The sequence below is a fragment of the Bos grunniens genome, chromosome 18 (assembly GCF_055505025.1).
Source record: "Bos grunniens cultivar Pamir isolate PY7600 chromosome 18, Bosgru_T2T1.0, whole genome shotgun sequence".
Classification (NCBI taxonomy): Eukaryota; Metazoa; Chordata; class Mammalia; order Artiodactyla; family Bovidae; genus Bos; species Bos grunniens.
The window spans coordinates 6,718,990-7,007,347 of record NC_141182.1 but is presented as its reverse complement, the minus strand read 5'-3'; the positions used below and the strand labels follow the sequence as shown (position 1 = coordinate 7,007,347).

Here is a 288,358-nt window from a genome sequence, read left to right as displayed (position 1 = left end):
CTTTGGCATAGCAGGTATGAGACGCGAAGGCAGGAAAGAGCCTGGTACATTCATGAGACCGAAAGGCGTTCTGCGCTTCTGGAGTGAAGAGAACGAGGGGAGGACGGGGGCCACGTCACACAGGATCTGGGAGGCTTTGGAAGATGTCTGGACTGTTTCCCATGTATTAGAACAAATGAAGGGCTTAAAATAAGGAAGTAATATGAACCCAGTTATATTTTAAAAGGATTACACCAGCTGCATGAAGTAGGGAGACTAGATTGGGGAGGGGCAGGAAAGGACACAGGATGACCACTGCAGACCTCTGTCACCCAGCTGAATAACAATGGTGACTCGGACTAGGTTGTCCCAAGCCATATATCCTGATAGAAGTTCAACTGCGTTTGATGGAAAGAATGGCACAGTGTGAGCTCTGGGCAGCAAGGAAATCTTTATAGAAGGCGTTGAGAGGGAGCTTAAAAGATGGCAGGAGACCCAAGAAAAGTCAAGTGGCTTCTCTCTCTCCACATTCTATTATAATTTAGGAAGTGGTCTTTAAAAAAAACCATGGGGAATGGGCAATAATTCTTGGTAAAAATTCCTGAATTGGTATTTCCTTTTCTTGGCAAAATAGCCACCATCGTATCAGAGTTACACTTGTACCCAGTTCAGCATTTTTTTTTTTCCTCCAACAACCTTGAGTTTTACTTTAGGAGTCTGCCATGTTGACTGTTTCATATTAATCCATCTCCAATAACAATTACAGATGGAATGTTTACTTTGCTTGATAACATTTATAGTTATGGTTGGCTAATATTTGTTATTCTTTTTTTTCAAAGCCCTATTATTAGGAAATGCTTGCAGCGTTGAACTTTTGAGCATTTCATTTGATTCTGAAGCACGTTACTCTTCGTACTGTGGACCACAGTGCTTACATGTGGCCGGTGTGCTTACAGATACACAGGCAGGACAAGAGAGTCTTTTCTGACAAAAGTCATAGGCGGACCAGTCTCCATTCAACACCAGCAAATGCATTTTGTAACTGTGGTCACTGAACCTCTTGGGGGTTAGCTCTTTGTCTTGTGACATGGGGACATTCATGACCAAAGGGTTGAGTATGCCAGTGAGACTTGCTTTGCTGTTCTCTCTTCTTCCCCACTGTCTGGGATCAGCTACCACCTCTGATGGTTTGATCCCGTATTCTAAACAGATGGCCAGGTAGGATACATGAGGGTCTTGTGCAAAGGACCTGTCATCTGGGACATAGTCTGAGCCCCATGAGTGATCAGTTTCAAGGGAGACGAGAGATACCATACAGGATCTTTACTGATGTTCCACATCAATAAAACTAGGGGGGTGGTAAGTCTCTATTCATGGTGGAGCACCGAAGAATAACCCGTACATGGAGGAGGAGAAGTGACAGAGTGGGGACGATAGCTGAGGCTGTTCGCTGACCTGGCCGGGCTCTGGGGAGGGGGCACTCCCTGTTGAGCAGACCCCTGCATTGAAATGGGTGGAGGCCGCTCAGAACCCCTCTTGGCAGCCATGGTGAGAAAGGAAAAGAAGGTTGAGGAAGGCCACGCTGGAAGGCACTCATTCCCTGTGAGAAAATGGTGACTGGAAATAGCTCTTGTCCTGGCCAAAGGACGCACCAGAAGACACTGGCGAGTGTCATAGCTATGGCCAGGAAACATCTGGCTCAGTCAGGAAGCGGATGGGATTTGGACATTGGCGCATCTGTGGTGATAGTGGGGTGGGATCCAAGAATAGAAGAAATTTCAACTTTGGGGAGAAGAGATATAATTGAAAAAGTAAGAAGAGAAAAATATCTAATGACCCATGTTCTTCTCCATGCCCCCCCGCCCCCCTCAATTCTTAACAAAGTCTTATTTTTTAATCTTAGTTGGACAGGGTTTACATCGGGTATGTTAAGAACGCCGATTTAAAAGACTCAGGAGAACACATTTCCAGAGAGAAAGATTCAAGAAAGAAGCCAACCAAAGTCTTTTTGGAAGAGATACCTCAAACTCAGTTTTTCTGCAAAACTATTATCAGGGCCCACTTGGGAAATGGTAGATTAGATGCCTAATTAACACATGGCCCTGTGGTTATACTCGATGGCTACTCTCCAGTAGGAAAGAAAACATCTTCCAAATATTTTAAAGATTGCTGAGTCAGATAAGACTTTAAAAAAAGGATTAAACAACTCAAAGTCAGAGAAGCAAAATGGAAATTAACGATGAGGCGATTTGGACGCTTTCAAGTGCAGAGGAAGCAGCAAGATATCAAGGAGGCATCAGGGGCAATTTAATAAGTCAGGAGCCAGAAGCCCCCATCTGGGGAGGTTTGCATCTCCCACTAATTTGATTCACCCCTGACTGCACATCTCCCTATCTTACTCCTCCCCCACCCACCCCCAAAACCCCCCACCGTTATTAGTGTTAGGCCTCAGGGCTAAGGAATGGAGTAGGGAAGAAATAAATGAAGAAAGGGTCTGAGACATCAATAAAAGGAAGGCTTCACAGGTAGTAACAGCAGCATCTTGGAAGCTTACATCTTTTGTAAGCTTCGGTTGTGAATTTTGCTCAAGCTTGGGGGCAGAATGGTCCAAGACATCAACTATTACATGGAAACAACTCCAGGCTGCTAGTGGAGGCATGGGAGAGAACTTCATGGGAATGAAATTGACCCAAACGGGACTCTGCCGTTGGAGGTGAAAAGGAGAGAAAGTTGAAACAGGACCCTTTTCAGATCTGAACTCGGGATCCAGTGAGGACAGGTTCTAGCACTTTCCTAGAAGCTAGCACATCTCTGGATCAGCATCTCCCAGAGTTAGAACTGGGTGTTTTGTTTTGGAGGCGATGGCCAGTGTCATAGGTGAAAGTAAAATCCAGCAGGACTGAGAACTCCTTTTTAAGTCATGAACCCCTTGGTGAGAGGGCCTCTCTGCTTTTAATCTGAACCCTGCTAACTCATGTTAGTGCTCAGTAACTACTGGTTGACCTGAGTACCCCTCGTAGAGCCTTGCACACAGCTCAGTAGACACTACTGTGGCCACCTATGGGAGGGACGCAAAGGGACATGCCCTGTCCTCACCTTCTGCGGGCCTTACATCAACTGGAGATGACACGCCCGCCTGGGAAGACTCTCCTGAGACAGCAGACTTAGCTTGGGTCAGATAGCAGCAGTTCTCTTAGCCCTTTTCTTTCTCAGTCTCCCTCAGTTCAGGGTCTGCTGAAAAAAGTCAAAGTGTCTCCTGGTGCAGAATCAGCTTGATTTGTGTGGGAAAAGCCAAATGCAAGGGCCTCGGGCGAGGTCCACATTGTCGCATCAGATCCATCTGTCCCTCTTCACCAAGGCTGCATCCTGTGGGTACCACGGCCCGGGGCCTGGGAGGATGCTCAGGGGGCCGGGTGCCAAAGAGGCCAATAATTCTGTCAAGGGGTGGAGGAGATACAATGGGGCCCACGGGCCCGGAGCCAGCAGCAGGCCTCGCTCAGCACAGGGGCAGCCCGCCGTCTACGCCGGCCCCGCTGGTTCTCCTGCTTCTCCTCACCAAGCCCTGGGGTCTCTCCCGTCTCTGGTTTTCGTCAGTCTGTTCTTTGTTTTGTGAAGTGGACACAGGAAGACGGTGCGCTCGGGAAGGGTTTGCAGTGACGGGTCTGTCTGGGCATTAACGTCTGAGCCAGCCCAGCCGGTTGGCACCCATCCAATCAGGGCTCTTTGGGAGGCAGGGTGGCGAGTGGTGAAGCCCTCAGGCTTTGAAATTGGGCTGACCCGGTCACCACTTCCGTCCCTCCCTTGCTGGGCGGAGGGTCTAGGCGTGCCGGGCCCTGACCAGCTTCCGGGAGCCGGTGCCGAGACACATCTCCCTGCTCCAAAGTTGAGTCCCATGTCCCTGGGCTCTCCTTCCTCCTAAGGAGGCATTGAGGTTTCACACCGGCTTTGACTCCTGCCTCCTGCCCTTGCTTGCTGAATGACCTTGGGGGGAAAAAAAGCCCTTCATCTCTACAGTCTCAATTTCCTCAAAGGGAACTAATATTACCTGTTGGAGGATTAAACTAGATACAGTTAGTAAAGCATCTAGCAGGGTTTCTTTCCCAAGCTGAGCTTTTAATACATGCTAGCTATCATCCTTTTTCTCTTAGCCGGGGCCATCTTACCGCCAGTATACACACGGCTTGATCACTTTGTTCAGGGCTTTGATGAGAAACTACTTTTTTTTGAGTGAGGTCTTCCAGGATCAGTTATAAAACACTGAATTTCACCCTTGCCCCTGCCTTACCCCCATTCTTTCTTCTGGCTTATTTTCCTCTACTTTTCACAATCTTTGACTTTTCTTTCGATTTATCTGTCTATGTATCTATTTATGTATTTTGGCCATCTGATGCAAAGAGCTGACTTGCTGGAAAAGACCCTGATGCTGGGAAAGATTAAATGCAGGAGGAGAAGGGAGTGACAGAGGATGAGATGGTAGGATGGCATCACTGACTCAGTGGACATGGGCTTGAGCAAGCTCTGGGAGACAGTGAAGGACAGGGAAGCCTGGCCTTGGGGTCGCAAAGAGTCCGACATGACTGAGTGACTGAACAACGATCTATCTATGTATATATCCACCCACCTATCCATCCATCCATCAGTCCGTCCATCCATCTTACTTTCTAGCCATTCATCTATCCATTATCCATCTAGCTGGCTAGCTAGTTATATCTATCTTGTCTGTATCCTCCTTCTAAAATATAAGAGCAAACATGTCAGGCATTTTCATCTATTTTTTTAAACTGCTGTAGCCACAGAATCTAGCTAGGTGCCTAGCACTTAGCAGAGACGCAATAAATATTGATGGCTTAATGAATATTACTGTTGTTATTATTCTTTAGGCTGGCACTCTGTGGTAGCAACAGAAGGCTTAGTTCACAGTCACTGATCTGAAAGCTAGCGGTGATAACAATGGGGTACCATCGGACCCCCCTTCTGGAAGCACACAGGCACTCATTCCTCCAGCTGCTGGGAGTATTGTCACTTTGAGAGTTGCCCTGGGCCTTGTTAAAAGTCATGACTTTTTCCTAAAGGCAGCTCATATCAAATGACTTGTAGATGCGCTTGTATAAAGGGCCGACCCACTTGCCCTGATTCAGGACAAGTCTCAAGGGCAGTCCCAGATCGCCAAGAGGCTGGCTGAAGCCTCCCTGACGACTGCATGCCAGCCCAGCTTCTCCCTCTGCACAGCCCTGCCTCCTTCCCTCCCATGCATGTGTTGATCCTGAGAGTTTTCCCCCGATTGTCTGCTTTTGTAAATCTTTATCTCAGAATCTGCTCCCCACTGACCTGGGATGGTAACCTGTTATTAATGATTTATGGAAACTTAGATTCTTTGCATGTGCAAATGCCCCAAATTCACATTACACAGAGGATCATATGCTCATCATATGCTTTCTCAAAGGCAATGCTTCTTTCCGGCGTAATACATGTGATGCCCCACGACTTGTTTTGCCTAAGACGAGATTATTTTGTTCACCCAGTGAATAGACGCTGCACATTTGCTGTGTGCCCAGCACCACGCTAGGCTTGTTAACTGCGGAAGTTAGATCTGTTTCTAGGTGTTCCACTACGGTCCACCTTTTTCTGTGACTGGAGGGTTATATTCCACTCTCTTCATAATCCTGGAAGTGGCACTCATTAGCTGTGATCCCAGGATGGGGCATAATCGTCTATTCCATTTGGCTCCCCGGACCACCTTCTTTAGATCAGCTCAGGAGTGTGACTCTGTCTAAATGTAGACACATATGCCATCAAATCTAAAAATAAGTTGGGTTATTCTAGGTTCTTCTCTTTATTTGTCTAATGTATCCTTGAGATTTGTCCAAGTTCATTCATTCAGGTCTCCCGCATTCTTCTGTGAGACTCAATAGTAAAGCTGCCTAGTTTTGATTATTATTTATAACCTACACATAGTAATAATAAATAATTTATTTTATGAATAATAAATAAATAATTTAATTATTTAACAAATATGTATCAAGTGCTTCTAAAGCCAGTATACCTTTTGAACTCCAAAGAAGACCAATGGCATCTATAGTACCCATTTAAATGTGCTACAGTACAGCCCTAAATAAAATAGTTTTCTTCCCTACTTCCTTGATTCCTAGAAGAAAGTCTTCTCTAAAGACGTCAAGAACCACTCGGTATTCAGAAATTCTCATTCATCTCAGTAGGCTCCTCAGCTGTCTGTCCAGAGAGCAGGGTCTTCTTTCTTTGTGTTACCGTTAACTCTTGGTGATAGTGGGCTTCCCCAGTGGTTCAGAGGTAAAGAATCTGCCTGCAATGCAAAAGACACAGGAGATGCAGGTTCAATCCCTGGGTGGGGAGGATCCCCTGGAGGAGGGCATGGCAACCCACTCCAGTATCGTTGCTTGGAGAATCCCACAGACGAGGAGCCTGGCAGGCTATAGTCCGTAGGATCGTAGAGTCAGACACGACTGAAGCGACAGTGCACACACACACGCTTGATCATATTATAACCATTGGAAAGGGCTTAGCAATCTAGGGCCTCATCCCCCAGTTCCATTCCTAGCATTGTCCTCTGGGCACATCCCTGCTTGGAACAGCATCGTGTTGACTGATGCTCCCATCTTCCCAAGTGGTAATAGATAAACTTATTTGGGAGAGACAATACGATAGGAAGAATGGAGACTCAGAGTCAAGCTTTTGAAATCTGTGTTTGAAATCTCCTCTTGTGTTGACTAGACATGTTGCCTTGGGCAAAATATTCAATACAAACATTATATGAGCTTTGTTTGGCTTCTCCTGATTTGCAGCAGGCCCTGAGGATTAGGGTGAGGCAAGTGGGGCATTTGTTGCAGGTCCAAAACTTAAGGGGGCATTAAAAAATCCCTGTGATCAATGTCAATAATATGTAAATGCAATATTTAAAGAAATTTAAAGGTAATACAAAAGAAATCCATGCTTAAAAAAATAAAAAAAAAATTAAATAAAGACAGGATCTGACAGGATCAGGATTAGGATAAGGCAAGAGAGCCTGAGTTATGCCAATATAAGGTGCCTCCTTAAATTTTGACAATGAAGCTAAAACTTCTCTCAGTTACTCCAACACAGGGCCCTAACTGGACTAATACCATTCCTTGATAGATCTATTATGAAAGGACATCTTGATAATCAAGGTAAAGAATCTTATACAGCAACTCATACCCACTGAAGACATTCTTCTCCCCCATTCTCCCCATCTTTGACCGCCCCCCCCACCGCCGATCTGCCTCCCCCAGATGATGCAAGGCGGGGTGAGCCCTCCACTCACTGAGGACTTAACAGTGCTGTGTTCAACTCATCAGCCCACCTAAGCCCCAGAACATTCGTCCAGCCAACAGTCAGATGCCTCTAAGTGCTTTTCTTGCATATGGATCTCTCTCCTTCTCTCTTAATACAATGTTGGCAGTCCATTTATTTACTCTCTGCAACAAAACCGCTGCAGTCCTAGGCTGGGACTGTCTCTGGCTCCACGAGACTTTACCCAGACATTGTCTAGATCTATGACTTGAAACCCTTCGCATCAGCCTCCCTCCCTTGCACCAACCGAGGCATCCTGCACACTCATCACCTCCAATCCCATGCCAGGTTCTTGCTTTATGCGCACAATTTCAGATCCATTGGCCATTTGGGCAAGAAGCCCGATACGAGCTCTTAAGTATCTTCTTGGCACCACTTCCCTAGCTGGTGCTGTTTCCAACCTCCTCCTCCCCCACAGCATTCTCCAGACCCACTGACATAGAATGTGCGGGTTTTCTAAGCTTTCAACAGTCTGTTAGTCTTTTTGTGTTCCTTCATCATCACACAGCTCTCCCAGACCTACCGATTCCTTCCTGCAGCCTCTGACCTTCCGATGTGTGCTGACCTCAATGTGGGGCGCAAGGCAGCCACACCATCTTCTTAACGAGCTTATCTAACCATGTCAACCCCACCTTATAATGCTCCAGATTCTTCCTTTGTTGGACAAGAAAGAGTCAGAGTATACCAAAATCCCAGTGCCTTAACCCAGCGGAGGTTCACTTATTGCTGATGCAAAGCCCACTGTGGGTCTAAGCAACTGCTGAGGATAACTTTCCTCCAGTGTTTGTGGCCATGCCTTCCAACCGAAAGCTCCTTGGATTTTTGAGGAGGAGAGGGAGAGAGGGGATTCAAGCCCACCTGTTGTTAATTTTACCTTGGGAAAGACAGCTCTCATGTCTGCCCGTAGACCACTGCCCAGAGCTGGTCACAGGGCTGCCCTGTGAGGCGGACGCAGAAACGAGTGTGAGTGGGTAGGATAAGTGACTGCCATTTTCTCTGCCACACTCTCCATCATCAGAATCAAAACAAAATTCCCCTGGCTTTCATCTGGTTATCTCCTTACTGACTTATCTCTCCCCAGTTTCTACCTTCTGTTGTGAAATGCTGGTAATTCCCTAGGTACATCAGGAACTAGCACATATCAATGCCTTTGCCAGGGTCTTCCTTCTCACGGATGCCGAGTCCCTCTTGTCCACTTGACAACCTCCTGTGATTCTTTAAAGTCTCAGTCTCTCAGAGGGCTCTCTTTTAGGGGAACGTTCAGGACATGAAGGCGATCTTGTTATTTTCCTGCAGGGACTCCACTGCTGTTCCTCGTGTCCCACAGGTGGTGTTGGGGCCCAAAGTCTCCCCCATCATTAGTTTTAAGCCATACTTCACAGTGACCTTAATAAAAATTTAAAGACCATATAACATACATTATCCTGTAGGTGTGTTAATTAGTCTTATATATGACATCATCTCTGCTCCTGGGATTTTTTATGGCTGTCATATATCTCAAAGGAAAGACTTAGCCATTCTCGACATAACTACATGAAATTCTGTTTCGTTTGCCAGGCATGACAAAGGAAATATATCTTCTGAAACATCACCATGTATTTTGAATAGTGCAATAATTAGAGAACAATATTTGGAGAATATTATCTCTCTCTAATAAATATATAAACTTTCGATTATTAATTTTCATAATTAAAGCTGATGTGCCATCATTTCAATGATGCTTTAGTGTGTTGTTTTAAAACATTTTTAATATTTTGAACAATCTCTAAAATGTATGTATAAGCACAACTTTAAACATACATATAATGTTGTCAATTTTTGCCTTTAACTCACCATGCCAGTCCTCTGAAAAAGTCTGCCAGTCTTCCTGATATTCGTTTGGTATATAGATTTAAGAAATGTAGCTGAGTCTTTCCAGTTTCTCTTAGCATCTAGCAGTTTATGACAGCAGCCCTTACTCTTCAAACCCGTATTGAATTGTCTTGAAAGGAAGGCAATAGAATGGATTGGAAATTTAGAATATTTTTTGAAAAATCACTCGAGCATTATTTCAGATAGTCTGAGTAGCGTCTTTAGAAATGCGTGCATTTAACAACCATAGATTTAGTGTGTACTGTGTCCAAAAAATAGGGTCATGTAAAATTAAAAATATATCATATTTTTCATCTGGTTCATATCAGTTTGATTGGTTTTTCTGTTTCTATTGTAAATTCCTCAAGGCAAAGAAAGAACTGTCTCTATCCTGTTGGTGTGAACCTTCTTGTAGCACCTTGAGTGTATTAAACGTCATGCTTTCCCAAAGGCAGGCAGATAATTTAACCAACAGAATAAATGTACTTCTCCTACTTTCCATTGAGAATTTTAACATATGGTCTTCATTCTCCCAAGAGGAGATACAAACAGAATGCATAATTATATTCAAAAGGGTTTGGAGGAATGTATGGAAGTCAGAGAATGTCATATATTACCCTTAGGGGTCACAGAAGTGATAGGGAGGATGGGTCGGTGGTGTCTTTGTTTGAATTCCTGCTAAGCTGCAGGTTCCTTGATGGCAAAGAACCTGACAATGGCATGGGTTTATTGATCTTGAAAATATTTATGGAGTGCCCACTATGTGTCCAACACTGACCTAAGTAAATAAATTCTTAATTACCATTTCTACTTCCTATAATTTATTCAAAGGAGTAAGAGTTATTTTTCTAGTGATGCTGACTACCTTGGCACGCTTTAATCTTCTACCTGTGCAGTCAGTGGCGCAAGACAGCAAGGAGCTGGCGGCCTGGGGTGGGGCTCCTGATCCTGATCCTGCCCAGGAAGCAGGAATCAGGCCGACAGCCCCAACAGGAAATGACCCTCGCAAGTAGCACCCTGTTTCAACCCATCAGATCCCCCATCCATAAATATTATCTGGAGTACATCTCTAGCAAACAGACATTGTTGACTGACCCAAAGAAAAAGCGCAAGCAGGTGTCAGGGTGACCTCATGTCTCCATGACAACCCCATCCAGTATGTAAGACTTGTTCATAATATAATGCCTTTGTGGTAAGATAAAGAAGCATACAAAGGTGTTTGTTTTTTTAGAGTACAGGCAGCCACTGGGCACAGAATGCTAGAAAGGGGGCTTGTTAAAATTGGTTTTGAAGTTCTAAAGAAATACACTTATCTAGGCCATTCGACTATTGCTGGGGGTGAGATTTTAGTGTGCTTCCTGTTGATTGGGAGTGGGGGGTGGGAGGGGTAGGAAGGAATGCCAGGCAGTGGAAACAAAGTGTTAGAACTTGTTAATGAATTAAACCCTATCAGTTAATGGAAGAAAAGGTTTAGATTTGAGGACTAGTAAAGAAGCCCCAAAAGGTAAAAGCCCACGTAATTAGTTTGAACAGTTTTTGTTGTTTGTGTTTTAGGTATCGGATCAATAAAGCAACATTAATAATTAAAGATCAGGATAAATATACCAATTTCAGATTAGAGCTTTGAGCTTCAAATTGCTTGTGCCAAAGGCTTTTTTTTTTTTTTTTAATAGACTCTAATCTTTGCAGATGTACTGAAGGGCTATAATGTGACTTCTTAAGCTGTGGATTTGGTGAGAAATATGAGATTCTTCTAGATGAGGGCTGTGGAAAGGTCCCAGAGCAGGCCTCCGGGGCCAGGGTGGGGGTCCAGGGGGGTCTGTGGCAGGAAGGGACAAGTATGTCTCATTTAAAAGAGCTGTATCTCTCCTTTGCTCTCCTTCAGATTCAGCTTACACACACACACACACACACACACACACACACAAGTCGCTCAGTCGTGTCTGACCCTGCGACCCCATGGATTGTAGCCCACCAGGCTCCTCGGTCCATGGGATTTTCCAGGCATGAATACTGGAGTGGGTTGCCGTTTCCTTCTCCAGGGGATCTTCCTGACCCAGGGATCGAACCCAGGTCTCCCGCATTGTAGGCATATGCTTTACTGTCTGAGCCACCAGGGAAGCCCATCAAAAACACAGAAGAGTAGTAGTAAGTTTCAAAAGGATGTCAGTTGAGATCTTTTATAGATGAAATCTACTTCCTAGAAGTCAACTCGCCAATTATATGCACAGCTGGAGACAAGAGGCGGCAAAAGTGGCTTGTAAAACAATGGGGAGAAATAGAACTTTCTGTTCATGGGCGGCCAGCTGGAATTCTGTCTTGAGAAGTCAAAGATTAGAAAAGGAAGAAGGGAAGACCTGGTTAAGAATTGCCTAGGAAAGTGCTTCTAGGGCTTAGATTCCTCAGGGTATTGGATGGACACGGGCGATGCAATGGAAAGGCAAATCCGACCAAGGACAGGTTATGACCCGCCAGGAGGGAATTAGGAAGTGGTGCTTGACATTAGGATAGGGTGAGGACTTTCCCCAAGGCTGGGGATGGAGCATCGGAGACCTAACGTGCTCTTCCTAAGTCGTCTTCATCCAAGGAGATGCGTAGCAAGCAGCAGTGCCCCGGGAGGGAGAGACGGCAGTCACTCCATGAGGTTGGTGCGCTCAGGGACAGGCTCTGTCACAAAGAGCCAGCCCGTCCGAATCCACATTTCCTGTGAAGCCTTCTGGATGGATTTCCTGAGGCGCTCTTCCCATCGGGAAGGAAGTTGACTGTGTCCACACTGGCGTGGCCTCAGGCCAGGAACATCTCACACTTAACAATAAAAGACACACCCACATCCACCACTACTTCATGTCCTTCCCATTCTTTCTGGCTCTCATTTTACTGTTTAGTTCTCCCATTGTCCAGCTGTGCCTTTTTTTTTTTTTTAATAAACTAATTTTTAAATTTAAATTTTATTTTTTAAAGATATTCATTTTTATTGATGTGTAGTTGATTTACAATGTTAGTTTTGGGTGTATAACACAGTGATTAGATACTTTTATAGATTACACTCCATTGAAAGTCATTACAAAACGGTGACTATGTTTCCCTGTGCTGTACAATATGTCCTTGTTGTTTATGTATTTTACACATTATAGTTTGTATCTCTTAGTCTCATACCCCAAGATTACCCTTCCCCCCTTCCCTCTCACCACCGGCAACAATTAGTTCATTTAAACAAATTTTTTAGATTCCACATATAAGTGATAACATGGAGTATTTGTGTTTGTCTGACTTATTTCACTAAGCATGATACCCTCTGGATTCATCCATGATGTTGTAATGGTAGGATTTCATTCTTTTTATGGCAGGGTAATATTCCGTTACACATATACATATATGTATACATATATATGTATAGATAGATAGATGCCACGTCTTCTTTATCCATTCATCTGTTGATGGACACGTAGGTTGGCTGTTGTAAATAACTGGGGTGCATGTTATCTTTTTACATTAGTGTTTTTGTTCTCTTCAGATATGTACACCCAGCAGAGGAATTTCTGGATCATATGGTAGTTCCATTTTTACTTTTTAAGAACCTCCATACGATTTTCCATAGTGCCTGCATAGTGCCTGCACCAGTTTACATTCGAACCAGCAGTGTGGGAGGGTTCCTGTTATTCCACATGCACACCAACACTCGTTATTTGTAAACTTTTTGGTGATAGCCATTATGACAGGTGTGAGGTGATACCTATCTTCTTTGGGAAAAAAAAATGCCTCTTCACATCTTCTGCCCATATCTTAATTGGGTTATTTATTTGATACTGAGTTATATGAGCTGTTTATACATTTGGGGCATTAACCCCTTATTAGTCACATCATTTGTAAATATGTTCTCTGATTCAGTCGGTTTTCTTTGAGTTTTGTTGATGGTTTTCTTTGCTGTGTGAAAGTTTCTAAGATTAATTAGGTCCCATTTGTTTACTTTCGCTTTTGTTTCTTTTGATTTGAGAGGCAGATCCGCAAAGCTGTCACTGTGGTTTGCGTCAGGCAGCGTTCTCCATGCTCTCTGATGCCCTGTTTCCTATGCCCACTGCTCTGTTCACGTCTTAGTCACTCAGAGACTTCTCTGCAAGCTCAGTGCCTTTATTTCCCTCTTTCTCCTCATTCATCCCCTCTAAGTTAACAGTCCATAATTTTGCTATGATGTCTGTACTCTTGGTTTTATCTCATTATGAACTCTATTAAGTTTGACCACTGCTAGGAACATTGTTGTGGTTTTCTTATATGGATTCATGGAATCTTCAAGTTGAAAATAATTTGGAGATCGTGTGCACATGTGTTTCCTAAAGACCATTTAATCACAAGTCTCTTACCTATCCCCAGCATCTTGTAAAAATTTTCTATTTTTCCATAGGGAGTGATACATACTAATATCCCCTCTTGGAGACAGAGTGCTTAAGATTTTTGTGACATGTTTTACTTAGTTTAATTTAATGTTTCCCAAACTTCCTTGACCAACAAATTATCTTTTATATTTTTCTCTATAAAAATAAAATATCAAGTGAATATGATATGAAATCATATGAATATCCTATGAACATGGGGCTATCATATGAAAATGGGGGGTGTTGACTTAACCTAACACCTTTATTCTCTCTACAGCATTCCTGGTGGGTCATTGTTCATTGCCGTTTTGATGCCTCAAGTGATACAGAGCTCACTGCCTCTCAAGACAGGATAATTCCATTGCCAACATTAACCACTAGCGTCTTCTCACCAGTGTTGCCACCTTCGATTTTAATTGTGTTGCTTACTGTAGATACAGTTTCAGGATAGTGCTTATGTCTTTCTTCAACCTTTAGTTCCTTCAACTGTTCTCTTTCATATCATGTACTATCTTCCCTTTTCTGAATGCGATCCCCTCTTTTTCCCAAAACCCATTTAGGAACGTTTTTCTACACATTCTCCGGCATGTTGAAACACTCCTGAAAATGTAAAAGGCAGGCAGAGTTCTTGATCAACGCCTATTTCTGGAATTTTCCTAAGTTCAAACACAAGGATTTGTTCATTTCAGTCACATTTTCGGATCTTGGGAAATTAATTTCAACTGTATTCATTGATCAGCAAAGGGAGCTTTTCTTCCTGTATATGTCACACCCTCTAATTTTTCTTGCAGAGAAATCCAAGCCCATGTTTCAGACTGCTAGTATCTCTATTAAATTACACTATCATCTACCCTACACACCTGGTTCAATAATTGGTTTAATAATACATCATGTTTATTTACCCTCCAACCTTTATACAATTTGCTGTTAGGAGAATCATCTATTACTACTCTTTTCTTACTGCATAGGAGGAACCCACCTTCCCCTTATAAAAATCTCTCATGTAAGAGTTCATTCTAGGAGCTTCTACATTTATAAACAGATTCCCACTCCACAGGTATTTAATTCATCCATACAGTTCCCCCTCTTTGCTCAGTCTTATTTTTTGGAACTGAACTGACCCTGAGATTTTCAGTTCTGAAAGTATCATGTGTTACACCCTGCTTGTGATAATTATACTAACATACTGATTAAATGTTATCATGGGCAAGAAACACTTGGCTGAGTGTTTTACATATGCTGTTTTATTTTCTCATGATAACAACTCTAAAAGGAAAATGTCATTTCCCTCATTTGAAAGATAAGAAAAATGAGGATTATCAGGCTATGTAAACTTGTACATAGAGCGAAAATGAAGAAAGTGAAAGTGAAAGTCACTCAGTCATGTCTGACTCTTTGCAACCCCATGGACTGTCTAGTCCATGGAATTCTCCAGGCCAGAATACTGGAGGGGGTAGCTTTTCCCTTCTCCAAGGGATCTTCCCAACCCAGGTTTCCCGCATTGCAGGCAGATTCTTTACCAGCTGAGCCACAAGGGAAGCCCATGGTCCCCCTTATACATAAACCTCGAGTTGGACTGCTGCTGCTGCTGCTAAGTCGCTTCAGTCGTGTCTGACTCTGTGTGACCCCATAGATGGCAGCCCACCAGGCTCCCTTGTCCCTGGGATTCTCCAGGCAAGAACACTGGAGTGGGTTGCCATTTCCTTCTCCAATGCATGAAAGTGAAAAGTGAAAGGGAAGTCGCTCAGTCTTGAAACAGCCCAATTCTAATTGTAGAATTGTAGTGAAAAATCTAGCTTGCTTAACTGTACTTTCTTTTGGAGACTTTATTCCTGTCTGCAGTGAACTCTTCCCTCCCTCCCTCCCATCTTCTCCCTCTCCTTCTTCCTTTCATCCTCCTTCCCTCTCTTGATCCCTTCCTCCAGCCACCCCCTCTTTCATTCATCCCTCCTCTCCTTACCCTCTTCTTTTCGTTCTCACCTTTTCTTTTGTAATACTACTAATTTTATTCAAGCTTTCCCTCCCCTTTTCATTTCTCCTCTTTAAACTATACATGTGCCTTTTCCAACAAGGCTGAAAGGGACTCAGAAATAGCTGTGCTAATCTACTCTCACCCCAGGTTCTTAACTCGCTCACTGTCTTCCTAGAAGGAGTTTGACAGACCACAAATGTTTATTATTTTCCAGGCAGAGGAGGTACAGAAAACTAAAACACGGCTGCTATGTACTGAGCTGTACTAGTTGCCTAATTCTGTGCCAACCCCTTTCCAAGCCTTTCCTCATGTTATGTTTTATTTTCAGTAATAGTCCACCCAGATAAAGTGTTTTCTTCCCACTTAACAAAGAAAGCAAGCTGTGGTCGTAGGCTCCATATCCACATTTAGTAAATGGTGGAGCTGGGACTCTGACCCAGGCTCCATGTTCCAAACTCCCATTCTGCAAACCACTGCACCACTGTGGACCCTGCAAAACTGCGATATCAAGAGGTGTTATGCGTAATTTGGGAACATTCTGGGTTAAATAAAATTCAGTGAGAGCACACTGGTGGTAAGTGGCAGTTTGCAATTCAAGCCAGGAACCTTGTCTCCACCCTGGTTTTCATTCTATAATACTATACTACCTCTTCTGCGGTTTCCGGGGGAAAACTTGAAAATATATTTGAGCTTAAAAATATACCATATGTAAGACTATGTAGAACCCAAAGGCATTAATAAGAATGCATACTTATGCTAAACGACATTGCAAATGTAAATGTCATGTGTCCGTATTTTTTCTAAGGATAATTCATAACCAAACAGTGGGTACATGCTTCAGTGGTGACGACAGCAGAACAATTCTTTACAACCAATTGCCGCCTTTTTAGTAATTAACATGCTCCATATAGACTGAAAGGTCATTTCTTATCCTCTTTCTCTAGCAGTCTTTAATATTTACCAAATAGTGTTGCATTGTTGGAAATGTCACAGGCTCTACAGCGCAGGGGTGATTCCACACAGTGATTCATGATGACTTAGTTCATTAAGAAAATTACAACTCATTTATTTGGTCACTATATCTCTTCTGCTCTCAAAGAATTCTCTGTGATTAAAAAAGTGAATTATGTTGACTTGTTTCTGTATTGTAGGTGGCTTTAATTAAAATAAAAAGATAATGTGTCTTAGTCTTAAGTATTTCCTTTTCAATGACCATTAGAAGTTTCAGTAGAGGAATTGTGATGGCAAATGCAAAGCAATTCAGGGAAGAATTCACTTTCCTTTTTTCCAACCACTAGAATCTCATTACATGACATCTCCCTTTAACCTGTTTGTTGATTTGGGAGAATGGCATTGAAACATGTATAATATCACATAAGAAACAGATCGCCAGTCCAGGTTCGATGCATGATACAGGATGCTCGGGGCTGCTGCACTGGGATGACCCAGAGGGATGGTATAGCGGGGGAGGTGGGAGGGGGGTTCAGGATTGGAAACACATGTACACCCGTGGCAGATTCATGTTGATGTATGGCAAAACCAATACAATATTGTAAAGTAATTAGCCTCCAGTTAAAATAAATTTAAAAAATAAAATAAATAAATAAAAAGAAAAGAAAAGAAAAAAATACCTGTTTGTCTAACCTGGGAGCTGGGAGCCATCTGAGAAACCCACCTCTCTTTCTTCCCCACCATTAACTCATAGTTTAAATCTGTCCCTTCTTTCCGCTTTCATGACTACTGTTGTAGCCCATGCCACTGCCACTAACTTAAGTCTCCCAATTCATCCCCCTTCTTCCAACCCTCTCCTTCTTCCTGGTCTGCATGGTAATCAGAGAAGTGTTTTACACTATCTATGGTGAAAAACTAGACATTTTTTCCCCAGTTCATCATGGACCAGTATTCTTGTAAAATATTAAAAAAAAAAAAATTAAAATGTGCTTAGATGTTGCTTTCATTTTTCACTTTCCTGCATTGGAGAAGGAAATGGCAACCCACTCCAGTGTTGTTGCCTGGAGAATCCCAGGAACGGGGGAGCCTGGTGGGCTGCCGTCTCTGGGGTCGCACAGAGTCGGACACAACTGAAGTGACTTAGCAGTAGATGTTGCATTGGTCAAAAACACTAAAAGTTTCTTAATGCTTATGTTCGATTTCTGCACGTATTTTATTGTGATCTGATAACAAATTTTTGCAGTCTGACATTGATCTGAGGTTCACATTTTGAATGTCACTGAACTAAAGAGATTTAAAAAACATATAAATCAGATCACACCCATGCCTCCCTATTTCTGATTTCTTTTAAAAATTCAAACTAAGAGTTAACATCACCTACATGGCTCAGGCAGCTAGGCCCTTGTGCTTCCTCCCAATATGTCCTCCAGGCTTGCCATCCTCAGCCACACTGACTTTCTTTCAAGTCCTCAAAACGCCAAGTCTCCACACTGAGGACGCATACTTCTTTCTGCCTGAAATGCTTCCCCTTCTCTGCTCAATCTGGCTGTCTCTTACGTTCTTCAGGTCTCATCTTAAATATTTCTTATGCAGAAGGATTCTACCTCCTCCTACTACCATTACCATTGCTTTAAATTATCTGTTACTCCTTCCATTGAAAGGTGGGATCTATATCTACCGCCTTGAATCTGGGCAGGCTCTGTGACCTCTTATCCTGTAGAATATGGTAGAAGAGATACTATGCCAGTTTCCAAGCTCAGCATCTAAAATGAACCACTCACACTAGATGTCTCTTGGATTGGATAGTAGAAAACAGTCACCTTGTAAAAAGTCTCACTGTCCAGAAACCTCCGTGCTATGAGGAAGCCCATGCTAGCCATGCAGAGAAGCTTTGTTTAGAGACAGATGCCCATTCACACATCAGGGAGAAGAGTGAAGAAGCCTTCGGTCGACTCTAATCTCAGCTGACCCCTCCCTGTATCCTTAGAAGGGATCCCAGGTGAGAACGTATCAGCTGAACGTGTCCACCCCAGATCCAGAATAGATAATAATGTACTATTATTATTATTAGACACTAAGTTTTGCTTGTTATGTAACAATAGACAGATGGAGGAGTTTCCCTGCTGTGTTATTTGTTGGTATCTTGTTAGTTTTTCATTCACGGAATATACATGCTGCTGCTAAGTCGCATGCTGCTGCTCTGTGCGACCCCAGAGACGGCAGCCCACCAGGCTCCCCCATCCCTGGGATTCTCCAGGCAAGAACACTGGAGTGGGATGCCATTTCCTTCTCCAATGCATGTAAGTGAAAAGTGAAAGTGAAGTCGCTCAGTTGTGTCCGACTCTTAACAACCCCATGGACTGCAGCCCACCAGGCTACTCCGTCCATGGGATTTTCCAGGCAAGAGTACTGGAGTGGGGTGCCATTGCCTTCTCCGGGAATATACATGGTGAACACTAATATGAGTTTGTCTTGGTTTAGATTTCCCTCGGACACAGAACCTGAAGCAATGATTTCATTGCAGGTGGTTCCTAGGTCAAATAAAAAGAGAATATTTCCTGGGGGAAGTATCTATTTCTTTTCTTCTGCCCAATAAAATTGTCAGTACAAAATTGTCATGGTACTCAAAGAGCAGAGCAGTTTGTAGTTGCATTTGCTTTGTTTTTGTCCTTATCCCCTAGGAGATGATCGCAGGAGGCCAGATGAGCAGAATAATGATGGATCCTCTGGGGTCCACTGAGTTTCCATCCTGCTGGGGACCCTCTAAAGTCTGTTGGGACTTGGCTCACAACTGTCCCACTGCCAGTAGGAGGGCTGCAAGAAAGCTGGGAGATGGATCAGCCAACTCTCACCATCCTTGGTTAAGAGTTGCTTTTAGAATGTTAATTCTCTGACACATTAGCCTGTAAGTAAGGGATTCAGCAAATGCCTGAAGCTGGAGGATGGCCTCAGGATGAGAGATGCAGGATGTGTATTCAGAAAGGTCCGCAGAGGTCCCTGCAGTGGAAGGGGGGGATGGGCAGGAGGCAGGTCTATTTCATCCCCTGCTGTGTAGGTAGGGCTTGGTGCCTACAGGGGATGCAACATTTATTTATTGAATAAGTAAAGGAGTGGTAAAGGTGTTTCATTTTAGAAAGATTGTAGCAATAATCTGTACTCTAGATTTTGCTGTTGACCTTGGCAAGCCCACTCCTCTCTCTGGGCCTTCTTCCTCTGCATTTGTGATAAAGGGTTTGGGAGTCATCATTTCATGAGCGCTTCCAGCTACAGTATCCTATGGCTGATGACTAGAATATATGTAGCCTCATTAGGCCAAGAGCTCATATTCCAAGTTGAAGAAATTAGTTGGTTTTTTTTCTTAGAAGTGGAGTGAATATTTAAACAAGAAAGTGTAATTAATGGAATAATGAGAATTGCATTGTGATCTTCTGTCCCTCTAAAATGGAAGGTTAATTATTGCATAAATTGGCCTACATATACACAATAGAATTATTTAACAGCCATTAGAAACCAAGTTTATGAAGGCTGATTTATAATATAGAAATGTAAGCATATATGTATAAAGCATATGTGTGTGTACGTGTGTGTGTGTGTGTGTGTGTGAATATATATCTGGACAAAAAAAGGAAGATCTGAGTTATCATTTTAGGTTGGTGGGATAATGTGTGATTTTTACTTTCAGATTTAAACTTATGTATACCTTCCAAATTGTGAGAGATAGGTATGCATTATTTTTATGATCAGAATTTATATAACAAATGTGCATGTAAGTGTGTTTAAATGGTACAAAAAAAGGGGGAAGGAAATGTAGTCAGGGAAGTATTAGAGGCCCCTCTGACATCCCTCACTCACTCAGGGGAAGACTGAAGCTCTGGCCTCCTATAAACCTTGAAGTTACTTACACACGATGAATGAAGAGTCTGCATGTAATATAATTTCTAGTTGCACATCCAGGCATTTTCATAAGACCTATATCTCTGTTAAACTCTTATGTCCTCAGTATCTATCTATATAATGGGTCTGCTGCTGCTGCCAAGTCGCTTCAGTCATGTCCGACTCTGTGCAACTCCATGGACTGCAGCCTACCAGGCTTCTCCGTCCATGGGATTCTCCAGGCAAGAACACTGGAGTGGGTTGCCATTTCCTTCTCCAATATAATGGGTCTATATATATATCTATATATCTATATCAAATTCACATGATCATTGTAAAGATTAAAGAATTTTAATAATAAAAATATGGGTACATTTAAGGACAATTAAGGTTTCATGCAAGGTAATGAGAAGAAGAAAATAGAAAACTATTATTAATGGCAGAATACTTTACAGAGCTTTCCTGGTGGCTCAGACAGTAAAGAATCTGCCTGCAATCCAGGAATCCCAGGTTCCATCCCTGGGTGGGAAAGATCCCCTGGGGAAGGGAATGGCTACTTTAAAGAGGGGATTAAGTTAAAAATGAGACTGTTAGGGTAGCCTGAGCTGACTAATACAGATAACATTAACTGATTGATTAATTCGTATCATCAACACGTATATAGGCCAATATTATACAGATCTACAGGGACAAGGCACAGTAGAGTGTGTCTTTGTCAGCTGTGGATGCTGTTACAAAACACAATCCATGGAGTGGCTTCAACAGCAGACTTTCCTTCCTCATAGTTCTGAGGCTGTCGGTCCAAGATCAAGGCTTTGGCACCTTCAGTCACGGTTGAGGGCTCTCCTCCTGGCTCCCAGACAGCCTCCTTCTCACTGTGTGCTCACATAGCTTTTCTCGCTTCCTGTTTTTATAAGACTAATCCCATTGCTAAAGACACACCCTCACGACCTCATCCAAACCTAATTACTTCCTGAGTCCCCACCCCCAAATACCACCAGTTTGGGGTTTGGGGCTTCAGCGTATGCATTTTGGGCAAACACATTTCATCTATAACAAGGCACTAGGAATGGATCATGAAAAAGCCAGAGGAGGTTAGATTTTGATTCTCCCTGAAAAGCAGTATGGGCTCAGAGCAAAATGGGAGTGGCTGAACGTGAATGCATTTACTTAGTACCCGCTTCACCCCAGACCCTGTCTGGGTTGTTCCCTACTGCCCTGGAGAGACCAAACAGAGGCAGGAAATCCACTTCTAACATCAGAACAATGAGTTTATGTTAGAAAATATTTTCAGAGATGATCATGTAAATCTCATATGCTTTTCTTACCGTGCACTGCTGACATGTTCCATCTAGAAGTGCGGTCTGTATTTCTTATCCTTGAGTCTCAGAGAGTGTACATATGAAGCTTCATGATTTCTGCTGCTGCTAAGTAGGGAAGTAAAAGAGAAGATGGCATTCACCTGGGATTCTCTCTTGGGACATGGTTCTTGAGCCAACACACATACAGGCCAGCTCTCCTGAACTCATTGTGCTGGGCAGTCTGCAGAGAGAGACCAAACAGAGGCCCATGGAGATGATCAGGGAGCCCCTGCTGCCCCAGCCCCGCTCTGGTCGAGTCTCCCCAGCCCAGCACCAGCTATGAGAGTGAAGCACCCTCTGAGATGGTCCCAGTCCAGATCAGCACCCACCACAGCTGCACGGGAGACCCCAGCTAGACTGCCTTGCCTCTCCTGAATCCCTGACTCCTAGAATCCATGGGAGGAGGAAATCCATGAATATTGTAGTTTTAAGCCAGTAAGTTTTGGCGTGATGCATTCACAGCGATAGGTAAATAATCAGCATTAGACAATGGGGAATGTGTAACCTGACATATCACTGAGCCGCCTCTAATTCCAAGTCTCTGCTTGCGTCATCGTCATTCATTTATTACAACCAACAGAATACAACCGAAGGTCTCTCCGCAGGCAGGCAGGGTTCAGGGAGGAAGCCAGGGTCTCCGATAATACCGCTGCCCTCTCACCTCTGATGCTGTTTAAATGATGACTTATGCATGTGTACTGTGCCTTTCACTTCGTTTCGCCCCGTGTAAACACATTTCTCTAACCTGACTGTTAACAATGACCAAGTAGAAATTAATCAGTGGAACGAGAGCCAGCTCTTCCGTTGATGACTGTGACTGTGGACTTGGGACGAGGCTCCAGTGAAGCACACAGCTGCAAGACACCTTTACATTTTTCCTTGTTATCTTTTCCCACCACTAATTCATAAGTACAGACACACAATCTATTAAGACAGTGCAGGAACCTCTCTAAAGGAGGTGAACACAGACAGTTGTTTGCTACTTAAAATTTACTGGAACTTGAAAAAGTGTTCCTCCTTTGGACGTTGGCTTCTTTTTGGATTGACTTGTCAAATCCCCTGAGTAGTTTGGCACAATGTGGGAATTAATATATTGTCTCACTAATTCTCCATTTTCATCCATAACAACAGTTTCAGTAATTGAGAATATAGAATATTGTACTGATTTTGCCTAAACAGAAAAATCTAAGACAAATATCATAATATGACGAAGTGTCTAGAACATACATATTTGTTTGTGCATTTGTCGAGGTAGGTGATGTGTGTGTGTGTCTCCTACCATATGGCAAGCATTGTTCTAGCCACTGGAGATGCTATGGTGAAAAAAAAAAACAAGGCAAGGCACATGTGGTTCTCATCCTCATGAAATTTAGTCTAGTTGAAAATATAAACATTAACTGGATAAAAAATATCATAGTTGTTTTCTTGAGGCTGCAGAACAGCCAGAAGTTTCTTGTATGACTGGTTGAAGAATACATTAGGACAACCATGCTTAGAAAACCCATTCAGCATTATCTACTAAAACCAGACACTCTTGGGTATATACCCGGCTAAAATGTGTACACATATGCACCAAGAAGAGTACCTGCGGATGTTCCCAGCAGCACTATTTGCCACAGCTCCAAAACTCAAGGGGCATAAAGGTGTCCATCAGCTGTTGTTGTTGCTCTTCAGCTAAGTCATGTCCGACTTTTTGCGACCCCAAGGACTGCAGCACGCCAGACTCCTCTGTCCTCCACTACTTCCCCGAGTTTGCTCAAAATCATGTCCATTGAGTTGGTGATGCTATCTAACCATCTCGTCCTCTGCTGCCCCCTTCTCCTTTTGCCTTAATTCTTTCCCAGCATCGTAGTCTTTTCTAATGAGTCCACTCTTTGCATCAGGTGGCCAAAGTATTGGAACTTCAGCATCCGTCCTTCCGATGAACATTCACTGCTTGTTATCCTTTAGGATTGACTGGCTTGATCTCTTTGCTGTCCAAGGGACTCTCAAGAGTCTTCTCCAGCACCACAATTTGAAAGCATCAGTTCTTTGGTGCTCAGCCTTCTTTTGGAGTAGGAAACGGCAACAATTCAATATTGAATAAAATTCAATATTCTTGCCTGGAGAATCCCATGAAAAGAGGAGCCTGGTGGGCTGTAGTCCATGGGGTCACAGAGAGTCGGACACTACCAATGCAGCAGCAGCAGCAGCAGCCTTTTTTATGATCCAGCTCTCACATCCATACGTGGCCACTGGAAAAACCATAGCTTTGACTAGATGGACCTTTGTCAGAAAAATAATGTCTCTGCTTTTTAATACACTGTCTAGGTTGGTCATATCTTTCCTTCCAAGGAGCAAGTGTCTTAATTTCATGGATGCAGTGACTATCTGCAGTGATTTTGGAGCCCAAGAAAATTAAGTCTGTCACTATTTCCATTGTTTCCCCATCTATTTGCCATGAAGTGATGGGAGTGGATGCCATGACTGTTGAGTTTTAAGACAGCTTTTTCACTCTCCTCTTTCACCCTCATCAAGGGGCTCTTTAGTTCCTCTCCACCTTATGACATTAGAGTGGTATCATCTGCATAGCTGAGGTAGAATGCAACAGTAGAAAGCATTAAAATTATGGTCAGATCAGATCAGTCCCTCAGTCGTGTCCGACTCTTTGCGACCCCATGAATCGCAGCACACCAGGCCTCCCTGTCCATCACCAACTCCCGGAGTTCACTCAGACTCACCTCCATCGAGTCAGTGATGCCATCCAGCCATCCCATCCTCTGTCGTCCCCTTCTCCTCCTGCCCCCAATCCCTCCCAGCATCAGAGTCTTTTCCAATGAGTCAACTCTTCGCATGAGGTGGCCAAAGTACTGGAGTTTCAGCTTCAGCATCATTCCTTCCAAAGAAATCCCAGGGCTGATCTCCTTCAGAATGGACTGGTTGGATCTCCTTGCAGTCCAAGGGACTCTCAAGAGTCTTCTCCAACACCACAGTTCAAAAGCATCAATTCTTCGGTGCTCAGCCTTCTTCACAGTCCAACTCTCACATCCATACATGACCACAGGAAAAACCATACATGCATATAATTGAATGCCATACAGCAATGGAAAAAATGACCTGCAGGCTATGCAGAACCACATGATGAATCTAACCAATATAACGTTGAGTAAAAAGTCCTTCTGTATCATTCTTATTTATATGAAGTAGAAAACTGAAAAGCTAATCTTTCCTGCTAGAAATAAGAACAGTGGTTCTCCTTGGTGAGGAAGTGACTGGAAATGGGCTCAGTGAGAGGCGGAGGGGGACAGGGACTTCCTGATGCTATCCACGTTCTGATTTTTTATCTAGGGGTTGTAGCATGCATCGACTCATTTTTCTGTATGTATGTGAAATAGTGTTGAAGAAAAATAGAACGATCAGTGATTCCTTATTGTCGGCAAGGATAAGCCTAAGGCCTTGTGAAGGAAGAATCAAAAGCTTCATGATCAAATTCTAGTTTACCTTTACAGCCCCTCTTCCTTCCCCTCCCTGCCAGCAGTTACCCAGCTGAACCAGCCCCCATTTCCCAAGTGCAGCGTGCCATCGTCTATTTTCTCTGTTCTACAAGTGGGTTTTTCTTGCCTAGAATTCTCCATTTCTCTTCCCCAGCTGTAGTGTCCCTTCTCATCGAATGCCCAGGCTCAGCTGCAGTATTAAGTTGAGCAGGAAGTCAATCCAAATTGCTCTCTCCACTCCCGTATTCCACCTCAGGTGTGGTTCAGTTCCTGTGTTATATTTCTTACTGGGTTGTATTTAGAATAATCTATTTACATGTGTGATCACTTGCCTCTCAACCCCTACAAACCCTAGACCAGAGTGACTTCAGAGCAGCAACCTCGTTTGGCCCTTCACTAACTCCCAGAAGCCTGTTGGAGTAACTGGTGCCCCACGTGTGCTCATAGACACGTGGATAACAGATGCATGAGTGGGTCCTGGGATGGAACTGATGTGAGATATGTGTCCAACTCTGCTTCCAAATAAAGGCAGGGACCTGGTGACCTGTCATTGGTAGAAAGAGCAACTCCATCACTGGTTATAGAGTCAGCCCTACCAGGAGGTGGGTTTCTGGAGCATTGCAGAGGAATGGTGTCACCAGGTGGAATAATGATTGGGGTAGGTTGGAGTTTTGAATAAAGAAAACTTTGAGCACAAAAAAAGAAAGGCTTTTAAGTAAATGAATGTTAAAGGCACTTTTCCATGCAATATAAAAATACAGTTATCTCCCTCATAGCTGTTAAATTCATTTCATTTCATTCATTCACTCATCCATAGCTCTTTGTTGAGCAGTGACTATATTCCAGGTTCTGTACTAGGTGCTAGAGCTCACAGGTCATCTCAGTGCCTGTAAAGGGAGGGAAAACCTGCAAACCTACTAAAAACCACCTTGATTATTGAGAAGCAGGAAATGTACCATTTCACCTGCTTTTGGTGTCTTTGGTATCATGGTTTTGTTTATGTGAAATATTTCTAAATAGTCTCCAAATCTTTGCCAAATGTCTTCCTTTATGTATTCCATCAAATTTGTAAGCTGCTAATTAAAATAACCAAGAAAAAAGAAAAGAGATTTTAATTAAAAGTTACCCTCCACCCAAGAAGACAAAACATTTTGATTCTCTCCAGAAAAGGCTTTTAGCTTGCTACTGGGAAAGGTTGAGAACGTTGAGACTTGGTTCACATTCTCTCTGCTAGGCTGATAAATAAGGAATCAGGAGGGAAGTGCTGTGGTGATAAAATGCGGTCTGTTTTATAACTTTAGTGTCTGTTACTGTCAAAAGTTCCTCTACCACTTTGGGGACCTATTTTCTTTGAGCGTTTAAATATCCTAGAAACCAGAATTCACCAAACAAACTCCCGTTGACTTGCTTTCCCACTTTCCTAAGTGTTAATCACAACCATTCTGGTTGACAATGGTCCCGGGGAGAACTGGCAGCTTCCTCCCGTGTGCGCTTGCCTTGCATACATCACTGTACACGCACCTCTCTCTCCACGCGACTGTGCGTGACATTCACCTCCTTGCCTTGAGTCATCGGGTTGTGCATCCACCTGTCCTCCTTGACTATGAACTTGCAGAGTGCAGAGAGGATGCCCGTTCATCTTTGCATCCCTGACTCCTCACTCACTGAATAGCACATTTTGAAGATTTTACGTTTACGAAATTAACAAGTGAATGAGTGTCTTGTCTTTGGCTATTTTCCAAATTATTTTTCTAAATATATATATATATATATATATATGCCATAACTAGTCTGTGTCATGCTTTCCCTTGATTTTGCCCCTACTGAATTCTTTGATTCTAAATGGACTTGGAGGTGTTTTGAAGCATTGGGTGGATAAAACATCCACACAGATTCTGGATGTTGATGCTGTAATTGTGTGAGGAAAGACGCACTAACAAAAGCGGACACGGCCTCCCCCCGCCAGCCCGCCCACCCCCAGACAGAGAGCAAGAGGAAACGTGTGATGTCACCCCCTGGGAGCCCCACCACCCGCTCAAGGAGGAAGTCTGTCTTTGAAAACTGGTGTGACTCTTGGATGATCAGCTGTCAGTTTTTTCTCACATTTATTCTGAATGAGCACAATCCATCCATCAGTGCTTAAAGAGTTTTCCAACAGTACATTGACCTTGAATGCGGCACATTGATTTTCAGTAACGCGCCGCAAATAGGGTCGTTACCGAGTCACCCAACAGTGGATGTGATTGGGAACAGATTTCTGAAATTCCAATAGGGTGCCACCTGCCCTGGATGATGGATCAGCCTACTGTAAACCATCAATCCTTGCCAGGGTCTTGAAAAGGGTGACACCTGTATGAAATTTATCATTATGTACACCACTGGGCCAAGCTTGAGACCGTAAGTGAGCTTTGCCACGACGATGGGGCCTCTCGGGGAAACAGCCTGTTTTGTTTGCAGCGGCGTTATTTACTGAAATGCCTTCCTAAGAAGGAACTACGGGGATGGTGACAAAGATGTAAGCACTATGGGGAATTACATCTGCAGCAAAGATTGAGCGACAGATAAAAAGCCTGTGTCTTAAGCTGTTAGAGGTTAACGCCCGATCAATTAAGGTGATTGTTTCTTAGATTGCATTGGACAAATGTACACACACAAAGAGGACATCGGCACAGCCAGAGAGAAGAACAAAGAGAAATTAACTGGCGCTAAACTCCAAATTAAACTGGAAAATGATTTCACGTTCTTTTGAAATGCTAAATTATCTTAATGAAGAGTTTTCTTCCAAAATGAAACTCCTATATCCTTTTTTTTTTGGTTTTAACTTCAGTGTAAGAAACTTTAACATAAAAATAAAAGGTTTTATCAAGAACTGGATAATTGTAGGCGCCATGCTAATTTTACAGAAATACAGATTTTGGAATCTATGGTATTTTTTTGAGAAGTGATAGTGTGTTTTATTACTCTAAGTAAGGCTGGTTGTTATTTATTATCTGCTACGTGTACCTACCGCCACAGGTTCACCACAGGCATTACACTTGCTTCTCAATAGCCTCCCCATGTAGATCTGATCTTCTCCCCAGTTTACAGATGAGGAAACAGAGGCCTTGAGGAAACTGTTCAGGGTTATGCAGTTAATAGCAGAACTAAGACTGGAGGTCTGGTTTTCTTTCTGACTTCAGCCTCCACATCATCTCCACAGCGGCCTGCTGTCTCTCATACAGCATGAGGAATCAAGTCATGGGCATTCAAATATATCACCCTGATGTACTACTGCCCATCTTAAGAGCAGCAAGTGAGAGCAGATTGCACCCTGACCCTTCATTCAAAAGGGTTAACAGACGTTGCCGGGTGTAGGTTGCAAAGGTGCTCCTTTGGGAGTTGCTAAGCTCCCCTAATTATCCCCTCCCTAATTATAAGCTGCTTGGGAGAGGGCAAGTGTTCGGAGGGTCTGAATATTATAATTGATGCTTGTTAAGCCACCCGTCATGTCTCCTTGGTTCAGATGCACTGGGTGGACATGACTCCCCCCTAGACCCAGGGGCTGAGAGCCAACCAGGCAAGCTGGCAGTGATGATAGGTGAGGGCTGCCACAGGCCGAAACTCAGCCCAGGCCTCACAGAAAGGTTTGGAAAATGCTCACCTTGCTTCTTTGGATAATTAGGTCCTGCGCTGGAGAGGGATTGAGCGTCTGCAGCTGGAGTGAGCTTGGGGAGACTCTACTTGTCCCTGGGTATCTTCTCTGCCTGGCTTATTTTCTGAAGTAGGCACAGAAGTCTGGTTCCAGAATGTAGCATCCTTCCTTCATTCGTTCATTGACCTCAGTCCTCTCCTCCCTTCCACAATCGAGTTTGGGTCTTCAGAGTGCCCCGCATGCCTCTGGGATATGAGGTTTTGTACAAGTGATGTCTTCTTTGTCTTTTTATCTTGAGCATTTAGTACTGGGCTTTGTGTATATAGACGATCCTTGATGCATGTTCATTGGAAGACAGAGAAAGTAGCAGAGAAAACCACCGTGGTCTAGAACATTTGCCTGCTCCCATGCTTCTACCTCGGCTTCCCTGGTGGCACGGTAGTAAAAGAATCTGCCTGCCAATGCAGGAGACGCAGGAGATGTGGGTTCGACCCCTGGGTCAGGAAGATCCCCTGGAGAAGGAAATGGCAACCCACTCCAGCATTCTTGCCTGGGAAATTCCATGGACAGAGGAGTCTGGCGAGATATAGTTCATGGGGTCACAAAAAGTCGCCACGACTGAGTAACTGAGCATTCATGCTCCTACCTCAGAGACATGTGCGAGACCACGTGTCATCATCAAGGGCAGGCTTATCGCTTCTCTGTGATGGTGACAGAAAGACACGGAGGACATTCCTGGATTTCCAGGCTCGTGTGGAGCACAGGGCAGCTGCCAAGATGGCTCGTCTCTGTGCCTTGCATACAGTAGAAATTAAACAAGTATCCATTGAAAAGCACAATTGTTTGTCAAATAAATGGATGAATAAACATCTATTGAATGAATAACTATCTGAGAGTGAATGGATACTGTAAATAACTAAATATTTGCTGAATGAACAGACAACAGCTCTTCGGTGAATGATGTGACTTGGCTGAGAGAAGTTTCCCACAGCGCTAAGAATTCAAGCTGAAATCACAGCAGATGACTTTGAATCTCAACTCGTCAATGCACTGTGTTCAAAGTGGCCAGAGAGCTGAACTCCCCAGCTACACAGTTGATTGAACCGCCTGAACAGAAATCTGTCCTCAAAATTCCTAAAACTTCCTGACAATTCTAGTTTCTGTGTCGAAAGATAAACCTCCTACTCATTTTTGTGATTCATTTTCTCATTTTTGAACGATGAGAAAAACGGTATCCTGGGTGGCGGGCATATTGTGTGTGTGTTCAAGGAATGAATAGGACCTCATAAACTTCTATTCCGGGAGCTATCAGTATTCACCACGGAAACCAAGCACGTGACAAATGTGATTAGAAACGACTGTCGAATAATGACAAATAAGTTCTAATAAAAACAGACACAATCCTAACAATGACTTGAAATGCAGATATTTATCAAACAGGGTGAGATTAAAAATGACCATATTGCATTAAAGAAATCGAACTGATGGAATTTTAAATATGCAGCTTGGCCCTTTGCCTCTGCTCACGCCTTCCTCCTCACCAGGCTCCTTGCAGTGAAATGGGGTGGGAGTGAATTCAAACAAAGAGTGTGCTCTAATGCGCAGTGAAGTATTCACATTTTTGACCAGTGTTATCTAAAGCGTTCAACACTGCAGAAAAATGAGACCACAGTATCGAGGAGAGCGGGGCAGATGACAGCCTCTCACCCCCTGATTGTGAGACACAATGGAGAGACCCACAGACAGCTGGGCATGCTCTGCGTGGGTGAGAGGTGCCACCCGGGCCCTTGGAAACACGTCCAAGGGGCATGCATTACTAAGGAAAATGTCCGGATGGATCGATTGATGCAAACAGACCTAACCAGGCATTGATGGTTAGCAACCCTTTCTCTTTCTCCCCCTACCAATTTATTGATTATCTATCTTCATTTTAGGGATGTTAGAGAAATTCTATGACCCTAGCCACAAGGATATTCAATAAAAAAAAAATTCACCAATTATTTAGCTTCCTGTACAAGCAGTGATCATATTTTAAAATATTGTCACTAATAATAATAAGAAGAAGCAGGATATGTATTCTTTTATTTTAATTGCCACTATGAGGTCTAACTTAATAATATGAAAAAAAAATCTTAAAAAGCCCTAAGATAATTAAATGGAATTGCTATCACGTACCATGTAGTGAATTATGTCTACATACCAGGTCCTTAGCTGAATACTTTCTGGATCCTGAAGCTAAAATAAGTTAGGGACTTCCTTTAAAAAAAAAGTTAAAAATACAAATTAAGTATGAATGTAAGTATTTAGAATGAAAAGATTATAAATCACAGATTTTAAGACATTTTAAAATACTACCATGAACTTCCAGATGTTCAAGCTGGTTTTAGAAAAGGCAGAGGAATCAGAGATCAAATTGCCAACATCCACTGGGTCATCAAAAAAGCAAGAGAGTTCCAGAAAAACATCTATTTCTGCTTTATTGACTATGTCAAAGCCTTTGGCTGTGTGGATCACCACAAACTGTAGAAAATTCTGAAAGAGATGGGAATACCAGACCACCTGACCTACCTCTTGAGAAATCTGTATGCAGGTCAGGAAGCAATAGTTAGAACTGGACATGGAACAACAGACTGGTTCCAAATCGGGAAAGGAGTACGTCAAGACTGTATATTGTCACCCTGCTTATTTAACTTATATGCAGAGTACATCATGAGAAACGCTGGGCTGGAAGAAGCACAAGCTGGAATCAAGATTGCTGGGAGAAACATCAATAACCTCAGATATGCAGATGACACCACCCTTATGGCAGAAAGTGAAGAGGAACTAAAAAGCCTCTTGGTGAAAGTGAAAGAGGAGAGTGAAAAAGTTGGCTTAAAGCTCAACATTCAGAAAACTAAGATCATGGTATCTGGTCCCATCACTTCATGAGAAATAGATGGGGAAACAGTGGAAAGAGTGACAGAGTTTATTTGGGGGGACTCCAAAATCACTGCACAGATGGTGACTGCAGCCATGAAATTAAAAGACGCTTACTCCTTGGAAGGAAAGTTATGAGCAACCTAGATAGCATATTAAAAGGCAGAGCTGTTACTTTGCAACAAAGGTCCATCTAGTCAAGCTATGGTTTTTCCAGTGGTCACATATGGATGTGAGAGTCGGATTATAAAGAAAGCTGAGCGCCAAAGAATTGATGCTTTTGAACTGTGGTGTTGGAGAAGACTCTTGAGAGTCCCTTGGACTGCAAGGAGATCCAACCAGTCCATCCTAAAGGAGATCAGTCCTGAGTGTTCATTGGAAGGACTGATGTTGAAGGTGAAACTCCAATACTTTGGCCACCTGATGCGAAGAGCTGACTCATTGCAAAAGACCCTGATGCTGGGAATGATTGAAGGCGGGAGGAGAAGGGGATGACAGAGGATGATTTGGATGGCATCACCAACTCAGTGGACATAAGTTTGGTAAACTCCGGAAGTTGGTGATGGACAGGGAGGCCTGGTGTGCTGCAGTCCATGGGGTTGCAAAGAGTCGGGCACGACTGAACAACTGAACTGAACTGAAAATACTACAAACATTCATTACTCCTAGGATCTTGGAAGGGGCCTATGCAAGAGAAAGGCCTTGAGACTTAGGCATCATTAGCTTCAACAGGTACTTGTGACACTACTTGGAATCATGTTATTTAATCCATTTCACAGTCCTACATAAGAGATGTAACAGTTTTTGCCATGCTAGAGGTTAAGAGGCTATGACCCAAAAAGTTTAAGTCTCTGCACCAAGGACAGAGTCAGGATTTGAAATGGGATCTGAGACCAGTGGTGATGCTCCTCATCCGTGTGTAATACTGCCTCCGCCTAAGTCTGTGCCTCTGTGACCCCTCTAGTTGAAAGACAAAAAATGCATCCCGCGTGATTTTAGGAATTTCAGGATTTGGGTACACAGTGGTCAGTATCATGACAGATCTCATACCCAACTAAAAGAATGAGCATAAGGAAGAAAGCAAAGGTCAGAAGAACTAAAGGAAGGAGGGAGAGCGTAAGGGAGGGAGGAAGACAGTCAGGCCAACCCCCTTCTTTGATTATTAGCCTGCGTCAGGTAACAACGTCCTAGACTCATGATCGCCTCTTCTTTTCTTCTCAATACATCTTGAACCCATTATAACTAAGTGTTCCTGACCCCACATTTCAGCCCAGCTGTTGCTGTGGCAACCCACGGACTCCATATTGCCAAATCCATGGAACATCCCCATTCCCCATCTCACTTGACCTACACCTGTAATTTACTGTTGATTATTTCTTTCCTCATCACTTGACCTCAGAAGTCCTCTCTTAGACCCACCTCCTACTTCACTAGTCACTCAGCCTCAGTATCCTTTGCTGGGTTTTTCTAGCCTCGATCATCTCTAAGCATCAGAATTACCCAGGGCTCAGTTATCAGTTCAGTTCCGCCATCAGATCTCATTGATTCTCCATCTGCCCCTCCTCCCCAGGTAATGGTTCTGTGGCTGGGAGGGTCTCTAGCTTGAGCATTTAGCCTGAGTCTCCAATCTGCAGTCTCAAATTCAACTACATTTTCAGCATCCTGAGGTGTCTAATAAACATCACACACACGCTACCTTTCAAAAAAGGCCAAGGTCACCCATCCAAACCTACTCCTTCCTTATTCTCCTTCATTTCAAGAAATGATCATTTTATTTTCCGATTGTTCAGGTTAGGAAATTAAGAGTCTTCTTTAATTCCTTTCTTTTCCCACACCCATATTCAATCTATCAACAAATTACCTTAGTTCTTCCTCCCCATCCCAATAGAATATAAGCTTCTTGTCAGCAGGGTTTTTACTTTGTTCAGTCTTCCCTCTAGTGCTTTGAATGGTGCGTACCACAGAAGTTTTCAGTCGTAGTGGGTGCATGGAGGTTGAAAGAAGGTGTACTCCCCTAGACTGCAGCACCCCAACATCTGTGCTTGGCCTGGTCATATAGTTTCTTCTAGTACAACAGGATAGTGTTGGCTTTTACCCCCCTTAAAACAGTTGATTATTATTTGTTGTGCTTTTATTGCTAAATGATGTGTTTTCCCTGTGAGATAAGACTCATGAGAATAGTGTGTGTGCCTTTTTGCTCACAGTTTTGCTCCCAGATCTGCATGGAGAGCCTGACACATATCCAGTATAGTCCTTCATTCATTCAAAGTGAGTTTGTCGAGTATCTATTTTGTTTGTAGCTTTCTGAAAAGCACATAACTCAGAGATAAGAATTTATTTTCCTAAGAAGATACTTTATTCCATCAACAGAGAGACAGAAACAAAAGGTTGCATATACATCAATGAAAGTGTGTGAAACACTGCATTTATAGCCAAATAATTTAGGAGGGAGATACACTCACGTCCCATAGGACCAGTGAAATCAGAAAGTTTCACTTAGGAAATGGCATAGGATGTAGGCCTTGAGACATAAGGATCTGGATCACACGAGCTCCTCAAGAGAATGGTGAGAAGGGGAGAATAGGCAAAAGCCGTTCAGGGAAACACAGTGATACGCAAAGGCTAGGAATCACGCTGGCCGTGGCAGTTTGGTGTTGCAGGAGCCAGAGTGAGTGACAGGCATTGGCAGGAAGCTGGAGGTTAGTTTTCAAAGTGGCCCAGGTAGAAACTCATGAGAATTCCAGCGTCTTCTCGACAGTCCCTCACCAAAGCAAGTCATTCATTAGTCAGCACGTTTTGCCTGGGCTACCGCCCTCGCAAGCTTCAGCCCCAGCACAGGGGCCAGGGATCCTGATAGCATCAGTGCCAAGCACTTTGCTGTACGTTTTAAGACCTTTGCGTCTTTTCCAACGATGATGAGAATAAAATTCTAACTTTTCCCTTGGACAGCAAGGTATGGTCTGGCCTGGCTAGCTCTTTAATCTCATTTTATACCACTTTCCTGATGCTCAGATCCCTGATTTTCTCAGCTCCTGAGACTCATCCACCTCCTTCCAGCATGAAGGCTTTGCCCACGCTGGGAAAGCGCTGCGACTGGCTCCTCCGCAGACGGCAGAGCTCATCTCAATTCTTGAATCCTGAGAGCTCTTTCCAGATCTCTGACCGGCCCCACCCGCTTCTTGCCTTTCTTTGATCCTCATTTGTTTCCTTCTTAGCTTTTGCCAAAGTTTATGAGTACCTTGTTTTTCTGTTTTCGCCATTTCTGGACTATAAAGTAAACGTCGTGAGATGAAGGATAGTTTCAGGCTTAACGAAAACTCTCTCTTGTTCAACATGAGAGCCTTGCCGTGAGTTGTCTTTACTACTTACTTACTGAAGAGATGAGTGTTTAACTGAATGTATTAATGGGTAAATCCACCAGTAGTTTTGCCTCTCAGATGCAGAATAAAGGGTCACAGAATTAGGGATGGGCAGTGATGGCCTGTTTTTGTTTTTTTTTTTTTCATAGATGAACAGGATATGCCTGGTCAACTGCAGGGGGCAGGAGTCAAGGGGCAAAGACTCTGGCAACAAGGATTTTGAGCGAGTGAAAGACGGATTATTACCCATCATCTTTGATCCACGTGTCTGTGTGACCCCAGTCCGTGGTTCTCTTGCTGGTCGTCCAAGCGGCAGTGTAATCCTACCTGGAAATGTCACTGCATAGATTATCTCAGGTGCGGAACTGCTCACTCAGGAGATGTGGGGAGGATGGCTGAGGCCAAGGTCAGCAGACAAGCTGCCTGGCTAGCTGGCTGCTGTGTGTGAGCTTCCTGTTTACCCTGAAGCTCTGTGTCCAGCCATTGTCCTTCCCCACTGGGAGGACGTCCATCTCTCTGCAGAAGAACACGGAAAAGGGGGAAAGTCAAAAACACATTGTGCAAGCTTGGATGGCTGGAAGCGGCGTGGAGACTTAGAAGGAGCGCAGGCCTTGGGGAACCAGAGAGGAGTGGCATGAGCTTTAGCCCTGCTGTTCATAAAGGCGGGGCCTGGAGATTTTCCTTTACCTTTGAGTTTCCATTTACTCATCCATCAGAGGAGAACAATAGAAATACTACAGAACCTTTATATGCTTAAATGAAAAATACATGTGAAGTGTTTAGCAGAATGCTTGGTACCTAGTAAGCATGATAGCTTCTAGAAGTAGTAGCAGGAGGAGGTTCAGTTCAGTTGCTCAGTCACGTCCGACTCTTTGTGATCGCATGGACTACAGCACACCAGGCCTCCTTGTCCATCACCAACTCCCAGAGCTTGCTCAAACTCATGTCCATTGAGTCGGTGATGCCGTCCAACCACCTCATCTTCTGTTGTCCCCTTCTCCTCCCGCCTTCCATCTTCCCCAGCATCAGGTCTTTTCCAACAAGTCAGCTCTTCCCATCAGGCGGCCAAAGTATTGGCGCTTCAGCTTCAGCATCAGTCCTTCCAATGAGCACCCAGGACTGAACTCCTTTAGGCTGGACTGGTAGCAGGTTAGTGGTGGCAGTTGTATTGACAAGAGGAGAAGGAGAAGTTCTGACTGGATGGCGGTAGACACTGTAATATTAGGAGGAGGAGGAGGAACCATTATAGGGTGGTGTGGATGGTAGTTATTTTAGTAGGCACGTGCGTGCTTGTGTGCCCAGTTGCTCAGTAATGTCTGACTCTTTATGACCCCATGGACTGTAGTCCATCAGTCTCCTCTGTCCATGGGATTTCCCAGGCAAAAATACTGGAGCAGGTTGCTATTTCCTCTTCCAGGGGATCTTCCCAACCCAGGGATCGAACCCAAGTTTCCTGCACTGCAGGCAGCTTCTTCACCATCTGAGCCACCAGACCTGCCCCATTTACCCAGGTGCAAAAGGGAGAGATCATTCTCATATGATCAGTGAGGAAAGAAAGGTTTTAGGATATGCAAAAACTCGATCAAGGTCACACAGCCGGGACCAGCAGAGCTGGGATGGCAATCCAGGCGTGTCCATCTCACGGGGGACTGTCAAACCCTCCAGCCGTCACATCTCCCTCTTCTGAAGGCTGTGCTGGGTTTCTGAGCACAGAAGTCTCTGTATTCACTGTTCTCTTACTAACTCATGGGCGGTCCTTTGTTCTCTGCTAGACTGTAAACTCCTCAAGAGGAACCAGAGGATTTTCTTTGGGTCAAATATGCTGCCCATTAAAAAATAATAAATTAATAAAAAGTAAAATACTTTGTCGCTCAACTGTCTTGCACATAGCAGACTTACTACAAAGTCATTTGTACAAATAACCAGAGGGAAATGGAGCCAGTGTTTGGACACATTTTTTGCTAGAATGAAAACATACAGATGGAAAATAGAGGTGAGTTCAGATTCGGTTCCACCTCATCTCATCTGAGAAACGAGACTAGCAAATTACACTGCCTCCCAGAGCCTCAGTTTCCACCTCCCTAAAACAGCTAAATTTCTCTCTCTACATTCAGGTGGTAGGAAATAACTTCAGTCTAAGGCAAACCTGGGTGCCTGGCAGTTGACAAGTGTCAGCGATGTCTCTGGTGTCTCAGATGGTAAAGAATGTGCCTGCAATGCAGGAGACCTGGGTTCGATCCCTGAGTCAGGAAGATCCCCTGGAGAAGGAATTGGCAACCCACTCCAGTATTCTTGCTTGGAGAATTCAGTGGACAGAAGGGCCTGGCAGGCTAGTCACAAATGAGTCAGACACAGCTAAGCAACAAACACACACATACAGGCAGTGAAGTTGCTGGAGCTCGAGTTGAGCTGTGTACTGGCTGTGTGAGCTCTGGCAGGCTCTTGAACACTGCCTCAGTTTCCTCAGCTGTTGGGATGATGATACAGGACCTCAAAGACGGAGGCCTCCCTGAATGAATTTCATGCTTGTGGTAGGAGAGGGTGTCTGAGACACAATTAGTGCTTAACAACTTTTTGAAATTAGTGGCAATGATTGTCCATATTATGTAAGATGGTGCGAAAATAAATATGAGACAGGCCAGTATGATATACAGAAGAGAAGATATTTGAGGTGGAAAAGTAGACTGAGTGCTGAAGAACTGATGCTTTCAAATCATGGTGCTGGAGAAGACTCTTGAGAGTCCCTTGGACTGCAAGGAGATCAAACAAGTCAATCCTAAAGGAAATCAACCCTGAATATTCATTGGATATTAAAGCCAAAGCACCAATCCTTTGGCTGACTCTTTGGAAGAGACCCTGATGCTGGGAAAGATAGAAGGCAAAAAGGAGAAGGAGGCTTCAGAGGATGAGATGGTTACAGCACCCCTGATTGAACAGACATAAAACTTGAGCAAACTCCAGAAGACAGTGAAGGACAGAGGAGCCTGGCCTGCTGCAACCCATGGGGGAAGCAAAGAACCAAACAGGACTTAGGATCTGAACAACAACAACTCGAGGCAGAGGCTGTTTTTCTGGAAGGCCAGGGGGTGCCAAGATTCCAGGAGTGGGAATAAACTGAATAAGCCAAGCGGTGAACAGAGGGGAGTTTGTGCTTCTGTAGCGCACTGGGGACAAATATATCGACAATGCTGTCTGTCCACCTCAGAAAGCTGGAAGGAGAGGGGCGAGGAAGAAGCTGCGGGCCGCTCTTCCGATGCATCTGGGGTGACCAACCCCACATTCTGACCTTGGCAGGTTCTCACATTTATATTCCACGTACTCTCCACATATTTTACTTTGCACACTGTGTACTGATCTGTCACTTTTTTAGGGTAAGATTATGTCTCTGAGTAAGCTGATTAGTGTTAGACTGATTGTTTTAAAATAACTCGAGCGGCATCTGAATTTATTTACATACATGATATTGCCTTCTATAAACACAGCTGTATGCAGAAAGAAAATTCAACGGTATTTTAGGAAGTTAAGCCAACAGTTTAGCTGTAATAAAGGCAGCCTTCTCGTTCTGGTTTCTCTTTATTTGTTTCTTTCTGGATTAAGTTTTTCCATGAGGGTTGGGCCTGAGCACTTCTGCCCAGAGGGGTCTCGGCTACCGAGGCAGTTTTGGCTCTGGCGGCTGTGGGGAACATAACTCACCAGCAAGGAGTGAGCATGTTTGAAGACTTGACTCTGCAGAGGAAAATGAGTTGGTGGGTAGGCCTGGCACAGACGGTTCCAGTGTCAACGTGGAAAGCATCGTGAGACATCGTAAGTTTCCAACTTCTGTGTAGGGAAAGGCTTTTTGGATCTTGTTGATTGCATGTGAGTTTACTAAATACCATTCTGTGTGGGCAGGCTCTGTGTTAGCTCTGAAGATGTTGGAATAAACAAATAAGATACAGATCCTACCCTCAGGAACCTCAAGGTCCATTGACAGAGTCAGGCAATCAGTAAGAACATATGAAAGTGACTTTACAGTTGCAAATATACAGCTGCATATTGGCTGTATTTCAGCTGTAGATACAGCCGAGTGCGGGAACACTTAAGGGGAGAGATGCACTTAGCTTGGGTGTGGGAAGGTGAATTAGTGGAAAGGGAAGACTTCTTTGATGATGTGGTGTTTAATCTGAGAACTAAAGGGTAAAAATGAATCAGCTAATTGAAGAGGTAAGGAAAGAGCATCACTAGAAAGAGGAAGGAGTCTGGCATGTCCAAAGGAGCAGACGGGGCCTAGGTGACTGTCCAGGGGGAGAGTGAGCTGAGGCTACAGATGAGCATTGTCAGAAGTCAGACCTAACAGATTCGTGTGGGCCACGCTATGGATTTTCACTTTATCCTCCAAACAATGGGAATCCATCAATGGGTTTCAGCCACAGTGTGACAGGGATAGATTTGTGTTTCGAAAAGATCACTTGGGCTGCCAGGGGAGGATGGATTTGTCAGAGACCCAGCAATGCACGTGGTCTATCAGTCAACTGGCTCCTGCAGAGATACAGGTGAAAGGGAAGGGTCATTAAGACTAAGGAAGAAAGAAATAGTCAGATTGAGATAGAGGTTGGAAGTGTAATCAATGGGGTTCATGTTTGACTGGATGCGAGAAAAGAGAAATGTCAAGTCCAATTACTTCCTTTTTTCTTTTTTTGGCCTAGGCAACAGTATAGTTAATGGTGCCATTAAGGAGATAGAACAGACAGGAGAGGAGCAGCTTGGGGTGCAATAAAGCAATAAGAGCTTGCTTTGACCATATAAAATTTAAGATGACGGTAGACTTCTAGCAGGAAATAGTGAGAAGACAAAAGAGGGATTGGTCTGACACTCTGAGGAAGGACTTGGGGCTAGAAATTTCATTTGGAGATAAAGTATGCAAAACCATACTAGTAGCTGAGATTACGTGGGGAAAAGCAAGGACGGAAAAGAGAGGTTTATGAAGATTGAGCTGCTTCCAAACATTTCTGTCCATTTCAAGGCGCTGCAGGCAGTTAGACGTTTTGTCTGGGGGAGCAGATGTCTGAAATAAGATTTAGGTATTGTAGGGCGTGACCCAGAAAGTAAGCTGTGCACACAACACAGGGCAGCAATTCAGAAAAGAGGGTTGACACCATCTGTCCCCCGAAGTATCATGACACAGGAAAATGCAGCATTAAACCTGCAAAGCGTTCATGTCAGCGCTCCGACGTGGCCCACTTTTGAAATCCAGTACAGAAGGGATGTATGAAGCACTGAAGCTTGATCACTTTTTCTTGGAATTTTGAGTGTAACACTTTATTCTTTTGATTATTTAAACTCTTGTTATATTTTAACCCACGGCCACAAAGTCTTCTGGGTAGAGTGGAAACTTTCTTTAGTGTCCAAGGAAGGGGAAAGCAAAGCAAGAAGGAAAAAGCTGGTGGGAGGATCATTTTCCTCCATAAATGCCTCCACGTACAAGTTATCCTGGTGGAACTGCTAACACATTTCAAGAGGCGGTTTGGTGGAAGCCGGAATGCACCCGAATTCCAGCTCTGTCAACTCAGTAGCTGTGTTACCTAGAGTGAGTCCCTTAACCTCTCTGTGTCTCCCTTGTCTCATCTGTGGAACACAGAAAATAATAGTACTTACTTCAAAGGCTGATGTAAAGATTACGTGAGTTGATATAAAGGTTTGATTAGAAATATTTCTGACTCATATAAATATCTCCTAAGTGTTAGTATCACTTTATACAGATGGTAGGAGCCTACAACGGAGAGGAAAAACCTTGTTTTCTATAATCTGTCACTGATTAATTGTGTGGCTCAGGCACATACCTTAGACCATGTCATCCTAGGGGAGAAAAAGGATTTATTTCATCCAAAGCCCTAATGCTTTTAAAATTTGGGTGGAAAACTTTTTATGTGCAAAAAATGTTTATCACATCATTTGTGATGGAGAAATATGGTAAGCAACTTAAATTTCCAGTAACTAGGAAACAATTAAATAAAATTTGGCCTGTAAAGTTGATGAAATATTAAATGATTAAAGTTACCTTACATATATGGAGTTACTATATGCACACATGTATGTTATGTATTAAAAAATGTTTTTGCTAGAAAATTTACAATTGGGTATGGAAAAGAGACAGTAATTGCACATTTTCTGCAATGCATGTGTGCATGCTCACTTCAGTAGTGTCCAACTCTTTGCTGTAGCCCACCAGACTTCTCTGTCCATGGAATTTTCCAGACAAGAATACTGGAGTGAATTGCCATTTCCTGCTCTATGAGATCTTCTCAACCCAGGAATCAAACCTACATATCTTAGGTGTCCTGCATTGGGCGGTGGATTCTTTGGCACTGAGCCCCTTTGGAAGCCCTTTCTGTGATGATTAAATGTAATTAAATAGTGAATTTATTTTTCATCTTTATATGTTTTTATGTCAAATATAGCTACTATTTTATAACCAGCTATATTGAAATAAAATTTACACAAAATAAAATGTACCCACTTTGGGGAGTATAATTGATGAACTCTGACAAATGTACCCAGTCATGTAAAACCATTTCTACAATCAAGATACAGGACGTTTCCATCCTCCAAAACTCCCTTAGACCCATTTGCAGTCACTTCCCTCCTCCTATCCCTAAAAACCACAGGTTTACTTTTCATGAGTTTAATTTTTCTGTATCTATGAAAGTGAAAGTCGCTCAGTCATGTCCGACTCTTTGCAACGCCATGGACTGTAGCCTGCCAGGCTCCTCTGTCCATGTATCTATAATTTTATATAAACAGAATCCTACCATAGGGCTTCCCTGGTGGCTCAGCAGTAAAGAATCCACCTGCCAATACAAGAGACTCAGTTTCAATCCCTGAGTCAGGAAGATCCCCTGGAAAACGGAATGGCAACAAATTCTAGTATTCTTGCCTGAGAAATCCCATGGATAGAGGAGCCTGGAGGGCTACAATCCATGGAATGGCATAAAGGTCAGACATGATTTAGCAACTAAACCACAACAACACTCCTATTATATGTAGACTTTGAGCCTCACCACCTTCACTTAGCATGCTTTGGAGATCCAACCACACTACTGAATGTATCAGTAATTTGTTCCTTTTTTTTTTTTTTTTTAAACTGATGAGTAACAGTCCATTGCATGGATATATCATGATCTAATCTATCTGTTCACTGGTAGACAATCATTTAAGTTGTTTCTAATTAGGGGTTAAGTAAAGCTGGATCACTGTAGTACCATCTTTGTATAAACACAAATTTTCATTTAACTTTGGTAAACCCCAAATAGCAAACCACTCCAGTACTCTTGCCTGGAGAATCCCATGGACAGAGGATCCTGGTGGGCTACAGTCCATGGGGTCGCAAAGAGTCGGACACGACTGAGCGCTCCCCTTTCTTTCACTTTCTTTCTTTCTTTGGTGAACACCTAGGAGTGGGATTCTCAGATTGTAGGGTGTGTATTTCACTTTATTAAAAACTACCAAATGGTTTTCCAAAGTAGCTGTACCATTTCACATAGCCAACAGCAATGAATGAACGTTCCAGTTGCTCCACATTTTCACCACTAATTGATAGTATCTGAGTTTTAAATGTCAGCCATTCTAGAGGATGTATATTTGTACGTCTTCTGGTTTTGACTGTGTGGATCACAATAAACTGTGGAAAATTCTGAAAGAGATGGGAATACCAGACCATCTGACCTGCCTCTTGAGAAACCTATATGCAGGTCAGGAAGCAACAATTAGAACTGGACATGGAACAACAGACTGGTTCCAAATAGGAAAAGGAGTACGTCAAGGCTGTATATTGTCACCCTGCTTATTTAACTTATATGCAGAGTACATCATGAGAAACGCTGGACTGGAAGAAACACAAGCTGGAATCAAGATTGCCAGGAGAAATATCAATAACCTCAGATATGCAGATGACACCACCCTTATGGCAGAAAGTGAAGAGGAACTAAAAAGTCTCTTGATGAAAGTGAAAGAGGAGAATGAAAAAGTTGACTTAAAGCTCAACATTCAGAAAACGAAGATCATGGCATCTGGTCCCATCACTTCATGGGAAATAGATGGGGAAACAGTGGAAACAGTGTCAGACTTTATTTTTGGGGGCTCCAAAATCACTGCAGATGGTGACTGCAGCCATGAAATTAAAATACATTTACTCCTTGGAAGGAAAGTTATGACCAACCTAGATAGCATATTCAAAAGCAGAGACATTACTTTGCCAACAAAGGTCCATCTAGTCAAGGCTATGGTTTTTCCAGTAGTCATGGATGTGAGAGTTGGACTGTGAAGAAAGCTGAGCACCAAAGAATTGATGCTTTTGAACTGTGGTGTTGGAGAAGACTCTTGAGAGTCTCTTGGACTGCAAGGAGATCCAACCAGTCCACTCTAAATGAGATCAGTCCTGGGTGTTCTTTGGAAGGACTGATGTTAAAGCTGAAACTCCAATGCTTTGGCCACCTCATGAGAAGAGTTGACTCATTGGAAAAGACCCTGATGCTGGGAGGGATTGAGGGCAGGAGGAAAAGGGGATGACAGAGGATGAGATGGCTGGATGGCATCACCAATTCGATGGACATGAGTTTGAGCAAGCTCTGGGAGTTGGTGATGGACAGGGAAGCCTGGCATGCTGTGGTCCATGGGGTCACAAAGAGCCTGACACGACTGAGCGACTGAACTGAACTGAACTGAGAGCAAATTATGTGGAGCATATTTATTATTTGTGTCTCTCTTCTTTGGAGAAGTGTCTGTTAAAATATTTGCCAGTTTTTTAATAGAGCCGGTTATCTTCTTATTGTTATTCAGCAAGACTTATTTTGATACTCTGATTCCAACTGTTTAATCAGATATTCATTTTACAGATGTTTTCTCTCAGTCTTATAGTCTTCTAAACAGCAAAAATTTGATAAAGCTCAATCTATCGCCATCTTTCTTTCATGCTTCATGATTTTGGTATTCTTACCTATAAATTCAACTTCGTAAAAGAGATATAAGGGCATACAGGTTATCTATTTCTTGAAGAAATGTGGTTGTTTGTGTCTTTCAAGAGATGTGCTTACTTTGTCTGTTATCAAATGTGTTGAAATGAAGCTGTTCATAATATTCCTTTATTGTCACTTTAAGGTCTGCAGGGTCTTCTCTTTTTTGATACTTGACATTTTTAGTCTGCGTCCTCTCCCTTTCTTTCTCCCTCCCTCTTTCCTCCCCTGCCTCTGGCTTCTCTTGTGTGCTTGTGCATACATGTGTGTATGTGTGTGCATTCTCAGTCTGTCTAAAAGTTTACTAATTGTATAGATCTTTTCAAAGAACCTGCTTTTTGTTTCATTGATTTTCCTGCTTGTTGTTCTGTTTTCATTGATGACTGTTCTTTATTTTTTTTTCCCTGCTTCAGCTTCCTTTGTTTTAATTTGCCTTTCTTCTAATTTATTAAAGTAGAAACTAAGATCACTGACTTAAGACTTTTTTCTAGTATAAATAATAATGATATAATTTTCCCTCTAAGTGCTGCTTAAGCTGCATCTCACAGATTTTGATATCCTGCATTTTCATTTATTTCCCAATTTTATCTAATTTCTCTTACAATTTCTTCTTCAGTTAGTAAATTAAATAGCCTTTAGTTTAATTTTCAAGTGGCTGGGAATTTTCACATATTCTTCTTTTACTGACTGCTAATTTAATTCCATTATGCTCAAAGAATATGTTTTATATGATTTTAACAGTGTTAAATTAACTGAATCCTGTTTTATGGCCCAGAATATCATTTATCTTGGTGAATATTCAATGTGCATTTAAAAAGAATGTGTATTATGCTGTTAATGGGTATTCTCTAAATGTCAAGTAGGTCAAATTGGTTGACAGTGTTTTTTGAGTCCTCTACATTTTTACTGATTTTCTGTCAACGTGTTCTGTCATTTACTGAGGGAAGAGCCTAGAAGTCTCCAAATGTAATTGTAGGCTTATCAATAACTCATTTCAGGTCTATTGTATTTTGCTTCAAATCATTTGAAGCTCTCTATTAGGATTCCTGTGTCCCCTTGGTGATTTGACTCTTCAACTGTAAGAAATATATTCTTTATGTTTGTTAGTGTTTCTTTTTCTCAAGTCTACTTTTTCTGATGTTAATATAATCTCTCCAGCATTTTCTTGACTGGTGTTTGTTTGGTATATATTTTGCCATCTTTTTACTTTACACTATCTCTGTTTTTATATTTAGGGTTGGTTTCTTAGAGAAGCATTTAATTGAGTGTGATGGCTAACTTTATATGTCAACTTGACTAGACTATAGTACCAGTTGTTTGGTCAAACACCAGTCTAGATGTTGCCATGGAGGTAATTTTTAGATGAGACTAACATTTAAATCAGTAGACTTCGATTGAAGCTGATTAACCTACCTAACGTGGGTGAGACTCATCCAGTCAGTTGAAGGGCTTAGGAGACTAAGGTCCCCCAAGGAAGAATTCTGCTTCCAGATTGCCTTCAGACTCACGATTCCAAAATCATTTCTTCCTTGTGTCTCCAGCTATTGGCCTGCCCTGAGCATTTTGGACTTGCCAGCTCCACAATTATGTGAACGAATTCCTTAAAGTAAATCTCTCATGCTGCTAGTTCTGTTTCACTAAAGAACTCTGACTAATGCATTGCGCTTTGCTTTTTTTATACAATATGATGATTTCTGACTTTAACTGAAGAGTTTGGACCATTTACATTTAATGTAATTATTGATATGCTTGAGTTTTCTATCATCTTGCTATTAGTTTTATAGTAAATCTTTTGTCCGTTCTATATTTTTCCCTCTTTTCCTGTTTTCTTTTGAACCAAGTGCGTATTTAAAAATTTTATTTTATTTCCATTATGGCTTATTGTTCCATCTCTTTGTCTGTCTTTAAATAGAAATCTGTACTTATTCTTTAGTCCAGTGTGAGATCAATCTTTCTATCAATCTATCTATATAAATGTTTACAGCCTACCTTCAAATATTATACCACTTCAGGTATAGCAGAAGACCCTTAGAATAGTATACATCTACTTCTTTTTTCCTAACTTTTATGATATTTGTGTCATATATTTTACTTTTATATTGTTGTTTTCAGTCACTCAGTCATGTCCAACTCTTTGCGACCCCATGGACTGTAGCACGCCAGGCTTCCCTGTCCTTCACTGTCTCCTGGAGCTTGCTCAAACTCATTTCCATTGAGTCAGTGATGCCATCCAACCATCTCATCCTTTGTCGTCCCCTTCTCTTCCTGCCTTCAATCTTTCCTAGCATCAGGGTCTTTTCTAATGAGTCAGTTCTTTGCATCAGGTGGCCAAAGTATTGGGGCTTCAGCATCAGTCCTTCCAATGAATATACAGGACTGATTTCCTTTAGAATTGACTGGTTTGATCTCCTCGAAGTCCAAGGGACTCTCAAGAGTCTTCTCCAACACCACAGTTCAAAAGCATCAATTCTTTGGTGCTCAGTCTTCTTTATGGTCCAACCTCATATCCGTACATGACTACTGGAAAAACCATAGCTTTGAATATATGGATCTTTGTTGGCAAAGCAATGTCTCTGCTTTTAAATATACTGTCTAGATTGGTCATAGTTTTTCTTCCAAGGAGCAAGTGTCTTTTAATTTCATGGCTGCAGTCACCATCTGCAGTGATTTTGGGGCTCAAAAATAGTCTATCACTGTTTCTATTGTTTCCCCATCTATTTGCCATGAAGGAGGTCGCCATTATCTCCATTTACTTTCATAGATCTGCTAAATCCCACAATAAGTTGTTGTTATTTTGCTTTAAGTAGTAAATTACTTTTGAAAGAGTTTTTATGAGAGGGAAAACTTATGTTTACCATTTCCAGCACTCTTCATTAATTTATTTAAATCCAAATTACCTCCTACCATTTTATTTTGTATAATTTTCAACAAGGAGTCTTCTGTTATTTTAATATTTGTTCTTCTGGACATAATTTGTAATATTTCCCTGGATGCTTTAAAATTTTCTTTTTATTTCTGTGTTTCAGCAATTTGACTTTGATGAAACTTGGTGTGGTTTTCTTTGGGTTTATTCTGCTGTGGTTTTTTGAACTTCTTAGATATGTGGGCATACAGTTTTCATCAAGTTTGTAAAATTTTTAAACATTATTTTATGAAACATTTTTCTGTCTCCTCTACCTCCTTCTTGAAATCCAGTTACTTATATGTTAGAATGCTTTATATTTTACCAGGGGTTACTGATCCTGCTCATTTTGCAGTATTTTTTCTCATCTGCTTTCATTTTGCTTACTTTCTGTTGCTGTATCTGCAAGATAGTTAATTTTTGATTCTGCAATGTCTAATCTGTTAATCTCATTTGATGTATTTTTCACTTCAAATATTGTATATTTCTTGTCTACACATTCCACTTGGGTCTTCTGAAAATATATTTCATTTCTCTATCCATCATGCTCATATTTTCCTTTAACTGCTTGAACATATGGGATATGTTTATAATTGTCTTATTATGACTGTTGTTTCTGGTTCTGATTCTACTGATTGATTTTTCTCCTGGTATTTGGTCATATTTTCCTGCTTTTTTGTATGTCTGAAAATGTTTGACTTAATGTAGGACATTTTTAGTACATTGTTGATTGCAGATTTTGTTGTATTTGTGGCTCCCAGTTATTTAGAATCAGTTGGATCCTTTTGAGGCTTGCTTTTAAGCTTTGCTATGCTGATCAGAATTTTATTTAGCCCAATTTAAGAAAACAGCCTTCTGAAGATTCTACATAATGCCCCGTGTTTGGTAAAGTTTTTTCTCTATGGCTAATGGGAAGGCAATGGCACCCCACTCCAGTACTCTTGCCTGGAAAATCCCATGGACGGAGGAGCCTGGTGGGCTGGAGTCCATGGGGTCGAGAAGAGTTGGACACGACTGAGCAACTTCCCTTTCACTTTTCACTTTCATGCATTGGAGAAGGAAATGGCAACCCACTCCAGTGTTCTTGCCTGGAGAATCCCAGGGACCGGGGAGCCTGGTGGGCTGCCGTCTATGGGGTCGCACAGAGTCGGACACGACCAAAGTGACTTAGCAGTAGCAGCAGCAGCAGTGGGAAGACAACTATTTTCATTCTGTCCAAGCTCTAGGAATTTTTCTGTCTACTACTCTCACAGGTAATGACCTCTCACTCAGGAGCCAATTAATACTCAGCCAAAAAATCAAGGGCATCCCCATGCAGATCCTCCAAACTCTTTCTCTTGCACCCCTCTTGCCATCTTACTTTGCCCCACAAATCTTTGTTGCCTTGGCTTTTCTGAATTCTGGCTTCTGTCTCATAAAACAGAAATATGGACTTATTTTTTATTCCAGTGTCTTTCTGGCAACTAACAATTTAATTATAAATTATAGACATTTTACAGTATAGGGATATATGTTTTAATAGTGAAAATCAGGATATATGTGCTTATGTGCATTGTTGTTTTCATGCCAACTATACTAAAACATAGTATGAAATGATATCACAAGTCTTAATTGTGGTTGGCTTTAGATGCTAGGACTACGCAGCATATTTTTGATCTTCTTCTTTTTTTTTTAACTTTCGTGTTTCCCTAACATTGATGGCTCAGTGGTAAAGAACCTGCCTGCCAATGCAGGAGACACAGGTTCAGTCCCTGGGTTGTGAAGATGCCCTGGAATGAAACGGTAACCCACTCCAGTATTCTTGCCTGGGAAATCCTATGGACAGAGGAGCCTGGTGGGCTACAGTCCAATTGGACATGACTTAGAGACTAAACAACGAGAGCAACATTTTATAATGGAAATTTAGAAATTGATTTTATGTTAGAAAAATAAACTTTATTTAAAAATTATTTTAAATATAATTATATGTTGAGAAGGCAATTCTAGAATAGAAAGCTCTCATCTACAAAATATTTTATGTACATGAATTTATATGCCTATGCCGATTATCTTTTATGTGCCCGGTCTTGGACTTGGCAGTTTCCCCTTACACTTTACTTATTTCCAAAATATAATTGGGACTTATAGTAAGCACTGGTACAATAAAATAATAAAATCATCAAGATGGAGGTACAAGTTCAAAATAAAGGAAAGGAAAGGAAATGAATGGCAAGTACATGGGTTGAGTTGAGAATGGTGGGGGAGGCATGGAAAGGAAGCAACGAAATTTTAGCAGAAAACCTTGACTCAGTGTAGCTTTGGGAATGGAACACAAAACTTACCTGTGAGCTTACTGGCAACCGAAACAAAGAGGGGGATTTTAAACTAAAAGTCAGTTCTCCTACAGATGCCTTTTTCAATTTGTATTTTCTAGTTCTGACTTATAAAAGATTTTCATGTAAATGAGATCAAAGAAACACTTAACGGATAGAAGTGTTGTGCTCACCTCTTTGAGGACAAAAGAAAATGCGAGGCATAGATACTTTCCTTAATGGAACGGGGATCCGAGAGGGTAGGGAAGACATATGTATAAACCTGGGATAGTTCGAGACTACGACAAGACAGTGTGTGATTGATCTTAACTCAAAATCAAAAGCCTGTGAGATTCCAGTTCAAGGTTGACCTTTGATTCTTAATGGATGGGTGACGATGGCTAAGTGCAGGGGCAGGAAAAGGCATTGTAGGGGAAATGCACAACAGAAGAAAGCCAGGAGCGAGGTTGTGTGTGTGTGTGTGTGTGTGTGTTGTGTGTGTTGTGTGTGTGTTGTGTGTGTGTGTAGTGTGTGTGTGTAGTGTGTGTGTATAGTGTGTGTGTGTGTGTAGTGTGTGTGTGTGTAGTGTGTGTGTGTGTGTAGTGTGTGTGTGTAGTGTGTGTGTGTGTGTGTGCCTGTGTGTTCTCAGTTGTGTCCGACTCTTTTGAAACCCCCGTAGACTGTAGCCTGCTAGTAGCTCTTCTGTCCATGGGATTTCCCAGGCAAGAATACTGGAGTAGGCTGCCATTTCCTTCTCCAGGGGATCGTCCTGACCCAAGGATCAAACCTGCGTCTCCTGCATTGGCAGGGGGATTCTTTACCGCTGAGCCACCTAGGAAGTCCAGGAGGGAGGAGAGGGCATTACAAATGGCCTGGGAAGGTGCTGAGTGTGACTGTTGGGCTCAGGAAGGATACAGAAATAAACATACTGCCTCTCCGATGAGAGATTATTCCATTCAAGTGACCCCGGTAGTCACATGTGTCGTGGTGGAGGAAGCATTGACCATAGAACACAAGCTCTCGGTTCGGATCCTATCTAGGCTAAATCAAAGTAACTAAAGTAAAAAAATGCAATATCCAACACCTGGAAGTTCTAATAAGGCTAAATGAAGTTCCATATTTTAATAGATGTTATGCACCAAGTTCCATTGTATGTATGGAGGTAGTCTGTTCCATTTTAAAAGAATGAAATAATGCTATCTGCAGCAACGTGGATGGGTGGATGGACACAGAGATTACTGTCCTGAGCGAAGCAAGCCAGACAGAGAAAGATAATAGAATATGGTATCTTTTATATGTGGAATCTAAGAAAAAAAAGATACAAAGGAGCTTATTTACAAAACAGAACTATACCCACAGTCATAGAAAACAAACTTAGGTTACCAAAGAGGAAGGTGGGGAAGAGGTAAATTAGCAGTTTGAGATTAACATAAACACACTACTATATATAAAATAGACAACCAACGAGTTTTGTTGAAAGGGCTAGGAAGACAGCAGAATAGAGGAGATTCTTATCAACAGTCTGGCTTTAATTTGAACAGGAGTTTGAGAGTCTACAGGTAGAAGATTGAGGGCCTAAACTTTCATCTTGCCGGGGTGTGTGTGTGCGTGTGTGTTGTTTGTTTTGTGTCGAGTCCTCTGGATAAAGAAGCAGGCTGCTCTGGGACTGAGTAAGAGAAACCATGAACTCCTTTCAACAGCCATGACCAGTACTGACCCTCGTATTAGCCAGGGTCCAGTCAGGAAAACACAAACCACAGTTTCAGCTGCAATGCTCAATCAAACACCTTGGTTACGCAGGCACGGGAAGACTTAAAAGGCAAAAATGAAAACACCAAGGTCACACAGCAATAAGCCCTGTGGGAAGTGGCTGCCATACCCAGGGCTGGGGAGCGAAGGGTAGGTATCAGGATCCAGGAGCTCAGAAGACAAGGGACCTGGTGGACCAGCGACCCAGGCCTCCCAGGGGCAGCTGACTCCCGGCTCTGGTTCCCGGGAGGGACCCGAATGTCTGGGCAAGCGGTGTTGCCTGTTGGTGCTCAGGTCTCTAAGAACATGCAGTGAGCCCAGTTCTGGGAGTTTGCAAGATGCTGGAGGTCAGAGTTAACCAACAGGGGCGGGAGGGAGGAAAGACCACTGCCAAGGTGAAGGGAGGCTGAGAGGCCAGCAAGTCAAGAGGGTAGGTTCCTTCTGCCTTCACCCTGCGGGCTGCCTCCAGCGCCACCCTGTCCGCAGATCCTAACGCCACAGGCCAAAGGGGTGCAGAGCGCCAGCCCTGGCTGCACAGAGCGGGGCGGAGAACCGGCTGGTGTGAAAGAGACAGGGCTTCGTAACCAGGCTCCTTTCTGGGCTCTCACACAGGCCCGCCCAGGACGGAGGTGCTCTCCGGCTGCGTGAAAACAAGAGGCAACAGGCTTTTTCTCGAGGAACGACTATACAGGCTGTGTGCTGAGATGAACACACGCACGTTTCTTTCTTTATCTCTCTTCCCATCGACCCAAGAGATGAGTGTTACTTGTTCCATCCTGGTAGGCTGCAGTCCATGGGGTCGTGAAGAGTCGGACACGACTGAGCGACTTCACCCTCACTTTTCACTTTTATGCATTGGAGAAGGAAATGGCAACCCACTCCAGTGTTCTTGCCTGGAGAATCCCAGGGACCGGGGAGCCTGGTGGGCTGCCGTCTATGGGGTCGCACAGAGTCGGACACGACCAAAGTGACTTAGCAGCAGCAGCAGCAGTTCCAACTTATAAGTGGAGGATCTGAAGCCCAAAGAGTTTATGTTATGTTATGCAACTTTCGAAGGGTCACAAAGCTGGTTGGTGGAAGGGATAAAAAGCAAACTGAAAACTCAGTGACTCCAACACAATTCCCTTTTCACTCACAAGAACCTGACTTAAACACCTACCGCGCAATGACATCTTCCTGCTAACGAGTGTGTTCCATGAGGTCTGGGCCGCCTGAGACCTGTCTGAAGGTGCATTCATTCCAGTAACTGGCACCCGATATACAGACCTTCTCTAAATAATCGTTGAATAAACAAATGAACACGTTTAAGTCCCTTTAACCTTCTTTTGGTGTAACAGGAAAAGGCCCACATATAAAATCTGATACCCAAACATAGGCAAATGATAGGTAACCCATGTGTATGTCCAAAATCTATTTTAGCGCCCCTTCAAGGAAAGCAAATGCTTCTGAAGCCCAGAGGAGAACACGTGACACTAAATGCCCCTCTTTCCAGCTTCTGAGGGACGGCATGTGGTTTTAAAATGAGGCAAATGTGACTACATGTGCGATCCTTGAATTAACTCTCTCATTAAACGCAGGTCCCTTCCTGCCCCTCCCCCGGCCCCTCCCCACCCCGGGCGCAGCCTATCATTAGCGGCTATCTGGAATCGACAGGAGAGTAATTTGAACTCTGGTTCCCAAGGGCCTATTCTTTTACTTCCTGCTGTAGGAATACGGGGCGTATTGATTAGATATCAGACTGTAATGGGCTTCCAATCTCTCTGCCTTAAGATATATGATGGAGATGACAGGAAACAGATACCCTGTTGCTACTTGTAAATAGTCTGGTTGAACAAAATGGTTGGTAACCGTTTCGGTGCCGGTGGCTCTCGGCACCAGGAAGAAGCCCCTTTAGCACTCTTTCCGCGGTAACTTCTTGGAAGGGAAGTCCTTGTGGGACCAGAGCCACTGTTGTCCCAAGGTTGTCCTCAGCTCTGGAAATTCTGTGGGAAGGAAGACCTCCCTTCAGAGTGGACGCTTGAGAGTTGTCCTGATTGAGTGGGTAGCCATTCCCTTCTCCAGGAGATCTTCCCTGACCCAGGGATCGAACCCGGGTCTCTCCTGCATGGCAGGCAGCTTCTTTCCCAACTGAGCCACCAGGGAAGCCCGCTCAGATGCAAACCTCATAGCATCTCCAGCCAGCCTGCCCCATGTGACAGCTGTGAGGAAGGAGAGTTGGAGGCTGAGCTGAGGCCAGGGCAGAGCTCCTGCCGCTATGAGCAAGACGGGAAGGCAGTCACTTCGTGAGGCCTCAGTCTCCTCATCTGTAAAGTGGGAAACATTCCCACCCCCAGCCCTGCTGCAAAGATGGAGTACAGTGGTGCCTCCAGAAGCGCTAAGACAGCGCCTGGCGCCCGCTTCGTTCTTCTTTCCCACATCCTTGCCTGCCCCTGGAAATAGAAGCTTCCCCAATGCCGGAATCGTAACTGTCCCTCGGGTTGGGGGAAAGGAGGGCCACGCCCAGCTCATCTCCTCGTGTGGCACATCCAGACCCACAAAGAGCACACAGTGGGGCCATTTGTAGGCAAATGGACCAAATGTTCCAAACCAGGCTAAGCTTTGTCAACGCTGGAGTAAATCCTGGTTCGACAGTGCCAGCGGCAGCCTGGGCGCTGATAACTGCCTGTTTGAAGTTGACCTCGGTGTGCTCTGTGGGTTTTGCCCGCTTCCTGCACTAGGCTGGTGATGTTCGAGTTCTCAGGCCCCTGACTCACCGCCTGCTAGCTGCAGAGGTAGGTTCGGAGCTGAGCTCTGACATCTTCCTCCTCCCGCTGCACAGCACACAACGGGGAGAAGCATCATGCTGCACTCCCCGATCTGGGCTTGATTTTCCCCAGAAGAGGGTTATCGTCTACTGGATCATCCGTTTCCTCCCCTTTTCTTATCACAGCAAAGATGACTCAAACAAATTGAATGCTGGTTCCAGGACAATTCCAAAGGATGACTGTAAATTTTTAAGGGGGAATACAATGTGAGCTTATACATTTTTAATTATGCCAGGCCTGCTGCTCATACTCATTTATTACTAGTGGTATCAGCCACTTATCAGGCCGCTTCTCTAATCTTTGCCCTGCAAACAGACATGACCTCTGGTCAAGTAAGATTAATGAAGAATTAAAAATGGCTACCTGCTGGGGTCTGATGGAAAAAGAGGGAACAAAACGCCAAGAACCCCAGTGAAGCCTGGATTGTACACCAGCTTTTCTGGCTTCTGCTTCTGTGGGTGAAGAAGAACTCCAGTGGACCCAACCTCCTCTCTGCTAGCATTTCCCCGCTTCTCCTTCCTCCCCTGCCCCCATCAGAGTCAGGAGATCAATAAAACCAGCCTTGAGAGAGGAAGGAACCGATCTTGAGGCTGGTATCAGATGCCATATCTCTGCAGCCCGTGGAGGAAGGCCAATGAGCAGTGAGTGACCTGCCTGCATGTTCCAGAAACACCGAATTCATATTATTGGCTTAATCAGCATTGTCCCTCCTAGAGGTTGCTCTTAATCAGCCCGGGAGATGATTAGAGAAAAGAGCTGTGACTATTACCTTCAATACAGAGGCTTCTGGCCAAGAAAGAAGCAGAGACCTACAAAATGATGGGTGCTGTTGACCCAACACTCAGCTTAGCCCAGGCCCTGTGCTTGGTTCCTGAGGTGTGGTGTCTCCTTTCAGCCTTGTAACAACTCTGTGAAGACAGTCTGATTATTCCTGTTCTGCAGATGAGGACAACTGAGACTTGAGGTTGGGAAGCTGTCCTCATTTGCACCACTGGCTGTTAATACACAGATGTCTGCCTGACCTGTCCCCGGCACCCCAAATCCCAAAGTGAAGGCTGACTCTGAGTCCCCATCATGTCAATGCTACCTGCTCTCCAGCAGGAGGATAAAGGAGGAGGTACAAAGAGGTCATTTAATCCAGACGCTCATTTTTCAGATAAGGAGACATAGTTCAGAGATGAAAAGTGACTTGCCCAAGGTCACACGGCAGAGCCAAGACTCCTGATTCTGCACTGTCAGCCCCAGGCTCTTGGCAAAGATAAAACACACTTGTCTGCTATGCCCGCATCACTCGTTAGCAGGAAATATACAATTCCTCAATGGTGTGGAACTATAAGGGTCAGAAAAATGGGAAGACAGAAGTTTGACATAATACAAGTGATGTTCACAGGTCATTTTATTTATTCAACAAACTTTTATTCAGCGCCTATGGATTTAAAGGGCTTCCCTGGTGGCTCAGTGGTAAAGAATTCACCTGCAGTGCAGGAGACGTGGGTTCAATCCCTGGGTCAGGAAGATCCCCTGGAAGAGGGCATGGCTACCCACTCCAGTATTCTTGCCTGGGAAATCCCATGGACGGAGGAGCCTGGGGGGCTACAGTCCATAGGGTCACAGTCAGACCTGATTTAGTGACTAAACAACAACAACAAATACATATAAAGCACAATTGAGGTGTTGAAGTTTTGGCAATGAAAAATAGGTATATACTAAAAGTTTGCTCGTGTGTTTGCTTTGTGTGTTTCTTTTCTTTCTTTCAAGTGGTTATAGTAGGGATGAATTTGAGCTTATAAATAAAATGAGATAAACAGACTTTTTAATTAATAAAAACTGCAATTACCCATAGACATGCCTGACAAATTAAGGTATCAAAACATACATTTGCTTGAGAATTTATCTTGCTCACCCAATATGCTTTTTACAGTATTGAAGTAATCAAGTTTTTTTTACATTCACTAGTTATGAAAGTAAATAAAAAGCAAACTAAAGTAAAAGCACTTCTAAATTGGATGTTATTACCTAGGTGTAAAACGCTGAGTATTTTAGAAAGAAGGAATAATGACACGACCCTTTGCTGAGGACTTGCCCCAGACTGGAGATTCCACAGACATTACCTCATCCAATCCTCTGGAAACTCTTGCAGGGTACTATTATCTCCATTTTACAGGTGGAAAAGAGAAAGTCTCATGAAGACCAGACAGCAAAGAAATACTCAAATTCATTGCAGAGTTGGTATGTTAGGTAAGATACCCACCCCCGCTTACTTACAAGAGGTGATACCATTTCAGTGATAAAATAATAATCATATGTTGAGCATTTGCAGTGTCTCACGTATCCTGCTAAGCACATTTCAGACATTCTTCTATTTGATCCTCTCAAGCCCAGGAGGGAAGCACTACTATTATTGGCTCCATTTTATGGAAAAGAAAACTAAAGCACAGAGAGGGTAGGTAACCTGTCCAGGGTCACACAGCTAGTACATGATAGAGCCGGGAATGGAATCCAGGAAGTACAGCTCCAGCCCTGCACTCTTAACCATTTGTCTTTGCAGTCAGAAAAAATACAGGGCAGCATGGATAGGTGTAGTGACCCTGAAATTTGGTTTTACGGGATAGATCAAAAGATTCCAGAGGGGTGGAAGAGGGGAAAAAAGCTAAACAACAGAGAACAGTGAAATCAAGAATCCTATAAATATCATATCGCAATTATCACTTATTCCATCAATGCAAATATGGTTTAAACGGGAAGCAGTTGCTTCAGGTTGTATTTTCACTTAGGATTTGGATGAGATGTTATCCTCCCACACATATTGTATCATGTATTTCCTTCTTTAAGACAGAGCACACAGAGCGGTCCATGCCGAAAGCTCTAGTTTTCAGAGAGTTGTGGACTTTTGATTTTCCCTGATGAACTTGTTACCCAGTAAGGCCATTCCTAGGGCTGAAGGACCCTTGCTCATTACAATAAACTTGCCTAGCTTTTTGGTGTGCATGCAGTCAGCCGGCTGTGTCCGACTCTTTGCAACCCTTTGAACCATGCTGCTGCTGCTGCTGCTATGTCGCTTCAGTCGTGTCCGACTCTGTGCGACCCCATAGACGGCAGCCCACCAGGCTTCCTGTCCCTGGGATTCTCCAGGTAAGAACACTGGAGTGGGTTGCCATTTCCTTCTCCAATGCATGAAAGTGAAAAGTGAAAGTGAAGTCGCTCAGTCATGTCCGACTCTAGCGACCTCATGGACTGCAGCCTACCAGGCTCCTCTGTCCATGGGATTTTCCAGGCAAGAGTACTGGAGTGGGGTGCCATTGCCTTCTCCGCTTTGAACCATAGCCCACCAAAAAACTAGGTCTACCTATTCAGTGGGTGAAGAATCTGCCTGCAGTGCAGGAGACACAGGTGACGCGGATTCAATCCCCGGGTCGGGAAGATTCCCTGGAGGAGGAAATGGCAACCCGCTCCAGTATTCTTGTCTGGGAAATGCCATGGACAGAAGAGCCTATTGGGCTACATGGGTTCCAAAGAGTCGGACACGACTGAGCAACTGAACACGCAGGCGTGGGATTAGCAAAGTTCCTTCCGCTGACACTGGGCATGCTTTCTTCACGCTGGGAACTGCTGACTGGCTTCCCCCCTCAGTCTTCCTTCACGGTTTCCCAGTGGCTTCTAGAAGGCTCTGAATGCCCTGCTCCACTGTTTATACTTCAGGGCATGGGAATGTTTGGTTGTAGGGATATGGGGCCTTTTCCTTTGCTACTCTGTTCGTCTGACTCATAAATAATTCTCCAGGTCACCCTTTGCCAACATGAGCATCTTGTCCTCATAACAAGCAGTTCATACAAATATCATTCCTAGCCCACGGGTGAGGGTCATCCAATAAGTACAAGGTCAGAAAAGGGCTGACAGTTATTAAACTCCTATCTGCTGCCAGGTACCGTACGTACATTATCTCATTTAACTGTCATAGAAACCCTGAGAAATTGATGTTACTTCCTCCATTTTATAGGTGAGGAAACTGAGTCCTCTGATTTACCAAATTTGTAAAATGGGTTTAGCGTTAATTGTTACAGCTAGCATCCATTACTTTCCTGCTATACAAGAAATCACCTCTGCTGCCATCCAAATGATAGTTCAGTCGGCTCCACAATAACCCTGAGAGGAAAGCAAAATTGTTATCCCTGTTTCATAGCTGAAAATACTGAAGTTCAGAGATGTCAAGCAACTTTTCCAAAGTCACATAGCTAGGAAGCAGTTTGAAACCAGGAAGTATGATTTCTGAGCCTGTGCTCTTAAGACAAAATGAACAGCTACCAACTCTCCCAAGAAATCAGAGAATGAGGTTCTGAGACCGCCGTTTTAGATATGAACATAAGGGAATAGCTCTGGGCAGTTGCTAGTCATGAGGTGTTTAGAGTCAGACAGTAGCAACTGGAGGCCTGGTTCTGCTGCTTCCAGCAATATGGTCTCGAGCTTAATCACACCTGCCTTCCAGGCAAAGCTGCTGGGAACAGGAGAGAGAACTTAGGAGACAGAAGAGCGCAGCTGTAACTGAGGGCCAAGTATTGGTAGAATCACAGATAACCTATGAAGGATCCTGCTTTTACAGAGGAATCAGCTCCTCGGTGTAGGACCACGGCTTCATGGACAGGGTCTCCACTTTTAATTTCTCACCGAATCCCCTACTTTGAAAAACAAAGGGGAAAACAAAACAAAACTAAACAAAACAAAAAAACCTTACCAACAATCCAGGAAATTAGCTATACTTTCTTTGTTCATTGGATTTGCTTTTTAAAAATGAAGATAGCACAGAAATGTGTACAATGAAAGAGAAAGTCTCCACCTGTTCAGCAGGAGAGATTGTCAAGGCGTAGGTACCGTCGTTACTGTTCTGCCCTCGGCTGTCTCAGGAGCGTGTCATGGACATGCCCTCATGTCAGGACATGCGGGGCTCTTTTTTTTTTGTGGCTACAGCAATCCTAGTATGTGGCGGTTTCATCACTTATTTTTTTATTCCTCTATTGATAGACATATAGTATGTTTCCTGCTAGTTTTAGGTATTACAGCTGAAAAAAGCACTTATATTTACCTACGTATTTTTGTACAGTTGCTTTTCATCAGTTGCTTTCAATGAAATAAACCACATATCTTTCATCTGACTTATAGGGAAAATTGAGCAATTTTGTTAGCTGTATAATTTTCATAGATGGGGAAGGATTCTCTGCTTTTCTCCCTCTGCCCCGATTGACACCCCCCCGGCCCGCCCCCCAGAACTCTGTCTTTATGTAGCAGGACCGCCAGGGCAATAGCCAGATCATTAGCTTTGTCTTTAGAACCAGCTCTTTTGACTTGGTCTACTGTTTTACTCACAGTAAAAACTGATTTATGACCAAAATTTTTTTTTTTTTAACTTTTTGAATCATGGACTCTCCTTTGCCATGGGGATCATGGTGGAAAGTCTACAGCAACTGCTGTGTGATTTGGGTCACACAACCACATTTTCTAGTGAGTGAAACTTACAGGACAGAGATATCCCCTCCGTCACCTCCTGAAAAACCAAAGGGATGGTCGGAAAATAGTCTGTATCTCTTCACTAAAACCCAGCGTGGACGCTAGTTGCCTCTAATATCCCACAGATTTGTTTCTATTTCCCTTGCTCTTTTAAGAAGAATGACTGGAACGTTGATTTCAGTCCCCAAGCCTGGATCATTAGACTGCAAAGTTCTTCTTACGGTGAACTCAATGTGAGAGTGAATGTCTTAAATCAATTCTGCTACTTCTGGTCTCAAGCCCCAACTTGTCAGATTGCTTGTAACTCTTGGGGGTGGTTTGGCGTCTGTGTAAATCTGGCTCTGTGCTCTGGAAGCCACCTGGCATTAACATGAAGACTACATGGAAACTAATATAATATTTATGTCAAATGGACTCAGGTAAAAAACAGAACTGCTTATTTCCTAGAAAACGCTATCTATGTGTATGTATGTGCACACGCCTACATAAACATAGATACGTATTTGGATTCATAGTATTGTTAATTTTTTGGTTCCTTACCCTCCTTAGCAGCCAGCCTCACGCTAGCTGGGAACTGACGATTCTTTTTGGAGAACTAAGCAAATCTTTCAAAACAGTTTTCAAGTCTTGTAACAGCACGTTTGTGCTGCTACAGCTAAGGACCTGTCAGGCCTCCAGCATGCACCTTGATTTCAGCTCAGCAAAATGGAGCAAAATATCCATTTTTTGCATGAAATTGCCTGTGTTCTGCATGGGAGTCTATACTTCTTCAGCACCCTCTGCACTTAGCAGGCTGCAGTTGGTTTTTCCTTGAGTTAGGAAACTGGGTCCAGAGGAAGAGGCGTTTTCTTGCCTGAGATGGAAAAGCCATCCGTGGGGAAAAGTGAAAAGGAAAGTGAAATCACTCGGTCATGTCCAACTCTTTGCAACCCCATGGACTGTAGCCTACCGGGCTCCTCCGTCCATGGGATTTTCCCGGCAAAGGTACTGGAGTGGGTTGCCATTGCCTTCTCCAGAGGATCTTCCTGACACAGGAATCGAACCCAGGTCTACCTGCATTGCAGGCAGACACTTTATCCTCTGAGCTACTAGGGAAGCCATCCACGGGGAAACAGAATTCAAAGTGAGAACCATGAATTCTTACTTAGAATGTTTTTTTCTTGAAAAATTTCCTTGAGAGAGCCTACAGTTGGTGGGGGTACAGTCAAATGTTTATGCTCAGCCAATACTCTTGAAAGTCTAAATTGCTGAGAACCCTTACGGTATGAGCTTATTTCATGCAAACAAATAAGCCAGCAAAAAGCATGACTATCAAAGAGGCCCTTTCTGTGCAATGGAATAGTATCAAGAGCCTCCAAACCCTTAATTTCACTTACTGGGATCAATCCTGAGGAAATAAGTCTTTATCTACATTTCCAAGCACATGTAAGGAAATTGTCATTAAAACATTGTTGAAAAGGGTGGGAAAAATTGGAAGAAAAAAATATCTATTCATGGGAAAATAGCTAGATAAATATGGCCCATCCAATAAATGGAACATTTTGCAGCTATTAACCGGAGCTTACAAAAGGAGTTGACAAAAATGTCATGGCAAACTTTTCACCTAAGTTTTATTGAAGTGTTGCAGACACACAGATAATAGCATAAACCCTAAGCGTACAGTTCAGTGAACACACACATACAACCGGTTTCGTTGTTGTTCTGTCACTGTCTTGTCTGGCTCTTTGCAACCCCATGGACTGTAGCATGCCAGGCTTCTCTGTCCTTCGCTATCTCCTGGAGTTTGCTCAAATTCATGTCCATCAGGGATATGATACACCTGGTACCTGGATGCAAAAAACATTCCTGGCACCTCAAAGCCTGCCTTGTGCCCTTATTCCGGTCATTGCTTCCTCCAGGGTAATCCCTTCTAACACTTTAGATCAGTTTTGACTGGTTTTGAACTTGGTTCATGGAATCATACTCTGTGTATTCATTTGTCCCTGGCTTCTTCCACTTGAATGCTTCGTGAGACTCATGCCAGATGTTATGCAGAGTTGCAGTTTCCTCATCTCCTTTCCACTGTGTTAATATACTACAATTACCTATCCACTCCACTGTGGGTAAGCATCTGGGTGGTTTCTGGTTTTATCCACTCTGTGTAGTGTGGCCATAGTTCTTGTATGGGCTCCTATTGGTGATCATATGCACACAGGTCCGCTGGGTCTGAACCTAGAAATAGAATTGCTGAGTCATTGGCTCTATATGCTGGGTCATTGGATCATGGGCTTCCCTGGTGGCTCAAAGTGTAAAGCATCTGCCTGCAATGTGGGAGATGGGGGTTCAACCCCTGGGTTGGGAAGATCCCCTGGAAAAGGAAATGGCAACTCACTCCAGTACTCTTGCCTGGAAAATTCTATGGACGGAGGAGCCTGGTAAGCTACAGTCCATGGAAATCACAAAGAGTTGAACATGACTGAGCAACTTTACTTGGCTCTCTATATATTCAGTTTTAGCAGAGACCACCAAACAGTTTTGCATAGGACCACACTAATTTTATTTTCTCCAAGCAGCATATGAAAGCTCCAGTTGCTCCAAATAGTCACCAGTTTAGTGTTATGTGCCAATTTTTTTTTTTAATTTGGAAAAGATGCAGCCAAATTAAAAATACAGTATAATCACAGATTTTAAAAAATATTTAAATATATGAGCAGAAAAAGACCTGGAAGGAGATAATCCAATCTGTTAAGAGCCAGTAACTTTGTACAGATGACAGGATTTTGTTTCAAATATTTCTATCATTTTTCCCTAACATTTTCTTATTCTTTGTAATGAAGAAGTACTTACTACTTCTCAGAGATATAGCAGGTTCATTGTCAGACCACCACAGTCAAGTTGACTCACATGGAAGTCAGAGTTTCCCATCGCATTGCATATAAAACTTATGTTTAAATGTATAGAACAAGAAATATAGCCAATATTTTGAAATAACACTGTATGAAGTGCCGTCTATTAAAATATCAGATCACTATTTTATTTTTTTTTCAGATCACTATTTTACTACTGAAACATGTTAACATAATATTGTAAGTTGACTATACATTCACTTAAACACTTTTAAAAAGTTATGATTACACATACTGTAATCTATGAACTGTGTAGCAGCTTTATGACTAAAACAAACAATGGACATACTTAAAAGTCCTTTATTGCTGAAAAATGCTAGCCGTCATCCAAGCCTTCTGTGAGTGAATCGTAATCTTGCTGTACTAATAGCATCAAAAGATCACTGATCACAGATCGTCATAACAAATATAATGATAGTGAAAAAGCTTGAAATGTGAGAATTACCAAAATGTGACAGAGACACGTAGTGGGCAAATGCTGTTGCAAAAGTGGTGCCAACACAGACCCAGGAATGCATTTTGTGAGCAAGGAGAAACCTAAGACACTTAGGAATGCATTCTGTGAACGCAAGGAGAAACCTAAGACACTTGTTCAATCCACGCTTTTCTTGATGCCAAGCCATCCCATTTCTGTTGCCCTTTCAGAAGACGAGAAAATCAGAGAATATGCCCAGAAATCAGATGCTAAGAAAACCAGCCTCTCCTCTTCCCTGCCGATACTTTCATCATAACCACAATGAAAAGTTCACAACAGCCGTCACAAAAGCTTAAATTCAAGGAATAATCAATTATGACTCCATTTAGCAAGAGGAATCATAAAGGGAATAGATCCACATGCTTTTGAAACATGAGTCAGAGAGGAAGTGAAAAGGCCAATGTGTTTCTAAGAAACTTCAGAAAGAGGGGTACATAGGAAGCTCGCTCTTGCCAGAAAGAAAAAACCCATTGAAAGCTCGGCCTCCTGCAGGTGTCTCCTTCAAAACCACATCTGACATGGGTCTAATTTCCCTGCTCGATAGCATCATCATTAAACAGCCACACATCACAAGTAGCATGTTTATCATTTGAACATTCCTTCCAAGATTGAGTCTGCATTATGGATTGTGAAAGCATAGATCCTGTCGCTTGGGAGGGGGCACAGAGGTCTATCAATGTTCCAGAAAATGAATTTTTAATACCATTTGAAAGACAGATTACAGATACTCAGAGGTTTTAACCCTCTATGACCATTTTCATACCCCAAACAAGTAAGTTTCCTTAGGCAGCTATCAGCTCTCCTTAATGATGGAAACGGAGAGAAGCGCACAGAAGTCCTTCAGCAAAGGAGCAGGTGTTTAGCTCAGGGCACTGGTCCTATGGCCAGACGACAAGTTTCCTCCCCAAGCCTCTGCTCGACATCAGGAATCACAGAGTGTACAATATTTGTCAAAACGGACGTGGGATTAAATCTGGCTATTGCCTCTTCCTAGCCATTTAATTTTGACCAAGCTACTTACTATTTTTCTGAGCCTCGGCCATCTGGGCGATGGTAATACCATTTCTGAGTTATCGGGAATATTAAATTGAAATAATATAGATAAAGCACCAGATACATGGTCACAATTGTTTTAATTGAGGTAGTAATATTCATAATGGTGTCTGGCCTTCATCCCAGGATGAAGACTTTGCTAGTGGTAGCACAGGGAGTGAGAATTTTCAAGGACAGAGGATCCATTCCTTCACTAACCTGCTAGATGACCACTTTTCTGTCTCCAAAGGCCTCTGTGAAAATGCATATCAAGATGATGATGTTCAGGGCAGCATGAGGGTGCAAAGAACAGAGGAGGGCAGTGGGTCTACCAGCAGGTTGAACATTATAGTCAAAATAACCGCTTACAGTCATTAATGCAACTAATACCAACTGTATCCCAATTTACATGAAGCTACCTGGTAAAACACTTTTCATGCGTTACCTCATTCAGTCCTTATGGCAGACTTGGGAGATCGGTACTACTAGTATCATTTCTGTTTCAGTACAAGGTTTTCTAACGTCCACACTGTGGACATTTGGCGCCGGATAATTCTTTGTTGGAGAGCTGTCTTGTGTGTTGTAGGGTGTTCAGCAGTATCCCTGGCCTTGACCTACTAGACGACAGTGGCACGCCCCTACCCCAGCCAATGGAAACAACCAATCATGGCCTCAGGGTGGTCAGGCGTCCCCTAGGAGGGCACAGCTACCCTGGGCTGAGCATCGCTGGCTGAGTCAATGAATCCAATGAAGTCATGAAGTTCAGAGACCTGCCCAGATCACCTGGCAAGCAAGGGTCAGAGGCAGGATCGGAAATCAGGCGGCAAGTTTCCTAATCCTCCCCCTTACACACCAGAACTGCTCTGTCTCCTAGGCCCAGGATATAGGTAAAGAGAACTCTGTGTCAGGGGCGATTTGAGTGGTGGGAGGAGTCTTTGTGGCAAAGCCTCTGCTGTGCCGAGTGGCCATCTGACCCCCTGGCCACGTCCAAGGGGACCTTTCCCTGCTGAAGTTCTCCCTGCATCTAGAATCACCACCTGTGCACAGAAGCTGAAAACTGTTTCTGGGGAATGTCTCCCTTGGCCAGTTCATGGCATTTAAGAAAAAAAAAAAATGACATTGGCCCCAAACCATCATCTCCTCCTTATTAATATGATTTGGCAGTGGATGTCTTTTGGCTTAAAAAAAAAATGAAGTCTACTTTCAGAGACAGAGACTTGCCTTTACCGAGCAATACAGATGACTAGCTGAGGTTCAAAATGGAAATTAAGTGAGAACATTTTGATGATGCTCAAATATGTGTCTGATATCCCAAGGGGATGAATTTCACTTAAATAAGTGATCTCTGGAGTGATTTGTTAAAAACAATTCCTTTATTCCTGGAGTCCCATCTCTGTAGCTTAGCTGGGTCTATCACAGGCAAGCAGCAAAGCCCATCACTGCACTGGCGTGCCTTGCTGTAATAATCCAGCTTCCTCACAGGTGCCTTACAGCCGCCACGTGCGTTCACGTTCATCTCAACTCCTATCTGTAGGGGCTCCTTAGACACGTTACTCCTATCCTCATTTCTACGTATGTGGAGACTGAGGCTCAGGGAGGTTGAAGTCCAGCAGTGAACACCTGGCAGAGATTCAAGTCCTTTAATCCCCAAAGGGCGGATAGGTGATGGGTGCCTGGTTGGGAGCAGGCTTTGGGAAAGGTGCGATCCGGCTTTGGAGGCCAATTCCGTCTGTTCTGCTTTGGCCTGTGACCATGTGGCCATTGACCAGCATCGTAGCTGAGCCTCTAGAAGGGCCAGGAGCGATGCCCCAGCTAACAACAGTCAAGTGGTGGGTTAGGCAGGCCCAGCCTGGATGTACCCAGGGCTCTGTGTGGATGTGTGGGTCTGTCTGCAATGCCCCACAGCCCAAGGCAGTGCAAACACACACGTGTGTGTGTGGGTGCACACCAAGTGTTAGAACACAAGAACACGGGTACACAGACTTCTCACAGGCTAACACATAGTCAAAGCGGGGGCAGAGGGACGGGCCCCCGGCAGGTCCCCAGTGGGCTCTACTCGTGTCTCTAACTACTGCCCCAGTCTGCCTTCAGCCCCAGCTCCTCACCGCCTCTCCTCGGTCCGCAGGTCGGTGGGCTCTTCTTAGGATAATTTCTTCCTGCACGACCTCTAGCTCAGAGCTTCTCCCCTTTACTGCCTCCGATTCTTCTGGTCCATAGTGAATGAGACCCTGCTCCAGACACCACGGAACAGGAGAGCCGGGAGGTCAGAGGCTGAGAGCATGTCAGACCCCCCTGGGCCCTTGGCATGCAGAAAGGGAGGGAAGAGAAAAACCAGAGGCTGAGCCACATCACCAAGGCTGACACACGACGCCTGCCACTCGCAGACCACATGACCATGCCCGAGTCAGTTACACTGTGGTGGAACAGGGTTCCCCAAAGACGGCCACCTCCTAAACCCTAGAACCTGTGAATATGTGACCTTAAGTGGCAAGAGGGGACTCGGATTGCAGACTGAGTTGAGAAAGGTTGCTAACCAGCTGACCTTAAAGTAATGAGTTTATTCTGGATTATCTAGGTGGGCCTTGTGTTATCACAAAAGTCCTTAAAATTGCAGGCGAGGCAGAAAAGGAGTCAGTACCAAAACGATGCCATATGAGAAACACTGGACCTTCTGGGGCAGGATTTGAAGAGGGAAGGAGCCAACGTCAAGAAACTCAGGTGGCCTCTGGAAGCCAGAGCGATCAAGCACATGGATTCTTGCCTAGAGCCTCCAGAGAGGGGCATGCCCTGCCAACACCTTGATTTTAGGCCCCGTGAGGACCCACGCTGGACGTAACATAATACCCTTGTGTTGCTTCAAACCACTAAGTTCACAATAATTGACTACAGCAGCATTAGACGCAAATGCACAGTCTGAGGCTTGATTTCACCATCTTTAAATGGGGGCAGTAACGAAGGGTACAGACCCTGCAGTGATGAGTAAATGCGACAGTACTTGTGAGGCTCATGGAGGCCCACCCGGATAAAAGGGTAACTTTCAGTGCTCATCCGATGTGCAGTGGTCATTGAGCAAGTGAACAGATGAACAAAATGAATGAACACCTGTGCTGAAGGCAAGAAGCAAGAAAGGGGGTCCAGGGTGTGTGCAGGGAAGGATCAAAGCATTTGCAAATTTAAGGTTGAGTGTGTAAACAGTTAGGTCCTTGCCCTTTGCCGTTCTCTGCAAAGCTTCAAGAATATGGTACCCAGGCCCTTCCTGGATTTTGACCCCGACTTTCTCTATTAATCTGCTTCTGGTGTGGTTGGTCAGCATCTCTGTGCTACCACACCAGTCCCCTCCAGAAACTGATGGATGCAAACCTCCCCTGGATCTCTCGGCCAACGAACAGCAATAATAATAGTAATAATAATAAGGGCTTCCTAGGCGGGGCAGTGGTAAAGAATCCGCCTGCCATTGCAGGAGACACAGGTTCGATCCCTGGGCCAGTGAGATCCCCTGGAGGAGGAAACAGCTACCCACTCCAGTTTTCTTGCCTGTGAAAGCCCACAGACAGAGGAGCCTGGTGGGCTACAGTCCTCGGTGTCACAAAGAGTCAGACACGACTGAGCACACACAAAATAAGAAGAAGAATACAAGGATTAAAATCAACGATGACACTGTGAGGACAGCGGATGGTGGTGTTTCATAATACCAGGTTGGTCACAGCATGAAGTGCTAGAGCAGCCTCCGTGCTGTCCGTCAAAGTCCTGTGCTTTCCAGCCTCCGCTTTTGCCTGTGGCAAACAATCCACGCTGACGAAACCTTGTTTCTACCGAGATTGTTTTCCCTTCCTTTTTCCCTTGTTTCACAGTTCCCCTGTCCCAGGCCATTAGACGTCTAACCTATAACAGAACAGCCTGCTCTGTCTTCACTCCCCAGCATTTTCTAAATATTCGCATTCCTCAGATGCCAGCTCCTTCCTTATTTTCTCAATTCTGTATTTGTTTACCCTCAAAAGCTCCTTTGTAGCTGCCCACATGGATCTGGGAAAATGTGGAGGCCAGCTGTCTTCCTTGGGCGGCCCAGGGCCCATCAAGAGACCCGTGTTTCCATTTCTCCACCTCGGGGGCACTTTTCTGAGAACAGAACCGACAGCGAGGTCCCTGTGGACCCAGCAGCTGACCCAGCCCTTCAAACGCAAATGGTCCTCCAAGGATGAGTGTGGGTTCCCCGTAATCTCAGGTGGATTTTTAAACCCTCGGTTCCACGTTTTGTAAGTAGGAGCTCCACACTTCAGCCTGATCCACATCACATAGACCTCAGAGCCCAGGGTATTTAAAAACCAGGGCACCCTGACTGTGAACTATGCCCTCGAAGGTGGCAGCCCTTGCCCACAGATTTTAAGGTCATGAGAAAACCAGTGACCTCCCCAGGACCTCCACCTTGCCCTCCACCTGGGTTGGGGACTGACCCCTGCAGAAGGCCAGCAGGGAGAGCGCTGGAAAACAGTGAGTCGTGGGCCTGGTGCACCTGCCGAGTTCGCCCTGGAAAAGGATTAGGAGGAGTGATGTTTGGTCAACAAAAAGCAAGTCTTGTCTCCAGCATGGGTTACAGCAGGACTTGCGGTCCTGGAGTTGGAGTCTAGAGTCATTTCTTGTTTAGGGAGAGAGTCATTTCCTTGCTTCACACTCTTTATTGCCTCCCCGATGCTTTTAGAAGAAGCTCCAACTGCCCTTCAGAACCTTCTGGAATCCTGCTTCTATCTGCTCCTCGGGTGCACCCACTTCCTGGCACATGGTCACCTTTCAGCTGTCCCGCACTGTTAGTGAATCCCGGCAGCTCTCCCTGCTTTCCAGACTTCAGTGCCCCTGGGACAGCTCCTGTCCCCACCTGGGTCATGCTTAATCACCCTTCAAACATCAACACAGTGGTTCTTTCCCCAGCTCCATTTGAGGTCTGTCCTAACTGATTGATTGATAGGTAGGGCATAGAAGATCCCAGAATTTTGCACCTGCCAACTCATTTACTCTTTACCACCACCCCAAGAAGCAGCTAAGACTATAAACCCATTTTACAGTTTGGGAAACCGAGTCCAGAGAGCTTAAGTAACCATCCATGGTCGCAAAGCTGACAAGAGGCAGAGCTGGGACAAGCAGCCCAGCTCTGGTGTTAGCCTGGGCTCTGTACTCAGCGAGATCTGGATTTTCACAGCTGTGTAACCTTGAACTGCTTAATTAACTGACTATGAACTTCACTTATCTCATCTTAAAATGGGATTACAAAGAGAATCTATGAAAAGGTAATAATGGTCAGGATGGCTTAAAACGTAATGTGTCCTAGACACCTACCATGGAGTAAACACTCGGTCAAGACCTGGTAACTTTAATGCTTCCCTCGCAGCCCTGATGGCACCAGACTGAGTCATGGCCTGAACCCCCCTCACAGGGCAGGAACCTCAGGTGGTGCCTAATTCAGAGCTCAGCAGACCTTTGGAATTTAGTAACAGAGGAGTGAATGATTGTATCTAGTCTCACACACTTATCACACCAGGCCCATCGTGAGCACTCAATTAATATTAATCATAATTATCACCATCATAAATTAATAATAATTGTTATCCCTGTTTTCTGAGATCATGTAACGTAACTGCAGCTCCAGTGACAGGACTTCCACTTTATCATCTGTAGTGAGTGAAGGACAGTCACAGTCTCCTAGCTGATTCAGAAGAAATGCTGCAAACTTGGCAGCTGTACCCTCTGAAGGTGGAGAGCAGGAGTCCGAATCTTATCACCCGATAAACTGAGATCGCCGTGGTTGTTCAAAAACAGGCGACCAGGGGACAGTGGAAAAGTCAAACGAGGTCGAATCCAAAACAGCCCAATCATTTACCCGCGATGGGAATCACTGACCACAGGGCCGGGGTCAATATTAGGGCAAGTTACATATCAATGTGGGGTCATTAGTTTCTGTTCTTCCCAGTTCCGGGAGAGCAGATTGGCCCTGGGCCAGCCCAGGGGAGGGGGCAGCCGGCCGGGTGGACTCTAACCGTGAAAAACAAGATGCTAGGAGGTTTTATGTTCCTAGAGCTTAAAGGTCAAACCGAGCTGTGGTTACAGTGTCCATATGCTTTCCGGATGCGCCGTCCATGGGGATGAAGGATGGCCAGCTTGCGGGAAGGAGTCGGGAGGCTGAGTCCTCTGATGATGGCCGGGACAGAAGTGCTGCTCTTGGTTGTCTGGGAGGGCTCTAGGAAAATGGCAAATGGCGTGTCAAGGGGCCGAGCCGGGGCCGGGGGATTAAGGAGGAATATTGTCCTTGTAGCTAATTATCATAATTCACTCCTTCATGGAACCCATCCTGAGGACTGCTGGGAGACTTCACGTGTGCTTCACTTAGTGCTCACAAACGCCTCAGGGGCAGGGCGAGGGGGATTATTCCCACACACAAATAAGCTCTGTTGGTAATGAACCCGCCTGCAATGCAGGACACCCCGGTTTGATTCCTGGGTCGGAAAGAGCCCCTGGAGAAGGGATAGGCTACCCAGTCCAGTATTCTTGAGCTTCCCTTGTGGCTCAGCTGGTTAAGAATATGCCTGCAATGCAGGAGACCTGGGTTTGATGCCTGGGTGGGAAGATCCCCTGGAGAAGGGAAAGGCTACCCACTCCAGTATTCTGGCCTGGAGAATTCCACGGACTGTATAGTCTGTGGGGTCACAAAGAGTCAGACACGATTGAGCAACTTTCACTTCACACAAATAAGGAAGCTGGGAAGGTCGGGACTGCCCAAGCTGATCATCAAGCAAGTGGCAGGGAAGGGATTTCCAGCTCAATGCCATATGCCTTCAAACTCAGCCATTTGATGGATGTGGGGAGCTGCTCACCCCAAACCCATCCCCTCCTTTGTCTTCACTTAGAGGACCCTGATTCCATCATAGAGCAACCACGTGCTCCCCATACCCTGGGAGATGCTGGCTCTCCCAGAATCCCCTGCAGCTGGGATAGCCAAGGACAGGGCTGCAGGGGAAGCCGCCAGGAGGGGCTTGTCCTTCTAGGCATGAGCTCACTGTACCGGAAGGAGGGGGACAGGCTCATCTCCCCCTTCTCCTCTTGCCTCACGTGGCTTCTTGAGCCTGGAAAGAAGGAGGTCTTCTTTTTATAGTTTTCTTTTCTCCCCCCGTTTTATTGAGGTTCAATTGACAAGAAGTATATATAGATATAAGGTGTACACTTTAGGAATTTGACAGATGTATGCATTGCCAGATGATCCCCACGACCAAGCTAACTAACACAGACACATCTACACACAGCTGCCCGTGTGTGTGTGTGTGTGTAAAACATTTAAGATCTGTTCTTAAATTTCAAGTATTTTCAAATACACAATGCCGTGTTATTAACTAGAGTCGCCAGAGTATGTGCTGGAGCCCCATAACTTACCTTGTAACTGAAAATTTGTACAACAGATGCTAAACACACACACACACACACACACACAATGGAATATTATTCAGCCATGAAAAGAAGCGCACCTTGTCATTTGCAACAACATGAGTGAACCTGGAGGACATTGTGCTGTATGTGTGCTAAGTCGATTCAGTCATGTCCGACTCTGCGACTCTGTGGACCATAGCCCGCCAGGCTCCTCTGTCCATGGAGATTCTCCAGGCAAGAATACTGGAGTGGTTCGCCATTATGTGAAGTAAAACAAGCCAGACAGAGAAAGGCAAATACTGCGAGATCTCACTTGTATGTGGAATCTGAAAAGGAGGCGGAAGCAGCCTTATGCACAGAAGGCTTCTTGTGCTCGTGAGGGAAACACAGAGACCATCTCAGCGACCTCAGAACTGGGGTCATTTTCTAGCTGAAGCTACACGTACGGCCCCTGGGCCTTCTCGTCAGTGTAACAAGCAAAGCGGGCGGCCATGCACTTCCTGGCCAGGGCTCCCGAGTCCCCCAGCAGGAGCTGACGTGCCCCAGGGCCACGTCTCCGTCACTGCCTTCAGGGAAGAGACAGAATAAGACAGAGAATGAACGGAAACTGGGCAGAAGGTGCCCCATCTGAACAAGCAGCACCTGGCCCCGCTGACACACACACCCTCAAGCCTTGCTCTGCCCGCCCTCACTCTCCTGGGGCTGGGGACCCGGCCCTGCCCCCCAAGGACAGCTGAGCCCTCTAATTGCCTTTATCATGTACTAATTCGCATTTAATAAGCAGCAGCCGGGCACCCAAACTGGAACAATGAAGCGACCTTGTCCCCACTTCAAAGAAGAAGAAACTCAGATCAAGATGCTAACAGTGGCGATAATGAAGGACCGCACACGCCTCCCTGGAGCAAATGCCGCGGTGAACCCGGAGCCGCCCGGCCTGGAGTCTGGTTGCAGGCCAGCCCAAGGCTTTGTAATCAGCCCCCTCCGAGTCCCTTGACGTTGGCAGAATTAACCCAGGCACGGTTCCTTTCAACCGGAGCCAAGTGGCAAGTATCTAGATGGATGCTGTAAGGCGGCCCCAACACTCCTCTCTGCCAGGTGTGAGTTCTTGGGGTTGGGAGACTCTGCAAAGCGCAGGGTGGGGGCCCCCGTGGCCTTGCCCTGGGGCGCTAGGATGGGCTGTCACTGTCGCACAGAACTGCCCACGCCTGGGGACACTCCCATGGAGATGGCTTTCTCAGCTGCATGTTTTAGGTCTCCGCACCTTCGTCCTCGCCACTGACTCTGTCCTTCCTCTTCCGAGAAGCCTTCCCAGACTCTTTCTCTACTCCACCAGCTCCAAACAGCCCATGATACCTTATGGAAATGGCCTGTTATATGTGCTGTGCAGTCCACAAGGACAGGTGCACACTGGCTTGAACACATTGTACATACACAATATATTCTCCTAATGTAAATTCAGTATCGGGGGACATTAATTTGAAGAACTTACCCATGTCACATTTTACTTTACTTTCATTCCCCTCCCCATTGATTTTATACAGAGTGGGGGGTTAATTTTTCCTGTTTGCCAGTTTAAAAAGGGGCAAAACATAAGCATCTCTCCCTTTAAAGCCTGGTTCCCTTTCCCATGTGAGAAAGTCAATGATTAATAACTAGGTTGTTGGACTTTCAGACACCGTGTTGTCTCATCATTATTTTTCCCCAGGTCAGCACCTATTCGCCACACTGTCTGCTCTGGGCTCATAGAAAAATGCCAGAGAAAAATATAAAAACAAATTTCATACTCCAGTGCAGCTCTTCTGATCCTTAGAACTTGGGCTGGAACGCAGACTTCAAAAATCTGTGGCAGCCCTGACGTAGTTAGAGGTGGTTCTGCAAAATGACCCAGAGACCGCTTCCCTGAGTCAGATCTCAGATCTCAAGTCAGGGAAGGGCAGAAGTGTGTGCACTGAGATGTCTGGGGATGCTTGCTGCAGGCAGGCAGTCTCGTGGACAGGATAAAAGATGCTTCTTGGGGTTGGACGCTAGAGACTTCTGCTTCATTTACCCATCACTGGGGACAACGCTGGCAAGAGCCCTGCCTGTAGGGATCTTTTAGTTTGGTTCGGGAAACAGGTAATTTAAACCCACAAGCTTTACACAATTTGGAATATGCAGAAGAGAAACAGAAAGGGCTTGGGGATATTGAACCCAGCCAGGGCAGTCCAGACAGTGCTTCCTGGAGGACGGGACTCTCAGGTAAAGATCTGACAGCTGAGTTATCCAGGCAACAGAAGGGAGTATAAGGGATGTGGAATCATGTCCCACGACAAGAGCACATGCAGACGCGAGACCTGAGGAAGGGGTTTCTGACAGCCGGGACTTGCAGTGTGAGATGTAAAGTGGTGATTGTTTAAAGGCCTGAGTCTGAAGTCTCAGATTTGAGCTGTGGAAGGCCAGCCATGAGCTGTGGAAGAGGCAGTGGCCATGTATGGACACTTGTCCACATTTAATAAGTGACATTTCGGAGGGATTTGAAGGGGAAACACGGAGAGGGACAAGGCAGTGAGCTGCATGTACCCCAACTCTGCCCCATCCCTCTGCCCTGGACAGGGTAGAATTTTCCCATGACCGGACCAAAAAAGGGATCCCACAGTCTGTTCACACTGTCCATTTCAGAGAGAGAAAGCTGCTAAGACAAATGTCGGAAGGGTCAATAACATGCTAAAGGCTGATTATCAGCCGTTTAATCTGTAGTAAAGGTTTTACAAGCAAGTTTAGTTTCTTTAAGGAAAAATATGAAGCCACCGCTTTGTTACATGCACTAACTGTGCATTTACACACACACACACATACACACACACACAGCCCTCTGTGCCAAGTTAAATGTGTATACCAGATGGCAGTTTATTTCTAAATGCCACGTGAAGATAAGATTCGACACGCATGCGTGTGCGTATAGAAAGTTCTATGATCCTGGTTGATCTTAGATGTGCACACATTGAGAAACACACCAGAGAGTTACGAAGAAGAGCCTGACTTTAGTTAATACTCACCCTAATCCCACAAGGGCGGTGCCGTTACCTCATGTGTTGTGGGGATTAGGTCAGATCATACATGAGAAGCCCACTGCCTGATACATACTATACTTTCTGTAAATAATAGCCGGTAATATAATTATTACTTGTGGACATGCTACTCCCTTTTATCTCCCTACCTCTTGGTGGCCGTGTGAACTGGGGCAGTTCTTTCTGTTTCTCTGTTTCAGGCCCCTCATCTGTAAAATGGAAGGAATTGATGGCTAGATTAGTTCAGAGGATTCAAAGTGTTTCTCATTTTGGCTGAAGAGTCTTGTGTCCAAACAAAACTATATGTGAGACTGATTCAAAGTGGAGTTTTTCTGGCTGTTTTGCATAAACTCTTAGATCTTTTTTTTGTTTGTTTGTTTTTTGAAGTCTCAGACTGTTTTACTTCTCAGAGCCTTAGTTCCTTCTTAAAAATGGAGCTGTTGATGCAACTGACTTGATGGGGTGGTAGCCACAAGGAACTGAAATAGTGCGTGCCAAGTGTTTGAGGTCTTACAAAGTGCCCACGTCCACCTTGATTTTATCCTACCCTTCCCATCTCTCCTGTTTGGGGAGGCCTAGGTCCCACCCCCTGCTGTGATCTCAGATTCTTCTCTGAGGGAACAGGTCCTTGGAGCCAACCCAGAGCCACTAGAGGGATGCCCTCAGTTATTCTCTCTGCCTGGGGTGGAGCAAGGGTCCTGACTGATAGCCGGGCCCCTAGCAGGCAGAGGGAAAGCACATGCTCAGAAGTATTCAGAGCATGGATGGAGTGTCAGGCTCCGAGAAGCCTACAAATCAATGAGCTTCACAATATTCCCCCTCTGTTCCTACCTGAGATCGCTCCCACTGTGCAATCACAAGATGGGGGTGCTTTCAGGGGAGTCAGCCAGGGCGGGCTGAGGAGACAGAAGCTCTCAAGGTTCTTCTTACCAGCATTTTTAGAATCCAAGAGTGGAGGGGGGGGAGCTTTTTCCTGTCCCAGAAGCTCAATTTATTGAGCTGAGTCAAATTACTGTACATCCTGACAGAAGCCTCGCTGCCATTGATCAGTCCTGAAGCCCTCCTCCGAGTTGCACCGCCGTTTCAAGAAAGAGCATGTGTGATCTGGGAATGACCCCTGGGCCGCATCCTGCCCAGTGGAGAGAGAGGCATCCTGGGAGGTTGGCAATTGACAGGCCGGAGACCCACCTGGGCGCCGAGGGTGGCTCCCCCCGGCCACTCTCGCCAGGGCACACCAGGTTCAGTGAGCCAGGCTGGGGCTTCAGCATGCCAGAGGACAAGGAAGGAAGGGGTGAGGCAGAGCTTGGTCATGCTCTTCTGATTTTAAAATGGAGAATATTAACTTCCTAGCACCAGTTTGGATTTTGTAAATATTCTGCAGGCTTAGGCCATTGTTTGATGTATGTTGAATATTGCACTTAATGAGATTTAATGGTGGATGTGTAGTACATGTGTGTGTGTGTGTGTGTGTGTATTTGTGTATATCCAAATTTATGTACACAAAAAACTTGTACGTAAGTGTTGATAGCGGAGCAGTATTCACAATAGCCGAAAGATAGAAACAATCCAAATGTCCATCAGGGAAAGAATAAGTAAAATCAAATCAAATCAAAAGAAAAAGAGCCTACATCTTCTTGCGAGCACGCCTGCCCCCTCACTCAGTTATAGCTGACTCTTTGTGACCCCATGGACTGTAGTCCGCCAGGCTCCCCTGTCCATGGGGTTTTCTAGGCAAGAGTACTGGAGTGAGTTGCCATTTCCCACTCCAGGGGATCGTCCCGTCCCAGGGGTTGAACTGCATCTCCTGCGTGTCCTGCATTGGCAGACGGATTCTTTCCTGCTGCACCTCGTGGGAAGCCGCCTTAGTGGGAACAAGTGAACAGACTTCAGTGTAAGGGCAGTTAACTGCATACCAAACGGTGAAACGAACAAAAGACAGAAAAAGAGTATCAAAACAGTCTAGAACGTCTCTGTTCTAGAGAATCCAATCATTTGCAAGCAGATTATTTGTTTGGCCCGCTAGGTCGTTGGTTGACATAATTAGTTAATTCCTGGGAAGGGTTATGTGTGTGTTCTTTATTAATTGACATTTTACTTTAACAAGGAACATAAGGACCAGGAAAAATTGTCATTATCCGAGAGTAATGGGTTTTCTTTCGAGAAGCCCATGTGTTTAACGAGGATAGCATCTTTCATCCCGCAGCATTCCAAAGGTATTTAGAAACTTTATGGGGCTTGAAATGGAGCCACCTCTGGCACAAAACCCGGGAACACCTCTCACCATTTGAGGACAGGATGTGCGGAATGCCAACCGAAACTACCCAGAGCACATAATTACCAGTTGGAATTATCAATTACCGACTGGAACCGGTCCAGGCCCCAGGCTCAACTCTTGTGACAAACATCAGGGGTTATTTAAAGACCACACATGATTTGACATCTTTGCTCTGGCCTCTACACCCTCTCAGACCCCAGAGGAGAGAGTATATTAAATAGATTAAGTCTCCCCCAGTGGCTGACTCATGAGAGAGGGACCTCAGAATTAGGCACATTCACTGCATTCCATGACTTCCTGGTCTTGGTTGCAAGCAGGGAGCTTTGAAGAGCCAAGGGCTCCAAGTGCTGTTGTGGGTCAGTTGCTCAGTGGCGTCTGACTCTTTGTGACCCCATGACCTGCAGCACACTAGAGTTTCCCATCCTTTACTATCTCCTGGGGTTTGCTCAAATTCACGTCCACTGAGTCGGTGATGCCATCCAACCATCTTATCCTCTGTTGCCCCCTTCTCCTCCTGCCCTCAATCTTTCCCAGCATCAGTCTATTCCAATGAGTTGGATCTTCACATCAGGTGCCAAAATACTGGGGCTAAGTGCAGTGTCTTTTATCTGGGCCAGGACACCAGCACGTAACAACAGGCAGGTGCCCAGAATGATCTAGAAGTATCTTCCTGCAGACAGATGTAGGGAGGCTGCAGGGTGACTTTAACAACTTGAGAGTTACAAAGGGTAAGCACGGGTGTGGAACTCAAACTTGTGACCCGTGTGTGAACATGCTCCTGAGTGTAATCAGAAATCCCCATGGCTTGGAGATGGATGCATTTGTGAATTCATATTTGGCTGTGCAGATGTGGCTTTGGGTTCATTGGTTTTTTCAGTTTTATTTGTTTATTCAGTAGCAATAAGCTATTTCCAGACAGCAGCACAAGACTCAGTCCTTTGCAGTGTCCAGTCAATGAACAGATAGAGCAAGGAGTCAGGCAGCTATGGCTCCGTGTGATGAAAGTGCAAAGCAGGTAGCTGCAAGTGCGTTGACCCGTGTGAACGTCTCTGGTCGCCTGTGCTCACATAAGGATGCGTAACTCTGCGTTATGGTGTGCTTGGAAAATAGCAGAAGTTTGCCAAAGGGCTGGAAGCTGGTGACACTGGGACACTTTATGGTGAAGGAGGGTCATCAGTGGACCCTTGGAGAGGTGCCCTTCGTGACGGGAGGTTCGGGGTAACACTAAGGCTTGAACCGCAAAACATGCAGCCACAGTAACTGCACTCTGTCCCCCTCCCGCTGAACCAGCGTGACTGTGGGTCTCATATCAGCACAGAGGAAGGGGCGTGTTTGTTCCTGGAAGTCAGGCTGTGCTATGTAAAGGGCTGGGATGTTGTGTATGTATGTATGTGTGTGTATTTCCTTGTCTGGTTCTCAAATGCCATTTTGGATCTCAAAGATCATTATAAATCCACCAAAACTGTGGGAATATAAGGTTTTTGTGGCCCATCACCGCTAGCTTGCTGTGCCTCATTAGGGTTTTTTATTAAGTGGATCATGGGGGGAAAGAGGAAAGAAGGGAAGCGAAGCACACTTGTTTTTATGCCACCTGCTCTCAGGCTCTAAACCAAGCAGCTTTTTGTCTGTTGTCTCCTTTTGACCCGAAAGCCTTCCCAAGGAGGGGTCAGATGCCCAGTGACAGTGGAAGAAGCCAGGCTGGGCCCAGCCACTCACGTTCAGCTTCCTTTCTCCTCATCACCTGGATTTCTGGTCATCATGTCTGAAGTTCAGAGCCTTTCTCACCTGGAGCTCTTAAACTGGACACAGAACACAGAAAATGATTGAAGTGACTTTTTTCTCAACTCTCCCCAAATGATACGTAACCAGAACATCTCTGGGGGCTTCCCAGGTGGCGCTGGCACTACTGGTGCAATGAACCCACCTGCCAGTGCCAGAGACATTAGAGACACGGGTTTGATCCCTGGGTCAGGAAGATTCCCTGGAGGATGAAGCGGCAACCCACTCCAGCATTCTGGCCTGGACAATACCATGGACAGAGGAGCCTGGCAAGCTACAGTCCATAGGGCTGCTACAGTCCATGGGGTCACAAAGAGTCAGACACGACTTAGCGACTGAGCACGCATGCACGGAACATCTCCAGATGCAGAGAAGCCCGTTCAATACCCGGAACCATCCTAGAGGCAGAGAAGTCCGTTCATCACATGCAGTGCATGGCTTAGAACCTAATTCTCTTGCAAAACCCAAACTTCCAGAGGCTTCTAGAGTGAAGTTCTCACGCAATGCTTGAGACAAACCCGTCTCCTTCTGAAAAGCCTGCTGTGACTCAGGGACTTCCTGTGGCTATGTCCTTTGGGTGTCCCCCTGATGCTACATTTTCAGAGGTCCCTTCCTAAAATAGAGGCCCTTGTTCCCATCAGCCTCTGCATCCTAGTTCTTTCTTTCCCTGTGGTTGTTAAAAACCTTTGAAATCTTCAGCTGTTTACTTATCATTAGCCTCCTCTTCCTAGTGGGCAAACTCCATAAGAGGCAAGGTTAATCTTTCTTGTTCACGTCTGAACCATCATCAGCATTTAAATCGCAGTGCATGGTATGTTCTCAATAAATACTGGTGGGGTTGATGAATTATTGATCCATATCAAGATTTACCAAGTCCTAGGAAAATACTTGAATATACAGAATTAAGTGGCTTTCTATTCCACATGTGTGCGTGCACACACACACACACATCCCAGAAACATGTTTCTTGATTTTTTTCGCTCCTTTTTGTGGACTTCCTAAACTTAGCACACGCTTCCCAAAAGGCAGGGTCATAAATATTCAGCCTGGTTTATCCCTGACTGCTAAGACCACATTAGCCCAAAGCTGCCCATGTGGTCTTGCGGGAAGGGTGGCTGGCTGTCTCCTGGACGGACGGCAGGATGCCCACAGGTGGGCGGGAAGGGATGGAGGAACAGGCTCTGGAATAGGAGACAGACACCCCCGCCCCATTCATGGCACTGAAAGAATGATGGGAGAACCTCCCGATACCGATCGCATCCGCTCGGCTAATAAAATTGACAAGAGTTTGTCACAGTGGCTCTGTGGCTCCGGCAGGAGAAGTGAATGGGAGTATTCGGGAGGGGTGCGCAGGGGCAGCTCTGGAGGGAGCGGCTGTGGGACGGAGGGGTTTTCTAGGGCGCCAGGGCCTGCCCAGACAAGTGGTTCCCCGCACCAGGCCCAGGCACACACTAAGCAGCCCACCTGTGATGAAATTGGACCTTGCTGAGCCCTGAGGAGCCAGCGCTGCCCCACAGGCCTAGCACCACAGGGCAGTCTGATTCCACGTTCATTCGTCAGGTGGTGGTGGTCAGATTTCAGCCAGTGCCTACGTGAGCGTGCCGACAACATCCAGTGGCGACTGCCTAAACAACTAACAACCTACAGGGCGTGCGTCTCTATCCACACACTGCACGTCTGTATCGGTGTATCTCCTCCAGCAATAGCTAATTTTAAAAATGGAACTGTAATACAATGTTTTAGTTTCAGGTGTACAGCAGGGTGATTCAGTTACACATACATATATGTGTGTGTGCATACATGTGTATGTATGTATATTCTTTTGCAGATTCTTTTCCGTTAGAGGTTATTACACGGTATTGCATCTAATTTCCTGTGCTCTACAGTAGTGATATATATTTTACGCATAGTAGTGTGTGTACAGTAACCCTAAATCCCTAGTGTGCCCCTCCTTTTCCTTCCTCACTTGGTCACGTTCATGCATTCCATCGTATTTATATACTGTATCTGTGTCTGTGCGCTCAGTCGTGTCTGACTCTTTGCGACCCTCTGGACTGTAGCCTGTCAGCTCCTCTGTCCTTGGAAGGTTCCAGGCAAGAATATCAGAGTGGGCTGCCACTTCCTACTCCAGGGGATCTTCCTGACCCAGGGATCAAACCTGCGTCTCTTGCTTCTCCTGCATTTCAGGCAGATTCTTTACCGCTGCACCCACTGCCTGGGAAGCCCTCTCCTTTTAATAAGATCAATCAATTATTTTAATGGAGAGAAATTAAATAGAATCTGGTTTATTCTACTTTTAGCACTGCTGTATTTTTAGTCTCTAACAATGATATGAAAAGCAAATAAAATCGTGAATAGAAGGGAAGTTGGAAAGGGGCACCCATGTAGAAAATTATGAGCATTCAACTGAGAGCAGGATAAAGAATAAGAATATTTTAACCCCGAACAATTGCTCCAATATTGAACATATATTAATTTGAATGCCTGAAAACAATATTTATCTGGAAAAATAATAAAGTAATAAGGCATGTGCGCACGCTCAATCGCTCAGTTGTGGCCCCATGGGCTCCTCTGTCCATGAGACTATCCAGCAAGGATATGAGAGTGGCTTGCCATTTCCTATTCCAAGGGCATGGTGGATATTAAAATGTTATTTTGAATATAAATGTTAAAAATATAATTGGATCAAGTAAAAACATAACAAATGACTGCATTACAAATTTTTGACTATAAAAATACTATAAGAAAATTAAAAACATTTTAAGAAAAAAATACTACTGACTGGTGGTGGGTATTCAAGAAGCTTTTGATCCACATATAAGCAATATGTTAATATCAAATGATGAAGCTATTTGAAGTCACTTATGATTATAAAAATAAAAATGTATACAGTTAATCACAGTTAACTTAAAAATATTAAAAATTATATCATATATGAAACGAGTCGCCAGTCCAGGTTCGATGTACGATACTGGATGCTTGGGGCTGGTGCACTGGGATGACCCAGAGGGATGGTATGGGGAGGGAGGAGGGAGGAGGGTTCAGGATGGGGAACACATGTATACCTGTGGCAGATTCATTTTGATATATGGCAAAACCAATACAATATTGTAAAGTTAAATAAAATAAAATTTAAAAAAATTATAAAGAAGACACTTTGTAACATCCGTAAGCACATTACACAAAGATGACCAGGATGAAGCTTTCCTTCCAAACTGGGTTTCGTGGATGTACATTGAGAGAGGCCCTGGTGATGTAAATTCTGAACCACAGGATTTGCACAGTTAGTATTCCAGTCCCCTCCATTTGCTCTATGCAGTGGTGATTTTCAGCTCTTCTGTAACCTGACTGTATGGATGAGCTGAGATTTGATAGTGCACTACTATCAGAATGTTGCTTTCAGATTGTTCCTGTCTGTGTATACACTGAAGCAGTGAGTGGGGTTTGTATGCACAGTTGGCTCTCATTACTCTCCATAGTAATGTTCTGTAAGGTCAGAACAAACACTGAATTCGCTGACACTGAACCACTGCTCCTAGGGGAAGCACAGGGCTAGGTTCCTACCAACCTCCAGTCATAACATTTTCATCAGCTGATCAACACATGACCTCGTTTGATGTGTTTCTGGTTAAAGACAAAGGCACTTTACTTAATATCTATTGTTGATTCATTAACAATGAACTCATGCCCAACAGTACTATATCTCATGCCTGAATGAAGCTTATCTAATGCCTCTGTTTTCTCCATAAGACATGTCACAGCGTGCTTGCTCTTAGGTACACTGCACAGAGCTTCAGCAGGGTAACTGGGGGCCCATTTAAACAGAAAAATCACCAAGAAAAAGCACAAAAATGTGGAAGACATGGCACTATAAAGACTATAAAAAGGACACTGTCTACAGTATGAGAAGTGAAACAAGAATGTCATCTTGTTTGACCTCAGTTGGAATCACATGCATCAGGCAGCTTGGCTCTTTTGCTTCTCTGCTGTCTGCCCATGAATGACTGCAAAAACACTGCAAGTATTGATTTTGGAGTTACCCATAAATTTCAGCAAAAAGGCAAATTCACAAATACAAAATCTGAACAGCAAGGATCAATTCTACATCTTTGGGGCTATCGCTGCATACATCCTTGGGTTGAACACAAAATGAAGTCCAGCACTTGCTTTCTTTGAGAAAGCTGGAAAGGAAGCATTTAATAGCCATCCAACCAGATAAAGATGGAGAAGGTCTGGTCTGGGGCATTTTGTCTAGAAGAGTGGATGTTAGATTCGACCTTTCACCATGACTGTCTTCCAAGACCTTCTTAGCCTGCTCCTCCGGATTCCAGCCCCACGTGTGCTGCCGCTTATTCCAACGACTCAGTCTGTTTCTCACCATGCTGAGCCTCGCTTTTTCCACCTATAGATGGGATAATCTTAGAACATACCTCAAATGGTTGTTATAAGAAATGATTGTGATAAGGCAGGTGACAGGGTCCCTGGCAGGGTCCTGGTCAAATTCAATAAAACTATGGCAACAAGGGAAGAGAAAACTTCAAGGTTAATTTTCTTTTGAGGAAAACAGAGGTTGGAAATTCAGTTCTCCTGATGGCTTGATTCTTGTCTGTTAGGAAGGTCCCCACATTTTATCATTCAACACAGCCCAAGGGGATCTATAATTAAGACTTCTATTTCACAATCCAGGGAGCTTTCGACCACCTGAAAAAGGATAAGAATCCATAGTTACCACGTAAGGATCAAAAGTTACCAAAAGGTCCCCATTCTGTCTCAAAGTCAGTCTCGTTATCAGTTGGCTTCAACATAAATGTGAGGTCTTAGATTTTTTTTTTCTCAGATGGCAAAGTCATACATTCTCTTTGTCCTCAGCAATGTGTTATCTAAAAAAACCAACTGAAAACAGTATTGTGATCCAGTGAAAACACGGTTGGATTTTGAGTTGTACTGACCCGCATTTGACTTCCTAGTCCTGTCTCTTACACAGTGTGACTTTTAGGCAATTAAATTATCCCTCTGAGTTTTTCACTTTTCCTTCTGAAAAATAAGCGTGATGACACATCGTTTGTATTTGTGTTGTTGCTGTTTGTCAAGCTGTTTTTAAAAGACCTAGCCTGGGTGCCTCACACCCCCTAGGCACTAAATAACCACAGTCATCGTGCATTATCACAAGTCACTCTTACTCTGATTATTATGAACACCCCTGAGCTTTCTGTGTATCAATTCACATTTCCGTTTGGCTTCCTCTTTTTCGATCTCCCCCCTCCCCCGCCCTGATAGAAAAGGGGACTAACTGTATTGCAAGACAGAATCTTTACTTGGAATCTGAACCTTCAGCAAGAAGTGAAATGTATCAGTGTGTGAGTTAAGGCTTTGCATTGACCTCCACTTCCTTGAAATCTATTTCAAAAATCCTGAGGGAAGCAAGACTCTGATAGCATGACGGTGGAGGAATGACCCGGAGTGGTTATAAAATAAAGACTGTTCGAGGGCCAAGCTGGAATCTAACAGAAAGGAAGATAGAAATCCTCCCTGCTTTCTTCCCAAAGCCAAGGAAGCTGCTCAACATAATTATTTTTTAAAAATCCCCATTGCAGGGGAGGGAGGTGGGAGGGGGGTTCAGGATGGGGAACACATGTACACCCATGGCTGATTCATGTCAATGTATGGCAAAAACCACTACAATATTGTAAAGTAATTAGCCTTCAATTAAAAAAAAAATCCCCATTGCAAATTCTTATAACAATATATATTTCAAATACTCTGTTTAAAGCAAGGTTGAGAGGGTTTTTTTTACCTTAAAGAGATAAGAGGTTTATCTTTTGCTAGTTAATAATTTAACAATTCCAAATGTGAGTTTGATCATTTAATGTTTTAAAATAACATATTTATATATGTGTGTCCATGTGTATATGTGTGTGTGCACATGGACACTTCTGCTCAGAGAAACATGAAGATCCATCCGAGGGAAGTTACCAAGTTGCCATTGGTTCTGGGGCTACTTGGAGGTGATGGAATTCCAGCTGAGCTATTTCAAATCCTAAAGGATGATGCTGTTAAAGTGCTGCACTCAATATGCCAGCAAATTTGGAAAACTCAGCAGTGGCCACAGGACTGGAAAAGGTCAGTTTTCATTCCAGTCCCAAAGAAAAGTAATGCCAGAGGATGTTCCAAGTACTGCCCAATTACACTCATCTCACACGCTAGCAAAGTAATGCTCAAAATTCTACAAGCTAGTCTTCAACAGTATGTGAACCGAGAACTTCCAGATGTTCAAACTGGATTTAGAAAAGGCAGGGGAACCAGAAATCAAGTTGCCAATCATAGAAAAAGCAAGAGAATTCCAGAAAAACATCTACCTCTGTTTTATTGACTACGCCAAAGTCTTTGACTGTGGATCACAACAAACTGTAGAAAATTCTCCAAGAGATGGGATTACCAGACCACCTGACCTACCTCCTGAGAAATCTGTGTGCAGGTCAAGAAGCAACAGTTAGAACTGGACATGGAACAACAGACTGGTTCCAAATCAGGAAAGGAGTACGTCAAGGCTGTATACTGTCACCCTGTTTATTTAACTTATATGCAGAGTACATCATGTGAAACTCCAGGCTGGATGAAGCACAAACTGGAATCAAGAGAAATATCACTAACCTCAGATATGCAGATGACACTACCCTTATGGCAGAAAGCAAAGAGGAACTTTGAACATCTTGATGAAAGTGAAAGAAGAGAGTGAAAAAACTGGCTTAAATCTCAACATTCAGAAAATGAAGATCATGGCATTTGGTCCCATCACTTCATGGCAAATAGATAGGGAAACAATGGAAACAGTGAGAAACTTTATTTTCTTGGGCTCTAAAATCAATGCAGATGGTGACTGCAGCCATGAAATTAAAAGATACTTGCTGCTTGGAAGAAAAGCTATGATCAACCCAGACAGCATGTTAAAAAACAGAGTCATTACTTTGCCAACAAAGGTCTGTCTAGTCAAAGCTATGGTTTTTCCAGTAGTCATGTATGGATGTGAGAGTTGGACCATAAAGAAGGCTGAGCACCGAAGAATTGATGCCTTTGAACTGTGTTGTGGGAGAAGACTCTTGAGAGTCCTCTGGACTGCAAGGAGATCCAACCAGTCCATTCTAAAGGAAATTAGTCCTAAATATTCATTGAAAGGGCTGATGTTGAAGCTGAAATTCCAATACTTCGGCTACCTGATGCGAAAAGCTGACTCATTAGAAAAGACCCCGATGCTGGGAAAGATTGAAGGTGGGAGGAGAAGGGGACGACAGAGGATGAGATTGTTGGATGGCATCACCGATTCGAAGGCCATGAGTTTGAGCAAGCTCCAGGAGTTGGTGATGGACAGGGAAGCCTGGCGTGCTGTGGTCCATGGGGTCACAAAGAGTCAGATGTGACTGAGCGACTGAACTGAACTGGGGCTACTTGATGATAAAGTGATTGGTTTCTCTCTTTATGTGTGCAGGGTTTTTTCGTCGCTGTTGTTAAGAAGAACGGAAGAATTGAATCGACTACAATTGATTTAGTTCTTACCACTGCATCTGGATTTACAGTTTTCTCAAGATAAAAAGTTAGAAAAGGGGAGAAGGGGATGGGAAGGCGGAAGTGCAGGTGGGGAAGAGAGGAGAGTTCCAGCATCTCTGTCTTGTGATCCGGGATCCACAGTGACCACCGTCACACCTGCTTCTAATGCTCCGTCCTCGCCGTTGCTCACATGACCACCTCTCCATGTGGGCTTTTATCTATACAAGGGCCGAGACGATGTCTTATAAGTCTTTGTAGCCCCAGCACCTGGGATAGTGTCTGTCATCTAGGAGGCATTCAATACGTGTACACCACGGGAACCAAACCTCGTCTTATGTATTTCCTCTAATAGGTATGGCGCTACACTCTGTTGAGATGTGAGTGTTACTGGCTTTATTTCCCCAACTGTGGTCTCAGGGATCCTAGTCCATGGCTTGAGTGACACAGGCTCCTCAGTTGTCACCCTGCAGCACAGCCACCCAGGGGCCCGGACATGAGACTGAGGGAACTGGCAACACGTAACCTGGACAGCAGCGTGTTGCCAAGGCCCAGATGTGGTTTGTTTGAAGGCACACTCAGGGTGGAGGACCCCGGTCCAGGAGGGAGCTGGAATTCCACTCTGAGTAAACAAGATGAATGCAGGGCTCCTTTGAAGGGCTCTGCAGACAGTCAGACGGCAGGCATGAGCAAGCGGGTTTGGAATGGGGTCTTAGGGGATTACCCTGGCTCCGGGGGTCCTGGCAGGGGTCTGGGGGAGAGTCGGCGGTCAAGCCCTGGGCGGGGCGGGGGCCTGCATCTGGGCTTAGGGGAATCAGATGGTTTAGTGTGTGAGGGTCCTCACCTTGCACATCGGGGAATCCTGTCTGCACTGTTGAGGGAGGTTCTGTCTCAGGCCACCTGGGCCCTGGCGAGAGGCTCCAGGATGGAGCAGAGAAGGGCTGCCTTGCTGCTGGCCAGGGCACCCCAGGGTAGGGCTGGGTAGACAGGAAAGAAGGGGATTTATTTTTTAAAGGCAAAAAGAAGAACAGAAGAAGAAGGGAAAGAGTTTTGCAAGCTTAGAAAGTGGAGGGTCTGGAGCAGCTGTGGATCTGGGAGCAAGGGATGAAGGAAAAGGCATCTTCCGAGGATTGCTTATTAATTAGATTCTCTCTGGTCTTCAGAAGACAAAAGGAAAGATCCCGTTTTCTTCCTTTTTAGTTTTTCTTGACTGCTGGACTAGGCTTCTTTGAGATGAGGTTTCCTGAAATACTGTGCTGCATGGGACCCCAGCGTGTGTGTGTGTCTAAGTGTGTCTATGCGTGTGTGTGATTTTGTGCATATATCTTTGTATTTATCTGTGTGTCTGTGTCTAAGTGTGTCTGCACATGAGTGTGTCTGTTTTTGTATCTGTCTGTGTGTGTGTGTATTGATCTAGGCAGCAAATTCAGACTGGGCTCAGTCTGGACCCACACTGCTGAGATTCACAACACAACACTGGCCCTCCTACCCCTGAGTCTTCATAGAGTTGCTCACTCCTGTGACTCAGTCTACTCATCAGTAAAATGGGGATCATCAGAGTCCCTGCCTCGGGGGCTTGCTTTGAGGATTAACTAGGGGCACATAGTATTACCCGGCGCACAGCAAGCACCCACCTGGGTACGTGTCAGGCATCAGCACGTGCCCACAGTCAGCAACTCTGCGGCACAGACGGGGGTCTTCCCCAGCACCCTCTCCCTTTAGGGACCAAGTCCCCTCTTTCCTGGGAGCTGAGGGGCTTTCTAGGACCCAAGATGGTTCGGTTTAAAACTGAGACAGTCCCGGGCCTACAGAAGCAAGCTGGCCACCCTATGGATCATTGTCCATCCCGAGTCCCGATCCTATCAAGGTCTGTGCACAGCAGACTCTTGAGTGCCATTGGTTCTCCGAGCCAAGAAATGGCCAGACTCTGGGGAGGATCACTTAACTCTTCCTGGGGCTCTTGTTGTCCCAGTGTGTCTGGGCCAACCATTGCCTCATGCCTTCCCAGAAACAGGCATGGTTAGGGCAGGGGGAATGGTGGGCTGGGAAGGGAAGAGGGGCCTAGGACCTGCGGGGGTGGTGACTCAGCTCTGAGTCTGGGGGCTTTGTCATGACAGGCTCGGCTTTCCCAGGAACACCCCGCCCCATGCCGTGACTCAGGCTTAGGTTGGGTGAAGCACTCCCCCACTCAGAGCAGGGATCCCCTGACTCTTCCCAGGACGGCCAGCCAAGCCCCCTGCCCCGGCCAGTCACCCTGCTGCGCGCCTGGGCCCCTTTACGGGCACAAGAACCTTTGCCCTTTCCCATGACTCATGAGCAGAGGGACTGCCCTCCACTGCTTCTGGGGGGACCGTCCCAATTTCGGTTATTTCCCAGCCAAAACTCTTCTAAGCGAAAGTGTGACTGGAAAGCTTCCAGGCTCAGCTCCCCGGGGGTAAAGAAATGATATCTTTAGAATGACTTTTATCACTGCTACCATTTCCCGTTATTTACCCATCCTTCCCCAAGGATGGGTATGCCAAGCTCTTTATATTCTGTATATCAACCGTTGAAATAGTCCTGGGAGATACCTAGTATTAACCGCACCTACTATTTATATTATTAGTACACGATGGAGCTAAGAATTTGGGGAGTTCCACAGCACGGGCAAAGTTGCAAGGCGATTCCTGGCAAATCCCGGTCTCTCTGTCCCTTCACACCCCCTCCCAAGCCCGGCCCCGTCAGCCCCACCCCATTCGCAACATGCGAGATCCCGTGTCCCGGGTTTTACCCAGAAAGAAATGTGGAGAGCTGAACAAGAAATGAGATTCAGAGGCAATAGGGAAAGAAAAGAAGCCAAAGGTGCAAACAACGCTTTTAGAATTTTGTCCATGAACTTGTAGTCTTTTCCCCCTTGTCTCCCTCTTGGGCTTTTTTTCTTTTTCCATGGTGATTTAGAGGCCATCTTCAGTTTAAACACCCACTTACCTCTCGACGCCCTTAGGCTCACGAGTGCTGTGAAGGGTTCCCTGCAGGCTCCTTGGAGACGTCTGCCGAATGCCACTCACCCCTTCATCTCTTTGCAACTCTGTCCATTCAGTGTTGTGACTGTATTTAGAATAATCCACATGCCTCTTCTTGATTAAAAAGAAATCTGAATAGTACCGTATTGCACATTTTAAAAGTTTCTAAGAGAGCAGATCTCAACATTTCTCATCCTAAGAAAAAAAAAAAAAAAGATGTTTTGGTGACTATGTGTGGTGACAGACACTAACTAGATTCATCATAGTGATTCTTTCGCAGTGTATGTGTGCTAAGTCACTTCAGTCGTGTTTTACTCTGTGCGACCCTGTGGACTGTAGCCCACCAGGTTCCTCTGTCCGTGAGAGTCTCCTGGCAAGAATACCGGTGTGGGTTGCCACGCCCTCTTCCAGGGGATCTTCCTGACTGAGGAACTGAACCCACGTCTCTTACATCTCCTGCCTTGGCAGGCAGGTTCTTTACCACTAGTGCTGCCTGGGAAGCCCTATTTGCAATGTATACAAATGTCGATTATTATATTATGGACCTGAAACTGATAAAATAGTCTGTGCCAATTATTCCTCAATTAAAAAAAAAAAATCTGGTTGTGTTACTGTTTTGCAAAATATGCTCCATAAGGTCTGAGTCCCTTCTACTGCCTCCCTGGGCGCCCTTTCTCTTTCGGGTCTCTTTGCTCACTGTTTCTGGAACTTTCCAGCACTTTCTGGTGTTGTGCCTTTCCCTCTGGCAAGCCCATCCTCACCTGCCATCTCGCCCTCATTCCCCACGACTCGATCGCCTGGTCACCTCGCTCAGACGCCTTCCCTGAACCCCCCTGACCCTGGCTGTAGCTGCCCCCACCTGGCAGGAGTTCACACCCAGCTCCCGGCCGCACGTCTGCTGGGCCTGTCGAATAGGAAGGCAAATTAGAGTTCTCAGAGATCCTGGAAAAAAAAAAGAGATTCCTAGGGCCACCCCCCCGCCCCCACCCCCGCCTATTTGGATTTCATAAATCCAGACTGGCGGCCGAGGGTCTGTATTTTTAAACACAGACTGAGAGATTCTGATGAGAGGCTTCTTGGGCCATACTTTTAAGAAACTGCATGTTATTGGAATTATTTCTTTTCGTCTCCATCAGCCGCCGACCTGCACCTATCCAGTCCTCACAGGTCAAGAGCTCTCAGGAAAAAGAAAAACCCCATGGGACCACTTTCATCCCAATGGTCCTAGTGTTCAGCCCAAGTGCTGGGCTGTAATAGATGCTTCATAAATGTGGTGACTGATCTGTGTGGTCATTCTGTCTGTAATCGCTTTTAAGCACCTACTGTCTATACAACTTTGTTCCAGGGAAACTGGGAAAAGCAACAAAAAATCAAGAGATAAAAAACCCCCTACCCTTGTGGCTGAAGCAGTGGATGTGTGAATTAGGAAGACTGAATGCTGAGTTTCAGCAGTTACGTGTGGGGGCTGCTGTTTGTCTCTCTTTTGGCATTTTCTGGACACTGTGTTATCAGACCTCAGGCTAAATAAGAGATAAGGAATACAGTAAAATGATGGCTCCTGCTTCTTTTTCTAGCAAGGAGGTAGCTGCAGGTCAGAGAGGTTGGGACTGGCTGTGAATGACAAGACCACTCGCCCGCAGAGTCCAGACTCAGGCTGGCCTGTTCCATTTCTGGCACTAAGATCTTGGTTGTCTCCCCCGGATTCATCTCAGCCATGGTCTTGCTGCAATGATCATTCACCTGGCAGGCGACCTTACTCAGCAAAGGCAGCAGACTTGGGTCTGAGCCTCTCGGGAGCTGACTGATGGGTTACCTGGGAAACTCACCTGTGGACTACCTGGGCACTGCGGTTCCACTGAGCCAGCGAGGTGAGGGTGTCCTGGCACAACCCCGCTTCCTGAGAGGAGGCGTGTCGTCATCCTTCATGCTTTCATTAAGAGGATTGAGAGCAGAAGAAGCTGAAATGGCTTCGTGTTGGCACAAAAAATCAGAGATTAATAGTAAACCTTGAAAATAGAGAAGCATCTGATTTGGGCTTTTCCATCAACAAGCCCAATAACCTAGAGGAAACTATTAACATACAAATAGACAGGCTTCCCATTAAAACAGCGGCCCACGGTTCTGGAAAAGACCTCTTCATGCAGAAAGCAATTATGACGGGAAATCAAGTCCGATTCAGGCCCATTTGCAGCAAGCTTGGAAAATCAAAATGTAAGCACTCATAATCGTGTAGACAACCTTGCTGTTGGAGGAGGGGTGGCCAGTGCTTTATTATTATTGCTATTATTATTTCACTTTGAAAGAATTCAACGTTACAAGCTCCAAATCTTACTTTCAACCTTGGCTCAGAGAGTGCACAGGGCAGACACGTATATTTGTATGCAGAAAAAAAAAACCAGCCCATGTATAAATAAATGGGTTTTTGGTCAGATTACCAGAGGTTAATAGGGTTGCTTAGCTGAGACGCCACTCAAGCAGAGAATTTCTAAATAAGGACATATCTGCATGGCGTGTCTGGACCAAGAAAGTCCCATGCTTCAGCCCTAGACACCCCATCATTTTAACACTGCCAGCCCCTCAGAGGCACAGCTGAGTCTAGAGATGAGAGTCGAGACCTAAAGCAGTTGGGAAGCTCCAGGTGAGGACAGAGTCGTTCTCTTCCAAGTGGTTGTGGGAAACATAGCAGATAGGGATGCTAAAATGAACACCCTCATGGGACACCCTCATGGGAAAGCAGGCGAGATTGGCGGTGTCACCCAGAATGACCAGCCAGGAGCCCTGCTGTGCCTGCTTGTATCACAGGCCATTCTTCCATGACTGCACACTTCACTCCCGTCGATGGGGTGCACTTCTGCCCTCTGTGCTGGGCGTCCAGTCTACCACCTCGAATTACCTTTCCGAGGGAAAACCAGCTCTTAGCACGTGGCCCAAGCCCCACCACAGGCGCAGGGCCTGCATTTGTCTCTAGCAGGGTTCGATGCTCTTTCACCACCTCCCTGTGCCCCAGATAAGCTGACCGTGGGCAGACAGGCCTCCCCACGCTCCAGGCGACAGCATAGGCCCTTCTCTGCTGGGATGCTCTCTCTCCTGCCTCCCCATCGCCTGCCTCCCCTGCAACATACCTAGTTAACCGCCGGGCTGTGTACACTCATGTCGTCTGGTTCATTGCCTTCAGCGCTTGTGTCTACATTTATCCACTTACTCAAGGTAATTATTTGATACATGCCAGTGACCACCCAACCCAAACTAAGATTCATTTGATGATAGAGCTCACATCGCCAGAGCCTGAGAAAATGTCTGATCTAAGAATGAACTCAGCTTAGACCATCACGGAGTTGGACTACTAAGACCTTCTCCAACATTTGGATGGATTAGTATGTGGCAGAATAGGAATATAAGACCCACGTCGTTTCTATGTCACCCCGTTTCCTCCCTGTAGCTACGTGACAACATACAGGCTTTTTCTTTTCCCCCGCCACTGATAATTAACTTTGAAATAGATATTCAGGCACAAAAAATGAATTTTGACCAGTCCAGGAATAGATAACGTGCCTAGCTTCTTTTTTAACATTCATTCGATTTTGGCTGCCCCGGGTCTTCGTAACTGTGCTCGGACTTTTTCTAGTCGTGGAAAGAGGAGGCCCCTCTCTAATTGCGTGGGCTTCTTATCTCAGTGGCTTCTCTTGTCTCAGGATCCAAAATGTTCCACAACTCGGTCAACATGCCCTCCCAAGGGACTCTGGTTCACAAAGGCAGAGAGAAAATTTAATCAGTTAGTCGTAGACACTGAAAAGAAGAGGAAGTGAGGTCATGTTTTTATTGAGCTATTGAGATTTTCTACATATGAGCTTGAGTCTTTAGTATTTGCGAGGAAGCATATTTTAGGTAAGATTGTGAGGAATAATCCTGCTCTTCAAGTTAGAAGAAATTTTCTTGTCCCCAGCCCCTGAACATCTAAGCTATCCCTTGTGTAAGACACTTAATGAAGATTGCCTCAAATGATTTTTAACTGAGTGCTTGTATTAACCACCCTACCTTCTAATGAATGACAAGTTCCTAATGACAGAGGATGACTCTCTTGGTATTCTCCAAGAATCTGGAATTTAGAAAGAGTCCTATGCGTGTTTGGATGGATATCAATGGATAGATGGATGAGTGAATAGACAGAAGTCACCACATTTAGCAAGAGCAGAGAACAACTGATTTGGCACAGGGAAAAGAATAAGATCATAAAATTATTTCAGTCTATCCCACCTTTGGTAGTTTTGAAAATGTGTTCACGAATGCTTTGATACTCTTCCTTTCAAGCAGCAGAGCCTAGTTTTCCCTTGTGTGTGTCCTGGAGTAAGTGATTCACTTTTAATTAATAGGATGAAGTAGAAGTGATGATGGTCATACAAGGGCATTGCAGTTTTTGTCTTGATCCCTCTCTTGGGTAACCTTCTCTCGAGGAAGCCAGCTGCCATGTTGGGAGGGCTCTCAAGCAGCCCTGCATAGAGTGTGGTGAGAAACTCAGGCCTCCTGCCAACAGGAATGGGAGTGAGCTGCCTTGGAAGAAGAATCTCCAGCCCTTGCCAAGCTTCAGATGATAGCAGCCTCAGCCCACAGCTTACCTGCAGCCTCTTGAGAGAGCCTGAGCTAGAAGAAGACAGCTAAGTTGCTCTCAAATTGCTTATCCGCAGAAACTATGTGAGAGAAAACGTCTGCCATTTCAAACTCCTGCATTGGAGGTGATGTGTTATTCAGCAATAGGTAACTGAGACCCTACCCACTCCAGAGTCTTCTTCCACCAAGCTAGGCCTCTAATGACAAACTGTCCACTACTGGGATGAACCAGGTTACAGAAGGCACCTAGAGTCAGCCATCACCCTTTTCTTTATCTCCAACCATACTGTGCTTTTGTCAGAATTAGAGATTCAACTTGTACAGAACTCTTTTCCCTTCTTCAATTATCTTTTTAAATATAGAATAATAAGGCTAACTGCTCATATTTGAAGCAAACAAATCTAGTGCATTTCCTTTCTTTGCTACTTATTATGTAGTGAGCTGTTGGGGATGTATTTATCTCTTGGCGATCAGATGTTTCACAGTGGAACAGGGAGGGTAAAAGTACTTACTGCATAGAGTTGCACAATCCGGTGGCACCAGGGTTTCATCATGCTCCATTTAGATAATGTATGTAAAACATTTAGCATAGTAGCTACTACCTATTAAGGATGGAAGTAATAGTAACTATTACATGGACTGCAGCCTTGAAATTAAAAGATACTTGCTCCTTGTAAGAAAAGCAATGACCAAATTAGGCAGTGTATTAAAAAGCAGAGACATCACTTTGCCGACAAAGGTCTGTACTAGTCAAAACTATGATGTTTTCAGTAGTCATGTACAAACGTGAGAGTTGTACCATAAAGAAGGCTGAGAGCCAAAGAACTGATGATTTCAAACTGTGGTGCTGGAGAAGACTTTTGAGAGTCCCTTGGACAGTGAGGAGATCCAACCAGCCCATCCTAAAGGAAATCAACCCTAAATATTCTTTGGAAGGACTGATGCTGAAACTGAAGCTCCAATACTTTGGCCACCTGATGTGAAGAGATGACCACTTGGAAAAGACCCTGATGTGATGGGGAAGGACTGATGGCAGGAGAAGGGGACGACAGAGGATGAGATGGTTGGATGGCATCACTGACTCAATGGACGTGAGTTTGAGGGAACTCCAGGAGATGGTGGAGGACAGGGAAGCCTGGTGTGCTGCAGTCCAAAGGGCTGCAAAGAGTCAGACACAACTTAGTGACTCAGCAACAACTAATCTCTAATAATAATTATCCAAAATCCTCACATGAGCAAATAGGAAATTTCTTTAATTCCAAAGGATTGTCCTTTTTGAACTTCATGCTGGGAGACAACATGCTGTAACAGTTGAGTGTTTTGAAAATGCGGTTCATGGCCTTCCTGCATCAGAATGATCTGAAGTATTTGTTAGGAATTGATTTTTAAAACCAATTTCAGGTCCATTAAGTTAGTATCTCAGGGATGGGAGTAAAGTAAAGAGGAAAGAATGGGAATCTGTGTCTTTAACAAGATCCCCCAGCTTGATTCCAGTGTTCAGGAAAGCTCTAGAATTAAATCACTGAGGAAGGAAGAGTCATCTCAGAACTCGAGGACCTGAGGTGCAGGTCTGACCTCTGACATTTACCAGCCACAGTGTGTTAACCTTGGCAGTGCCCCTTTTCTCATCTATGAAAAGGAAATACTTATCTGCCTCCTCTGCCTTCTAGAGCAATTGTAAAGATTGGCTGAGATAATAAAAACATCAACCGACTTCTATCTAGTGTGTATACAGTTTACAAAGTGACTGTGTCTACCTTATCTCATTGAAACTCAGGATGGTCCCAGGAAGTTACTTTTCCTTCCCATTGATGGAGACAGAAGCTAAGTTGACACTACATGACTCATCTAGGCTGCAGAGTTACTGCACAAACCCAGGTATGGATCACAGATCCTGAAGTGAACTAAAATCAAGGCTCCAGGGCAATGTACCATTTTTCAAGCATCACTTTAGCTTAGACTGTTGCCTCGGTTATTTATGGTACCGGAACTAGAGAAGAGGAACTTAGTAAGAAAGCATCTACATTCTAATTGTCCAGATTGTAATTATACATGCAAAGAGCAATAATTAGTTGAGAACAAAAACTGTAAGGTCATTGAGATACACTTCCTCAGCCACAACATTAGAGGCTGTCAGTCTTGGTGTGTCAAATATTTCTAACTCACACACCACTGAATTCATTCATCTTAAATTACAAACCCGATTAACTTCATTCATTTGCTTTTTCTGGGTCATTATTTTGTTTCTTCTGCCTAGATTTAGGCAAGAGAAAAATATCTAGAAAAATCACCTGTGTTCCTTTCAGGCTCTGTGAATAAAAGAATTCCATTGGATGGTTTATGCAGTTCTTTTAATAAAATTAAGTGTCTGTTAAGTCTACTCTGTGAAATGGCTGGATAGGTTTCACTGAGTTTGGAGGGTATGTCTGGGATGGTCCAACTTAGAATATAGGATGCGTTGTGTAAAGGATCTGCCTCCAATGCAGGAGCTGGAGGGAGACCTGGGTTCAATCCCTAGATTCGGAAGATCCCCTGGAAAAGGGCATGGCAACCCACTCCAGTATTCTTGTCTGGAGAATCCCATAGACAGAGGAGCCTGGCGGGCTACAGTCCATGGGGTCGCAAAGAGTTAGTCACGACTGCAGTGACTTAGCATGCATGCATGTGTATAAATAAATAAATCTTTGGGTGTCAGAGATGGGTACCCTTCCTGAAGACATCACACATCCTCCAGAGTAGTGGAACAAGAAGCAGTCTCTGTGGCCAGGAAAGGCAAGCCTCATGTATTAGATTTGTTGAGCAGGGAAAAATAAAGTGCTTTCAAATTGGAGCCAAAGTCTGGGGTCACATGGTTGGACACCGAACTGTCAATGCTGACTTGGAATGTGGTCGCTTTACTGAAGCCAAACCCTTACCTGTTCCCTCTCACCTCTAGACAAGGCTGGCATGTGTTGTATAAGAAAATGTGGATATCTTGTAGTCCTAGATAACTACAACATACATTTTATGTGCATATAAGGCCTCAGAAAGTTCACACTGGACATGGGGCAGGTCAAAGGGGCTCTGACACCCTATCTTTGACTCCTGGCAAGGGGAATGGGTTTCCTTCACTCCCTACCTCACTCCCTTCCTTCAAGTTAACAGGATAGGCTCAGTGTAGCTTCATATAAAATATATTTATTTTCTGGGCTGGTTCACAACAAACACTATCAAAGTTAAAAAAAAAAAAAATAGTGGGCTTCCAACCAAGTCTGAGCTGTGTAGATGTTGGTAGGATAGAAAGTTTGAGATAAGCTGTTTCCTACCACAGGAAGCTTCTGCTACTCACTGTGGGCTCACGGTTAACAGAAGGAAAACTTTTAAAAAAAAATATTAAATACATAGATAGATAGGGTTTGAAATGCTACGAAACTGTGTTTTCCTAATGCAATCACCCTGGAACTCGCAGGTAACCTGGTCAGAGGGAAGAAGGATGCTCCAGAGGGATTCAGTTTTTAATCTCGATAAGAGTTTCAGCCACCAGCATGCAGGCTTCATCTACTTGAAAACATGAAAGATTAGAATCTGGAAGTTAAGATTTGCCATGCAGTAAACTATATAACAACTTTTTGGTTTATCTCCTCCCCGACTCCTACCCCCACACAAGCTCCAAGGGGGCAACCAAAGCCATTTTTTCAAATGGATCGATGTCTGGAATATTGGCTCCTCTTTCTGAAGAACTCACTTTTGAGCTCGTTTGCCCAACACTGTGGTTCAAATTCATTTCACCCTTCAGGGATTTGTGGGCATGTTGACAGATTCAATGACAGAAATGGAGTTCTATCGGAAAGGGTGTTAGTCGGGAAGCAAAGGCCCCGAGGGATAGTTTGGTAATGGGCTATGGAGACTTCTTTCCTAGGTCACTGGCTCAAGCCCAGAACCTGCTTGGCAGTGATTGAAAATCATTACCACTTGACAGCTGCCTGACAGGTGGCCTGTAACTTGTTGGTACCCTAATCCTGCAACCGCTTCTAGGCAGAACAGTCACATGATGGAAGGGAAACCAGGATTACTTGAAAACCCAGGAGCTCAAGTACCAGTTTTCTTCCTCAACATCTTGTCACTTACTGGGTTAAATATTTTTATCAGCTTAACAGATTATGGCCAACCAAAAGATCCCCATGCTCACCCCTTAACAGTGGTGAAACTTGATTAAAACCAGTGGGGGCGGGGTGGGGAATGGAACACAAGGAGCAATGATTGGTGAGAAAGTTTTTGCATCCGACGTGTACATGTATGGCTGAGTCCCTTTGCTGTTCACCCGAAACTATCACAACATTGTTAATCAGCTATGCCCCAATACAAAATAAAAACCAAAATATGGGCAGAAAACAAAAGTTACTGCATCCGTTGATCAGCTGCTAACGGCTGAGCTAGACCATGTAAACACATTTACTTAAAAAAGACCAAAACATCATAAAAGGCCAGAAGTAGCATCAGGAAAACAGGCAGGGAAGAACCCCAAATAGAGGTTGATTGCAGGAAGAAATCTGGCAGATTTCCACCCTAAGGGCCCTTAAGAGACACGCAAGGCAGAGAGCCATGTAAGGCCCACAATGGGCAGGTTGGCGCCATATTAATTTCAGCATGGCCGTTCTCAGCTGGAGCCCAGTCACCAGATCTCATCTCGGCAGGAGTCCATCCTTAATGCAGGCTGAGCCCAAGTAATGAGAACTTGATTCTTAGTCAGGGGATTTCTTTCTTCCAGTGCGCTTAAGCCAAAACCTTTAAAATTATTTTAATGTCATTTTTCTTTTTAATGGGTCATGTAAGTACTAGGAAAATTATAGCATTAAAAGGGTGGCTTCAGACTTTCTTTTTCTCTTTGTATAATTGCCTTTTAGAGGGTAGAACTTTTAACTCATCCTGAACATTTCCCTTTGATACCACCAGAAGCAAGCCTCATATTCAGAGGCAAGTTCCTCATATTTTCCTCTAGAAAGACCCTCAAGACACTCACTAGTTTGAGCTCAACACGTGTTCATCCCCCATAGGCGATAAGCCACAGGATTTGCAGAGAAGTGGCAAGATTTATCCACCACTGTTGACCAAAGGAAAGAGTGTAGTACAACCACATAAGAGATAAACGACTAAATCCCATGGCTGATTATTTTACAAGCACCACGACGAGCTGCTCGTCTAAATGAGCATCGCACCCTTCAAAGCACATCTGTATGAGATGGATGATGTGAAGTGTGGGTCACTGCCTGGTGTTTGGCTGCAACAATATCACACACAGCTCCCCACATACGAGAGCTTGTTGTTCTTCTTGTTGCCAGGTCTGCGTGTTGGCTGTGGCTCAACTGGCCTTGACCATTTTAGGACCCAGGCTGCAGAGGCAACACCTGGAGAATGTTCTTCCCATCATGGGAGGCAGCAGCTCAAGAAAGGTGAGTGGAAACACCCAGAACCTCTTATAGCCTCAGCGTGAGCTGGAACATGGTCATGTCTGATCTCGTTCTGTTATTGGGTGAAAAGTGATCAGGGGTTGATGGATTGGGGAGAGGGGACATATGTTGATCATGAATACAATCAACTATGGTCACATAACTTAAAATCATGACATTTAAAACAGTACAGGTGATATTGTTATTTTGACTTAGTGCATGTTTATGAGCATCTACTCATTACAGGAATGTGTTTTTTTGACTTAGTGCATGTTTATGAGCATCTACTCATTACAGGAACGTGTTACTGTATGAGATGAGCATGATACATTCATTAAATCATGTCGTCCTCATAACAAAACTCTGAGGCAGGTACTTATTCCTGTTTTACACATGAGTTGATGGTAGCCAGATGCGGCAAAGTACCGTGCCTTGGTCCTAGTACTAGAAAGTCTTAGAACCAGCCCTGGAGCTCAAGTGCTCCAGCCCTGAGCCTGTGCTCTTCGGCGTCCCTGGCTCTGTGCCCAAGACTGGGGCCAAGAGAGGAGGGCAGCGGTCCCCACATGCAGATCGACAGTTGGCTGGGATTGTCACATGGAAAGACAGGGCTCTCTTTCAGAAATGAGTTGAGGATATTTGGTGGATTCGGGTGGTTGATCACATTTGATAATCCCAGTTGCGGTCTGAAGTGAGCTGGGAATTTAAGCTAGGGAGACTGACTGTACGTGCCTTATAGGCTGGTTTAGGAGGAGATACTGAAGTGTACTTCAACTTCATCATCATCTGCCTCCAGTCGAGGCTGGGAAGACCTCTACAACAGTGGCTCAGTCATTATTAAGTCTAGAGAGAAACACAGTATACTATACCAACATGAGTATACATAATATAGTATGCTATACCAACATGAGTATACATAATATAGTATGCTATACCAACATGAGTATACATAATATAGTATGCTATACCAACATGAGTATACATAATATAGTATGCTATACCAACATGAGTATACATAATATAGTATGCTATACCAACATGAGTATACATAATATAGTATGCTATACCAACATGAGTATACATAATATAGTATGCTATACCAACATGAGTATACATAATATAGTATGCTATACCAACATGAGTATACATAATATAGTATACTATACCAACATGAGTATACATAATATAGTATGCTATACCAACATGAGTATACATAATATAGTATGCTATACCAACATGATGAGTATACATAATATAGTATGCTATACCAACATGAGTATACATAATATAGTATGCTATATCAACATGAGTATACATAATATAGTATGCTATACCAACATGAGTATACATAATATAGTATGTTATACCAACATGATGAGTACACATAATATAGTATGCTATACCAACATGATGAGTATACATAATATAGTATGCTATACCAACATGAGTATACATAATATAGTATGCTATACCAACATGATGAGTATACATAATATAGTATGCTATACCAACATGATGAGTATACATAATATAGTATGCTATACCAACATGATGAGTATACATAACATAGTATGCTATACCAACATGATGAGTATACATAATATAGTATGCTATACCAACATGAGTATACATAATATAGTATATTATACCAACATGATGAGTATACATAATAAAGTATGCTATACCAACATGAGTATACATAATATAGTATGCTATACCAACATAATGAGTACAAAGGGACGTTCATTAACATTCAATATTTCTGATAACTTTTAAGCACCTAGTAGATACTGTACTGGGCTTCCCCGATGGCTCACTCAGTAAAGAATCCGCCTGCAATGCTGGAGACCTGGGCTGGGAAGATCCCCTGGAGAAGGAAATGGCACCCCACTCCAGTACTCTTACCTGGAGAATCCCCATGGACAGAGGAGCCTGGTGGGCTACAGTCCATGGGTCGCAAAGAGTTGGACAAGACTGAGCGACTAAGCACAAGCACAAGATACTGTACTATGTACAGGAAATTGAAACAAAACCAGAAATGGTCCCTGCCCTCATGGAGTTTATGGTCTAGAGGACAGGGCAGACTTTTGTTAGACAGTCACATTCATGGATGTATAATTACAAAATGGGACACTTTTATTTTTTATATTGAAAGAAAGGGGCAAAGTTTCATGAGAGGGTAGGACAACGATGAGGAAGACTTCCACAAGAAGTGATGGGAACTTAAAGGAGAGAGTCTAGAGGCTAAAAATATGTGTTAGTGGAGTGTGAGGTGGGAAGCAGTCCAGACAGAAGAAGCAGCGTGTGCCCAGACCTCAGATGGGATGAAAGAAGGGCAACATCACAGCCCAGTGGGGCTTCTGTAAAGGGCTGGCATCTTGAGTTTTCTGTTGGCTGGCATGCAGCTCCCTCTGAAAGGGTCAGTGGCCCATTAGTCCCCCTCATCTACAGCCAAGTTCAAAGAGAAGAGATGTCACCTCTACTGGGATCTTCCTCAGAGCCTGGGCAGTCTCTATCTTGCAAAGGGGAGCATTGTTCAGCTACAAGAAATCAACTTCCCACTGGTCCAGAGAGCCCTGAGGTATAGCTGAGGATCAGAGCCTGCACAGGGCAGAAGCTGCAGTACTATAATCAGAGTTTGCCATCAACTAGGGCATCAATACATGCTTACCGAGTAGTCATGATGTCACAGAAGCCTAGAAGAGAGATAAGACAGACACAGCCCTGTCTGCTTAAAGAGCACACAGTCTGCAAGAGAACATGCCCACAAGCACCGAAGTGTGAGTGACAGAGTGGGATGATGGCCCAGAGTGGTGGCAGCACAGGGGACAGGCCCCTCGGGTTCTGGATGTCAGAGAGAGCTTCTTGCAGGAGTTGAGGGTTGAGAACACTGGACAGTTAATAGGGGTCCACCAGCCAAAGAAGGGCCACTGGTAGCTCCCTAAGAGGGAACAGTAAGTGCCAAGTCATGGGCAGGTGCAAAATACAACAACAATTCCACAGTGTTTTTTAGGGTACAGGGCTTCCCTGATAGCTCAGACGGTAAAGACTTTGCCTGCAATTCGGGAGACCTGGGTTCGATCCTGGGGTTGGGAAGATCCCCTGGAGGAGGGCATGGCAACCCACTCCAGTATAGCTTCCCTTGTGACTCAGCTGGTAAAGAATCCACCTGCAATGCCGGAGACCTGGGTTCAATCCCTGGATTAGGAAGATCCTCTGGAGAAGGGAAAGGCTATCCACTCCAGTATTCTGGCCTGGAGAACTATACAGTCCATGGGGTCACAAAGAGTCAGACAGGAATGAACAACTTTTATTTTAGGGTACTAGGAGCATTTAACCTTCAGAGTCAACATCCCTGGAAGAAGGTCTTTGATTCAGTCTCCTCCCTGCTCCGTTATAGCGTGTTTGCTTCATGGGTTTTCCCAGCGTTATTGAGATAAAATTGACATATAAGATTGCATAGGTATACTGTGTGCAAGGTGATGATTTGACACATGTATGCATTTCAAAATGTTTACCTCAATCAGGTTAGTTCACAGCTCCTCTCCTCACATTTTTCGTTGTCATTTCTGTTACGGTTAAACTGTAGAGTTAACTTTGGTCACCTTGCTGTAGTTAGATCCCCAGAACTTATTCACCTTATAGGTGAAAGTTTGTGGCCTTTAACTTACATATTCCCATTTCCCTCTACTCCCAGCCCCTGCCAGGCAGCCACATTTCTACTCTGTTTCTATGAGTTTGATATGTTTTGGATTTCACCTATAAGTGAGATCATACAGGATTTGTCCTTCTCTGTCTGACTTACTTTACTTAGCCTGATGCACCTGTGCTTTCTGCTGCCAAACTCCTCTTGCATGGCCTCCCTAGAGTGCCGTGAGAATCCCTGCCAAAACTCCCATCTGGAAGCTGGGTGTCTCTGGGTTTGGGGCTGCAGGCCTGGTAGGAGTTGGTGTTTATACAGTTACTGGACAGTTTGGGGCCTGCAATGCTCCTGAGCTCTGGAGCACATTTGCACGGCACACGGCACCAAGAGACGCGATGGGACAGGCGCTCAGCTTCCTTTTCCCAACTCTCAGCTCAAAGCTGCCAACTCCAGGAAGACTTCAGTCATCTGGGAGTCACCTCTTTCCCCTTTGACGTTCATGACAGGGTTTTCTTCATTTTGTCTCTGTTTTATATACGTACTCTCCTGCCAGACTGGGAAGTTGTGCAGGCCTCTGTCTAGCAGATCTGGGGAACAGGAGAAGATAGTGTTTACGGGCAGAGCTTTGAAGCCGACACACTTCTGCCACCTCTCCACAGATCGGTCGTCATATACACTGAACCCCGAGTTCCTCCTCTCAAAACATCGTTTGGTCTCCTTCTGCAGGAAATGCCCTTGGAATTTTGATAGGGCTTGAATGAACTCTGTAGATCACTTTGGGTGGTGAGGGCATTGTAACAATCTTGTCCTTTGGTCCATAAACAAGGAACGTCTTTCCTTTGTGTCTGTCTGCTTTAATTTCCTTCCTCGATACTCCGTCGTTTTCAGTATATGTCCTCACTTCCTTAGCTGAGTTTATTCCTAAGTATTTTATTCTTTCTGATGCTCTGGAAATTGAGATTGTTTACCATTTCCTTCTCAGGTAGTTTGTAATTATCATATAGAAACACAACTGATTTTTCAGTGGTGACTTTGTATTTAGCTTTACTGAATTGATTAGGCCTAGTAGTTTTTCTGTGGCGGCTTTACGGTTTTGAAAAAGAGGTCTAAAATTCACATGGAACCCTAGTAATTCCCCCAAATTATTCTATACATTTAATAAAGTGTGAATTTAAGAATCTCAAGAGGGGATCACCAAAGTTGAGAAAATTATTCTAAAATTTATTGGGAAAACTAAAGTACTGAGGAAGCATTTTAAATCAAGTGGAAAGGATGGATGACTCAGTAAAAGGCACTGGAATATTGACATCCAAATGGGGAGGGAGACTAATTTTGATCTCTGCTTCACATACCATTCAATAATGAATTTCAGTTGGCTTAAATATCTTAATTTGAAATGCAAAATTTAACAGGCCCTATACAAAATAGGAGACTAACTTTATGACCTCAGAGTGGGAAAATAATTTCTTTAAAAAAAAAATGCTAGAAGTGTATCTCTACAATTTTTTACCAAAAATTTTGGAAAAGACCGAGAGTATTCCTAGTCCTAAAAGCTAAGTTTTCTCAAATCTGAGGATAGCCTTTTCCTAGCTGTTTGTTTTTTAGGAGTCAAAGTTGGGCTATGATTGCTCAGAGTCCTCTTTTTTTTTTTTTCCCCCCATAATGAAATGTAGCTGTGGCATTTACTGTTAGAAATATCTTACTGGAATCAGGGATCAGTAGTTAGTGTAAGTTAACTAGGAAACAGTGGTTCGGAAGGTTTTTTGTGACTCTCTATTTTCACACGTTCTGGTTGTTTTTCAGAGATGCTTCAGTGACCTGGCTATGGAGAGATGCCGCCTTGGCAGGGGAGGCTTGAATTGGTCTTACTCTACTGTTTCAGGGCTTCTGTGCCTTGCACATAAAAACAGGAATAGAGTGGTAAGTAAACAACCAGTAAGAACCATGATAGAACAATGGTTTAAAATAAAATGCACAGTTAAAGCTATTGACCCACAGAAGGTTGCAACTGCATACAGAAAATTCATATATACAGGGAAAAGATTTTTTTTTTCATTTTTAAAAATTGAAGTGTAGTTCATTTACAATATCCTGTTAGTTTCCTGTGTACAGCACAGTGGTTCAGATATTCACACACCTGAATATTCTTTGGAAGGACTGATGCTGAAGTTGAAACTCCAATACTTTGGCCACCTGATGCAAAGAACTGACTCATTGGAAAAGACCCTGATGCTGGGCAAGATTGAAGGCAGGAGGAGAAGGGGGCAACAGAGAATGAGATGGTTGGATGGCATCACTGACTCAATGGACATGAGTTTGAGTAAACTCTGGGAGTTAGTGGTGGACAGGGAGGCCTGGTGTGCTGCAGTCCATGGGGTCACAAAGAGTCAGACATGACTGAGCAACTGAACTGAACTGAACTGATACATATATATATACATTCATACATATATATATATTTTTTTCTCCTTCAGATCTAGGAAAAGATTTCTTAAACAAGATGTACAAAGCTACATCCTTAAATGAAATTCTTAAAAATCTAAGACATTTCAACAAACGGATAATTTAAAAAATCCACACTACTAAGAGAAATATTATTTTACATTATATATAAATATACAAATAATTCTGGCATATTAATAAATAAAAGCTGTACAATCCATTGCAGGGTTGAAGGAATGGCCAAATGATAAATGAAATCAAAGAAGAGGAAATCCAAACATTTGACAAAACATGCCCATCATTTCCCTCTTTAACTTACAATCCCTTCTTGGTCATTCACCAAACAGTGGTGTCTGTCTCTAGACACTCTTCTGTTTCTTAGGTCCACTGGCCCACCAAACACAGTGGTTTCTGCCACTTCATCCCTATGCTGCTGCTGCTGCTAAGTCGCTTCAGTCGTGTCCGACTCTGTGCGACCTCATAGACGGTAGCCCACCAGGCTCCCCCGTCCCTGGGATTCTCCAGTCAAGAACGCTGGAGTGGGTTGCCGTTTCCTTCTCCAATGCATGAAAGTGAAAAGTGAAAGTGAAGTCGTTCAGTTGTGTCCGACTCTAGCGACCCCATGGACTGCAGCCTACCAGGCTCCTCCATCCATGGGATTTTCCAGGCAAGAGTACTGGAGTGGGGTGCCATTACCTTCTCCACTTCATCCCTATGGCTTGGTCCAAATCTGTGCTGTCCAATAGAGTAGTCATTGTCACTCATCACTATTTAAATTTAAGTAAAATTCAATTCCTTGGTCACATTAGCCACATTACCAGTGCTCAGTAGCCATACGTGGCCAATGGCCGCCATGTTGAATAGAGTAGGTATAGAATATTTCCATGATTATGAAAGCTCTGCCAGACATTGTTGCTTAAACTTATGTAAGGTTCAGTATCATAATAATAGGGTGAGTCTCCTTTCATTCTTCCTTATCTTTAAAATTGCTTTGGCTCTTACTTTTCCAAATAAATTTGAAGTCAAGTAATCAAGGAAATGTAAATTAAAACAACAATAATACACCACTCCATAGCAACTTCAATCAAAGCATTCAGTTCAGTTCAGTCGCTCAGTCGTGTCCAACTGTCTGCGACCCCAAGAATCGCAGCACGCCAGGCCTCCCTGTCCATCACCATCTCCCTGAGTTCACCCAGACTCACATCCATCGAGTCAGTGATGCCATCCAGCCATCTCATCCTCTGTCATCCCCTTTTCCTCCTGCCCCCAATCCCTCCCAGCATCAGAGTCTTTACCAATGCGTCAACTCTTCACATGAGGTGGCCAAAGTACTAGAGTTTCAGCTTTAGCATCCTTCCTTCCAAAGAACACCCAGGGCTGATCTCCTTTAGAATGGACTGGTTGGATCTCCTTGCAGTCCAAGAGACTCTCAAGAGTCTTCTCCAACAACACAGTTCAAAAGCATCAATCAAAACATTACCTCTATGAAAATGGAAACTCTGAACACAGTGGAAGTACATGAGATGAGCAAGTTGAAAAAGGAGTGTGTGTGTATGTTTGTGTGTGTATAGGTATAATGCAATGACACAATTTAGGCAAATTTTACAAGAAACCCCTCTGAATAGAATAAGCTATTCTATTTATTGTTTATGGATCATAATTATAGCTAATCTTGATTAAGCATCTACCTTTTTTCCAGGCTCTGTTCCAGGCACTTTAAATCTATTAACATTTGACGATTGCACCCAAGATTAATTTACAATCATCTCCCTTATTTGACTGAAGCACAGAAAAGTTAAGCAATTTGCCTCAGGTTACCCAGCTAGTTGGTACAGAGTTGGAGCTCATAGCCAGGGTGTCTGGCTTCCAAGTCTGCATTCAAAACCACGGTGCTATTCTGGAATCAGACCAAATGACACTCAGCAGACATGTGCGGGAATGCTTCCAGAGAGGGAGAGAATGGAAATGGGAGGTAGGGCTTCGCCTCCTGTTAGGGAGAGAGGGGGTGTGGAGAGAGAGATAGGAGCATGGCAGATCTGAAGGAAAGAGAAGACAAAGCGTTAACCTCAGTCAAATTAGGTTAGTGGGTACTCGGGTGTCATCATTTGCTTTTTGAGTATATGTTTTTTAATTAATAAAGTAAAAAAAAAATGGGTATATTATGAGATGAAGTAAGTCTCCGAGGACTTGCTTACAATCTGGTCTGCTAACTAGACTTCTCTGTTGTTAAGAGTCATCCCTTTCTGGTTTGCAGAGCAAGACATGAGAGCTGAAGGGCTCTTGAGGGGCCCCTGAGAAGGACGCAGATCCAGGGGACAGGAGTATCAGCTGGGGGAATTCTTGGAGCAGACGGAGGAGGGGGGAAGGGAAGCTGGACCAACATGGACTGACCACAGTGAAAGAGAATTTCCCAGAATCCTCTGGTGCTTGATGGAATCCCCGCTGCCATTTCCCCAGTAAAGCCTCAGAAAAAAAAAATTAACTACATGTTCCATGTCTGTAGCTGTCACATTACTATTTTCTTTTGGAACGTGATGGGGAAAAAAACGCAAGACTGGCCTCAGAGAGACCACGGTGTGCACGCGATGATGGGCTGCCCAGGCGGGTAAAGTGATACTCGGGTTACAGACACAAAGCATCTCTTCTTGGCACCCAGGAGAAGGCAATGGCACCCCACTCCAGTACTCTTGCCTGGAAAATCCCATGGACTGAGGAGCCTGGTAGGCTGTAGACCATGGGGTGGCTAAGAGTCGAACACGACTGAGCGACTTCACTTTCACTTTTCACTTTTGTGCACTGGAGAAGGAAATGGCAACCCACTTCGGTGTTCTTGCCTGGAGAATCCCAAGGATGGGGGAGCCTGGTGGGCTGCCATCTATGGGGTCGCACAGAGTCGGACACAACTGAAGCTACTTAGTAGCAGCAGAAGCAGCAGGCCCTGACCACGGCGGTCAGTGCCGTCAGCCGGCATCCTTTCCTGTGGAGGCCTCGTCTCACACGGCGCTTTCCGTCCCCCCGCAAGTCCAAGGCCCCAGCTCCACACCTGAGAGCAGAGCTCCAGGCCCAGGCGTCCCAGGCCCAGAGCCTGCTGGGCCGTCTTGCTGATGCCAGCTCACGTGTGGGGCTTTTTTGCACAACCGCTGTCCTGGGAGCAGATGGGGAGGATTGGCAAGGTGGGGCCCAGGCGGGCAGGTCTGGGGCAGCTGCCCTGTGTGACTGGCAGACACCCGCCGAGCCGGCAGAAGAGCTCAGGGCAAGGGGGGTGAAGGAGGTTGCTGGAGGGTGGCCTCCCGTCCACCCTTGCCCTGCGGCCGGTCTGCCCCAGCCCACCGAGTCCCCTCCACCCTCGATCCAAGACTTCTTTCCCACAAGCGCATCAGTCCTGACGGACCAGCAGGTTCTTAGGAAGCAGACGCCCAGCGAGGTCCAGGCTGGCTCTGACTCTGCTGCGGCCCCTCCTCGGGCACAGAAGGAGTTTCCCAGATCCTGGGACCGTGGCCGGCCTGCCGGCCTCCAGGCCAGCAGCAGCCCTCAGGCTGCCCCACACCATCCAGCTGTGGGGTGGCCAGCCGCTCCCACATAGGCCGACACACTGGTTTCCAAGCCAAAGAGCTCCAGAGGAGAATGATAAAATGCTGGGGTTTAGGGCATCTTGCAACTCAAGGAAGCCCCATGAGCCCCACCCATGAAGCGCACGGGTGAACACTTCCCCACCACGTGCTGGCGGGGCTCCCGGGCCAGCTGAGCGGTGAGAGGACCTGTCCCAGCTCCTCCCCAGGCCTCTGCACCCGCGCCCGAAAGCCCGCCTGGAGGTGTGGACTCACGGAAGAGCCGGGGTGGACCGGCGGTGAAGAGCCTCCGGGGGCAGATGGGCCTGTCAGCCGCCATCTTGGCTGCAGGTCCTCGGGCGTGGTTTCCTGAGCTCCCTTGTTTTTATCAGAGTGGAAACCTCTGAGAACTTCTAAAATTAGAACTAAAAACGTGGCTAGTTTCCCTCATTGAGTCTACTGGGGACAATGCTATTTTCCCATGTCTCAAAACACTCCTATTATCAATTCAGTCATGGATTGTGTTGACATAGGTTTGTTTTAAATATATTTACTATTAATGAAATTGTCATAGATATGTACATGTGTGTTTTTAGAACTTTCTCCTCAAAATCAAATGCATAAACAAATAAATGATACATAGCTCGTTTGTTTTGTTTACTAGTGCTATAGAATATATATCTGTATATATACAGATACAGTGCTACATTTGTGTGTGTGTACAGGACTTCCCTGGTGGCTCAGACGGTAAAGCGTCTGTCTACAATGCGGGAGACCCGGGTTCAATCCCTGGGTTGGGAAGATCCCCTGGAGAAGGAAATGGCAATCCACTCCAGGACTGTTGCCTGGAAAATCCCATGGACAGAGGAGCCTGGTAGGCTACAGTCCATGGGGTCACAAAGAGTCGGACACGACTGAGCAACTTCACTATCCTATATATATATGTATGTATAAATATGTATGCTGGTGGTGGTTTAGTCGCTCAGTAGTGTCCACTTCTATCCTAGACAGCGTATTAAAAAGCAGAGACATTACTTTGCCAACAAATGTCTATCTAGTCAAAGCTATGGTTTTTCCAGTAGTCATGTATGGATGTGAGAGTTGGACTATAAAGAAAGCTGAGCACTGAAGAATTGATGCTTTTGAACTGTGATATTGGAGAAGACTCTTGAGAGTCCCTTGGGCAGCAAGGAGATCCAACTAGTCCATCCTAAAGGAAATCAGTCCTGAATATTCATTGGAAGGACTGATGTTGAAGCTGAAACTCCAATCCTTTGGCCACCTGATGCGAAGAACTGACTCATTGGAAAAGATCCTGATGCTGGGAAAGATTAAAGGCAAGAGGAGAAAGGGATGATAGATGATGAGATGGTTGGATGGCATCACTGACTCAATGGACATGAGTTTGAGCAAGGTCCAGGAGTTGGTGAGGGACAGGGAAGTCTGGCATGCTGCAGTCCATGGGGTCGCAAAGAGTCAAACACAACTGAGCAACTGAACTGAACTGAACTTGCGACCCCACGGACTGTGGCTCTGAATAGACGGACCTGAGTCCCACAGTTTGCTCTAACATGTCTTAGCTCTGCGACCTTGCTGCTGCTAAGTCGCTTCAGTCATGTCCGACTCTGTGTGACTCCATAGACGGCAGCCCACCAGGCTCCCCTATCCCTGGGATTCTCCAGGCAAGAACACTGGAGTGGGTTGCCTTAGGCAAGTCAATAACCTTTCTGAACTCGCTCTGGCTTAATGGCGGGGGACGGAGGGGGAACCTTATGTAGAATGATTCTAAGGTCTTCATCTCTGGAAGCAGATTACCTGGATCTGAGTCCCAGGCCCACGAATGACTCATTTCTTTGTGCCTCAGTTTTCCCAGCTGCCAAATGGGAATCAGACCAGTCCCTGCCTCATACTGATGCTGTGAGGATGAAATGAGCTCTAACAAGAAGTTAGGGACTATCAAGAGCTTAAAGGGCTGTGTGAAACAGAGTTATTAAAATGACTCTAGAACACGAATCATAGTAGGATCCACCATAGAGGGCTGTGGTGAGGAAAAGATGGGGTACTGCCTGTGAAGCACAGAGATCCCACCCTGACACCCAAGTGCTGTGTTGGGTCGAGGGAGTCGAGGGAGCTGGCATTTTGCCTCTGGCCACCTGCCCACTCCCAGGGCCCAGGCCCCCCTCCCTGAGGCTCCTTGGCACGGGGACCTGGGGGTATGATCCTGGGCAGATGAAGAGTGGAGGCTATGCCGCAGCCTGAAGTCGCAAGGGCCACGTGCCCCACGCCCCAGGAGGCCCGGCTCCAGCTGCACCCAGGCCAGGACAGTTTTGCTGCGCCACCTCCAGCTGCCAGATGTTGTTCTAACCAGAGCTCTCTGATCTGCCGCCAGATCTTGGGCATCGGAGGCGAGGTGTGCTGGGATCCAGGCAAGGCTCCCCACCCAGCGTGAGGGCCTGCTGTCCCCACGGTGGTGCCAGCCCAGAGCTGGGGGGCATGTCCCGGGGGACAGGGCCGCCTGAGCCTCGCAGCCAGGAAGGCAAAAGACACTTTACAGCCACAGGGGAGCTCCCGGCCCGGGGGATACTCACCCCCAACCACGGGCCCACAGGTGCACTCGGCCCACTGAGAACACTCACGGCCTCACGCTACAGAGAAGGAAGGAGGGCAAAGGAGAGAGAGGCCAAGAGACGTGGGAAGAGAGGCAGGGACACGTGCTGGGCAAGCGTGGACTCGGGAGCTGGTGTCATGGCCTTTTCAAACCGGGGACCTCCCTCCGACTGGGCCCACGGGACAGACTGTGGGAAAAGACCCACTTAGGAGCGGCTCCTTCCAGAAAAACCCAGGGTGGCAGCACTTTCCATCACGTTAAGTCTTTCTCCAGGAAATACAGGGTTTTCATCATCTCTGCCAACCCTTGCAGCCTCCAATTCCCCAATCTGTCCCTATGAAGGGAGGGGGGCCAAGACTGTGTCCACCCCCCACCCCATTCCCGGGCCACGTCTGTCTCCTTGGCCTGTTCTAAGGATCCAAGGGGATGTTGCCAGATACATCCAGGGCCCAGGCCTCTTGGGGACTTCCCCTCTGCCGAGAACAGCTAACCACGGGGATACGTGCCCAGAGCACAGGGGAGGAAAGTCGTTGGGACAAACTTAAGTCAAAAAAGCACATGTTGTTTATCTGACATTCAAATTTAACTGGGCTTTTTGTATTTTTATTGGCTAAATCTGGCTACCCCAGACAGGCAGCTCCAACCTGAGTTCAGTGGCTGAAATGGGGAGTAAATGTGTTAAATCACCTCAGTCGTGTCTGACTCTTTGCAACCCCATGGACTGTAGCCCGCCAGGCTCCTCCGTCCATGGGATTTTCCAAGCAAGAATACTGGAGTGGGTTGCCATTTCCTACTCCTGGGGATCTTTCTGACCCACGGATTGAACATGAGTCTCTTGTGTCTCCTGCATTGGCAGGTGGGTTCTTTACCAGGAGAGAACTATTTCAGACTCCCAATCCATCACACATATTGTAGGAAGGTCACCAGCTTGGGAGAGCTGGAGTTGGACCACCCAGCCAAACAGTCGCATGATTTTTATTCTTTGATGAGAAATGGGCAGAGAGAGTAAATTGAGCTCTTGGTTAAGCTGATGCTAGGTCATGCATTCACTGAAGGCCAAGTGAATCCATCCCAGGGTCTGTGCTGGCCACTTGCCGGCATTGTTTCACTGAAGGTTGATGACCATCTAAGGAGCAGTACCTGTATTTCTGTTTCTACGTGGCAGACTCCCTCCGAATCAGCACAGAAGCTGAGGCTGCCGGAACCCCGGCTGCAGGCTGCAGGGCTGAACTTGGTGCTGGCTGACTCTGCTGGGGGATGTAAGCCCTGCCCGTCTCTCTCTGTACCTTTACAAGATCCCTGTTTCCAAAATGAGCAGCCAGTGTGCCTGCTCTCCCAGATGAGTCTGAATCCAAAGGCAAACATGGGAGGTGATAAGGGAGAAAACCTCAGTCTGAGAGGCTCAAGTGGGAAAGCGTGGGTTGGCGACATCCAGCCCTGAGTCAGAAGCCCAGCTCTGTCATTGCCTATGAGACGAGGCGCAAGCGACATGCGATTGTTTGTGCTTCAGTTTCATTTGCTAAATAATTGGGATAATAATACACACAGCAGCGGGTAGTTAGGGTTTAATGAGAGAAGGCAGGAGAAGCAGGTACCCATCAATTGAGCTATTATCTCCCTCAAAAGATGGTTGGAGAGGAATAAAAGGGATGTGAAGTGAAGGGTTGTAGTAGATGCTTCATAAATGGTAATTATGACCATTGTTACCAACCCCCTTCGGGAATGGGTTGTGCGTTTCCCAAAAGCCACTCAAAACTCCTTTCTTCTCGCAGAGCATTGGATAAATGACTCCTTTGATAAACTAGCTTTTCACCTGGGGAAACTGCTTTGCTGATCCTACCCAGGTTCAGATGACTGAAAATCGATGTGATTTGACAGCTGTGGAAAAAAGAGAACTGCACGTACAGACCGATGAGCTGCAGAGCGCGTTGGTGCTGATACACAGCAAGACCGCCGAAGCGGCTGCTGTCCGTGACCCTGCCGCCCGCCCCGTGTTCGGGCCGCAGGCCTGGCCCCCCATCGGCCGCTGATAGGAGTGGAGGTCTCGCCACCTCTCTGATGCCGCCGCCTCCTCTGTAGCCTGCGGGATCACCTGGCAGTCCAGGTGTTGGAGCCCTGGCCTTGCAAACTTGCGCCCCACGAGTGCAAGGTTAGGAGTGTTCTCGGCTGCCTCACAGCATGGTTAGCGGCTACTGGCAAGGCAGGGCTGCTGGGATCTGAGAACTGCAGCTGCTCCTGAGATCAGGGAAGGCAAACGATCATTTCATCCCCTGCCTCTTTCTAGAGAACTGAGAGCTCCGTTCCCGGCCCCTCCTGCCTCACTCACCACCCCGGCCCCTGCTTCCAGGTCCCTGTACTGTTCCTGCATGCCCGTCAGCCCATCTGTGCCACCCTTGATATGACACACCCTCGGTGGCCAGGGCAGCCACCTAGTGTGGCTCAGGAGGCCCTCAGCCTCCTGGAGCCTCAGCTGGAGCCGCAGTCTAGTGGGGAGAATAAACCAGCATCAGCGCTTCCTGCTAAGAGCCAAGGGGCACATGAAGTGAAAGGGCTTCCTTTGGGGGCTGCGTGAGCCTTCAGATGAGAGTTTCAGGGAATCCGCTGTGCTCTGGGACTCTGGGAATGCTCCCCACGTAAGAATGGGGATGTTATTTACTGGGCTTCTCCTTCTGGCTGTTTCTCTGTGCATCCTGACTTTCTTCCACTTGATACAGGGGAGGGTACGATTGTCACTGGGTCAGCGCCGCTGGAGACCATTCTTTCTGAGTTCTTAGCATAAGTAACCCAGGAACCAAACTGAGGAATCTGGCTATTTAGTGTCCTCCCTATGATCTTGTTTTAAATTAGCTGCTGAGTCATCATTAATCATTACGAAATAAATAAATCCTATGGCTGCTTTCCCCACCACACCAAGCTGCCCTAGGAAGAAACAGCATCTTCTTTAGACCATACCTGCCCTGAAGACATCCATCTTTACTTTTATAGTCTCTGTCCCACTACCCCTGCCCCCCTGGTCTTCATATGTCTTGAACTACTTTCCTGATCAGCGAGTCACATGGACTGTAGGTTATTATCTGTTTCAGCTACTCTGCAAGATACTTCCCTGTTTCTCTAGCTACAGCCCATGTGGAATCCTATCTACCACTCAGCCTTTATTTTAAGCCAGATCTAAAGACACCTTTCAAGTTTGGTGAACATCCATCTACCCAGTTTCATCTGCACAAAAAAAGAGGCTTGTTTAATTTCAGAGATAAATGTGACTGTGTCCAGCCTGGAGGAAAGGCTGCGTCAGACAACCATGACAAGTTCCTTAACTGTGTTCCAGGAAGGTGCCAGTTACTTGCAATATATTGACAATAGGTTTCAAGCAGTGAAAACGGACCGCATGTTAAATGTCTTACATGTTTAATCACCAGATACCTCCAACAAAGGTTAGGTACGATTATCATCTCACTTTATAGATGAGGTGAGTGAGGCTAGAAGAGACAAAGTCATTTGCTCAGAACCATGGGCTAATGAGAGCCAGGATTCAAAGCAAGTCCTTTAAAACACTTTCTAGCAGCCCTGCTAATTAACTCACAGTGCGTTTGTGAGGACTAAAGGCCCGTGAGCTGTGTACTGATGCTGCCCTCATTTCACAAGGGAGGGGCGAGCTCCAGGAGCCTTAGGTATGATGAGTTGACTGAAGAGCAATGAAAGGTGTTCTTGAGCCTCATCATCCAGGAGGGGCCTGGGAGCTGCCCCGCTCCAGCCTCGTGGCGGTTGCAGAATGCTCCACCTGTGATTGTGCGCAAGATTGTTTAATTAATTGCAAGGCTCACCTGTCACCGTATCAGCCTTCCTGAAGTGTGTCTTTCATCTTGGATCTCTAAAGCGGGTGTAAAAGCTGTAATTAGTCATAATGATGGCTGTTGTTGTTTTTTAATAGTTACTTGCTATAATGTCCCTTTGACAGGTGAAGGTGCTGGGTCTTTGGGTCAGAGGGAGAAGCTAAACGCGGAGACCCAAGACGCAAACAAGTCAAGGTCCTCCGTTCCTGGGAAGCCTTTTGGAAGGCTTAGCCATGCCTTGAAACAAAGAACTGCCCCGGGCATACAAGCCCGTCTCCAAGCCCATCTCTTCTTGCCTTGGGGGCAGTTCACATTTCTTTCTGGATGGAGGAGAGTGGTTGCTTTCCCTGGCATTTTAAAACAGGTGTATTCCATTATGAAGGCATTTCCCTGGTTGCTTTCCCTGCTTTCCAGGTTGCTTTCCCTGGCATTTTAAAACAGGTCATTCCATTATGAAGGCAAAGAGGGCTTAAGGTCCAGGATGCTCCTGCAGCACACCCCAACCCCCGTTTGCTCACTGGTAACACGAAGACAGGAGTCATGATAATTCTAAGTCACAGCGGTCTTGTATCCTTGTCTGAGGTGGTCAGTCAGGTGTGAGCACTTGAGGAGACAGAGAAGCTCAGGAAACCAACAGTCATTATACCCACCGGTGCTGGAGACAGGAGGCACGGCACACAGGGCTGTGCGGGAAAGACACCAGGGTGGTCAGGAGGCAGAAGACAGGAGTGGGGTGAACTCTGAGGCCCTGGCCTTTATTGGGGAGTCGAGGGCAGGGCAGGAAAGGGCAGAGGGGACAGTCTGGGACTGGCTAGCGCAACAATTCAGTGAGCTTGGGGCTGGTCACTAGTTGCCTGGTACCTGGCACTGGGCCGATAAGGGCAGAGGAATGTTGCCCCCAGGGGTGTATGGACCAGATGGAGGAGGGAGCTCTGGAGTTTTTAGTTTGCACGTCAAAATCTTCCCAGCCAGAAGGGTTTTCATCAAGATTTCAAAGCATCATAATATAGAAAATTATATAATAGAACAGTGTGTGTGTGTGTGTGCACGCGCGCATGCACGCATGCATGCTGGGAGAGGTAGATTGAGATTTGGGACAAGAGTGGCAAGAAACTTTCTCCCATCTCTTAAAAAAAAAAAAAAAAGCAAAAATCAAGAGAAGATGAACTTATTTACCTCCTCTTGGAGGAGTTCATAAGATCCCCTCAGTGAGAGTTTCTTCTCTCTCTCCTTTCCATGGCCTCCCCTGACTGTGTGTTTGAGTCCAGGACAATCTGAGATGGTCATTATAGGATGCAGAGGGGATGCTTTGTTTAGGCGTGGAGATGCCTTGCTGTTGACCTATGTTCCTGCCCTTTCCTCTCATACTGATGAGTCCAGAATGTGCTTCTAGGTCTATTTCTTTGAACGCCCTAATCCTGAAAATCTCTCTTATAATGATGCTTTTTGGATTTTCAAGCCCGAAGTCGTCATTAGTAAATGGACAGGCCAGGTTTCAAACCAAGGGCTTTCTTCTTCTCAAACTACCCCACTATGTCAGAATGAGAGAGAGAGGATCCTTGGCTGAACAGCCATTTTTCATGAACTTGTGAAGTGGAAACTCACCTTTGGAAAATGAATTCTGCCTAGGAAACAAGGGGGCCTCTTTGGAGCAGAGTAATGAGAATCATTTAATAATTATAAGGCTTATCATGGGATCAAATCTACAGACTCTTAGCCCCTCTCCAGTTCAAAAACTCTCATTTATATGCATCAGGAAACATATATGAGAATGTTGTTTAGTCATATTTCTACTGAAAATTACCCCCTTAACCTTCAACAGGAGAATAAATAAAGGGACCAGAATACTAGACAATAGGGAAAATAAATGAACTACATACAGGTACAGGCAACAGCCTGGATGAATCACAGAAACATAAGTTGAGAGGAAAACCAAGTAAGATAATACAGAACAGAGTGGCATTTCTCACAAAGCTTACCAGCACTGCACTGCCCCCCGACCAGCCGCACAGACAGTCGAGGAATATCTACAGAAGTATAACTTTAAAGAAAAGTCAGAGAATTATAAACAAAATTTAGGATATGGATACTTGATAAGGGAAAGAGAGGGGCCTTGGGAAGCAAGATTCATCAATATTGTTTTACGGTTCTTAAGACACTGCTTTACCGGCATTTTACACTCAACATCATGACTGATGTATAAATGACATACATAGATAATTCTGTGTGTCCTCAAAATGCATATTTCGGGAGACAGCTTCCTAATGCAAACAGCTCAGAGGCAAACCGTTTCATTCAGGGACAGTAGATAAACATGCACTTCAAGAAAAATACAAGGAGTATGGTGTGTGGGTTGGGGGAAGGGGGTCCCAGAACTCTGGAAAAGAGGAAGGTAGAGGAAAAGGCTGGAAGCAAAAGCTGGGAGAAGAAAGGCCTGTGGTTCCTGGTTTTATTTCTCCTTTCTCCGTAAGATCCTCTCAGTTTCTGATTATGCCCTGGTTCTCATGCCCTCTAAGATAGTTTTTAAGGCCCCATAGACAAGAGATACCCTCCCCAGAATGTAAGGCTCTCCCACTTCCACTCTGGCGAATACACAGGCTGGAGAGGGAAGAGAACTGAGATTCAAACTTCACCCCACACTGGGCTCGCGTTCACTCTAAAAGTGTGGCCCAGAGGAGGTCTCCAGGCCTCCCAGTGATGGGGGAGACGTGAATACAATATAGATGAGATCACATTGTCAGCAAGACACTGTGCTTTTATCAAGGTCTCTGAGACAGGCCGCACCCAGATGGAACCGCTTGCCCTGCCCATCAAGCTCCTGGCTTCCGTTTGCTACCCTACTCCGTTTCATACAGATGGTCCTTGCCGTATGTAGGAATGCCTTCTCAGCTTGGGAAGTTGAAGTCTGAAAGAGTTTAAAAGAGGGAGAAGTAGTTTTATTTCCACCCCACCCCCAAACATAACAACTAAAACTGTAACACAAAATATCCAACTGAGAAGTAAATGATCTGAGTATCACAAAGACCCTCATTCATATCTCCAAACACTTGTGCTTGGATTGTAGACTTAACCGACTGTAGTTGATTCATTAAGTTGTGTTCATTTCAGGTAAACAGCAATGTGATTCAGTTAAATGCGCACGTGCTCAGTTGCTCAGTACTGTCTGATCTTCGCGACCCCATAGACTATGGCCCACCAGGCTCTTCTGTCCATGGGATTTTCCAGTCAAGAATACTGAAGTGGCTTGCCATGTCCTTCTCTAGGGGATCTTCCCAACTCAGGGATCGAATCTGGGTCTCCTATGTTTCCTACATTAGGAAGCAGATTCTTTACCACTGCGCCACCTCTTCATTCTTTTTTAGATTCTTTTCTCATATAGGTTATCACAGAATATTGAGTAGAGTTCCCTGCATCATACAGTGTATCGCTGTTGGTTATCTATCTTATATATAGTAGCGTGTGTATGTTCAACCCAAGCTCCTAATTTATCCCTCCTCTCCGGGGACTTAATGTTATTTTGAATGTGTATAAGAATTAGACACCCAGGGAAGAACTTTAATGATAATAAGCCATTCCCTTCTCCAGGGGAATCTTCCCGATCCAGGGATCGAACTTGCGTCTCCTGCTTTGCAGGCAGATTCTTTACCATCTGAGCCACAAAGGAAGCCCCAGTGATAATAATACTCAAACAATAATAGTAATACTGGCAGCTGTTTCTTGGTTACCTCAAGGATATACCGCGCACACACACTGGTAGCCCCTGTCCAGCACCCTGTTTATTTCGGAGCACAAATTTGAGGTCAGCACCATCATCCACTGACAGGCACTAAAAAGGAGAGCAACTGTGCCCAAGAATATGGGACAATTAGAAAGAGTCTGTGCTGGAATTTGAACCTCAGTCAGCCTGGCTATGAAACCACTCATGTTATACCCAGATTCTGATACGTTATTTTCCAAAGATTTAACAGCCAGGAGACTGTAACAGCCAAACTGGGAATAACCCTATTTTGTGAAGGGCTTCAATTTATTTAACACACTCACCTACTCAGAGCAATTCATTACCAAGCGTTTGAGAGCCGCCTGCCTCCGGCTCCAGCCTTGAAGAGGGAGGCCAATGTCTGCATCTCGGTGAAGCCAGGGATGGCGGTGGGGGGAGGGGTGGAAGGAAAAAGCCAGTCCGCTCTGGTCCTGTTTGCCAAGTCGCAGGCTCCCTCCAAAACTCAGAAGTTGTCATTCTTGGTGAAGAGCATCCAAAACCCAGCGGTGCTCAACTGGAGTGGATTTCTCATCTGCTGCCTGGGCCCCCAGTTTCTCCGGGCAACCTGTTGGGCAAGCGGGCATCACACAGCCCTCCATCCAGGCCTGGGGTGACCACAGCACAGAGCACCAGGTCCACAGCGCAGCTCTGAAACTCAGAGCCTTTCATGGGGACCTCGCTAATGAGAAAACCAGGACCAGAAAGCGGGAACATAGTTGATTTAAAAAAAAAAAGAGTTTGACAGCGACTGCCTGGTCCAGAGTCCCTGCCATTGACCACCTAGCACGGGATATCTCAAGGCAGGGCTTCCCCACCAGGGGAGACGGCCTCTGCCCCAGGACACCCGGTACCACCTGGGGACCTTTTCGCTCATCACTGCTGGGGAAGGAGGCTGCTCCTGGCATCCGGGGTGGGGAGAGCCCCAGGGTGCTGCTAAACCTCCCACAATGTACACGACGACCCCTCCCCCAGCAAAGAATCTTTCCATCCCAATGTCAACAGTGCCAAGGTTAAGAAAACTCATGCTAAGTTTGGCATTAAGGAAGTAGAGGTGGGAGAGAGCCAAGCCCACTGTAGGACAGGGACCCTCTCCATAACCACCTGCCAGCGTTCTACCAGCCCAGGCTCCACCACCCTGCCCTGAGTAGCTCATGTGTCCCCTCCTCCAGGCCCAACAGTCCCAAACACCCGGAGCCAGCAGAGAACACCATGTTCCTGCTCGAGTCTCTCTCAGAGGAACTGGTAAGGCTTTGAGGAACTGGCAAGGGTCGGGGAGTCGAGGCGCGGGGGCAGCGATGGGAGCCGAGGGCAGGGGTTCTTTCCCTGCAGACTCCTCAGTGATCACAGACGGGCTGGCATCCCTAGGGGAAAATCTCGCTTCCTAAGAATCACTTCTCCGTGTGGAGAGGGAGCGGGGACTTGTCTGGGAAGGGTTAAGCACGTATCTTCTCTTGCTGGCCTGTCTCCCAGGCAAGGCGAAGGCCGCCCCATCCCACATGGATATGAAAGACAAACTGTGCAGATTGAAAACAGCTGTATGCCGAGTGAATGGGCCACATGGCCGCGGTGCCACGCCGAGGTTTAGCTCCATCGGTGCCCTTTTGTTTGACTTTGGAGGAGCAGCACAAATAAATACAGTAGGTTCTGTTTAAACAAAGGACTCTGATCAATAGAGGTTTGTATAGCTTACGACCTTCCACCATAAACAGAAATTTGAGGTAAAAAATCCACAAATCCCAGATCAATTACCAGATTATTTACCCTTTTGCACTGCTAATGTTCCAATCTGCCTTGCATACTAAATAGCCAGGAAAGAAAAGGATTTTTGTTGCCGGGGAGGAGGGCGGACCCTGTGGATTTATTCGTTGTGGCAATCAAAGCGTATGCCATACGTTTTCTATATAAACCCGGCTGCGGCGATTGTGCAAATTGGCTAAGACAAATTTTAAATTCCAGGACTTTTCAGTCAATGTTACCAGTAGCTTTTTCTTTTCCTTTTCTTTCTTTACCTTTTTTTTTTTTTTTTCTGAAGGGGCTTTAACCATCTGCCACAAAAACTGTTATTGCACTGTGGTTTGCTGTAAATGAAAGTACACATGTTAGGGGCTTCGGTCCTTATGCTGGTTCTTAGCAGTTCTGAAGCCTTGAGGAAAGCCCCTGCCCTGGGTTTCCTGGACTCAGTTTCCCCGGGGTATTAATGTGGGCTTGCCTGGAAGAATCACTCACCAGCTCTGTGCTGTGGGCAGACAGTTTAATCTCTTGAAGCCTCTGTTTTCTCATCTGTAAAATGGGGGAGAAAAATTGCTGTTTCCCTCCTGGAGTTATGACAAGAATGAAATAACATGCAGTGCATTAAAGTACAGCCCGGCACACAGGAAGTGGCATTCGATGGGCGGGAGCCATTGTAACTGCCATCATCGTGATTATTCTCTGTTCCTTCTCTGACGTCCCAAATTTCAACAGAGATGCAATATTTTGGCATGAATTCTCTGAGTCAAGGGCTTGGGGAAAGGCTGGAAATTAAGATCTAAGGACTCAGGGAGAGGAGTACGTGGTACCACCAGGAAGAGAGGAGAAACATCTTCCTAAAATGTCACTCTGGCCACCCCAGTGCCCAAAGGTGTTGGATGCCCGACCCTCCACCCATACAAATCTTCTGGCTTCGATGTTTGTTCATCAGAACCTATAGAAGTGTTCCCTGCAAAGAAATGGCCTGAGTCTCCCGCCCCTGTCCACACCACTGTAATCCTCTAAGGAGATGCTAACTTTGGCAAACAGGGTTCCCACCCTGTCTGCTAAAGTGGAAGTCCCTCCCAGGAGAGCTGGAGACCTGTGTCCGCCATGCCTACTCCCCAACCCTGGGAGGGACCCAGCGTTAGCTCAGTGCAGGCTGGCTGGGTCCTCAGGACTGCCCGGGAACCTCTCCCTTCCCCCTCCCCTGGATCACGGGTCCTCACCTTTCCCTGTTAAGCCCAGCCCCTCTTCTTACTCCTTGACTCTGGCCTCCCAAGCCACCAGTCACAGGGAAGATGTTAGGACTTACCCTGTTCTCCATGTTTTTATTTTTTCCACCCATAATGTAGGAATGACAGTGAAAGCAATCTGTACCCAGAGCTGTGTTGAAAGCTTGACATATACAGACTCACGAACTCACACAGCAACACCAGTGGGTCTGCATTTTACAGAGAGAGAGAGTTGGGGAGGTTATTCACAGGCTGCCACATGGCCCGTGAGACTCTAAACAAGGACTGCCTGATTCCTCTCTACCAGACCCGTGGTTCTCAAATCTAAGCAGCGTCAGAATTACTGCATCATGGCTCCCTTTTCTAAATTTCTGCATAGTCAATGGAAGACCTAAGTTCTAAGATCATTTTTATTCTTGCGTTTTGCAGAGAGAACCAACTTGCTTTGGAATCATCTGTATCCTACCCTTCAACCTCAAGCATTCTACAGAAGCTGAACCGAAAGGGAAATTCTCATTCACCAAGTTTTGTGAAATTTAGTTCGGATTAAGGAATGGGAGATGGCAGGGCGGGCCGAGAGTGAAGAAAATTCTTCCAAATTAACCAAGAGGTCTAATTAGAGCAGAGGTTGGCTGTCTTTTTTAAAAGGAAAAGCAGTTTCTTGAGTTGTAATTACTCTACGTATTATAAAATGCGGAAAGTCACGGGGTGGGGAAGGAGGTCTAGAAACTTGCATTCCTTAGTAATGAACTACATAAGCAGTAAAAGCCCGAGTTAGAGTATTTTTTCCAAACTTTTACTCAATAAATATTCTGTCTCCAAAGTATCACAAATTCCAAATTAGCAGCATGTGGATTCATGAAATCCATTCATTTCTCCATTCATGCATCCCACAAACATTTATTGAAGCCTCTGCTCTGCGCCAGGCGTCTGCTGGGTGCCAGAGGGACACGGCGGGCGTGTGCAGCTCTGAGATGTTGATTTGAGAGAAATAAGATACAGGCTATTTCCTTGAGGGTCAAGAGGAGATAAAGAGTCGTAGAGGAGACATGTTTGCCTTTGTGGGTGGGTGCAAAAGTTGGGGGAAAGGCCATCCAGACTGAGAGCCTAGCCTATACAGATAAAAGCCATTATTAGATTTTTTTTAATCTATTTTTTTATTGAAGTATTGCTGATCTACCGTGTTGTGTTACTTACTGCTATACAGCAGAGTGACTTGATTATACATATAAATACATTTTCCTTCGTATTCTTTTCCGTTATGGTTTATCACAGGATGTTGAATCTGGTTCCCTGTAGATTTGGATGGCGATCCTTCTAGATGCTCTCATAGGCCGTTGCATCTGTCCCTCTGTTGCCCTGCTGACGTCTAAGGGCTGAAAAGTTGTCCCCATTCTCCGCCAATTGGAGGCCCTCTTGCCAAGGTTACACCATCCCCCCTATGCCGCCTCCGCCTCTCCAGGGACCGCCCACTGACCTACTGATTGACACAGGGCTACTGGGGAGTAACGGTCCACCGCCAGCTGAATCAAGCCTCTGCTGAAATTCTGATTCCAGAGCTTCTGCTAGGGTTGAGCTAGAACCAGAGTCCTGCTGCCTCCTTGCTTAGCTCTTTCTCTTGCCCTATCTTGTTCCCTCATACCCTCCCTCCTTCAACAAGTCATGTCTTTCAACCCCATCTCAGGCTCTGCTTCTGGGGAACCTGATCTCAGAAGAAATCATAGTGACTAATTAGGATCTTGAAAGACACATACCTGCCTGTGTAAATGGCTCTGACATCTCCTAGTTGTAGGATTCTTGATAAGTGACTCAGCCTTCGCTCGAACTGCTACTAGAAGCCCAATGAATCCAAGAGGGAAATTCCCCAACTCACATCTTTGTCCCCTTGCCTTTTTAGGAGTACGATCAGATGTATGCACGTGTGCATATCTAAGCATGCGCACATAAACATCTGGCATAGATGCATGCCAAGCTAAGCAAAAGGAGCGACCCTGGGCTTGAGACCTGCCACACAGAAAATTTCTTCCTAAAGACCTAAGAGTCAGTCTCTGATAGGGCATCCTCAACCTAATCTGGTATTCTGTAACTCCCAAAAGTTTTCCTCCTGGCCTTCAGTCAAGGCCCACTCTCACAGATTTCTAAAACTCATTTATATAATTTTGAATGCTTTTAGGATTAAGCAACAGGAAAATGAATTGTTTTATATATCACATATTGTCCAGAAGTAGGGCAGATTCCAGGACCAGCTGATTCAGTGGTCAATGATGTCAACAAGGACTTGGATAATTTTTCCTTTCTTCTGCTCTGCTATCACCAGCGTGGGCAACAGGTAGCACCATACTTCCTTGTTTCCAGTTGCAGGCTACAGTCCTTTCTTCCATCTGATTGGCCTGTCTGAGGTCATATGTTTGCCCTGACCAATAACAACAACAACATGAAAATGCCATGCTCTGATTGGCTTGAGCTCATCGAGACCCAGCCCTAGAGCTGGGAATGGGGTGAAAGTTGGATAGCATGCTTGGAGTCCAGAGCTAGGGTGTTAATTCCATTTGTGCCCGTGCCACTTAGTAGCTGTGTGACTTTGGGCATGTTATTGATTTCTCTGTCCCTCAGTTTCCTGATCTGTCTGACAGATAATAATATGCCCACTCCACTGGGTGGTTATGAAGGTTGAATAAATCAATAAATGCCAGGCTCTTTGGCAGTCTCGGTGCATGATGAGTGCAAGTTTTTATCTTATTGTGTTGTATCTGAACAAAATCATGGTACAGTTAGGAAAGACATTAGGTGGGTAACCTTCCATGTCCATGATACTATCCCTTACCCAAATCCATGTTCTGACTCCTTGACTGTGTTCAGCTCAGCATCCTGAGTTGAAACATCCTGGCTAGGTGGGTAAGGTCTAAAAACCACTGTGTTTCTGAAATAGTTCTTGGCTTTCAAAGTACCTCCCAAGCATTTGGAAATTGTAGCTCTGAGTGCTCCTCTTAGTAATACCATCTCTTACCTAAGCCCCACCTGAAGCCCATCATTAAACAACTTCTGAGCTTGGGCAGAGTTGTCAGCTCCAGGAGACGCTACCTCACAAGGGAAGGTGGGACCCACCTGTCTGCCCGTCTCACAGGCTGCACCACCATGGAGAAGCTGCCCTGGGTAGGCCTGGTTTGCTTCCAGAAGCAGTGAGAAAGCAGACAGAGCTAATCATATCATGCCCTTTCCAGGCCTACAAGATGGAGGCCCTCACACCGTGAAGCCTCAAGGACAGGAATGAGAGTCAGGCCAGAGGACGTGAGGCAGGAGAAAAGTCTGCTGCTGCTGCTGCTAAGTCGCTTCAGTCGTGTCCGACTCTGTGCAACCCAATGGATGGCAGCCCACCAGGCTCCCCTGTCCCTCGGATTCTCCAGGCAAGAACACTGGAGTGGGTTGCCATTTCCTTCTCCAATGCATGAAAGTGAAAAGTGAAAGTGAAGTCGCTCAGTTGTATCCGACTCTTCGAGACCCCATGGACTGCAGCCTACCAGGCTCCTCCGTCCATGGGATTTTCCAGGCAAGAGTACTGGAGTTGGGTGCCATTGCCTTCTTCAGGGGAAAAGTCTAGGGTGAATATAGCAATAAAAGGAATGAGAGGAGGTGAGGCAGGAGAAATCTAGGGGTGAATATAGCACTAAAAGCATCAAGAGAAAGTAGAAATTCCTCCCATCAGGGCTATTTATCAGTGTTCAATTTAGTTAGCAGTCTACATTAACCCTAAAGTTGGAGTTTGTACTTAGGGACAACTGGATGGGTTTTAGAAGATCACTGAATCCCTTCATTTATGCACAGGTGTGTGTGTGGGCCTGGGTGGCTGGACTTTTCCAGTGGGAAAGGCTTCAGCTTGTAATGAAATCTCAGAAAGGTTGCAATCCACTGAACTGGAACAAACTCCCCACGTCATGAAATTAACCACTTGTTCATTTCCCGATGGCTTCTGACCTCCCAAGGAATTTGTTAGCAAGTTATCTCTCTCAGATCCAGTAATTGATGAAACTGAGGCCGGCATCCTGGGGGTGCTTAGAACCCTAGTGTATCCTGCCGGGGGCCTGGGCCCAACCCCGCCCTGCCTGAGCCACCAGCAAGGAGTCAGAGAAGCTCATTGCCGGGCTTTAACATGATTCAGTGGGCTTCCCTGGTGGCTCCGACAGTAAAGAATCTGCCTGAAATGCAGCAGACCCGGATTCAATCCCTGGGTTGGAAGATCCCCTGGAGAAGGGAATGTACCCACTCCAGAATTCCTGCCTGGAGAATCCCATGGACAGAGGAGCCTAGAGATCTACAGTCCACGGGGTCTCAAAGACACAACTGAGCAAGTAACACACACAAATAACACACAACATGATTCGATACTTTGCACAAGAATGAAATTAATTATCAGAATGTTGAACTCCATGGCCATACAGAGCTCCACTGCTTAGTCAGCAAGGCTCAAAATCCTACCCTTGAGTCTCTTGGGGCAGCTGTTCAAGTATGACCTGGGCTTCAAACAGTTCCTTACCAGTTCACGACCAGATACATGTAGAGTTGGAAGGTCTGTATTTAGGAGCAACAATTTGACAGTAATTTTATCTGCTTGACTTACTAGTTTAAAAAATGGGGCTTGCATTTTGTACATCTTGTTCCTTCATGTCTTTTTTCGATAATTCATTCTTGTGGTAGTTTATATAACTGTAATTCTGAAATAAATATAAAAACTTTTGAAAAATTGCTCTTCACGTAGAGTTTGAGAAGCACTGATCCAGACAGTCTTTGCCAGGTTCCTCTCCTTGCATCTCAGGTCCCCATTCCCAAGACATCTGTGGGGCTGAGGTGTGGGGTCCATGGATGGATGAAGCCGAAGCAGAAATCCAAATGTGACATTTCTTGAAGGGCTCCTGTGACCTGAAAATTCATGGCATTTTTCACTTCATTCCACAAAAGGTCCACATTAGTGGATCTATTTTATATTAAATTATTTTCTATTAATATACAAAAGTTGGTTGCTGTCATTCATTTTCCCATTGTCAAGGACAATTTTAGCTATGAGACGCACAGTAAGATTTTGTTTGTTCGTGCCTTGGAAGAAAGACTCACGTTTTGCTCATGGCTTCGCGTGTCCTGTGAAACACGCTCACGCTCCCCTGGGAAGTAGCAGCTTTTGTTATTTTGAGAAGCAGCTTTGCAGCAGATATTCAACAGCATTAAGGTCTCAATTTCAGATTTAAGAGCAATTGAGTTGTTCCCAATTGAGTGGGAGAGGATTTTGGGGGTTTGTTTTCAAAAAGCAAATTTATGTTCAATAATTTTATACAAATGTGGTTTTCAGTGTAGTCTGAGTCTAAGCACAAACTCTTATGTAGTGTTTACTCTGTGTTAGGGAATGTTCCATGTACTTCTTCCACATCGGCTCATATAATGCTCTGAGATAGGTGCTTTTAATAATATCATCTCCATCTCATAGATGCAGTAGTGATGCATAGGAGGCTAAGTCACATGCCTGGGTCACAGGCCCAAGGTCACATGCCTGGGAGATGACAGAGCTCAGATTCCTACCCAGCAACCTGGGGCCAGAGACTTGCTTTCAACATATGCACTGGACTGTACCTCCCAAAGCCCTCCAAATGGGACTACTTGGGGCTGTCTTGATGCGATAAAGCTACAACCACATGGAGAATATTACTCCTGCATTTGACTCAGGACCAAAGAATTAGAGGAAAGCCGAAGTCCTACACAGATCTGCATGAGACCACTGTGAGAGTCAACTGACAGCTATGAAACTGGCAAATAGACTCACTAAATAGACTAATGTTGTGCTGTACATTCTGCCACCTACGTGGTAGTCTGAGGTTGGGCCAGTGTGGAGAAGAATTTTGTTTGGGGCTGTCCAGTTCAATGCGCCCTGGCTAGAGCAATTTGCTGGAAAGCCAGGGACAGTTTTACAGCCCTGAGGACACCCCATCAATTCCACTAACTCTTTGGCCACGCCTGACTGTGTCATGGCTCTGAAGATGCAGCCTTTGTGAATTATCCACACGCCAGCCCACATCAGCATTCGATTTGGTGCTTCAAGCATCCCATTTGGTTTTGAAATTAGTTGAAGAGGGTGCTATTTAGGGGCCATGTGAAAAAAAAAAAAGAAAAACTATATAATCCGTCTTATGCTTATGGAAAAAAAAATCGCTGTGTTCTGATTAACTGCACGTGACGCTGAAATATATCCCTGTGAAAATGACCTCCATTTGCAGTCTGATTTTGATTTGCAGGCTGTGGAATTAAATTCCACCTCACTGGTTTTATGTTTCTCCCATCGTTTGTCCATTCACTCACCAAACATTTATTGAGCGCCAACTGTAGCCAGGCCTGGTGGTACGTTCTCAGGGAGGCCACAGAGGAGACTGTTACGGGATGGATACAGCCTGATCTCTATGTTTGAGGAGTTCTGTGTTTTCAGGAAGATGGATGACAGCAGTGCAGGAAACAGGCATGCCCAAGCCTATGACAGATCCCCAATTAATCCATTTGCTAATTGCTTGGTTACTTTGGTTATTGTAAGTACCAAGTTGTATACAGAGTTCATAATTGAGTTATTGTGTGTATGCGTGTGTGTTAGTCATTCAGTCATGTCTGGCTCTTGGCGACCCCACGGACTGTAGCTCTTCAGGCTCCTCTGTCCATGGGATTCTCCGGGCAAGAATACTGGAGTAGGTTGCCACGCCCTTCTCCAGGGGATCTTTCCAACCTAAGGATCAAAACCAGGTCTTCCTCTTTGACAGGCAGATTCTTGACTGTTAGAGACACCAAGGAAACCCCAACTGAGTTTTTATTTACTATTTATTTACAACTAAGTTTGAAACAATCAACTGGATGCCTACAAGGCTAAATTCAGGATGAATAGATGTGGGAGCATTTGTCTACTTGACTCATCCATGTCCAAATAAACCCAACAGAGGACCAAAAATGTTTCCCTAACACATCTGCATCTATTCTAGCAACAGCCATGCCTCCATCTTCCCCAGGCTTCACAAAACACCTCCACATCCATCCCTGAATGACTTCATGGTAACAAAGTCTGAAAATAGGTGTTATCATCTAGAGAGAGGTAGGCGGCTTCCCCAGGGCCACCCGGCTAGCAGATGGTAGAACAGGGTCTCTAACCCAGGTCTTCTCATTCCAAACACTGTCCTACTGCTCTGTTTATTTATTGAATATCCATCGTACATTTGGCTTCGGATTCACTGTGTGATTGGCCAGCATAATTTCAATATCCAGATGCTGAGTTATCTGAGTCACCTGGCCTGTCATTTTATGACTGCAGGTGGGGGGCCATTCTGGATCCAAGAAGGGCACCTCCTACCGCAGTAGCATTCACGATAGACCCAGGTGGGAAAGCAGAGGATGAGGTGGTTAGATAACATCACCGACCCAGCAGGCATAAATCTGAGCAGATTTCAGGAGATCGTGAAGGACAGAGGAGCCAGGCACGCTGCAGTCCGTGGGGTCAGAGTCAGACACGACTTAGTGACTGAACAGCAAGCCGGTAGAACACAGAGAATCTTTCAGAGACACGTCTTGGCAGTTCACTCCATTCACCTTCCTGGCCTCTAAACCCTCATATTTTCCTTCACTGTTTAAAAGGATTGCTCTCTGTAAAAATCTTCAGGACGGTCATTAAAAAACACAGACTTCTTTTGGCGGGGGGAGTTGACTCAAACGGGAAACACAACTCAGCTTTTTGAAAGTCAAAGTGGCCTTTGTGTTTAGAAATTAACTTTTTACAGCACCCTGGGGGGTAGTTATTACTCATTGGATACTCTTAGGAATTTAAATGCGATCGATTAATTGATGGTAAAAAATTATATTATGTAAATGCAAATTCAGAATTGAGTTTGGTGTTCGCAGTGGCCTGAAAACATTTTAAAAGGCCAGGTGAGGCCTGAGGAAATTGGAAATTTTAGTCCTTGCTATTAAAAAAGAAAAAATAGAAGAAGGAAAGAAAGAAAAAGTAAGTTTGCAACAAACTTGGAAATGAAGGCCAGAGTGTTGTCTCTTTCTGTTTGATAACGTTTTCACAATCTGTTACCACAATCTAACTGCACCAGAGAGAATCCAGTGTAAGGATTCAGATGAGCTTTTGTTCTACCCTTTTTGTTGGAAATTCTGCCCTACATGTCTTATCGAGCTTATAAAACTCATAAACACTGGAACCCCAAACAATTTAGGAAGATAGCAAGGCAAAAACTGAAAAAGAGAAAGGAAAAAAAAAATAAGAATGGTGATAAAATGAAATTGAAGAGAGTAACACAATAGAAACTGGAGCCATTAATTTTTATAGCTGATTCAGCTACTAATATTTTATGAGGGTTAGAAATATGAGTATAAAAAAAAGCATCCTCCTATCTCCCTTGTGCTCTTTCTGTTGTTGTTTTAATTCAAAGATAAGCCCATCGTATTTGTACCTCGAATATGGCCTTATTACAGTTTAACACCCGTATGGTAGAAAGCATTCTGTTCATTGGAAGTTTTCCAAATCATTGGTCTTTTGTTTTTGTTTAGCCTGGTTTTCCACTTTTCCAGACAGAAATTCAAGGACCGCTTCACATGCCATTTCTTTTCCTTGCCCCTTTCTTTCTATCCTTCTTTCTTTTTTCCTTTTAACTTATCAGAGCTCATTTCCAGTTAAATCGCAACAGGGTTTGTGTTTACTCGCTTTCCTGGACTGGACTGCCTGCAATGTCTCCATTTAAATGTAGATTTTGACTTTACACTGGGGAGGAGGTGCGAGCCTTTCTGCAGTTGAATTAACATCAAGGTGAAAATATGAGCTTGAAAAAGACGCCTCGTTTCCTTAAACAGGGCTGTGTGGGACCAGTTTGGATATTCTGAGCCATTTATTTACAAGTTGCCTTGTACTCCACGGGGGAAAACATTGCCCAAGTCAGATCAATATATTTATTGAGGCCACAACATCAAAGTTTTAGGTCAAGAAAATCAAATGTAGCACACAGCCTAGTATAGATACCAACATGATAGGTGGGGAGGGGCTACTCTACCCATGACCTTTCGGAATTAATGATAAATATGATTGAAAGGGAGTTGGTGATGGACAGGGAGGCCTGGCATGCTGCGATTCATGGGGTCGCGAAGAGTCGGACATGATTGAGCGACTGAACTGATGATTGAAAGGGCGTGTTTAAGAACCGTTCACATCTCTTTCCAGAATTCAGAACCCACGGGCACTGTGAAGACATGGAATAATGTACGCGCTGTAAATAAACCTTTCTCACACGTAAAACAGAGTGCACTTTTGGGTCCTACTCCTCCCCTACATATCCCACACACACTTTTTAAATTTTAGCTGAACTACGATGATATCTAAGAAGTTCATTTGAAAGTTTTTTTAAAAATCATGATTTTGCCCTCTCCTGCCCCATTTTAATGATAGGCCATTAAAGAAGAATCAAAATTAAATACCCATGCTCACATCTAGATAACTTATACAGGGTTTTTTGGTTTGTTTTTCTTAGCTGTTTATGAGACAATCTTGCTCCTAACCAACACTGACCTGAGAGCCTTCTGTGTCATCTAAATGAGCCCATGGGAAAAGTAAGCAACTGTGTCAAGAGCTCTTCAAAGATCTTGTCCCAGTGAGCCCATAAGGGTACCTGTACTTGTAAAATTACATATCTTGATTTAGTTTACCAAAAGCATGGTACTCTACCTCTCCTAATGCCTTAAATGGAACCCTGATCATACCGCAGGGAAATGGTTCCTAGCTTAATTACATATGATACTTAACCTGCCACCATGAATGAGCCCCGTTTTGCTCATCTATAAACTGAGAGTAACAGGAATATTTGTACCATGAGTTGTTTGGGGGATTTATACACCTAATGCTTACAAAGGTCTTAGAATAGTACTTGGCACACACACAGCTCTATAAATGTAGGGAAGTCTCACACACACACACACACACGTGTGCATGCCTGTGTTTGTATGTAGATGTACAGTTCTCTCCTGGAGACTTCTGGAGCCAGAAGAGGAGGGACAAAAGGGTAGTTGTAGACTAAAGTCAAGTATCATTTATTTTCTGGAGACCTTGATACAAGAAAAAGTAGGGGGGAGAAAGGCCTTCCACGAGCTAGAGGCCAGAGATAAGAAAACGGTTAGGGGGTAATGTGAAAACCAGCACACTCCAGCAGAAATGAGAGAAGGGGAGACAAAAGCAGGTATTTTAGTGAATATTCCCGGATGCCTGACTTGGCTCAGAGGCCCAGGATCTCCAGAGAAGCTCAGGGCTAAGAAGTTCAGCTTCCCTTCCCACTTTGACCGTCAGACCAAGGCAGCCATTGTTTGCACCTCATCTGGTCTAAATAGTCAGTTTACAAATGGGTGTTGTTCGGCATCATGAGTTATAGATGCTTTATATTTATTTAAGAACTCAGTTTCAAGGAATGTTTTCCAGACGTGCGGTTCACCGCAGCGGACAGCTGTTGATATTCTGATCCCATGAGCATTATAATATGTTTAAAAATTGCGACACTTTTAAAACCAGATGTTCTACATAAGCTGCGCTCGGGGGAGGGGGAGGGAAGAAAGAAAGAGGAAGAAGCAAGGCGGAGGATCTGTCACTTGGCGTGACACCGGGTCCCTCTCGCTCACTGAAAAGTCACATCACACTGAAGCCAACCCCAAAGCTTTCTTCTGGGTTTTCTTCTGCAGAAAAGCTTAAAGGCAAATTGTTTTAACAGGAAGGGAAGTTCTTTCCCCAGTGAAGACAAGCAAGAAAGCTGCAGCTGAAGCCTGAAGATCAAGCCCTGGCACGGCCGTGGTTCGAGATTCTTTGTCACGGCTGTTTTCTGGGACACACAGAGCCTGCTGCGCGCACGGGTTCCCGGACCTTTTGAGGTTCCGTGTGGACTGGGCAACTTGAAAGCAGCCTCTGCCTTCCTTCGAAGAGTTCCTTTGTGCAGAAGCAGGCCTCCTATGATGTGTAGGTGGGGCTATGTGGAAGCGTGGTGCCGACTTGTGATTAAAAGTGGAGCTTCTGGGGTCACTTTACTGGGGTTCACCTCCCAGCCCATCACTTGCTGAGCACACGGGTCGAGATCCTTTATCTAAGGCTCCCACTATCCCTCCATGAAAGAGAGACCACAGTGGAACCTATCTAACGAGGAAGTCTAACGAGGAAGACAAAGCATTTAGCACACTGCTTGGTCTGTAATAAACACTCAATACATGTTAGATACTTTACAAGGAAGCCTTTTTTTAAAACTCAAAGTATTTAAGATTAACTTGCTCTGAGAAAAAATTTGGCCACTCTCCAACCTCCCCTGAGATAATGAGATAATTTAGGGTGTCTTAAGTCAGTCTTGGAAATGACTAGTCCACACAGTTGGAAATGATCCGTTTGGGGAGAAGTGGAGGGGCAGTGTCCGTAATGGAAAGACAGCACAGCCAGGCAGCCCAGGTCTCGGGGTGCCCTACACCTCCTGAACTACGTGCCCTCATTGAGAGACTCTGAGTCCTGGGCTCCAGTTTTCCAACTGGATCCTCGACAACACCTTCTCTCTTCAGAGCGGGGGGGCATGAAGCTAAAAGGAGCCAATTTAGGGTAAGTGCCTTGCACACAGGAGGCACTCAATCCATGTTATGTCTTTTATTCCATCGTCCATATGGATGCTAAAGACATGCTTTTATGTATTTATCAGATTGCCTTCATCCAAGTGCAGAATTTATCTGTATCCCTCACACAGGCTTCCCTGATGGCTCAGTGGTAAAGAATCTGCCTGCCAATGCAGGAGACGCAGGTTCGATCCCTGGGTCTGAAAGATCCCCTGGAGAATGAAATGGCAGCCCACTCCAGTATTCTTGCTGGGATAATTCCATGGACAAGGGAGCCTGGTGGGCTACAGCCCATGGGGTCACAAAGAGTCAGACACAACAGCGACTAAACAACAACAGCTTCTCAGACGTCCTCTCTGATAAAACCCAACCCATCAACTAACCATCCATCCATCCGATCAACACCACAAATACAAGCAAAAGTAAGAAACAAAAATGTCAGAGCAAATGAAAGCAAGAGCTTTAATGCTATCCACTGACCTTTGTAGACAGCCCATGGCCTGACCCCTCCTTGCCTCTCTGGTCCGACTCTGCCATTTCACTCCATCCCCTCCTTTCACCAGCCACCCTGGAATGAATCACTTCTTCGCAAGCATCTCCATCTGCGTCACCTCCTGACCTTTGCCTTACCTGTCACGTTTTTGTCCCACACCCTCTTCTGGACCATTTCTAGAAAGCCTTCTCCACAGGGTACCCCTCTCCTTGTGCTCTTTTAACACTGAACACTTCCATCCCAGCCTGGAGCGCCTCGAGTTATCCTTTCCTATGCGGTTGTCTTTCTTATTTGACTGTAAGCTTCTTGCAGGACAGGGGTAGGGTCCTACCCACCATGTTGTCTCAGCCCAGTGCTGTTCCTGGAGAACTGAATACCTGCTTGGTGGATGAATGAATGAGTGAATGCGTGGACGAATGCCGGGATGGATGGGTGGGTGGATGTGATGGGTGGATGGGCGAATCATCTGGGACTGGAATGGTAGGTCTCTGACCTCAGCTCCTAGCACATCTTTGGTAGGGTGGTTCAGAGATTCAGTAGCTGAATGTGGCCCGTAATATCAACAGTGACAAAGAGTTGATTGTGAGCTCAGACCTTCCCTAGGCGCTAGCTGGACTTTATCTCCAGAGAGTTCTATGTGCCCCTCAATGTAGCCTGCTCGGCTTTGGCAGATCAGCTCTCCTGGCTTCTCCAGACCACCTTTCACCCTCACCGTCTCTTTCCCTGGGCTGCACACTTGCCAGCATCGTCTTAGCTTCTCTGCATCCTCGAGGTCCCTCTGCCTGCAGTGGCTTAGAGATATTTTGCTCCCACGTTCGCCTGCCTGACTCCCCCTCATCTTCTTGGGATGGGCATCAGTGTAGCTCCTTTAAGTGAATTTTCATAATGTGCTCCTCCCCAGCCCCCACCCCCACAGTCTCTAAACCAGGTAAGACCCCTCTGTGATTTGTGCTGCGGCTCCTTCTCCTGCTCCACATAGCACTTACCACAATCCTAATTATGCAGGAACTGATGTGATTACTGGTTTCACGTCTGTCTGCCTAACCACAGTGTAAGCTTGCAGAGCGCATTCACTGGTGTAACCTCAGAGCATCACTGGGGCCTGATGGAGTGACTATTCTTTAGAAATAACCATGACCTTGACATCAACATGGAGGGAGCAGGGGTCCATGAAGCCCATAAAATTGTTTGCAGAGCACAGGACTGGTTTTCAGTTGGCACGAACCAGGACCTTTATACCAGTTGTTTATAGCACATGTCCATTCTGATTAGTTAGATCTGATTGGTTAGCTATGGAGATGGTCGATATCTCAGGTGTTATATCTGGTTTTCACGAAGGTTCATAGTAGACCCCTGTCCTCCCAAAGGAAGTTAGGAGCAACTGCTCTGGAGTCTGAAAGTAGACCATGTCATGGAAAGTTCTCGCAAACCCTCAGGACCTCTGCCACGATCCCAGGCCACGCCTTGGTCTGGGTCTTGCATCTGTGCCTGCCTCGTGTGTTTTCCCTGACACAAGCTCCCTCACAGCTGTATGTCACACATGAGGGATATTCCGGGTTTCTTGAAGTCATCGGTGACTCATCCGTGTGGAATGAGTGGCTCACCAAGAGAGACACACTCACGGAACAGAACAACATGCATAACAGTTTCTCTTCTCTGAGGAAGACGTGCTCCAAAAATGTCTGGGGAGAAACAGACTTCAGTGACCTACAAGGCAGACAGGCGAGCATCTCCTCCAGGCATCCCCAGGGCGTCAGGAGGAGGAGAGGGAACACAGGCTGAGTGGCCGTCCTTTCCTAAAGTGGGGATGTGCCGCCCCAGCCCTGCCTGGATGCCCTCTCACACATGCCAGAGAAGAGGGTTAATGGTTATAAGACACCATGTGCCGTTAGCCGTGAGACGGGTAGCATGCCAAGTGCTAGCTGGGCACTCTAGACTTATCATTTGTTTAAATCCTCACAGCCACCCCCTGAGCCCAGTACTGTCGTCATCCCCATGAGAGTATGACCAGACTCTTGCTTTCCCCAAGGTTATATATGTCATGAGTGGCTGAAGTGGGATTCATCCTGGAGTCTCGGTCTAGGTTGACCCCTAAACTACTGTACACTGTGGCAAGGGCGCCAGGGCTCTCCTCTTGGACACAGAGGTCGTCTACACTGGCAGAGTTATGTAATCACTGGACAGTTATGTACCGTGTATCTACTGTATGTTTGGTGCTGATCAAGATGGTGGGCATAGAGTTGTGAGCAACTCCCACTCATCCCCTGACCTCGAGAATGTGGTCTGGAGGAAATGAACTTGAAGAGTTCGAGGATGGGAGAGGGAGTACAAGTGGGGGGAACCCAAAGGCCAGCCCAGGACACCAGACACTCAGTCAACAGGAAGACACACCTGGAGGCCGCTGTGGATTCGCCTTTTCAACCGAAGAGAAGGAAGCCCCTGAAATCAGTGAAGGTTCTGGAAGAGTCTTCCACTACACTGTGAGCTCCATAAGGGCAGAGCTGGCTTTGGATTTGTTTATTTCTGCAACATCTTTGGTGCAAAGCACAGGACCTGGCGTGTATTTTAAAAACTCATTCAATACTTGTGAATGAATGGACGGAGGCATGAGCGGAGGTCATAGACGTTCGACAGACATGCAGTATGAGCCTGGAAAGTTCTTATCTTGGTGAACAATGAATAAGTTGTGAAAAGAGAGAGGGAAGTGAGAGTTTCCCGTGGCGCTGGGACAATATGACACTGAATTGAAGGTCTTCTGAGATGTCGGTGCCACCAGTCATCCAACCAAGGACCAAGTGAGAGGGAGGAGGTGAGCGAGAGGCCATCTATAGAGGACAACCTATAGACCCATCGTGGTTTAGCAACTTCCTCAAAATCGAGACACACATAGGAGATTAGGTGGGAAGGCCTGGCTTGAAATGCTTGCCTTACTAACACTTAAGGAAAAAGCTTCCAGGGTCCACTGAGTGGTTGAGCCTACCTGCCATTTGGTGTTTATCTTCAGCTTGTAGCTTAGAATGTTGTTTTAACACTCACAACACCCAGCTAAAAACAAGAGTTGCTGACATTCTTATACAGGAAATGGAACTAGCAACACATGATAATATGTAACAATATATGACCGTATGCAATAGATGAGTAGTTTAAACAATAAGGTCTTTAGATGGAGGGAATTTCTTGAGAAACAATGACCCCAGAAGATTTAACAGAGACAGCAGGACTTGAAAAATACCAGGAGTATCAGTTTGTAGTAAGTAAATGAAGTAGTAACAGCTGCCACACACAGCAGTAATAGTGAAGCAAAGAGCAACTACTCTGATTTAAACCTCCTGTAAGTAGCAGACCTGAGATATTCGATATATGCAACATGTGTGTATGTGTGTGTGTCTAGAGAAACAGAAAGGGAAAGACAGCGATCTTATTTAATTCTCATAAAATCTATGATACAGAAGCAACCTAAATGTTCATTGACAGAGGAATGGATATAGATGTGGTACATATACATTGATACAATGATATGTTCAGTTCAGTCGCTCAGTCATGTCGGAATCTTTGCGACCTCAAGGACTGCAGCATGCCAGGCCTCCCTGCCCACCACCAAACCCCAGAGTTTACTCAAACTCATGTCCATTGAGTGGGTGATGCCATCCATCTCACCCTCTGTCATCCCCTTCTCCTCCTGCCTTCAATCTTTCCCAGCATCAGGATCTTTTCCAGTGAGTCAGTTCTTCACATCAGGTGGCCAAAGTATTGGAGTTTCAGCTTCAGCATCAGTCCTTCCAACGAATATTCAGGACTGATTTCCTTTAGGATGGACTGGTTGGACCTCCTTGCAGTCCAAGGGACTCTCAAGAGTCTTTTCCAATACCACAGTTCAAAGGCATCAATTCTTCGGTGCTCAGCTTTCTTTATAGTCCAACTCTCACATCCATACATGACTACTGGAAAAACCCTAGCTTTGACTAGATGGACCTTTGTTGGCAAAGTAATGTCTCTGTTTTTTAATATGCTGTCTAGGTTGGTCATAGCCTTTCTTCCAAGGAGTAAGCGTCTTTTAATTTCATGGCTTCAGTCACCATCTACAGTGATTTTGGAGCCCCCCAAAATAAAGTCTGACACTGTTTCCACTGTTTCCCCTTCTATTTGTCATGAAATGATGGGACTAGATGCCATGATCTTAGTTTTATAAATGTTGGGTTTGAAGCCAACTTTTCACTCTCCTCTCTCACTTTCATCAAGAGGCCCTTTAGTTCTTCTTCGCTTTCTGCCATTAGGTTGGTGTCATCTGCATATCTGAGGTTATTGATGTTTCTCCCAGCAATCTTGATTCCCGCTTGTGCTTCATCCAGCCCAGCGTTTCTCATGATGTACTCTGCATATAAGTTAAATAAGCAGGGTGACAATATACAGCCTTGACGTACTCCTTTTCCTATTTGGAACCAGTCTGTTGTTCCATGTCCAGTTCTAATACAGATTTCTCAAGAGGCAGGTCAGGTGATGTGGTATTCCCATCTCTTTCAGAATTTTCCACAGTTTGTGGCGATCCACACAGTCAAAGGCTTTGGCATAGTCAATAAAGCAGTTGATGTTTTTCTGGAACTCTTTTGCTTTTTTGATGATCCAACGGATGTTGGCAATTTTATCTCTGGCTCCTCTGCCTTTTCTAAATCCAGCTTGAACATCTGGAAGTTCACAGTTCATGCACTGTTGAAGCCTGACTTGGAGAATTTTGAACATTAGTTTATTAGCGTGTTAGATGAGTGCAATTGTACGGTAGTTTGAAAAGTATTACTTAGCCATTAAAAAAGAATGAAATAATGTCATTTGCAGCCACATGGATGGACCTAGAGATTATCATACTAAGTGAAGTAAGTCAGACAGAGAAAGACAAATGTCATATGATGCACTTATATGTGGAATCTGAAAACAATAAACTTATTTACAGAAATGGACTCACAGATATAGAAAGCAAATTACAGTTACCAAAGGGGAAAGAGGTGCAGGGACAAATTGGGAATTATCTGTAATATAGTAGTATACTGGTACAGACTGCTTCCAAATTGGGAAAGGAGTATATTAAGGCTGTATGTTGTCACATTGTTTATTTAACTTACATGCAGAGTACATCATGTGAAATGCCAGGCTAGATGAAGCACAAGCTGAAATCAAGATTGCCGGGAAAAATACCAATAACCTCAGATATGCAGATGACATCACCCTTATGGCAGAAAGTGAAGAACTAAAGAGCATCTTGATGAAAGTGAAAGAGGAGTGTGAAAAAGCTGACTTGAAACTCAGCTTTCAAAAAAACTAAGATCATGGAATCTGGTCCCATCACTTCATGGCAAATAGAAGAGGAAACAATGGAAACAGTGAGAGACTTTATTTGGGGTGGCTCCAAAATCACTGTAGATGGTGACTGCAACCATGAAACTAAAAGACACTTGCTCCTTGGAAGAAAAGTTATGACCAACCTAGACAGCATATTCAAAAGCAGAGACATTACTTTGCCAACAAAGGTCCGTCTAGTCAAAGCTATGGTTTTTCCAGTGGTCATGTATGGATGTGAGAGTTGGACTATAAAGAAAGCTGAGCACTGAAGAATTGATGCCTTTGAACTGTGGTGTTGGAGAAGACTCTTGAGAGTCCCTTGGACTGCATAGAGATCCAACTAGTCAATCCTAAGGAAAATCAGTCCTGAATATTCATTGGAAGGACTGATGCTGAAGCTGAAACTCCAATACTTTGGCTATCTGATGACGGCAACACAATGTGAAGAATTGACTCTTTAAAAAAGACCCTGATGCTGGGAAAGATTGAAGACAGGAGGAGAAGGGGACGACAGAGGATGAGATGGTTGGATGGCATCACCGACTCAATGGACATGAGTCTGAGCAAGCTGGGGGAGTTGGTGATGGACAGGGAGGCCTGGCTTGCTTTGAGACCATGGGGGTCTCAAAGAGTCGGACATGACTGAGTGACTGAACTGAATATAGTTATCTGTATAACAAAGACCTACTTAGTAGCACAGGGAACTATGTTCAATATCTTAACAATATTGGATACAATATTATTCCATTGTTATAATTATTTCATTATTATATTCAATTATTTCATGAATGTAATGGAAAATAATCTGAAATATATATCACTCCACTCAAACCTTGTAAATCAACTATACTTCAATACATACAAGTAGACCTATTGTATACAGTTACAACAATTATCATTATTTTCCCCCTTTTACTAATGGGGAAATGGAAGCATGATGAGACTAAGGGTCTTGCCAAAGGTTACCCAGCTAGTAAGCTGCGAGACATAGCTTGAATCCCTTTCTGTGCAATACCAAAGCCCGTGATCTTTCCACTGGATGCTATTTCTTTGACACACACCAGTGTTTTTGAAACTCAGAGGAAAAGGAAAGATTCTGGCAGCTCAGCAAAGGCAGTTATGAACGAAACAAAACCACACTTGCTAAACACATCTATCAGCTGGAGTGGACTGTGGAGTGTTGGAGAGACAAGGAAAGTGGGTCTGGAAAGGTTGATGGGGTCACAGGATATCTTAGTTCCAAAAGATGGGCTCTAGGCTCTGTCCTCTTGGTGACATGGAGCCCCTGACCCCTTCAGAGCAGCAGCATAATTTGTTAAGAATTATTTCTTGGACTGGAATATTGGGAGAGGATGGAACAAGCAGGCCAGCCAGAAGGCTGTTGCAATAACTTTTCCGAGGAGTCCCAGACCTGGCTTGCTATCCCGACGTGAAGAAATGCGTGTATTTGCCCAAGTCATTGGTGCCAGTTCCCCATCAAGACATCAAAGGTCAGCATCTGCTCAAGCCTGCGGCCCACCCTTGCTCACGACACTTTAGACCACTGATCTTTCAGTCATTCATGTGGGCTCCGCTCTTGCCCAACTCAAGAGCGTCACGCTTGGTACCTTTGTTCCTGGAAAATAGTCTCTGTGTTCGGAAGACCGACTCCAAGCCATCTTACACAACCTTCCAGCCTCCGCAGCATTCCCGCTTCCTCCTGGGAAATCTCCCTGGTCCTTCAGAGAGCCTGGTTGGCACCCCGCTGTGTGCGCCCATAACACCATGACCTTCACATTCACCTCACCTAGCATGATTTTATTAATTAATTCAATAAGGATGCGGTGACTTGATTCACCTCTCTGACGCCTCCTTGAGCTGAAGCTTTATGATGTCAGGGGCAGCTCCTTCTCCGTGCTGAGCATAGTACCTGGCCCACAATCAGCACAAATAAATATTTTCTGAAGGACTGTGGGGGAGGATTCAGGATGTTCAGCCTGAAAGTGCGGGGTAGGATGAAGTGGGTTTTGATGAAGTGAAGTAAAAAGGAGGAGGAGGTTGAGGGCTGGAGCCTGGCCTTGTACTCCACAGCTGACTATGGCCAGAGGCCATTCTCAACAGCAGGAAGCAGAGATTAGCAATTAATTGACTAAGTTAAACCAGCTCCAAGAAAGGGAGGCAGCAATACCAGGGCATGCGGCCTGTACAGGACACCTCTGACCGCGGCTCTTCTGCGCATGTGCTTGGGTCCCTTGCCCATCATGACTGAGGTGGCCATTCCTGTCAGAAGTTCCATCTTTGTGGGGTAGGGAGAGTCCTCATGTATAGGTTAAAGATCATGTGAAACAGCCAGATTCTTTCACCCTCAATGTCCAAATGAAAAAACAAAACAAAACAAAACACTCGAATCCAATGGAAAAGAGCTTTGTTTCTCGAATTCTTGCATGATAGAAATGATCTGTCTAGTGCCTTTGTATCTGAATGATAGTTTGACTGGATAGAAATTTTAGGGTATCATTTTCTTGCCCTGAGAGCGTCTTATACATTGCCCCCACTGTCTTCTGGAATGGAATTATCACAAATAAGTTCTGAAATCAGTCTAATTTTTTCCCCTTGATACATAATTTAACTGGATTGTCATACAATTTCCACTGTCTTTTTGCAGCTTGAGAATTGTGCAAGAATATATCTCAGTATAAATTAATTTCTATCAGTTTTTCCTAGGGAGCTCTATGCTCTCTTAAATTATATCCTCAAAAAAATTTTTTTCTGTCTTGTTTACATTATTGCATCTTTGTTTGAAGCATAACAGTTGTGTTATGTTTAATCTCTTTTGTTTTCTAGTGCTACTTATTTTTTATGTTTAATGTCTTCTAACTCTTTAAACCTGTAAAATCGCATACTGTTTTATTTCAGGGAAACATTCTTGAGTTATATTATTGAATATGTCTTCTTCTCATTGTCTAGTATAGGTGTATCATTTATACCTAACCCACACCACTTATGTCAAATCTCTTTTATATCTGTATCCCATTGCTATTATTTTCTGTCAAATCCCTTTTAACTCTTGCCCATGGTTAAATTTAATTTTCATCACGGTCCCAAGTCTGCCTTGCTGTCCCTAATGATTTGTCAACAGTTCTGCCTAGCGTGACTTTCAAGGGTCTTGGTTTCTGCAATGGTTTTGTGTTCCTGGTCCACAGCTTTCCCGAGTTTGGCCATGTCATTTCTCCTCTGCTTCTGTTGTCTTATCATCAATTCCTGGAGCCTGCTGTGGCCTCACTGCATAGAGGTCATGGTGTGGATTATCTCTTGGAACAGTCAGCTGTGTACGCAATTGTCACTGCCAGGTTCCCCTGAGATAACCTTCTCCCTGGACCACGCTACTTGAGGAAAGTCTAGCACAGGGTACAGGTGTCCTGACCTGCCTCTCAGGGAATGGAGAGTTTGCAGGGTTTAGGAGGAAGAAAGTGAAAGAGGAGAGTGAAATAGCTGGCTTAAAGCTCAACATTCAGAAAACGAAGATCATGGCATCTGGTCCCATCACTTCATGGCAAATAGATGGGGAAACAGTGGAAACAGTGGCTGGCTTTATTTTTCTGGGCCCCAAAATCACTGCAGATGGTGACTGCAGCCATGATATTAAAAGACACTTACTCCGTGGAAGGAAAGTTATGACCAACCTAGACAGCATATTAAAAAGCAGAGACATTACTTTGCCAACAAAGGTCCGTCTAGTCAAGGCTAGGGTTTTTCCAGTAAGTCATGTATAGATGTGAGAGTTGGACTATAAAGAAAGCTGAGTGCCGAAGAATTGATGCTTTTGAACTGTGGTGTTGGAGAAGACTCTTGAGAGTCCCTTGGACTGCAAGGAGATCCAACCAGTCCATCCTAAAGGAGATCAGTCCTGGGTGTTCATCGGAAGAACTGATGCTAAAGCTGAAACTCTAATACTTTGGCCACCTGATGCAAAGGGCTGACTCATTTGAAAAGACCCTAATGCTGGGAAAGATTGAAGGCAGGAGGAGAAGGGGACGACAGAGGATGAGATAGCTGGATGGCATCACCAACTCAATGGACATGGGTTTGGGTGGACTCTGGGAGTTGGTGATGGACAGGGAGGCCTGGTGTGCTGCGGTTCATGGGGTCACAAAGAGTCAGACATGACTGAGCGACTGAACTGAATAAGCACACTGGCAAAGTCAGGCCTGTATTAGGTCTATTTACAACATCATAGGTTCTAGAATCTTCCTCAAAAAGTTCACAGTGGCCCAGCAGCACCAGCATCTGCAGAGGGTTGCTAGAAATGCAGTCTCAGGCCCCACCGCAGACCGCCGAGTCCTGGTCTGTGCTTTCACAGCGTCCCCAGCAGGCCTATGTACGTGCTCCATTCACGGAGCGCTGTGAAGACCACCCGAGAAAGGCCTGCTCCCTGGGACACCATCCACTCCTGCGCTGGCTCTTAAAATGTCGGACTTCACCTACGCTCCATGAAGGATGCCTTAAGAAGACAGCTCACAGCTTGAGAAAAAAAGCCCATGACCGTCTTAGAAACTCCAGAGTTGGTTAATATTTTTTTAAAATGTGAGTCTTTGTCAGTTAAGATGTACTGCTCATTGGAGGGGGAGAATGGCTGTCTGAGCGAACATACTGATCAATAATTCAAATTTTGAAGTCCCATTTTTAACGCTCACACCATAACAAAATCACAGCAGGACCCAAGTTGTAATTATTACAAACTTCACCTATCAGAGATTCCACTCTGATTCCTGTGAAGCCAGCAAAAGAGAAAGATGAGGAAAACCACTCTGCTTCTCTTAAGAGAGAGCACTTCTTCGAGACATGACCAATGGTCTGTATTATCCCCGCGGGCATCTTTCACTGTGGGCCGTATCATACTTTGAAAGAGGATGTACCAGTCTCCATTAATGAAGATGGAGACATTGGGTGGAGAGTAGTGGAATAGAAACTCCACAGACACAACAAATTGTTTCCTGAAGACCCAAATCTATCTAATGCTGTGAATGTGGTTTTGAGGCACTCAACTCTCTTGGGTTGTGATTTGTTTTCAGAGAGGACAGTTGATGAGAACGTAGTCTTTCCGAGCACCGTGAGAAATGTGAGTTACATGGAAGGGAGCGCTTGCTCCCAGCACAGGGCAGAAATCAATGAGGGGATTGTTGACAAGCGTCTCTGAGCATCTCCGCTTCAGAAACGTCTTCATCACATAATGGATGGCCACGTGCTACCCAAGGATGTTCTCTCTGGAGGCTGAAGAATGCAGTTGATGACCTTCAGAGGCAGTTACCAGTTTTTCTGGGCTGTGGCTGTGTGACAGAGCCCAGATATTTTGGAAATAAAATAAGAAGTGTAAACCTGTGGTTTGATGTTAGCAGCACAATATTAAGGGTATCGATTCCTCTGACTTCACTATCCCTATCACTGGAACTAGAGAAAACTTCTGTGAAGGTAGAGTGCCCAGAGACAGCTTGCCGTTCACTGCTTCCAAATCTTCAATCCAGTCTTTCTTTCTTCATTTATGCCTTGTGAGGGATCCAGCTATACTGTGTCTGCATCTTTGTATCATCTCACTTCTGAAAATGTCTGTACTACTCAGATCAACATAATTAATTCTTTTAACAGACTTGAAGGTGGATACCATAATTATCCCTATTTTACAGATAAGGTAAATGAGGCTCAGAGAAGCTAAGATACTCTCCTTGCTTCTAAGAGCCAGAATTTGAACCCAAGCCGTCTAACTTCAAGTTCAGTACTCTTAACCCTAACTCTTTGAAGCCTCTGAGCTAACAGTGTTAAGTATCAGGCACTCTCCTAAGTTTTTATGTAGATAATAATAGAATACGCATACGACAAGGGTTCTAAGGAGGTGTCGAGTGGAGCTGGGGTCCACCCTGAGGTAGACCAGATATGCAGTGAGTGGAGTCCACTGTTATTCAATAAGTTTTCTTGGTGACAATGAAATAGTATACACACACCAGCCATATGTATGTGTCATAAATATATATATATATATTATATATGTATGAGATGATTTTATATATATATATATATGAGATGGCTATATAATATAAATGAAATGGTTAGATAGCATCACTGACTTGGCGGACATGAGTTTGAGCAAGCTCCAGGAGACAGTGAAGGTCAGGGGAGCCTGGTATGCTGCAGCCCATGGGGTTGCAAAGGGTTGGCCATGACTTAGCGACTGAACAACAGCAAATATATAGTGAGGAAGGCTTTTGTCTGCAAGTAACGGAACAACTGACTCCAGAAACTTGAATAAGCATTTACTTTTAGTTGTCTTCTCTTGAGTGAAAGCTAGTGGTAGCAAGCTCCTGGCATTAGTCTAATACAATGGTTCTCAACCAGGGATGATTCTGCAATCCTCCCCTCCACCTCCAGGGGGCATTTGCAATGTCTGGATACATTATGGGTTGTGATCATTGGGAGACACTAATTTTTTTTTTTTTTGACGTATAATTGATTTCTAATATTGTGTTAATTTCAGGTGTACAGCAAAGCGATTCTATGATACATATATAAATGTATATATGTTCTTTTTCAGATGCTTTTCCCTTATAGGTTGTCACAAAATACTGAGTACAGTTCCCTGTGCTATACATTAGGTCCCTGGGAGACATATTTTTGATTGTCACCTGGCACCCAGTGGGCAAAAAGTCAGGTATGGTGCTCAACATTTCACAACGAACAGTACAGCCCCTGCAACAGAGTTATCTGACCCCAAATATCAAGACTGCTGAGGATGTAAAAGCTGGATCTAGTACTAAATGATATCAAGGCCCATCGCTGCTTTTTACTTGGTCTTTACCTCATGGCCTCAAAGTGGCTGCTGAATCACATCCCTCATTTGAGACAGGAAGATGGAGGATAGGCGGAAAGGTGGCTGCCATAGCTATGTCTTTTCCATTTATCATAAAAAGAAATACCTTCCCAGAACCCTGAGAAGACTGCCATTTCCACGTGACCAGCCAGAATTGTAACCGTACGAAGGCTCTGAGACAGTGTCTTATATTGGACTGGGCCCATTGTTGCCATTGTTATGGACATTGGTCCATTGTTATCTTAGGTCTGATAACAAAGAAGGAGAGTACCAGGCAAACCTCAATTAGTATGTGCTATATGAGAGTGATATTTTGAGCTGATACTGTTTATAAATGCAGATAGTTCTATTCAATCAGTCCTGTAGAGGCCATAAAAGTGCAGAGATTGCACCTTCTTTATTGGTGTTAAGCTAAGCAGCCTCCTTAGTCTGCCAGTCTATTTAAAGGGCTAATCCCATCTCCCCAAAGCAAATGTTTTTAAAGCTGCTTTTCCCATTGATAAATTGTCTGAGCAGAGACAGATTGAATTATTTATCTGGACTTTGAAAATCAGTATGGGCTATTCTCTATGCAGCTATGGTCCAACTTTAGAAAATGTATTTGTGGAGCCATAAATAACAATATTAGTCTCAGGCTCCTTCTCTTGCTGTGTGATTCATTCATTCAACAGATATGCAGGGGGCTCTGATTATGAGTGTTTGGCTAAGTATAACACTACGGACATGGTAAAATTTCCAGAGTGTAAGCTCCTCAAGGGAAAGCATCATGTCATCCTGGGCTAGCACAATGTCCGTAGAGCCTCACTCACTGAATGGCTTGTGAATTTCAGTGTATTTATTAAATGAATGGAAACACACAGTGTTATCTTCATGGGGATTATATTACAGCTGGTCATGGTGGGGGTTGTGGAAACTAAGCAGGCAATTATGATATATAGCACAGCAGTATCAGATCTTCAGGATGGTCCTTGTTCAGCTTTGGGAGAATCAGGGAAGATTTCCAGAAGGAACAACTAACTAAGCTGAAACCTGAAGGATGAAGAGGGGTGAACGCCAGTGGATCTGTGTTGCATCCGCTGTATATCCACTGACCCCAGAGCACCTCCTTCCTTGCCTATAAGGCATTAGGGGGGCATACGTATAATTCTTCTGTTAAGAAGATAAACGACTTGATATGTTTGAACTTCCTCTAAGTTCTAACAATTTGAGAGTCTCTCATTCTAAGTTCAGTATTTCTGGCTTGAGCCAACGAGACGTCTTTTCTTCTTGTGGGCTCACCGCGTACCAGAGACAGAGGGGAAGAGAAAAGAAATACTGGACACTCACGATGCCCTTGGATGCTCTGCAGAGGCTGCCTCCGGGGCTGGTCACAGGGTCTCTGGCTGCCAGCGAATGTGTTTCCGTTTCGTCGGCCTCCCCCTCTCCCGCCTTACCAGCCTCCGAGTTCTGTCCGGGAAGCGGCACCTTCTCCCGGGTCCACCGCCCAAGGTGGGAGGCAGCCCAGACGCCTTACACATTCTCCTGGGAGGCTCCTCGGGCGTCCTGGGCTGGGGCGGCCTTTCTCATGCTTCCGTGTAGGGGGGGCGGCCTAGTCCTCTCCAGATGGAGGAGGAGTGGCCCGGGATGAGGAGGACTCCGTTGCAGGGTTGGAGTCCTCACGGGAATGACTCCTGACTCGGCTGCAGCTCTGTCTCACTCACAAAGGCGTTGTTGCCTCACCGCGTCTGTCCACGCCTCCGTCAGCGCGCTAGTGAGGCCGGGCCACCCTGACTTTGAGCCTGTCTGTGGTTCTCTGTTATTCTGGGTGCCCTTTTGTTCATGCATCCTTTGACTGACGTCCAATCCAGTGCTTAAACGATGTCGTTGGTGAACACGGAGTCCCACAAGACAAACACAGCAGTCCCCGCGTGCCGATGAGTGTTAGGTGCGGGAAGGGAAGACCGTCAAGGTAACAGCCCGGTCGTGACCAAGAGCAGGAGAGATGGGGCAGGTGCTTGGGTGACAGTGTGTGATAGACACCTAGTGAGGCTCCAGCACAAGTGAGCAAATCAGGGTGGGCCCCCCGAGAAGCAAGGGGTGGGCTGCGGACAGAAGGATAACCACACAGATCATGGCTCACGTGTCCTGTGTCTCCAAAAGCTGGGTGGGAGGCCTGGAACAAAGAGATGCGTGTTGACGGGGATGAATGAATGGCGTCTCCTGCTGCGGGGCCTCCCCGGTCCTTCTGCCTCTCTCCACCCCTGGCTGCTTGCACCCTTTCCCCTGCTCCCCTCCCCTCCCACGGCAGCCTCCCCTGGCCCCTTGACCCCACCGCTCTAGTGCTGCACGCTCCTCACTCCATCACCATGATAGTCTCAAATCACACACAGGATCACGTGGTTTTCCTGCACAAATCCTCCCCGGCTTCCCCATGGCTCAGCAGACAGGTCCTGCCTTCCTTCCCTTTGAGTCCTCTGCTTCCATGTTGTAGCTTTTCCCTGGGTGGCTGGACTAGCCACACTCATTCTCTCCCTTGCGCCTTTGAACCTGCTGTTGTTTCTACCCCAGTCCCCTTTCCATTTTCCCTCACCTGGTGGCCCCCAGCTTACTTGCAGAGCCCTTTGTAGACCTCCCATCTTGGGGTGCTTTTCCCAGCTCAGCTGGGTGGGCTCCCTCATGGTGGGACCATGATGGTTGATGAGCCTAGCTTCCCCCGTAACCCGTGGGAGTCTTCCTCAAGAATGGGGATGGTATTTTATGCATTTTTGTTTCCCCAGCACTGTGTCCAAAATACAGTAGGGACTCAATAAAATGTTTCTAACAGGATAGGGCATTTTCACAGCCTCCTAGAAATAGTCACTGTTAAGACACAAAATTAATAGGTTTTTTGTTTTCTAAAATGGATAGCTACCATCACCAGCAAATCTTGCAGTTGTTTATTGAATAGTTTTTTTTTGTTTTTAATGAGCAGCATCAGAAGGACGGCCTTTGGCTTTTGTTTATACTGTACATACTTTACTTCAAAATGAATCAGCAGCTTAGCAACGTTGGGGCCAGGGTGCCTTGCCCAGAGAAGATCTTCCAGGGGCCTTTGAGGAAACCAGGACACACGGACACATTTCAAGAGCTGCTTACGGACATTCTTTTTCCAGAAAAGCATCTGGAGCAGAAGGCTCTTGCCAAAGAGCCTTTCCTCTTTCCTCTCCAGCTGTCCGCTGGGAACCTGAGGTCACAGCGAGCAACTCGGACTTTCTTTTTGAGAAGGTGACTGTGTGTCCATGCAGCTAAGCGAGCCCGCTCCACCCTCACCGGATGAGCTTGACTCCACAGCCCCAGAGCCAAGATCACCTGTAAGCCCTCCGGTGAAATGGGGCGTTTTCTTAACTGGTCTCTGAGAAATTAAAATATACATGATGCTGCACTCAGTAGCTCTGTGATCACTTTACAAGGTCGATTTATCACTGCCACTTGTACTTCCTGTGGCAGAGCGCTTACCGCTGAGCCGAATGCTCTAATGAACTTAAACTTTACAATAGCTACAGGACATCAGGCGGTGTCATCTCAGAAGATGCCACCCCATTCATCAAGTTAATACTAGGGTTCCATGAATGCCATATTCTGAGGTTAGTGGATCTTTTGAAGCTTGGGGTGACTCAACAAAAATATCATTGATAATTTATGTAATTGACCAGGCCTGACACAGACCATTTGCCCAAAGTTCCCAGGAAGGCAGTGAAGAAGCTGTTGCTTTGTTTCTGATTTCAAACCCATGCTGGCCTCATTGAAGAATTATTTGTAAACAGGATTGCTGCCCATTTGGAACGACAGCTCAAAGGTTTTTCAAAACACGTTTTAGTGAAATTGGAAAGAAAGAAATGAGGCTTACTGGATGTTAAAGAGCAAATTTTCCTTATTGTTTTGCCTCCCCTCCCAGAGACCGAAACACTTAAACACTTAAAGAGAATCTTGAACACTGGAGTGATGGTTTCCATCCACCTCCAAGAATTCAGCCAGTCCAATTCTGCCGGCGATAATGTTAATAATATATCTTTTAAAAGTTGCAAGCATGAATTATTTGCAGCACAAGTTTAATGGTGATAGCATGCATCATACATTAGCTCTCCAAGCTGAATTATGCAGGGCTGATGCAGCGTGGGTCGATAGAATTTGGATTTCTCCGAATCTTTTGCCCTTTACTCTCTCACCAAGAAGACAGTCCCTCTGAGAGGGGAGTTCCTTGATGACAGCAGGCGAGGTTGGTTACCTCGCCGAATACACAAGAAACAGCGATGTCTCCGCATTTCAGGATCACACCCTCTGCATCCAGACAGCAGTTAGTAACTAATTGATGAGAGTTTATCTTCCAGGCACATTTCTAGAACACTCGCTCCACTTTCTGCATGGGCAGGCAAAGTTCAAATGGAAAAGAGGATGTGAGACAGCACTCTTTTTGCCCAAACCAAAGCACATGGAAAGGGTACCAGGGAGTGAAGTGGAGAGGGTTCACCTTGTAAGGCACCTCTGAAGTTGCCCCTGAAATAACAGGTCTTTCAACCCCTTGCCTTTCTCCTCTTTTCTCCCCTCTTTGTTTTAAAATTTATTTTAATTGGAAGCTAATTACTTTACAATATTGTGGTGGTTTTTGCCATACATTGACATGAATCAGCCATGGGTGTACATGTGTCCCCCATCCTGAACCTGTCTCCTACCTCCCTCCCCATCCCATCCCTCAGGGTCATCCCAGTGCATCAGCCCCGACCATCCTGTCTCATGCACGGAACCTGGACTGCAGATCTATTTCACATATGGTAATATACATGTTTCAATGCTACTCTGTCAAATCATCCCACCCTCACCTTCCACAGAGTCCAAAAGACTGTTCTTTACATCTGTGTCTCTTTTGCTGTCTTGCATATAGGGTTATCGTTACCATCTTTCTAAATTCCATATATATGCGTTAGTATACTGTATTGGTGTTTTTCTTTCTGACTTATTTCGCTCTGCATAATAGGCTCCAGTGTCATCCACCTCATTAGAACTGATTCAAATGCATTCTTTTTAAGGGCTGAGTAATACTCCATTGTGTATGTGTGCCACAGATTTCTTGTCCATTTGTCTTTTCTCCCTTCTTGATTCATCTCTGCATCACCTGACTCTTGATCTACATTAATAGACCATTCTCCCAGGCTTATGTTAGATTTTTCCACTGCTGAATGCTGAGAATAATGCCTTACATAGCAAGCGCTACGATGATACCCATCACACGACCTGATTGTGTGGGGGACGGGGGTGTGGTCCCACGCATGTCCTCACTTCCCCACGTGCTGACTCTGCCCACCTTTCCCCAAGGAGGGCGGAATTGGTCCACCCAGGCACTGCTGGGTTACCTGGGCACAGCTTTCTGACCTGGCTATCCCACAGGCCACCTTTGGGTGTGGGGCCCTTTCTTTGCTATGGGTGAGGCTCACTCACCGGGTGACGATTTCTGTGTAAGGACTGACCTTGAGTGATGGTGTGCTGGCATAGCAGTGTGCACGTGAGCGCTCTGGACACCCCATCAGGACTCCAGTAAATACGCCCGAATCATCTGATTTGGGCTCAGCAGTGTGCCAGTTTTACAGATACAGATGGGTTAGAGTGAGTGCTTGAAAGATGCCTCCTAGGCAAGAAGGAAGGATTAGAAAGGAACTCAGGGAAACTTTTGGGGGTGATGGATACTGTCTTGATTCTGGTAGAGGTTTTGTAGGTGTGCACAAGTGTCAAGATATCAAATTGTGCCCTGTAAATGTATGCAGCTTATTGCACATCAATTGCATCTCCATAAAGCCGCTAAAAAAATGAGTAAAAAGATGTCCTGCAAAATGATGAGCCCATTGTTTCCAAGGCTTGGCCATTCCTTGGAATCTCTAGTTGGGACAGGTGCTTTTATACCTCTTTCGTTCCATAGTGTTTGTCTGAACGTGAGACAAGAAAGATCTTGATCTGAAGTAATTACAAGTGCGTTGGAAGGATGGGCCAGATCCAACAGATTCTGTTTGATTTAATGGGGAACGAGGTGAAACTCCTCTGTGACTCAAAAGCTAATGACACAGGGATGGGTTTAGGGAAAAACAGCTTCCCAGGAAAGTACACGAGGGTGTTCAACTGACAGCAGATTTAACAGTGTGCTGTGATTACCAAAAAGTGAACAAAAGTAACATTTTAGGATGCATTATCCAGAAGAAGGAAGGAGATTGTCCTCCTTCTGAGTTCTTAGCTAGAATATTGTGTTTGTGTCCCGTAGGGCTCACTGTCATAGAGACATTTGGATAGGATTTTTAGGGGATACAAATCTGGATGGTAAAAAGATTTAAGGTAATGTAATATGAAAAACAGCAGAAGGATCTGAGGATGTCTAACCCAAAGAGTAACTTCAATGACTTGCCAACTACAGGGGAGTGAAACTCGGCGGGTTCCAGGCATTCTGCAAAACATACATCACATGCTGCACTTAAATCTGTAAGTCTGCAGGGAGGGCATGGGGGCTTGCCAGGTTCACCAAATTTGTCCACTCTCCATGTTTGAATGGAGGGACATGTTTGAATTGAATTTTAAAATTGGGCATAGCCATGTCACATTCCTTGGCCAGAGAAGTGCGTGCAAATGATACATAAAAGTTCTGGGTGGAAGCACATGTCAATATAGACCCATCAGCTGGATCACTGAGTGAAGACAGGATAGGTGAGACCCTGGTCCCACCCACAGCGAGCCTGAGCAAAGTGGAAAGTGTGTTACTTAAAGCTCCTGAGACTTTTGGAGCTGTTTGTTACTACAGCAAGCAAAATGTGCCCTGATCAATACAGATTGTCATTAATTAGTATTGTCATATTTCAAATGAGGAAATAATTTGCCTAATACCCTACATCCAGGATGGAGCTAGGATGTGAATTCTGATGAGGCTGCCCCCAAATCAAACGCACTTCATCACCCTGATACCCAGAGGGGTTAAATCTCATGAGTAATATTTGAGCAGAAGAAAGACCAAACTGAAAGTTAAAAGAGACCTCATTTTCGGCTCAATGTAAGAGATCTCAGCCACAGTTATCTGACAATAGAAGGGGCTGCTCGGGAGGATTTTATCTCCCCATCTCACAAAGTGTTGAAGCAGAAGTTTATCAGCTGCCTTTCTAGGATGTGGTGGTAAAAATTCAAGCACCGAGACGACGCTTGAGCCAAAAGACTTGTTAGTTTCCTTCCCGCCCGGAGATCCTAGGAGACAGTACCTTTTAAGTGGTAGATATGCCCAGAGGGCAGTTGATAAACACGAGCTGAGTGCAATAAAACATTCTCAACCAGAGAGGGGAAAGGAAGGCTCCCTCCTTCTCAGCATCTAGGTACCTGGTAAATTAAATCAATGATGCCAGCCCATGCACCCTGTAGAAGTTCAGAGGACCCAGCTGAGTCCTCAAATATTAATTACAGGAAATGATTTGTCTGCTCTAAGTGGTAATGCAGACCATACCCTGGGGTCAGTCTTTACTCTCTAAGATCCCCCCAAAGCAAAATACATTTTTATCTTTATATTTTGTCCACGACCCACCCCTACCTCCATCCCCACCCAAACCCAGGTTAATAAATGCTGGCATTTTGTTGTGACCGAGGATTCTCTCTGCATTTTAAATCTCGCCTTCCTCCAGTAAGACACTAAGGCCCCAGCTCCCCCAGCCTGAACGTCTCAGCCACATAAATCATAGAGCAAGGAGATTTTTATGCAAAATAAAGCTCTTTCCACGCTTTTCCCCTTGCAATGATTACATGATTTTCCCCTGAAACTGAGCAATATATGTTTCATAAATAGATCCCTCTCTCTGTAAGCAAACCTTGGAAATGGATTATTTGTTTGGTTTGCATTTTGTTTTTCACTGTGGCAGCTACCAGAAGCCACTTCTCACAGGCCAGGGCAAAGGGGGGTGGGGGAGGGAGGGAGGGAGGAAATGGCAGGGCGAAGAGGCACAGAGACCGTCCTTTTCACTGGGACCCCCTCTCTTCCAGGGGTGCATTGCCTCTTAGAACTTAGAGCACAAGGTGCCCAGAAAGCCTTGAAAAGGGTCTATTCCTAATCCCAGAGTGGGTGGTTCTCAAATTATCAGTGAGGGGGGAAAAAAAAGAACAGTAGAAAGAAATAAAATGATGTGTTTTAACACCTGAAATTCATAGCCCTTCTAAGCATATTTTTATTCTTAGTAACCTCATGTCCCTTCTGATGAAACCAGAGAAAGTTCAATATTTGAGAGTGACCATTCTCTGCTGCAGGAACAGCTCGGTGGGAAGTTAGTGGCACTCTGCGGGTTGATGCCATGTTGAACACAATCAGCTGGAAGAAAAAAGGGCAGCAGTGATCCCTTTGAAAGAAAGGGCACGTTTAATGCCAGGGTTGTGCATGCTGGGCTGAAATAACTTCTGAAAAGTATTTATTTATTCCCCGCTTCACAGAGAACCCCTGCAGCTCAGAAGGCCTCCCCCACCCCATCCCCGCCATGGAGCTGGGGCTGGACCCGGGGTCTCCTGGCTCTGACTTGTCATGTCCACTGGCCACGTGAGAGCCAGGGCTCCCAGCCCAATGCATCTAAAGAGACCAAATCATTTGATTTCCCAGGACAAAGGGGCCTCATCAGAGTGGACACAGCCCGGCAGGGAAGTCCTGACATCACACAAAAGAGAGACAACCTCATTATTCTGGAATGTGGTGGGTGGGGGGACGAAAGGGAGAGCAGAGTTGAAATGTGGCTTTGTACTATACCTGACTCTGAACGAGGCCCAGGAGTTTCCAAGTCTCACTGAAAACGCGGTAAATAATTTCAGCACTCTGAGGCATGCAGACACTTGGCGTGAATGTGCACCAACATGTGTCCACTTCACACGAGCCTTCAGTCACACAGCCTCGTGGCTTCGGAGCGGGGGCCTGGTGTCAGCCTGTTTAAGCTTGACTCTTCCTTCTGCTTGTTACCAGTAAGACACTTTGCGCAAGTACTTCTCCAAACTTCCGGTAACTCATCTGCAAAATGGGATCTGAGTTCATCGACGTCAGGCTTTGAACAGTTCCTGGCTCCGAGTAGGTGATGTTCGGTTCATTGTGATCACACTACCATCGTCATTATGAGGGAAGGTTTCCTGAGTATTTCACCTGGGCACCCTCCTGCCGCTGTAGGGACCTTACCATGAAAATCCACACACATTAGAAAGTGCAAAGGTCCTGGATGGCATAATCGAGTGTCCGTGTTGAAAGCTTGAGTTCTCTACATTCAAATGCGTGTGTGTGTGTTGAAACTGACTTGAGATTTAGTTTTTCCATTAACAAAATATTAATGACAGTGTCTAGGATCAGGTAAACAGGGCCACCTGTGTAAAGGTGGGTCCCATCCCTGACACATGGCCTGGTGTGCACAGCAGCGCCATCAAGCCTTTCCATGAACTCAGATTCACATCCTGCGGCTTGACAAGCGTTCGAGAGTGCGGGGAGCGATTCCAGGGGCAGCATGAGCTCCCCTGCTGTTCCTGTTGAGGGGTCCCTTGGAACACGGGCTGAACTGCCATGTCTAAAATCTCCACCCTCTAACTCTTCATCCTTCATTACAGCCACCTCTGACTGTAGCATGTAGGCCTCTGTCCCCTCCACTCCTGAACCACAAGCAGCTAAATGGTCTTTGCCACTTTCTCACACTCAGCCTACAGAAAACAAGCCGTGTGAATGCCCAGGAATCACTCATCAGGTGCTTACTGAATGAATGAATAATACAATGCCACCATCCCCCACCATGTAACACAGTGAGAGGTATTCTGTTTGCTAATTTAATATCATGTCTTTCTGGACGGCACCTATGTGCTGGGTTTACACATGCCGTATCCCCAGGTTGAACATAGTTCCTGGCATACCCTGGATGCTCAATAAATGTTTGTTTGGTGAATGAATGAAAGAAGGAAAAAAATAAGTAAGCTATGGAGAAACTCCGTGAATATTTGATGTGTCAAGCTAAATAAAACATTTGCCATCTGATGACTTGGGCAAATTAGGGTATAGGCATCAGTTCATTAAGTCTGTGGCAAAGAACCAGCCATTGAACTTGTCTCTTTACAAAATATGGTTTGGGGACTGTAATAAACCTAGAATGATGCATGCATGAAATAAAACTTAGTTGTAGGCTTTCCAAAATGATTCCACTCTACGTTCCATCCTGATTTGAAGGGTTTTCTTTAAAGTCTGTTTTCTTTACTCTTCATCTCTATGCCTCACCCCTGCTCAGGGACAGACCTGCCAATGCCAGCATCCTTTTTTTGTAACTTTTTTCTCAAGGGGGAAAAAAAAAGCATTAAATGGCACGTGATTCACTTCAGAGACACAGGCTTTATCTTATAATGTGGAGAAAGCACATGGGACTCACAGAATAAATGTTGGGACATAACCACATATTGGCAAGGATTGGAAAGGAACCCTCATGCGATGATGGTTAGAATATAAATTGGTACAATTATTTTGGAAATCTGTTTGCAGTTTCTACTATAAATTAATCACACTCTGACCCTATCACTCAGGAATTCTATCCCTGGGAATATTATCCACTAAAACCGGGGCCGTATATCCAAAGAAGACATACACACAAAAGTTTCTAGATGACTTATTCATCTTAGTCAGGAGATAAATAGATGCAGTTTCTCCATCCAGTGGAATACGACAGAGCAGTTTACTATTGCTCCAACAATACTGCCCATTTCTATGGAGTCTGGAAGAATCTCAGATATTCTGTTGAGGAAACCAGGCAAAAAGAGTACCTACTGTATAAATCTATTTGTAGAAAGTTAAAAAGCAAAACCAATCAACCATGATGGAAGTATGAATAGTAGGTGGGGAGGAAGGAGGCTAAACCAGGAAGGGGTGTCAGAGAGCCTTCCAGAGGGAGGGCTGGAAACACTTTACATCTTGATCTCACTTGAGGACACGTGGGTTACCGTTATCATCAAATCAGATACTTAGGGTTTCACGCTCTGCTGTAGGTATATTGTTCCTCACTTAAAATATTTACTTGCCACAACTATCAGGATTCTCTCACAATAGCAAGATCGCTAGACTTCTTTATTCATTGGTACGCTCACCTTATTTCTTTTGAAATATCAATATGTGGCTTTGAATAGATTTCCCAGGCATTACTTTAATTATTCAGTTGCTCTGAGGGTTGTGACATGGAGCTCTCAGGCCAGAGGACAGATGCCCTAGAGCTTGAACTCGGGAACCGTGTGGCCCAGATTCGCGTTCTGGCTTTGCTGTGGCTTGATCAGCCGTGTGACCTTGAGCACGTTATCCTAAACTTCTTAGTCTTGGTCTCTTTATCTAGCAACTAGAAACAAATATCGTAAGGGTATTCATAAGGGTTAGAGAGTGTATGGGAAAGTGGCTAGCGTGGCATAGAGTAAAGGGTGTCTGGTCTTGGTATGAGAAGTCGTGGATGGGCCATTGTGAGTGTTGTCACGGATGCTGTTCAGTCGCCAAGCCGCGTATGACTCTTTACAACCCCACAGATTGTATCATGCCAGGCTCCCTGAGTCATGCCGTGCGGGGCCGCCCAAGATGGGTCACGGTGAAGAGTTCCGACAAACCACGGTCCACTGGAGGAAGCGCTGCTAGTGGTAAAAGAGCCGCCTGTCACTGCGGGAGGCGTAAGAGACGTGGGCTCAATTCCTGGGTTGGGAAGATCCCCTGGAGGACAGCACAGCAACCCGCTTCAGTATTCTTGCCTGGAGAGTCCTATGCACAGAGGAGCCTGGTGGGCTACGTAGCCCATGGGGTCGCAAAGCATCAGACACCACTGAAGCGACTTAGCCCAGAGAAGGAAATGGCAACCCACTCCAGTGTTCCCGCCTGGAGAACCCCATGGGCGGTATTGCAAAAGAACTAAAAGGACAATTGGAGCTTCGTTGACCGGGGCACATGTAACCTCTAGTGCTGGGTGTTGAGTGGAAGGCACCGCGGCGGGGGTGTGAGTGCCCCCAATGGTATTGACACTGCCGTCGTGTCCCATCAGAATGGAAACCAAGCTTGACTTGGAAGAAAGGAGGACTGCGGCCTGCAAGACACGTGATCCTGATCTGGAACACCGCCTGCTCAGGCCCTGACGTTCCTGGTGTCACCAGCGGCCAAAGTAAAGCCAGATGTGCCATGCCCCAGTCTGAACCCCAGGCTGCGTTTCCGCGGGCAGATGGCTCCAGAATTCCCCACAAGGCTCCCCTCCGTGGGCAGTGTGATGACTGTGTAAAAAACGAAACCAGAGGTTCAACCTGGGTGAAATCCATGTCTGGTTAGATCATTTACGTTCATAATTACTTTCCGTCACCACACTGGAGCGTGTCTGGTTGTTCACAATGGGAAAAGTGATTTGCTGCGGTGTCCACATGGAGAAGGGAGTGTGACTCACAGGTTCAGGCCCAGCTTCGGGAACGCAGTGTGGCCGAGTCCCTGCCTGAGCTCATTCAGTTGGTGGCTGCCAGGCCTTCCTGGCAAGGCCTCCAACACTCAGAGACAAGAAAGACTGTGCACTCAATCGGGACACAAACAATAGGCCAGTAATTGCCCAGCAGGTCTTGCCACTGTCCACTGTAATGGAAGGTGTCGCTGGAGTGGCACCCACTGTGTGCCGAGCACTTCATGTGTCGTGTGTCACTACGACCTCCTACTCTGTCTGGATACAGTCATCTCTGTTATAAAGATGATGACCTGAAGGGAAAGCTTGTAAATGACAGAGCCAGAAATGGAATTCCTTCATGCCTGTCTGGACTTTCCAAATGGAACCTGCTTTCCGCTGGCCATGACCAAGCCCTATACTCAGGATTCCCTCAAGAATGACCACGGTGCTCTCCTCAAAGGACCAGTGTCTGAATCAGGCCAGTTAGCCCAGTTCTATTTGCCAGCTCTCAGTCTCTAACCCAGGCGTCCCTGGTGGCTCGGAGGTGAAGAAACCGCCTGCCAAGCAGGAGACGCAGGTTCACTCCCTGGGTTGGGAAGATCCCCTGGAGAAGGAAGTGGCAACCTACTCTAGTATTCTTGCTGGGAAATCCCATGGACAGAGAAGCCTGGTGGGCTACAGTCCATGGGGTTGCAAAAGATTCAGATACAACTTAGCAACTAAATGGTAACAACGACCCACCGTCCAAATTTCACATCCATTTGGGAAGGACTGAAAGTTGAAGGTAGCCCCTTGCTATTTTCAAGGAAGCTGACCACAAGAAGAGCAATGCTCAGGGAATCTTGGAGTCAGAATAACTCAGCCTTTTCAGGTTAAATCTCACACTTACTTTTATTCCTAGAAGATTCCAAGAAGAAAATAAGAGATGTGAAACTTCATATTGGCTCCACCAAATCACATGTACACATCCCAAGGGCACACTGGTTGGAGACTGATGATAGAGGCAAATAAATCAAAGAAGCTACCCTTGGCTCCCATGCTTCACGTGTAAGATATGTTCAGTGTACTACAGTCATTGGGTTTATTGTCATTCCATAAAAGAAAGGTATTAGCTTTCATCTCCTGTGGATGCTCTGAGAGACTTCTTACAAGGATTCAGCTTCTAAACAAGACTTAAACCCCCCAAGAGGGTCCTGCAGAGGGGAGATCCCACCTTTGCCCATGAGCTGCTACTTCTCTTGGACCAAGTGGATGCTCACTTCGCCCTTGGGATCTTGGGTGCAGGGTGTCTTTCAATCACAGGACAGAATCAAGCTCTTGATCATAGTACAGGACACTGGACAAAAGAAACCAACACACACAGGCATTTGCACGAGAGGAACTCACTCCTCCCTTGCAATGGACTTGATGCCCATCTGGGGCTACCAGGAGCCATTGTGCCTGGCAGATGCAGGGGTGTTCACACCAGGCCGTCTCCAGGTGAGTGGACGTGCAGTTAAAGACAGGCAATTCGCTTGTATTGATCCCTGTGGTTGCCGCAGTTCCGGCAACTGTGCATCGGGAGACACTTGGAGTGGAACAAATCGCAAGCTTGGGTGTGTTGCCGTCACATCACCCAGATTTACATCTGCTTAGAATAATTTTAGCTCAACACATTTCTCATCACTGAAACTGAGCAGGAGCTGTCACATACAATTCGAGCTAAGGCCAGGCTGGACTCTGCTTCCTATTTTCCAGCAGCCAAAGGCCTGCACTTCAGGACTCATCTGGGTGATTCTGGAAAAGATGAAGTCGTTGCAGATCTCATCACCGGGAAGGCCTGCCATGTCTTGTAAGTCTTTTGATATTTACATAGATCAGGCTTCAAAAACAATGAACTCCCAGGAAATACATAGTGGACACTAAATATGTAGTCCCAGAGAAGAAAATGTTTCATGTTAGGGAAGGAACAGAGGTCGTGTTCGTCAAAGTGTGCTCCGTAGGGGTTGAGATCTGCATTCCTTCCATGAAAAGAGGGGTCTGTCATCAAACAATGGATGCATATTAGAGCCCCGTCTCAGAGGTTCCCAAAATGTATCAGCAGACAAAGAGTTCTTAAGTCCAGCAGTCATGAAACCTCTGTCTTAGGGTTTTTCTGGAAGTTTTGCCCATGGAAGCTTTTTTCTCAGGGAATACCTATTACCTGGAATGACTTCCAGGAAGCAGTCAGCCAACTCAAGAGCTTCTGTTGTCGCAGAGACCCAGGAAAAACATTCCCTCTCAGGTCGCAAGTGCTCAGAGACAGCTCCCAAGCAAGAGTCCTGCTGAAAAGATTCTAGCTGGCAAGAATTATTTCACACTGGTCAGACTTCCAGGGGAGGAGAGAAGAGGCTGGGGAAATCACCCTCAAAAATACAAGAAGTTTTTGACATTTTGTCATGGCCATTTGCCTTAGTCCACTTAGAAAGTTAAAGCGAAAATACCACCACCTGGGTGGCTTAAACAACAGACACTTACTTCTCACAATTTTGAAGGCTTAGGAAGCCCAGGATTACAGCACTAGCATATTTACTGGCGGGTGAGGAACCCATGTGCTAGTTGATAAACGGCCCTCTTTTCCCTGTGTCCTTATGTGGTAGGAGGGGCGAGGGAGCTCTCGGGGGTCTGCCTGGCCCTCCCTCCCTTCCTGCCTGCCTTTTCTCTCTTTCTTTCTACTGAAGTGTAGTTGATCAACAGGGTCGTGTTACTTCCAGGTGTACAGCAGAGTGATTCAGTTGTATACATTTTATACATATATACATTATTTCTCACATTCTTTCACATTATAAGTTGTTATAAGGCATTGACTCTATTTCCCTGTGCTATGCAGCAGGCCCTTATTATCTCTTTTCTGTATAGTAGTTTGTATCTGTTGAGCCCAAACTCTGTAATTTATCCCCCACCCCCTGCTATCCCCTCTGGTAACCTTAAATTTGTTTTCTATGTCTGTAAGTCTATTACTATTTTGTAAATAAGTTCATTTGTATCATTTTTTTAGATTCCACATATAAGTGATATCCTATGGTATTCTGATATTTCTTCCTGACTTATTTTACTTAGTTTGATCATCTCTAGATCCATCCATATTGCTGCAAATGGCATTATTTCATTCTTTTTTATGGCTGAATTATATATATATATATATATATATATATATATACATATAGTGCTGCTATCAACATTGGGGTGCATATATCTTTTTGAATTAGATTTTTCATCTTTTCTGGATATCTGACCAGGAGTTGGATTGCTGGATCATAGGGTAGTTTCTATTTTCAGTTTCTTAGGGAAACTCCAGCCTATTTTTCATAGTGGCTGCACCAATTTACATTCCCACCTGCAGTGTAGGAAGGTTCTCTCTGGTTTCTTTTATTTATTTATTTTTTTTTTAGATTTTTTAAAATTTATTGATTTTTCTAGCTAATTTAAATGTAGTATAATGTAAAGGTATAATTTCAAAACCTGCTAACAGGCATTTTGTATTACTTGCAGCCAACAATGATAAGACGTCCACCAACCATTGTTTGCTATATTTGTGGTCGTGAATATGGAACAAAATCGATTGCCATTCATGAGCCACAATGTCTGAAAAAATGGCACAATGAAAACAACTTGTTGCCTAAAGAGCTAAGGAGACCAGAACCAAAGAAACCAGAAGTCAGGACCATTACTGGTAAGTTTTTGGAAAACAAAAGACTTGATTGTATAAGGGAAGACTTTTCTCTCTAATGGAGAAGGCAATGGCAACCCACTCCAGTACTCTTGCCCGGAAAATCCCATGGATGGAGGAGCCTGAAAGGTTGCAGTCCATGGGGTCACTAAGAGTCAGATATGACTAAATGACTTCACTTTCACTTTTCACTTTCATGCATTGGAGAAGGAAATGGCAATCCACTCCAGTGTTCTTGCCTGGAGAATCCCAGGGACGGGGGATCCTGGTGGGCTGCCGTCTATGGGGTCGCACAGAGTCGGACACGACTGAAGTGACTTAGCAGTTAGCAGTTTCTCTCTAAACTTAAAAGAGTAGAGGTATTCTTTTATTACTTGCTCAAGCAACTGACATCAGCAACATTTACTGTCTTGGCCACAAAACAGTGGCCAATAGAAAAAACAGTTCCAAAATGCCTGACCAAAGGGTTGTTTTCAGATGCTGAGACACAAAGACGCTGTATCCTGGCAAACTGTGCAAGGAGAGGGACTCACTGAAAACTGCTGTATTTCCCAAAAGTTACATTCATATGTTATCAAACACAATACTGTAAAAATGTGAAGCTTAACCTTTGGGGACATCTAGAAACATGTTTTCAAATATGAATGTGTCTTAGTGTTCAAAGAGCAGGGGTTCCTAAGTGAAATGCTTACAAGGTCCACTGGTCAGATTCCACAATTGAGCACATTTGTCCACGTGTGGAAAAAGGGAAGGTGGGAACCATGGGGAACTGAGAGCACTGCCTCTCTCCAAGGATACGGCTGCTACCCAATTCCAGCTGGTGTTATCCTTAAGAAACTTAGCCTTAACTTCACTGTGATGTATCTTCCAATAATACAAAAGAAATTGGAAATCTTGACTTCTGTATGAAATGTCCAGATTTTTAAAATTTTGCAGTGAATACTTTGTAAAGCACTGCACAGGCCATATGAAACCTGAACTTCATAAACTGTCGTGTGCGGCCTCATTTCAGAGCCTTATACTTACTCATTCAGGGAGAGAATGAAGTAGTTCAGAGAATTTGCCATGCCAGCTCACACTTGGTCATTGTCATTTTATCAGTTGATCCCATGAATGGGAGCTGGCATGGCAAATTCTCTGAACTACTTCATTCTCTCCCTGAATGAGTAAGTATAAGGCTCTGAAATGAGGCCGCACATGAGGAATCATGGTTTCTTTTATAAAAGCAATAATCCCATTCGTGAAGTCTCCACCCAGCTGGCCAAATCTCTCCCCAAAGGCTCCACCTCCTAATGCTATCACCATGGGGACCAGGTTTCACTTATGAATTTTAGAGGGACACACACAATCTATAATACCATCCAAGTTAATATCTTAGAAACAAAGTCAAAACTCTAGGTAGGAGGCCATCACCCTAAGAACGTCCTAAACGGGACCTGGCTTACTGACCAGGGCTCTGGGGTCATTAGAATAAAGTCTAAATCCTTTATAACAGTGGTGTGGCCTCAGGAAACTTTCATAACTTTCCAGCCTCACGATCTTAATTTTTAAAAAGAGGACAATATAATAATAACAGTAGCATCTGCTTGTGTGAATTTTGTGAGGTTAAAAGGACGCTATAGCTGCAAACTATTAGAAGCATTCGATAACTGCTAGCTATTAGAATTAGTTGCTATTTTTCTTTTTTATTCTCCAGTCTTCCCATAGTGATGAGCTCTGAAACCCTGTAAGTAATGACACAGTGATTTTATCCCAAGGCAAGGAGGGAGGACCCCCAGGACAGAAAGTTGGGGGGGCAGCCCCAGAAAAGAAAAGAAAGTGGGCCCAGGGGTGGGCCTGGTGCCGGGTGGAGAGAGGAAAGCCAGAAGCAGCCTCCTCGGCGCCTCACAGCCACGTTAGAAAGAAGAGGAGGTGACTGCCGCCAAAACAAACTTGTCAGACACGGCCGCAAGTGCTGATGAGCGGCTGCGGAGTGCTGCGCATACCTTCAGGGAGAGGTAGACCCAGCTCTGCGCTTCCGTCGCTTCATTTTCCTCTTGCGATTGTAGTTTAGATTTTTTTTTCTTTCAATAAAACTTTGCTGCCATCTGGGCCTACGGGTTTCTCGGGTATAGGCGGGTCTCTCCTTTACATGTTCACACGTTACACGGGAGCTGGTCCTACAAGCCTGGAAAAGCGGGTGCTTACCACCTGCTCAGAATCCGCGCTGGCGTGCATGGACGTGGCCCTGGATGACAGAGTCAGAGCTTGAGTCGTTTGTTAGTTTCTTTGGGATGCCTTGACAAAGGACCCCAAACGTGGTGCCTTAAAACAAGAGCTGAAATCTGTGGGGAGGCCATGCTGCCTGAAGGCTCTAGGGGCGAATCCTTCTTACCTATTCCAGCTTCTAAGGCCAGTGGCCTTCTTGGGCTTGTGGCAGCATAAACCCCAGTCTCTGCCTCCCCTGCGTGTGTGTGTCTGTTTTCCACTGTGTTCAGACCGTGGATGGAGGCCCATCCTCATCAAGTGTGAGCTCGTCTTGAGACTCTAAATGAATGCTGTTGTTGTTGTTAAGTCACTGAGTCATGTCTGACTCTTTGAGACCCCATGGACTTTCACCCACCAGGCTCCTCTGTCCATGGGGTTTTCCAGGCAAGAATACTGGAGTGGGTTGCCATTCCCTTCTCCAGGGGATCTTCCCAACCCAAGGCTCCAACCCACAGCTCCTGCTTGGCAGGTGGGTTCTTTACCGCTGTGCCACCTGTTCAGTTCAGTTCAGTCGCTCAGTCTTGTCTGACGCTTTGTGACCCCATGGACTGCAGCACACCAGGCTTCGCTGTCCATCATCAACTCCTGGAGCCACCTGGGAAGCCCCTACATGAATTACATCTGCAAATACCCTATTTCCAAATAAGATTTCATTCTAAGATTCCAAGTAGACAGGAATTGGCTGGGGTGGGACCTGGGGATGAGGAGGCAGGGAGCTAGCGTCCAACCCACTGCAGTGGGGGGGCCTGAGGTCAGAGTTGTGGGGGGAAGGGGGTGATGGGGCAAAAGACAGGGTGAAATCAGATCTGGTCACTCAGCTGGGAAAATAATTATTGATAATAATAAACGGAGACAATGAGGTAGTCCTTGTGCTAACTGTCTCCACATATTATCTCACAGAATCCTCATGAGGATGAGTGGAGTGGTGTGATTGCTGTTGTCAGCCCTGCTTTGCAGGTGAGGAAGCCAAGGTTCAACGATGCTGTGGAATTTGGCCACATCCACAGAACTAATTAGAGGTGGAGTCAGCTCTTGAGTGCTGGCTTCGCAGGTGGCACAGTGTTTTAGGCTTTAGGGGCCATGAGGTCTCTGTTTCAAGTACTCAGCTCCACCACTGTCCTTTGAAAACAGCCAGATTTGATACACGAACTAGTCGGGGAGGCTGTTCTCCATTGAAGCTTTACCTATAAATAATCATCATGAGCTGGATTTGGCTCAATTTTGATCATGATAATTTAACTCTATTCCAGGTCTTTAAGACAATCTATTTTAAAAATTGAATCCATTCAATAACACTATGAAGATAGTATTGTCAGGCCCATTTTACAAATAAGGAAACTAAAACCACACCGATTACATCATTTGTGGAAATTCCCATATGTCTTCAGTGGCAGAAATGGGATTTGAATCCAGGTCTGAGTGACTTCCAAGTTCCTGCCCTTAAGCAGGAACTCTTAAGCTTAAGACCTCAGCTCTTCTCAAACTTATATCTGCCAGGGCTTTTGCATTTTAGCAGACATACCCAGGTGACCTTGACGTAGGCAGATCTTGGGAAAGACACTCTGGACAGTAAGTTACACTTCATTCTACGGTCACCTCCAAAGTAGGGTGAGCAGCTGTCTCAGTCCACACCCAGCAGGTCCCACACCTTGGGGAACATGGGACAGCCGGTCACTCAGATCCACACCTTCCCAACAGTGCCCAGCAGGTGGTAGACACTTGAAAAATCCTCATGGAAAGAATGAATGAAGGAACCCAGCTCTCAGTGGAAGTCCCAGTTGATTGGCAGGGCTCCCCCGCAGCAAGAGATCTGAGGGACTCTTCAAGGCCTAACTCAGAGGGACAGCTCCTCCCGCTCCCCCGCAGAGCTAGTCACAGCCCTGGAAAAAGTGATGCCTCATCGTGTTCCCATTTGCGCTGACGTGTTCAGACGCCGCTCGTGCTTAATGCAGGAAGAAAGGCGAAGGAGATGGGAGTGAATCTCTGCTGTCAGGATTGCTCTTTCTGCCTTTCCACTGCCCTTTCCCCAAACTCTTAGCCCTCCCCTCCCCTCCTGCAGAGACCTGGCCCCAAGCGGTGGCGGTGGCAGGTAGGTCCCTGATGTTGGGTGGCTCTGCCTGTCCAGATTTGGCCTGGGATCCATTGGTGACCCTCTTTGGCAAATCAGTGACCCTCTTAGGACCTGAGAAACGACCTTGTAAAGCTGGCGGTGAGGCCAAGGTCGAACCCTTTTCCTGCATATCTCATAAGGTCAGCCTGAGGCGCTCACGTGTGGACAGGACTATGCCAAACCAGCACAACTCAGACAATAAAGCATACAGTTACCATCAACACCCACCCATTTGTCATCCACCTTCTCAGGGGGTGTCTTAAAGTCCTGTGCAGAGCCAAAGAGGACCCCAGGCTTTTGGAATCTCACGAGTTCAGAACTTTTGGTCTGTAGGGGAGACAGGCATGTAACAATCACATACAGGGGGATGTAATTTCAGTCATAAGCATTGTTGACATAGCCTCTAAAAGAGAGGGGGACTTTGTCAGACCATGTAATAGGGAAACTGGCCTAGTCTTGGGGTGGCTGGAAGATTTCCCAGAGGCCCAGAGGTAGTGTTGGAGTTAGCCAGACAAGGAAAGGGAGGAACAGCATGCTAAGACAAGGGAAGGGCATAGGCGAACAAATGTACCAAGGTCAGCCGAAGTTTCTCACCTCACTGTCTTCTCTTTCTCTTCGCACTTGCTTCTTTGCCTCCTGTGTCTTTTTCTCCTTCATTTCCATCTACTATTTTTCTTGGTTTTCTTCTCATGCGGTGAATATACAGTGACCTCTTGGCTACCGTTGTTGCATAGATACCACCCCCAGACTACAGAACTGGCTCCCAGTCCACAGAAGCGCAGAGTGCTTTCCTTCCACTAACCCCCCAAATGTGCCCCAACAGTGGTCAGCACTGAGTGGCCCATGACAAAACACAAGACCCCAAGGGACACCTCATCCTATCGCAAAGCACTCCAGGCCACGAGTCCTGGTCCTGACCTCGCACCAGCTCCCAAGCCCTCGGTGGGCTCCTGGGGGCCTTGAGGCCTTCAGATGGGCATTGAGGCCACAGTGGAATCCATTCACCTTGCAGATTTCCTAGAGTTTGGAAGGCTTTTCCCTAGAGGTAGAAACAAGTGGCATCTTCGAGGAGAAACGGACCTTTTTTCACGTCGTTTGCCCTGATTTGTGCTCCATTAAAACAAACCTTCAGAGTCAGCTTCTGGTACGAGCCTCAGGACTCCTCTAAATGTATCCTTTCCACGAAGATGCTGCCATTGTTAATCACCGGGCACCGTGGATTTGACGCCCTGGTATTGGAGTACGGGTTTTGCAACTATTTATTTACCAACAGGGAAACAGAACAGTGGTTCCATTTGCTACTCTTAAATTTATTGTCAGTCCTTCGGTGTGGTGTAAAATTTTTAGTCATCTTCAACAGCTCTCAGAAATAAGCATTCCAAATATATTCACCTACTGTACAAAGATGTGCTGATATCACTCCTAGCAATTTTTGCAAGAGATGGTGGGAAATAGTAGATCTAACTGGTGGGAAATGAATCTTGGGAAGAAAACAATCCGGGACCTTTGTAAAGCTTAGAAAAAATCTCTAGAATTGCAAAGGTGCGCCCGGCATGGCCCGCAGAAAACAGCCTAGGTTAATCACTGCAGATGGCAAGGGAAGGGAAAGGAGTGTTTCCCAGGGCTGTGAGGACAGTCAGGGGTCAAAGGGCATTGTCTCTGCACGGTGGCCACACCAGTGGTCCGCCAGCGGGCCCACCAAGCCTCCCATCTGCATTCACTCCCTGCAGCTTACACCCTTCTGGCTCGTCCACCAAAATAAAGGGAAATGGCCTGACACCGGCTGCAGAATTAGAGTCGTGAAAACCCAAGCAATCTGGAAGTCCCCAAACCTTTCTGCCCAGAGGGGGAAGCTTCCTGAAAACAAACAGGAAATGGAGCACAGTTTCCCAAGCGTTTCACCCCCACCGCAGGCCAGAGGAATGGGCCCCAGATTATGGGAGCGGACCAAGGCCATCTCTTCCCAGCTCAGCCACGGTGGGCGTATGTCCACCAGGAAAGCTGGCAACTGCTACAAATCAGACTTCAGTTTTTCTCAGGGCATCAATTTGCCAGCACACGGGATGCCTAATATCCATACCATTATTCATTCTCTATCCTCAGATTGCATATCTATCTACTCATTCATGCAACCTGTGTTTATCGAGCCCTTATGAAGTGTCAGCATTCTGGAGTGGGAAATCCAGCCCCCATTTCATCTGTGTGAACACCACTCAGAGAAATGAGCTGACCTGCCCAGAAGCACGGAGTGCCGTTCCTGCCAGGCACTGAGGGTTCAGAGTGAAAAAGACAGACAAGGTCTCTGCCCTCAGGGAGTTTACATGCCTTCCATTTAAAAATCTGTACGTATGATAAAATTCTTCATTCATTTTCCATTTTTGTAAATGACTTAAAAGCATGTAAAACTGCCCATCAGAATTTTAATCAGTTGAAAGAAGCAATGTGGTCAGAACAAACTAATGCCCTCTCCCCCAAAGCAAAGATATTTTATATGCCTTTGTGGAGAAGAGATGTTTCTTATTGCAAGTTTGATTTCCATTGGCATGATTAATTATCAAAAGGTATCTTAGATAAATCCCTGGATTGGGAATTCCAGTTCCCATTATATATATATGAAATCTAAAGAGGTGAGCCGGCAGAGAGAAGGTTTCTCCTTCAGGAATTGGGATCAGGACAGAGCTTGGTGCCAGAGACCCCGCCCCAATGGTACATGGATGCTGTATAAGAAAGCACTTTGCAAATGCCAGCACTGACTGCCATGAGCATTAGCTGTTAGTGTTACACTGCTACGACACTCGTGCGTGTAAGTGCATAAGCCCAGGACACCAAACGCGACTGTAGACTTTCCTTCCCAGGAGAAGGAACCTACGTTACCTTTCTAGGGGTTGTGCCCCTGTCTCAGGCCTCCGTGTTTAGACTCCTGGGGCAGTGGGATGAGCGGAGGGGACAAGGGGCTTGGAGAGCTGGCGTTTTTGGTGGGTGCCACACTCTGCAGAGCCTGGGATGATAAGCAGAAGAAGATTTCATTGGCTCACCCATTGCAACCATCAGGCAGGAGTCAAATCAGGGCCATCACGAGACCCTGAACCAGAGATGAGCAACAGCTGCTGGAAACCCAGGCTTCTCACCCCATCCACACAGTAAGCCGCTCTTCCCAGCAAAACAAAATGTTCCTGCTCATTATTATTTATTTATTTTTTTTAAAGAAAGTCATGCAAGGCATTAGAGTGGTGCTGAAGCTGGTTGTGTTCAGAAACTCCAAAAATGATAACAAATGTTTTTTATTTTATTTCATTTTCTTTTCCAAACCATATGGACTTGCCAGCTCCATGCATCACTGCTTGTTTATTCTAAACCAGCTGTCGGCACCCTGATAATGCTATAGGATCGTTCAAGTGCAGACTGCCAAACCACAGGATATGGAAATCATCTCCCAGATTGAAAGGAAAAAAAAGAGAGAGAGAGAAAACCCCACTTCACGGCAGATTCCAGCCATGAACTCCTGCAAGGAAGGGGGTCGGAAAAATGGGTGCAGGATCCTATAAATAGGTTTAAAACTCAGGATTGTTTTGCCCAGGAGAATGTGTGGCTCTTCTGGTTAATCACAACTAGTGTTTGACCTTTCCAAAGGTACGATTTGCGTTTCATTGCCAAGTGCAACTTGCTGTTTTCTTCTCATAATTACTAAACTCTGACTCAAAAGTCAGCCACAAGAACACAGTTTGGAAACTCGATTCCCTATAGCTTTTAGGCGTTTTTGTAAATGTATTTATTTGTTTGGACCGTGAAAAGATAAACCACTCATGACAGGGGTAACCAGCCAGACACATATCTCGGTCTGCTGTCCTAGAATCACCCGAAACTTGTATCGGAGTCACTTGACCAAGTCTGGCCCCTGCATTCTACGCAAAGAAGACTAAATTAAGCAGAGGGCCTAACCACAAAGAAGAGCCCTCCAGTCTGGAGGACACAGGCTCGGTGAGAACTAGCTGTTGGACTCGACTCGGCCTCTGTGGAACAGAGTCGTACCTGCTAGAACGTTCTTTGTTGCCCTTATATTCTGCCACAAACAGCTGGGAAGAGGGTTAAGGATGAACAGAAAGACAAGTCATAGGTGAAGCCTTGCTCAGCCCAAGGCACAGGCATTGCCTCAGTGAATCCCCACCAGACCTCAGTGAGGTAGGTGAAATTACTCTCATTTTACAAGACACGGGAACTGAGGCCCAGTGCGGGGGAGCAACTTGTACAAGGCTGTTGTGGCTTGGCCGTATCCCCCAAAGAGACGCTGAAGCCTTAACCCCTGGTACCTGTGAACGTAATCTTGTTTGGAAAAGGGTCTTTGAAAGTGTAATAAGATGCAAATTGAGATAAGGTCATACTGGAGTAGAGCGAGCCCTTCATCTAAGGTGACTGGTGTCCTTATAAGAAAAGAAGAAGAGACACGGAGACAAACACACACAGAGACTAACGCCACGTGGAAACACAGCCACGCACAGAAAGGAGACAACGTAAAGAAGTCATGTGACAGGGGAGGCAGAGATTTTGAGGAAAGCCCCGCTGGCAACAGTAGAAGCTAAGAGAAAAGCATGAAACAGACTCTCCATAGAGTCCCTCAGAGAGAGCAGGGCCCGGCCAACACCTTGGTTTCAGGCTTCTAGCCTCCAGAACTATAAGAGGAGACATCGCTGTTGTTTCGAGCCACTTAGCTTGCAGTAATTGGTTATGGCAGCCTCAAGGGGCTAATACAAGGGTTAAAATGGTTGGGACATACTTTGCAATGGCTGGATATCCTTTACCTAAAGTGATAAAGAGAAACACGCTCCGTGCAGGAATTCCGACACATTTCAAAGAATTCCAGAGATAAATGGGAAACACATGACAGGAAATGAAGAACTGGGGAACTCCCTCCACGGCCCGCATTCTACCAGGTGCTGAGGCTTCAGGGATGGGTCAGCTGTGGTCCCTGCCCTGGAGAGCAGGGATCCGGGGATGCTGGCGTCATCCTCCCGGCGTGCGGATGAGGTCCTCAGTAGTGGAGACGGAATCGTAAAGGAGATCTTGAGCGGTTGGATGCCAGACCCCAGCACAGGCAGGAGCTGGAGACATCTTCTTAGAATGCAGATGATTAAAGCTGTGCTTGGTGGCTCTGTGGGATTAGACCTGGTGACAGGAAGGGGTGGCAACTGAGCAACTCCGTGTAAGGACTTCTGGCAGTCCTTATGGCCACACTCGGGAGGTCAGGGGCCCTAAGGAGAAAGGCTCTCTGGTGCCGAAGCCACGTGTTGGCAAGAAGGGGAAGGCTTGAGACTTTCCCAGCAGCACTGGAATCGCAGGGTGATCAATTTCCTGGGGCTCTGGTAGCTGTGGGTTTTTACAGACAGACAGGCACGATGCCCGAGCTGGTTCTGAGTGACTGATCTAGCAGGAGAGGAGCTTGAGAGCCGACGGCTATGCCCAGACACATTCTTGGGCCCTGCTTCTCTCAGATGAGTTTATTCCTCTGGAACCAGTCAAGCCAGTTCAGGCGCTGGAGAACTACTGTCATTGAGCCAAACCCGTGGGCTTCTGAGCTGTGATATATCGCTTTGCCCTTCTCTCAAGGGACATGACATCATCTCGGCACAGACACTCAGGTAATGTTCCCCATCATCTCATTTGGCCAGAAAAATCCTAGCAAGAAGAAACCCCCACCCCAGTCTCGGGGCCTCTGGGTGGTGGGGTTTAGGAGTGAAGAATCATTTTGCCCACATGAAAAATCCTTGGGGTGCTTCAAAGTCTTAACCTCAACTGAGCAAAAGTGGCGAATAGTTTAGTCCTTACTGCATGTTACAATTCTGATTTCTTCCTGGGTTTAAAGCTTTACACCAGTTAGTGTGATTGCTTAAATCTCCATGTTTATTAAGTGTCTATTTTTTTTGTCATTTTATCAAGTGTCTATTTATGCCAGGCACCAGGTTCAACTTTTACAAGATTTTGAACATCTGTACCTTATCTCATTTAATCCCAATGGCATCGAGTCTTGTTATCCTCATTTTATAGATGAGGAGAGTGAGGCTCAGAGAAGTTCAGGAACTTATACAAGGGGACCAATTGGTAGGAGACAGAGTATAGGCCTCTGACGCTGGTGCCTCGATTCCAACCCTGTATTTTGACCCACTGTGTTACCTTTTCAAAAGATTCAAAGATGAGTAATGTCCTTTATTTTCTGGACCATTAAGGAACAGGCTCACGGTCTGCCCACTTATTGGCTTAGAGAGGAAGCAACTCCTCTCAAAACAGCATGCTCCTCTGAACCTTGTTAACTTACAGATTCTTCCGGGAATTTTCCTATTGCCAAACGCACAACACACACACACACACACACACACACACACAACAGCCCCTAGCAACATCCTCCCCCTTGGAAAGGGTCCCAGAAACAGCATGAAATCAAGGTTGCCAATCTTTTAACCCCTTGATCTAAGAAAAAAATCCTCATAATGTGTTTCAGGTGGTGATATGACAGATATCTCTTGTGCTATGTAGTAATGGCTTTGCTGAAAAGTTGTGTGTAATTAATTATTGGTGAATCTGATGTGATTTAAATTCACTGGCAGAACTTCTCTTGAAAGTAGTTCCACTGCATCTTGGTTTATGAAATGAATAGTCTTCTTGTCCATTTACAAATTGTGATTTTTTTTCTTGAAAACATAATTATAGATGAGTTGTGAGTCCCATCTGCTAAAGAGTTGATGACTTCCTTCACCTCCTCAGAAGCATCTCTGAGTTAAGGTTTATCAATCCCAAAACATTAGGAGACAGAAGCCTAAATTTCTATTAAACGTTTAACATAAGCTCTTTAAAAGAAGTCATCTTCCATTAGGTATATGAGCCTCATGTAGTTCCTTGTAGAGCTAACATCAAAAAAGATGTCCTTCTCACCATAGGAGTGAATGCAAACATAGGAAGTCAGGAGATATCTGGAGTAACAGGCAAGTTTGGCCTTGGAGTAGAAAATAAAGCAGGGAAAAGGCTAACAGAGTTTATCAAGAGAACACACTGGTCATAGTAAACACCCTTTCCCAACAAAACAAGAGATGACTCTACGCATGTACGTCACCAGATGGTCAATACTGAAATCAGATTGATTATATTCTTTGCAACTGAAAATGGAGACGCTCTATAGAGTCAGCAAACACAAGACCTGGGGCTGACTGTGGCTCAGATCATGAGTTCCTTATTGCAAAATTCAGGCTTAAATTGAAGAAAGTAGGGAAAACCACTATGTCATTCAGGTATAACCTAAATCAAATCCCTTATGATTATACAGCAGAGATGATGAATAGATTCAAGGGATTAGATCTGGTGGACAGAGTGCCTAGAGAACTATGGGCAGGGGTTCGTAATTTTGTACAGGAGGCGGTGACCAAAACCATCCTAAAGAAAAAGAAATGCGAGAAGGCAAAATGGTTGTCTGAGAAGGCTTTACAAATAGCTGATGAAAGAAGAGAAGTGAAAGGCAAGGAAGAAAGGGAAAGATATACCCAACTGGATGCCGAGTTCCCGAGAATAGCAAGGAGAGATAAGAAAGCCGTCTTAAATGAATAATGCAAAGAAATAGAGGAAAACATTAGAATGGGAAAGACTACAGATCTCTTTAAGAAAATGGAGGATATCAAGGGACTATTTCATGCAAGGATGGGCACAATAAAGGACAGAAATGGTAAGGACTTAACAGAAGCAGAAGAGATTAAGAAGAGGTGGCAAGAATACACAGAAGAACTATACAGAAAATGTCTTAATGATCCAGATAACCAAGATGGTATGGTCACTTACCTAAAGCCAAATACCCTGGAGTGTGAAGTCAAGCAGGCCTTTGGAAGCATTGCTATGAACAAAACTAGTGGAGGTGATGGAATTCAAGCTGAGCTATTTCAAATCCTAAAAGATGATGCTGTTGAAGTGCTACAGTCAGTATGTCAGCAAATTTGGAAAACTCAGCAATGGCCACAGGCCTGGAAAAGGTCAGTTTTCATTCCAGTCCCAGAGAAAGGCAATACCAAAAATGTTCAAACCACCATACATCTGTGCTCATTTCACATGCTAGTAAGATAATGCTCAAAATCCTTCAAGCTAGGCTTCGGCAGTACATGAACTTAGAAATTCCAGATGTACAAGCTGCATTTAGAAAAGGCAGAGGAACTAGTGATCTAATTGCCAACATTCACTGGGTCATAGATCATTGGACCATAGAGAATTCCAGAAAAGCATCTACTTCTTCACTGACTACAGTAGAAGCCTTTGACTGTGTGGGTCACAATAAACTGTGGAAAATTCTTCAAGAGATGGGAATACCAGAACACCTTAGCTGTCTCCTGAGAAAACTGTATGCAGGTCAAGACCTGTATGCAGGTCAAGAAGCAACATTTAGAAATGGACTTGGAACAACTGACTGGCCCAAAATTGGGAAAGGAGTACAAGGCTATATATTGTGACCCTGAATATTTAACTTCTATGCAGAGTACATCATGCGAAATTCTGGGCTGGATGAACCACAAGCTGGAAGCAAGATTGCAGGGAGAAATATCAACAACTTCAGATATGCAGGTGATGCCACCCTTATGGCAGAAAGTGAAGAGAAACTAAAGAGCCTCTTGAGAAGAATGAAAGAGGAGAGTGAAAAAGCTGGCTTGAAACACATTCATAAAACAAAGATCATGGCATCCGGTCCCATCACTTCATGACAAATTGATGGGGAAAAAGTGGAAAGAGTGGCAGATTTTATTTTCTTGGGTTCCAAAATCATTGCAGATAATGACGGCAACCATGAAATTAAAAGATGTTTGCTCCTTGGAAGAAAAATTATGGCAAACCTAGACAGTGTATTAAAAAGCAGAAACATCACTTTGCTTACAAAAGTTCATTTAGTCAAAGCTGTGGGTTTTCCAATAGTCATGTACAGATATGAGAGTAGGACCATAAAGAAGGCTGAGTGCCAAAGAATTAAGGCTTTCAAATTGTGATGCTGGAGAAGACTCTCGAGAGTCCCTTGGACTGCAAGGAGATCAAACCAGTCAATCCTAAAGGAAATCAGTCCTGAATATTCATTGGAAGGACTGATGCTGAAGCAGAAGCTCCAATATTTTTGGCCACCAGATGCAAAAAGCCAACTCATTGGAAAAGACCCTGATGCTGGGAAAGACTGAGGGCTGGAGAAGTGGGTGACAGAGGATGAGACGGTTCAATGGTATCACTGACTAAATGGATATGAATTTGGGCAAACTTCCTGAGATAGCGAAGGACAGGGAAGCCTGGTGCTGCAGTCCATGGGGTTGCCAAGAGTCAGACATGATGGAGCAACTCAACAACAGGGTGTCCAACCCAGCTATCAATACAGTGGTGACAAACACTTCCCACTGGTGCCATGTGGTGATATCTTTTTGGTTCCCATCCCATTGCTAACCTCCCCATTAACATGGAACCCCTGGCTGAGAACACTGCCCTTCACAGGCTGAGGGAGCAGCCAGTGGTACTTAGGATGACATGGTTATTTACAAGCACAAGCCTTGAAGTTGGAGGGGCCAGGAGTTACATCCTGAACCTGACCCTACTGGATGACCTTGACTTTGATAAGTCATTAAACTCTTAAGTATCAGCTGCCTCACCTAGACAGTGGAGAATTGAGAACCTACCTCTCAGGAGCAGTTGAAGTTTAAATGAAGCAATATATTTAAAATGCTGAGGTTAGCACCTAGCATATAACAAGTGTTCATTATTATTTCCCCCAGTTATTTCTTCTTGGCTTAAACGTATCGAGTATAATCCAGCAAAACCCTTGCTAGGGGTTATTCCTCTCATCTAGCTTCACAAAGATTCTGAAGAACAAGGTGACTTCAGATGACACTCCCAGTCGAAGAGGCCCCAAGTGAAGATGCTGAGACCTCTGGAATAAGCAGAGGGACAGGGAAAGTTACAGTACCTGGAGATGAGATCTAGAAAAATAAGAAAATTAGGCCCCGCTTAAATTACCTTTACCCAGCATTAATCACCATGAATGCAGCAAGAGATCTATTTTTGTACCAACATTAGAGGTCAAAGCCAGTGGAGATTTGGAATTTTTTTTTTTCTCCTTCTCAAATTACTCAGGACTCAAAGTAGAGAAGATGACCTGTTGGTTTGCTGACTGGAGATTTTAGGCAAAGTCATGAGGCACTGACTTTTCTCTCCCCAGGACAGAGTAAGGCGATGCTTTGTCAACCACCTGGCTGATGTCATTGCTGTTGACAGCCGATCCTAATAATGCAGTCGGCAGCGTAGGCCAAGGGCTCCTATACGATCTTCTCTGGCTCCTGAATTTCCCATACAGGCTGCCTCCATTGATCAGATATAATCGAATAATGGCTAAAATTCTGCTTCTCCATGGGCCCTATAAGGCCATTTCTTTATGACATGACCAAATTGGCCATAGCGCATTCAATTTGTTTTAATGGCCAACACAGAGGCAATTAAGCGGATTGACTGTGCAGCGATCCAAATTGTCCATTAAGAAGGTGGCCAGGATAACTTGACCAAAGTCTTGTATCCCCCCACCATCCACTTATTTGGGGATGTCTAGACTTGGCTGAGCCTTTAATTTTTTTAATTCTTAAAACTTCTGTTAACTAGTTCTGTTTGATGTTGACGCTACAGTTCTTTAGAAGGAAGCAAAGCAGGTTTGGAAAAGAGAGAGGGATTTTTTTTTTGGGGGGGTGATCTCGACTCTTCTGGTCTGAGTGAGGTAATAGGAAGGAAGCACCTCATTCAAGTTCTGAAGATTTACAAGGGTATGAGAAATGAAGTGCATTGGTGCCGATTGCTACTAATACGCGTTTTATGAGGAGGAATTTATCTTCCCACATTAGCAGCCTCCAAGGTTATGATCTGTCTCTATAATATGTACCTGCTTTTGAACAACTGATGGTTGACTTCATCTGGTCCCATTTTGCTAATTCAGTCTGCAAAGGAAAACTACTCTTGCCGGAATTTTAAAGATGAAAAATGCACCCATTATATTATCAAATACAGTTGATCTTGGAGCACATGTGTGTTTAGATAAATGCATCTGATTCCTGTGTAAAAATTTAAGCAACACTGCATACAGGAAGCCTCATTTTGCGGGAGAAATAGAGTGTGCCTGCTAAGGTGCTCTCGCTGAGAAGTTTGCCGTAGAGGGGCTAGCCTGCCAACAGAAAGAGGCAAAGATCATCGGATGCAATCTGATCTCTCTCAACTTTCCTGTTGAGGGTGTTTCATGTCCCTGTTTTCTGTCTCAACTGGCACTTTTCCTTTAAATATTTGTCATCGATGTCATTGGGCAAAATCAAAAGCGAGAGCAAATTAATAACTCCACCTCAACTTCTTTCCACCATTTGTTCAAATTAGTAGTGTCTTAAATGGATATTGTGTTTTTTGGCCTAAAAACACATTTTCACGAGGGTTTCATTTTAAATAGATGAGGGATCCTTCTAAGATAGACATGGCTAACTCCATTTGACTGATAAGGGAAGCACAGAAAAATGAGCAGCTTTCTGTAACTGTGGCTATTGGTGGCAAACCGAAGAATCAGGGCTGCTGGTTTAGAGCCTGGGGTTTGCCCTCAAGATAGACCTGGGTCTCCTGGCTGGGAGGCAGTATCTGATAGATAGTAAGGAGTGACCTGTAGTCATGATGACACATGGACACCTCTGGACGGGTCATCTCTGCCACCCCACCCCCAATGTCTCAAGTCCCCTGAGCCCAGGAAATGTTCTTAGAGGCAACAAGTGGCAAGGTTAAAAGTGAAGAATCTGGATTTGAATCCAGTCCTGCTATGGGCTAGTCATGTCTCGGAGTCCTTGTTTTCCTTACCTACAGATTAAGTGTAACAACAGTATCCACTTCACAGTTGCTCTGTTTTCTCTCCTGACTGGCTTTCTCTCCTGTTGACCACTATATACTGATCAGACCACCATACCATGAATATCTGGCACTCAGTAAATATTTGCTGAATGAATGAAGGAGAATGACAAATATCAAGTTCCTGGTGTATATATATATATATATATATACATATAGTTATAAACACTCAATATATGTTCACTATTCATAATAATAGTTTTAGTAATGGATCAGAAGGGATTCTCTGGTGGCTCGGATGGTAAAGAATCTTCCTGCAGTGCAGAAGACCTGGGTTCGATCCCTGGGTTGGGAAGATGCCCTGGAGAAGGGAACAGCTACCCTCTCCAGTATTCTCACCTGGAGAATTCCATGGACAGAGGAGCCAGGTGGGCTACAGGCTATGGATCAGAAAGATAAAGACCCGCTTTTGTGTCTCTAAATGGGTTAGATAATATTGCTCTCCTCAGGTTATGGGATACTTTAGAAAATTCTGTGCAGAATGCCTGGCATGGTATCTACTCTCAGTGTTTCTGTGACCATTAGTATTATTGTTAATATTATCATCAGTATTATTATTTCAAAGTTCTGGAACTCCTCCGAGACTTTGCATACCAGCAGAATAGAAAAGGTTATTAGCATCCCCGCCTGCTCACCATATGGGAGAAGTCTGACCTACAGCACAGTAACCAGCCTATGTAGGAAGCATTCCGGTTCCTGACGAGCAGATGATGGAGACTGAGGCTCGGACCTGGACGGGGTCGTGGTTCTGGGACTTGGGTGCCATTCTTCTCTTTCCTCAAGTCTCAGATTTTTTTCAGCCCACATGTCGCCCTGCTAGTAGCTTTTGCCTGTCACCACGCTGAGGCACATGGTTCTTCAGGCATGAATGAGAGCAGGAGCTCTGGGGCCATCACTGTTAAGACAGTTCCATCAGTTTAGCTCCCCCATCAGTTTGAGCAAAGAGCAAGACTCCTTTTTTTCATGGAAAGGCATTTTATATTAAATATGGTAGTGTGTATACATCGATCCCCAATTCCCAATCTGCCCCTCCCCCACTACCCTTCCACACCTGGCAACTAACCATCAGTTCACTCTCTAAGTCTGTGAGTCTGTTTGTAAATGAGTTCATTTGTATCATTTTTTTAGATTCTGCATATAAGTGATATCACATATTTATCTTCCTCTGTCTGACTTTCTTCATTTGGTATGATAATCTCCAGATCTACCCATGTTACTGCAAATGGCATAATTTCATTTGTTTTAATGGCTGAGTAATATTCCATTGGATATATATATCTATCACATCTTCTTTATCCATTCATCTGTCTATAGGCATTTAGGTTGCTTCCATGTTTTGGCTATTGTGAACAAAGCTACTACGAACACTGGGGTACCATGTTTTCCTCTGGATATATGCCCAAGAGTGGGATTGCTGGATTGTATGGTAGCTCTATTTTTAGATTTTTAAAGGAAACCCCGTACTGTTCTCCATAGTGGCTGCGCCAATTTACATTTCCAACAACGTTGCAGGAGGGTTCCCTTTACTCCACACCCTCCCCGGCATTTATTGTTTGTGAATTTTTTGACGATGACCATTCTGACTGGTGTGAGGTGATATCTCATTGTAATTTTGATTTGCAGTTCTCTAATAATGAGTTATGTTGAGCATCTTTTCACTTACTTCTTGGCCGTCTGTATGTCTTCTTTGGAGAAGTGTTTCTTTAGGTCTTCTGCCCATTTCTTAATTGGGTTGTTTGCTGTTTGGATGCTGATCTGTATGAGCTGTTTGTATTAATAAATTTTGGAAGGACTCTTAGCTAAATACCTGGCATATGGCAGGAACTCAGTAAGTATCTATCGAATGGGCAGATGAGCACCCCCCCAGACAAAAAGCGAGTCAGAGGGACAGTGTTCTCAAGTCCTGGTCAAAGCCCCAGAGGCTCCATGAGAACCTTGAGCGCAGTGGCTCTTGTCCTGATATCACTGTCATAAACTCTTTCAGAACACATCTCCTATTTTCTCTCAATTTAGAGAGAAAATGTAGTTTTGTGGCCCCGAGTCAGTGCCTTCCCTCCTGCCCTTCCACCCAGCTTCTTCATGGTCCATTCAGCAGAGGCGTGGTGGTTCCCATTTGCAGAGTCTAGGCAAATTTCCTAATACCTGTGAACCACGAACCACCTTATCAACCCTTCTCTTCTCTTATGGTGGCACAATTAACGAGATGATAAAGCTCTTTAAAACGAAAGAAAACTCTAAAAATATATTGATTTTCTACCGAGCCATAATATTAAATGTATCATTCCAAACTGGAGAGGGGACTCATTTAGAAGGGACCCATAAATCTACAACCATCTCTGTGCAATGACATTAAAAAAAAAAGGCGTCACAAAAAATTATATATATGGAAGCTTGTCTATCACTAAATTACTCAGTTTGGATTTCCACTAATAAAATAGAAGGACTTGTTATATTAGGCAAGTCACTCCCATTATTAATTTGTTAGATAAATGGCTTCTATAATCTTGAAACTTTAAATGAAATGGAATTCACTAATCCTAATTGCTTTGCCTTCTACCGGAATTTTTTCCCATTAGTTCAGCATGTTGTTTTTTTTTTCCCCCTCTTTTCCACTTGAAGAGAGGAGCCTTCTTCAACTTAAAGCCTTAGGGTATACTTCATGGGTTTATTAATTATCAGGTATTCATTCAGAGGGGTTAATTAAGCAATAACTTTCTGTTGACTGTGGTATACAAAGAATAAAAGGCTTGACTTTGCCTGCTGATTAAGCTGCTAGTGACCCCGCCTTCATTTTCCTCCCTGTGGTTGGGGGAAATAAAAATCTTTGACCAGTTCTGGTCTTGAGTTCCAAGGCCACTCAGGAGGGCAGTTAAAAACAGTTCATATTTACAACTCAAGCCACCTTGAGAGCATCCAAAAAAAAAAAAAAGAGAGCAATTCCCACTTTTGGGGGGAAAACTTTGTGCTTCTCTAATAATCACTCTTCTGTCTTCTCAGCCCAAACTTCAATATTTGCATTTTTCCTTTTTTTTTTTTTTCCAGCCAGTTGCTCAAGATGCCTTTCTTTTCCTATGGCTTCAAAAAGTCTGCAGCATGCTTTTGAGCAGTGGAGGATAAAGAATGAGTTTCTGCCCCTTCTCTAGGGAGTTTAGTGGAATCAAAATAAATCACCATGGTAAGTCCAGACCAGGCAGGAGTGGTGGGAGTTTGGATTTTTTTTTTTTCTTAATCATTTTCGTCTTAGAGTACATCATCTCAGTACTCATCAGAGTACATCTACTCGGGTCCATGTTCAATAGTTGTGGTTCCCAAAGTAAAGCTGGGATAGAAGCAGGACATACGTGTAGGGACGATGGGCTTTTTTTCTGTGTTCTTCAGTCATGCCTCTCCACTCCAGAACTGGGTTGGAGAAACTAAGGCAAGAGGCCACACTCACTGATGCACTGAAGTGCTGGAAAGCTATTTGTCAGATGGCTATTCTTGCCAGGTTCTATGTTTTGAGTTAGCACCTGCCTTCAGGAAACTTACAGTCTTGTGGAGAAGTCAGGGAGGATGCCGCACTACTTCGTAGCACTGCCGTTTTGATCTCTAGATCTTATAGTTTTGATCTATAAGAGGATAAGCGATGAAGGGCAGGGGAGAGATATATTAATAAATCCCCACAAGACTGAGAGGAAGGGTCTAGAAGCATGGGGCTCACATAAGAGATCACCAGCACACAGACCTGGGGTCCTTCCCCTGAGCACGCAGCCCTCTCTTTAGAGGCCTCATCCCCAGCCTCTGGGGAAAAGCAAGCCTCAATTCAGCATTTAGCAGAACAAAGGAGAAACAATTGTGACCCAGAGACTACAAATGTTTTCCTTAAGCAACCACAAGGGACAGCCTCTTTGGTGAGTGCATTTACCAGATGGCCGGGGCTAGTCAGCTGCTTCCAATCAAATCTTGCACCACTGAGTCGGTGTATCCCACACACTCAGCAAGATTCTGCTGAGTGGAGGAGTTAAAAAAAAAAAAAAAACTTATTTTGTTCTATACCTAGAAAGTGTGCTCTTGGGGTTTTCGGGGACAGAATCCAAAACCAATAAGACCTTATCAGAGGAGAGCAATGGAAAACGACCAGGCGCCCTGTCCTGGGGCATAAGTTTGTTTTCAGTTTATGGCGTTGGGGTAAAGGCAAGCGGACAAGCTGTTCTTCCAGTCAGGGCAGCAGTGGGGGGATGGGGAATACTTGGGGGAGACGGAGAAGAAAGATTGTGAAAGACAGAAATGAGGACATTTCCAAGGTCACAGGGTGCTAAAGTTCAACTAATATTTTGCAGATTATAATTTATCTTGCTTTATCTTTAGTCTTTAAAAAAAAAGACTAAATTCATTCCATCACATAAATGTCATGTAAGTGAATGTCAAGTATATGTGTACTTGATTATTGATATCAATAAATATCGACTGTTGATATCGATAAATCAGTGTTCTTGATAGGAACTTTGGAAAACATGCTGTAGTGGAAATTTTAAAATATATCATCCATACCCAACCTGTCTCAATATAAAATGGTTTCCTTTTAAAGAACCTGCTGGAATGACCGTTTTACTGGGAAGAGGAGGGGGCAGGTAAGAAATGAGATTATTTCTAGTGCTTGTTGAATGTAAGGAGGATTTTTTGGTCCTCACACCTCCCTGTACACACACACACACACACACACTGAAATATAGCTAGCTCCCCGGTTAGAAATGCTCCCTCCAACAAACAAAAATAGTCCACCCTCTCTCCCTCTGAATCTGAATGACTTTTTTCAACTTCTTTGTAGAAACAGGAAGTCCCTTTGGGAACTGGAACAATGCTTACTGAACTGGACACCCCCAAACAGCACCACCACCCTCCACACCCCGTGAACAGGGCAATGCAAAAACGCCCAAGTCTGCTCGAGACGGTCAGTGTCTTCCAGGTCTGAGCACCCGGTCTGTCCTGGGGCTTATGAAAAAGGCAACGTGAGACTCTGCTGTGCAAAGAAGAGTCCTTTATGTGCCCCATCCTGAACCATTCCAGACAGCAGAGGTGTCAGGGGACAGACTGGAGTTTTGGTGTGGTTTGTACTCAATAAAATGCTTAGATTATGTCTTCTCCTCCTCTTCCCCCCACCCCACTCCCACCACACCAAATCACACAAACAGAAAAGTGAGGCCCAATAATCCTCTTATAAATGCAAGTAAAAAGAATCCTTACATTAGCTACCTCCTGTTAGCCAGGGCTCTCCCAAGGCCGGAGATTAAAACTCTAAGATTCCATTTCTGCGTCTCTAAAGTTGGGCAGAATACCAGCTCACAGGGCAGTGGAAGGTGTAAAGAGATGAAGAGATGCAAGTTTGCAAGACCCCCAGCGTGTGGGTCCCCCGTCCCCAGTGGGAGCTTCCCTCCGCTGTCTTCTTTCTAGTCCGCTCCACCCTGATCCAGCAACACTCTTCTGATAAAACACAATTTGGCAGGCTGTGAAATTGTTAATGTCTGGATTTGGATGATGGTGAGGGAGAAAATTAAATTGCATGCATCTGAAGTAAAACTAGGAGCTCAGGAATTATCTGGCAAAGAGAAGCTTGATCTGGAAAACTGCTCCTCAGTTTTTATGACTTCCCAGTATGAATGCACCCACCAGAAAGGGGTCAGCGTTCAGGAGATGCTGTGGTTGAATGTGACTTGGTGATGGGAGGCATGGAGGATGAACCCTGAACCTTCCGAGGAAAGAAGGGGGCTGGGGCCAGGGAAGGCAGGAAAGCACCTCTCTTTCCTGGAACTGCAGCAGAACGCGGCCCTCCAAACCCCGGCAGCTTCTCTCTGCCCAGAGGTGACTTTGGAATCTGCGTGTTCCTGCAGCCACTGGTTAACAGTTAGAAATCTGTCCGTAAAATGTGGTCAGAAAGCTATAATTTTCCCTCTGGAAGATTGCCCCATTGTGTAGAGATTTTGCTTGTTTGTTTGTTTGTTTTAATTCTTGTAAGAGGCTAAAAATAGCATGGGACTCATTGTCAACAAGGGTAGCTAAGTGTTTCTAAATCAGGATGTCAACGGATTTTGCTACCATTATATGTAGGCTGTCTCTGAGAAAGAAGCAGTTTGATGAAAAGGACTGGGATGCAAATACACAAGCCTGTTTATTTTATTTTAATTCAGTCAAGACTTTCCTCCCTCATTTAAGCTGCCAAAAGCCATTTTAAATACTATAGGGTCCCAATGTGTCTGTATTATTATTCACCTGGGGGTCTCAAGTCCCTTTACTAGTATTATTTCTGAGTCTACAATAGATGACTAGCAAGTGTGGAATGGGAAGATGAAGGAATGATTGCATATAGGATGACAGAATTAACTCTAAGTGGTCCCAAGGCTCTGGCTATTTCTTTCTCTCTTCAACCGTTATTTCTTCCACCACTCAACGTTCCATCTTCTAGAAAAATGCTCAGATTATGCCAGGTGAGACTGGATTGCGTGATCGCTAGGCTAGCACTGGCTCCTCTTACCACCTCCTCTTAAGCTTGCTCCCTCATCCCTCACTTGTAGGAGTGTTTTCAAAGTCCTCTGACTGTAAGAATCACCTGGGATGCTTACTCTACGCACGGCTTCCCAAGTCCTTTCTGCGGATCTCCACCTCACTTGCACATTAGATTCAACAGGGGAGCTTTTAAAACTGCTGATGACCAAGCTGTCTTCCAGACCAATTCCATCAGAAACTTGGGGTGTAGGATCCAGGCATCAGCGGCTTTAAAGCTCCCCAAGTGATTCCTGTGAGCTGCCAAGTGTGAGTGCTGCCGTCAAGTCCAGGATTCAGCAGGTCTGCTCTGGGACCTTGGAGACTGTGTGCAAGTGCCCCAGGTGATTCTCAGCATCATCAACAGATTTTTTTGGAATTATCTCTATAGTTTGAGAACCAGATCAAGTACTGTTTCTGAAACTGTGTCAATTTCTCCTAAGACCAGTCAGTTGAAAGCCACCTGCATACACTTGAATGGCCCAGTGGTAAACACCTAACTCAATTGTACCAATCACATTCTCTCACCTGAGATAGTGGAAAGGGGAGTCACTGGGCTGCAGGTGGTGTCCTTTGTAAGAAAATATGAAGTACATTTTTGATGGGGTAATCCTGTCTGCTGCTGCTGCTGCTAAGTCTCGTCAGTCATGTCCAACTCTGTGCGACCCCACAGACGGCAGCCCACCAGGCTCCCCCGTCCCTGGGATTCTCCAGGCAAGAACACTGGAGTGGGTTGCCATTTCCTTCTCCAATGCAGGAAAGTGAAAAGTGAAAGTGAAGTCACTCAGTCATGTCCGACACCTTGCGACCCCATGGACTGCAGCCCACCAGGCTCCTCTGTCCATGGGATTTTCCAGGCAAGAACACTGGAGTGGGGTGCCATCGCCTTCTCCATGATAATCTCTAAGTTTATCCATTTGCTGTGAATGGCATGGTGTCTTTTAGACGGCAGCCCACCAGGCTCCCCCGTCCCTGGGATTCTCCAGGCAAGAACACTGGAGTGGGTTGCCATTTCCTTCTCCAATGCATGAAAGTGAAAAGTGAAAGTGAAGTCGCTCAGTCATGTCCGACTCTTAGTGACCCCATGGACTGCAGCCTACCAGGCTCCTCCGTCCATGGCATTTCCCAGGCAAGAGTACTGGAATGGGGTGCCGTTGCCTTCTCCATTGCATGTGAAGCTGGGGGAAGGAGGCAACAGACACACTGAGAGAAAGAACCCATAAAAGAGGAAGAGAGGACGACCCTGGCGAAAACTTTCTTTCTGCTCCTGATTTTTGATTCCCATGAGGCCCAGATGCTTGTTTTACCCATAGGTTCATTATTCCTTAATTCTGTACATGTTCTACATGTTTCTATATTGTTGTTTTTTAGTCATTAAGCCATGTCCAACTCTTTGCGACCCCATGGACTGTAGCCCCCTAGGCTTCTCTGTCCATGGGATTTCCCAGGCAAGAACACTGGAGTGGGTTGCCATTTCCTTCTCCAGGGGGTCTTCCCAACCCAGGTCTCCTGCATAGACAGGTGGATTTTTTACCACTGAGCCACTAGGGAAGCCCATGTTTCTATATACTTCTTTATTGTTTTCTGGATTAAGTAGGTTTTTCTTTCGTAGCAATTCAGATATAATTGGGATGGGACACATTCACCATTCTTCCCGGAGCCAAGTGAACAGTGGTATCTGTCTTGGGATCCACGTTCCGAATCGCACATTTTTTTTTTTTTTCTTTTGAAGTCAGGTTTGTGGCATTATAATTTATCAATGACAAAATTAACCTTTTGTGTCCCAGTATGTGAATTTTGACAAATATGATAGTTGTCATATAAAGAGCCACCTTTATATTCACAATATGGACTATTTCCATCACTCCAAAAATGTTTCCCATGTCCTCTTTGTACCCTTGGCGTCTGACATTCACCGATGTGTTGTCTGTTCTTACAGTTTCATAGCTTTTTTCTTTCCATCATGTCACATGATTGGAAACATGCAGTTGGTTTATTTTGAGACTGGTTTCTTTCACTTACCAGTGCATTTTTTACTAACCCTCAGTATTGCAGGTATTAGATGTGGTTTTTTTATTGTCCAGTTGTATTTCATCGTATGGGTATACCATAATTTGTTTACCCATCCACCAGTTAAATGCCATTTGAATAGTTTGGTTTCTTCTGGGTTTTGGTCATTGTGAATAAATCCACGATAAACGTTTGTGTTGAGGTTTTTGTGTGAAAGTATACTTCCATTCCTCTTGGGGAAACAGCCAGGGATGGAATTACTGGCTAATATATAAGTGTATGTTTATATTTATAGAACGTGTCAAACTACTTTCCAATATGACTGTCCCATTTTGTATTTCCATGAGCACTACATGAGAATTCCAGTTGTTCTTAACTCCTTTCAGCTCTTGGTGTTGCCACTTTGATTTTTTAAGTTATTTCAGCCACTTTAATAGGTAGTGATGTCTCATTGTGGTTTTAATTTGGATTTCCCTAATGACTAATAATGCTAAGCATCTTTTCAAGTATTTATCATCTCTATCTTCCTTAGTGGAGTGTCTCTTAAAATATCTTGTCCATTCTTTTATCGGGTTGTTTTCTTATTATGGAGTTTTATAGGCTCTTGATAGAAATCCTTCATCAGGCATTTATTTTGCAAATATTTTCTCACAGCTTTTGGCTGGTGCATTTTCAGTGTGTCCTCTAAAGCGCAGAAATCATTCATTTTGCTGAGGTCCAGTTTACAAATTTTTTTAAAGTGGATTGTATTTGTTGTGTTGTATCAAAGAGATTTTTGCCCAACCTAGGACTTTCTCCAATGCCACTGTTTCTCTTACCTTTTCTTCCAATATTTTACATTTTTAGCTAATTTAGTTTATAATGGTTCAGGATGTAGACAAGTGTTCATTTATTTTGCATATAGTTGCCCAGTTAGCACATGTTGAAAAGATTATCCTCCCTATTTACTTATTATTTGTACCTTTTTCTTGAGCTGTTTTTCAGAGCTGCTCTAGGGTTTACTACATGTATTTTTAAATTATTGCAGTTCACCTGCAAATAACATTTTAACCCTACATGTACAATGAAAGTATCTTACAACAGTCAACTTGCAGTTCTTTTCTGAGGTAGGTCTGCACACCTGGGCCTCACAGGTGGGTTCTCTGGCTCTCTCTGTGCCTCTTTTCCAGGGCAGCCAGCCTCTGCCCGCCGCCTGGGATGGGTCACGTGGGACAGCAGTTTGCTGCCCTCCCCCAGCAGTAGCTCTTGATTGTAATGAACACTTTAATTGCCCTCCTCAGATATAGAGGGACTGTATCTTTTATTCTTCCCCAGGCCTTAATGTGGAGAAGGCAATGGCAACCCACTCCAGTACTACTGCCTGGAAAATCCCAAGGACAGAGGAGCCTCGTAGGTTGCAGTCCCTGGGGTTGCTGCGAGTCAGACACGACTGAGCGGCTTTGCTTTCACTTTTCGCTTTCACGCATTGGAGAAGGAAATGGCAACCCACTCCAGTGTTCTTGCCTGGAGAATCCCAGGGACGGGGGAGCCTGGTGGGCTGCCGTCTATGGGGTTGCACAGAGTTGGACACGACTGAAGCGACTCAGCAGCAGCAGCAGCAGCAGCGGGCCTTAATGAGTCTTTACCTGTGCCCTGGATGCCGCAGGGTTTGCTGGGCCTCTCAGGTAGCTTAAGGATTTTGATCAGCAGGAGGAAAGGCATCCTGCCCCCCACCCCCCACAGTGGCAGTGGGTCCTCCCCACTAGGGCTGCATCACCCAAGGAGGCTCACTCTAGTCTACTGTTAGTTCCCAGCCTTACTTGTGAGCATCTGGTACACCAAATTGGAAATGCTACAAGTGAGTGACAGCTCCCAGCGTGTCTGTGGGTCCTAGAGGTCTCCTATCCTCCTGCTGGCCTAGGCTCTATCTCTGGCAATTTATTTAAAATGTTAAGGTACCTCCTGGTGTTGATTCTTCCCTTGGCCTGCCATGTGGAAAACTGTACTGCTATCCCAATTCTCCCATCCCTTGGAGAGGCCTTTCTTTACTTGGAAATTGGGCTACTTGGTGACCTTCTAACTTCAACTCTCTCACAGGTTCAAGAAAAGCTAGTTCATCTGGATTTTTCTTATTGTTAAGGTGGGAGTAATACTGTGTTCAGCTTTCTATCCCCAAGGCAGAAGTGGAAAGCTCTGTTTACGCAAAGATGCTAACCTTCCGGAAATACTCCCTTTCTTCTTAGACACATACGGGACACAGGCCAGATCAACAAGTCGCTTCAATGTTCAGTTCATCACTGAACAGCTAATCCAATCTAGACAGTCTTTCTGAATTTTATACATAAGTATTGATTGATTAAACCTCATGAACTATTTATCGATATGCAGACACACTAATCTCATTTTTAATCATTTCTTCCAGTATGTTTCTAGGCAGACAGTTTCAGTTTGGAATTCTTTTAATGCTGTTTTCATGCTCTGTTTCTTTCCTTTTTAAAATACGGTAAAATAATTTACTACTTGTATGACAGTCTTACATCTTTGATAACAGATGCTACAAACTAGTCAGCCTAAAATAACAGATATTGACCCTTGCACAGTTCTGGGGACCAGCAGTCTGAAACTGAGGTGTGGACAGGCTGCTTTTGGAGGATTCAGGTCCCATGCCTCTCTCCTAGCCTCTGGTGGCTGCCCGAAGTCCTTGATGTTCCTGGGTTTGGAGATGCATCACTCCAATTTCTGCTTCCATCTCTTTTTTTTCAATTGAAGTATAGCTGATTTACAGTGTTTCAGGTATACAACAAAGTGATTTAGTTTAATTCACATATAAATGTGATTTAGTTTGAATCATATTCTCTGATTGTTTTCCGTTATAGGTTATTACATAATATTGAACGTAGTTCCTTGTGCTATACAGTAGGTCCCTGTTGTTCATCTGTTTTATATATAGTAGTGGATATCTGTTAATCACGAATTCCCAATTTATCCTTCTCTTCCTTTCCCCTCTGGTAACCATACGTTTGTTTCTATTTTGTAAATAAGTTCATTTGTATCATTTTTTTCTTAGATTCTACATATAAGTGATATCATATGATATTTTTCTTTCCTCTGACTTAGTTCGCTTAGCATGATAATCTCTGCTGCTGCTGCTGCTGAGTCGCTTCAGTCGTGTCCGACTCTGTGCGACCCCGTAGACAGCAGCCCACCAGGCTCCCCCGTCCCTGGGATTCTCCAGGCAAGAACACTGGAGTGGGTTGCCATTTCCTTCTTCAATGCATGAAAGTGAAAAGTGAAAGTGAAGTCACTCAGTCATGTCCGACACCTTGCGACCCCATGGACTGCAGCCCACCAGGCTCCTCTGTCCATGGGATTTTCCAGGCAAGAACACTGGAGTGGGGTGCCATCGCCTTCTCCATGATAATCTCTAAGTTTATCCATTTGCTGTGAATGGCATGGTGTCTTTTTCATGGCTCAATAGTATTCCTCTGAGCACGCGCGCATGTGCGTGTGTGTGTGTGTGACAGCTTCTTTATCCGTCCCTCTGCTGATTGACACTTAGACTGTGACCATCTCCACATTGCCATCTTTATTCTATGTATCCTCTCCTTTTATAAGGACACCTATCATTGGGGTTAGGGCCTACCTTAAATCCAGGAACATCTCATCTTGAGGTCCTCATTTATATCTTCAAAGACTCTCTTCCAAATAAAGTCACCTTCACAGATTCGGGGGTTGGGAATCAGCTATATCTTGTGGGGGCCCTACAGTTCTATTGATCTGTTTACCAGGTCAGACAGGTATTGTTTTCATAGTTGTAAGCTTTGCATCCACTGAGTCTCCATTAACTGGTGAGAAGCCTTGGGGAAGTCTTTGTCATCACAAGAGCTGCCAGTATTTGCCAGTTTCACCTAGAATCAAATGATTTAATTAGTGAATCCATTTGCTCTTTTTTTTTCCCCCTGAAAAACCCACCAAGAAAATCATTAGACATATTTTGGTTGGACTGAGATTTTTAGTAGATCTGTAGTTTCAACGTGAATGGGGGCACAGCATCACCAGAAAGCCCACAAAAAATAGAGACAAAGCTGAATTAAGAGTAACTAATAACCCAAAGTTAGTTTATGTTGACCACAACAGACAGATTCTGTTTGGCAGGTATCGACTCATTTCTCTAGTTTATATTGTCATTAACCCGAACTGCCATGGAGCCATATGACCTAAATAATTTCGTTCTGCTATTCAGGGATTAACAAGAACTGAGTTCATATCTCGGCTAATCCATTTACAAGGTGTAGAACCCTCGGCAAGTTATACCATGAGTCTGGGACTCATTTTTCCCATCGGTTACATAAAAATAATATTACCTATGTTCTCTCAATGTTGTCCTGAAGATTCAGTTAAATGAGACCATGTAGGCAAAGCAGGGGCAAGTTCCAGGCACTAATAAATGTTAGTTACCCTCCCCTTTGACCCCATATTGCTGTTCATCAAATTAACCTTTCCCCACACGAACTGATTATGTAATGCTTTATGGCATTTTTCTGCTCACACAGAAATGAAAGCAAGAAAGAAGCCTGGAATGGAAGTCAGGAGAAGTGGACTCTAACCCACTTAGACCTCTACCGCCCAGCTCTTTAGCCTGCAGGACTGGGCTTAGTTCCCTGGGCCTCAGTTTCCTTCACCACAAAACAAACACAGGTCTCCAAAATTATCAGCCATCTCAGAGGCCCTTACAACCCTGACTGCACGCAATTTACATCCTGGTTGCCAAAATCAGTGTCAGGGACACATGTATACTTTCTTCTCGTTTATTCCAGACTTTCACACCATTGGTGATTCATACATAATCTCCTAACTTGGAGAGTAAAGTCAGCACAATTGGGAGAATAAAGACCAGGCCTCTCTTTTCACCAGGAAAGAGGACTTGGATTTGGGTGTAAATCCAGATGCAGGACTGTGTGGGTTTTCTGCCAGGCCTCGCGGATGGTGTATTCAAGGCTTGTCTCCTCCCAGAGAACCTGGCGCCACCCCATCCTCTGTCTCACACAGACCAGCATTTGCCGCCTCTCCAAAACCTCCCAAGTATGTATTTCATAAAAGCAGGACCTGGTTCAAATCCCTTGTAATGTCTCCAAAGGGAAGGAGTAGAGTCAATAATCAGGGCTATGTCTGTGTGTCGTAAATTCCCCAATCTCCTATTCCCTCTCCCAGCAAGCACACGCAGGCGCACGCACACACACATAAACACAGCCATAAATATATACACTCCCATTTAATAGACTGGGGACTCAAATTACAGTCACAGTGTAATAAAACAGACTAATCTGCAGGGTGTGTGCAGAAGCATGTGTGTGTGTGTGTGCGCACGTGCGTGCGTGCGTGTGTGTGTGTGTGTGAGAGAGAGAGAGAGAGAGGGAGACACTTACAAGTCTTCTCCTTTACTTAAGGTCTAAATTCCCCCAGTGTGTTTCCTCTGGGACGCTGAAATAAGCTGTCCTCGCAGAACTGTCCTAGAAGCTTCTTATCCCTGGAGGCATAGCTGGTTACCTAATTTGCAGGCCCAGCGCAAAATGAAAACACACGGGCCGATCTTTAAATCTTTAAGAATTTCAAAATAGCAACAGCAGAGCCTGAAACCGAATGTGAGATGAGACCTTCTCATTGCCAAGACCTCATGCGATTGTGCAGGTCACACCCTGGTTTGGTAGCAGACAGGGACTCCGAGGTCAGCTCCCCACACCCTGTACCGTTTTTCTTTAGGGTATCTTACACGGATGCATGCTCCTGGAGGTGTGTGATGTCAAGGAACTGGAGTGATCTTTGCCTGGGTTTGAGTCCTGCTAGACCACATACCAAGGGTGCCTGCTTGGACACTTCCGTTGTTCATTTTGAACTTCAACATCCCACCTCTCACATGGAGACAGGGCGATTCATTTCCCAGAGTTACAAGGAGCATTAAAAGCAGCAAGACATAAAACCGCGAGAACAAAGCCTGGCACACAAAAGATGTTCAAAGCGCCCTTCCTTTGGGCACAGACCTTGCAGATCTGTTCAAACAACAACCACACTATTAAAAGCGATGCTATTGTAACTCAAGTTTGCCAAGGGCCGCTGGTGATGGGGACCCAGTGGGATTTGAAAGCCCGACCAACCGTTTCCAAGGTCCTTCGCTTTTTACCACGAATGAGGTTTTCTCCCTAGGGAGTGGGAAGGGATGACCTTCGAAAAGGCGCCGAGTTTGGGGTACTCAGGCAAGCGTCGACTAAAGGTGAAGACGAGTTGCAAGGGGAAAGGGGGAAGGGAGGGAGAGAAAGAAGGAAAAGTTCGCGCTGAAGTCTGAGGAACCCCTGGGTTTGTTTTTCTGCCTGGGACGGGGTTCTGTCTGCTCACCAGGTTCCTGGAGCGCGGCCCGCGGCTCCCATTGGTCGGCACGCGGCTGTTGCTACGCGGATGGACCAATGGTGCACGAAGCCCGTGCTGGCTCCGCCCTCCCCCGGGTTGGCTTTTTACCCCTCCGGCCTTTCCACCCCCCCCGCCCCCCCCCGCCCCCCCCCCCCGCCCCAAGAGACGGGCCCGGCGCTGAGTTGGGGGCGAGCCCGGGTGGGGCTGCCGCCTCCTTGCACCGCGGCCCGGGAGGTTGGTTCACCTGTCCGACTCGTTCCTCTTCTCCGAGCTCCCTCGCCCTCCTGCCTTTGCACCGCCCGGGGCAACGGCGCGGGGTGCGCGGGCTGTTTTATTGCATTTATTTATTTATTTATCCCTCCCGGAGCCAGTGCGAGTTTTATGTTTTAATAACTTTATCAACTCGGCGAACTTGCGCGAGGGTACAGGCAGCTTCTCTTGCCCTCCCTCCTCCTCCCCTCCCCCCGCCCCCACCAATCTCTAACTGGCCTCTGGGTCCCTTCCAAAAGGTAAATGCCCCCCACCCCACCCCACCCCACCCCGAAGGTCCTCCCCACCCCAACCCGCACCCCATACAAACACTGGTTCAGGAGCACTTTGGCATTGCTGAACAGTTTCCTTGCCACAAAGCTGGTCCTCAGTTTAGAAATTTTTCAGGAGGGAAATTGCCTGGATAATAGGGAAAGAGAATTGAGGTGTAGACGGCACTGGGTACTTCGGATACTTCGGGTTAATAATAACATCAGTAGTAAAATAATAATAGCTGTCATTTGCCGTACTTAGACACTGTAGCAGACTCTGTGCTTTTGCTGCTAAGCAGTTGCCATGATTTAAAACTTGGTGTAGATGGGTAAACTGAGGCACTCAGCAGCGGAGCCCTTGGCTCCCAGCGGCCAGACAGAAGCAGGACTTGAAGCTCAGAGTGTCCTTGGCTCCAGCTGTTGCACAGCCCTAAGCTAGCCCCTGATGTATAGGGGATCCTGGGTCCCCAGTCTAGGCATGCCCCACCCCTGCCAGGTAGAGCAAGCCTGTGAAGGCATTCCTCTGACACGTGACTGCGCTTGCATCAACCCACCTGCGTGCTGGGAGTCACTAGTTCCCAGGGTTAGGAAGAACCTTCCAGTTCAGCATAGGTAACAAAATGTGTTTGTCTTACCAAGTTTCCTTTCTCTTTGTTTTCAAGGGGCTTCCTTCCAGTTCTCCTTCTTACGGCTTCACCACTGGTGTGGTCAACACAGCAGGCAAAATTAACCCGACTAAAGGTGAGGACAGAGTGCAGAGAGGCCGTGTGCCTGGCCAAGGTCACGCAGTAACACCCTGGCAGACCCCTGGCTGGCGGGGAGACTTCCCCTCCTCTCCAGGCCCGCTCGCTAGGAGGTTCTCTACTGGACAAGGGCGCCATGGCGTATGAATTAGGAATTTAAAACAACAGCAAAACTTAAGGATTGAGAATGCAGGAGAAAAGTGTTGGTGAGAAATGTACTCAGCCCTGTGTTTTTGTGTGTGTGCAAACTGCCTGGAAAGTGGGCCCTCAGCCGGGAGCAGGATTGACTGGTGGAGGAGTGTCTGCTGGCAAGGCTGATTTCTACCTGGCAGAAGACTGCCTACCACCCTAGCCCTTGTTCTGAGCCTGGCACCTCGGGGAAGCGTGTCTGTACTCAGTCTGCTGTTGCCTAAGAGGCTGAGCAGAAAGGCCCCAACTAGCCTTCCCTCTTCCCTTCGCCGGCCGTGCCCCCCTCTTCCCCTAACACAGCAGAAGCCAACAAGGGGTGTTTCTCTTCTGATGGCTTAAAGGAGGTGTGTTTGAACTTTACCCAGTGTTACCCAGCCCCCGAGAGCTGGTTCAGCACCACCCAGCCCCAGAGACTCCCTGGGTCCCAGAAAGATAGGACTGTCTCCTTCCTTAAATACCCCTGGCTTAAGAAGCCTCGCCAAAACCCTGCTCATAATCTTTCACCGTAAAGTTTATCTTCGAAAACTTTTCTGTAAAACCTATGGAAAAATAAAAATCAGGGTTGGGGCTGAGCAGATTGTTGTGTTTGTAGAGGCTGATTCGGCCCTGGTGGCCCACTGTAACTCTTTCCGCAGCCCAGGATTTGAGAGAATGTTTGCCGAGCGGCTTGCTTCCTTCTGGAATGCTAACCTGAATCCCTCCGGTTGCAACCTCTGCTTCCTCCCAAGCCTTGCAGGGCAGTGAGACACCGACCCACATGGTGCTATGTCTCACCTGCTTTCAGTGCTCTTTGTAGCCAAGAGCCACGCGGATCTTTTCTCCTTCCACCAGCATTTCCTTGGAGGGTGCTCTGCCCCTGTGGTGGGCACTGGGGACTCCCACCCCCATGTTTGCAGTCAAGTGAGAAAAACAGTGTTACCCAAACCCCATCACAAACCCGAAGTTACACTGTTATCATGTTACAAGGGAGACATACATACATGACATGACCACAGAGTTGAAAAGAACTTAGTCATTTAGAGCAATCAAGGCAGCCTTCACAGAGGAGGTGATGTTTGAGCTGAGGTTTCATAGATGGACATAGCGTGGAGGCTAGGGTGAGGGTGGGTAGAAAGAAGAACCAGCACAGACACATGTCCTCTGTGGTGTCTGATATCCCTATATCATTTAGCAGGGCCTCTTACAGTCCAGTCCACTCTCCATGGGTGGGAAATTACTTTTTTATGAGACTCGTAAAAATAAGCTTCTCCCAGAATATGGGTCTTTCTCCTAAATCGAGAAATTGAGACTACACGCTGAGGCCTGGTCTTGCTAGGTGGGTGTACAGGTCATCAAAGTGATAAAATCAACATGTTGTTCACCGCTTCCCTAACCAGGAACCAGGAGGAGCACTGGGGTCCTACCAGTCTCTGCCTTGGCCCGGTGTAGTTAGTATTATTAAGAAATATTAAAATTCCAGTGCCCCGGAACTGAAAGTACTCACCTTCAGATGCCTCCACGATTTATGAAATGCTGAGTGGGAACCTGGTGTTTCCTAAGTGTGACCCCCTGGGGACCCTTACAACCACACTAGGAGATCGAACTGTTCAACTTCTCTTTGCAGATGAGTTAAAAAAGGCCTAGAAAACCCTTGGGTCCTGACTCCCAGTGTGTGACATGGATGCAGAAGAGGAGAAAGTCCCCTTTGAGAACTCAGAGAGTGAGGGTTTTGTGTCGTAGGCTTACAAAAGGTCAGATGTGGACAGCATTTGAGAGCAACTTTCTTTCTTCTTTTCAATTCTTATCCAGTGTTTGATCTACAGATAAGATACTCCTATGCATTTTGCAAGTTCAGTTTAGGATGACCTGCACTGATACCTGTTTTCACTAACTGGAAGAGATCTGAAGAGGACTTTTGCTCTTAGGAGGACAGGTAATTGCTTCTTCAATCTAGTGTTTCTACTTAAAAATGTTTTCGGAGGTATGCTCTACTTTCTGGGAGAAACCTGTGTAACATCACTGACATGTCCAGTCTGGACCTCAGTCTCTCCTCTAATAAGGGATTCACGGCCTTTTAGATAAAGCCAGGTTAACTTTGATTCAAAAAGTGCCCCTGCCTCAAGACGTCCGATTGGCCCAAGCAGAAAGGCTGACCTTCTTAGCAAAGATCCTCAGTGAAGGTTTGAACCGAGTTGGTGAGTAGAAAGAATCACGTGTACTACCAGCGCCTTACTTGGAGATGATAAAGGCAGAACCCAGAGTACCGTCATAGAGATCCTAATCTAAGTGTCTAAGAGCCTTGGAGGGGCTACATTCCCATCATTCTGTAAGACCTCTCTTACCTTCTAGGAATTGGAATTATGATGTTAAAGAATTGAGTCAATCATACTTCTTGGTGATCTCCCTGTGGGAACCCTTCTAGACCTAATAGCACGGAAGGAAGGCTCTGGGGTCACCTTTCCAGGCTCTGTGCCTGGGTTGGTGGTGCAAGGTCATGGAGCCAGCTTCCCTTGTTTGTTACCTCTCCAGTTGGGTGCTTCCCTGATGAATATGAAGTAGCTGGAGCTTCTCCTAAGCGTCAGTGACAGTGGCCTCCTCAAATAGAGCCTTTCTTAGTTCATCCATCCATCTTTCCATCCGTTCAGCAAACATTTGCTGAGCCCCTGCTGTGGGCTACACCGCAAGGAGGAAGTTAACGGTGCAGCCTGACGCCTGCTTTCAGGACGTGTACGGTCTAGTAGACAGAAGAAGACACTGTAAAGGACTGGGAGTGAAATGTCAGATTCCCAGGGTTATTATGCTGAAGATCCGATTTCCCTTCAAGAAATTCTCTCTGGCTCCTGCGAATGGAACAGCGGACGCAGGAGAGGCATGGCTGCCCATCAGCTGCTACCTCCGCTGGCACTGAGTCGCCTTCTTTGTGAATTTCCTGCAAGCAGAGCGCTGCCCTGAAGCTCCTCTCTTGTTTCGCTCTTTCCTGGTGGCTGACCTGCCTTCAGTCCTCTAGAGTGGAAGCTCCATGAAGCAGGGAGCTTTCTCTAGTTTGCTCGCTGCTGAGACTCTGGCACCAACAGAATCCCTGGAACCATGAGACGCACCATCCTAGTTGTTGGGCCAGTGAGCGACTTTTGCCTGAAACCTGAGTGAGGCAGAATGCTAGAAGCACAGAGAGAGAGAGGCTCCTGTGGCTGTTTGTCGCTCAAAGAGGCTCCAGTCTGCTCCCCAGGAATCCTTTAAGGATTTGGTAAGAAGACTCTTCTTTGTTTGCATTATTTAATTACTGGTTAACAGTTAACATGGATTCCCCTGGTGGCTCAGATGGCAAAGAATCTGCCTACAGTGTGGGAGACCAGGGTTCAATCCCCTGGTCGGAAAGATCCCCTGGAGAAGGGAATGGCTACCCACTCCAGTATTCTTGTCTGGGAAATCCCATGGACAGAGGAGTCTGGGGATCCACAGTCCATGAGTCAGACACGACTGAGCGACTAACACTTTTAACAGTTAAATCCAAGTTCAGAGATAAGTTCTTGAATTTGCCGCACAAGAACTTTCATTTTTCCTTTACTCCCCTGCCTCTGTCTTCCCGGAAGTGGGTTCCTAGCCTGAAACCGTGTACTTGGTAGTTGGTCGTGGAAAGCACATGGGAATAATCTCTCACCTTGATCAAGAAGGGGGGAATTGCAAAACTTGATCCCCAGGTGGCTTCATAGGAACGGAAAAAAAAAAAAAAAAAAAATGGAGATGCTGGCAGAGTCCAGTGCTTATAGTGTTTTCCTTTTTTAAAACAATCATTATGTTTGTGCCAGCAGCATGGTTGGTAATCACTTCTGAGCATGACTCTCTACATCAGCATGGCATTCTATCCGTTTTGAGGAAGCAATGAGGTCAAGAGTGGGTAAGGGCCTCCTTTTTGAAGCCCAGCTGGCTCAGACCCCGGCAAGGACCAACGTCCAGAGAGTCCCTGTTGCCCTTGGTAACATCTCCTCTGAAGACTGCAGTTCTGATGCAGTAAATTGCAAAGGGGAAGCCCCGCACTCTGGAGGGGTTTGACCCACAAACAGAAAAGCAGCATCTTCTTGTGCTGTCAGGGCTGGAGGGGAGGCTGAGCAGAGTCCCAGCGTCCGCCCCTTCCCTGCAGCACGGCACTGGCAATCAGGGACATCGTCGCTCAGCCCCACGTCTCAGACAAGGCGGGGCGAGGGGGCGTCACCGGAGGAGACAGAAGATGGATAGCCCTGGATGTTCCTCTGTCCTATTGACGCAGACACACGCGTCTCTCTGTCTCACTGCTGGCATCACCTTCAATTTGGCCAGATGGACATCATGGGGGAAATTTCGTCTGGACCAGGAATCTTAAAACATTAAGAAAAAGAGCTGGCTCTTGGGAGAAATGAGGATGGGGCCATTAGAAGTTGGGAGCTGGGGCCATTAGGAAGCAGCCAGGCTATGTTGATGCACAGGGGGATTTCTGCTCGATAATGGGAAATGTGAACACAGGTTAGTGCTGTGATTACAGCCTCCTGGATGGGGGCCCCAAGAGGCCCAGAATAGATTAAGACTCACTCAAGCAAAGGTTGGGGGAAGGGAGGAAAGTCACCTCTTCAGGTCCTGGCCCATGTGGTCAGAGGCATTCTCCTTCACCAAGCAGATGGCAAGGGTCCTTTCAGGGGCCACGCCAGGGAGTGGCACATGCATATTGTCTCCTGAGACCTGGAAGGCCTGGACCCTCAAGGCGGGGTGGGTGGTAAATTAAGTGCGTGCCCGAAACAGAACTCTTGAGAGAGTTTAGGAAAGCTTTGCTACACCCTGTTTCTGGGGGGCAGTTTGGCAACACCCATCAAGAATCTCAGAAAACAGACTCAAAAATACATAAATGTATTCTGGAAAAACACTCAGATATCACACTACGGCTTAGAGGTAAGAAAGATCGTCAGCATGTTATTTGTACTGGGAAGAACACGAAATCATCTAAATGACCAACAACGGAGGAAATAGCTAAGTCAATTCTAGTGCCTTCCTCCAGTGGCACTCAGCAAACCTTTAACCGTGAAATCATGGTAATGACGTGGGAGAATGACTGTGGCCTGTTAGGTTAAAAAAGTGCAGATTACACTAAGAAAGCAGGCAGAATGTGATCACAATTCAGTAGAGAAAAGAGGTCTGAAAGAAAATGGGCCAAACTGTCAGCAGTGGTTGTCTCTGTGTAGTAGGATTCTGGGTGGTGTTTTATATTCTTTTCAGAGTGTTCAAAGTTTTCAAAAGTATCTATACGTCGTGTGTGCTACGTCACTCAGTCATGTCCAACTCTTTGCGACCCTATAAACTGTTGCCCGCCATGCTCCTCCATCCACGATTCTCCAGGCAAGGATACCGGAGTGGGTTACCATGCCCTCCTCACCTACACATTAATATGTATGAATACGTGTAACTAACATGCAGACCACTCTCCCTTCCTTATCTTTCTTCCTCTGCTTTGTTCTTCTCCACGCTGACGTTTTCCAACATCTTATGCACTCAGTTGTTTCTTTCCTACATGTCACAGGTGCTCCATCCTCTTGAATACAAGCTTCCCAAGGGCAGAGCTTTGCCTTGTTCAGAAATCTAAACCCCCTTCCTTCCCGGGCACACAGCCTTAGAATTCCATAAATATCCACTGAAAAAATTGATATGCTCTTTTGATAATCATAAAAAATGAAATGTTATTAAAATATACGGAAGGGAAGTTTTCATTGCAGAGGGTATGCTCCTCCCTGCCCCCATTTTCATGACTGTGATAAAATCAAGCCAGGGTACAGGAGGTATTAAGCTTCTGCTCTGTCGTGGCAGTTGGTCAGTAGCAGCCACTGGTTGAGTCCCAGATGGGGAAGAGTAGTAAGAGACAACGCACCAGTAGGAAGGTGCCTGCAGTGACCCTAGAGTAGACGGCTTGAACCATGGGACCAGCCCTCAGGGCTGACATTCCCCGAGAAGGCCAGTGTGCATGGGTTCTGTGAATGTGATCGTTCTGTTTATACTGTCCACGTTTTCTCCCAGATAACTGTTATTTCAGTCGTGGGTGCATCGTGCATTTCACCTGAATAGAGGTTTAGAAGGCTCATGGCAGACTAGAAAGGCCTCAGTGTACATACTGCTTTAGAATCCTGACCCCACACTTTTTAGCTGTATGACCTCACTCAAAATACTTAAACCTTCCTAATCTGTAGTTCTCTTATCTGCAAAATAATCCTGCTCTACAAAGGTATTCTGTGTATATGATTTGAGATCACATAGTGCTAAGCATATATGGCTTCCCCCAAAGTCACATCATCCACCAATGCAAAAAATCTGGTTTTCTAAGAATGAGCTCAGTTATAACAACACACAACAAACATCAGTTTCCACACTTATGAAAATTAGGGCCTAATTTTCCTCTCACTTGAGCTGTGACTTCCTCTGTCCCGTCGTGGTCTGCAGGCCACTGACATCCCAACCACCTGTGTGCATGTGAGTGCGTGCTCAGTCATGTCTGACTCTTTGTAACCCCTTAGACTGTAGCTCTCCAGGCTCCACTGTCCATGGAGTTTCCCAGGCAAGAATAGTGAAGTGGTTGCCATTGCCATTTCCAGAGGATCTTCCTGACCCAGGGGTCAACAACCCAGGTCTCCTGAAGGGTTTGTTAAACTAGGGCAGGGGTTAACAATACAGATTCCCCGTCCCCACTGGACTTCTGTGTCACAAACGTCTAGGTATGAATCTTTGAGAGTCTCCGGTCTTAAAGGATCGCCAGGTGATTCTCACGCACTTTCAAATGTGAGATCCCATGCAACTCATGTTTCTAAGAACACGCAGAAGAGCCTGTAGCCTTTTTAAAGTCAAGACACGAAGTTTGTGTTCTGTCTCCTCTTCCAGGGTTTTCCTTGTCATAAGGATGACATCTCAGAGCGTGGCTCAGCGAAAGAATACAGACATTTGCCATGTAGAATACGCACTCCCTCCAAGTGCTGTTCAGTCACATAGCCCTGACATGCCAAGCCTGTGTGTGCAGGGCTGTGGTTAACCACACAACAGTCCTGAATGCCTGGTTCTTGATGAGGATTCCGAGGATCTTTTTTAATTTGCACAGATGACCTAATGGAAATCTGAATCAGAGAAAGAAAAGATCTGTGCCCATTTTCACACCTCCCCACAAATTAATACCCCCCTCACTTCTCCTTATTTCTCCCTTCCAGTCCTTGAATGCTTAAATTTTACATATTCATAATCGTTACATTGATATGTTTCCAAGATACAGTTCTTTTCATTTCATGATCAATATCTTCCCCACTCTCCCTTTTCTGCCATTCCTCCCACACCGTAGAATTTCTTTCTCTATAGTCATTAATTCTTAACCTTTCTGTGAGGCTTCGCTGCTCTCAAAGCTTTTTCATGCCCATTTTCTTATGAGTGGAACCAGCTTCATTTATTTAGATGATAGCTTTGTTCTTGGTTGCGATAAAGCATCTGAGGGGAGAGCCAACCAGCAAAATGTTTAGGAGTTCATACTCTATAACTGGAGAGACCCAAATTCAGTTCCTGCCTCTTAACAGTGGTGAATTCAGACAAGTAATGTGGCCTCACATGGCCTGTTTCTCTTGTCTGTTACAGTGTAGGTAGTCAGCACCCAGCCCATAGAGTAGCTATGAGGATAAAATAAGATAATCACTTATAAAGTGCTCAGCACAGGGTTGATCTGAGTTCCATTAATGTCAGTTATTATATTGTTACTATCACTGTCATTAAATATATTAGATAAAGGCTTTTAATGACGGTAGGAAGTAAGAGGAAGCCAACCCACTCTGGCCTGAACTCACCCCCCAATCTAACTGAATGCAACCCACAGTTTTCAACTCAGAATAGGAAAGAAAGAACCACATTTTGCACCGTGCCCTTCACTGGTTATCTGCCTCATGGAGACATTCTGCCTCCATGTTATATGACATATTCATCTGGGACAGAAAGATACTTTTTGAGCTCTCACCGTCCCCACCCCACCCCACCCCACCCCTCAATAAAGAGCAGATATTGGGCATTGCTGGTTAAACTGAAATCCAGACTTTTCAGAGTTTAGAAATGTTTGGGAGGTACTTTTTGTAGTTCTCAGCTGGGACCTTTTTAGACTGGGGTGGAGATGAGGGGATTCCTCCTGCCAGACTTCTCATGGGAAAGCATGTTTGTGCAGGTCTCGGCAAACTTGCTTGGTTCCAAGAGTTCAGGCTCAGGTAAGCTTTGGACAGGCACCTGAGGCTCTGAGAGGCTTAATTGAAATGAGCCCAAACTTAAATGTTTTGTGAGGTACGCCCATCACTAACTTTCTTGGCCAAGTGTTTAGGTGGCCTTGTGGATATGCTTCTGTTGGCACCCGGGAGACCCAGGTGCCGACCGTGGAGCTTGGTGTGCTTTGACCTCACCGCACCTCCAAAAGCTGCCGTCCACGGGTACGTGTTGGAGCTCACGGCACGATCACACTGAGACCTGGGAGCCGTTTCTCCCTTGGTACAGCTTGTCTCGCAGTTCCAGAAAAGCTGGGCCTCACCTTCCCCGGAGCAAAGTCCTCCAGGCTGGGACTGAATTCTCTCTCAAATGTAACAAGTCTCAGAACAAGGGAACACCTAATCCAAGCATCCTGCCAAGCTCCCATGTCAACTGGGAGTGAAGCAGAGCCCGTCTTGTGAAAGACACACAGTACCCCAGCAGACGGAGCGCCCAGGGCCACCCGGGAGAGGAGTGGTTACTTTACCAAGACGTGCCGCCCTTTCTGGTTTGGAGAAGTGTCTCCCCACCCGAGTTCAGAATCGTCTGAAAACGTCTCCTCAACTACTCCCCCCACCCCAGACTATAAATCCCTCAGGGTCTTAGGCATTTTTTCATTCCTAGGGATAATCATATGCCAACAATGTTAATAAAACCTGCATGCCCTGAAAGTTTGAATGGAACACCATCTGAGAGTCCACGTAATTTTGAGAACATTCTTCGGGCCAACAGGAAACGAACTGAAAAGACGCAAATCAGATAACAGCACGCTGACATTCCAACCCTGCATTCATGTGGCCCTGTGGAATGTTCTGGACCAGTCACACTCCAGCCTGTCAGAAAGAAGAGCCGGGGGCCCAATAGCAAAAATTTACTATGGGACGTAGATTTACAGGGTCTGAAGGTGTCAACATAAGGTAAGCAGGCATGGGTGACAGCTGGGGTCTCCTGCCACCCCTGGGGCTGCAGGAACAAAGGCAGGACGAGATCTCATCCGGACTCAGAAGCCCGGCTGCACGACGGCAAATTGGGTGGTGGAGGCTCCTTGGGTGGGGCGGGAATGGTGAAGGAGGGACAAGCCTTGCTTGAGACGTCGAGCACAGCACAGAGCGGGCAAGAATCCCTCTGGCAGGGCTTCACCTCCCAGCCACCAGACTCCAGCCAGTGCCTCCCATGACTGGGGCAACCAGAAGCCAGTTCCCAGGGGACTACGTCCCTAGGGAGTGGGTCTCGTAGTAAGTTAATATATGAGCAGTGCCCACATTGACTGAGGCCACACTATGTCGTTTTTGCACTTGTTACATAAGAGCAAACTGAAAAATCAGAAAGCCACAATTATCTGAGTGCAAACCCCTGCATCTTCACATCCAGTATTGTGTCTCGCCCTGTACTCCCAGTTTGGCATGTTATTCCAAATGCTTTATTTTCATACCGCTGGTATCTGCGTGGAGGACAGTCTCTGTACAAATTTCTGATTGAAGAAAGGAAAGGCCCTCCTTTCGCTAAAAGAAAGGGTGGCAAGAACGTAATTGGCGAGCATGGTGAGCAGGACTCCTTCACTGGACCAGTGTCAGGATCCCACAAGCGATCGGCTTTGAATATGCCGTGTGAGTGTCAGGCTGAGGCAAGCGCACGTCATCGGTACCCCGCGCTGCATGTGCCAGTAAAACCATCCAACAGCTTTTCTTCAGGGTGATGTTGACACATGTCAAAGGCATTAGCATTCCTATTGGAATTACTCATGCAGAGGGAACAGTCATCTCAGAAAGATGACAGAGGGGAGGGGGAGAGGCATTTTGCAATCGTTCGAGATATGAAGACCAACTTGTCTTTTGGGGCTTTGGGGCTTTTAAAGAAGGCAGTCACTGCTATGGTAGCGTTGTTGGATAGTGTCATCATCATTGTGAGGTTGTCTGTTGCCTTAGCTTCACTAACAGAAATCTGGAGGAGATCTCTAAGCTGGGGGGACATGAGCGGGTGTTGCCCCGGCCTGGCCTCTCTCTTCTTCAGTGTATCAGCAGAGGGCGATACCCAAGCCTGCAGCGTCCGCCTTGGCTTCAGCTCCTTTCCCTTGTGCGTCTCCAGACCTCAGCTCACTCTCCTCAGGCAGACTGTGTAGTGCTACACACAAGGCTGGCCTGTGGGGTCAAATTCACGGGTGCTGTCCCCCACCTCCATTCAGAGTCTCCTCTCCACAATGGGAGAACGTTGTTACCATTGTGGCTGTTGCTTGCTTTCACTTTGTTCTGTGGAAGTTTCGACTCTGGTTTTTGCTGTAAAGAAAATGAAACAAGATCAGTTGTAACTGCATGACCCTGCTGCTGCTGCTGCTAAGTCGCTTCAGTCATGTCCGACTCTGTGCGACCCCAGAGATGACAGCCCACCAGGCTTCCCTGTCCCTGGGATTCTCCAGGCAAGAACACTGGAGTGGGTTGCCATTTCTTTCTCCAGTGCATGAAAGGGGAAAGTGAAAGTGAAGTCGCTCAGTTGTGTCCGACTCCTAGCGTCCCCATGTATTGCAGCCCACCAGGCTCCTGCGTGACCTTACTTACAGCCAAAGGCCCAGGGCTGCCCAGGACAGCCTGGCCTTGCCTGGCCTCAACCTCTGTCTGCAGGGAGGGGAGTTCCTCCTTCCAGGGGACCTCACACACGGCTCAGTCCCAGCGTTTTGAATTCTACCCTCAGTCATTGAGGAAGGCAGCAGAAAACAGGCAGCTCCAAACCAACTCCTCGCTCCTTCCTTCTTTCCTCCTTCGCTTCCTCCCTCCCTTGCATCCTTTTTCCTGGCTTCTTTCCTTTATTCGTTTTTAAAAAATTCCTGTGAACCCAGTGTTGGTTATTCATCTGAATCTACTATAAAACTGAATCTATCTTCGTCTGTTACCTAAGGCCGCCAGTATTGATCTTCTCACAGATGTGAAGGCTCACGTTTCTGGAGCTTCTCCTCCAGATGCATTCGCGTCTCTTTCCCCTTCTTCTCTGTCCCCCAGCTGCCTTAGCATAGTTTAGGGGGACCTTCTGAGCCAGCTCCATGGCGTTTACTCGCTTTCCCGTGAACTCAAGATACCCGAGGCCTCTTTGGTTGTTTCCTGGAATATGCCTCCTGTCTTTGCATCTTTCAGATGCTCCCTCTAACTCTCAGAAGTGTCCCCATCTTCTGATAACTCCCAGTTAACTCTCTTCTTAAGAGATCTTTAAACTTGATTCAGACCCTCAGGTCCTGACTTGTGCCTGCCAATCTCAGGCCCTCCCTTAGATTTACAGAAGTGTCTGAGTATCTGGGCTGCAATGCCTCGTGCTTCTCTGCGGCTCCCTAGATTGGTTCTCTCAGGCATCCACCGAAATGTAGAATTCGGCCTTCATTGTTGATTCAGCACCATGTTGACTCAGACTCCACCAACATTTATTTACATTTGGTGCAAGTGCTGGGAGAGGACAGACTCGTTTGTGAGCACCGCCCCCCACCCCCACCCCCAATCGTACTGGCTCCCTTCCTCCTGCCCCTCATCCTCCCTTATCTCCTCTTCTCTGCTCAGGAGCAATAAACACATTCCTCTCTCTGCCCCCTGCAGAGCCTTGCTGTTCAAATTGAGGCCCCTGAGGGCCTTGGCTTCTCTCCCTCCAGCTTGCCAAGGAAGTTTTCTAAAGAAATAGCTTGCTCTTCATGGAAAAAAAAGTCTGAAGAATATATTTTATTCTTCACGTAATTAAATCTACCTGTCCACCTACCTACATTTCATTTAATTGTCCTCTCAATTCTCACTGGCACACAGACAAAAGTGAACTTCGACAGAAAAATATGGGAGAAAAGAAGAGACTAAAGCGTTAAAGAATTGAAAATCATGGGACAGAATGAGAGACAGACGGAGAAACAAAGAGGGGAGGGAGGGCAGAAGGGGGAGAGGGAGGGACCCTAGATATCAGAGCTTGAGATTGACTGTAGCCTCCCGAACAGTGGTTTTAAAGCTGTCCTGTGAATGGGTGTTCCCCTGGGGGTTGTCAGCAGTTTAGACTTGTGAAGCCTCACCACCCTGCCAAAGACCTTGACCTGGTAAGTTCCATAAGGAGCACACTTTGAAAACTCTTCTAGGAAATGCCTAAGCTTAAGGCAGATAGTAAGATTTTATAAACTAAACACAGCAGAATTGGGGAGGATTATGTTTATGTTTCTTTTCATCAATTTATTTGAACTGTGCAGACATCATTCTGCCAGCCTTGATATCTTATTTTAGCCTAAGAATCTGAAGTCATCTCAAGTGGCAGAGTATCGAACACAAGCATCAGATGATCCAGGTTCTTTTTCAAACCCAACCTTAACTTAAACAGTGTACACATTAGCCTTAATATAGTAGCTCTGCAGACATAGACACTATCAGGCCATCCAACGCAGTGTTGGCCAAATTCCTGGGGCTTTGGGTGGACACTTTAGAAAGAGAACATGGCAGAGAAGTGGTCATGAAATAATACATGGAAAGTGTCTAGTACTTTGCTTAGAACACAGTGTTGTTATAATAAAAGGGGACTCTGATTTATCTGTTGAGGACATAGGTTGGCGAGTTCCCTGGCATGTGGTATCCTTGGTACTTAATCAGTGTCTCATCTCTGAGGAGAGTACCCACTTCAGGTTGGCACTAGTGGTAAAGAACCCACCTGCCAATGCAGGAGACTCAGGAGACCTGGGTTTGATCCCTGGGTTGGAAAGATACCCTGGAGTAGGGCATGGCTACTGACTCCAGTATTCTTGCCTGGAGAACTCCATGGCTGGAAGAGCCTGGCCGGCTACAGTGCATAGGGTAACGAAGAGTAGGACTCTACTGCAGTGACCTAGCATGCATGCCCACCGCCCCATAGTCTTCTACACATGCACACATAAAAAGGGGAGACCTGTGCCCATCACCAGAGGACTGTATTCTCTCTCCAGGAAAATGCAAAGGCCCACATAGCATTGTGAATTTTTCCATTTGCTTTCTTCTCCAGACCTTCATCAAAGCTGCTGCAGGTCCATCAGCTTCGTTCCCCTGGAACTAAAGAGCCTTGTAAGAACTTAACGAGGACCATTCATCCAGGGAGTCCGCAACCTCAGTTCTCACAGGTATGAAAGAGGTGACTGACTTTGGCCTTTGCAAGTTCATAAAGGCAGCTCTTGTTCTTTATGTCAAGTGTCTTATTAAAAGCCAGCTGATGACTATGTGTGAGGTCACATCTGGATGGACAGTGTGTAAAGGACTCATACAAAGGTCAGTTCTCTTTGTATCCACTCCTGATCTTCCGGTATTGAAAACAAGTATGGGCACGGTCTCCTTCACAGGATGTTACATTCAAAGGCCACTGGGCTCAAGATTTCACCCTCCACGTAGATATTCACTTTCACAATCCCTAAGCAGTAGCTTATCCTGAGTCCCATAATTCATGGCATATACATTAGCCATCCACAGGGGGACATAAACATGCTTTTGGTGTGAACCTAGCTTGTGTGTGTTTCAAGCACTATTTGATTCGTGGGAGTTACTTAAAATAGATGAGAGCAGAGTAAGGTGCCCTTCAGAGAGACTGTCACACCGATTTGCTTTGTACTTGGTAGATAAATGTGGTTCAATCTGTTTGAGCATTTTCGAGGTCAGAGTGAGCAGGCTTGAATAGCCCACATCTTCACGGCCTGGACCTTCTGCCAGGCCAAGAATATGGGAAACGCACCACAGCTTCCACTGCACCGTTTAACTCGTCCTGGGATCCTTCACTCGGTATTGGTGGTAGTCTGCCGTGACATATCTGCAATTAAAGGGTGATGTCAGTTGACACAGTGCCACAGAGACCAGTTCAACATTGTTCCTCAGAAAATAAGTGCAGGATTCAATCCCGAAAACATTGGTAGTGGTCCAGGGACTGAGTCATTTGGCTCTGTCGGAGCGTCTGAGCTAGCTGCAACATGTCAGGAAGCCCAGGTTCCCTGCACACCGTGGAAGCAGGAAAATGTACTTTGCAAATAACGCACTGCTCTAGGGAGCTGCTCTTCCCTCACAACTCAGGTCTTACCTTCCTCGTGCGTATTAACCCCTTTTCTTGCAGCTCACCACTGTGCTGGGCGGGAAGAGCAAAGGCCACACAATCTGCATTGTTGCTGACACTTTGGGGTGCTTGGAGATGTTTGTTTTCTCCTTTGCTTCTTGCAAAAGAGCTGGGAATTGGAAGATTAACCCAACTTAACTTAGGGGCACCTCCCATTTTGATGGGAATATTTGGAATGTATTATAGACTTGTACAAAAAAAAAAAAAGCCAAAAGTCTACCCAAATGACTCTGTACTCACGTTTGCACGATCGAAATGTCCCACAAAAAATAATAATACCTAGTTTAGAGGAGGGGCACAGGCTGCCCCTCTAAAACGGAGAATACGGTTATGTCTACACTGACTTTCTCTTGTTGCAGTAACACACTGTCACCAGCTTGGCTTGAAACAACAGGAATTAGTTATCTTACTCTTCTGGACTTCAGAAGTTTGACATGGATCTCCCTAGGCTAAAATCAGCATAGTTGTGTTCCTTTGGCAGCTCTAGGAGAGAATTAGAAAACTAATTTCCTTGCCTTTTTTAGCTTCTAGAGGTCACTGTGCCCTTTGGCTTGTGGCCCTTCCTCTGTCTTCAGAGCCAGCAATGGTGGGTGGATTCCTCCTCACCTCACAACCCCCTGATTCCACCTCCCTCTTCCACCTTGAAGGACCTTTGTGTTTACACTGAGCCCATCCAGGTCGTCCGAAATCACCTATTTTAGGGTCGGCTGATTAGCAGTCTTAATTCCATCTGCAACCTTCATTCCCATTTCCCATGCCAAGTAATAGAGTCACATGTTCTCGGCATTAGGACTGGACCGTTTTTTTGTCGGGGGAAGGGAGGTCGTTATTCTGACTATCACAATTTCTCATTTTGGCTGTCAACTGTACCAAGTAAATTCCAAATGCAAATGAGTCCTTTCCCATCTGTGCTTCTGCAAAAGAAATACAACTGAAATTGATTTCATACAACAATTACATAAGTGAATGTGGAATTACAAATTTATGGTAGGAGAAAGGTGGTTTTTTTTTAAATGCCTTTTGGTTAAGAGCCAAAGATTCTTAACTAAAAATTTGCAGAAAGTACTGCTATAAACAGATGACTATTAAACTTAAATAGTCATCAAGTTAAGTTAAATTCAATCTAACTTAAATATTTATTAGGAGTGAAAGCAAACATAAACGTTGAAAACTCAAATCCTTATTGCTCAGCTGTCTCCTCATTTGCCCACAATGTATTTCTGGCTGTTCAGAGGTAATTTCCTAGATTTTATTAACCTGTAACAGAAGGGGTTTACAGCTAAATCCATTCCAGAGAGTAACTCATTTGTAACCCTGTGTTGCAGCTCTCTAGAGCCAAAGGGGTTAAGGAAAATGAGCATGAACTCAGAAACCTTGCTGCCTGGGAGCTTAAGTCAGTTGAAGAAATGTAGGGGACCTGATCCATTAGCAATGTGTAGGTTTCCCTTGATAAAATAATTGCAAATGATGAGAAGGGGGTGACAGAAAGTGAGATGGTTGGATGGCATCATTGACATGAGTTTGAGCAAAGTTCAGGAGACAGGGAAGGACAGGGAAGCCTGGCGCGCTGCAGTCGATGGGGTCACAAAGAGTCGGACACGACTGAGTGACTGAGTGACAGTAACAACAATATATTAAGTATTCAAGTATATTCATAGGCACGTATTTTCTGCTCAGCACAGTTTCAGGCACCCAGGCTATGGTTGCGAAAAAGGCAGGCAGGCTGTCTCCCCTCTTGAGGTTTACTCTCCTAGAGGGAGAGCGTGATAAAAATGTAGATATTTAAAATTATTGTCGAGCATATATAACAGAACACACACATACATCAACACACATATACCAGAAGACAGACAGCACAAATTGAATAATTAAGGAGAATTCTGTAAAGGACTATTTATGTAGGTGTGGGCAGGTTCAGGGTGAACCGGAGACCCCCAGCAGGGATGGCATGGGGCATCAATACTCTGACCCACACCCCTCCTGCCCTCGACTGCCTGTGAGCACATCCAGTGGCCAGATCCAGCCTGTAGCCTGAGGTCCCAGGAGCCCACTGTTGCTCGTAAAGATCAGCCTTCTTTAGCACAGAAGAAGGGGAGGGGTGGATGGGACCCAGAGGGGCAAACTCAAACCTTCCAGCACCTCCTGGTGCAATGGGATCGATTTTAGTTTTCAAGGAAGGTCTCTCCTAAGGGGGACATTTGAACTGTGACCACAAAAGGAAAAGAAACCACTGATGCCCAGACCAGGAGCAGGAGGTTCTTGGCAGGAGCCCCCAGTCGCCAGTGCAGAAGGACCTGTAGGGTGGGATTCACCTGGTGTGCTGGGAAAAGGAGAGGCCAGTGTGGGAGCAACAGAGGCTGGTGGGACGCAGGTGATGGGAAGTGGCATAGGGAGCAGCTGACGAAAGGAAAAGGAATAACCCAGAGCAAAACAGCAGAGGGGTCGTGTTGACAGTTCATCTTCCCAGATCAAAGTTTGCTATTGTTTTCGAAATAATTTTATAGAAGAAAACATTTTAGGCCTTTTGAAATATACGATCCAGTGGTTTATGGTATATTTGTAGTGTTCTGCAGTCATTCTAAAATATTTCCATCACCCCAAAAAGAAATCACTTCCCTCCCAATTTTCCCCATCCCCCCATCCACTGGCAACCACTGCACTACCTCATGTCTCCATGGATTTGCCCATTCTGTGCATTTACTGCTATAAATCGACTCGTACGCTATATGGCCAATTGCATTTGACTGCGTTCGCTTCGCACTACGCTTTCAGGATTTGTCTGTGTTGGAGCACGTGTCAGTGTTCTGTCCCCTTATATGACTGAATGATGCTCCAGTGTTTGTATATTCCATATTTATTCTGTCAGTTCTTTACCTGATGGACACGTGGGTTGTTTCTACCTGTTGGGTGGTGTGAGTCATGCTGCTCTGGACATTTTTCTGCAAGCTTTTCTGTGGATATATGCTTCTGTCTGTTTTCGGTATATACCTAGGAGTGAAATTCTGAGTCATAGGGTAATTCTGTGTTTCAGCTTTTAAGGAACTGCCAAAATGTTTCTCACAGTGTTTACACCGTATTATATTCCCGTCAGCAATGAACGAGGCTTCCAATATCTCCATGCCTACACCAACACTTGTATTTCTCATTTTTAAATTATGGCCATCCTGGTAGGTGTGAAGTGAAATCATCAGATTATGATTTTGATTTACATATTCCTAATGAATAGCGATGATGAACACCTTCTCACGTGTTTGTCGGCCTTTGGTTTATTTTCCTTAGATGAACGTCTGCTCCGGCTTTTTGCATATATTCTAATTGGGTGATCTGTCATTTTATTGCTTTGTGAGATTACGTCATAGATTCTGAATTCTAGACGTTTGTCAGATGTATGATTTTCAAACACTTACTGTGATTCTCTGGGTCATTATCTTAGTTGGTTCAGGCTGCTGTAATAAAGCACCGCTAACTGGGTGGTTTACAAACAACAGAGATTTGTATTGTGTAGCTCTGGCTGGAAGCTGTGAGATCAGGGTTCTGGCCTGTTGGGTTCTGGTGAGAACACGCTTCACGATCACAGACGGCCACCTTCTCATTGCATCCTCCCTGCCCTTTCAGACCCGCAGAGGGCACAAATCCCATTTGTGATGGATCCACCCTAGTGGCCGCATCTAACCCTGATTACTTCTCAAAGGCCCCCCTCCAAGTGCCTCAGTATTTAGTGGGTGGAGTTTCAACATATGAATTTCAGGACACACACCTTCAGTACATAAGACTTAACATTTTTCATTTTCTTGGTGGTGTTTCAAAGGTGCATCGTTTGAAGCACAGATTTTTAAATTTTGTTGAAATACAGCTTATCTAGTTTTTTTTTTTTCTTTTGTTGCTTGTGCTCTTAGTGTCACATTTAAGAAACCACAGCCTAATCCAAGTCATAGGGATTTATTCCTTTTTTTTTTCCTCTTATAGTTTTAGCTCTTACATTTAGATTTTTGATCTACTTTGAGTTAACTTGCTGAATATGGTATAAAGTGAGGGCTTCCCAGGTGGCTCAGTGGTAAAGAATCCATCTGTCAATGTAGGTGACGAGGATTCGATCCGATCCCTGGGTTGAGAAGATCCCCTGGAGGAGGAAATGGCTACCCACTCTAGTATTTTTGCCTGGCAAATCCCATGGACAGAGGATCCTGGTGAGCTGCGGTCCATAGGGTCTCAGAGTTGGACACAACTGAGCGACTGAAATACACATATGGTGTAAGGTAGGGGACCTGGCTTAATTCTTCTGCACTTGGATATCCAGTTGCCACTGCACTGTTAGTGGGGAAGACTGTTCTTTCACATCGAATGGTCTTGGTAACCTTGTTGAAAATCAATTGACCATAGATGTATAGGTTTATTTTTGTACTCTGAGTTCTGTTCCATCGATCTGTATGTCTGTCTTGATGCCAGTATCACACAGTTTGATTTTTATTGTTTTTCAATAAGTTTTGATATCAGGAGTATGTCTTCTTTGTTTTTCAAGATTTTGACTATTCACATACCTTGCATTTCCTTATGAAATTTAGCATCAGGTTGTCCATTTCTTTGAAAAGTAAAAATAAAAAAAGACAGTTATGATTTTGATAGAGTTGTATTGATTCATTGGGGAGCTATTACCATTTTAACAACATTAAGGCTTTTTATCTATGGTCATGGATAACCATAGGTATCATTTTTCATTTACTTAGGTTTTCCTTGATTTCTCTCAGCAAAGTTTCAGAGTTTTCAGGGTGCACATCCTACACTTTCTTGGTTAAATCTGTTCCTAAGTATTCCAGTACATTGTTGGATAGAAGTGGTGAGAATAGACGTTTCTGTCTTGTTCCTAATCTTAGAAAGAAAGAAAGTGTCCAGTCTTTCACGACTGAGTGAGTTTGTTAGCTGTAAGTTCTTCATATATTCTCCTTATCAGGTTGAGGAAGTTAATTTCTGTCCTTAGTTTGTTGTATGTTTTTATCATGGAAGATGATGGGTTTTGTCAGATTCTCTTTCTGCATTTATTAATATGATCATGTGGCTTTCTCCCCTTTATTCTATTAATATGGTATATTACCTTGATTTATTTTGACCAACCTTGCCTTCCTTGGATGACTACCACTTGGTATCGATGTATAATCCTTTAATTATATTGCTAGGTTCAGTTTACTAGTATTTTGTTGAGAATTTTTGCATCTATATTCATAAGAGATACTATCAGATCAGATCAGATTAGATCAGTTGCACAGTCGTGTCCGACTCTTTGCGATCCCATGAATCGCAGCACGCCAGGCCTCCCTGTCCATCACCAACTCCCGAAGTTCACTGAGACTCACGTCCATCGAGTCAGTGATGCCGTCCAGCCATCTCATCCTCTGGCGTCCCCTTCTCCTCCTGCCCCCAATCCCTCCCAGCATTAGAGTCTTTTCTAATGAGTCAACTCTTCACATGAGGTGGCCAAAGTAATGCAGTTTCAGCTTTAGCATCATTCCTTCCAAAGAAATCCCAGGGCTGATCTCCTTCAGAATGGACTGGTTGGATGTCCTTGCAGTCCAAGGCACTCTCAAGAGTCTTCTCCAACACCACAGTTCAAAAGCATCAATTCTTCGGCGCTCAGCCTTCTTCACAGTCCAACTTTCACATCCATACATGACCACAGGAAAAACCATAGCCTTGACTAGATGGACCTTTGTTGGCAAAGTAATGTCTCTGCTTTTGAATATGCTACCTAGATTGGTCATAACTTTCCTTCCAAGGAGTAAGCGTCTTTTAATTTCATGGCTGCAGTCACCATCTGTAGTGATTTTGGAGCCCAGAAAAATAAAGTCTGACACTGTTTCCACTGTTGCCCCATCTATTTCCCATGAAGTGGTGGGACCGGATGCCATGATCTTCGTTTTCTGAATGTTGAGCTTTAAGCCAACTTTTTCACTCTCCACTTTCACTTTCATCAAGAGGCTTTTGAGTTCCTCTTCACTTTCTGCCATAAGGGTGGTGTCATCCGCATATCTGAGGTTATTGATACTTCTCCCGGCAATCTTGATTCCAGCTTTGTGTTTCTTCCAGTCCAGCGTTTCTCATAATGTAGTCTGCATATAAGTTAAATAAACAGGGTGACAATATACAGCCTTGACGAACTCCTTTTCCTATTTGGAACCAGTCTGTTGTTCCATGTCCAGTTCTAACTGTTGCTTCCTGACCTGCATACAAATTTCTCAAGAGGCAGATCAGGTGTTCTGGTATTCCCATCTCTTTCAGAATTTTCCACAGTTTATTGTGATCCACACAGTCAAAGACTTTGGCATAGTCAATAAAGCAGAAATAGATGTTTTTCTGGAACTCTCTTGCTTTTTCGATGATCCAGCAGATGTTGGTAATTTGATCTCTGGTTCTTCTTCCTTTTCTAAAACCAGTTTGAACATCAGGAAGTTCACGGTTCACATATTGCTGAAGCCTGGCTTTGAGAATTTTGAGCATTACTTTACTAGTGTGTGAGATGAGTGCAGTTGTGCGGTAGTTTGATCATTCTTTGGCATTGCCTTTCTTTGGGATTGGAATGAAAACTGACCTTTTCCAGTCCTGTGGCCACTGCTGAGTCTTCCAAATGTGCTGGCATATTGAGTGCAGCACTTTCACAGCATCATCTTTCAGGATTTGGAATAGCTCAACTGGAATTCTATCACCTCCACTAGCTTTGTTCGTAGTGATGCTTTCTAAGGCCCACTTGACTTCACATTCCAGGATGTCTAGCTCTAGGTGAGTGATCACACCATCGTGAATATCTGGGTCCAGAAGCTCTTTTTTGTACAGTTCTTCTGTGTATTCTTGCCATCTCTTCTTAATATCTTCTGCTTCTGTTAGGTCCATACCATTTCTGTCCTTTATTGAGCTCATCTTTGCATGAAATGTTCCTTTGGTATCTCTGATTTTCTTGAAGAGATCCCTAGTCTTTTCCATTCTGTTGTTTTCCTCTATTTCTTTGCATTGATCGCTGAAGAAGGCTTTCTTATCTCTTCTTGCTATTCTTTGGAACTCTGCATTCAGATGTTTATATCTTTCCTTTTCTCCTTTGCTTTTCACTTCTCTTCTTTTCACAGCTATTTGTAAGGCCTCCCCAGACAGCCATTTTACTCTTTTGCATTTCTTTTCTCTGGGAATGGTCTTGATCCCTGTCTCCTGTACAATGTCACGAACCTCATTCCATAGTTCATCAGGCACTCTATCTATCAGATCTAGGCCCTTAAATCTATTTCTCACTTCCAGTGTATAATCATAAAGGATTTGATTTAGGTCATACCTGAATGGTCTAGTGGTTTTTCCTACTTTCTTCAATTTAAGTCTGAATTTGGCTATAGTTTGTTTTTTTTTCCTTGTGATTTTGTTTGGCATTAGAAAGTGTTCCCTGTTTTTCTTTTTGAAAAAGTTTGAGAAAGATTGGTGTTAATTCTTTTAATATTTGGAAGACTTCACTAATAAAGCCATGTGGTCCTGGGTTTTCTTTGCTGGAAGTTTATTTGGTTTAACTACTGACTCTGAATCTTTCTTTTTTTGCTTGAGTCTTGGTAGTTTGTGCGTTTCCAGGAATGTGTTCATTTCATCTAGGTTATCTAATTTATTGGCATATGACTGTTTATAGTATTCTCTTACAAGCCCGTTTATTTCTGAAAAGTTGGTAGTGCTTTTGTTTCTGATTTTGAGTAATTTGAGGCTTCTCTCTTTCTTGATTAGTCTAGCTAAAGGTATGTAAATTTTGTTGATCTTTTCAAAGAAACAACTTTTGGTTTCATTGATCAGAGTTTGTTTTTGAAGAGAAGTTTTTCACTTCGTGATAACTGCTTCTAGTTGTGGGGAGTTCATACTGGTTTCTGCAAGCATAGAGGTACTATTCTCTTCAGGGTGCAGTGTTTTTAAAATGATGGCTCTGTTTTCATTTGATGAATGAAGTTACATAAGTATTGACTTAAACAGAAAATCCTCTCCCTTTAGTGAAAGAGGGTTGGCTACATTCTGACAGATGCAGCAGGCTTGGGATGGTAATAAGGGAAAATCATCCCTGAGGACACTGAAATCTGTTACAGTCACTGTAGGCCTTACCCTCTTTGCCGAAAGCAACTTCAACCAAACAGAAATCTCCGAATGTAAACATTTCCTCTATCTGTTACCTTATTCTCAAATGCCTTCTCACCGTCTCTCCTCCACAGACAGAGGATGTGTGTTTACATCCTTTTTCCTTATAAGGCTCCTTGTCTCCTCTCACCCCATAAGCCCACAGAAGTCTCACTCAGGTGAAGCTAGAAAAGAAATCCTGCCAGATAGCCATGAAGCCAGTCTCTTTTCTACATCTGACTTCGCATGGTCTGTCTCCTCTGCCTTCATGGTCTGCCCTCCCATCTAGGCAACTCCAGTCCGTGCTCTAGCATGTCTCAAAATAAAGAAGACCCTTTGACTTGTTCTCATCAGGAGAATCATGTCGAGGGCCAGCAAGTGGGTGGACCTTGATCCCCTAATTAGAGGAGAGAAAAGGCATGGTATTGTGCCCAAGGCAGGGCAGTCTTGCGTGAGGGGTGGTCTGGGCAAAGGTTGAGTGGCAGGAAAAGGTGGACGGAGTGCAGGTCATCGCAGGACAGTGCAGCATCTGGAACACCCTTCAGCTCCCTGCCGGAGTGGTCCCACGGACAGAAGCTTGTTTGCTGTTTGACCTCTTGCCCTTTTCTCTCACATTTCCCTCTGGTGGGAAAGAAGCTGAAAGCACAGCAGAGGGACCTGAGGGCATCCTTCTTGGGGATCCAGTGGAGACTCCACAGGGAGGTCCCGCAGCAGAAGCTGATGCTCATCTCGAGCCTTGTGTTAGCAGAAGTGAGTGCTGCAACTTGTGACTTGGAGTGTGTGCACGGGTGTGTGTGCTTGCATGAGACTGTCCACACAGACATGGACCCAACAGTTCCTCCCCTGCCTGTGCACACGTGCCACTGCTTCTGCTGAGAGGAGGAGGCCTCTTCCCTCGAATGCAGCTGTCTTGCCTTGTGTTGACGGAGTGAGACTGCACCTTAAGAAGTCTGGGAGCTGCCACATCTACCGTTTCCTGACCCAAGTATCATGTCAAGAAGATTGGGCCAAACCACTGAAAAATGGGAGAAGACATGGAGAGGGAAGGTTCATTTGTTTGTTGTCTAAAAAGAAAGTGTAGGTGATTTGACTTCTTAAAAAACATAGCTCTCGTTTTGCAGTGTAAATGGAGGAGCTGTGTTTGTGAGTGTTGCATGAGGGGATGGCTGAATGTTGACCTTTAATGTCAGATCTGTAGAGAATACCTGTGGATTCCAGAAATGCTCTTTCTAGACCTGGTTCGTGATGCCTTCAAAGTGTCTCTGTTTTCAGGATGGTGAACATGTTGTTTCTTAGAGAGAAGATAAGACGGGACCTGTTTCCGACAGTGGTCACCTGCTTTGGTCTCAGGCACATCTTTGCATGGGGAGCTCACCCACTGCCCAGGCAGGAATTATATTTAGAGACTCTTATGTTCTCCAAAGTCCTAACAGGATTCCAACGCAGCCACAAACAAGTCCAGGTTTCACTCACGTTCCCTGCTCCTCTCACAGTCATCACCTCAAAGGAGAAAGGTGAGGGGCTGGGAGGGTTCTTGAGTTTGTCCAAGTCTCCTGGGTAAATGTCAGCTGGGTCTTGAATGCGACCGCAGGGAGAGAGAGAAGGAAACCTTGCCAGCCTGACACAGAGAAGAGGGGCGGAGCTTTCATGGAAGAGCCAGGTTCACGGCTTCATTGATTCAAATTTATTTCCTTCTCTCTCTCCTTCCATTCATTGCACAAACCAATCAGGTGTATGCATTGGGGAATGTCTTTAAGAACACTTCAAAAAGCCACTGAGAGCTAAATATTTTGGCCCTCATTTTACAGTCAGTTTCAGACAATAACTCGACAGTGACCACATGTTCAGCCATTGCCGGAGCTAGAAATCTTAACAGCGCCTTCACATTTCAAAGATGACATTCATTATCCTACCCTAGTGTTTCCCAAATGTAAATGAGTTGCCATATTCAATTATACATATATTACAACTTACTCAGTATTTTACAAATTTATTTACTCTTTAGATAAATCTGTTTTAATAAATTTTGCAAGCTTAGCAGAGAAAAACCAACATGGCTTGTCCCAAATAGAAAGGATAAATGAAAATAAAGCCCCACTGTTGGTGTCTGGCTGCATACGAGGCCCTCTCCAAGGTCTTGAACCTGCAGCCTGATCACTCTGTTAAAAGGGGCAGCTGCTGCTGCTGCTGCTAAGTCGCTTCAGTTGTGTCCAACTCTGTGTGACCCCATAGATGGCAGCCCACCAGGCTCCCCTGTCCCTGGGATTCTCCAGGCAAGAACACTGGAGTGGGTTGCCATTTCCTCCTCCAGTGCATGAAAGTGAAAAGTGAAAGGGAAGTTGCTCAGTCGTGTCCGACTCTTCGCGACCCCATGGACTGCAGCCTACCAGGCTCCTCCGTCCATGGGATTTTCCAGGCAAGAGTACTGGAGTGGGGTGCCATTGCCTTCTCTGAAGAGGGTAGCTAGCAAGTGTTAACCCAAAGGTGTTAGAAACATCCTGACCCCCTGGCTGAGACTTTCTCCTATGTGAATGAGTAAGAATGGAGGAGGATTGAAAAGGGCAATGAGCACTCAAGAGGTGTCAGTGTTTTTCAGCGCCTTTCTTTGATGTACTATGTAAAACCAGCTCCTGTACCACCTTTGGGAAACACTACTCTGTGTGGTTCCTCATGAGTTCCTTTAAAAGTGGTCTTGGAAGAAACAGACAAGAAGCAGCCAATACAGGGACTTCCCTGGTGGCCAGTGGCTAAGACTGCACTCCCAGGGCAGGGGACCCAGGTTTGATCCCTGACCGGGGAACTAGACCCCACATACTACAAATAAAAGTTTGCCTGCTTCAGAGAAGATCCCATGTGCCGCAACTACGACCCAGCACAGCCAAATGAATGAATAATTCGAAAAGCAGCAAATACAGGAATGTGTGAAGAGTGTTATGTTATCATGGTCCCCGACCTTTTTTGACTATGCACCCTTATTATAAACTTCTTGATCATACTTCCTATACACATTTAGATTTCATCCTTTAACATTAACCAGTGGGCACCGGTATGCTAATATTTTATACACGTCATCAGGCATACGAAGGTTGGAATTAAAAGATTAATGTGCTAATCCACTGCACAGTTGCCCAAAAGAAGGCTCTGCATTTCCCAGCTTTGGAGGCCCCGGTGCTAGGCAGCAGTGCAGGAAGCACATCACAGACCCAGAGATGGAACCCAGGTTCCAAAAAGGCTCCCTGGAGATAGATGGCAGGGGCCCAGGTGGGAAATGGAACTCAGAGCAGAAAGGGCCGAGCCAATGGGTGTGCCCGGAGCCCGTGTGGGAGGGAGGTTGCAGGGGGAGGGGCTGGCAGTTCACTGGGAGCCTCACAAGCTCAGCCGGATCGGGGCTCCATCCAGGGCCAGCGGGAGCCGCTGAAGGGTTCTAGCAGGGAGCAGTCCAAGCCCCAGAAGGTTCTTCCTTCATTCACGTGCCCACACACACGTGGGTGCACACACCCAGCCTAATCCCCACGGGAACACGGCAGAGACCTCCCGGCCTCCCTAGCGACCCGCCGTGTGTCACTCAACACTCATTCATTCCCTCAACACTCATTTACCCTGGGCCTGTGGGATGCCAGGCACAGTGTGGAGGACGAGCGCTGACCAAGTACCCCGGTGCCCAGGGAGCTTTCAGTCACATGGAAGAGATACTAAAACACCCAGATAAGTCGTTCATCAGCTCAACTTATGGGAAGAGATAAGGGGAAATAACTAGCCATGATGGCAATTGGAATAGCAGTGCCTTAGATGAGCCTGTCAGGGAGGCCCCGGGTGTGGGGGGCAGACCCAGAAGCCAAGATGCTTGCCGGACAATTCCCTGGACAGAAGAGCCTGGCAGGCTACAGTCCATGGGGCTGCAGAGAGTCAGACATGGCTGAGCAACTAACACCTTGAACAGCTCACTCTGGGTGCCCAGAGGTCTGGCGATCACGGCAGTTGGTCTCTCCAAGGAGTTGGCTTGGGCTTTAGACGTAACAATAAATAAAAAGTCAATATTTGAGTGACACTGTTGTTGGAACTAAGTGGTGATGAGGGGGAGAAGAGTAGAATTTGGGGAATGACCCAGGGGCCAAGCTCACGATGTCAGGGAAAGCCTGGCTGCGTAGATGAACAGGGAGACCAACCTCGAGGCAGGACGGGGGGATCCGTCCCATGTCGAGGCAACTACACGCAGCTTCTGGAAGGAGAGAAACCTCCCAGAGGACCCAGGATGTCCTCGAGTCCAAGCTCAAAGGGTGACCTTGAAACATTTCTGTCTCCAAAAAGTTTACACATGCCTGATTCTGCCTTCCAAAAGAGCATTGAGCTATTAAAAACTCTAATGAAAACTGGAAATGTGGTATTGATCAGGGGTGTTTTTTTCCAGTCACCACTGGGCTCTGCAGTGACTCAGAAAGAGCCCAATGCAGGCATGAATCATCTTGCATGTCACCACCATCACCCTTGGGGGAGCCACGTCGGCAGGGCCGCTCCCCAAGAAGTTTGGGGGACCACCTGGGGAAGGGGTGGGACGGACTCCAGTGGAGTGTTCAGGCCAGACCTCCTTGGTGGAAACAGAGGAGAGGAGGGTCTCTGATCGTCCCCGTGAAGCTGAGCCTCAGCCAGCCCCAGCCCGTCTGTGTCTCTTCATTTCCTCCTCCTTGTTTCTTCCATCCACCCCCAGGATTGATACATAGCCCTGTGAGCTGTCTCTAGCAAAGGGAAAGAAAAACGGGCATGCATTTAGCAAGAAAACAGCTCATCAGAGGCTCCTAGCAAAGTTTCACCACTGGGAGTATTACCTCTGTTTTATTAACCAGAAAAAATGAAGCTTGGCCATGTCAAGAGATTTATCCAAGAGTCTCACAGCTAACGAGTTGTAGGTCCAGCTCCCCTGCAGAGAAAGAGCTCATGGGTGCACATGTGCCAGACAAGAGTCTGTATCACCACGTGTGACCGTGTGACCTCTACCCTGAGCCCCAGGAGGAGGCAATCCAAAGGGGAAAGACCCATAACAACCCTCCGGGGATGACCTCAACCCGTCGCCTGAGGTCATGGGGACAGAAGGGGCTGGGATTTGAACTCAGACATTCCGCTCTTCTCCCTGCCCCCCGATTTGCACAAACTTCTATCCTTTGCACTGCACAACTTTGAACACAGAATCACTTAGAAGACAGTCATTCCAAAGCCTGCACCAAGCCCCGCAGCAGGACTCAGGAATGAGATATAATCAGATAAACGTTTTCTATAATGAATGTCACACGGCCCCAACCAACAGGGGTCCAAACGTGTTCGCATGTGTCACCCATGTGTGTGTATTTCAAATGACAGATAGCGAGGAGTCGTAGAGACCTGTCACGTCATGTGGTGTGAGCTACAACACGCGGCTTCCGCTCTCTGAGCCTCAGTTTTCTCCCTGTTGGAAAGAAGCTTGATTAGCTCCTGGGTGAGGTGTACCCGAGCACTTATTTTATGACATCGAGAAATGTGGAGGTACCAAAAACGTCAGTCCCTCTCCTCCCAAGGAAGGTGGAAGAGAGAAGAAAGAAAGTGACCTGCAGAGGTTTTCTTTATGTTCAGTAAGGAAGGTCTTGTAGGATAGAGTTCGTTGCTAAAATGGAATTCAAAGTGATACAGGAGAACTCAGAGGAAGCAGCTGATGTGTGTGCTGAGAACAACAGAATGGCAGAAGAAATCTCACAGCGGAAGAACTCCTTATTAGTGAGATTGTATTGTTCTGCTGCTGAGTCACTTCAGTCGTGTCCGACTCTTTGCAGCCCCGTGGACTACAGCACACCAGGCCTCCTTGTCCTTCACTATGTCCTGGAGCTTGCTCAAACTCATGTCCATTGAGTCGGTGATGCCATCCCACCATCTCATCTTCTGTCGCCCCCTTCACCTCCTCCCCTTAATCTTTCTCAGCATCAGGGGCTTTTCCAGTGAGTTGGTTTTTCACATCAGATAGCTAAAGTATTGGAGCCTCAGCTTCAGCATCAGTCCTTCCAGTGAATATTCAGGATTGATTTCCTTCAGGTTTCACTGTTTCATCTCCTTGCAGTCCAAGGGACTCCCAAGAGTCTCTCCAACACCACAGTTCAAAAGCAACAATTCTTCAGCGCTCAGCCTTCTTTATGGTCCAACTCTCACATCCACACATGACTACTGGAAAAACCATAGCTTTGACTAGAGGGACCTTTGCTGGCAAAGTGATGTCTCTGCTTACTCTGTCTAGGTTCGTCATGGCTTTTCTTCCAAGGAGCAGTGAGATAGCAGAAAGGAAAGGGTTGGCTTCCCGGTCGCGCCTTTTTTTTTTGCCGGGAGGTGGAGGGGACAAGCTGCGTAGGCCTCACCCAGACACACTGTAGGCCACACACAGCCAGGACAATAGTCTGTCTGGCAAGTTAGAATGCCTTCTGGGGGGGCGCATAAGAGTTGGACACCAGGACGCTTACATATTCACTTATTCAGAGTCAGAGCAAGAGAGACAGAGAAAGAGCAGGTCCCCACCCTCCACTGGGAGCAGTCAGCCAACAAGCAGCAGAGACAAAATGGGGAGGAAGCACCCAAGTGTAACAGGAGAGAGGACATAGCAGAGGCAGAAGCCAGGAGGGCAGCGTGGGGGAGGGGACACTGGATGCAGCGGCGTGGGAGGAGGGGGAGGGCATGGGGGCCTCAGGGTGACTTTCTAGGCTTGTCAGTTGCACAGGAGGCGGTGTTAAAGGAGTTGCTCAAAAAACATGGGAGAGAATCGTACATTCTCTGATTTCTCTTCAAGGCAAAATGGTCTCGGTGTGGGGCAGAGCTCAAGATGTCTGTGGTTACGGACCAGCACAGGGTGGCCTGAGGGGTGAGGACTCTGCTTGGTTCATCTCGTGGTGCTTGCTGCCCGACACAGCGCCCTTTATGCAGCAGGGGCTCAGGCAGCAGCGTTGAATGAACCTGCACCTACGGCAGGAGAGTGGCCGTCTTGATCCCCCTGGACGCCTGCCTGTCCTGGACCACCAGTGGAGCCCAGAGGCCTAGAAGCAAAGTGAGGTGGTGGGCACCCGGTGGGGAAACAGGAAAGCCCCAAGCGCTCCAGGGCAGAGATCTGGAGAAGGATGGCCAGGGGCCCAGCAGAGAAGTTCCGTGTCCCTTTGATCTGTGCAGGCGCCCGAGCAGCTTGGAGTGAAGCTGTAGGCTCCGGAGATGTGAGGATCGGCGTCGTGGAGGTGGGATGCTTTCTCCCCAAGGGCACCGAGTCTGCCAGGACCTCCTTCAGTCTAGACCATGAAGGCTTCCACCTCTCTCTCTCCCCAGGATGAACCCTCCTGTCTTCTTTTTGAGCTGGACTCCAGATTACCAACCTGGACTCACTAGGATTTCAGCTTAAGGCTCTCTGCTGGGGACCAGTCATGGATGGAGTCAGGGGGCAAAGAGAAAGGACCCTTACTGACCACTTGGTATATGCCCAGCATGTGCTGAGCACTTTACCTGCCTCCTCCAGTCCTCACAGCAGCCAGCAGAGATTTTTCTTGACCTGGGTCCACGATGGATTACATGAAAGTCAGAGAAGGTTCACAACTTGCTCAAGACCGCCCAGCTAATGGTCCGTCTGACTCTCAACCCTCCCCCGACAGAGGCACATGCAGCATTCAGCCACATCCACCCACTTAATCCTTGGACCAGTGGTGGTGACGAAGAAGGTGACAACGATCATTTGTCCTGTTCCATCACAGCAACGCTCACAAGGTTAGAGGAAAGGAAGTTGAGGCTAAGAGAGGTTACAAAATTTTGCCCAAGATTACGTAGTCAGTAGACGAATCCTTTAAAGGCACCAGGGAGCCCTTTAGAATGTACCTTGCTGCTGAAACACCGCACAAATGGGGACTGGAGGGTGCGGGTGAAGGGTTGAGTCTAGGCATACACGTTTTCCTCCTATCCCCAGGTTGGTGCATTCAGGCAGATTCCCCGCATTGTGGGAACCTGTGCCCAGAGTGGTGGGATGGGCCCGAACTGTGGCTTTTCTGCTGCCCTCTTTCAAGGGGATTTCAATTTCAATTGCTGTGACGCCAGGGCCTTAGGGTCTCATCACAGTGGGGAGGAATGGAAAGAACAGTCTGACTGAAGAACCAGGTTGGTGCAGAATGCCTGGGAGCAGGAGTCCATCTCAGCCATTTCATATCAGTTTTCGTCTCTTATTGATCCATTTTATTTTCCTTTTACAGAACAGGAGCGTCCCTGCAGTCTAGCTCATCAGTGGCCTTTAAAGGTTTCCTATTGATCTGTGAAGCTATTGTCTCAGTTTGCATTATCCCTTTTGGAGACACCCCTTTGCTTTTTGGTCGTGTTCTGTATTTAGTGTGCATCCTAAACATGGCTTCTTTTCTGGGGGCAAGGAGCAGACATCTGCGGCCGAGGTAGCAGGTGGATTTCAGCTTCTAATGCTTGTGGCACCTCTGTGTGTGTGTGTGTGTGTGTGTGTGTGTGTGTGTGGCGGCGGTGGGGTGGGGGGTGGTTTGGGGAGGAGAGGGATCTTCAGGAAGTCTATGACTCCAGAAAGTGATGGAAAGTCTTGCAGAGGATTGAGGGTCTAGTGAGGACCCGATGGCCTCATTCTAAAGAAGGCAAGTGAGAGTGAGAACAGGAACATTCCCTGTGGATCACCCCCATGACTCAACTTCACCATAGCCCTGCAGGTAATTGTGCAGATGAAGGCGCTATGGCAGAGAAATAAATAGTTGTTTGTCCAGGCACACTCGGATTTTGAATCCTGGTTTCACTAGTAACTGCCTGCATGTAGAAATAATTTGGCAAAGGTTTCACAGAGCTTCAGTTTCCTTATCTCCAAGAAGAGGACCACGATAGAACATTCTAGAGTTGCTGTGAGGCTCCCATTAAGTAACGGATCTGACACCCTTGGCAGAGTGTCAAGCAGAAAGGAAATTCCCAGTAGATATTTGATGATTGAGGGGAGACCCTGTTCACCCCGCTTCCTTAAAGAGTCATCTGTCTGCCCTTCCGCCTCCCATCATTAGAGGAAAACCTCTTTCTTCTTTCTGAAGCTAACATTTCATGGGAGTCTGGATTTCAGATAAGGAGAAAGTGTATTTGAAAATGGCTACAGTGTCTGCCATGTCCGAGGTGCTCAGTAAATGTTGGTTGATTTGTCTCTCATCCTTCCCACCTAAGGGAATGCAAGTCCCTGGTATCTTCAAAGTCCCTTCTTCTCTGCCTTCAACCTCTGTCTTTTCCTCCAACACTCTGTATTGAAACCTGCTTCAGTATTTTTTCTTTTTTCTACCAAGTGACTTAAACCTTTAGTTAAAGAATTAATTCCTCCCCTATCACTCTTTCTCCTCTTAACGCCTAGGAGCTCCATCTTGCTTCTCTGGAGCTCGGATCTCTCTCCACTTCTGCGGTTCTGGTCCTCTCCCCCCTCCTCTCCCCTCACTGGCTGGCCCACCCTCATCTGTTCTTTTAACCCCTGTTAAAGGAGAAAAGGAAAGATATAAGCATCTGAATGCAGAGTTCCAGAGAATAGCAAGAAGAGACAAGAAAGCCTTCCTCAGCGGTCAATGCAAAGAAATAGAGAAAAACAACAGAATGGGAAAGACTAGAGATCTCTTCAAGAAAATTAGAGATACCAAGGGAACATTTCATGCAAAGATGGGCTTGAAAAAGGACAGAAATGGTATGGACCTAACAGAAGCAGAAGATATTAAGAAAAGGTGGCAAGAATACACAGAAGAACTGTACAAAAAAGATCTTCATGACCAAGATAATCATGATGGTGTGATCACTCACCTAGAGCCAGACATCCTGGAATGTGAAGTCAAGTGGGCCTTAGAAAGCATCACTACAAACAAATCTAGTTGATAGTTCCAGTTGAACTATTTCAAATCCTGAAAGATGGTGCTGTGAAAGTGCTGCACTCAATATGGCAGCAAATTTGGAAGACTTAGCAGTGGCCACAGGACTGGAAAAGGTCAGTTTTCATTCCAATCCCAAAGAAAGGCAATGCCAAAGAATGATCAAATTACCGCACAATTGCACTCATCTCACACACTAGTAAAGTAATGCTCAAAATTCTCCAAGCCAGGCTTCAGCAATACGTGAACCGTGAACTTCCAGATGTTCAAGCTGGTTTTAGAAAAGGCAGAGGAACCAAAGATCAAATTGCCAACATCTGCTGGATCATGGAAAAAGCAAGAGAGTTCCAGAAAAACGTCTGCTTTATTGACTATGCCAAAGTCTTTGACTGTGTGGATCACAATAAACTGTGGAAAATTCTGAAAGAGATGGAAATACCAGACCACCTGACCTGTCTCTTGAGAAACCTGTATGCAGGTCAGGAAGCAACAGTTAGAACTGGACATGGAACAACAGACTGGTTCCAAATAGGAAAAGGAGTATCAAGGCTGTATATTGTCACCCTGCTTATTTAACTTATATGCAGAGTACATCATGAGAAACGCTGGGCTGGAAGAAGCACAAGCTGGACTCAAGATTGCTGGGAGAAATATCAATAACCTCAGATATGCAGATGACACCACCCTTATGGCAGAAAGTGAAGAGGAACTCAAAAGCCTCTTGATGAAAGTGAAAGTGGAGAGTGAAAAAGTTGGCTTAAAGCTCAACATTTAGAAAACTATGATCGTGGCATCTGGTCCCATCACTTCATGGGAAATAGATGGGGAAACAGTGTCAGACTTTATTTTTCTGGGCTCCAAAATCACTGCAGATGGTGATTGCAGCCATGAAATTTTAAAAGACGCTTACTCCTTGGAAGGAAAGTTATGACCAACCTAGATAGCATATTCAAAAGCAGAGACATTACTTTGCCAACAAAGGTCCGTCTAGTCAAGGCTGTGGTTTTTCCAGTAGTCATGTATGGATATGAGAGTTGGACTGTGAAGAAAGCTGAGCGTTAAAGAATTGCTGCTTTTGTTTTTAAATTTTATTTTATTTTTAAACTTTACAATATTGTATTGGTTTTGCCAAATATCGAAATGAATCCACCACAGGTATACATGTGTTCCCCATCCTGAACCCTCCTCCCTCCTCCCTCCCCATACCATCCCTCTGAGTCGTCCCAGTGCACCAGCCCCAAGCATCCAGTATCGTGCATCGAACCTGGACTAATGACTCATTTCATATATGATATTATACGTGTTTCAATGCCATTCTCCCAAATCATCCCACCCTCTCCCTCTCCCACAGAGTCCAAAAGGCTGTTCTATACATCAGTGTCTCTTTTGCAGTCTCGTATACAGGGTTATTGTTACCATCTTTCTAAATTCCACATATATGTGTTAGTATACTGTATTGGTGTTTTTCTTTCTGGCTTACTTCACTCTGTATAATAGGCTCCAGTTCCATCCACCTCATTAGAACTGATTCAGATGTATTCTTTTTAATGCTTTTGAACTGTGGTATTGGAGAAGACTCTTGAGAGTCCCTTGGACAGCAAGGAGATCCAACCAGTCCATTCTAAAGGAGATCAGCCCTGGGATTTCTTTGGAAGGAATGATGCTAAAGCTGAAACTCCAGTACTTCGGCCACCTCATGTGAAGAGTTGACTCATTGGAAAAGACTCTGATGCTGGGAGGGATTGGGGGCAGGAGGAGAAGGGGATGACAGAGGATGATATGGCTGGATGGCATCACTGACTCGACGGATGTGAGTCTCAGTGAACTCCGGGAGTTGGTGATGGACAGGGAGGCCTGGTGTGCTGCGATTCACGGGGTCGCAAAGAGTTGGACACGACTGAGCAACTGAACTGAACTGAAGCTGTCATCTTCTCAGTGAAGAAACCCTGACCGTCCTCGACAGGGACAGCCCATGTTTTTCTCCTCAGCGTTGTTCGCATCCCTTTCAGCCTCCTTCCGTCTTGCCCTGTATCCCCTTGGTTTCAATCCTCTTATCCTGAAGCCGATGAGCTCTTGGAGTTCCCTGTGGGCAGGAGTTTATTCTCTCACCATTCTGGCAGATGAAGTCTGAAGTCAGCCTGTCAGCAGGGCCCTGCTCCCTCTAAAAGCTCTGGAAGGAATCTGTCCCGTACTTCCCTCCTGGCTCCTGGTGACGGCCAGTAATCCTTGGTATTCCCTGACTTTTAGCTGCATGACTCCAATCTCTGCCTCCATGCTCACTTGCCTTTTTTTTTTTCTGGGAATCTATGTCTTCACAAGACCTGCTTCTCAGGACCCCTGCCACTGGATTTAGGGCCTGCCCTAAAACATATGACCTTAACTAATTACACCTACAAAGACGCTATAGTGGTGCAATCACAGCACATCATGAGGTTCGAGGTAGATATGGACGTGGGGGGCACGCCACTCAACCCAGTACATCGTCCTCATCCTCAGTCCATCTTGTCTGCCACCACCATCATCGGATTCCCAAAAGCCGCTTGGTTCCATCCTTTCAGGGCTCCAAAACCTAAAGCAGCTTTGTGTGTGCTAGCCACTCAGTCCTGTCAACTCTTTCTGAACCCTTGGACTGTAGCTCCCCAACTCCCTGCCGAGGCTCCTCTGTCCATAGGATTCTCCAAGAAAGAATACTGGAGTGGGTTGCCATTTCCTTCTCCAGGGGATCTTCCCAACCCAGGGATCGAACCTGCGTCTCCTGCATTGCAGACATTCTTTACCAGCTGAGAAATGTCCTCATTTCTGTAGCTACTATAAGCTGCCTAAGTGGGCTATTTTCCAATTATAATACAGACTACCTTTATTTTAAATGCTTTAAAAAAAAAGCATGACCCACGGCCCTGATAGACTATAAACTCCATGGGATGTGGGTCTAAGCTGTCTTCCTTACCCCCGTTTCCCAGAATGCAGCACAGTTCATGCATGGGTGTTCAGTCACCGCCTGTTGAATGAATCCATGGTGAGTTGCTTATCTGTCGCAAGTCCTCTATTTGACTTTGAAGAGTCCTCCATTAACTGTCCCTGCACCATCCCCTCCTGTCAGCATTTGTTCAGTAAAAATTAGGTCCTTTCAATAAGTACTTGTTGGTTGATTGATTAATCCATCAGCCAGGTTTCCTGCTTTTCCTGCTCTGAAGCATTTTTCCTGTGGGTCTCCCTGGGGGCTGGAGTGGGGGACAGAAGAGAGGTGAAAGGGCGGGCCATGGAGACAGTGGGTCAGCATTCCCACCTGAGACCTTCAGCCCCCTCCCCAAGGCTTCCATGGGCCCGAACACCCACTTCTAGGCCTTCCAGGAGGAGTAATAAGAATAAATTTGGGACCACACTTGGTGGGGTTCAGGACACAGAAATTAAGATCCCTATTAAGAGCAGGTAGCTCAGCCCCTTCTCTGTAAGGAAAGCATTCCAGAAAGCAGGAAGTGGGCCTTATACCGAGGGCACGCTAGCTGCCCGCAGTCTCCCCATCACCAGCGGGTCTCTTTCAGCAGATCAGCTTGTGAGAGCAGCGCAGTCACACACCGTCCAGCACAGCCCAGCTTGCTGCGGCTTGCACGCACGTCTGCAGAGAAGGGAGGGCCCACAAACCTGGACGAGAGTGCCCCGAGAATGAAGGCGAAACTGCCACAAGCTTCTGTAACTAACCCTTCTGTGGACTGGCTCCAGTAGCCCCAAGTCACGGCTATTTTAGGATCCTAATTAAAAAGAAGCAGCAATAACTGAGGGGCAGTTGGGGATCCAGTCATTTACGTGGAATCATCGATCATCACAGTTGTTACCCTCACCCAAGTCGACCCCCACCCTCAGTCACCTGCACCAAAGCCCATGTGACCCGAAGCCGAGAAGGTCAGGCGTCTAGTGAGTAAAACCCTGCAAGCATGCACCAGGTCATTTCCCTGTACACTTTCTTCCTGAGTGTCCTAAGCCACCATCTTCTTAGCACTTATTCCTTTGGGGATTACACAGCTAAAGCTGGCTTTATTTTGTTTCAGTTCCCTTGTATCCATTTCAATAGAATCACTAATACCACTCATTTTCAGATTTCGTGTGCTTAATAGAATGGGACTGTGAGGTCATGTGTCCAAAAAGATAATTATCCTTCTGGGCACTGATTGAATGGCTTCATTGTCCTCGAGATACATGGAAAGCAAAAAGGACTTTTGTTATGGCTTTACCTGCTGTGGGTGTGCATGTGTGTGATATTCCTGAAATTTCACATGACTCACTTTGTCCTCCCCAAAATAATAGAAAAGTAACTTTGCCACAGGAAGGGGATTTTTTTTTTCTTTATCAGCAAATTTAATTTGTATTTTCAGGAAATGCAAGCCCTGCAAAAGTTGTGTTGAGTGTTGGATCGAAGTGTTTATCCCATCTGCCTGTTTATTCCATCTTGCCTCCATCTCTTAGCCTCCTGAATTCTCAACACTTAGTCTTGAAGGGACAGGCAGCAGCTTCCTTTGGCTTTTCCACGGTGAAGACGACGTTCACTGCTGACACTGGCAAACGACACTCTTTCCAGCCCTGGAGGCAGAGAGGGCCCCAGCTTTGTGGATACGAGCTGAGGGTCACTCTTCCCATGATTCTTTGAAGACACAAAAGGGTCTTGGGAGGGACCTCCAGCTTCAGAGTCAAAGCAGGAAATAGCAGATGCCTAGAACTAGGAGTGAGGGTCAGACAACGAGCAGCAATCTAGAACTTTCTCTTCCTGCCTCTCAGTCCTTCGTGGATTGGTTACCTCTCTGCCAGCTGTGGAGGCTCCTGGAGTGGCCCCACCTGGAGCCCCAGGGACGGTGCCTCGTCCGTAGCTTCCCATTTCCTCTCTGGCCCCAAACCAACCACCACGCATCCTCGAGCCCAGTGGCCTGTGTCTACACTGCCGTCTCTGGCCAAGCACGTTTTGTTCCCCTTTCCCTTTGTATTTCTCCAGCACCACCCCCACAATCCCTCATCTCTAATATGTATCATAGCACTGACCACTCAGCAGTGCTCTGAGATTAGCCCAGTCTAACCACAGGACTGAATGTAGAGATACACACACACAGCCCGAGCTCTGCCTCACCCTGCCACCTGTGAGGTGGGTAGAGCTGGGTGAGTGGCTGAGCCCCCTGAGCCTCCAGATCCTCGCATATAAAATGGAAGGGGCCACACCCATCTCCCCCAAGACTGAAGGTTGAGACTGAAGGTGCCCCTGCCAGGTGCCACGTCCCAGCTGGGGGCCAGGGAAACCACCTTCCCTGCTAGCATTCTCAAACTCTGTGTTTTCATTCCAAACATGAGCCATGAAGTAAAATGGATAAGAGCCTGTTCTGGATTACCTGGCTGGCCCTTTGGCATGAACAGTTGTGACCACATTTTGATGTCAGTGATTACAAGCAAGTTGGCACTTTAGAGTACTAATTTGATGGAGTCTATAAATGACTCAAAACTATGGTTTTTTCAGTAGTCGTGTATGAATGTGAGAGTTGGACCATAAAAAAGGCTGAGCACTAAAGAATTGATGTTTTTGAAATATGGTCCTGGAGAAGACTCTTGAGAGTCCCTTAGTCAGCAGGGAGGTCAAACCAGTCAATCCTAAAGGAAATCAACCCTGAATATTCATTAGTGGGGCTTCCCTGGTGGCTCAGCGGTAAAGAATCAACCTGCAGTGCAGGACACCCATGTTCGATCCCTGGGTCAGGAAGATCCCCTGAGGAGGGCATGGCAGCCCACTCCAGTATTCTTCCCTGGAGAATCCCCTGGACAGAGGAGCCTGGTGGGCTACAGTCCGTGGGATCACACAGGGTTGGACATGACTGAAGCGACTTCCACAGCACATACATTAGTAGGACTGAAGCTGAAGCTCCAGGTCTTTGGCCACCGGATGCAAAGAGCTGACTCATTAGAAAGACCCTGAGTCTGGGAAAGACTGAAGGCGGGAAGAGAAGGGGACGACAGAGGACGAGATGGTTGGATGGCATCACCGACTCAATGGACATGAGTTTGAGCAAACTCTGGGAGATAGTGAAAGACAGAGGAGCCTGGTGTACTGCAGTCTGTGGGGTTGCAAAGAGTCAGACACACCTAAACGACTGAACAGCAGCAACAACAACCCTCTTTGGAACGGTCGCCTCCATCTCTCACACCTGCACCAGTGCGCACAGAAAGCCACCAACACGACCAGGAGGTACCAAGGGGAAGCCAGGGGGACACCCCAGTCTTGGTAAAAGCACAAGCAGCCTGTCCGCAGGCAGTGAGAGAGGGAGCGGCTCTTTATTCGCTGGCCACCACTTTCTTGGTGAGGTGGCTTCTCCCTTAATAAAGACCGGAGCCCCTATCAGGCACACAGCCCCTCTCCACACAGCTGCCTTCTTGGGGTCCTTGTACTGCCCCTCCCCTTACCCTTCAAGCTGGGGGGTAAGGCCCCTTCTCAGCTCCTGTTCCCGCCTCTGTGACCAACCCTGGGGCCCCACATGGTCCCACATCTCAGTGACAAGTCCCTCCGTCTTGTGGTACCCAGTTCGAGCGCGCATCTGCTCCTCCAACTGCAGGGCTGGTGGGGGCCAGGACGAGGGACTTCCCAGTGGTTGGGGGCTGGTGGTTCTTCTAGGCAAGTACAAGGGGAGCTTTGAGGTGAGGAGGACAGTAACCAAACCTGTGGTCATTATCGGCGTCATCGTCTGCAGGCCTGCTGGGTGCCTGACCGGAGGAGACCAGGGCAGAGCAGTGCTCACCCCATTCCTCACGGGAGATGCGGGGCCTCAGCGCAGGTCTAAGGCGATCTAGCTGTTAAATGACCAGGTCAGAGTTTGACCCAGTTTGATCCCTGGGTTGGGAAGATCCCCTGGAGAAGGCAAAGGCTACCCATTCCAGTATTCTGCCCTAGAGAATTCCGTGGACTGTATCCATGGAGGCGCAAAGAATCGGACACAACTGAGTGAATTTCACTTCACTTGCCTGTGTGCCTCCATCTCTGCCCATGCAGACCAGCCTCTCAGCGACAAGAACAGTCTGGTGAGGCTGAGACATGGGGCTCATGTACCCTGTTGTCTTGAGGGGACTCGTAAGGAAGCGGGGGGGGTCCCCAGGGTGCCTCCCTCACCCTGGCCAGCGGGGTGGACTTTCTCAAGCTCTTTGCTTCTCTGGAGACCGCCCTGCCTCGTTTGCTGAAAGTCCTCTCCACGTGCAGCCTGAACCACCTTCAGAATCCTCGGGGCTCACAGCTGCCCGTCTCTCACCAGGTCGCGTGCACACCTCTGGGCCCCGAGCCCTGGCCAGCTGCCGGCTCTGAGCTGGGTCCCCTGTTCCTGGGAGAGCCGACGCCGACAGGGCCCGTGGACGCTGACGCGATGTCCTTGTGGTCCTGGCACCGTGTTGCTGTAGGACAAGGTCCGGCCTCAGGCCTCTGACCAGGAAGGCGTGTGTGCTGGGAGAGCCAGCTGCGAGACAGGATATAGGGGAAGGGAGGGGCTTTCTATCCTATTGCGATAAAATGTGTGGTGTTTTTTAAGGTTTCCTTTACATGTTCATTATTGAATTTGGGGGGGGCGGGGCGGGAAATAGAACATTTTAGGGAAGGGGGAAAGAAAAGCACTCCTACACCCTCATTTGGAAAGGACTCTTCTTTAATGGAGCCTAGGAATTTTTTCTCTACTGCTATAGAAATACATAAACACATACATCTCTTTCTTATGAAAGTGTGTATGGTCCACGAACCCTAGTTCTGGAATCACTTGAGAATTCATTAGAAATGCTGGCTCGTGGGCCTCACCCCAGATCCAGTAAACGAGAATGTGCGTTTTAGCAAGACCTCCAGTCATCTGAGGGTGTGGGGATTACCTGGCCGAATGGGACTTGATGGGGTGAATGTACCATGAATCATTTCATTAATCCCCTTCTAATTCAAAATTAGGCTCCGTCTAAGTGTTCGTGATTATATGCTGCAGTGTGGTGAAACACGCTGCAAAAATACTCTTTTGCAACCATCTTTGAGCAAATAGTAACAATAGTTCTCGTTGTTAGTTCTGCCTCGCGTCGGGGGCTCGTCCTTATGTGCCCAGCCATGTTGAATGCTTTACAAGAGTCATCCCTCCCATCCTGTGGTGGTCTGTGAAGAAGGGACGATTACAGCGTTTCAAATGATGACATTTCTGCTACACAGTATGGTAATGGTGATAGCACTTCTGGATGCTTTCTCTGTCCTAGAGGCGACAGTAACTGCTTCACTGTTTCTTTTCACTTAAACCCCAAACAATCATAATCAACAAGCGTTATTATTGACCTTCTTAAAAACCGAGGTAAAGCAGCACTCAGAGGTTAAGTATCTTGTCCAAGGTCACATATCAAGGCCGCAGCAGAATCCCAGTCCAGGCCCAGTTCTGCCCAGCTTCACTGCTCGCATTCTCCACATCAGGTGTGAAGAAGAGTGTGATCATTGCTTCTGGTTCTTCAGTGTATCCTCGGGGCCTCTTCTCCCCATCAGTGCTGGGCTCTCAAGCTGGCTTCATGGGTGAATACACAGAGGGGCTTCTTGGCACTGCCTCCTTGGGGGGTGGGCTCAGCGGAACAGGGTCTTTTTTTTTCCTCATCACCGCTCAGCACAGCAGAGCCGCAGGCCCCAGGATCCTCAGATGTTCGCACTCTCCGACCTCATGGCAAACATCCCAGGACTTTGCAGGGAACAATGGGCACTGAACTGCAGGTGACCCGGCCAGCTAATCACTGCTTGATTGCCAGCTAATCAGTGCCTCTTTGGGACACTGAATCCCAAATCCCTTTGGACTGGGTTGGGCCCTGGCAAGTAGTCACCTAGTTCAGGTGCCAGGGGCGAGGCAGGGGCTCATGTGTTCCAGAGCGGTCAAAGGCCACTTTCAGGGAAGCGGTCACGGGGTCCATCTCTCCCTGACTGGTCCTGGACGTCTACAGCCTTGTCCACAGCGTGGAAGCGAATAGAAGCAGAGGAATTCAGGGGCAGCCTGTGGAGAAAAAGCTGAGTAACACTTGCAGACATACAGAAAATCGAAGCCTCTCACTCTCAGAGCCTCTGCAGAGGAGACCTCAGAAGCGCTTCCAGAGGAGGGTGTATGGACAGCAACCACCAGCACCCTCGCATCTACCACCACCTAGAGCCGCCGTGCTCACTAATACTGTGACCACCACCACCACAGCCTGTGCCGCCATCAGGACCAGTCCCCCTTCACCATCATCATCACCGGCAAGGTGACCACCCCCTCCACCATCATCATCACATCACCCCCATCATCTGTACCATCACCACTACCAGCATCACCTCCACCACCACCATCGCCCCCACCACCTCCATCGCCCCCATCACCACCACCATCGCCCCCATCACCACCACCACCACCATCACCACTACCAGCATCACCTCCACCACCACCATCGCCCCCATCACCTCCACCACCATCACCCCCATCACCTCCACCACCACCATCACCACTACCAGCATCACCTCCACCATCACCATCACCCCCATCACCACCATCGCCCCCATCACCACCACCACCACCATCGCCTCCATCACCACCACCACCACCACCATCACCCCCATCACCTCCACCACCATCGCCCCCATCACCTCCACCACCATCGCCCCCATCACCTCCACCACCACCATCACTACTACCAGCATCACCTCCACCACCACCATCGCCCCCATCACCTCCACCACCATCGCCCCCATCACCTCCACCACCATCTCCACCCCCACCACCACCAGCACCTCCATCACCTCCACCACCACCACCACCTCTATGACCACTGTCTCCATCACCACCAGCAGGGTCCCCGTAACTGCCACTGCTGTTGTCACCACAACTACCACCACCTCTACAGTCATCACCAGCTCTGTTATCACCACAAACACCACCTCAGCTGCAGCACCACCACCAGCGCTTTACCACCTCCGTCCCCACCACCATCCTGCTGCAGCTGCCAGAACATCGCCACCACGGCTGCCGCCACCGCCGCCCTCACTCCTGTTTCCTAGGAAAGCAGCTTCGGGTAGTGTTTTGTCTTTTTTTAAAGCGCTGGTCTGAAAGTCAGACATATTTAGGATCTCTGCCATGAAGTACTATATATGTGAGTTTGGATGCTTAGTTGAAGTTGGAAACTCAGTTTTGCCAAAGGGAAAAACCGAGATAGTCATCTAACCAGCTCCTAGGACTGTGGCCCCTGCAGACCATTTTCTGTGTCTGGCACATGGGAACTTCATGGAAGGTCACTGTCATGACTATGATCATCACTCTGCCCGGCTTCCTTTCAGTGCACAGCTTCTCCTCCGGCACCCCTGCTTGAAGATGGATGGGGAGGCGACCGTTTATCCCTTCATCCCTGTTATCACCAGACCCTGTAGGCTGCCTGATATCCCTTAAAAATACAGGTCTGGGTAAGTTCCAGGGTGGAATCAGCCATTTGGATTTGAATCTGCACCTTCTTTGTAAACACCATCCAACCTTGAGGATCTCTCTAACCTCCCAGAGACTCCCTGACTCTTCTGGAAAAAATGGAGAAAGATCATTTCTTCCTTGAAGGCTTGCAAGCAGATTACATGAGATAAGATAGGGGAAACCCCACCAGATCCCCAGGCATAGAGGAGGCATTCAATACACAGAGTTGACTTTGTTTGCCTGATACTTTAGCTTCTAAGAAGGAATTATCAGGAAGTGGAAAATATGCCTTGCACGCCACAGCTTCCCAATGGGCAGGATAAGACGGAGTCTTCCTCTCCGTCCTCCTGGGGTGGCCGAGCCCTACACTCTGACCAGTTCCCTGGCCATACCGCTAAGGTCTAATAAAAGGTTACCTTTGCCCAGGCGCTTCAGTTCTAGGAAGCTGTTCAATGTTTGACTATATTTCTCCAAACTCATTTAAAAACAGTTCATCGGGTTAGTCCGGTTGAATTATTGCTCTTTGGGAGTTGTCCAAACCCTGAATTTCCTTCGCAGAGAGCTGGATTCTGTGCCATTCTTGGAATTCAACTCCTGGCCCCTCTCTGTGACCCCTGATCGCAAACACAGTGTAAATGACCTGCTGTCTCCTGCACCATGAGCGAACTCCCCGGCCTCCTGCTTGCAGAATGGAATCTATCCTCCCAGGCTCCCCAGAACAAGAGTGTTAGGCGAGCTTGTCCACGGCCCTCCTCCACTTCTAGAGCTGCCATGCACTGGCAGATCAATAGTGCACGTTCATAGGTCCACGCTTAAAAATATTCAGTATATGCCTGGTCAGAGGAAGAAGGGGAAATAAGCCCTCATTCCATCCAGTCATGGTTGGTTCCCCCATAGCCCGTCTGAAATCGGCTCCACGTGCTCCGTGAAGCTCAGCAGGTCCCTCCGTGACCGTGGAACACGGACTGCACGCGCGAGGGCAAGGGAGGCCGATGACGAGTGGCGACCCGCAGAACTGAACACGCCAGAATCACTTTGGCAAACCTAGCACCTGGCTTAGGGCGACCCAGGAGTCTCCCCACTCACGTTAGGACAGGCAGACTGCCTGCCAGTCTAGTAACGCTTCATGTTCAGGGTTTTCCTCCGGGCAGAATCCCCAGTTCAGCTACCAAGTGGGAGAGAAAGGACAAGGGAAGGAAAACTGAGTGGCTGACAGTCCACAGACTCCATTCGGAATAGTTCCAGATACCACCCCCTATTCTCCCGTTAGGGCTGGACTAAGCCTCCTGATTTCCCATCGACCTGTTGACAGAATCAGATACTTCCTTTGGGCCAGTAGCCGCATGGGGTGCTCTATTGCCATCTGAGCCCCAGCAACCCTGACTGTGCTTTCCTTGTTTTTCACTCAATGCCACATTTTTAAGGACTTCACCTAGTGCCAATCGGCAGTCCACCAAATTTTTGCTAACTGCTGGTGATACAGTACTCCATAATGCACCCCGCTGTCTTATACACCCCCCTTTCCTCAACTGTGGATCCCTCAGTTGCCTCCCTTGCCCAGGAACCACAGGTACCCAGGACATCCCCTTTGTTCTCTCTGATGAACCCAAGTGAGGGTTCTTCGAGATACTCCCAAAGTTGAACTGTAGATGCTAGCTAATGCTCACAGATTCTCAGTCTCAGAAAACTCTCTTTAGGATGGCCTCACCAAGTTCCCCATCTCGCTTGGCATTACACTGGGCAACCCTTGGAATTATCCAGCTTTCTCTTCCTTGCTTATCTGATGAAAGATAGATCTCGTTAGGTTTGATTTGGTTTCTCTGAAGACTCGTGAATGGAACGCCTCTCCTTGCTCTAGCCACTGGGATTTCTTTCTGCCTCTGCGAGTTGCTCGTCACATCCTTTGCCCATTTGTATTGCATGTTATGGTGCCTTTCCTGTTAACTGACAAGTCTCCTTCACGCATCCTGTGCTGGTTCTTAGTCCGTTCGGGGCATTGTGAATATTGGGCTGTCATTTGTATTGTTTTAGCATCATCTTTGCTATCCTTTATTAAAAAGAAATCCTCGGTTTTTAAATGATCAAAATCATCCTTTTTTTTTTTCCCCGTAGACTTTGAGGGTTTAGGTCTTGTTTAGAAATTTTTCTCAACCGCTAAGTCATAAAAATATTCTTCTCAATTTTCTTTGTTAAGCTTATCACTTTGCCTCTCGTTTAATCCCTTATTCATCTGGATTCCACCTTTGTATAATAGAGGGATACAGATTTTATTTTTCCCCATATGGCCAGTTCCTCCATCCCGTCTACTAAATAATCATTGCTGATGATTTATAAACTGTGTTAATCATATTTCAAGTCCTCATTTATAATAGGTGCTGTTCGTGGGTCTCTGTTCTTGAGCCAGTACCACACTGATTTTATTATTATGGTTTTGTAGTATGTCAGTATTTTGTGGGCTGTAGCCCTTTCCCATTTCTTCTTTTCCATGGTTGACCTAGCTTTCCAGGGAGCTCTGCTCTCCTGTATCCATTTTTGCATAATAGTTCTATGTTTCACAACAGTTAAGTCCTGAAAAAAGTAAACGCAGCTGGGGTTTTGATTATGAATTGCATCGCATCGGGTCTGCTTTCCGTCCTTTAAACATCATGTCTGCTTCTCAGGTGTGGAGGCTGGGTCGCAGAGGAGCGCTCGCCCCGCACTTCTTAGGTCAGGTTGAAGAGCAGGACTGGGCTGGAGGAGGTGGCTCTCCCTTGACCTGCGTGCCCTGGGAGGGAGTCCGGGTGGCCACAGAGCTGGTCTGGGCAGTGTTGTTAATGCCTGATCTCTTCTAGAATCCTGACTGCTCAGGAAACCATGCCTCAGGGCTCAGATTCCCCGCCGCACCGCCCCAAGCTCCCCCCCACCCCGTTGAAGTTTGCGGCTTCTTGGCTGGGAGCCTGTTCCCTTCCCCAAATGTTTGTTAGTGTAATGGCTTTTTATGGCACTTTATGGAAAAATGAAGGAGGGAGGGAGATGACTGTACTCTGCAAACCAGCCCGTCTTTAACCTTCGTTTACTGGAATTTGAGTCTTCTGCTTACCTTGTTAGCAGGAAAAAAACTTCAAAAATATTTTTTTCCATCCAAACCCGCAACTGGAATGTTCTTTACCTCTTAACTCGGGCCAGGACAAGGGTGGCCCAGGCCCTGAAAAGCAGCCTGTTATTTACCAGAGCTGCACAGCAGCCTTTGCACAACATTTACAACTGCAGTTATCTGGGGGGCTGGGCGGGCGAGAGTCAGAGGGTGGAGGGTGGAGTCAGAAGGTGGAGGACACGCAGACTTGATCCCAGCGGCAGGGTTGGGGTCTCATGCCTTGCCGCCCTGAGCCCCTTTCTCCAGTTTTAAAACAGTCATACCCAGGAAGCCCTTGAGTTCGAGAGGAGCCCTTTGGGCAAAGACCGTTTCTCCCCTTCTGGAAAAGGGAGCCTGCAGGCCCGCGGCACAGCCTGTCTCCGATAAAGGGTGGGAATTCGGTTGGAGGGACCAAACCCAGGTCCTCCAGAAATGTCATGTTTTTCTTAGAACTCAGGCCTATATTACACACAAATTGAGATTATCTCGGACAATTATCTGAAATTAACTGTGGTTTTCAAATGAAAAACATTTAGAGGAGGATCAGATAAGAAGGAGGCCTATTTATAATACTTGCCACGGGGGGCAAGGGGGGAAGCGAAAACACAAGAGCAGGAGCGAGGACCATCACAAAACGCCACGAAAGGTACCGCAGGCCCCGTGTGCCCGGGGGCCACCACCCCCGCACCAGCCCCTCAGCGGCAGCAGAAAGGAAGACTTATCCTGATTAGCTGTTCCCTGATCATTTCTTAGAGAATATTCTGTTCCAGAAAGAAATGCTGGCTTTCTGTCTCATTCTCGAACACAGCCAGACCTGGGTCCGGAACCACTCAGTTTGGCCCAAGTCAGAGGTCTGTTCAGAGGGTCTGAAATATGAACCAGTGATTTCTGGCTCTGAAGTGGTTATTTCCAGGCTGGGACCCTCCTGGAAGGGTTACTAGAATTAGGAGAGCCAGGGCGGAAGCTCTGTCTGTCTGGAAGATAGCATGAGAAAATACCACGGCCCGTGTGGTTCCCCAGACACACAAAGAAAGCACGTGAGGGGCCCGCCAACATCTGCACTCTGCCCTTCAAGAGGGCGGCTCGGCAAGGCTGCTGTTATCCCCGTTTTACAGGTGAGGACATTGAGGCTCAAAAAGATCACCTGGCTAGAGAAAAAAACAGGTTAGAATTTGAAGTAGGCTTGAGTTCAGAATTCACAGTCTTGAGGGCCACACCACGTGATCGCCGTACAACCGTTTCCTCCCCGACTCCCTTGGCCTCTGCACACGATGCCTAGGAGAAGCTTTTCCAAGAGGCAGAGAGGAGGATGGAGGGACGTGTGTTTTGAGGGGAGAAATGTGTTCCCCGGGGGGAAAAAACCTTCTTGAGGCGGGCAGAGACAATGGTTAAAGTAGGGTGCTGGCTGGGGGCCGGGCGGGATTTCGCACTCCTGTGAGCAGAGGAGCCCCTGCTTTTCCTCCTCACACGGAGACCCGCCAAGCCCTGGGGCCTCCAGGACCCACGGAGGCCTCTACCCCATGGAGACACAGGTTGGCAAAGAATAAAGGATCCCAAACACCACAGACAGCCCCATGGGGAATATGTAACCCACATACTTCCAGTCGCTCTGGCATGGACGAATTCCTTGCTCCACCTTTGTTCCTGGCCAGGAGGAAATGGCATGAAATGAAGGGCAGTTTTTGTAACCTCTTTCGGCTCTAAACCGTGTTTCCTGTGCACTTAGCAGGCCTTAATGGAAACCAAACAGGTCTCACAGGCCTGTCGATTCCCAGAGCCCCGAGTCAGGCACCAACGTGGTTGAGAAAGCTGCACCAACAAAAACATTCTTCAAAAATATCACAGCACCACATGAAGTGACCGTCGCTAATTCAAAGAGGCAGACGTGTTTCTTAAAGGTTGAAAAGAGGCGAGTCTTTCACAAGATTCTAGCTCAAGGCCACGTTTGCAAAAGTATAATCATGCCCTAGCAAGATTTTGTTTATCTGGCCATTAAAAAAAAAAAAAAACTTTTTTAAACAACTTTTACTTTTGGCTCTCTGTATAAGAACTGTTTTTCCAGCTGTATAGTCTGAGGAGGCTAGGAGAGGTCTGGTTTGGATATATGTGTGTATACACACACACACACACACACACACACATACACACACACGTACATATATTTTTTTTTCTTTTTTTTCAGAATAGAAGGAAAGTTTCTTATACAATTTTGCTTGGGCTAAACTGCATACAGAGCAGTTTATTTATACTGTTTTATCGCACACCTGTTTGGATATGGGGCTGTTTTCTGGTATTTAAACAGACCATTTCTTGCCAGTGGCTTTATCTGCAGTCTCATGCTTTTGCTGCAAATGTTTTTTATTAACTCAGAGAGCAACACCAATTGCTCCATGAACATTTCTAGTGAGACTAAAATAACCTAATTGTTACTTACTTCTAACATGTTATCATTGAGGAACTTTATCCCAGGAATGTATTTAAAATATGGTAAAGGCCCTTTCACTGTACTTAAGGGGGAAAGGAAAGGATGGCAAAGATTAAAAAAAATAATAAAGTCCTTTAATAAAAGCACTTTTTAAGCCACCTGCTTCTTTTGAGCTGGTATTTTAGGGAGGAGGGGAAGCAAGACCATTCAAGATTGTAGTGGGCTGGTTTACCCGCTCTCGAAGTTCTGGGGTGGCAGCCTTAGATTTGAGTGAAGGACCAACTCCACTTAAGTAACCTTCTGGGATTGATTTAAACTCCAGTCGCCTCTCCCAGTAAGATGTGGGTCATAGTGGCTGACCAGTGATGAGATAATTTAACTTAGCACGCAGCTATCGAATTGCTGTTGTGGAATAGCCTTGTGCTAGGTCCTGCGGGACAAAGATGAGTGAGACCATGCCTTCGTTTCCAGGAATCCGCAGTCCACAGTCCGGCCCGTGATTGGACTCCATTCACTGTGGAGCGAATCTGAATATTTATGTGTAGATTGGGGAATAGCTAAATCCCAATTGGCGCTAGTGGTGAAGGATTCAGCTGCCAATGCAGGAGACAAAGAGACACGGGTTTGATCCCTGGGTGGGGAAGATGCCCTGGAGGAGGGCGTGGCAATTCACTCCAGTTTTCTTGCCTGGAGAATCCCATGGACAGAAGAACCTGGTGGGCTACAGTTCATAGCGTCTCAAGGAGTCAGACATGACTGAAGTGGCTGAGCACACACCCAAGCAAGTCCAAACTTAGTCTGTAGCATAGAGATTTGAGTGTTTGTGCAAAGGGGTTAATTTTATCCTGCAGTTAAAAAAAAAAAAAAGATTGGAATACCACCTTACCTAACTGTATTAATCTTCTATTGCTGGGTAACAAATTTCCCCCCCTCAAATCTGGTGGTTGACAACAGTCAACACCTGTTATCTCGCAGTTGCTGTGGGTTAGGAGCTCAAGTGTGGCTTCGCTGGGCGCCTTTGCTCTAAGGCGCCTCCTAAGGCCTCGGTGCAGATGTTCCTGTAGTTTTGTCTAAAAGTTCCAATGAAGGGAGCTCTTCCAAGTTCAACTGCATGGCTGTTGACACCGCTCAGCCCTTGCAGGCTGCTGCACTTGGGGCCTCAGTTCCTTGCTGGCTGTTGGCTAGGGGGCACTCCGACTTCTTGGCACATGGGCATGTTCCTAGGGCAGTGCAGAAAGCGGCAGCCGACTTCCCCTGGAGAGGCAGAGAGTAAGAGAGAGTGAGCCAGGCAGAAGCCCATCATCTTCACAGCCTCGTCTTTTTAAAAAATGCACTATTTATTTATGGCTGTGCTGGGTCTTCACTGCTATGCACAGGCTTTCTCTAGTTGCAGCGAAAGGGGGCTACTCTCTCTAGCTGCGGGGCACAGACCTCATTGCGGTGGCTTCTCTTGTTGCGGAACACAGGCTCTGGGGCCCGGGCTCAGGAGTTGTGGTGTGTGGGCTTAGTTGCGCTCCAACACGTGGTCAGGGATTGGACCCATGTCCCCTGTATTGGCAGGTGGATTCTTAACCACTGAACCACCAAAGAAGTCCCACAACCTCACCTCGAAAGTAGCATCTATCCATCCCTGCTCCTGAACCTGTTAGTTAGGAGTCGGCCGGTAGGTCCAGCCCACGCTCATGGGAGTGAATGGCACAAGGACATGAGCTATCAAGAGGCAGGGGTCACTGGGGAGCACGCTGGGGGCTGCTGACCACCTGGCTAGAGACCAGAATGGGTGTGGACGTGAGCCTCAGCTGTGTCCCAGCATAACGTGGCTGGTTCCAGAGAGTCTCAGCTCCTGACCCGGCCGGGGAACCCCACACACTGCTGCGTTAGCAACTTCTGCTACGTTGACAGGGGCAGGCTGGTGGGACACAGCCACAGCGGCCCTTCCTCAGCCGTTTCACGGCAGCGTCTTCAAAGAGGAGCCATCAAGACAGCTGGCAACTCCCAGGCTGTCCCGAGACGGTAGAGTTCGTGTGACACAGACCCCTGCCTCAGCGTCTGGGGTTTTCTCCATCTCCCTTCTTGTCAGCATGCACTTCTGATTTTTCTTTCAGAGCTTTGCTAGTGGAATGGGGGTCACAAGCTCTCTTAGAGCTTCCCTGGTGGCTCAGGTGGTAAAGAATCTGCCCACAATGCAGGAAACCCAGGCTCGATCCCTGGGTCGGGAAGATCTCTTGGAAAAGGAAGTGGCAACCCACTCCAGTATTCTTGCCTGCAGAATTCCCTGGACAGAGGAACCTGGCAGGCTACAGTCCATGGGGTCGCAAAGAGTCGGACACGACTTGTGACTAATACACACAGAATCACTCTTACAGCCACAGGCTGGTGTGAGGATTAACGGCAAGAAAAGCTAACATGTACGGATTTTGGATCTCCCAGGCGCCAGGCTCTCTACACTCCAAAACTTGTCCCTGCTTTTATGAAATTCAACTATAGCAAAGAAGAGAAATACTCACTGTCAAACTATAGAATTATTAGACAAATAATCATAAGGGAAAGTATGAGCATGGGATGGACAGACTGATCAGAATTGGCTGATTCTAATCAGAGCTGCTGGAAACCCATTCCAGCTCTGGAAGTCCTCTGCAGCGCCAGGCAAGAAACCTTGAGTTGCTCAATTATGTAGAAGTAGAGAGTGGGCAGGGGCAGTGGTCCAGAGATGGCCAAGTTGGCCAGAGCGTGGCACTGGGGGCTCAGAGCCATAGTGAAGCATAAACAACTACAAAAGTATTCAGAATTTTAACTAGTATGGGCACAGTAGTGGGCCCAAGTTCACTGTCTAGGGTCAACACTGAACACAGGCACTGTGGAAGGACTTGAACTTGTCCCAGAGGTTAGGAAGGGCTTCAGTGAGTAACAGACTCTTGTCTAGACCTGGAGGATAAATAGAGATTAACCATCAAAGGGAAAAGAAACAATTTGAACACCAAGGAGACAGCATAAAGACTCAGACGTGAAGAAGGCGTGATACATTCAGAGAGTCAAGGCAACTGTGAAGTAAAAGTGGCTCAGTCGTGTCTGACTCTTCGTGACCCCATGGACTGTACATTTCATGGAATTCTCCAGGCCAGCATACTAGAGTGGGTAGCCTTTCCCTTCTCCAGGGGATCTTCCCAACCCAGGGATCAAACCCAGGTCTCCTGCATTGCAGGCGGATTCCTTAGCAGCTGAGCCACCAGGGAAGCCCATGGCAAGTGTGGTGACACTAGAAGCACAGAGAACAAGACAGAGATTGGGGTCACTGTGGGTCACGTGAAGGATTTGTGCTTTGACTTGACGGGCATTGTACCATCCTCTGTGCATCCTGAAACCTCACTCTGGCTGAAGAGCCCAGCACAGCTTAGCATTCCTATCATTGTTACTTCCCCCTGGTTTCCACTGCCATTGCAAACCCAGAGGTACAAATGGGTAACGAACACGCGGGTTCTGGCTGGCTGCCCTGCTGGGGAGGGAACACAAACAAAGTTCCTGGACCTTTGGATTCTCCCCAGCCAAGTGTGGGTTCAAGTCCTCAGAAGCAGACAGGCAGTAACAGCAAACCCATCCCTCTGGTTTGAGCAATATTTTAAAGACATCAGCATGACCACAACTGACTTCTTGGGATGGAGGTCCTAAAAATTGTCAGTTGAGGCGGTTAAGGTGGAAATGGAGCGGTCTTTAAAGATGTTGTGATTCTTCCTGCCTGCTGTGAAAATATCCAAGCCCCCTCTTTCCTAACCAAATCCAAATATTTTCTTGTGGATCCAAACATAGAAACATCCCTCAGAGGGCAGGATAGTCATTGGGAAGACGAGCCTCAGAGTGAGCATTTGTTTGAGAACCACCTACCCAAACAGCTCAGCTCACTTAATGACCCTGAAACTCGATTTCTTCCTCTGTCATATTGGAATAAGTTCAGTATCCACCTCACAGCATTGTCACGAGGAGAGGAGTGTGTGAGCTCACAGTAGGTGAACTCCTTAGAACGGTGCCCACAAGTGTTGCTCAAAAATTAGTAATTTGACACAGACATAGGAAACAAGCCTATGGTTACCAAAGGGAAAAGGCAGTGGGGGAGGAGGGGTAAAGTAGGAGATTGGGATCAACATGCACACACGACTATATATAAGATAGATTACCGGTGAGGACTGTGTAGCACAGGTACCTGTTTCGTTATAACCTGCAAGAGAAGAATCTGGAAAGGAATATACATATGTGTATATATACATACACACACGTGTGCTAAGTCTCTTCAGTCGTGTCTGACTCTTTGCAAACCTGTGGACTATAGGCCCTCCAGGCTCCTCTTTCTATGGGATTCTCCAGGCAAACATAGTGATGTGGGTTGCCATGCCCTCCTCCAGGGGATCTGCCCAACCCAGGGGCTGAACCTGCATCTCCTGTGCCTCCCGCTTTGCAGGCTAAGTCCAGGGTGGGGGGAGCCTATATATATAACCTATATATATATATAGCATTTCTCTTCTTTGCTTCTTTGCTGTGTATGATACACATATTTAAAGTGAAAGTATTAGTCGCTCAGTCTTATCCAACTCTTTGTGAGCCCGCAGACTATAGCCACCAGGCTTCTCTGTCTGTGGGATTCTCCAGGCAACAATACTGGAGTGGGTTGCCGTTCCCTCCTCCAGGGGATCTTCCCGACCCAGGGATTGAACCTGGGTCTCCCACATTGCAGGCGGATTCTTTACCATCTGAGCCAGCAGGAAAGCAATATACATATTTTACATATATATAATATGTATATATACTCAGTTTGATATTTATCTGTTTAGTTTTGTCTGTGCTGGGTCTTTGCTGCTGCTCGGGCTTCTCTCTAGCTGTGGCGAGTGGAGGCTCCACTTAGTTGCGGTGTGTGGGCTTCTCGTCACTGTGGGTTCTCTGGTTGCAGAGCACAGGCTCTAGGCCCCGTGGGCTTCAGTACCTGCAGTACTTGGGCTCAGTAGCTGCAGAGCACAGCACTAGAGCGCAAGCTCAGGAGTCGTGGTGCACGGGCTTTGCTGCCCCGTGACATGCGGGATCTTCCCAGATCCACGATTGAACCAGTGTCCCCTGCATTGGCAGGCAGATTCTCAACCACTGGACCACCAGGGAAGGCCTGTATTTATTTATATATAAATGTAAAACTGAATCACTGTGCTATATACCTGAAACTAACACCATATTGTAAATCAGCTGTACTTCAATTTTTTAAAAATAGCAGTTTAAAAACATACATGCCTCTGGTTAGCTATAGTTGCATAATAAATAACCACAAAAATCTCAATTTTTGTTGCAAAAATAAGCATTCGTTTGACTCACAGGAAGTGTGGGTTGGCTAGAATGGGCCAATTAAGGCTGAGTGGCAGGAGGGGCCCTGCTGACCATGCCTGGGCTCACTCACACTTCTGGGGTCACCTGTAGTGTCAGCTTGATTGCACCGCTTGTCTGTCCTCCTCCTCCTGGGAGATTCGTAGGCACATCCCGTCATGAGCTTTCTTTCATGGTCATGGCAGAAACACACAAGAGCAGAGAGGAAAGCATGGGGTATTGTAAGGCCTGGGCTTGAAACTGGTTGCCCTGTCATTTTATTGGCAAAGTAAGATGCATGGCTGAACAGAAAGTCAAGGGCAGGGAAATGCATGCCCCTCTTTTAGTGGAAGGAACTGTAAAGTCACTGCAGGACAAAGCACAAGATAAAGACAAAGGCAAAAAGTCAAAAGCATTTATCTTGGGACATCAGAGACTGGCCTGGGGCCTGTGAAGCAGAAAAGCAGAGGACACAGAACTTGAGTTTAACCTGAAGGATCAGTCAGTTCAGTCTCTGAGTCTTGTCCTACTCTTTGCGACCCAGCACGCAGGTTGCATGAACTGCAGCACGCCAGGCCTCCCTGTCCATCACCAACTCCCAGGGTCCACCCAAACCCATGTCCATTGATTCGGTGATGCCATCCAACCATCTCATCCTCTATCCTCCCCTTTTCCTCCTGCCCTCAATCTTTCCCAGCATCAGGGTCTTTTCAAGTGAGTCAGCTCTTTGCATCAGGTGGCCAAAGTATTGGAGTTTCAGCTTCAACATCAGTCCTTCCAATGAACACCCAGGATTGATCTCCTTTAGGATGGACTGGTTTGATCTTCTCACAGTCCAAGGGACTCTCAAGAGTCTTCTCCAACACCACAGTTCAAAAGCATCAATTCTTTGGCACTCAGCTTTCTTTATAGTCCAACTCTCACATCCATACATGACTACTGGGAAAACAATAGCCTTGACTAGATGGACCTTTGTTGACAAAGTAATGTCTCTGCTTTTTAATATGCTGTCTAGGTTGGTCATAACTTTCCTTCCAAGGAGTAAGTGTCTTTTAACTTTTAACTTGAAGGATAAGTAAGGATTATAAGAAGGAAGAGAGAGATGGTGGCATTCTTGGTGCGAAAGGTACATAAACAAGGATGGGGACTGGGTCGGGAGGGAGGAAGTAATTTATGCCGTGGGAGATAAAACATGAATACAAAGACTACCGAAAGATTCAGGGCCTGAATGTCTGTCTAAGTGTAGGGCTTTAACCTAGTGGGTGACAGTGTGGAATTCTTAAGTGGATAGTGCCAAAGAGAAAGCACGCTGCTCTAGGACCCTGCTTCTCCAAGTGGCAGCCACAGCCCAGCACACAGCGTCACCTGGGAGTGGCTCAGATGGCAGAGTCTCAGGCCGTTCCCCACAACTGCTGAACTGGAGTCTCATTTTCCCAGGATTCCCAGGTCATTCTGATGCACGTTCTAGTTTGAGAGACACTGCTCTAGAAGATCAATCTCAATGAATTAAAATGCACTGAGAATCCAAATTGGAAAAGAAGAAGTAAAGTAGAAGTAGAAGTAAAAAGTAAAGTAAAGTAAAGTAAAAAGAAGAAGAAGTAAAACTCTCACTATTTGCAGATGACATGATCCTCTACATAGAAAACCCTAAAGACTCCACCAGAAAATTACTAGAACTAATCAATGATTATAGTAAAGTTGCAGGATATAAAATCAACACACAGAAATCCCTTGCATTCCTATACACTAATAATGAGAAAACAGAAAGAGAAATTAAGGAAACAATTCCATTCACCATTGCAACGGAAAGAATAAAATACTTAGGAATATATCTACCTAAAGAAACTAAAGACCTATATATAGAAAACTATAAAACACTGGTGAAATAAATCAAAGAGGACACTAATAGATGGAGAAATATACCATGTTCATGGATTGGAAGAATCAATATAGTGAAAATGAGTATACTACCCAAAGCAATTTATAGATTCAATGCAATCCCTATCAAGCTACCAACAGTGTTCTTCACAGAGCTAGAACAAATAATTTCACAATTTGTATGGAAATACAAAAAACCTCGAATAGCCAAAGCGATCTTGAGAAAGAAAAATGGAACTGGAGGAATCAACCTACCTGACTTCAGGCTGTACTACAAAGCCACAGTTATCAAGACAGTATGGTACTGGCACAAAGACAGAAATATAGACCAATGGAACAAAATAGAAAGCCCAGAGATAAATCCACGCACACATGGACACCTTATCTTTGACAAAGGAGGCAAGAATATACAATGGATTAAAGACAATCTCTTTAACAAGTGGTGCTGGGAAATCTGGTCAACCACTTGTAAAAGAATGAAACTAGAACACTTTCTAACACCATATACAAAAATAAACTCAAAATGGATTAAAGATCTCAACGTAAGACCAGAAACTATAAAACTCCTAGAGGAGAACATAGGCAAAACACTCTCTGACATATATCACAGTAGGATCCTCTATGACCCACCTCCCAGAATATTGGAAATAAAAGCAAAAATAAACAAATGGGACCTAATTAAACTTAAAAGCTTCTGCACATCAAAGGAAACTATTAGCAAAGTGAAAAGACAGCCTTCAGAATGGGAGAAAATAATAGCAAATGAAGCAACCGACAAACAACTAATCTCAAAAATATACAAGCAACTCCTTCAGCTCAACTCCAGAAAAATAAATGACCCAATCAAAAAATGGGCCAAAGATCTAAATAGACATTTCTCCAAAGAAGACATACAGATGGCTAACAACACATGAAAAGATGCTCAACATCACTCATTATCAGAGAAATGCAAATCAAAACCACTATGAGGTACCATTTCACACCAGTCAGAACGGCTGCGATCCAAAAGTCTAGAAGCAATAAATGCTGGAGAGGGTGTGGAGAAAAGGGAACCTTCTTACACTGTTGGTGGGAATGCAAACTAGTACAGCCACTATGGAGAACAGTGTGGAGATTCCTTAAAAAACTGGAAATAGAACTGCCTTATGATCCAGCAATCCCACTGCTGGGCATACACACTGAGGAAACCAGAAGGGAAAGAGACACATGTACCCCAGTGTTCATTGCAGCACTGTTTATAATAGCCAGGACATGGAAGCAACCTAGATGTCCATCAGCAGATGAATGGATAAGAAAGCTGTGGTACATATACACAATGGAGTATTACTCAGCCATTAAAAAGAATACATTTGAATCAGTTCTAATGAGGTGGATGAAACTGGAGCCTACTGTACAGAGTGAAGTAAGCCAGAAGGAAAAACACCAATACAGTATACTAACGCATATATATGGAATTTAGAAAGATGGTAACGATAACCCTGTATACAAGACAGCAAAAGAGACACTGATGTATAGAACAGGCTTATGGACTCTGTGGGAGAGGGAGAGGGTGGGAAGATTTGGGAGAATGGCATTGAAACATGTGAAATGTCATGTATGAAACGAGGTGCCAGTCCAGGTTCAATGCACGATGCTGGATGCTTGGGGCTGGTGCACTGGGACGACCCAGAGGGATGGTATGGGGAGGGAGGAGGGAGGAGGGTTCAGGATGGGGAACACATGTTTTAAAATTATTAAATTAAAAATTAAAAAAAAAATGCACTGAGATCACCGGCAAAGTGGCAGAGTAAGAGTCTTCTGCAATTTCTAGCATGAACCTCTGAGCATCTTATTTGTGGTGACGAGAGACACGGGAAGAGACAAATGTGGATGAAGAATCAAGACGCGATGCCTGCGAAGATGGAGTAGACAGAGCACAGGACACACAGGAGTTGGGCGACTGAGCTGAGAATGCTGGCACCAGGGTGGAGGCGGGAAGGTCGGTGGGGGTGGGGTGGGGGGGTGCCAGGAAGAGGAGGGGTGAGGAGTGACATTCTAGACGTTCTTGTCTTGGAAGACTGGGGCGAAAGGTTGAATGTGTCCCTCATGAGGGAAGGACCATTTTTAGGGTCTCCATCTCATTTTCAGGGCCTGGAGCAATACCTGGCACAGAGTCAGCACTCAGAATATCCTTGTTAAATAAGTGTGTGTGTGTGTGTGTGTGTGTGTGTATATATATATATATATATATATATATATATATATATAGCTGGGAGAGATTTGTACCAAGGCAGCAGCTGAAGGTCTTGGAAGAGGTCAGTTAGCCAAGATGGGCAGCGTGGAGCACGGTGCCCTAGCCCAGGCCGAGGACCACCCACAGCTCCCCTCAGGAGCTTGTGAGAAATGCCGTCTCCTGGAGCCCACCCAAGCCCCGCCCATCCCACCCATCCCCACCGTCTCGGTGAAATCTGAGCATTAACCAAGCTGCCTCAGAGATTCTGAGGTTTTCTCAAGCTCCAGGACCCTAATTCTAAAGACCAAGAAATGCAATGACAGGAAGACTTCAGATCCAAATGTGGACAGTGCCCACCACAAAGAGACCAGGAGTGGGGAAGGGAGGCATAGAAATAAACCCAAAGCAAAATTGGTTGTAAAAAGCCACAGTCCATCGGGAGCTCCTCAGGGGTCACGTGCCTCGGTTTCCCCAGTCAGTCCACGGTGTTGTTTATTTCACCCCCTGGGGATAAAGGTCTCCATCAGTTTGCTGCCTGGCATAGAAAGCCCTGTTTCACTCTCTTCCGAGCACAGAAAGGAATGGACCTTTCTGAAATGTATTGGACACGCACTGATTAAGCTCCCAGTATAGACAAAGACTTGCCCTGTGGCCAAGGGTATAGAGATTCCTAACAGACAGTCCCCCTCCTGGAAGCCTTCGTTGCCGGGCGTGCTGAGCGGCAGTCAAGAGAAGGTGTATGCAAGGGTGGCTGGGCACCCAGGAGGACTGAAGAAAGCCTCCTCAGGATCTGGGAGGGCTTCTCGGGGGCAGTGAGTGGCACACCAGGAATAATCAGGAGTCTGTCCAATGGACAAGGAGGCCCACATATTTCCAGGCAGAGGGAAGGCGTGGGAAAGAGAACAGAGACCCTGAGGTCCCAGGGGGCGTTTGTCCGGGCTGCTGGATGTTTGTCCGGGAGCAGGATGGGCAGGTGAGGCTGGAGAAGAGGCTCAGAACTGCCCATTGACGGCCATCAAGGTGGCTCAAGGGTGGGACCTCGGGGTGGGGTGGGGGGGTTCCCCTCCCTCCTGTGCTGCCAGGGCCTCCCGCCTGCTCCGTGGAGGGCATCACCCGCAGAGAGGGTGTGCGTGGAGCAAGTCCCAGCACCCACCCTCTGACTCACTCTTGGCCCTCGGAGTGCCAGCCTGTGCCGAGAAGCCCAGAGCCGCTAGAAAAGCTGCTGGGAAGTGAGGCCTGGGCCAGGCCAGCCCGCTCCGCCCTCTCCTCCCCGCACGGAGGCTAGGCCAGGCAGCAGGGGAAAGGAAAGAGGCAGGCCAGGGAGGCTGGTGGGGGCCAGGGGACCACTGGTAAAAAACAGGGAGGCCACCTCGCATGATGAAGGGACTTGGCGATCCTGCGGTGTGATGAGGGCAAAGCTGGCCGCCCACCCTGACCTCCCAGCCTGTCACCCAGCCTCTCATCCAGAGTCTCCAGTCATCAAATGAGAATAAAGGAGATTGACTTACACAAGGTTCTTTGGGTTGACTGAAAGGTCCGGACCAGAGGTCAGCAAAGTACTGCCCAGGGCCACACCTGGCCACACCTGCTCACGTGCCAGACAACCACTGCATCAGAAACCACGCGGCCCACGGAGCCTAGAGGGTTTACCATCCGGCCCTTTAGAGAGGACGTTTGTTGAGCCCTGGGCTGGTCTGATGTCACTCTAACCGATTTGAAACAGTTGGTCCATGGGGGGAGGAGCCTAGAGGTTAATAGAGTCTCCTGGGTCATGGGATGCAGGCGGTCCGGACTACACTTTGAGAAACTCTGGTGGAGTTCTATCTCTGGGAAGGCAGGGGCCAAGGCCGGGCAGGCAGGCTTCTTTCCTGAGGCCCTGAGCCAGGCCATGAGGCCTCTGCAGGATGCCTGCTCAGCTCCAGCCAAGGGCTAGCAAAGGAGCCACACAGGCCACACTGGCCCTTGTTAGCTTGTGGCTATTAGGGCAGGAGACTTAAAAATTAGTGGAGCTGCCTGTGGCCCCACCCCTCTCTTAAAGGCTTTTACCTGACTGAGCCAAGCCCTGGAGAGCCAGATACAGTAAGTCCCCTACATAGGAACCTTCAAGTTGCAAACTTTCGAAGATGCAAACATGTGTTCGAATGTCCGATGAGTAATTTAGATCATGCGTCTGGCATGTGTTGTCACGTGCCTGTTCCTCTACAAGTGCCTGTGCTTTTGTGTACTTTACTGTACAGTCCTGTACAGAGCACAGTATCTTTATTTCAAGCCCAGGATGTCCAGAAGCAAGTGTAAAAGCAGCAGTATATAGCCAGTTGTGTACCAAGGCTGACTTTGTTGGACTTAACGTATTGGACTGGGACTTCCCTCATGCTCCAGTAGCCAAGACCTAATGCTCCCCATGCAGGGGACCTGGTTCGGTTTGGGAGCTAGATCCCAAATGCCGCAACTGAAGATCCTGCAACGCCACACTGAAGGTTGAAGAGCCCGTGTGCCACAACCAAGACCCAGTGCAGCCAGATAAATTTTTTTTAATTGGACTTACAAGCGCACTCCTGGAACAGAACTCATTGGTATGTAGGGGACTTGCTGTAAGTTCTTCAAAGTCATCGGACTTGGGACCGTATTATATCTTCAGAAGCCCTTCACTTTTGACATGTATTCTGTTGGCCAGGGACAAGCCACCAGTTCTGCCTACACTCAAAAAAAAAGGGATTGATGACAGTGGGAATCGGGAGGGTCCTCCCTAGGGTCTGCTCACCACAGCCGGGAAGGTTTCCCACCGAGACCCGATGGATGAATGTGACCCAGTCAAGTGAAGCCTGGTTGGAACAGAGTTCTAGGAGGAGGGAACGGCATGTGCAAGGGCCCTTAGGAGGAAGGGCAGTGTTGCACAGCTGAAAATGTTCAGTTTGGCCAAATGGTGTTTCTTATTCTTGGCTGTACATTACCTAGAGAACTCAAAAATGTGTTGTTTTCGAGAATTATTTAAACCAATACGATTCCAAAGTTCTCGACTTAGGGCCAGGCAACCATCTTGCTGGTTTGTTTGTTTTCCCTAAAACCTCCCCAGTTATTGCTGAGTGGGACAGGGGTTAGAGGTTGCCCAGAGGTAGGGAACAGAGAGATAAGTCCATGTGAGCGCAGATCAAAAGTGTTCAGTGAAGAGAGGCCAGAAATAGCTCATTGCTGTTTTCATAATGGAGATGTCATCCTAAGTGTCAGTTTAAGGAAATCAGATCCATGGAAAATAGAACTGTGGTTCTGTATTCCACAGAGAAGACTCTGGAGAGTTCCTTGGACAGCAGTGAGATCAAACTAGCCAATCCTAAAGGAAATCAACCCTGAATGTTCATTGGAAGGATTGATGCTAAAGCTGAAGCTCCAGTACTTTGGCCACCTGATGCAAAGAGCCAGCTCATTGGAAAAGACCCTGATGCTGGGAAAGATTGAAGGCAGGAGGAGAAGGGGAGAACAGCGGATGAGATGGTTGGATGGCATCATTGACTCATTGGGCATGAGTTTGAGCAAACTCCGGGAGATAGAGAAGGACAGGGAAGCCTGGCGTGCTGCGTCCGTGGGGTCACAAAGAGTCAGACACGACTGAGCAACTGAACAACAGCAGAAAGCAACATTTCTTTTGGACCAACACAGTTAAACTTGAATCGGAGTCGCACAGAGCGAGATTTGGCTCCACTTGGCCAAGGTGCATCATGGCCGTGTCTCTTTTTAAAGTAGCCAATCAAAATGTAGTCAGGTTTTCTTTAAGTCCCCATTTGATGCAGGAAGCAGTGCTGGAGATAAAAGATCTTCAGGCACCTTGGATGTGAGATTCTGACTTCATAGCCGTTGGCACGTACTGCTTTCCAGCCGTGTGTCAAGTGATGCATCGGGTGTAATTGTGTATAATACTGTATTTAAAACACACGACAGCACAACAGGGGCACAAGGAAGATGTCAATCCCTGTGTCACGGATGAAGAAGGGGAGCCTCGCCAAGTCCCTGGTAGCAGACAAGGAAGCAGACAGGAAAGCGCAGAGACCAGACATGGACAGAGTTGGCTCTTGGCAAACCCTGCCCCCTTTCTCCTGACCACTGTGAACCTGGGGAAGTTGCTCAGCCCTTTTAAGCCCCAAATCGCCATTCATTAAGTGGATAATACTGTTACCAACCTTCCAGGGTGGACGGGCCTTCCAGGGTTTTTTTTTTTTTTTTTTTTTTGTTCCTGGAAGGGACAAAACCAGGCAGCCTTGCTCTGTCCTGGGAAGAAGTGTTGCCCTCTGCCTTTGCTCTTCTTCCAGCTGCCGGCAGGTAGCGAGGAGAAATTTTCCCACTCCTGAAATCCCAAGTCCAAGTCCAGGGCACTTTGCTGTTAGTGAAGGGGAAACACGTTCATTTTAGCAGTGCTATGAAGGAAGATCCTCATGTAGGGAAAGAGAGGATGATTACTGAGGTACCTCCAGGAAGTGGAAATGTGTTTTGTTTTTTCATCCTTAAGTGTTCCATTTAGAAATCAAGTAATCTCAAAGACTTAAGATTGGAAAATGGCTGGATGTCCCCCTCCCGCGTTTCTCTTCTAAGACTCACTTTTTTGCAGTGAACAGGAGACAATGATACCTCCTCCTGAGTGCCATTGACAGGTCTCTACAGGGCAGTATCTGCACAGACCTGACTTGTCACACTGGCTGGCTCCTTGTCATGGCTTTATAAAGAGTCTCTGTTACTACAAGGACCAAAGGCAGGAGAGTGAGTCAAGAAACGTGGTGCACATTTTCCACCGATTATTCACTCAATGGCCACATCCACTGGAACTTATACCAACGACTGTGTGGATTTCCTTCCATAGTCCCCCTCGTGAGGTGAAACTGTATGAATGGAGGGTGACACTGGGTTATGTGAATAACGGAAGCTGTTACAGCTCTTACGTCTCTGACCACGGTTGATTTCTAGCTCCTGTTCTGTAGGAACCTGTGTCCATGGTCATGTGGGCTGTACACGCTTCAGAAGCAGCCCCACCACGGGGAGCCCATCGTCCCTACGTCGTGACAGTGGAAGGAGGCATCCTGGGGGCAGGCCTCGTGTAGACACAATATTAAATGGTCTGTTCCATCCAACCTGGAGCACTTTCTGAGATTATAAATCACCAACCCCAGGCCAAGAACAGCCAAGCGGTGACCCTCCTCGCCCCACCCCTGCGCCCCACCAGTCTCAAAAGATCCAGTCCTGCAATTCAGCAGACCCCAGGCCTCCCCCCATTCCTTGGGCCGAGTTTGTAACTGTGACTTCCTCCTGTTGAGTCCAGTGCTATACTGGGAAAGTTATGTTTAAGAAAAGCAAAGAAGAAGAACCCCCCTTGACTCCTAAGGGCTGTTTCTGAACGCATGTACGCTCTTCAGAGAGCAATGGAAAACAGCTGCAAAATTCTAGCTGCTTCTCGGAGAAGCAAGAGGGAGACCGTGGTGCCTTCATGGGCTCCCTGAAGTAGCTGGCGTCTCAGGGTTCCTTGTGTTCCTGACAAGACAGGGCACGCAGCCCTCATTTCTCGTATCCCCATGTCATCCACGCTGCCAGCAGAGGCTCTGAATACCTCAACTCAAAGAAAGCTGGATGCACCCGGTGTTAGGAATAATTGCTCAAGGATGTTTCCAGGCTCATCATAAATTTTTGTAGTGTCTCGGTAGAGCTGCAAAGAAGAAAAACCTCAACAATGTAAAATGCTTATGAGAGGGTGGGAGAGCCTGTCTGATTCCAGGAAAAATTTAGATTCACAGTTAGATTTCAGTTTTGTTTTTTTTTTTAAGGGAAAATGAAGGAAACGTTTTGTTTCCTCATAAAACAGAAATGATTGCAAGCAAGATACAGGAGAAGCTGAAAACTTATTTTCCTTAGTATGCCAAGGCTAGGCAGGAAAGGAGAGAAAATAGAAAGAGAGAGACAGAGAAATAAGGAAGGAAAGGAGGAAGTGAGAAAGGGACGAAGGATGGATGGAGAGAGGGAGGGAAGAACAAGGTGGACTTTGCCATCAGGCCCAGGACAGCTTATGTCAGGACTCACAGTCCATTCACTTAATATTTCTAAACATTAATTTTTATTAAATTAATTTTAATTTCCTTTAATTAATTTTAATTATACTTTCTTTTAAAATCGAAGAAAAAAATAAATACAAATATATAATACTGGATCCTGTCAGGATTATATTCATCTTTACTCCAATACAGTTATATAATTTTTTTTGTAATCGAAGCACAAGTGCTGAGGTCCTCGCTGCAAAATCATAACACAGTCGCAGGAAGGAGAGAAGGGTGCTGGGGGGCAGAGAGGGCTGGGTGAGGACAAAGCCGGCAGAGAGAGACAGAGGTGCATATGCTGCAACTGTGGGGTCTTGAGCGCGGTGGTGGCAGTTGTAAAAGGTTCTTCAAGAGGTGACTCTTAGGGCTTTATCTAGTTAGAGGGCCTGGCTCGTGACTTGGATGCAATTACCAAAAGTTGTATTTTAACATTCCAGTGATCATTAATCCACTAGAAAAAGATTTACAAAGGCCATAAATGACTTCCAATCACCCCATGTCTCCATCCCCTGTTCTGTAACACACTGGTGGGTTTAGATCACTTTAAACCTTTCGAGTCGTCTTTGTGATTATTGACCTTTAGGGAAGACCAAAGACAAAGGTCAAATCTTCACCCTCAAGGAATAAGCTTCCTTCTTCTCATATTGAAATCGTTGGGCCTGGCTCTTGGTCTCCTGAATACGGAGCCATCGCTCCTTGAGGAAATTAGAGCAGTCTGACCTTCCCAAGGCGTCACTCAGCCTACACAGCTTTTCATTTTTAAGATCAGAATCCAGGTAGCTGGCTTCCAGGCCTGGCTTCATCCTCTGCAGACCCCATCCCCCACCCAGAGCTGGAGCCCATCCCCCCAGGGGTCTTTCTAAAGCTTGTTTCTCTCAATTCCTTGAGGCTCTGCCTAGCAAGAAGGGCAAACAGCCATGTCAATGACAAACTAACCCATGTAACCCTCTGTAGCTTGAGATCAGTGAAGAGAAATCTTCCACAAGAAAATGTCCTTCTGAGTTTGTCTAGGAAAATAAGAGTCCCATAAAACCCAGCTCAAGTATTTAGTAGGTACGTAATGATTTCCACAGGGTGATCTATGCCTCAGTTTTCTTGTTTGGAATGTGACAAGAAATTCCTTCTATGCTAGGTTGTTGTCAAGATGAAATTAACTTATGTATATGAAGCACTTAGCATATGGTTGCTGAGTATAGGTGTTCATCAAAAGGGGACTGTTATCAGTACTGTTGTAATTTAATAATTTTCAGTTCAGTTGTTAAGGAGGAGATACCTATTGTACAAAAATTTTAAGTATTGAAGGGTATACAGAAGTAGAAAAGTAGAAAAGAGCTCACCGGTAGTCTTTCCATCTAGATGTAAGTAGTTTGACATTTTGGCTTTCCCCAACGCCAGTTTCATAATATATATATATAAGTTTTACTAAAATATAGTTGGTTTACAATGTTAATTTCTGCTGTACAGTAAAGTGATTCGGTTATACTTTTTCATATTATTATTTTCCATTATGGTTTATCACAGGATATTGAGTATATCAATAGCTCCCTATGCTACACAGTAGGACCTTTCCGTTTATCCATCCTATATATAAATATAATAGTTAGCATCCGCTAAACCCAAACTCCCAATCCTTCCCTCCCTCACCCCTCAACTCACTCATGTTTAAAAGCATTTCAGACATAAAGTATGGAAACTAATAAGAGAGTTCACCAAAGTTGCTAGATTCAAGTCCAGTACACACAAATCAATTGTACAATTCTTACTGAACATAATTACCAAATGCATTATTAAATTGGTATGATTTACAATGGCAACTAAATAATAAATACTTCGGGGAAAAATCTAACAAAAGTATACATAATTCTATGATAAAAAATAGAAAATGTCATCTTAAATCATAGAAGAAAATCTCAATATGCAAAGATATAGATCATGGTCACGGTGAACAGATTACAAGCAGACACTTCTTCCCTGTGTACCTTCCCTGTATATACCCTGAGCTTGGTATTGCTATTATTCCCATTTTACAGATGAGAAACTGAGACTGAAAGGGATTAGGTGACTTGTCCAATGTCACACAGGTAGTAACTGTCAGAATCAGGACTTGAATTGGATCTGAGCACCTTAGATGTCTGAGTTCTATGGTAAATATGATCTACTGCCTCTATTTTGAAACTGTGGCCCATACTTCCACCCAGTTATTCATTCTAGAATCCTCAAATCTGTCTAATTCTCCGTGAAGGGAACAGGCATGGCTGCCTTTCTATCTCTGAAAACTGATCCACAAAATAACCATTCTGAACCTGAGTCTGTCATTTCTTGGGGTTCGTGATTAGCCAGTGTCCTGATCTATCCAGCCCCCTTCCTCCCCACCTCCATCCCGGGGAGAAAGAGGGGCCATTGTGCTCCAGGTGCCCCGGAGCCCCACTCTGGGGGCAGTGAGGGGCCCCAGGGCGCAGGGACCCGAGTGGCAGTCTGGACCACGTGGTGGGGCCAAGGCTTGCTCACACAAGCCGGGCAGAGTGATTTGCAATCAGTTGCAAGTGATTACACATTGTTTCCCGTGGATAGGCAGAGGAGCCCTGAAGGGATAATGAGATGCAGCTGATGGAAAATCACAGCTGACTGTCAACAGCGCTGAGGCTTTGCACAGCCCTTCAGTGCTGTAGACAAGTCCTGCAAGGGCCAGGAGCACATTGAAGAATGTTAATACTTAGACCCTTCACGGTGCCATTGACTGCAGGGTCACCTGTTAAGTGCTAGATAATCGGGGAAGGGTAGGACGAAGAGACTCCCTCCAGACAAACCACACAGGCTCTGGGGCTCCAAATCGCTCTCCTAAGGGAGAGCCCAGGTCCAGGATCGGCGGCCGGTCCATAGGCCTGGAAACCAGGGCGGCCAAGGATGGAGTCCCGTGACTTTGCGAGGCCCCCAGAAAGGCAGGTTTCTTTGACAGGGCATCACCGGGGCAGGGCTAGGGAGGGAGGTTGCATGATTTCCTCGCTGTGCTCACTGAGAGACTCTGTTTAAATGATCTTTCCATGGATCACTTCGCTAAGAACCAACTTGAGCCCTGTTTACCCTTCTGTTGTCAAGGAAAAACAGCTGTTTGCTTAAATTGAGGTCTCCTTCCGTGACGGTCATTACTGCCTCCCCAGTAAGAGATAATGGGCTTGAATTTCCCAGTGAGAGGGGGGCTGCTCCAGTCTTGACTCTCCTGGTGAAGGACTTCCGTGACCCAGAGGGGCCTTCCTGAGGGAGGTACTGGTCACCTTCATCTTCATGTTTCATTACCCTTCCCAGGGGACGTGCAATGAGGTCCCCACTCAATGGACTTGTTAAGAGCACAACTCTGGTTCCAGATCTTTAACCCAGTTTCTTCAAAGACCATTCCCATCCACAGCGTTCAGGCTGCAATGTCCCCACAGGACTTGTTGGAATCATTTATAATAATAGGTAGAGTCTGGCCAATTCATGATTGACTGCTGCTGCTGCCAAGTCACTTCAGTCGTGTCCGATTCTATGCGACCCCATAGACGGCAGCCCACCAGGCTCCTGTCCCTGGGATTCTCCAGGCAAGAACACTGGAGTGGGTTGCCATTTCCTTCTCCAATGCATGAAAGTGAAAAGTGAAAGTGAAGTCACTCAGTCGTCTCCGACTCCTAGTGACCCCATAGACTGCAGCCCACCAGGCTCCTCCGTCCATGGGATTTTCCAGGCAAGAGTACTGGAGTGGGGTGCCATTGCCTTCTCCCATGATTGACTAATGAGTGCCTAAAAGAAAAAAGAAAGGGCACACAGTCAAAATGGTCAGACCCTTAGCGAAACCATTCGTTTTTGTTTTGTTTGGCTAACTGCTTATGATATTCCCTTTTTTCCCAATTAAACATTTTATTTTGAGAAAACTGTAACTTATCAGGTAGTTGCAGGAAGGAATGCAGTGAGAGCCCATTAGATATTACCCTGTTTCCCTCATTGATAGCACCTTGCAAAATTACAGTGTAATCTCACAACCAGGATACTGATGTTGCTATAGTCCGCTGATTCTCAAACATCCCCAGTTTTACTCATGGGTTCTATGCAGTCCTGTTGCATGAGGGGAGTCCTGTATCCAACACCACAGTCAAGATTCAGAACAACGCCACGACCACAAGGTCCCCCTGACCTGCCCTTTCACAATCTCCCCTCTCTGCCTCATGCCTGGCCCTTGGCAGCAACTCACCCACCCTCTGATTCTGTATATTCCTCTCTTCAAGAATGCTGTATAAGACTAATGGACAAAGGAGATGGGGAGGATGGAGAGGGCGAGACAAATGGAGAGAATAACATGCATACCACCATATGTAAAATAGATAGCCAATGGAAATTTGCTGTATGACTCAGGAAACTCAACCCGGGGCTCTGTGACAACCTAGAGGGGTGGGAAGGGGTGGGAGATGGGAGGGAGGCTCTGGAGAGGGGGCATATGTATACCTAATTCATGTTGATGTATGGCAGAAATGAAACCAATATTGTAAATCAATTGTCTATCAATTAAAAATAAATTTTATAAAGAGAGAGAAAAAGAATGCTGTACAAATGGAATCATACAGTATATGACCTCTTGGCGCTGGCTTTGTTCACTTAGCTTTCACTCAGCGTAATTACCTGGATTCATCCAGGCTGGTGGATGAATCAATTCTTCATTCTTTACCGCTGAGTAACATTCCATGGTGTGGATGATCTGGTTTGTCTAACCACCTCCTGAAGGTGAATTAGGTTGCTTCCAGGTTGGAGCTATGATGAATAAAGTTGCTCTGAATATTCATGTGCAGGTTTTCGTGTGAACATCCATTTTCATTTTTCTGGATAAATATCCAGGAATGTAATGACTGGGTCATATGACAATTGCATATTTAGTTGTGTAGAAGGGGGCAAACCAATCTTGAGTGGTTGTATCATTTCCCATCCCTGCTGATGGTGTCTGAGCGTTCCATTTCTCTCCACCCTCACTAGCATTTGGTGGTGTTACTATTTGTTACTTTGGCCATTCTGATAGGTGTGTGGCAATATCGCATTGTGGTTTTAAATTGCACTGACTCAGCATACTCAATGACTAGTAAAGCTGCACGTCTTTTCACGTGTTTATCTGCCGTCTGTATCTCCTCCTCAGTGGCATGTCCAGCATGTCGCTGTTGTTCAGTCGTGTCTGACTCTGTGACCCCATGGACTGCAGCATACCAGGTTTCCGTCTTTCACCATCTCCTGGAGTTTGCTCAAACTCATGTCCATTGATTCAGTGGTGTCATCTCATCCTCTGTCGTCCCCTTCTCCTCTTGCCCTCAATCTTTCCCAGCATCAGGGTCTCCAGTGAGTTGGCTCTTAGCATCAGGTGACCAAAGTATTAGAGCTTCAGCTTTAGCATCAGTCCTTCCATTGAATACTCAGGGTTGATTTCCTCTAGAATTGACTGGTTTGATCTCCTTGATGTCGAAGGGACTCTTAAGGGTTTTCTCCAGCATCACCATTTGAAAGCATCAATTCTTCAGTGCTCAGCCTTCCTTATGGTCCAACTCTCACATCTCTCTTTATATGACTACTGGAAAAATCAGTATTCATGACTTCCATCTATTTTTTAAAATTTGAATGCTTTTTTTTTTTACTATTGAGTTTTGAAGGTTCTATATATTCTAGAAACTAATCTTCTGTTGGATATGTGACAGACTCTCTTCTCTCAAGCCATAGCTTTCCTTTTAATCCTTTAAGTGGGATCTCTCACAAACAAAAAGGTCTTAATTTTGCTGGGATCCAATGTATCAGTTGTTCGTTTTGTGGACCAGACTTTTGGTATCAAATCTCTTTGGCTCTCCTTGATGCACCTAGACCCTAATTTTCTCATATTATTTTCTTTAAAGTTCTACACTTATAAGTTTTCCACCTGCAACCCTGATCCACTGGAAGTTAATTTTTGTATAAGTTCTGAAGTTGAGGTCAGGATTCTTTTCTTTGCCCCTGGATGTGCCGTGGCTCCAGCCCCGTTTGTTGAAAGGCTTTTATCTTTTCAACAAAAGCTCCACCCCCACTTGTCTTTACATCCATTGAACTGCTTCTGCAACTTTGTCAGAAATCAGTCGGGCATATTTGTATGGTAAATAGTTTTTAAAATTTAAGTGAAGCAGCGAAGTCACAGAACAATATGTGTAGTGTGGTCTCATTCCTCTTTGTTAGCATAAGGTTATATATCCACATATACATGTATACATATTGACTGTGATGTTTATTATGATTATCTCTGAAGGCTGAAGCAGAAAGATTTTCACCTTATGTACTTAGAAAGGTTATAATTTATTGAGCATTTATTGTATGACTGGTACTAATTAAAATTTTATCATCCATTAAGGGGCTATTGTAAACAGGAATCATCATGATCATCATCACTGAGCTACTACTCACTCTCATAGAGCAGATACTGTTCTTAAATGCTTTACCCCTGTCCTCTCACTTGACTATCACACCAACCCCAGGGGGTAATTTCTATTGCCTGTGAACATGTATAGTCTTTCAGTCATGTCCAACTCTTTGCAACCCTTTGGACTGTAGCCCGCCAGGCTCCTTTGTCCATGAGATTCTCCAGGCAAGAATATTGGAGTAGGTTGCCATGCCCTCCTCCAGCAGATCTTCTGACCCAGGAATCGAACCCACTTCTCCTGTGTCTCCCTGCATTGCAGGCAGATTCTTTACCCACTGAGCCATCAGGGGAGCCCTAGGGTTTTTCCCCTAAGCAAACTTCTAAGACTTCTAGAGTATCCTAATATACATACTTTCTAAAAAGAGATCATGTTTAAAATAATCTCCTCTGTTTTTGAGAACTGTGCTTGCCTGGTTTCCAATGGCTCCTGAGGATGAAGTGGTCTCTACAATACTTTCCCTGTATTCCAAGTAAACAAGACAAAACCTGAAAGCTCAGTGACAGGACAGGACCCCAGGCTTGCTCAAGTCTTCATGGCCTAGAGCCACTTCGCCAGATGTACTCAAAGGCAAACAGAGAGCCTTCTTTGAATATTTCTGCTTAAAAAAAAAAAAAAACCAGCCTTTATTATATTATTCCTTTTATTAAATAGCAACGCCCTAGAAAGGAAGTGGTAAATAAGTGTTAAGATATATGTTAACTAAAATATATAAGTAATCACTGGAGTGAAAAACACTCTCAATCACCCCAAATCCTGCAGATGAAGAAAAATTAGGATTTATGTATAGATTCCATAGCACTATCCCTCAGTCTCCTTATTTTAAATGTTTCCGATTCACTGACACCTCCCAAGTCCCTCAAAGTGCCACAAAAAATAAAAATTATTGATTAAATAAAATTTAAAAAATAAAAACTTTTAAAGTAGAATCATTCTTCCAAGTGCGGTTCCTTCTACCCAGGAGATATTTCTTCCTTTACTCATCTCCTTTCTGTTCTGATGGCCGCTGGCTCAGTCTGGGCCTCTGTCACCTGTTTCTGCCCGTACCCTGATTATCTTCTGGCTTCTCCTAACTCGAGTCTTTCTTCTCCAGTCAGTCGTACCCACACCACCAGGTTGACTGCCAGAAAATGCAGCTCTAGCCATGTGAGTCCCTTGCTCTTCGCGGGCTCCCTGCAGCCTTCTGATACAGGTACAAACTCCACAGTTTGGAATTCGCAGAATTACTTCAGTCCAGCTCTCTCTGCTTCGCTCCCTGCCGTTAACCTTGCCCTGCCAAGCCCTGTTCCCTCTGGAGGGAGGACCCTTTCCAGGACGGCCTCCGCAGCTGTGTGCTTCTTCTCGAGGGGCCTTCAGCGGGCTGTGCTCCTGGGACACTGGCCGCTGGCCTCCTCCTTCAAAGCCAGCATAGGCCCCCCTCCCCCAGGAAGTTTTTTTTTTCCTCATATTTCTCCAAACTGACCAGCACCTTGAACATCATCTTGATAATCAAGTCCACACAGCAGCCCGCAGTGTATAAACCTTTCTCTTGGTATTCTTGCCCAGCTATCCGTGGCCTACCTCCTGCTGAAACAAGAAAGTGAGGGGAGTTCCCACGGTGAGAATGTGGCTTGGTATTTTCATGTATGTTAATGAAAAGATGAAGGTGAAGGATGTTTGCTAGAAGTTTACTGATTCTTTAATGATACGTGTGACTATCTTGCTGACTCAAATAGTAGCTTTCAAATATGGGAAGAATGTCAGTCAAATTTTTGTACCATTCACAGTGTCATAGTTTGAGACATGATTCGAAGGTTAATCTGTATTATTAACATTGTTTCCAACATTTTCATATGTCTGGAGAAACAAAACCACAGTAAATTGAGCCATGATTAATAGTGTTTGCCTCTTTTCATGGTGGAAATACTCCCAACGTGGTTGATTTCAAGCTACCGGTTTGACATCAGTGAACACAAAGTTGAGAAGAGATATACAGTAGCACATCATTATGTGGTATTTTTACCGTACACATACAATGGGTGTAAATAATCTAAACAAAATAGTCAAATGTAAAATAATTAGGAATGGTCAATTTTCAACAAATTTTCAGCAATGCATTTCAGTGGTGAAAAAGTTTGTCTATATGAAGAAAAAAAAAAAAAAGAAAGAAAGGCAATGCCAAAGAATGCTCAAACTATCACACAATTGCACTCATCTCACACGCAGTAAAGTAATGCTCAGAATTCTCCAAGTCAGGCTTCAGCAATATGTGAACCATGAACTTCCTGATGTTCAAGCTGGTTTTAGAAAAGGCAGAGGAACCAGAGATCAAATTGCCAACATCTGCTGGATCATGGAAAAAGCAAGAGAGTTCCAGAAAAACATCTATTTCTGCTTTATTGACTATGCCAAAGTCTTTGACTGTGTGGATCACAATAAACTGTGGAAAATTCTGGAAGAGATGGGAATACCAGAACACCTGATCTGCCTCTTGAGAAATCTGTATGCAGGTCAGGAAGCAACAGTTAGAACTGGACATGGAACAACAGACTGGTTCCAAATAGGAAAAGGAGTACGTCAAGGCTGTATATTGTCACCCTGTTTATTTAACTTCTATGCAGAGTACATCATGAGAAACGCTGGACTGGAAGAAACACAAGCTGGAATCAAGATTGCCGGGAGAAATATCAATAACCTCAATATGCAGATGACACCACCCTTATGGCAGAAAGTGAAGAGGAAATCAAAAGCCTCTTGATGAAAGTGAAAGTGGAGAGTGAAAAAGTTGGCTTAAAGCTCAACATTCAGAAAACGAAGATCATGGCATCCGGTCCCACCACTTCATGGGAAATAGATGGGGCAACAGTGGAAACAGTGTCAGACTTTATTTTTCTGGGCTCCAAAATCACTACAGATGGTGACTGCAGCCATGAAAATAAAAGACGCTTACTCCTTCGAAGGAAAGTTATGACCAACCTAGATAGCATATTGAAAAGCAGAGACATTACTTTGCCAACAAAGGTTCGTCTAGTCAAGGCTATGGTTTTTCCTGTGGTCATGTATGGATGTGAGAGTTGGACTGTGAAGAAGGCTGAGCACCGAAGAATTGATGCTTTTGAACTGTGGTGTTGGAGAAGACTCTTGAGAGTGCCTTGGACTGCAAGGACATCCAACCAGTCCATTCTGAAGGAGATCAGCCCTGGGATTTCTTTGGAAGGAATGATGCTAAAGCTGAAACTCCAGTACTTTGGCCACCTCATGCGAAGAGTTGACTCATTGGAAAAGACTCTGATGCTGGGAAGGATTGGGGGCAGGAGGAGAAGGGGATGACAGAGGATGAGATGGCTGGATGGCGACACTGACTCGATGGACATGAGTCTGAGTGAACTCCGTGAGTTGGTGATGGACAGGGAGGCCTGGCGTGCTGCGATTCATGGGGTCACAAAGAGTCGGACACGACTGAGTGACTGATCTGATCTGATCTGATGAAGAAAAAAAAAAAGAAAAAAGAACTCTGACTCATATCTTACACCATAGACAAAAATCAATTGGCGAAAGGTTCACTGGCCTAAACATAAAAGCTAAAACTCTGTAAAGAAACTAGGAGAATATCTTCACAACATTTAAGTGAGCAAAGGTTTCGTAGAACACAGGAAGTACTAATTATAAGAGAAACAATGGTAAAAATGGACTTCAACTTAATTAAGCAATTAGCTTCAAAAGATAACTTCCTTTAAAAAGTAAATAAGCAAGACTCAGACTTGGAGAAAATAGTTTTAATACATACACCTGCCTTAGGATTCATATTCAAGTTATATACACATATATACAACTGCTGAAACTCAGTATTTAAAAGATAAATGACACCATTTAAAATCTAAAACTCTAATAAGAACGTAACAAAGAAAAATATCAAATGAAGCACATGAAGAAATGTTCAAGATTAGTCATCAAGAAAATACAAATTAAAACCATGATATAATGTTATACACCCACTAGAATGGTAAAATAAAAGAGATTGGCCATGCCAGATGTTGATGTGGACCCAGTGGGAGTGCAAAATGGTACAAATCACCTTGAAAATCAGTCCAGCAATATCATGAAAGTAAGCCTACACCCACCCCACGACCCAGAAATATCCCTCTTAGATGTTAACCCAAAGAAATGAAAGCATATATACACAGCAAGAGAATATTTACACACACGTCATCAGTAAATAACCGTGCAGAGAGCCCAGATGTTCATCAGCATGAAACAGATAAACTGTGATATAGCCATACTCCAGAGGTAACGACTACTAACACATTGCAACCTGGATGAACTCTCAAAACATTATGCTGAGCAGAAGAAGCCAAATACAAGCACACTGCTGTGTGCGTCCATTCAGTTGAAGTATTGAAGCAGGAAAAACTAATCTCTGCTGAAAAAAAATACGTCTAAAGCTTTTTTCGTATTACCTCCAAGAAAGCCAGTCAGTGTAAAACTCTTAAATGGGCACACACACACACACACACACCCCACAACCTTCTGACAGATGATACCAAACGTGACTTAGCCGTCTCCTTCACTGAGACGCAGAAATTGGATTTTTTTCCCCCTGCTTGTACAGAATCCTCTGTACTTAAGAATGCAAACTGTAAATCAATACCCACGTCTTAAAGGTGACATTTCAACAACTGTACATCCTGGAGCCTCTCAGGATCTCAGGATCGTTTTGTTCCTGTCAAATGTCTAACCTTGTGAATAATTTATGGGCAGCCAACTCCGCATCTTGCACTACAGTCTGCAGGGCCTCCCTTTGGTATGTGTGTATCTTCATTCAAATAGTTGGTCATTTGTTCAAAACATTACTGAATACCTACTGTGTGCTGGCACTGGATTGGGCAGTGTGAATGCAGCTGTGGGAATGCCCAGTCTGAACCTGAAACTTACATGGGGAGGGGAAAGGAGAGACATCAGGTTACAGATTGCACCATACATTTTTCACTTGTAATGATTGCTTTTTTAAAACATTATTTTTGGCTGCACTAGGGCTTCTCTGCTGTATGTGGGCTTTGTCTCATCGTGGTGCTGGGCTTATTGCCGTGACTCTCTTGTTTGAGAGCACGGACTCAGTAGTTGTGACACACGGGCTTAGTTGCCTCGTGGCAGATGGAATCTTCGCAGACCAGGTATTGAACCCATGTACCCTGCACTGACAGATGGATTCTTTACCACTGGACCGCTGGGGAAGTGCATGACTGCTTTCTTAAAAAAGGGAGTTAAACAGTGCAGGCCTCTTATGAGCACATTTACAAAGTCTTCATCTTGTCTTGGATAGATGGAGAATAAATTAGGAGTTTGAATTAACATATACACACAACTATATGTAAAGTTCCTGATTGGAGAGACTGACTGAGGGGGAAACTGGGTCTTGTTCTGATGGGCGGGGCCATGCTCAGTAAATCTTTAATCCAATTTTCCGTTGATGGGCAGGGCTGTGTTCCCTCCCTGCTGTTTGACCTGAGACCAAACTATGGTGGAGGTAATGAAGATAATGGTGACCTCCTTCAGAAGGTTCCATGACGCACTGCGCACTCAGTGCCCCTGACCCTGCAGCAGGCCACCGCTGACCCCCACCTCTGCCAGAGACTCCTGGACATTCACCGGCAAGTCTGGGACAGTCTCTTGTGGGGCCACTGCTCCTTTCTCCCGGGTCCTGGTGCACAAGGTTTTGTTGGTGCCCTCCAAGAGTCTGTTTCCCAGTCCTGGGGAAGTTCTGGAGGCTCTATGGTGGGGTTAATGACGACCTCCTCAAAGAGGGCTTATGCCATACCCAGGTCTGCTGCACCCAGAACCCCTGTCCCTGCAGCAGGCCACTGCTGACCCGTATGTTCACAGGAGACACTCAAACACTCAAAGGCAGGTCTGGCTCAGTCTCTGTAGGGTCTCCTGGCACACACAAGGTTTTGTATGATCCCTACAAGTGTCTCTGGCAGGTGTGGGGTTTGATTCTAAACGCGATTTCACCCCTCCTACCATCTTGCTGGGGCTTCTCCTTTGCCCTTAGATATGGAGTATCTTTTTTTGGTGGGAGCAAACATTCTCCTGTTGATGGTTGTTCAGCAGAGAGTTGTAATTTTGGAGTTCTCGCAGAAGATGAGCACACGTCCTTCTACTCCACCATCCTGTAGTTCGACCATCACTGATGGTCGCTGTTTTGTAGCAACTGAACTGAACTGATATGTGAAGTTGATAACCAACAGAGCCTATTGTATAGCACAGGGAACTGTACTCAATATCTTATAATAAGCTATAAGAGAAAATAATCTGAAGAAGAATGTGTGTATGTGTGTGTGTGTGTGTGTATATGTATCAGTTCAGTTCAGTTGCTCAGTTGTGTGTGACTCTTTATGACCCCGTGGACTGCAGCACGCCAGGCCTCCCTGTCCATCACCAATTCCCAGAGCTTGCTCAAACTCATGTCCATTGAGTTGGTGATGTCTTCCAACCATCTCATCCTCTGTATATCTATCTATCTATCTATATATATGTATATATCCATATCTAATAGGGCTTCCTGGTGGCTCAGTGGTAAAGAATCTGAGTGCAATGCAGGAGACACAGGAGGCATGAATTCAATCCCTGGGTCGAGAAGCAACCCACTCCAGTATTCTTGCCTGGAGAATCCCATGGACAGAAGACCCTGAAGGGCTACAGTCCATAGGGTCGCAGAGAGTAGGACATGACTGAAGTGATGGAGCACACACACATTCATATATATACACACAGAAACACACACATATACATATATATATAACTGAATGTGCTGTACACCTGAAATTAACACAACATTGTAAACCAATTATATTTCAATTAAGTAAGATAAGGAGGACTTCCTGGAGGAAGAAGCTTTCGAGCTGGGCTACCAGTGAAGTGCAAGAGTTTGCATGGAGTGAGCTGAAGTTTCAGGTGACTGAAGTATTGTGTCAATGGTCCTGATACACAGAAGAGCATGATGTTTTCAAGGTTCCAAGAGAAAGTTTATCCTTGGGAAAAGTAGAGACACAGAGTGAGTCTAGTGAAATTGACAAGGTTTGGAACAAGCAGGACTGTGTTAAGAATCTCTGATTTATCAATAAATAAAATCAGGGAAGCTATTAAAGAGAGTTGCACTTTAGACGGATGCAATAGTTGGGTACAGTGTGTAGAATAGCCTGGGGAGTATATGTAAAAGCTGTGGGGAGACCAGTTTGAGGTCAGCACATATACAGCATAGACAAATGCCTCCACTGATGTCCAGTGAAAGACCTGCTCTGAGTTCTGTAGACTACAGAAAAATCTTCGATAGCCGTACTTTGAACAATTAACAAATATACTGGCATTGCTTTTCAGACAGAAGATGGAGATCTGAGAGGCTTACAGGAGAAAAAGTTAAGGAGCCCGTCAAGAAGAGGATGGACAGACCAAAGAAAACAGCCCACGGCAGCAGACACCTGAGATACAGGTGTGTGCCAGATGCTTTTTTCATTTTTATTTGGAGTCTGCAATCGAGAGCTCATTCTAATGATCTCAGAACTCTACCAAATGCTTCAGATTTATGAGAGTTAATGCTGACCTCCATCCTACAAGTCATGGAGTATTACTGAATATTTTTTTACAAAAAAAGAACGGGAAGTTAAGAGAAGGGGAGTACCTTGTGGTTATATAAGCTGTAAGTAGTAGAGGCGGAACTTGAACTCTGGCTCTTCACCACCAGGGCTGGCTCTTCACCACCTCTTCAATCTCTTGTGCTGGTTCTCGTTTGCTCTGTTCCCATTATGATTGAGAACAGTTTCAGGTTTTTCTGTACTTTGTCGCAAATACATAGACCCTGAGGTCTGCAAGCGTCTTAGACGTCAGATGGCCCAGTCCTCTTATGTTACAGGGGAACTGCATGAGCCTTAGGGCTATGCCAGGAGCCACCCAAGGCCCCCAGCAAATGCTGGGCAAATGAGGACAGAACCTGGAGTCTTCCAGCAAACCAGGATCAAACCCTCTAACCAAACTTGTTCAGCTCCTCTGTTGTCTCAGCAGATGGGGGGGGGGGTTTGCCATCATAAAGTTTTCCTGAGCCTGTGGCCTTCGTTGGTCAAGGGAGAGGCAGTTCTTACTTGAGGAGGGTATTTTTGAGCTCATCTCTTATACATAATTGCTTAAAGAACCAAACCTGTAAAGCATATACATATTCTTTTAAATATTCTTTTTCATTATGGTTTGTCCCAGGATATTAAACTAGTTCTCTGTGCTACACAGTAGGACCTTGTTTATCCACTCTGCGAATAACAGTTTGCTTTTGCTAACCCCAAACTCCCACTCCACCCCGCCCCCCGTGCCTCCCCCTTAGCAACCACACATGCGTTGTCTATGTTTGTGAGTCTGCTTCATAAACAGGCTCATTTCTGCCACAGTTTATATTCCACAAGTAAGTGGTGTCGCATGGGACTTGTCTTTCTCTAACTCCCTTCACTTAGAGTGATGGTCTCTAGTTGTGTCCGTGTGGCTGCAGATGGCATCATTTTGTTCTTTTTATGGCTGAGTAGTGTTCCGTCGTATGTCTGTCCCACATCCTCTTTATCCATTCCTCTCTCAGTGGACACTCAGGTTGCTTCCACGTCTTGCTGTTGTGAACAGTGCTGCAGTGAACACTGGGGTGCGTGTGTCTTTTTGAATTGTAGTTTTGTCCAGATATATATGCCTAGGAATGGGATTGTTGGCTCATATGACGTTACATTTTTAGTTTTCTGAGGAAACTTCACACTGTTTTCCATAGTGGCTGCACCAACTTACATTTGGGAGTGGGGAGCAGTTCTTAAGCATTGGTATGTGAGCAAGGTAATCACTATATGATTGATATGAAGCATCAGATGAGTTTGAGAAAAGAGGCACCAGGTCTAGACAATGAGTTTGTCTGGTCCACCCTTCTCCAATGGGAGGAAGAAATGTTACTTAACCTGTATTAAATGTTGAATATTTTAGAACTTGCAGCTGGACTCATTGCTTAATTATTCACAGATTGCTTAGGGCCAAAAGCTGTCTGCTGGGGCAAGAAGGATTATTTGGTTACCTGACACTCCAGTGCCGATAGGAAAACTTCCTTTCACAGCAGCAAAGGAATAGCCCCCATTAGATAGGACCGTGGACTCGTTAAGCTTTCCAGAAGGGAAATTTGCATTATTTAGACTTCAAATTATATATCGGTACTTAAACGTAACTCAAAGTACCTACAAGATATTTGATCGTCTCTAGTCTTGGGTAATTAAATGCAATTAATATGTAGCTACTCCAGATTCTGGAAATTAACAAATCTCTCAGCAATTCTTGTTAGCTAAAGAGGATACGACTGGGAGCAGTCTCTGCTGGGTTGGAGGGACTCAGATTTGGCGAGAGCAAACTCTAGGATTCAAGGGAGACCCTTCATGTTTCCAGTAGAAGATGTGTTGTGAATAGGAGTATTTGGAAAGCTCAGTATCTTGCAGAATGCCAGGGCTTGGTGATTTTAGCATAGTTTTTCACTTTTCAGAGATGCAAACGACCATCTCTGGGTACATCTAAAAAGAAATTCTACCTTCAGTGATGTAATGTAATGGAATTGATTTTATATTTTTAAGATAAAGAACATTAACTTTTCCCACCAGAAGGAAATCTCTGCAGGCTGATTTTACTACAACTCTGTCATAAACTCTCCTCTCTGATGAACAGGTATTTTCTAATTTCTGGCCCATCAATCTGTCTTCTCAACCCCTGGAGAGGCACGGAGCTCTTTCTCCTTCCTGCTGGATTAGTGCTATGACTGTCCCTGACTTTCTGCCACCATGGAAAAACTCACTCAGAGCTGTGGCCAGCAAACAAAATCACACAGGTGTTTATTAAAAAAAAAAAAAAAAGTGATTCAATGAGTAGATTGGGGTTAAGCTCTGAAAAGTTTTAAATTTCATCTCCACTGTTTGCTGTTTGTGCAGCCTGGGACAAGTGAAGTGACTTCTCTGAATCTCAGTTTCCTTGTGGACATAACATTTGGCAGGTCATCATGATGACAGCGTAAGATCCCTCTACTCTTGTATCTTGCAGTCTCTGGAACAAGGCAAATCCCGTAATTATTCTCTCTCTGTTAAAAAATGATACCAATCCCATATATCATTTTGTAAATCCAGAATCACTCACCTTATTTCAAAAAGGACACTGAGAAGACTTAAAAGGAAAGACAGACAGGACTGAGAGTTGAGCAAGGTTCTGAGCAAAAACAGGAGACAACCAACAGTAACAGGGGATTTGCCATAATCGTTCCTGAAGATCTTTCCTGAGTACAGCGGGACTCTTGCACAATGGCTAGCCGTGAATTTGACAAACAGAATGATTATTTTGGTCTGTGGTAGGTCAGAGAACAATGGTAGACCAGAAGGTCATGGAAAGGATTTAAGTTGGGTAAATCTTTCAACCCCTCCTGACAGTTCTAGTGGAGTCAGCCTTGATAGAAACTGCCAATGTTAACTTCTGGGTTTCCAAGGACCCCACACAAGTCGACCCTTGGAGTGTTAACAGGCATTGTTGTGTTTGCTCTGGATGCAGTAATAAGTGCAAAGAGAATGAGACCTTCCCTAGATTCTTAGACATGATTTCTTGGATTTCACTGAATTGAGGAATGAGGTTTCTTACTGAGGCTGCAAGACTAGATGATGAGCTCATAGCCCCTGTTTGGTAGCTGCTGTAGGCAGGAAACCAAAGCCAGGCTTTCAGCTTCCATCTAACACATTCAGAAGAGCAAGTTCGTGGTCACAATACCTGTGTGTGTGTGTGTGCGCTCAATTGTGTCATGACCCCATGGACTTTAGCGCACCAGGCTCCTCTCCATGCGGTTTTTCAGGAAAAAATACTGGAGTGGGTTGCCATTTCCTACTCCAGGGTATCTTGCTGACCTAGGGACCCAACTGGAGTCTCGTGCATTGGCAGGTGGGTTCTTTACCACTGTGCCATCTGGGAAACCATCATAAGATATATTTTGCACTTTCAGAGTGTGTGAGCCTTTTGCTCTGATTGCCTTCCACTGGTCCCCAAGCACACCCTCAAAATTCCTGCCATCAGCCACACTCATTCATGGTGATAGATATGGATAGGATCTCAGGGAGGCTTGCAGCTTTTTATTTGATGATGAAGAAGAGAGAGTATTGTGTGTGAATCAGCCTGTCTCCCATAGCCCCATGGTATCAAGATGAAGAAATGTCATCAAGAAAATCAAGGCTAAACACAGGAGTGAAAATGCCCAGTAGTAAATCTGAAGAGGGAGTTCTGCTGTTTAAAATAATGATAGTACCAAAAGTTGGACTATTTAGAGCAATCCCCCGCCTCCCCGCTATCTCTTGGAATACGTTCCAAGAGCCCCAGTGGTGCCTGGCACCGTGGATGGTGCAGAACCCTGCATACACTGTGCCTTTTCCTGTACTTCTGTAGCTGTGACAAAGCTCTTATTTAATCAGTTACCTTTAACCTGGGGTATTGAGATTCTGCCTTGTCATTCATAACAATGTGTAGAAGTTTCCTTTGGGCTCTCTTACCCTCCCCAACCCATGACACACTAACCACTAGAGATGACTCCTGCTTACCCTGAATGGAGAGAACACTTCTTTAGCACAGGATTTCCTTGGGATTTTGGAATTTATGGTTCAAGCCCCTGCTCTTTGTAGGCTCTGAGGACCCTCCACTTTTTCAGTCCAGGGGGCTCTTTCCACTCACCCTCTGGAACGAGAACTGGCTTGGGGGTCAGCTCCAAAACAGGGGGCCTGAACTCCTAACCAGAGCACCCTCCCGCTCAGGCCCTAACCCAGCAGCAGTTCATACCGCTCGTTCTTTGAGTTCTTCCTCCTCTTTCCATGACCAGACTTTAAACTTATGGAGTCACAGCTTTCATCTCTGCATCCCCAGCAGTTTTCCTAGTATACTGCATTCAGAAGGTACACCATAAATGTCAGATGTTGTAACAAGGAATGGGAGATGGCTCAGTCAGCATGAAACCAGAGGGCAAATACAGGGGCCTCTGACAGGCCCACCCTATAGGGTCTTTCCACTGGGGTAACTGCAGCCAGAACTGGAAGAGATGCTTCTCCAGCACCTCCCCAGCCAGGATGGGCCCCTCACTGTGTTTCCAGAACCACGCTCTCCTAGGACTTAGGAGAACACTGATGTCACAGAGGAGATGGAGCTCAAACTGGGAGATGGAGGCATTTTCTCAGAGAAGAGCCAGGCATCAATCAATCCCCTAGACTCCCAAGTATGCTTTCTAGGTCAAGACTTGAGAAAAAGCCCAGCCTCCTCTTTCTTCATGCCTTGCACTCAACTCCTGTGACCCAACGGCCCATCTTAGGCTGCCCAGCTGGCCACTTGTTGGTGCAGTCCTTAGACCCCCAGGGCTCCACTAAGGAGTCTGTGTGCCCATGTCTCCAAGAGGCCACCTCCTGCCAATTTGGGAAACAGGCAGAATAAGGTTTTTACCTCCCCACGCCTTCCTCTCCTGCTGCATCTGATACTGCCTTACATACAGATTGTCAAAAACACATCTGTCTCCTTTCTCAATGGATGTGGTGGGAATGACTGTTTGCTATCCAGGATCCTGGGAACACTTGGCTCTTCTTTTGGGATATAATCCCCCAGGTTACATCACGGCGACAATGTAACAGTTTGGGGACTAGGTTCTGCCTCCCCTGTAAGGCCCTTGAGGTCGCAAGCCAGGTCTTTTCATCACCATACTGATAGGAATCTAGCACCAGAGGCTTACGTGTATTTGGCAGTTGGTACATATTTATGAAAAGAAATGAGATGAAACAATCTGGAATGAATAGATTCATTAAATGAGGCGTGATCCAGCCTACCAGCCATCTGCAAAAGAACGTAGCTATTTAACAAGCATTTAAAGTATCTTTGATTCCTTCAGTTGGTCTCGATAATCATCTGCTTTGGGTAAATGGAAGCATAAGAAATGAAGAAGTACGTCAGAATCTCCGTGAACCACGGTGTACTCCCTAGAGTGGCCGAGGAGAAAGAGAATGACAGCGTCAAGTGGCGGAGTGGGCATGAAGCACCCTGAACTCCCGCACGTCGTTGGAGGCAGAATAAAACTGCAGAAAACTGTTTAACAGCTTCTCAAAGAAGCTAAACACACATCTACCTAATGACCCAGAAAGTCTACACCTAGACATTTAATGAAGAGAAATGAAGGCATGAATCTACGAAGAACCTTGTCTGAGAAGATTCATAGCGACTTTACTCATGAGAGCCGCCGACTGGAAAATGATGGGACGTCCACTGATAGGAAAAATGGATAAACGAACTGATATATTTGAAATTGAATATTATTCAGCAAAAAAAAAAAGAGAGAGAGAAAGATAAACTGCAAAATACACAGAAGCACGGATGAGTCAGGGAAATAATACACTGAGCCAAAGAAGTCAGACGCAAAAGCCCAAACTGTACATACGGTTCTTCTTGCTTGAAATTCTAGAATATGCAGAACCATGCTACGGTGGTGGGAATCAGACCGGAGGCTGCTTCTGAGGTGAAGAATCGACTGGAAGGTGGCGCAAGGGGCCTTTCTGTGGTGATGGGAACATTGTGCATCCTGGTTAGAGGTAGCGAGGTCACACAAGCACGTGTTTTCTTCACAGCACAGCCACCAGTGTGCTGAAGAGCATGTTGCTGTGTGTGAACTTATAATTCAGCTGCAGAAAATCATTTGGGATGCATTGTTTGTCAAGTCTTAGACAAAGGAAAGCCTCGAGTTGGGAAGCAGAAAGCAGCCTGGGGAAGTCATGTGGTCCCACCCCTCGTGTAGATGGAAAGCCCCAAAGGAGAAGTGATGTGCTCACAGTCACTGAGACTTCGTAGCAGAAGCAGGACAAGAACACAAGACTCTTCCTGGCAGGAGAGTTGGAGCCATTTCCTGGGAATGTTGACAATCACGTCTGCCCTGCACTCTCCTGGCTTTAAATGATCAGTTAATTGGGCCCTGAACTCCGGTCAGCCTAGCTTACCCATCTGCCCTGGGCCCCTTCACAGCCTTTCTGACAGTCCTTCACCTAGGTGGATGATTTCCGAGGCCCTGTCTCCATGAAGGCCAGTGTGGAGCGAGGCTAGCTATTAATAGGAAAAACCAGAGTTGCATTGTCTCTGAATATAGGAACTCTGGTTTCTCTGTCCTTCTTAGGTGGTTGGAGCATCTCTAAAAGAGATTCAATAGTTCTGAGGACAGGCAGAGGAAACTAACAGCCAGGAATCAGGAAAAACATCCTTGGGTCAGATTCAGGAGAAATCCACACGTCTACAGACAGAGGTCATTGAGTCAAGGAGAAGAGGGAGTGAGGAGTGAACCCCCCGGTTACCCTGTGTGGCCCCTGCACACCGGGCTGGAGGTCCTCCTCACTCGCCAGACTCAGGACCCTGCTGGTGCCCTCCACTTCCACCACTGGCTCTCTGCCCTTTACTGTAAACAGGCATCACTTGGATTCCCGGGAGGACAGCGGAGAGGGTCCACGAGGGTACGTGGTCTCCAGACCCATCCCTCCTGAAGAAGACAGAGAAGGGGCCTTACTAAACCACAGCACAACCCTGAGACGAAACCTGAATCCTGAGTCTTAAACACACCAGGACAGGATGCTCGCTGCAGAATCTGGCTACACTGCGTATCAACTTAGACGGAAGGCCTCTGGCAGCTGGCTGACGTTGCTCCTCAACTGCTCCTTGTTCAGCCCAGGCATCCTCAGCAGGGTATCTTCTCCAAGGACCTCTGTCCATCCACTGTTACCAGACATGGCAATCATGGAAGGTGGCCGTGAGTCACCAGCTAAAGGTTCTCTCTCTTGGAGACAGGAGAGCTAGCTAACAGCCTTGCAAAACTTCTCTGCAGCCTTTTAGGGGCCATCTCTTATTTCAATACCAGGTACTCCGTAGATGCTTTAAAAACAAACAAATGGACATACTGATTGGGTAAAGAATGAGTGAACGTTTGCTTTCTAAAATCTGCGGCTTCTCATCTCCACGTATCCTGGAGGGAGGAACCAGCTGGAGCTTCGGGACCCACTCAGTCTGCTATTGAAGGTTTTGAGTCGCTTTGCTGTGATGCGCTTGGATGTAGCACGGAACTTGTCTGAGCCTCAGCTTGCTCAAGTTCTATTAATATGTGGGGAAAATAATAATATTTAAAGCAGGGGTTTTTTAGCCTGGAGCCCAGGGCTCCTTAAGGAGTCCTTAAAATTGAATGTCATTTTGGGGCACATATGTATTTTTATGAAGAGAAGAGTTTTAGATTTCATCAGATTCTTTAACTAGGTCAGTGACTACTTAAAAAAAAAAAAAAGAAAAGCAAGAAACCACTCAGCTTAGACTCTTTCACAGAGATAGAGATAACCTTGACGAAGTGCCTGAGAATGCCGGCTCCACTCGTTTCTGTACAAACCCCAGCTGGGTGGAGGGAGCCAACCCTTGTGTGTCTGCTGCCCTCCAGATACATCACCTTTTTAGCAACCAGCCAGCACATCGTAGGCAAATCCTTTCCTCGCTCTGGCCTCGGTTGGAAAAGTCAGACTCGGTGTTCACCCAGACCTCGCAAGTGTTAATATCCTCACTGTCTGCAGAAGGACCCAGGTGATTAGCTCTGTACCTCATTCTCCAGAGGGTGAAGGAGAGCGGTCTCTGCCTTTTAGCTCCAAGAATGTCTGTCGATGAATGGACATTAATTTTCGTGCAGAGACGATCAGGAGTCTGGGAAGAGGGTGGGAAGATGTTCTCAGGACCCTGCGAGGAACAGAATAGATGGCGACCTTCAGGCTGGTTCATTGGTTGGGATGGTGGGGTCATGGTGCCAAGGTTTGAGAGGAACAAATGGGCTCAGAGGCAGAGTGCAGGTGGGGTCACGACTTCTCCGCTCGCTTCCAATCTCTCAATCAGCTGCAGAAAGGAAACCGAGATAATCTCTAATGTTAGGAGGACATGAATTTTTTTGCATAAATTTAAGATGAAAAGAACCTCAACGGGGCTCTTCCTCTCTGGCTTGCTTCCAGGGGCTCTTGAAGCTGTCTCCTGAGAAAAATGCCCTAGGTTAGGGCAGCCTTTGAAATGCACTCTTTAGATGGCTTTCGGGAGGGAAGATGGGTGAACTCACTGCCCCCCCACCCCTCGCCTGGTGTGAAGGCATCCATGGGAGAGGCACAGAGAAGCTGGTCACCCTGGTTAGGTTAGTTCTCACATGGATGCTTTAGGGGCTTCCCAGGTGGCTCTGGTGGTAAAGAACCCGCCTGAAAATGCAGAAGATGTAAGAGATGTGGGTTCGATCCCTGGGTCATGAAGATCCCCTGCAGCAGGGCATGGCAACCTACTCCAGTATTCTTGCCTGGAGAATCCCATAGACAGAGGAGCCTGGTGGGCTACAGTCCATGGGATTGCAAAGAGTCGGACACGACATGCAGACACGCACGCAGGGATTCGTTGGTTGTCTCCAAGCGTATGCTGAGTGATTGTGTTGAACAGAATACGTTAGATGGGAAATTGCGACGCTGGCTAGGTAAACGGGGGAGACGGCGCACTTTCCGGATGCTGGGCGTCTCTGCCCTTTGTGTGAACTGGATGCCTCTGTGTTGCAGATACCTTAATGTCATGTTCGAGTATGACCTACTAATGTCTTTCATCCAGCTTAAAACACATTTAGTAATTTGTCAACACAGTGAATTTCCTGGATGGCGGAGCTCCCTGGGGAGGCAAGGGCTGGGCCAGGTTCTTTGCCATCCAAGTGGGTCATGGGATAGACTGTCTCCTGGAGGGGACCCCCACCCCAGGGAGCTGCTCGACCTGGGAATGTGGGAAGCCCTGGGTGCTAGCATGCTGATGCAGTGAGGGGTGGGAATTGCCCCACTATGCGGAGTGCTCTTGAGACAGGACTCAGCCCTGGTGCTGCCCTCCAGGAGCTCGCAGTCTAGCGCGGGAAGCAGAGGACCCTCATCTACAGTGTGACTGTTGCTGAGCAGTCGCTGAGTCAGGTCTGACTCTTTGCAGTGTGTTAGGTGCTGCGAACAACACCCACAAAATCCCTCCACATCCTGGAGGAAGAAACAGTAAACTGAATAAATGTGGAACACTAGACAGGAAGGTGGAGAGAAATCGGAGGGGTGAGTGGGAGACACGGGGGCAGAGGGCAGGTGCAGAGGATGGGCAGGGGAAGCCCCGAGGAGAAGGTGACCTTTGCGTCCACGGGGGGCGGAAGCCTGCAGGAAGGGTGTCCAGGTGAGGGGAACAGAGCGCCAGGACCCTGGGTGAGAGGAGGCCTGCAGGAGGGGCAGTGCCTCCCCGGCCCCCACCAGGCATGTGCAGAAGACGGGAGCGACTGAGGTTTCCGCCCCAGGTGGACCCTGACCCACTGGTGTATCTGAATTAATAGAAATCTCCGTGTGTCCGGTGTTTCCTAACCCCCAACCCACTGCCCATAGCTCTAACCGTCTATGCCATAAATTAGTATATTCCTGTGGTAGTGAGAACAGAGGCCCCCCAAAGGTGGGCACATTCTATACCAAGTCCTTGGGAGCATGGTATCCTACGTAGCAAAAGAGACTTTGCCGATGTGGTAATGTTAAGGGTCTGCGCAGGGAGATTATCAGGGATTATGCAGGTGGGGCCGTCATAACCACCAGGGTCCTTCCAGGGGAGGGACAAAGAAGACGGGACAGAGGAGGCAGAGGTCACAGTGACACAGAGGAGCAAGCCATGAAGTGCAGCAGCCTCTAGCAACCGGATAAAGGAGGACTGGGTTCTCCCCAGGTGCCCTTGGAACCCACACAGCCCGGCCAGCACCTTGATTTTAGCCCCCCACCCCTGCCCCACTGAGACCCATTTTGAACTTCTGGCCTCTAGATCTGGAGGATAATAAGTTTGTGTTGTTTTAATGTTGCTAAGTTTGTGGTTAGTGATTGTATAGGCAAAAGAAACCTAAAACAATTTCAAAATTATTTTCTTTAATAAAAAGTAAAGTGCAAGGCCCCTTTCCAGTTATTTGCAAATAATAGTTCATTGTTTAATCTCCATAAAGATTCCTCAAAGTAGGTGCTGTTAGTATCTCCGTTTTGCAGTTGAGGTCTTTCAAGCACAGAGGGGTTAAGTAACCTGCCTGGCATCACACAGCTCCAAGAGACACAAGCAGGATTTGAACCCAGGCCATCTGCTCCAGGGGTTAACACATTTCTGCTCCGATTGATTTTCTTGAACTGGCGTCAGTGATCCCAGCGAGGCCCTTGCCTTTCTCGGGACAGACCATCGTCTCCGCTCTTGGGTGCTCTCAGCTCAAGTGGACATCGCAGCGGCGGGCCCACGGACAGTGCTCAGAAAGGACCTCGGAAACTGCTAAACCGCTAAATCGAAACAGACTCGGTTTCTGTTTCTGAGGGAAAATACAGAGATAATCAGTCTTTTATTTTAATTTTATAATGTGACCCAATACTCTTTATAGAGATACAATTCATAAAATGCGCAAATCTTTTAAAATGTGCCACGCAGTGGCTTCTAGTATATTCTCAAGGCTGTGCAACTGTCACCACTGACTGGTTTAGGAAGTCTTCATCATCCCTCAGAAGAAGTTCCGTACCTGGAAGCAGTCACTTCCCCTTCCCCCCACCCCAGCCCCAGAACCACTAGCCTGTTTTCTCTCTCTCTGCGAATTTGCCCTGGAGAAGGAAATGGTAACCCACAGCAGGATTCTTACCTGGGAAATCCTGTGGACAGAGGAACCTGGTGGCCTATAGTCCACGGGGCCCCAAGAGTCAGAAAAGACTTAGCAACTAAACCACCGCACCATGAATTTGCTGATTCTGGACATTTTACAGGATATAAATGCAGTCGTTGCAAATGTGACGTCCTTCATTTAACATGATGTTTTCACGACTCATCCACATCATAGCTTGCATCAGGACTTCATTCTTTTCTTCATGGCTGAATAATATTCCTTCTTGTGGACATTATATAGGCATATGGGTTGCGTCCACCTTTAGACGATTATGAATGACCCTTCCATGGACATTCATGTCCTCTGTTTCCTCGTGCCTAAATTAGAAAGGACAGCCAGACAGGACCCAGTAGCTTCCAGAACCCTGTTTGCAGAACCCTGCAGGGAAGTTGCTGTTCTCACAGCCATGGCTCTCCAGTGAGATGCTGAGACCCCCCAGAAACGAACCATCAGCGTCAAGGGTCAGCAGGCCCCCTGGAGGGCCTGCAGTGTTCCCTGTCCTGACGGGGGCGGGAGGAGATCCCCAAGCAGTTGTCTCTACCATGTGTCTCCCCCACATGCCATGCCTTCCCCTCCTGGGCCTCAGTTTCCCCATCTTTAGAGGAAGCTCTTCACAAATGGGGATGCCGATACAAGAAGACGGAGCAACTCCAAGCTAATGTGCTGTTGTGGTTATGTTTTTCCACTGGACCCCCTGAAATACACCATGCTGTACTGATTTATGGTGTGCAGGTTAGATGGATTGCATCCGCTGAACAGAATACAGTTACCTTTTAAATGTAATATGGTATGTAATTATTTATAACGGAATGTTTTCAACATACTCTCTGAATAGAATCATGCTTTTGAGGATCAGTTGGAGGAAAGAAAAACAGTTCCACCCCAAAGCTCCCATAACCAAAAGCCATGGATACCTGCTCTTGTCAATAACAAAGAAAATCTATTGAAAACCTTCCACACGATAAGGAGGGGACTGCATCGTGAGGTCCCATTTGGGTCTACCAACCCTGACTCTAAGACCAGCCCTGACTCCAAGGAGGCTTGTACCCCCGTCATGAGTGTGAAGCCAGGAGTGCCAGGGGTGTGACCACATCTCTCCCTTGTCCCAGTATGTCCCGGGGGGCATGTCAGCCACCAGCATCACCAGGAACAGGAATACAGTAGCCCCCATTACAGTGATACATGAGTAAGTGCTGTTTCCATTCCAAATACAGCGGCAGGAACCAGCGAGGCAGTGGCCTTCTCCTGCCCCATGCAAGTTAAAAATATAGCCTGCCTCTGTGCACACTCCCGTCTTAGCCCTGCACATTTAAAAATACACCCGTCAGTGGCTCTGCATTTGAAAATGTATTTTGCATCTGATAATTATGATGCATTTAAAGGGCAAAATTAGAAAGCGCAGAATTAGGCTGGCAGGCTTAATTAGCCCATTCTTTTCTCTAATGGGTGAAATTTGGGCAACTGTCTGCTCAAGGGGCACAAAGACCCCTAATGGGGCTGGTGGAAAGTCACCCGCTCCTCTGCCAACCCCATCCCTCAGCAAGCCGGGTGGGGGATTCACTGTGCACTGAGAAACATGAGCCCCTCAAAGCAAGAAGACCGCCCCCTCTTGTCCTCAGGAAAACCACGTGAGTGTGATTACAAAGTCATCTATCAACAGATACTAGAGGGCCGTGCTGGGGCTTCCCAGAGGCCTGGTGCAACCAAGGTGGTGACGGGATTGTCTGTAGAGGCAGCTTGAGGTGTTCCCTCCTGAAGACACGTCTCCCCTCCAGCCCTGGCCCTGCTCAGCAACTATTGAATGCCTTCCTCTGCTCCCACGGGGGGCTGGCCACTGCTCCCAGGTTCCTGAGCTATTCTCGGATGGCTCAGGGAGCTGGCCAGGACCGGTTTGGAAACTTCTAAGGACCTTCCAAAGGCCGCACGCCTGGATTTTCTGCAACCTGATTCCACATTCCTAATAAAGTTATCTCGATGGCCACGCCGAGCCTTCTCTGCACCCAAACGGGCGGATCCGTCCCCAGCCTTGGAGAGGGGAGTTTTCTCTCTCGCAGTCCCATAGCCCTTCACAAGCCAGGACAGGCCCCGAGTGGAGGCGAAGTGAGCCCAGGTATGAGTCATCCTGATGAATCAGATGTGTCCTGACTTTTTTTTTTTTTTTTGAAAGCTGCGTGTTTCTTCAAACCAGAGACTGTGTTGTTCTTTTTTTGCAGCCAGATCCAGAAACCCTCTGAGAAAGAGGCTCTCCTCTGCAGTGCCCAGCACACACAACCCAGAATGGCCCGTCCCCGCTCAGGCCGCCTGGAATTTTCTGAAACAATCTGTGGGGTGGCCGCAGAGCTGTGGAAGGGGCCTGAGACCTGAGGCGGAACCCAGACCCCGGAGGCATGCTTGGTCTCAGACAAGACATTTTGCCTCTCTGAGCTGAAACCTCAAACGTGTAGAATTGCTGTAAAAACGCACTTGTTGAAGAGAACAATGTGCTGCCTATCCCCCACGCTAGAGACATTCGACACTGTTCCGGGACATGTTTAATTGTCACAAGTACCATCTTTACCAGCCTCTATGTGGCATGACACTACAGGAAAATCCTTTGGGTTGCTAACAATCAGTCAAAATTCAGGATTTTGTTTTCAAAGTTTCATAATCTTTATAAAGAAAATGTGTATAACCCCAAAGTACAGAGAGAAGTGGGGGACAGAACAGGGAAACCATGTCCTTGCCATATTCCTACAGTCAACGTTCTTTTTTTTAAAATCTAGTTAACATGTCTTCAGGACCATTTTTGGCCATTTCCTTCCCAAGAGCCAAAACAGGGAGCAGGAGGGGGGCAAGAATAGGTTGTTTAAAAAAGTATAAAGTATTTCAGTTTCTAAAGCCTAGTAATTGGAATTTCTTCAGCCCTGAGCAGAATGGCTTTACCCAGAGTCCAGTCGGATGACAAAATGGTAGAGTCCGCCAGGACTCTGGCGAGAGAGAGAGAGAAACATACCCTTGCAAGGGTGAGAAAAATCAGGAAGGTCTGAGTAGGGATATCCTGGAGCCTCTTAACTCCTGGCAAAAACACCTTCACTCTGCAGAGTACAAGACTCTCTTAACCCCTTGTATATGCAAAACAAGAAAGTGGCGGTGGTTGTTCGGTCACTAACTTGTATCCGACTCTTGGTGACCTGCATGGACTGCAGTATGCCAGGCCTCCCTGTCCTGTGCTGTCTCCCAGAATTTGTTCAAACTTGGGTCCACTGAGTCGGTGATGCCTTCCAACTATCTCATCCTCTGCCACCCCCTCTTCCTCCTGCCCTCAGTCTTTCCCAGCATCAGGGTCTTTTTCCAATGAGTCGACTCTTTGTATCAGGTGGCCAAAGTCTTGGAGCTTCAGCTTCAGCATCAGCCCTTCAGAGGAAAGGACAAATAATACTCCGGGCGTCTCTACAGGAGAAAGAAAAAACGAGCCGAACTCTGCCACCCTGGGATAAACAGGGCCCGGGCGGTGCTGAAAAGCCTTCCACCCGCCAGGTTTTTAGGGTGCTTGATTTACCATTCAAGTGAGCACAGCTGCGGAGAGGGGACCCGGCTCAGAGCCAAGAAGGGGAGAGAAGGGAGCGCCTGGGACACGGAGGGAGAGGATTGTTTGCAGACTAGACTATTAAATTGACTTGGAAATAGTGTGGCGCATGCCTCCCTGCGTAAAATAGTTGTCTATTTCAGATGGAGGACCACAAGCTCCCGGATAGAGCCCTTGAGTGCTGTTTACGCAGGGCGCTAATTGCAGTCACGGAGCCCACCCAGAGTCGTCACTGCGCTTGGGTCCACTTTTCCCTCGCACGCTTCCTCGGTAGCAGCCCTATTTGCGGATCTTCCTCTTGGCCCCAACAATGAGCATAAATGGGAAACGTGTAATTATTCATTTTATCGCTATTGATGCAGCCGACGCCGAGTAGCCATGGCTCTTGGACAGCGAGGACGCTGTCCAAGTAGAGTGGGTCTATCTGGAGTCAGGATGAGCTTCTCTTGGGACAGGATCTGAGCTTCACCATCACCAGAGTCCTGCCTACAGCACTTCTGGAAGCCTTGGTTTGGGGTCAAGTTCACGTTGCATGGGAGGTGGCAGCATTGGTCCCCGGTAGGTCTCCCTTTTACTCTGGTTAGCAGCAGGAGTAATAGCCCATGCACGTCCCTTAAACAGGGTGCATGGCTTGGTGAAATGCTCCTGTCGCTGACCATTGTCACCATCAGCCAGACACTGGGTGGTGACCATCACCTTGAGGGTATCCAGTTGGAACTGGCACATTGGTGCCTCTTGGCCAACCTCCTCTACCCTTTATCATGCCTTTAGCCCCTTAAGCTGCCATGCAGATCCCATTTAAGCACAAGAACCAGTTTCTCCCCACCTGAGAACTTGGCTCCACTGTTCATTTCCTGTGACTGCCCTAACAGTTCGCCCTGAACGTAGGGGCTCAAAGCAGCTCACATCTTGTCTGTAACAGCTCTGGAGGCCAGAATTTGCGTCAAGAGTCTTGCTAGGCTACTGACAAGGTGTTGGCAGGGCTGCGTTCCTCCTGGAAGCGCTAGGAGAGAAGCTGGGTCTTGGCTTTTCCAGCTGCTCGAAGCTCCCCACGTGCCAGCCAGGAGTGGTGTGCCGAGTCCTTCTTCCATCACCTCACCTCATCCCTCTTTTGCCTTCCCTTGCACTTTTAAGAACACAAGTGATTACGGGGGACCCACCCTTATAATCCAGGGTACTCTCCCTATCTTAACATCAGCTAATTAGCAACCTTAATTCCACACGCAACTTTA

At 45.8% G+C, this 288,358-nt stretch overlaps 3 long non-coding RNA genes across 3 annotated transcripts; 2 read left to right on the top strand and 1 right to left on the bottom strand.

Annotated features, from left to right (window-relative positions):
- Nucleotides 1-170,601: 170,601 nt before the first annotated feature.
- Nucleotides 170,602-183,352, top strand: LOC147352972 (uncharacterized). The gene is made up of 3 exons (XR_015145290.1): nt 170,602-171,956; nt 181,279-181,411; nt 183,044-183,352. It is a non-coding gene; the product is annotated as an uncharacterized LOC147352972 (long non-coding RNA).
- A 6,954-nt stretch (nt 183,353-190,306) lies between these two features.
- LOC147352971 (uncharacterized) lies at nt 190,307-193,489 on the bottom strand. Its single transcript, XR_015145289.1, has 2 exons — nt 193,388-193,489; nt 190,307-190,649 (listed from the first exon to the last, which is right to left on the bottom strand). It is a non-coding gene; the product is annotated as an uncharacterized LOC147352971 (long non-coding RNA).
- A 14,327-nt stretch (nt 193,490-207,816) lies between these two features.
- Nucleotides 207,817-272,458, top strand: LOC147352970 (uncharacterized). The gene is made up of 2 exons (XR_015145288.1): nt 207,817-207,935; nt 272,167-272,458. It is a non-coding gene; the product is annotated as an uncharacterized LOC147352970 (long non-coding RNA).
- The last annotated feature ends 15,900 nt before the right edge of the window (nt 272,459-288,358 follow it).